The sequence below is a fragment of the Chionomys nivalis genome, chromosome 17, assembly GCF_950005125.1.
Source record: "Chionomys nivalis chromosome 17, mChiNiv1.1, whole genome shotgun sequence".
NCBI classification, from domain to species: domain Eukaryota; kingdom Metazoa; phylum Chordata; class Mammalia; order Rodentia; family Cricetidae; genus Chionomys; species Chionomys nivalis.
Window position 1 is genome coordinate 52,363,550 of NC_080102.1, and position 288,358 is coordinate 52,651,907.

The 288,358-nt window shown below is 43.8% G+C and overlaps 2 protein-coding genes across 4 annotated transcripts; both read left to right on the forward strand.

The window, feature by feature from the left end:
- The first annotated feature begins 15,081 nt into the window (after nt 1-15,081).
- Nucleotides 15,082-191,459, forward strand: Ano6 (anoctamin 6). 3 transcript variants are annotated; one of them, XM_057791986.1, is made up of 21 exons: nt 15,082-15,270; nt 52,691-52,753; nt 85,358-85,440; nt 115,092-115,220; nt 134,185-134,250; nt 135,238-135,522; nt 135,753-135,866; nt 137,158-137,273; nt 140,886-141,020; nt 149,854-149,959; nt 153,573-153,633; nt 163,101-163,243; nt 165,556-165,633; nt 169,685-169,910; nt 170,926-171,095; nt 171,294-171,391; nt 176,244-176,374; nt 178,089-178,294; nt 182,055-182,257; nt 183,895-184,000; nt 188,458-191,459. In XM_057791986.1, the coding sequence occupies exons 1-21, from the start codon at nt 15,198-15,200 to the stop codon at nt 188,662-188,664; spliced, it is 2,799 nt and encodes a 932-aa protein (XP_057647969.1). In that variant the 5' UTR covers nt 15,082-15,197; the 3' UTR covers nt 188,665-191,459. The 3 variants fall into 3 exon arrangements, with proteins under 3 accessions (XP_057647969.1, XP_057647970.1, XP_057647971.1); XM_057791987.1 differs by having other exon boundaries at nt 163,101-163,222; XM_057791988.1 differs by lacking the exon at nt 52,691-52,753.
- A 58,643-nt stretch (nt 191,460-250,102) lies between these two features.
- LOC130888942 (40S ribosomal protein S12) lies at nt 250,103-250,594 on the forward strand. The gene has a single exon (XM_057792338.1). The coding sequence runs from the start codon at nt 250,181-250,183 to the stop codon at nt 250,577-250,579; it is 399 nt and encodes a 132-aa protein (XP_057648321.1). The 5' UTR covers nt 250,103-250,180; the 3' UTR covers nt 250,580-250,594.
- Nucleotides 250,595-288,358: the final 37,764 nt, after the last annotated feature.

Below are 288,358 nucleotides of genomic sequence, written 5' to 3' on the forward strand. Positions count from 1 at the left end.
GCTTATCCTTCTGGCCAGGTGGCTCTTATCTCTGTGACTCCTTTCCTCCATGGGTCTCCCTTCCTAGAAGCAATGTGGGGTTTGCAGACCCAAGGTCTTTGAGTCTTCCCTCCCACGCCCCCATGTGTTTTGTGTATGGTGGGAGGTTAACACAGAACAAGAGTTATCAGCAATCTGCAGTACCCACAGGTTCCTCCCTACAGAATGTGCACAGACACGTTCTTGTAAAGCTCCTGGAGTTGTGTTCCTATCTTGTGAGTGTGTGGTAGAGAAAGATCTTCACATGTAGAATCAAGAAGAACAGGGCAAGAGAGCCTACTCAGCTGGCCTTCTGCTCCTCCTTCATTGAGTCCAAGGCCCATGGGGCAGTGCCACCCATGACTGAGGGATATCTTTCTCCCTCAGTTCATCTTCTATAGAAACCTTCAGACACATGCAAACTTGTGTGTCAGAGCCTTCAAATCTCAGTCGAGCTAACAATGACAATTAAGCCCCACAGCTTCTATTTGGGCTGAGATTTTTTTTTTTTTTTTTTTTTTTTTTTTTTTTTTGGTTTTTCGAGACAGGGTTTCTCTGTAGCTTTGGAGCCTGTCCTGGAACTATGCTCTTGTAGACCAGGCTGGTCTCGAACTCACAGAGATTCACCTGCCTCTGCCTCCCAAGTGCTGGGATTAAAGGCGTGCGCCACCACCGCCCGGCTTGGGCTGAAATTTTTATGGGGGATATTGAATTAATTTCTCTGTGTACATTCTCTCTTCTTAAACCTGATTTCTTCTCTTACTGTCTCCTGTCTTTTTTCCGAAACCCGAAACACAGGGGTGAACACTACGCTGGGTGGGCAGTTGGGAGCCACATCAGTCCTGTTCCTTATCTTTCCTCCCCTGGATGTAGAGACTCTCCTGTGCCTGCATCTACATCTGTGGATGCTCCTTTGGGAGACGCCATGACCAAGGAAACTTAATGAAGGGTTTATGTTGGACTTACAGTTCCAGAGTGTATTAGTCAGAATTTTCTAGGGGAACAGGATGTGTGTGTGTGTGTGTATACATACATACATATATATATATATATATATATATATATATATATATATATATATATATATGAGATCTTTAAGAGTGGCCTACAGGCTGTGTTCCAGCTAGTCCAACAACGGCTGTTTTCTGACAGAAAGGACAAGAATATAGTTGGTCTTCTGTATTCACTGGGATTCCCAAGAAGTAGGTTTCAATACCCACGAAGTGCTGCCACAGCAGCAGGACAGATGAACTTGCCAACAAGAGTGAGGATAAGCGGGCAAAAAGCCAATGTTTTCTCTTTCCATATCCTTTTGTGTGGAGGCTCTGACTTAGGGTGGGTCGTCCTACCTCAAATGATCCAGTCAAGAAAATCCCTCACGGAGGTGCCCAGTTGCTTGAAGTTTCAGTTGATTCCAACAGTCAAGTTGACAACCAAGGTTAGTCCTCCTGTGGATGGATAGGAGTCCATCACCAGACCCAGCGTGGCTGGGCTTGGTGTGCAAGGACTGGAGATGCGACAGTGAAATGGACCCTTTGAGGGACTCGGTTAACACGCATAGGAAATGGTGAAATATGTGACAGCAGTAAATTCAAGCCAGGCTTGGTGTCATGCGCTTGTAACTCTAGCTGAGGCAGGAGGATCACTTAGAGCCCCAGGAGTTAAGGACCAGCCTGGCTAAATAGCAAAATCTGGTCCCCCAGAAAAAGGGAGGTGGAGAGGGAGACTACCAGCAATAATAGCAATTAATGATGGTCCAGAGGTTAAGAATGCATGCTGCTTTTGAAAAAGGACTGGAGTTCAGATCCCAACACCATCGTGCAGCAGTTTACAGTCACCTGTAACTCCATTTCCAGGAGATCAGATGCCTCTGGCCTCCATGGGCTCCACACCACTTGCGCATATATATATATATATACTTATACATAACTTAAAATAATAAAATTAAATCTTTTACACCATTACGGTGGTGTGGTAGCAAGCAGGCATGGCAGCAGGAGCAGCTGAGAGCTCACATCTCAAACCACAAGCAGGAAGCAGAGAGAAGTTGGCGCTTTCAAACCTCAAACCTCACCCCCCAGTAATACACTTCCTTCAGCAAAGCCACACCCCCTAAGCCTCCATAAACAGCCTCACCGACTGGTGACCATGTGCACAAATGCCCAAGAAGATGGGGGGGTGGATGTCATTCAAACCCCATATAGTAATGGGGAATAGAAATGTATTTAGGCATAGGGAGAATGTGGGGTTAGATTGAGGTTTACATGGCAGACTTAGTAGATTGAAGCAAATATCATGAGCTAAAGTATATTTTTCTGGAATCTTTCAATCTTTGTCGGAAAATCTCAAGCCTCCTTTTTGTTTTCTTGTCCCTGAGGGAAGGACAGGAGAGGCTGATACAGCAGGCAGGCCTCATCAGAAAGGAAAGTGAGCAGGCAGGCCTCATCAGAAAGGAAAGTGAAATAGATGTAAGGCAGAATTCTTTACGAAGCAGCAACTACGTACCTCTTTCCTTTCCTACCTCCTGTGCATCTTTTAGTTGAAGGGTAGAGGGTTTAAGATACTTAAGAACGCTGCTAAAACTAGACCAGGTCAAAGGCAGCTTCGGCCATCACAGCCCACGCACGGAAAGGAAATGACTGCTCTCAGAAGTACGAAGGATGCGCTTTATGACTGTTTGCGAATCCCTTGTCTTGTAGACATGCTTATCATTCATTTTAAATGACAGTGACTCTCACTCGAGTTCTTGTATCTGCAGGTACACAAGCTGCCTCTTATCTACACTGTTCTTCCCAGAGTACAGTCAGCGGGGCTTTGACCCACAGCTGCGCTGGGAGTGAAGGCCAGGTACAGTCAGCCCGGCTAGAGTCCGTGGCTACACAGGGGTGAAGGCATGGTGCAGGCAGGGGGCCTCTGACTCACAGCTGCATGGAGGGGAGGGTGTGAAGGCATGGTGACTCCATGTTTCAGGGAACACTATGTGGCATCTCTGGCTCCATTTGCCAGACTGCAGGAGACAGCTAATATGTTGGCTTGTGGGAAAGACTGGTCGTGCATAGAAGAATGACCTCTAAGTGTTTGGCCCAATAAAGTGTTGTGCTGCCAAGTTTCATGTCAACATGGCACAAGCCAGAGTTACCTGAAAGGAGGGAGCCTCAGTTGAGAAAAACATCTCTATAAGATCTGGCTGTAGGGCAAATGAGTGAATCGAGAAAAAAAGAGTGAGGTAACCCAGACCCAGAGAGACAAATATAATACGTATTCTCTCATGAGTGGCTTTTAGACATAAACAGAGAAAAACCAGCCTGCAGGCCACAACCCAAGAGAAACTAGGGAACAAAGAGGACCCTAAGAGAGATATACATGGCTCTACATCGGAAGGTGAAAAGGCAAGACTTCCTGAGTAAATTGGGCGCGTGAGGATCACAGGAGAGGGTAGAAGGGGAGAGGGAGGAAGGGAGGGGAGTGGAGAAAAAAATGTATAGCTCAATAAAAACAATTTAAAAACGAAAAAAATCTGACTGTAGGGCATTTTCTTAATTATGGATCGAGGGTCCAGCCCATGGTGGGTGATTCCATCCCTGGGTTGGTGGTCCTGGGTTCTATAAGGAAGTAGGCTGAGCAAGCCATGAAGAGCAAGCCAGCAAGCAGCACCCCTCCATGGCCTCTGCTTCAGGTCCTGCCTCCAGACTCCTACCCTATTTGAGTTCCTGTCCTAACTTCATTTGATGGTGAACAGATATGGAAGTGTAAGTCAAATAAACTTTTTCCTCCCTGAGGTACTTTGGTCATGGTGTTTCCTCACAACAATAGTAACCCTGGCCATGTCAAAGGTCTAGCTACTATCCCATATGAATTACCAGGAGCTATGTATGATGCTCCATCATCACTGTCACCTAGGAGATTACGCCTCTGTGCATGCTGTGAGGGCTTTACAGGGATGAGAAAAGTCCCACCCTGAATGTGAGTGACACCGTTCATGGCTGGGATTCCACACTAAACAAAGAAAGATGACAGCAGAAAGCGGCCGATTGGCTGTGTTCTTCCTGCTTCCCGGCTGCCACAGCCTGTGAGGAGCTGCCTACATTCCTGATGTCACAGCAAGCGTGGCTGTAGACACCACACCGTCTGTTACCACACCGTCTGTGTCTTCAAGCTGGGCACCAAAATAAATCCTTCTTTCCTGGAGCTTCTTTTGTCAGTTGTTTGGTCACAAGAACAAGAAACGTGGCTAAGCTACGTAACACATTATCACAAAACAAAGCCACCTGTTACTGTGGAACCAGTGAGCCAGGAGCTCGGGCAGGTGAAAGCAAGGAAGGTTTGTTTCTGTCTATCTTCGGATTTTTATTGCTGTGAAGAGACACCATGACCAAGGCAACTCTTAAAAAAGAAAGCAATTAATTGGGGCTAGCTTACAGTTCAAAGGTTTAGTCCATTGTGTGGCATGGGGGAAGCATGGTGGCATGCAGGCAGACATACTGGAGAGGTAGCTGAGAATTCTACCTCTGGATCTGCAGGCAGCAGGAAGAGGCTGTGACACGCTTCCTCTAACAAGGCCATACCTACCCTAACAAGGCTACACCTCCTAATAGTGACACTCCCTAAGAGCCTATGGGGGGCCATTTTGTTTTTTCAAATCACCACATTGTTCTACATCTTGATCCTCAGCTGAAAGACTTTATAGCTCGGGGCTGGAGTTATCAAAATCTGCCTATTCAACTGTATGTCTCACCTATGCGTCTCACCTGTGCCTACTAACTGAAACACATACACACAAACTCTCCAACCACAGAGTCTGAGGTTTGTCACAGCATTGGTGTCTGGTTTCTAAAAGAGAAAATCCCCCAAAGAAGGAGAACCAGAAGAACCATGTAGAAAAGTTCAATTTTTTTTCCAACTGTGCAGTCTTTGAAGCCACCTGTTATCTCTTCCTCTGTATTATAATGCTCAAGGCTGTCCAGATTGTGCCCACACCCAGGGTGAGTGAACATGGATTCCATTTTTTTTATTGGGAACAGCACTGGTTATGGTATAATCTGGTTAGAGTTACTATTGGTCATGAAACACCATACCAAAGCAACTTGGGGAATAAAGGGTTTAATTCAGCTTACAAACCCAGGTGACATTCCATCAGTGAAGGAAGTCAGGGCAGGAACTCAAAGAGGCGGGAACCCGGAGGCAGGAGCTGAGGCAGAGGCCATGTAGGGGTGTAACTTATTGGCTTGCTCCTCACGGTTTGCTCAGCCTGCTTTCTTATAGAACCCAGGACCACCAGCCCAGGAATGGTACCACCCACCATGGCCTGGTCCCTGCCCCACCAATCACTAATTAAGAAAATGTCCAACAGCCATATCTTATGGAAATATTTTCTTGATTGGGGTTCCCTCCTGTCGGGTAACTTTAGCTTGCTTGCGTCAAGTTGACATGAACGTAGGCATCATGACATAAGGAACAAGTGGACAACTGGTAAGTAGATTGGATTGACTATCCGTAATGAAGATCATCTGGCAAGACACAACATGGGGGTGACTTGGGTAGTTTTTAGAGGTAAGAAGTCTGTTTTCACAAAGTCAGAATGTGCAGTGGAGGGTTGGGGCGAGAAAATGGAGCACTTAAATGCCCAAGTTTGAGATACGGATGTATGACATCAAGATATGGAGGATACTATTTTAAAACCGTGAGGCTGAATGCATATTACAATATATTTAAGATAATACATGATAGGAGGTAGAGCTAACCATCTAAAGACTTAGCAAACAGACCTGGTGCCTGTCATGTCAGCAAAAGCCAAGAATTGAGTCCTCAAGCTATGCCTTATTCCAGAACAAAGCAGTCCACTCTTGGTTGCTTCCTACTTCACACAGGGTCTCTTTCCTGAACAGAACATACCATGAGGTGAACTTTACGAAGAGCATAAATTAAATGTTAGAATGGGGTAAAAGTAGCCGCTCTTCAAGTGTGCATCGGAGGCATTCGCTATGGACCAGGGAAGATCGAGGAAGGAATCAAAGTTTAAGCTGCAACCCAACTGAGAAGGGAAAGCCAAGTAGAGAGATGGAGAGAAGTGACCTAAGTAGAAATAGTAGCATGGCGGTGTAACAGGGGATGAAGCCCTTGAATAGGTGAAGATGCTGAAGATGTGCTGAGAATAAGGCTGGGAGTGTTTACAAAGCCTCATGTTGTGACAAGTTTAGCCACTACCCACAGCACACCAAGAGTCCTTGAGAGTTTGAAAGATGTGATGGCACTGATTTTTACACCATGGGGATCATTCTGACCATCGAAGGGAGAAAGAATTGGAAAGGAAAGAAGCCAACGAGATGAAATAATGCCTGCGGTTCCACAGCCTACCTTCCCATTTTACAGTGTATTGACCTTTTCATGCTCGACCTCTCTGCTTTGCCTCATAGCATCCAAGATGCACCAACGAAAATGTCCCCTTGCTTGTACCCTACATTCCTTTCCCGTTTCCTCCTGCTGAACTCATCTAGTCAAACTCAACCCTACTTATAGCCAACTGCCCAGCTCCCTGTCACAAATACATCAGAAAGGGCTGGAGAGATGGCTCAGAGGTTAAGAGCACTGGCTGTTCTTCCAGAGATCCTGAGTTCAATTCCCAACGCCCACATGGTGGCTCACAGCCATCTGTAATGAGATCTGGTGCCCTCTTCTGGCATGCAGGCCAACATGTAGACAGAATACTGTATATTTAATAAATAAATCTTTAAAAAAAAATACCTCAGAAATGAACTGTTCTAGAAATTAACAGCCCCATAAAACAAGCAAGGGAAAACATGCCCACACCAAATCCACCCCCACATGACCATTCTGACAGGTTTCCCTTTAATCCTATGACCTCTGCACGGTTTTTGGTGTCTTCTTCGCTAGTTCTCTACCAGTGTTCTTTCTAGGAGTCTTAAGTAAATATTCCGTTCCTTCTTTCTGCATTAACTTTCAAATTCTCATGCCTGCTAGTGACCTTGGTTTCTGATCTCCAGAGAAAAAGAGACGTTTTATCTGAAATAGCATCTGAACCTTGAAGACAGTATGCTAGGTAAAATAAACCAATATGGATGAACACCACCTGTATCATCCCACTTAAATAGAGTTGCTTTGTTTATACTCAATAGAAGGTTGTGTGCAGGGCAGGAGAGATTATACTAACAGCACAGAGTTTCAGTTCTTCAGGGAAGAAAAGCTGTAGGGATCCATTACACAGCTGTGTGATTATGCAATGCTTCTGAACTGCACACAAATGTTGAGGTGATCACTTTTATGTTGTTTTGTTGTTTTTAACCAAAACAAACAGCAAAACCCCTTCCTGTTCTCCTCCAGTCTCTTTTCAGTGAGTTGGTTGTATTCTCTCTTCACAGGTCTCCAGCCTCCTGCTACTCATTTACCCAGAGGCAGTGGGGACCCCAGGCTGGCCAGGGTATTGGCTTTAACAAGGTGATGCTCAGAGGCTGCTGGGCAAGGAGCACTGTCCCAGACTGAGAACATAGTGAGCTGGTGCGTGTACATCGGGGTACAGAGAACACACAGAGCTTCCACAGTCCCTGTGATTTCCTCTTCCAGGAGCCTGGAGCCCCACAGCCTGGTTGTCAACATGAGCATCATGGGCCTTTTAGTTCCTTACCCTTCATACTTAAGCAGAGGTGCCAATAAAGACAACCTGGAGATGGACGTGTATAGTTAATAAATATCAGAAATGTAGATGCTTCTGCCATGAAGAGGCTTGGAGCGCTTAAGAACCACAGTCAAGAATTGCCACAGAAGGTGCCGAGTGAGGGCACTGTGGAGGAGAATAAATTCACATCAGACACAAAGAGTGGAATGTACGAGGGAGAGATCTGGCCTCTACAGCAGACAGAGGGAAGATTGTTGGAAGTGGCACCTAGGATCACCACCAAGGAAGGTGAGTAACCAGAAGAAGCTTCTCAGTCCTTCTGAACCCATGCCATCAGGGTGGGGCTCAAGGCCACCTAACACTTAGTCCTCCAACCCATGACCAAGAGGGGTCTTGTGGTTAGTTCCTTGGAATAAAAATGTGGCTTTATTGAACAACATTTTGTTTTCTTTCCAGATTCAGTCAAGAAAATATTTAGGAAGGCGTGGTAGAATATTCCTATAATCCTTGAGAAATTCCTTGGGACATCAAGGCAGAAGAATAGAGGTTAAAGCCAAGGCCAGCTTAGGCCAAATGACAAGGGCCGATATCAAGAAACTCAAAACCATTATAAATAAAAGGACACTTGATACCTGACTATTCATCTGGAGCCTTTTGGGCAGCTTTCTTTCTTATCCTGTGAAGTCTTTGGTGATTTCTTCCATGATGATCTCTAGGGATAGATGTGTAATTATTGAAAATAATGAATAAAAATCAATACTTCAATAAGTGGTTCTTTATAATTATGAAGAAGACTATGTGTAGATTATTCACAATGAGAAACAGTACCATTTCAAAAGTAGAGTTCTATGAAGTAAGTTAGGGAAGGGAGAGCATAATCCAGGGGTCAGGAAACGTTCTCTAAAAGGGCCAAGGGATAAAGATTTCTGATGTGTAGGCCATAAAGGCTCAGCAAATGAGGTAAAGGTGCAAAGAAGGTCATTCTGGGAATTGAATATATTCACAAAGATGTGTTCCTTCTGAGTTGTAGAACACGTGTGAGCACAGGCGCAAGGTTCAATCCCCAACCATCAGAAAGAAAAGAAACACACATTCTCCAACAGTAGCCATGTGTGGGGACTCACAACCACAGGTTCGCACTCAGGCAGCAGAGGTAGGAGATTTGATGCAAATTTGAGACCATCCTGGTTGTATTACTATTTTTCTGTTGGTGTGATAAAATATCATGACTGTATTAGTCAGGATTCGCTAAAGTAACAGAACTTATAGAACTAAACTCCTTTATCTATCTATCTATCTATCTATCTATCTATCTATCTATCTATCCATCCATCTATCTTCTATCTATCTATCTATCTATCTATCTATCTATCTATCTATCTATCTATCTATCTATCTATAAAGGTGATTTATTGGAATTACTTACAGGCTGTGGTCCTGCTAACCCAAAGATGGCTGGCCATGAAAGTCTAAGAATCCAGTAGTCAGTCTCCAAGGCTGGCTGTCTCAGGTGGTCTTCTGTATACACCGGAATCCTGAAGTAGGCTCTAATGTTAGTAAAGGGAGTGGACCTGGAAGCAGGGTGAGAGCAAGCAGACAGGAACACAAGGTTCCTTCTTCCATGTCCTTATCTAGGCTTCCGTAGAAAGAGTGGCCCAGGTTAGATCTAATATTAAAGGTGTGCCTTGTTACCTCAAAGATCCAGAAATAGACTTTCTCACTTCAAATTAAGCAGAAATCTCTCACAGGTGTACCCTCCATTTGGGATTTTAGTTAATTCCAGATGTTGTCAAGTCAACCATGAATAGCCAACACAATGACCAAAGGCAGTTTACAGAAAAAAGAGTTTGACTTTTGATTCCAGAGGGAGAGTCCATAATGATGAGGGAGGTATGGCTGCAGGAGCCAGAGCAGGAGCCTGGGAGATCAGACCTTCGACTCGCATGGGAAGCAAGGAGAGTGAACTGGAAGTGGGGAGGGTTATACACTCTCAATGCCCGCCCCCAGTGAAGTTCTTCCTTCAGCAACCTCTGCCCTCTACTGGTCCCAAACCCTTCCCAAAGGCATAACCATCTGGGGACGAGGTGTTCAAGCACCTGAGCTTACGGGGCGGGCATTTCTCATTCAGACCACCACATTGGGCTCTATAGTGAGGTCCAGGGCAGTGGAGACTAAATCCTGAGACTCTGTCATAAAAACAAAGCAAAACAAAGCAAAGCTCCCATTGGCCAGTGGAGCAGAGTTGCACTCTCTGAGATAAATCCACATTCTTACAGACGATTGATTTTGGACAAATGTGTAGAGAACACATTGTGGGAAATGACAGTCTCCTAAAGCTGCTGAAACAACCGGATATTCATCTGCAGAAGCATCAAATGGGATTCAGATCCACATCTCATCTCGCATACAAAGGTCAACTCAAACTGCTAAAAAGACTCAAGAGTAAGACTTAAAAGCTGGAAAGTGGTCTCAAGACCTCAACAGGCAACTACCAAAAGTAAGCCCACAAATGGATAATAGGTATGTAAAAACATTCTAAACAATTCAAACTAAACACTAAAAAAAAGGCAATTAAAATGAGCCCACATCTTTGAGAACGACTATTATTCAAAAAGACAAAAGGAAAGAAGTGCCAAGGACAGAGAAGAGAACTGTTTGAAGTGACTGCCTGCAGTGTAAATTGGTAATGCCACTGGGGAAAACAGCTTGGAGGTTCTGCAAAAACTGAAGATTAAAAGTAGTGCATGATCCAGCAACCCCCAAACTAGGTCCATATCCAAGAGAGATGGGATTGGTGCCAGAGAGTACCTATCACAACAATCAAGATAGCAAGTCAAAAGCCAGGTGCAGTATCACATGCCCTAATCCCAGAGGTCCTGAGGTAGACGTAGGAGAATTCAGAATTCTACATATAGCATTTCAGAATTCTGTAGTACATAGCAAGTTCAAGTCCAATCTGGGTTACCCAGTGAGACTCCCATCTTAAAACAAAACAACAACAACAACAACAAAAACACTGTTATGGTGGCACAAGGTTTTGATCTCAGCAATCCCAAGGCAGAGGCAGATGGATCTGTGAGTTCAAGGCCACCCTGATCTACAGAGCAAGTTTCAGGACAGCCAAGGTTACACAGAGAAATTTTGTCTTGAAAAACAAACAAAAGAGCAAAACAAAATCCCTAAACAAACAAAAGCCTAAGACGTGGCATATACATAATAGAATAATCAACCTTTTAAAAAGTGGAAATGCTATTTAACGTGATACGAAGAAACCCTGAGGACATTAAACTCTGAAATAAAGAGTCACAGAAAGACACAGATGACATAATTTTGATTCTATGAACTGGTTGAAACCAGATCTCTCTATGTTTCCTAAGCTGATGAAACTCCTGAGCTCAAATGATCCTCCTGCCTCAGCATACTAAGTGTTATGGCCACTGCAGAATTTAGAAAGGTCAATCTCACATGAGCAGAGAATAAAGTGGAAGTGTTTCAGTTAGAAAAATAAGACCCAGAGAGTTACAGTATCCACGATGACCACAGTTAGTGCCTTGACTAACACACACACACACACACACACACACACACACACACACACACACACACTTTTTAGAGGCAGGATTTCCCTGAGTTGCCCTGGATGGAAGAAGCCTGGAGCATTGGGAACATCACTATGTGCAGTTCTAATGGACCTCTTAATGCCTTGAGTTCGACTTAAAATCTTGTAGAAATCTCCTTCCATTACAGTACTTCCTAGGGAGTCCTTCCTGATAAATGGTCCCCTTCCATGTTATTGGTAACACTTCGTTCCAGTACCTTTCGAGGAACATACGCTAGTCAGAAGCTGCACTGGCGTGTAGTTACTGCTGCTCTAAGTGGCACCTAAGTGGCATCTTCTCACCGTCCCAATAGGCCACATCCTCTTTGCTGCATCTCCTGGGAACATTTGCATTGACTTTTCCTTCTGCCCAGAACTGGCCCTTCAGACGGTAGCTGCACGCATTAATCTTACAGTTTTTCTGGGTCTTCCTATTCCTTGAAAGTCAGGGAGTCAGCCTCCTCAGTGTGAGTCTCAAGCCCTACCCCCAAGGTTATGTAAACAGTAACAGTTGGGGAAGAGAGATTTCCTGGGTCTGAGTTGCTTGAAGGAGGTTCTGACCTGGTAACCACACACAGGTCGTTCAGAGAGCACCAGGAAGCAGAGCTCTAGTGAGGAAGCTTGCTTTCCTCATCACCTGTGCTGGGGGATGGGCTCTTCAGTGATGCATCTACCCTTAGGCCATTCATGCCCCAGTAATGAATTCCATAAGTAATTCCAATACGCAGAGTCCTGTGGAGGCGTTACTCGGGTCTGCTGTTGGCTCTGTATCTGATTGAAGGAGACACTTGTTCATGCCTTTCCAGAAGAAGTCACACAAGAGTTACAGGGTAAAAATGTCAGGGTGGTTAAGAGCAGGGTAGCACCCATGCCGAGCAGCTCCCAGCTCCAGATCCGAGGGACCCCATGCCCTCTTCTGGAGTCCTCAGGCACTACACTCAAATGCACTAATCCTCACACACAGAAACTGCATACACAAATAAATAATGGACAATGAGGACTACTGAGAACTCAAGAACAATGGCAATGGGTTTTTGATCCTACTGCACGTACTGGCTTTGTGGGAGCCTAGGCAGTTTGGATGCTCACCTTACTAGACCTGGATGGAGGTGGGTGGTCCTTGGACTTCCCACAGGGCAGGGAACCCGGATTACTCTTAGGGATGATGAGGGAGGGGGACTTGATGGGGGAGGGGGAGGGAAATGGGAGGTGGTGGCAGGGAGAAGGCAGAAATCTTTAATAAATAAATAAACAATTAAAAAAATAGAAGTCCCCTCTCCCATGCTTCAAAAAAAAAAAAACAAAAAAGACCAAATAATTAAAAATAAAGCTTAAATATGAGAATTTTAAAATTGTAAAATTATATAAAAAAAAAGAGTCCTTTAGTCAAAGAGCATATAAGGTTCAGTAGCTACAGGGCCTCTGCTCTATCTGGTGCTGGTTTGACAAACCACGCTTTGGCAAGGGGCAGAAGACAAGCCAGGCCTTGCGGTTCACATGACTGAGATGACAGTTCTGTGGCTGGGCAGGAGTGAGACGTTCTTTACTCTTTATAGTCTGGGTGATTTGATTGTGGTCACAGAGAAACCCTGTCTCCAAATAAATAAATAAATAAATAAATAAATAAATAAATAAAATAAAAATAAGAAGGAATTCAAGATGGCAACTGTAGGGCTACAAAACCTCAGGTTTTGGAAACTTCTTTGGAATATAGAGGCACACTGAATGTCCATAGACCTCTCCTGTCTTGTCATAGTTAAATCTGTGGAGTGTCATCCGTTCTCTAGGGAAGGAGAAGTACCGACATTCACAGGCTCGGCCAACGAGGCATCCTTATGGCCGAAGACAAATGAGGGAGAAAGTACTTGGTCTGTGGTTCCTCACTTGGCAAAGCTTTGCAAACACAAATATGCTGACCATGAGCATTTTCTCTCACAAACTGTAATATAGACTGTCCTTTAGGGTGGAGGAAGGGTGTGGCTCCTCAACAGGACTATTGGATTATTTTTGCAACATATATTGATCAATTGAAAAAACAATGCATGAGAAGAACTGTAGAAAATGCATTAGTGGATCAAATGGGGTAGGCTAATAATAGACCCACAGCTGGCCTAAGTAAATAATTCAGTTTCCTGTGGCAAAAGCCATATCTACATAAAAGACTAGCAATGTCTCGGCAACATTTATCAAGAAAGATGGCAAATGGAATCTCTAAAATCTGTGAAGGATCCCAAACGACTCACTGAAACTTATCTCAGACTGAACCCCTAAGAATTTTCTAACCAGGAATTAGCTTTGAGCAAAGTCTTGGGTTGGAAAACACCCAACATTCGCTGAGAACCGTGGCAGGTCACTGATGGACTTGGAGTGTTGGAGGAAGTGGTGTGGGTGCCCCTCAGGGCACACTCATAGTACAGACCCTGTTCCTAACACCGTCTCTAACTGTGTGGTTTCAGACAAAATGCTCACCCACTGGGCTGGGGCTCAAGTGAAAGAGCGGTGATCACTGATAGCTTGAGACGAAAAGACGACGACTGTGAACCATTTAGAACCCTATGCAGCGCCCACAAAGCACCGAGTAAGTATTTGCTGAATGAGGAACCTGGAAACTGCTCGGGTAACTCAAATGCCCCTAGAGCGAAGAGTTCAGTAAAGGCACCCCTCCCCCTCTCCCTTCCAGCTCTGTCCTGAAGACCAGTCTTGCTTCAGAATGCCCTGCTTCAGCCTCTGGAGTGCTGGGGTAGAGGTCATAGTAGGAATTACAGGCCATAGCGGGCTCTCCCTACCATCCCCCCCACCCATCTCAACATCTCCATAATTCTGCTAGCTTTTATATTAGAAGTGGTCTTCTTTACTAAAACTGTACCCTAAGAAGCAGGGATAGCGTTTCCTGGTCCTTTTCTGGAAAGTCATTTGCACTCTTTTATTGACTTAGTGCATATTTGTGGTTATATTCCTACGTTAATATTGATCTTGATTTTTTTTTCTTCAAGTGAGACCATTAAAAATAACTATATGAGTATTGGCTGTTGTACAGTGCATCCCTAGCATGCCAGGGGTGCTGGGCTGGATTCCCAGCTTCTGAGAGGGGAAAGAGGAAAAAGAGTAAGTGTGTGAAAGAATAAAATACGCAGCAGAGTTAGTGTCATTGAACAGCGCTGGACCATACACTAGGAATGGGCTCAGGAAGCAAATGTTCCACCAATCAGTGAGCTTCATCCAGCACAGCAGAAAAACGACTTTTCTGCAGACAAGCTACCCAAACGCCCTGCAATTCTGCTTCCCTGCGTTTCTGGGGCAGACTCCCTTCGTTCCTGCGCTCTAGACTCCTTGAGTTTTCAGGGAGGCATTCCTTCACTCTCTGCCTTCCTTTTTCCCTTTCATTTCTTTGTTCTTCCTGGTACTGTGGTTTCCCACATTGCCCTATAGAAGAGTTTACACGTAGCTGTGACGTGTTCGGCCTGGTCCCTGGCTTTGAGGTCTGTTTTGCATCGCCAGCACCCGCTGCACCCCGCGACCACTCCGTGCGATTGCTTCCACGGGCAGACAGCGGGCACTCCGTGCGCACGTGTAGTCTGCTCCACAGTAATCTGGCACATTCTGTCTCCTTGCCGTTTTGCAGAATAGTTTAAAAGCCTTTGCGAGCCCCTCGGAGCCCGCCTGTGTCTGCAGCCGCAGCGCGTGCCGCAGGCGTAGCCGGGTGAACCCAGCCTCTCCTCCGCCCCCCCCCCGCCCCCACTTCCTCCTGGGCGCCCCGAAGCCGGGGCGGTTTAATCTGGGGCGGGAGTGGCGGAGTCTCTGAGCATGCTCAGTCGCTAGCTGCGCGACTAGAGAAGCAGAGCGCGGGCGGAGTGCAGTAAATTGTGCCTAGAGGGCTGAGCGGAGCTTGCGGCCCGAGCCGAGTGGAGCCGAGCAGCGCCGAGCGGAGCCGAGCGCCGGTATTGGGGAGACATGCAGATGATGAGTAGGAACGTTCTGCTGAACATGGAGCTGGAAGAGGACGACGATGAGGATGGAGACATCGGTGAGTGCCTGGGGCCGGGGCGCGGGGATCCGGGGCGGACGCCTCTGCGCGGAAGCCAAAGCAACTCGGTGCCTTTTCCTGCGTCCGCTCCGGACGGTGTTGCGGGGTCCCTGCCCCCGGGTCCACGACACACCTGACTCGGTGCCGCGGAGGCCGCAGGCTGCACCTCACGCCGGTCCCGCCCGCAGCCCCGCACCGGCCCGCAGAGACAAAAACAAAAGGGCTGGAGCGGCGGGCGCGGGGCAGGGACGCGGGGCGACGCCGGGCGGAGGACGGTGGCCCGTTTCCACCAGGCCTCCTGCACGTCAAACCGTTCCTTCTCACGGCCTCCAAACACTTTACAAAGTAAATTTAGGAGTTGGGTGTGGCTTTTCCTTCCTTTCAGATTTTACTCACAAATCATTTAAATCAAAGGAATTTGATAACACCCTGCTCTAAGACAAACTTGGGGATTACACTCCAAGACTTAGCCTTGGCCTTTCGTTCTGACAGAGCGATCTCATCTTTGTGGAGAGAGCAAACAGTATTCCTTTTTAAAAAGGAGAGATAAATGTGCACAGGTTGACCTCTTTGGCGCCTCACCCTGTTGAGCCCAAGTTTCTGATTTACCCGACTTGTGCAAAGTTAAGGCTCTGCTCCTGGCCACTGCCAGGCAGACGATCTAGGATGCGACTGTTCAGTGGGATTGGATAATAAGTGACCATTACATAAAAATACCACCCCATGGGAGCAGCGTTAGAAAGTTACTCTCAAATGAACACCATCAAGTTTCTTAGGAAAATATTCTTGTCTATCATCGTGAGATACTCAAGTGAGAACCAAGCCGGAATGGAAGTTGACATAAACAAGTGACTCAGTGTAACTACTTGGCCCAGTCAGATTTCAATTTAGAAAGAAAATCTAATTTGGTCTTAGCCCCTGTTACATGATTAGGTTACATGATTAGGCGTCGTAGGTTTCTCTTCAGGGCCGGGCAGGAGGCTGGATTTGCTTTTAGTGACCGATGTAATTCAGGCTTATTCCGTGAAGTAAAACAGCAGATGCAGTTAAATTTCCTCTGTCTCTTCTCACTGATCCCTTCCCCCAGTATTTAGACTGACATTTTGCCAGGCAACAATTATTCAAGCAGGTTCTGGCGACTTTTGGTTGTTCTGTATCGAATTACACTTTTAATATGGAGTGCAGTGACCTTAGTATCAGAAACCGTTTGTCCATGTGTCTATGTCATATAAATGGTAATGTTTGAATGTGCTTCCTTGGCGGTTACTGGAGTAGGCAGTGGTTTACAGGCGACTACACAGTAATTCTGATTTCCAACTGTGGGAGAGGAGGAGACCCTGGTGGGAAGAAGGTTGTAGCAGTAACCATGCCTCAAATCGTGCTAAAGCTCTCTTTTAACGACTTCCTCGGTAGTTGTCACCACTCTGATAGTTGTGTGATCGTTGAAAGTATGATCAATATCGGCATTTTCTGGTGAATTTCTCTTTATAATTCAGAGCGGGAAAACTACTCTGGCACGAGGCCCTCACGCCATCAAAGGCTGACCGCAAGCAATGAAAGTAAAACCTTTTTAACTAGATGATAGCATCGTAGAGAAGTTTCACCTACACGTGTGAAGTCAAGCCTTCTGGGAGACTGGGTTATAGAGCTATATAAACAATTCAGGTTGTTCTTGAAGCTGTTTGGTACTTGGGTGCCAGGTTGGCCTCCTTATGCGTAATAAACCAATATAGAGAATTAAAAGTGGTAAACTTCCCACGGTGTCTTTCCTCGTTGGCTTATGGCATGGGCACCGGAAATTATGCCTAAAAGGCATGCCGATGAATGAACCATGGGCAGAACTTGTTCTTTCCATTTCAGCAACCAGCCACAGAAATCCTGTGTAGGCAGCAGTTGTGGGAGGGCCCTAGTGGAGCCGACTGTAATTGCAAGTGCTTGGTGCTTCGGAGAGCTGCCCTTGGCTGTCTTCACAAGTCCCCACCTCCAATTAACCAGTGAGCTGATTCAGCACCATGTCTTCTTCATTTAGGAAGTGATAGAAATAAGACAGGTGGGATGGATCCACGGATAATGGCATCTGCCACCAAACCCTAGGACCTGAGTTCAATCCCCGGACCCACATGGCAGAAGGAGGGCGCCAACTCCCACATGCTCTCTGACCTTCCTTTGTGCATTGGCACTTGTCCCATCCCCAACCCCCTTAAAAAGTGATAGCCACAGCTTTTACAGCAGAATGTAGAAGCACTTGATTAATACGTTTCTTTAACGCTTCTCATTCCCTCAAATGGTTTGTATTGTTGTTGGTTTTATTTATTTATTTATTTATTTATTTATTTATTTATTTAAGTTTTTATCTTCTTGCATTGTCTATGGTTCAAACTCTGCCAAGGGAAAGTGGTTCTAGACATGGAAACGATGAGAAAGAACTGAGGGTTCAGATGGATTGGCTTGATATGGAGAGTTGATTGGTGGGTTTGGCTCCCTAGTTAGGTTAGATGGTAGGTGGCTGACAGCTTTAGGTTTATCGTCTGTTTCTGGTAGTTGACTTGGTGATGATGGTTCTCATGCCCTTTGGGAAGTGGATAGAGGCCATGTGAGATAATCCTCCGCCCGTTCCTCTTCAGACTGTGTTCCTTTCACTAGCGCCGTCTTAGAAAGACTAATCTACCCATCTACTACTCCCTTGGTCCATTTCATGTTGAATCATCCGCAAATCTAGTCTCTTAGACCTTGTCAGCATTAGCTGCGCAGACTTTCTGTGCTAAGTGCAGGAGGGTGTATATTAGACCAGGCCAAGATGCACCCCTTTCCCAGGATGGGGTTCCTTGAAACAGAACCCTTGTAGGGTGGCTTTATTGAGGTATATGCAAAACGGTGGGAGGGCATTTGTAGACGAGGTGGCCACGCTGTGGACATCTGGCCTGTCCAGGTGCACAAAAGTCAGGAGAGGGTTTTTAGGGCACAGACCTAAGGGTGAGGGGGGACATGGAAGGACTGTCCTGTGAAAAATTCTCCATGCATTTTAAACTCTTGATTCACCTGCAACTAGCTTGGGAGCCCAAGAAAGGTGTCATGGAAATATCTGGCACTTGGCAGCATGAAGGGAGGCAGAGGAGGGGGGAGATGGTCCTGAGTTTAGGGGTGTCTGCAGTGACCCAAGGATTAAGGAATATGACCTAGAGTTTGTGGAAGGAGGGCCATTTCTCACTATCTGACCCTGGCTGTTGCGCCTGGTGTGTGTCACTGTCCTGAGTGAAGGGAAGGATGGGCGGTGTCCTGAGTGTGGGCTAGCTGCTGGTGTCTGTTCAGTGGTAATATTCTTGGCCATTCTGGCTCAGACCATTGCTTTCTCTCCCACTTCCTCCCTTTCTCCTGACTCTTCCTCCTTCCAAGCCTGCGACAGACTCCCACAGATAATGCTGTTAACCCCAGCCCTCCGCCGCTCCCAGGGCAGTTTCACATCCCCTGTTTCTTGGTTCTGTGTACTTGGCCTTCATCCTGGTTGTGCCCTTATTATCTCTACAACGGAAGTGTGAATTTCTTAGTGCTGGGGAGATTATGTAAAATATCTCAAATGTTGTATCTATTCATAAATTTAAAATGTTATGTCTCTTTATCATCTTCCTCTAAAATGTAGGATGACTTTGAATTTTAAGGTTGTCCCTATGGGCTTATGTAGAAGCCAACCAGTTTTAATTACTAAAAGAATGAGTAATTCATATGTATGTGTGTGTGTGTGTGTGTATATATATATAATTTCTAAGTATCTTATTTACTTATTTTTATTTTGTTATTTTGGAGACACAGTCTCTTACAGCCAGGATGCCTTTGGACTCAGTATGTAGCTGAGACTGGCTTTGAACTCCCGATCCTCCTGCCTGTGCCTCCTGAATGTTGGAATTGCAGACATGAGCCTCTGTAGAGTGACTCACTCTTGAAATGATTTAACATAATGCCTAGCGGTTTTATGGCTTTGTAGAATTCTCTTTTGTGTTATCTGAAGAACACATACACTCGGTTGTTCCGCTTCATTGCACCCTGTATTGCAGTCATACATTACTAGCTCTGTAATCAAAGGGTGTGTCCGGAGAAGTCCTGGCACGGAAATGGTACCAAGGAGACAGCATGTAACTTTGCTGATCTAGCTGTAGAGAGGTGTGGGCAGCTGAGCTAGCTGGTGAGGGATGCGAAGATAGGTGATGGGGGATATGATTGCTAAAGGCACAGTGGCTTAAACCCAAATAAACCCAGGACTAGCTTCAACTTATGTGACATTCGCGTGTGTGTAAATATATATGTGCGTATATATGTGTGTGTGTATGTATATACATATGCATTTTTTAACAGAAAGATGAGAGTTTAAAACAGTGATTAGAGCCATTTTCCCATTCAGTCTAGTGTTCCACATCTTGTCTTGACTTGCACCCACATTCTAACTTTTAAGTCAGATAACAGCATTGCAAAGGGTCCCTTTGTCTCTCTCCTCTTTGACCACCTACTGCTCCGCATGTGACAAGAGCACCCTAAGAGAAGTTCTAGTTCTCTGAAAGTCCGTGTGAGGGCGGGGTTGCCACAGTGGCATGTGTTGCTGCTTCCTCGTTATTTTTCCCCTTTAGAAGCCAAGACATTTAGCTCAAACACTGCTACAGACATTGCCATCAGAGATATGGTCTTAATGCTGACCTTGGTGGGAGATAAAAGTATTAATTATTGCATAAGGTAGGGGATGATTGAACTCTGAAGGTGGTCTTTGTAGCAGGCTAGATTGACATGAGCGTAGTTTAGGTAAAGTTGTCCTGCAGTTACCACTTTGTGTCCTGTTAACAGGACATCTTTCCCAAGAGCTGTAGTCTCCCTGGGAGAAGCTTTATGTTACTCATCACGATGCTTTTCACATAGTAGGTGTTTAGCAAAGCATTTGTTATAGGACTGGTTTAGGTTTTCATGCCATATGATTTAAGCTGCCTGATCCACTTCAGATGCAGTGCGTTCAGGCCTGGGACTGTGTGAAGACAGCCTAGTTTTAAAACAAAGAGACACATCTAATTACCTTCACCCGAGAAAATGTGCTCCTGGACTGATTCATAAATTTTAGGATCGAGTGTGTGGGAATTTAAAGTAGCCAAATGATTGTGTCATTCCAATGTTGCCATTATTATGGAAGTCCAGGCCTCTGGCACATCAGGCAAGGGCTCCACCACTGAGCCACCCCTGGCCTGCGTCATTATGTCGATTCCTTTCTGCTTTTGCTTAGCTTTGTCTTTTTAGCTTTGCAGCTAAAATCAGTTGGCATCCATCCTGAGAATCAGCCAGTTAGAGGAACCTAAGATGACTACGTCAACAGCAGAGGATTTTGCATGTGGGCCAATGAGAATGCAGATACCATTCAGCCAGAGGATCCAGGGGCTGTGCATAGAGACACATTGAAGGGTTAATGACAGCTTTCCCTGCCTCTGTATTTATGGGTGCCCTGGCTACATTTCTAAATACCAATCGGCAGATCTTGCCACAGGAAGTCATTTAGCAGCCAAAAACACAAATAAAAGAAAGTACATTCTTTGGTGGAGTCCAGATGTTGCTTTTGTAGTTAATACTTTTATTTTAGGATATCGGAACTCTATAATTTGCCATGTTGCTTTAAAATACACTTAAGGTTGGGGGAGAAAAAGTATTGATCTTTTAAAGTTGTTTTTTTCTTTAATATTTCTTTTAACTTTGACAGAACTTTACCCTTTCGTCAAAGTCATATAAATAGATGTTAACTTTGACAAAGTACAATCATGCAAATTAAAGGCTTATTTATAAAGTTTGTTTTGTAGAAACCAAGATTCTGTTTACTTAATTGAAAATTTATCATCTCTCCAGATATCGCAGCTAGATGTTTGAAAAAATAATATGTGCCCTGGCTTTATACACTCAAAATCATGGCTAATTTTTTTTCTTGTGGCATCGTCACATAGACACAATCTTAAACATTTTGTCTTTTTATTTGTGCTGTTTTTTGAGAAAAAATATTCAAAAGAAAAAAGCAGTACTTTATTTTAAACATAATTAGAGCCTTATTGCTTTTAAGGTTTACCCTTATTTGCATGATGATTTGAAATCGTTGTATTCATTTGAATCCTTTTATCTCTTTTTGTTACTTATGAAACAGGTCTTGTATATTTCATTTGTGTAAGACACAATTTTACTATTTCTGAAAAGAAAAACCAGGATTTCACAATAATATGTGAAGAAATGAAGATAAGTTTAGTGGCTTTAGATGCTGCTTATGGAAAGAGAAAAGGAGATTTTTAGGAGCGTCTTACTTTCTTTGAGAAAAGGCAATTCTTATAAAGGATAGAAAGAAATTTTATAGACGAAAAGGGAGCCCATAAAGATTGTTGCTGCCCTCATTGCCAAGTGAGAAGGAGGGAAACAGTCTCGAGTGGTGTCTGAGTTTGCATCAGCTAGCACCTGGTGGTGTTCATCTTGACCCTGTCACCTGAGGCCAGCTTCTCACCTGTCAAAGCCTGTCTCTTCAGCCCTATGAGGATGATGGGAGGATGTAGGATATTGTTAGACCTGGGAGGAGGCCGCTCACACTTACAAACCTGCTCTTCAGGAATCGGTATTGGGAAGAGGACACACACCACACACTTACATGCACACACTCACACACTTGCTCTTCAGGAATCGGTATTGGGAAGAGGACACACAGCACATACACACATGCACACACTCACACGCCTGCTCTTCAGTAATCGGTACCCTTCTCTCTCTCGTTTACTCATGCACTTATCAGAAACTGTGCTTAGCAAGGCTACAGTCTCTAGTCACAATGTCACAGTGTCACCATTGTAGTAAATTCCTTTTTGTTGTTTTTAAAGGCGGCCATAGGAACTGCTCCTCATAACCTCTGGCACCACTGGACTGTTTTCCTCTGAACCACAGCTGCCTGTTTCTCCTGTATCTTTTTATATACCCAGGAGCTTCGTGATTGGCTAAGGGTGGTCATGACAGTGGCTATCCTGTAGCCCTGTGTGTTTAAAGGTAGGAGTTAAGGGATAAGAGCTAACAGTGTCCGCAGAGATAATTATTGTGTTTTTTCCTGTAGTCTCACAGACCGATAATGTTTTCCAAACACTAGGGAGCATGTTTCCACAGTAATTCTTCTTAGGGAACCTTAGCTAAAGGCAGTAGGGGTTAATGTGCAGTGGCTCTTTACACATGACTTCTGAGAAGAGGGGGTTAGAGCTCCGTCAGTGGTCTCTGGCCCACATCATCCCCCAGTGGCTGGAAGAGAGTTGTCCATGAAGTGTGTGTGTCCCTGCATAGTGTGACTGTGGTGGTCTGAATGAAAATGGGAGTGAAATTAGAAGGTGTGGTCTTGTTGAAGGAAGTGTGTCACTGAAGTGGGCTTTGTAGTTTCTGAAGCTTGAGCCAGGCCCAGTGGGTAACACTCAGTGTCTTCCTGTTCTCTGCGGATCAGTGTGTAAAACTCTTTCCCCAGCACCAAGTCATGCTTCCCGCCATGATGATAATGGACTGAACCTCTGAACTGTAAGCCAGTCCCAATTAAATGTTTCCTTTTACAAAAAACTGCCATGGTCTTGGTGTCTCTTCTTGGCAGTACAGTCCTAAGACAGGGACTTGCTTTCATTATAAATTAGCTCTCGGAACATGACAAGAGAAGAAGCAGAGAATGCTAACCAGCAAGGTTATTGGTGATCAGAGCCCTCTGTGACCACACTGTTAATGCTGGAAATACAGAATCCCATTCACTATTCTCCAGAGGGAGGGCAGCCGGTCAGGAACCTCCTGAGGGGAGGGATGTGTAGCTTGGGGATTAAACTTATCACTCACCCAGCCTTGCGGTTTTCTACCACTGTGTCGGCAGAGAGCACCCAGTTCAGTCTCCTCGTCTCTGAATGTCTTGTAGAATTTAGAGTTGTCTGGGTCTTGACCATCTCAACTACATTTTTCTCTCTGCCCAGACTTCCAGGGCTTTAGGATTGTCTTGGGAATCGATCTGGATCTGGAGGGGAGGAGGGGCCAGGCGGTGTACTGGAAGAGTCCTCCTCCTTCCAAATCCTGGGATGGGACATGTGGACCAGGTCAGCCAGGCCACGTGCCTGGAGCTGAGGATGCAGCCCGGTCTTAGCCTGTGGAGCTTACTCTGTTTGCTCGCTCTTCTCACGTCAGCTGCTTGGCCTTGTCAGTTGTCCATCATTTTTCTTAGAGTCTTTTATCTATCTCCATACTTCTTCCGGTGCCGTGGCCTGGCTGACACAGATGGAGATCACGCAGGTTCACAGTGTGGTCTGTACATTCGCCAGCCATGTGACCTCAAGTGAGCCATGTGGCCTTCCTCTGTAAAATGGGGCTAACATGCAGGATGTGGGAGTATCGAATGACATCACTTAAAACTTTTATGTAGTTTGCAGGATCGTGGTGCCTGCTGACCTGAGCCCTCTGCAATTGTAAACTGATGTTGCCAACCGTTTGTGTAGCTGTTTTTTAGCTAAGTCTGAACCCAGCATTACCTCTTGGTTGTTCTGCAGAAGCTTCTTCACCTTTTCCCTAGGCCAGTGAATGCTACTTCCGCATCCCTTTGCCCCTTTGTACTTTTTCATTTCTTACTTGATTATCTTGAGGACGATCTGTGGCCCTAGTGGCCATCATGGTGCCTGATGCATAGCTTCTGTTGAATAAATAAGACAAAGATACTACTAAAGAGTTGATGTATGACTGGAAAGCTAGGCCTTTTGGTTAGTGCCTGGCCCTTGGGCATGGCAGTTACAGGATTAATACACACAACACAGTGGATGGTTTTTGGTCCATAGGCCAGCCAATCGTAGTCATTATAACAACTAAAATATGAAGAAGTGTAAGCGGCTGGGGTGTGTTAAGATTTTACAGTATTAGCCGGGCGGTGGTGGCGCACGCCTTTAATCCCAGCACTTGGGAGGCAGAGGCAGGCGGATCTCTGTGAGTTCGAGACCAGCCTGGTGTACAAGAGCTAGTTCCAGGACAGGCTCCAAAACCACAGAGAAACCCTGTCTCGAAAAACCAAAAAAAAAAAAAAAAAAAAAGATTTTACAGTATTAAACGAATTTTATAACAGGGTTGTATTACCTTGATACGATTTTAGTAAGAAAGATCAGAGGATATAGTTTAAAGGGCCATTATGATAGATGGCACTTTGATAGCCTTTATTCTAAAAATGTCTAACAAATAAGACCACACATAAGTATAAAATGTATTTTGATCATATTTACCTCACACTAACCTTTCCAAGTTTCTCTAGAACCACCCAATATGTCTCCTCTCAACTCATGTTCCCTTTCCGTATGATGCTCCCTGGCCCCCCAACCCGTCCCCCTGTTAGTTAACCTATTGAGTCCGATCCGTGCTGCCTGAATAGGGATGGCTATTAGACCATCTACTGGAGCATGGTCAACCTATCAGCACCACACCCCCAAAGAAAAATGACTTTTCCTTCCCCTAGCTTGGGCCTTGGGAGCCCTTCACCATCCATGCTAGAATTTTGGTTGACTTCATCCTTAGATCTTATACAAGTTACCGTAACTCTAAGTTCATGCCCGTAATGGCTACGTCATTTACAATATCCCTCCCCACTTCCCTACCTCCAGGCTACAGTCTTTCCAGCCCTTCTTCCTTGATGTTCGCTGAGCCTAGGGTGGGGGCGGGCGGTGATGTAGAGATTCCAGCAGTCACTTCTTCTCAGCCCTTGGACCAGGTATGAGTTTGCATTGACTCTTGCCCACCACACAGAAAAGGTCAAGGATAAGAGCATCATGGACATGCAGAGGAGCTGCCAGCACAGCTGCATCAAGTTGGGAGGTGAAATTCCTATCATTTTTCACTTATTCTAACAGTAGGTGAATTGAAAAGGAAAAAATTCCAAAATGTTTAATTGCCCATGAGACTTAAATTTTTCTGTTCATTGGGTAGTGTTAAAAAGCTTGAAGGTTAGCTGGGCGGTGATGGCACACACCTTTAATTCTAGAGGCAGAGGCAGGCAGATGTCTGTGAGTTCCCGGCCAACCTGGTCTACAGAGTGAGTGCCAGAACAGCCAGAGATACACAGAGAAGCCCTGTCTGGGGCAGTGGCGGGGGGTGGGGTGGGGGGTGGGGTGGGAGGTGGGGGTGGTGGTGGGGGGGGAGGCTTGAAACTTAAAAGCAGTTAAAAACCACAAATAAGTATAAGACAAATAGATAAGGTGGAAGGCATGAGCATGCTGTGTACTATTGCCCTTGTAGCTTTAATTCTTTTGAATTTCAAGATAACAAAAGTGACAGCTGTACTTCATTTGCGGGCGCGGGCTAGACTCAGGAGGCAATGCTTTCTCGATCTGTGTACCGAGAAGCTGGGGGCTCTTTGGTCTGCAGCCTGTTGTTGGGGCTGTCCTGCAGGCTACCTCTCCAGAAGCTGCAGGCTGAGGAATGCTAATGCCTTGCATCCCCTTGGGGTGAGGGAGAGAAAAGTGGAAGGAAGAAGGGAATTGAGACTATTTGCTTTACATTTACACCTTTGATTGAAGGGACTCCCACTAGTAAGCCTGATTCCCTCACAGGGCTTGGAGTCCAGCCTCTGCCACGAGGGCCTCTCATGTTTCCTGCCTCTCTTTAAATGTAAATAGTGGTTAGAAACCACTGGGTACAAGCATCTATAACAGGCTCACTGCAGCCTCCAAATCATAGAGGAGATGCGAACACTTGCAGACAAGCCTTTCATCGTGCCCAGGGTAAGCAAACACCAAAGGCTTTCCAGCAATAGGGTAATCATGGTTTTCCTGGGCGTTACGGTGGCCTAAGCTGTGGCTTCTGGCTCATTTCATATTTCATGTACTTACTTTGAAGAGTTCAATCATAGATAGTGTTGACTCACTTAGTTGACCAGAAAAGCTTCTTTGAACCCTGACTGGATTGCTAGCCAGCAGTGAGCCCTGTTTGCAGATCAGACCAGATTTTTTTGTTTCGAAATCCATATGCATAGAGATTTCGTTTATGGCATCACACAGGAATGGTCTTACCTTTCCCTCTGTATTAATTTGTTAAATGTCTACCGAAGACCTCCTATAGGCCAAGCGCTCCGTAAGGTCTGAGGACACAGAAACAGGTAGAGATGGCGCCACCTTCAGTGGAGTTTGTAGTCTAGATGTGATGCGTAAAACCCTAGTGCCTGCAGGATTCTGCCCATTTACCTCCAGTCCACTCAGTGCCTTCGGTGTGCTGGGTGTGGTGTGTGGCACAGGAAATGAACAGTAGATAAGATAAATGGCCCCTACCCTAGCACGGGGATCTCCTGGCAGTCTGAAGCGGACCTATCAATTGAGGGCAGCAAGCTATATTTAAAGGTTGTAAAAGGAGAGCCACCCAGGAGAGCACAGTGAGAAGAGATCTTGGGTGTGCCCACCGCTGTCCAGGGGAGGAGCTTTTGCTGGGGGGTGACTGGGAGTGCAGCTGTCATTTTCATGATTCTAAAAATAACACGGTTTTAGAGAAGCATCTCCGAAAAACAGGGCTGGGAGAAGGCTCAAGTGTACATTTGGCGAATGTGTGAAACCCTGTGTGTGCTTTTAGACTCCCAATTCCAGTTGTGCTGGGGATCTGGTCAGGCACAGGCTTTCTTTACATTGATTTCTGTGGTGTTTAATGCACCTTGCAGAATACGGTTGCTCACAGTCCTACGCCCCACTATTCCTTGGTGTGCTGACTGCAATAGCATCACTGGGTTGGCGGCAACAAAACTTGGTGACATCCTCGTGTCTCTTCATGATGACTTTGCAGTTCAGCTTAGTATATCCCTCTCCCTTGTAGGTTTTCAAGGATGGGCTACTGAGACCTTTGATGTCATCACTTCTGTTAGTTTTCCAGAGCTATCAAAGGAAGAGGCGAAACAGTGGGTAGAGCCATTCCCTGCATCCAATCTGTTCTTCTCTTGGCCTCAAAAGCATGGGGACCTAGAGGAGAATAAATCTTCTGGGTTCTCAGCCGGGGACTGGTTCTCTTTTCCTGTTGGATTTGCTCAGCAGAGTGAGTCACTTCAATTGGGAGGAGGAGGGACTGACTTTGCTGGGAGTCATAACCAAGGCCCCCAGGGGCATGAATCAGAGGTCCTGTGAGGTGGGAAAGCCTCACAGGTGACTCTCCTGCTCTTCTCCAGCTTCTGCGTCTTGAGTCTCTCTGCAGAATCCCTTCCCTGTGATTAGTCAGAGCACTCAGAGTCATGGGGAAGGGCAAAATTAAGGCTTGTTCTGTTCTCAGTTCATGAGGCAGGAGGACATGAATCCCAACTCTTTTCATTTGCTACTTAAAAAATCCTGTTGCTTGTTTTCCTCTATGTGGGTTGTTCATATTAGAATGACACCTCGATTTACTTTTCTGTCCATTACATGTGGTTCCTTCCCAATGGTGAAGTTGGGAAAGCGTGAGATTTACTGCTGGAGAATTCTGCCATGCTTTTGTCTGACCGTGAGCCAGGCTCCGGTGATGCTTTTGATTATATAGTGATGTGTGCTGTTAACTGTTCAGCTTGGCAGATTCAATCCTGGGTGTGACTACACCCACAATCAGGTGTAGGCCATTTCCAACACCCCCCACCCCATTCCCGTTTATTCTGCTTTGTTCCTCACTCCAGGGGGGACATTTTAATGACCTCGCCTGCAAAGTGAGTTTGCCAGATGTGATTTCATGTAAATGGGAACAAGCGGAGTATAGTAATTTCTCATGCCTGGCCCTTTTCATACTGAATGGTATTTTGGGAGAATAATCTGCATATGGTTATCTATCCCTATGTGTCCAGTGTATCTGAACTACAAGAACCTGGAAAAGACATTACATCTTAAAGTGCTACCTAAAACTACTCTTTTTCATTCTCTTTAAAGTCAGCTATTTTTTTGGTCTTAGTTATTTTTGTAATCTCGTTGGCAGCTCACACAATGCCTTCACCTATAATAGAAAGTTAACTAACTTTAAGTTGTGTGCGGGGGGGGGGGGGATGGGGATGTGGGAAAAGTGAACTCATGGTTCACTGTATAGAAATTCAGATTTTAATTGCTTTGCTCTCTGACTCCAAACTCAAAGTCATTTGGCATGCGAGCCCTGAGCAGGCACTCTGCTGGTGCTTGTGCATCGGCGGGTAGGTTTGTTCCTTCTGCACAAGAATGTCAAGCATAGTCATTAATTTTTCTGAAAGGTCAGCACTTATTTTTTGACTGAGGCATGTTTTAGATGGGTATCTTTAGCCTCATTTGGTAACTAAGAACCCAAAACTAAAACTGACCTACGCCAAGGGAAGGAGCCTTCTTCAGTGCTGGCTCCAGATACTAGATTCCACAATATTTGTTCAAGCCCATGTGTTTCCAGTTCTCAGAGAAGTTATTTGGCACCGATGCTGGCTTCCCTGAAGTGTGACTCATGATTTCTTGTGTCTGATTTACACTATTAGTCATTCACTGCCTGTTACAGAGAGGCCTAGGAATAGCCTGCCTCAAATTGCTACCCCCATCCACACTCCACCGAACGAGCTCTTGGTTCCCACTTCCTAGTGGGGCCACACCCCAGTCTGAGGAACCTATCCTGGCTTTTTGTGAGAAGCACTGAAGGACTCAGTACTTACAATTAGCCCAGCAATAACCTCGAGTGTCAGGTCTGATAATATTGCCTGCCTCCCTGCACATGCCCCCGTGTGTCCATATTCCTTTCTTGGAAGTGTTTTTCCTCAGCTGAGGTCCACAGGTTCTCTCTGACTCTTGCCAGTGACCTCTAACTGCTTTCTTGCCTGGAATCCTTGTCCAGGTTGGTGCTTCTTGCCTGCTGCCCGAAGCAGACCTGATAGGTACCTGTCTATCTTAGTGCCCCTTATTGGATCTAATAGTTTATGCTGTCTCCCAGGTCCCCTCTTTAGCTGCTACACTGGTGGTACCATCGCTTGGTATCTGTTGAGGCTTGGCTCTTAAGACCTTCTGGTCTTAAATGTCCTCAGATGTCCAGGTCCCTTATATAAATGGTGTGACACTTTTATATAACCTACCAGATACTGTAAGTCAGCTCTGTATTGTAGGACCAAATATGCAGCAAAGGCTGTTGCTTGTCATGTTGTTGCGATGTGGACACTGTATTCCTTAGGAAAAATGTTAAGGAAAAAAAAAGTACATGCCCAGTGTGTGTCTTAGGGTTTCTTTTGCTGTGAAGAGACACTGTGACCATGGCATCTCTATGACAAAAAACATTTAATTGAGTGGCTTACAATTTCAGAGGTTCAGTCCATTATCATCACGGCAGGACATGGCAGTGTGCAGGCAGACATGGTGCTGGAGAAGGAGCTGAGAGTTCAAGATCTTGCAGGCAACAGGAAGTGAACTGAGACACTGGGTTTAGTTTAAGCATCTGTGAGACCTCAAAGCCCACCTCCACAGTGACACACTTCCTCCAACAAAGCCACACCCACCACAAAAGCCACACCCACTACAACAAAGCCACACCCACCACAACAAAGCCACACCTCCTAATAGTGACACTCCCTTTGGGTACCATTTTCTTGTTTGTTGTTGCTGTTTTTTCAGAAGTATTTTCAATCTGAGGTTGGTTGAAACTCTAGATGCAGATCCAGAGGCAGAGAAAGGCTAACTGTTAGTTAGGTTTCTGCATATAATTGTAAAACACTATCACCTACCTTTCTGCTGTATGAAATATTCAGCTGTCATTCTATCCCCAGTAATGAGAGATTATTTGGATAAAATAATGATTATTTTAGATTGCTTTTTAGTTTTGGCAGTCTAACTGGATTTGTTTATAGGAGTCATGTGGACTTTGCATTCTTAACCTTTAAAGGGATTGCATTTGTAGCATTGTCCTGATAGGCTGCAGCCAAGAGTTAGTTTTTCTACTTCTATCAGTTTCCTACAGGTTTCAGTCTTATCTGAGGCGCCTCCTCCTTCCCTGCCTTCTTGGAGACAGAATATTACTTTACAACCCAGGCTGGCCTTAACTGGAGCTCGTACTACCTCGGCTTCCTCAGTGCTGGTCACACATAAAGGTGCCAAGGCCTTTGACGGGAATTAGGACAGTGAGTGGCCCTTTGTAAACGCTGACCTAGATGTTACTGTTTGCCCCAGTTTTCTTCATTGCTGGAACACAGGTACTACATAGAAGTTTCTCACCCGGGTCTGCACCTTGAATTCCCAAAACTGCATGGGAAGTATGTTAATAGGTCTTTGTAGGTCTCTGGTGAACATAGCCATGATTTTCCTTAGATGCTGAAGGGGACCTCATTGCCTGTTCTCCAGGATAACCATGAGTTAATTATGAGGAGCTGAGGTTTGACTGCTCAGTGCTGTGGAATTCTTAAGCCTTGCTGCTGCCTTTTGAAACCGAATTCCAGTGCTGTTGTCTTAGCCTTTGCGAGCCCTCGTGAGTTCCCTTGAATAGCTGTGTTGTGGAATGATATTTCATTTGTATTTTAATAAATAAAGTTTGCCCGAAGTTCAGAGAGTAAAACAGCCGCACTGATCAGCCTTACAGACCAGGCAGTGGTGACACACACCTTTAATCCCAGTAGCCACACTAGTTTGCCGTAGGAAGTAGATGGTAGTGGTGTACACCATTGATCCCAGCACCAGAGAGGACTATGAGACGGGAGGAGACAGCTCTCACAGACAGTCTCATTCTGAGATTCCTGGAGGCAGGATCGCCATTTTGGACTGAAGTAAGACCCAAGGTCTGGCTGTTTTGCTTTTCTGACCTTCAGATTGAACTCTCCCTTTTTCCCCCTTCCCTCCCTTCCTCCCTTTCTTTCTTCCCTTCCTCTCTCCCTTGCTTTTGGCTTCCTGTTTGAATTACTTGGTCAAAGGGCACAGGAAGTTCAAAACACAGGGCCTGGACACGCACACAGTGGTTTGTCCAGAGTGTGGAGGCTGTAGCCTTAGGGGCCGGGCTGGCTCTCGGCTCCTGAGAGGAATTCTGATGCTTCTACCTTTCAGACAACCTATAAATCTCTGCAGCAAGAATGACTTATCCATACCTGGTACTGTTATTGGGTCTACAGACCCATGGCTCGATAGGTGACAGGCCCCAGGTTAGAACCCATGATTGTGACTTTGCAGAATGGTCATAGCATTTAAACTAACGGCTTCTCGTTATTCCCCACAGAATAGTGTATCTCCCAACCCTCATCAGAGAAACCTCCATTCGCAGAAGATGGTGGCTCACAGCTGAACAAAGTGCAGAGAGTAAGAGACTGTGGCATGATCAGCCTTGACTAGGAGGACATCTTTATCACACCCCTTCTTCCTAAGGCTCAGGGATCATTCTGGAAGAAGGGGCAGAAAGATTGTAAGAGCCGGAGGTGGTGGATGATTGCAATATAGCAGTGTTTTCTGGACACAGTAGGGCAGTTACAGATATCAAATCTACAGCCTTTGAGACAGCCTACCTAAGACCTGCTCAGGCTCAGACCAGATAATATTCCAGCATACAGGGCAGGGGTGCCTGTGGACATCAGATATTGGCGGTTGATAGTTGCTAGGAGAGGAGGAGTTAGTTTTTTTTAAGGGTGTGGCCCTTGGGTTGACCACTCCCTTGTGAAGGTCACTCATCTCAGGGTGTATGGGCAGCACAAACTGTACTTGACAGATTAACAAAAAAAAAAAAAAAAAAAAGGATGTAAAGTTGGTTAAGAAGTGGGGGAAGGGATCTGGAAAGAGCAAGAGCGTGGGAGTGGTTATGATCAGAGACAAGGCGTGAAATTCTTGGAGGACTAATGAAAACAAGGAAAGCAAAAGAAAATGAAAGAGTTCTGGTAGCTTCTGTCCTCAGGAGCCCAGCCAGTGGCTCTTGTGGGGTCTCAGAAGGTACTTGAGACCGCCTTTGTGGGCAGGTGTCAGTCATTAGTCCTACATTCCAGCAGTAGAGTTACTTCAGCTGCATCAGGGCATTGGGAACGAGAATATTTCTTTTTGAATCTTGGTAGTGTCTTGTGGTGAAGCCATCAGCTATTTCAATGTTCTGACATGCAATTTTTAATATACTGTTTGATTTTTAATATGAAAATCAGACGCATAGCATTTTTATTGACTTGTCATGTTAAAAACAAAGTTTAAATTGATTCCCCCCCCCACCCCCCTTCCTCCTGGAGTTATTGTCAGTGGTGGCTCTTTTATAGAAAATATTTCCGAGCGTTGATCGGCTTCTTCATTGTCTTCCTGGCAAATGTTTTTCAGATTCCTGTCTCATATGCATTAGGAGACTTTTCTGATGTTGAGATCCCTGAATTGCAAAATGGCTCTGTTACATAGTGACAGTACCGCCCTCGTGAGCTGTTGAGTTTTCAGAGCTTGCTTTCTCTCAGTATGAAGGTCCATGGCTTAGACCCTGGGTGGGGCTAGGAGCTGCTTATGTTGGCCTGGTAATGTAAATCTCATGATTTCAAATAAAACTATTATAATACATAAAATAGCTTAATTATAGGTATTCATTTGAATGGGCTCACAGCTAATCACTCTGCCTATAGAAGGAATCTGTTAATTATAATTTTGCATAGATTCTCTTGAGTGGGATTCCAGAAGTTAGATTGACATTTTAGTTAGGAAAAAAAAAAACCCTCAAGATTATTAAGTTGACAGTGATAGCATATGGTGCATTAATATTACTAATAAGCATTACCTGTGTTACTGAATTAGGGTCCGGAAATACCAAGAGGGAAATTAGCTTAAACTATTGAATTCCTGAGTCTGTCTGTGTGTAAGCACATAGTACATCTTTAATTGATTTTTTATTCCTCTGGTGATTTCATTCAGCTAATACGGGGACTCATTGCTCTTAATGTTAGTAGCGATGAATTAAAATGAACATATTCATTTACCTTCTGCAGTAAATGATTCTGATCAGGACCATTCTCCAGCGCCCTTCTTTGAAAGCAGCGAGGGACTGAAACCCAGAGCAAGTTTGTTTTGTGGTTTTTGGTTTGCTTGCACTTTCCCAGCCTAAGCCTTTTTTGAGTTCTTTAGGATTTTTTTAACCTGGGTCAATAGAGTGCTTGAAATATTTCTGTATTTGAGAATCCAAGTCGAAATAAACATTGCCAGAGGGAGGAGAGAGCAGTGGGCTGAAGTCCTTGGGCCTGAGAAGAGGAAGCTAAGCAGTGGCCCACAATAATGCGGAGGTGGATACACAGACACACAGATGGCCTTGTCGGGTTTGGGGAGTTGCTTCTTGTGAGTTAATTAAGCACTTAACGATCCCCAGATATAGGCTTGTTTGCTCAAGACTGTTTAAATAAAAGTAAAGAAGGCAGTGGTTGGTCTGATGGTAGACTAGATTACGCCAGCTGGTTCAGATCCCATCTCTGTAAGGAGGTCCTGTAGCCCAAGGCTGAGGTTGTGGTCCATGCCTGTGTTATAAAGGCCAAAGATGTGAGCAGAGGATGCAGTGTGCTGTTTCCTGCCATGACCTCTCTTCCTGGCTTGCAGTGCCCATGCCTGTCTCTTCTTAGAAGAATGTTAATCCCATAGTGAGCCTCACCTTCATGACCTCATCTGACCCCGGTTACCTCCCAGAGGCTCCAGGGAATCCTACCGGATTGACAGCCAGGATTTTATGTTATGAAGTTGGGTGGGATGCAATTAGTTTATAGCATCTAATTACAGATAAAAGCTCACAAGAAGCAACTCTTCAAATCCAACAAAACTGTCTCTATATCCAGCTCAGTTTAACAACCTGATTAGCTAATATCCTGGCATTTCAGTAATTTTTATTTCATTTTCTTTGTTTGAGACAGGGTCTCATGTAGATCAAAGGCTGGCCTTAAATTTCTGCTCCTCCTGTTGTACCTTTCGAGTGCTAGGATTAGGTGTATCCAGTACACCACGCCCAGCTTAAATTTTATTTTCAAATGTGTATTATCTCGTTTCTATTAATTTTATTTGGTTACCTTGAAAATTCTGCTAAGCTCTCCCTGGGTGGAAAACAGCATGAATTTTCAATGAATTAGCAAAAGGAAAAATGCAGCAAAGGGTAAATACTGTTAAGAGGCCATTCCCTTTTCTGACATTTCAGATATGACGGAGCTAGATTCATTTTCTGTCACTGTGGCTTAGTTAGGGCACATCGTCTTAGGGCAGGCATGTGAAGTTGGGAGGACATCAGTTGGGTGGGCGAGGGGACGGAGTGCGGAGTCACCCTGTACTTCTGTCACGGTCTTGTTACTTCATCAAGAACTGTGTGTAGGCAGTTAGATTGCTTTTCTTTTGTCGCTATCGGGATTGTATGAGCTAGGGAAAAGCACCTGTGAAAACAGGACTTTTTAGAGAAACAGAGTTAAAGCAGGCGTTTGCAGTGAACAGACCTGGAGGATTTTGGAGGACGATCCTGACATAGGGTTGAGGTACACTGTTATGGCAGATTGGCACTAGTCAGTCTTAGAGTTCACCGCGGGTCATACGGTGTCCCCCAGAGCCTCCTGAGGACAAATGTGTTGCTGGAGTGGAAGCTGTTCCCCAGTCAGATTGTAGCTGTCCCCTGAGTCAGATGGCAGCCCTGGTGTAGCATGTCATGCCCCCCAGGTCTACCTCCTCTAGAAATCTTCATCCTCTCTCCCAGTGGCATCACGTAGTACTTTGGAGGAAGGTAAAATGACAGAGCAGGCATTAGCTTGCTTCCGCGACTTAATTGCAGGCTGATGTAGAGATTCATCCCCATTGCTGTGTGTCTTAAACCTGGAAGGCCTAATAAATAAAATAATGTGGTTTGAACCAAACTCTGTTTCCATATCAAAGAAGCAGAACTCCAATATGCATAATTTAAAAAAAAAACATGTTGTTTTATTAAGATATTGCTCTCCCCTAGGGCTTTTCTCCATCGTGTCACGCTCATGAAATATTCAGAGACAGTTTTAGGTTGTACTCTGTGTTGTTTTGCGTAATTCTTCTGAGATATTTATTTCTTTGGATTGCAATCTGTCTTTTTGAGTTTGGTCTATTAAATATTCTGCAACTAATAAAGGTTTGCAAATTCAGAAAATCCCTTTGAGATCGTTGGGATTCTTCTCATTCCTGAATGTGCTGCCTGCACAAGAGTTGAAAATCAATGTTTACAAGAACTGATCTGTTGGCAGGGCAAGTGGTTCCCATTTTAAAGCATTTCAGCCTCCTCCTTTTCAAAGATTTATATGTTTATCCACTGTGCCACCTGTCCGCGAGTATCCTTAGAGACCAGAGAACGTGTCGGATCCACTGGAGCCGTACTCACAGGCCTGTGTATGTGCTGGGAGCTGAATGCAGGTTCTCTGGAAGAGCAGTAAGCATCCTTAAGTGCTCAGCTATCTTTTCAGCCCTGTCTCTTTTAAAGGCAGGGTCTCCTGTAGTTCAGATTGGTTTTGAACTTACCACAAGTTGAGGGTAGCCTTGAACTCCTGACCTTTCTGTCTCTACCTTCCAAGTTGTAGTAATATATGGGGTGGACAGATAGGCATTTAGAGTTTGATACTGTGCCCATTTAGCAAAGTAATGTGGTAGTAGCCACACTCCTGGGGCCTATGTGCTCCTCAGCCATGGGTTTTTGGGCGGATTTACAGTACCAGGCATGGGTTTCCTTCTGTCTACAAGGCCCTAAACCCAGTAAGAAGGTGGTTGGTTACACCCATAACTTTGGTGCCAGTGTCACTCCAATGGATGTGTCTTGTCAGATTGGCTGTTACCATCCTTGTGCTGTAAGAGAGACTGCTAATGATCAAAATTAATATTCTATTCTCCATTACTTCTTCCTTGGCCATTCTCCTGTCATTTTTGATTGTTCATTTAGTGTTTTTCGTTTGTATTTTATACCATATGTCTCTCAGTGAGGTCTTTAATCACCACCGACGCTTTAAAACTTTGTTGCTTTATGAGCTGCAGACATGGTGCTGCATGCCTGTAGCTTTTACCTTTAGGAGGTGGAGGCAAGAGGGTTAGGAGTTCAAGTTCATCCCTAACCACTCAATGAGTCTGAGACTAGCCCAAGTTACTGGAGATACTATCTCAAACAAATTAAAACAAAACACCTTGTGACAGAGTTTGGGAAAACTTTCTTCTAAGGGCCTGCCTTGGGGCTGGGTGTGTGGCACACACCTTTAATTCCAGGACTTGAGAGGCAGGGGAATCTTTGAGTTTCGGGCCAACTTGGTCTACACAGCAAGTTCCAGAACAGCCAGTAAATAGGACCCTATCACAAACAGACAAACAAATAGACAAAACCAAGGGCCTCCCTCGGGGTGAAGGACACAGGACATTTACCAACTTTGTCATTTTCAGCACGTAGACAAACACAGAAAAACCATTTAGGTCAGTTCACCAGCTAGGAAGCAGACAAAAGTTTGTATCTTCGACTTCTGTTTCCATAATTTTGAAGCTAAATGAAATGCTTTGAGTTAATTTTTCCTGGAGACCTATATTTACTCTGAATATAACAGGAGATGGTGTAAAGGGTTTAAGGAATTGTTTTTGCAGATAATTCAGTGGTGACCAGAAAACTCTCAGTACAAAAATGTACATTTTTGAAGATTAATCATATTTTTCAAAGTTTAAGTAAGCTTTTTAAACCAGTATTTTTTGATGAAGTGCCCTTGCTTCTTAGGCAATGTCCATGCTGAAGTTTGGGTGGGCATCAGTGTTCCTCTTTGATGCTCATTTCGCACTGTGGAAAAGTTTCATTGTCCACAGCCCATGGCAATTGGAATTTGGGGGGTAATTTATTCTTCCTTTGAAACAAAACTGTTCTCACATTTTTTCAGGTTCAGAGCTAACATTATGAATGAGGGAAGCATTATATGAGGTGTTTTGGGGTTACTGACAGAGAGGCCAAGGGCTGGAAGGCTTCTCTTGGCTCACAGTTTCAGAGAGATTTCAGTTCTTCTGGAAGTGAGGGCGTGGTAGCAGACAGAGGTGGCTCTGTCTTCGACCATGGGAACAGATGCTGGCAAATGATCACATGACACAGACGAGGAAATAGAGACCACGGCTGGAACAGAGATAGAACTGTCAAGGATTAATTACTTGACCTTAGTAACCTGTTTCCACCACTTACCCTGATATACCCCAACAGAATAGCACCAAAGGCTTCAAAACACGAGCCTGTGGGGGACGTTTTTAGGTTTTGTATTTTATTTTCTTATGTTGTGTTTTGCATATGGTGATTTAGTTACCAGCATACTTTAAAACAGTTATATGAATAAATACTGACTCTGAGGAACAAACTGGTCAGGTTATGGTTTTGTCTCTTTACTGAATTGTCTTTTGGGATCTGTGGAAACCATCACACAGCAGGAGCATGTCATACATGGCTCCCCACTCATTTTGGGTGTTGATATCTCTGCTTCTCAACTTTTCTGAGGAACGAATTCCCATTGAAGTTTGCTTGCTTATTCTGGATGTAGAATGTGATGTAACATTAATAAGGGCTTATCATAGCTGTATATTTTCAGACTGCACGCCCGTCCTTGTTCTGTGGGAAATACCTGCTTTGTTGATTATGAGATGTCTATTGAGACCCTCGCATGTGGGGTTGAGGGGCAGGGAGCAGTTTGTCAGTCTGGCTGTTCGGTGTCACCTTTGCTAAGCTGCCCACGTATCACATTGTTGCTGGATGGAATAAGACTATTCAGAAACAGGAGCATTCGATAGTGCCTAGTGTCGGTCAGCATTTGGTTTTACAGTGAAATAAAGTCTGTATAGCAAGGGCACCAGTAATCAGGATGTTTACAGCTGTGGGGTCTGACCCCTGTGGGTATCCTCCCCTGCCTATCATGAGAGCGAGAGCCTGAGTGGCTTCGTGACCTTGACCCCTCCCACCGCTCTCTGGGCTGATTTCATTGATGGAATCTAAGTATGAGACATAGACGTTGAGGCCACAGAATTAAAAGATGATTTTTCTTGCTTGTTTTAAAATTTTCTTTTTGTTTGTTTGTTCTTTTGAGTCAATTTCCCTGTATAACCAAAGTTGGTCCCCGACTCCCAATTCTCTTCCTCCAGCCTACTGCATGCTGGAATTGCAGGCATACATAATCAGTCCTGGTGTAAATTTACATTTAACTTAGCTTGTTACCCATAAAATGTCGGTCGAAATATTCCTCTCTAGCAGAGGGAAGGTACGTCTTTTGAGAAGAACATACCATCTCGGGAAAATAATAAATGTAGTTTTAATGATTTTCTTCATCATATAGCTTCCCACTAGGTTTTCTCATTTGAAGTCAACAGGAGTCCAAACTTTGATTTTCCAAATCCCTCCAAGCCCTGGCTATTAATCCCATCATAGGCAGAGGAAATAAAATCCAGAAATCCTAAACATACAAAATTATACCTTGTTTGAAATAATTTGAGAATCACATGCTGGTGCTGTTAATAACAGTGATGTAAAACTGGCGTTCAAGGTAGAGGCACAAAAGATTAAAAATTCTAAGTATTAGCCTTATATCTACAGAAGTTAGAAGGTACAAGATATCATTAAGAACCTGAATTTAAGTGAATAACCTCATTCAAGAAGGACTTAAGGTCTCAGAGGAGGAGGAGGATATATAATTACGGTGCTTCGCCTGAGCTATATAAACATGTTAGGTTACTGTGAGTCAGTTATTGCTCTTATTATGGGTAATCACCAATATCCTAGCTCCCTTGTCAGTAAACAGCAAGATTTGGATTAGATTAGATATCCAAGAGTCCTCCCAGCTTGCTGATTTCATAACTGTATGTTGATAACGCCTGTAAAGAGTCTGGGGAGATTTGATTTATGCTTTGGGTTTGCAAAAGCTCTTCCAAAAGGTTCTGCAATCTAAGAAGGAGAGGCTTGATGGATGGATGCTGGATAGAAAGGAAGAAGGCAATAACGAAAAACTGTTGAGCTATATAACTTGAAGGGCCGGGGAGGGGAAGGTTTTTGGGAGATTCTGCATCTGTAATATGGTCCTGCATACCTCCTGCAGGTGGGCAAGAAGGGGGGTGAGAGGAGGATGGAGATGTTGGCCGTTATTGCCAGGGGAGGCAGTATAGTTTGCCTCTCTGTCTACAGGGTCCCCATTCCTGCGTTTAGCCAACTGCAGATCCAAGTACTGTGAAGAGCCGTGACATATACAGGAGTGTCTCCATCATTATTCACTAACAACACAGCCCCGCAGCTGCTTACACAGCGTGTGCTTTGCATTTTCTGTCAGTGGTCTGCAGGTGGTTTATAGTGTAGAGGAGGCTTGAAAGGTCATGTGCAAACACCACGTGATTTCCTATCAGGGGCTTGAGCATCCATGGTTGGGTATCTCTTGGGGTTGCTAGGTGATATCTGACTGCTCAGATCCATGACTTTGCCCCAGTGAAGACCGTCTTTCCTGTCCTCTCAAAAATCAGAGACTAGGCTAGCACGAGAAATTAGATGTTTTTAATATGGCCCCCACAAAATGATCTCCGGGGAAACTTGGTGGAGGGGTTTCCTTGTGGCCTTGTTTGTAGGTGTTGTTGCAGTGTGTTAAGAACTTAGTGGAGGCCACTAAGAAAAGAAGGGTCATCAACCTGTGTTGGGAGACCCATGCCCAGTTGTCTCTCCCCTTCACTAGCCTTGAATAATAGCCTTCTGTACTTCACTAAGAGCACACTTGGGCCTTAGATTTTAATTATAGTATACACTAAAATACGGAATTCTATGAACAGCCGATTATTAGACTTGAGTCCTCAGACCTGCCTGAGTTGGCTTTTGTTTAATGACTAGCAGTCATAGTGATGATTATAAGACTGTATCAGAAAGCTAGTCCTGAACAGCGTGGGCAAGTGCTGGGTTTTCTCCCAGGTATACTTCTCAGTGGTTCCTCACAAGGATCCTGGTGGGTGTGCACCACTGTGATCTCCTTTCTATGAGCGAAAAAAGCCAAGGCACACATCCGGTAACTTGCCAAGATCACATAGGTTACAGGGGACTGATCTGACAGTTAAATGTGGGACCTCTGGGTTCTGAATCCATGATGCTCACCACTGTGCTGTACCTCTCTTAGCAGAATGGGCTGCACAGGACTGGGCGGTTTGCTGAAGGTTTGTAGGCACTAGCAACGCTTGTTAGAACTATTGGGGGAAAATATATATCCCACTTTAGAGATTACATTTATTTTACTTTCTCTTTTTTTTTTCCTTTTTCTATCCCCCACCCTTCGTTTTTTCATGGATGCATGCTAGCCACAATGCACACATGTGGAGGTCAGAGGAAAACCTTTGCCTTGTGGGTCCTAGGGAGAAAATTCAGGCAATCAGACATGGTGGCAAGAGTTTCTACTCACTGAGCTCCTATAGCTCCAGCCCTGGAATCCATTTTTATTCCCGTATTTTAAGTTTGATTTTAGAAAATAGCATAAGTGTATGGTTATTCTGGTATTTTTGTTCATCACTTGTCTTTTTGTTTACTTATTTATTTTCTGAGACAGAGTCCCAAGAGCCAGGACTTCAGACTAGCCTTGAATTTGCTGTAGCTCTGGGCACGAACTCCTGGTCTCTCCTGCTGCCATCTCCCAAGTGCTAGGATTAGAGGTGTTTGCTTCCACATCCAGATAATTTTGCTTTTTTTATCAGATACCTATCACACTTTGGTAGAGATTGTAGTATTTAACCTTTTCACTGGAAGACCTATGATTAAACGAATTGTGGAAAATCCCCCAAGTTACAAAGGGAAACCTGAGACTAGATTAGCTAACGATGAGGTAGAAACCTGTACGATACACAGTGCACGCGGATGCCAAAGGTTCCTGGTTCAGATGTTTTATTATGTGCTTCCCTTTGAATGGCAAGTCACGAAACAATCATGTTTTTAAGATAACTCTGTTCAAGATTTGACAATGTTTTACTTCTCTTTTATAGTCGAGAATAAGCTGGTTTTTACTTAAAATGTCTCCATATAATAAATACCTCTTTCTTATAGTAGTGAATGCTATCCCATCCAGCCACCATTTAATATGCTCAGATTGTCAGAATGCCTGCTTATTAGAGAATTCCCAGTTTTAAGAGTACCTGTTCCTGTAGTTTATGCATGCAATCTCATTTCCTCCTTTCCTTTTTTATTCTAATCCTGAATGTTTAATCTGCCGGTCACCTTTAACCCTGGTTACCCTTTCCACTTAGAAAAACCTCTTCCGCACTGTGGCTTTGTCCTCTGCCTGGGGCGTCTGTCTTCCAGGAAAAGCAGGACTGTGATGAAGGAGGCTGCCGTAGACCCTGCTCCTTGGCTATTATCTGTAAAGGCATTACCGTGGAATCATAGGCTTCTTAGTTTGGGAAGAACCATCCCAAACAGAGCAGCAAAACCAGTCAGATGGTGGTGTGTGCCTGTAAACCCAGCCGTGGAAGACTGACAGGAAAGCCATGAGTTTGAGGCTAGTCTGGGTTATATAGTGAAACCGCATCTCAGAAACACAAAGCCATAGAGAAATATATCGCAAACTGAGAATCCTCATCAGTAGAGACCATAATGGAGTAAGTGGCCCGGACCCAGAACAGGTGCAGTGTTTGTTGAGGGCATATTGGGATTGGGGTAGTATGTTATTGCGTTGTGTGATCCAGATGAGTTCATCTGCCCCTAGTGTGTCCCCTTGATGTTATCACAGGTCTGTTTATGATCATGGTGCCATAAAATTGATCATGTACCTGACACGTGTATGAGTGTGCACGCACACACACACACACACACACACACGCACGCACGCACGCACGCACGCACACTCACTCCACCACAGTGGTCATTTGAGATTCTAAACCACATTTGCCTAAGGCATTTGGGTAATTTGTTTTCATATCTGTCTGTCTCTTGTACTGGTACCTTAGATAGGCTGCACTTTCCACTTATGTGATTGTGACCACGGTTAATCATTATCGAATCTTATTATTACTGCCTGTATATAAATCAAGAAAAACAAATTTGATTTCCAGCATTCTAATGTGGTAAAACAAATTTATGAATCTAGGAAGTTTCTTCTGTCAATTTAAGTAACGGAGAGAAAATAAATGTAGGCACAAATGCTAGCTATTATAATCATCTTTTGACCCCAGCCACCCTTTAAATAGCCCAAGTAATGACTGTTCGATATTTATTATAGAGCATACTAAATTCTTTGTTTAACTGAATCATTCATTCCTCTTTTTTGTTTCATGTAGCAGTGAAAATAGATTGTTCTATTATCATTCTTGCTAGGACATTTATAAAATTATTCATAAGCGTTATTTTAAACTGGAGATATATTCAGATATTATTGGGGGTACTGAGCAGAAAACATTTCACATTTGAATGGCAGGCGCCTGATTATAAATTCTCTTCCTACTGAATATTAATCGCTGGCTCCATATGGCTGCTGAATGAAGCTCTGCAAGGCAGCCTGGAGATGCAAATTCCTGCCCCATCGTGAACTTTATGTGATTTAGTTCACTGTTTAAAATTAGCTGACTGACCTCCAAATTATTTTAAAAAGTGAATCTTTCTGGGAAGCTGAAGGGCTGAAGAACCTCAAGATGGGTTGTGGTTCCTTTCCCCTCTCTTTTGGCCCCATTCCTCCGATTTAATTGAAAGTGAATTTGAGCCCCCTTTGCACGCTCTCTCTCTCTCTCTCTCTCTCTGCAGTGCCTGTTCTCCAGTGGCAATGCTAGTTCTGTCTGTCTGTCTGTCTGTCTGTCTGTCTCTCTCTCTCTGTGCAGTGCCTGTTCTCCAGGGGCAATGCTAGTTACACCCATAGCATTTTCGAGTCCCTGCTCCCAGGTACACCACAGCCCCCTCCCTGTTCTCCTCTGTGGCCCCATTGCTTCTTTCAGGATCCTGGACTTCTGGAATGCATTTGACTGCTCACAGTGGGGCTCATTCCCACCTCTCCCTCAGCCACTCGGGGAATCACACCCCATCTGGTTTTCCCCTCCCTTTGAATGGCATCCTCTGTCCACCCACAGTGTTCCATTTCCTCTTCCTCCTTCCACCCGTTTCCTCTCTGTGTTCTCAACGGAACATCATATCCTTTAAATGCCCCGTCTCTGTGTTCTGAGCCAGGCTCCTGCTCTTTCCCAGAGACCGCTTGTTTCTAGGCCTGCCGTGTGACTACATCTTGGTTTGAGTTTCATTTTGCCGACTTACTCCAAATGCGCCCTCCTCCTCTCTGTTTCTAGATTTATCTGTCTAAAGCAGGGGTCTGACTGTGTCGTCCCTCAGCCAGGGCCTGTGGTGGGGTTGTGGAAGGACCTGTGTGGGAAGATGGCAAGAGCAAGAGTTCATTCCTCAGGTTTATAAGCATGCTAATCGGGGTCCCGGAGGAACTTCTCCGAGAAAACGGGAAAAATGAATTTATCTTGTCCCTGTAAATGAACCCAGTGAGAATAAGAAAAGAGAAAAGAAATGAAGTTTTGAAATGAAAATACTTATCATTGAATTCGCCCTAGCTGCCTGTGAGCTGTGTGGTCTTGGACAGTGCCCTCATCCATGATTATGATTGATAGTAGTGATGAAATGATTTCATAGTCACACAGGGTCTGGTACACAGTAAACATGGACATTTTAGTACAGTTGAAACACAACTAGTCACAGGCACAGGCACACCCGTTTATAAAGATGGGAGACAGTGATACTGCTTATCTGTGTACAGTGAAGTCATGATTGTTCGTTTATCCTGTCCACTTTCTCTAACAGTTAGTTGTTACTTTACCAAGTAAAAATAAGCAACAGAGGAGCAACAGAGGATAAAGTCACATTCCTGTATGTTTCCACCCATTCTCCTCTTGCCTTCTCCCGCCTCAGCTCCCGAACTTTCTGCCCGACTTTGTGGTCATCCTTAACTCTTGAGTATTGTGTTCCTCATTCGCGCAGGTTCCTGCCCGCCCCTGTTGTCCCGGTTATTGCCATCGTCCCTTTACGGTGTGTCTTGACCTCACTCATCCCGTTGGGTTGAGTGTTAGGACTACTGTTTAAAAGTGCCTGGTTTACGTCTGTGTACCCCGTGGCATGCTCTCCTCCAGTGTGGGCATTTCACTAGAAGCTGGAAATCAAACCTGGTTTAGTTGCCGGCATGCCCTCTCTGCTGCTGACAGTCCTAACGGAAGGAGCGAGCATGGGGCTGCATAAGGCTGATCTGTGCTAAGGGATCTCCGGGGCAGGGCCTCCAGAGGGAGAGACGGAAAGAGTGGCTCTTGGGAAAAACATTGGGGTGGTGTGTTTCATATTCCTATTCAAGAGATGATATTTAAAGTTCTGACTAGTTGTTTCCTGAATCGATACCCCAGAGCCGGGGAGGTGTTCCCAGTGGGAGTTTTGCATGGAGCATGGGAGCATGGGAGAATGGGCCGGAATTCAGAATGATGAAGGACTGGGCTTGAGATGGGTTCTTCTCAGCGCTTGGCATGTGGCAGACACTCAGAAATGTTTAGATTGCATAGTATCCCTTCTCCTGGTGTCTATGGTGGGCTTAGGAGTTTGGGAATTCCCACAGAGTCTATGCAATACTCTTCATGTATGTCTACTTTTGAGAATTTTTCCAGGGAAAGGGTTTTTGGATTTTACCAGATTCTGTTAAAGTATCATGTGTGAAAAGCACCACACACACACACACACACACACACAACACTCCCCCTCCAGAAATGGGTGATAGAGGGTCAGAGCATAGAAATGGTAGGAGGGTGTTATTGACCCCAGTGGAGCTTGGCAGGGGTGCCCTTGACGCCCACTGGGCAGACCCTTACCCGCTAGAACCCACAGCGACTGACCACAGTCATGCTCTGGATGCTGACTTCAGATACTTCTTCCAGATCTTTAAAGCAGGCTGGTTTCTGCCTCGTTTGCTTCAACTAAGCCATCTTTCCCTGTAGCTAGTTCTTTAGGGGCAGGAAACATGGGTTTGAAAGACTGGAGAGAGAAAGGGAGTGCCCCATGTTTTATTCTAAGGTGCCTCTGTGAAGAGAGCAGGCAAGCAGGCACAACAAGCCTGGTTCAGTGATATCTGTTTTCTAGCATGGAAGACTAAAGCAGCACGAACCAGCCAGAGACAATGTAGGTCTGCTTCTTCATCCCATGCAGCCCATAGAGGGAGATTGAAGTCCCCAGCCTTTAGGATCCTGCCCAGGCAGATTCCAGACTCGGCCTAGACATAATGGCCCTCTGCACACTTTTATTCTAGAACGCCATGGACCTCGGCAATGTTGTTTGTGTTTCTCTTTCGTCAGGCCAGAGTCGCTTATTGCTGGTGTGTTTTTGAAAGAGTGAATTTGGCTTTCCAGCCTGAAGGTAATGAGTTCAGTTTGTGTTGTTTGTTGAGCACAAAGGAAGCTCCCGACAGCTGGAGAGTCTCTGGTATTCTTGGCTTAATAAGGCAAAGAGGGCTTTTGTGGGAGGGAGGCTGATCTTAGCAAAGATAAGAGCTGCCTTTCCACAGGGAGGGGTTTGGTTCAGTGTTGATCTGTAGCAACTTCTGATGCTATCTGTTTGCTAAACGATGTGGGTAATTTCAAGTCCTTTGTTCTATAAAGGTCATGGTATGACATAGAGGGCCTTGTTGGTCACACCGGCCCTCTGGACTGTCTGGGAGCACCGTCGTGTCGTCATCACTTAGAGTCGGGTAGCTGTCAGAAGTGTAATGTTGTGGTTTGTTTTTTTCAAAGTTTAGGAGCTAGCTGGGCACTGTGTTCAGCCCTGCTAGGATAACAACAGATGGTGGAGGGACCTTTCAGAGGGCTCTGAGGATCCACAACAATTAAAGAAAGGAATGCAGGATTCCTAAACAGGATTGTCAAAAAAGGAAATGCAAGCTCCTTCATGGTTTTTCTGGCGTATGAGGTCACTGACCCGTAGTGATGAATGTTTTTCTATTATTGAGGAACAAAGAATAGGAGAATTTTCGTGAACTTTATTACACGGTCTTCACTGGGATCGGTTAGGAAGTCTGTCGAAGGTTTTCCTGTGCTTCTCTCCTAGTGACTGTCAATGCTAGTACCTTCAGCATTTCACTGCTGCTTCTTGGGGTTTGACACTTTATTTGATTCTTTTTTTTTTTTTTTTTTTTTTTTTTGGTTTTTCGAGACAGGGTTTCTCTGTGGTTTTGGAGCCTGTCCTGGAACTAGCTCTTGTAGACCAGGTTGGTCTCGAACTCACAGAGATCCGCCTGCCTCTGCCTCCCGAGTGCTGGGATTAAAGGCGTGCGCCACCACCGCCCAGCTTTGACACTTCATTTGTATAGGAAATAGAAGGAAGCTTATGGTATGGCTTGATCACCTCTTAAGAACAGGCTTGGAACTTCCCAGCAAGGAAGCGTTTGTGTCCAGTTTGGGGGTTAGTAAGACAAACAGCATTCGTTGATGAATGACAGTTCTTTCTGTCTAACATCTGCCTGAGTCTGTGTGATTATAAACGTCTTGCTTCTAGCTCATCCGCAACTATGACGACTCCAGTGTTCCCTCAGGTCATCTCTGTATCTTGTCCCAGGTTCCTGAAGACATATATTGTTTCCTGAGAACAACTACTCATGCATGTCCAGGACAAACCTATCCGTTGAGACTGTTTGCCCGACTGAGACACACTCAGTGGTATAACAGGTCTGAAGTGCTGGCTTAGAGAAAAAAGAAAAAGAAGGGAAGGAAAGTATTTTCTTATAATAAAGATAAAATTCTTGATTAACATGGCTTGAGTTGAACTTTCATAGGGGAGACAAGCATCATGGGAAAAAAAGTGATAGGCGGTGTAGAGTCCATCAGGGTGGCAGCAAGCTGAATCGACTTTGATCCAGATTTAACTGGCTGATGATAAACCTTCATATCTCCCACCTCAGCTGTACCACACCCCTTTTTATCTGCAAGTGCTGAATATGTGAGCAGTTAGAGAAAAAATTGGAAATTATGGAAAGGTGCAAAAATCAGACATTAACAAACATTTCCCACCCCCTAGTGTTACCCCCTAAAGAGCAGCACCGGACATGGTTTAGCAGGCTGCTTCCCGCCCTCAGAGGGTGTTTGCAGCTTTCTGCGGTTCTCACCTGCCCTTTCCGCCCCCTGCTCTATAAGTATTCCTTCCGCTCACTTTATTTCTTTCATTGTGATAATATGTAAATAACATTTATCAATTTATTTTATTTTTATTTATTTATTTTATTTTATTTTATTTTATTTTGGTTTTTCGAGACAGGGTTTCTCTGTGGTTTTGGAGCCTGTCCTGGAACTAGCTCTTGTAGACCAGGCTGATCTCGAACTCACAGAGATCCGCCTGCCTCTGCCTCCTGAGTGCTGGGATTAAAGGCGTGCGCCACCACCGCCCGTCTAACATTTATCATTTTAGCCATTTTCTAATTTCCGTGGCACTAAATCATATTCAGTTTGTGAGCCATCACTGTTATTCATTTCTGGAACTTTTCATTATCTGTATTCTACATCTGTAAAAGAATATCTCACAAACCACACTAAATAGCTGAGTAATATTCTGTCACATATGATTGACTATATCCTATTTACCTGTAAACACATAGCAGATACTTATTTTGTGCTCGCTGTCATAGTTTATGACTAAGTTAATAAACAAAATATGGTATCTGGGGGGATGGGGCGTGACTTGTCAGTTAAGGGCACTGGGTGTTCTTGTAGAGGAGTTGGGGTCTGTTCCAAGCACCCACATGGAAGCTCACAACTGTCTATTATTCCAGTTCCAAGGGATCTGATGGCCTCTTCTGGCTTCTTTGGACCCCTGGCATGCACAGATAGACATGTAGGTAAAGCATCTGTAATGTAAAAGTAAAAATTAATAATATTAGAAATGTGGTGTTTGTTCTCTAGGACCTTAGAATCCAGGAGGAAATGGCCAGTTTGATTCCTGCAGCAGTTTCAGCGCAGGGTTCGTGGGGTCATATAAATGAGGGGAATTTGACTTGAGGCTTCATTTGTGAGATCATCCTTGATTGTTGCAAATCTCATGCATCAGTTCTTTGCTTTCATAAATAATAATAATTGCAAAATGTTTATTCATGCAAATCTTTGGTCATATTTCATATTTAGCCTTTGTTTTCTCCCTAAAGGAATTCTTGTCATTTTTTTCCTTTTTTGTTTTTTGCATCAGTGTTCCACTGTGTCAGCTGCCGCCCTCCTGCCTCTGTGTCCCAATTGCTGGGACTCCAGGTGTCCTCTCCTGTTTCTTTTTATGGTGGCTTTCGCCTTCCTTGTTTTTTTTCTTTGGTTTTTCGAGACAGGGTTTCTCTGTAGCTTTGGAGCCTGTCCTGGAACTAGCTCTTTTAGACCAGGCTGGCCTCGAACTCAGAGATCCGCCTGCCTCTGCCTCCCAAGTGCTGGGATTAAAGGCGTGCGCCACCACCGCCGGACTTCGCCTTCCTTGTTAAAGATGTATCTGTACTGACTAGTGTCTGGAGCAGGCATGAGTCACGCTGGTGAGCATATTTCTCATGCTCTGGTGCCCCCCACCCACAAGTTCTTGCAGAGTGTTCTCTGCATCTCTTCTTCTATTGGAAAGTTTCTGTGAAGTTTGGGAAAGTCATCCAGTACATCTTCCCGAGGCTCATTTAGTCACGTTGGGTTTTGAGAAGTAAATCACACTTCGGTGATACAGTAAATGCAGGGGCCTCTCCAGGATTGAACAGAACAATATTTTAGATAAAGTCTTACTTTAGGGAGCAGGGATATTCTATAGGCATTTGATATATTCATTTGGTAATGGCTGAGAGTTGATGTTTAGTTGCTAAGACACACCTCCAAACACTTGCATATTTATGTTAGTGTACATGTTTTTAAAATATGCAATTAATCTTCCTCTTAAGGTCAGATTTACTGGGGGAAAGTGTGGAATGTAGGTCATGGCTTGCCTGATGCATGGCAAGACGGTTAGCTGTATCTCCAGCGTCATATGCATGGGATGTTAGCCTTGTTGAGTTAGATATGGTGCTGTCATCTTCGGCAGAAGGACACTAACCACACGACCAGGGGCTGTGAGAATAGGAATTAGAGAAGAGAAAGGGCCTGGGATTTGGTCTGAGGCTCTGAGCCCTGAATCAATTGTTGTACAGCTGGGAAAATGCCAGGGTTAAATCTACACAATTTCCGGTGATTAAGATTGTAAAACATTTCGCTGCGTTATCAAGGCCTTTCATTTAAGAGTGGAAGGAGTGATTCCTCTTTTTTCTTGTCAGTTTTTTTTTTATGCTAGCAATTCCATCCGTAATTAAAAAGCATTGGCGTTTTCATTATGAAAATGGCTTTCCTGAGTATAACGTGGGAACCACTAAATCCAGTTGTTTAAAACTCACTGGCATCGGCCTATGCAGTTACTTTTGTGTAAAAACAACTTAACGTTGATTTTGGGCATTCTGAGTTTGACAGCGTCAGCTTGCTCACGTGTTCCAAGAGGCCCCGAGAATCCAAGCAGCCGCTGAAGAGTCTCAGGGATTTACGGCTCCGCATGCTCTTTAGTTGAGCCTGCTTTTCCTTCAGCAGTCTTTGTTTGCTAGGGCAGCCGTAAGAGCATCACAGAACAGGTCATTAAACCACGGAAGCTTATTTCCTCACAGTTCTGGAAGGCCTAGGTCAAGATGTCAGCCCTCCTGGTCTCCTGAGGTCAGCCTCCCTGCTTGCACACAGCCGCCCCGCCCCCGTGTCCCCCATACGGTTTTTCTCTGTGGGGCCACACACACCTGGTATCTTTTCCAGAAAGAATTCTTCTTTCAGCACACCAGTCTGATTAGGCTCCGCCCTAGTAGCCTCATGTTAGTTAACAATCATTTCCTTAAAGGCTGCAGCTCCAAGTGGTGCCCTCTGAAGAAGCCAAGCGTTAGGACTCGGACAGGGCGGGAAAGGGGGAGGTTGATTCTGAGGAGTCACAGTTCCCTTAACATTGATTTACAACAGCATTGTTTTCTTTTTATATGGGGAAAAGAGTATAAAGAAGAAACCAAGATTAACACTGTACCACGTTACTGTCTGTTATTAAACGGGGAGGAGGACAAGGAGACAAAACTCTGCGTAAAACGGCTTTGGAGGATAGTAAGGGAAAACTATGTTCTCCTAGCCTTTGCCTGACAAGTAACTTCTGACATCCTTTCTTTCTTTCTTTCTTTCTTTCTTTCTTTCTTTCTTTCTTTCTTTCTTTCTTTCTTTCTTTCTTTTTCTTTCTTTCTTTCTTTCTTTCTCTTTCTTTCTTTCTTTCTTTCTTTCTTTCTTTCTTTCTTTCTTTCTTTCTTTCTTTCTTTTTTCTTTTTTTTTTGTTGAGGCTGAGTGCAGTTTTTCCCATGTGTTAATGTGTCATAGGGAGGCATCCATGCACTGACTAGCCTGAAATGGTATGTAGCAATTCATCCTGTGTGTGTGTGTGTGTGTGTGGTTTCACTTTGTGTGTGTGTGTGTGTGTGGTTTCACTTTGTCTCTGTGTGTGTGTGTTTGTGTGGTTTCACTTTGTCTGTGTGTGTGTCGTTTCACTTTGTGTGTGTGTGTGTGGTTTCACTTTGTCTGTGTGTGTGTGTGTGGTTTTACTTTGTGTGTGTGGTTTCACTTTGTCGGTGTGTGTGTGTGTGTGTGGTTTTACTTTGTCTGTGTGTGGTTTCACTTTGGTCAGCTATCAGTGGCCATGCAGGCTGTTTCCAGGGCCACGCCCACTCCTAACTGCCAAGGTGGAGAACTGTATTCCCTTTAAAGCCTAAGATGGAAAGAACCACTTAATAAAGTGAGTCAGCCTCTACTTTGGGTGAAAAAATGGTCTCTGTTTCTCAGCTTCCTGTTTATTGTTGGTTAGGGCTGTGTGAACTTTTCAGCCTCTTAGGAGAGGCCCATGCTGTGCAGGGAGGGATTTTCCTTGGCCACTGAGGTCATCTCAGCTCTCAGCCCTGCCCAGGGAGAGGGGTCTGTCTGAGTCACTAGTGGGAGTGCCCACTTGCAGTTAAGTCGAACAGCCTTTCCTATGAAAATGACTGTTGTCTCTGACTCCTTTCTGCCTGTCCCCAGCCTCTGGCAAGGTGGCAAGAAGCCAGCTTTCTGATGGAATGTACGCAGTCTTAGCCCTCACCAAGATCTCAGCCCAGGCCGGGATGGCTAACAGCTCCTGAGGTTAGCAGACCAATGCGACCTGGATGCTGAGGGTGGAGCAGTGGTCTATTGGTGCAGGGTTTCCCACACTCCTCTCCTCGACTTAGGTGCCACCTGCCGTTATTTTATAAGCTGCGCCGAGGTGCAGAAGCTCTTACTGTTTCTGGAAATGAAGCCGTCTCTTAAAGGTGTTGCTCATTTCCCAGCTCCTGGAGAGTTCATTTTCACCCGGGACTTCTAAAACACATGTGACCGGTGTCATATTTACCCGGCTGGGAGAAGCACTAGAAGAGAATAGCTCTCTTCCAAAGCAGCCTCTGGCTCCTTTCACAGTCCCAAGGAAACCCCGAGGTGACCTGTGTCTCCCTGATGGTGTTAGTATTTCTGATGGTATTAGTGATTCTGTCGTGCTGTGGACATGTATGTCTGGGCCTGGGCATGGGAAATGTGTAATTCAGCAACAGATTTAAAGGGTTGTTGGCGTGGTTTATAATTACTGTTTGTTTGGTTCACCAGTGCCTAATAAGTAGATGTAAGTAACCTCAGGAGCATGGAATGCAACGCTCGTGTTACAGGCAATCATGCAAATCAAATTCTACCTCAGGACTGCAGAGCGCACACCTTGGAGCCATTGTTAGAGAAGCATGCCATTGGATTTTCTGTTGTTTGGAACTTTCCCACCTGTCCTGCACCGGCATGAAGGACACATACACCTGAAATCAACTACCCTGTGCAAACCCATTTCAAACTCACTGGTGGTCTCTGGCGTTCAGTTTTCTTTTTTAATTTAACAGGATAATGAGGGAGGGAGAGACTTCCCGGCTTCTCTTCCTTCCTTCTCCCATCCATCGTTGCCCGTATAGGAACCTAAAACACAGGTCTGGAACAGTGGGTGTCAACCTTGGGTACAGCTTGGCACCGGATTGGGAATTTTCAGATGTCTGGGACCTGATCCCCAAAACCAAGGTGCTGGTTTAAATGTCTAGGATGTGGTCTCCACTGGGGTTTTAAGAAGCATGCCTTCAGGTTAAGAGGGCAGGGATTTGAGCGGTCACTTTGTGAGATAAATCTCAGCCCTGACCACACACTGGTGGCTCCTGGAGGTTTTGAGGAAACCCTGATGCCCACCTAATAAGACCACATTTCTGGAGGAAACAGGGTTTCTGAAAAGCTCTGGGCAATTCTGATGTGCAGCAAGAGTCTGGCCAACCGACTAACTAACCTAACCATGTCCTAACATAAGGAAAAGCGAGATCCGGGGCAAGTGGAGTGACTTGGTCAAGGTCAGCCCTTTGCTACAGAGCAGGCCTGGGACTCAGGTCTGATGCCTCTTCTGGCCAACACCTGCCCGTATGTTTGTTTATTGTATTTATTGATACCTCCTCATCCTTCAGGTGATGTTCCTGACTCCAGGAGGCCTTTTCTGGCTCCTCATTCTCTCCTACCATCCGGTCTGGGTAAGATCCCCTCGGTTGTGTTTGAACGGCACTTTTCCTTAGGATTCCCCTCACTCGCGCGGTCGGTTCTGGAGAGCAGCCCCTAACATTCTTGTTCACTGTGTAACCTGATGCATTAGGTTTTTAGGTACCGTTTGTTGAACTGCAGTTCCCTAACTTTCGGTTAATCCGTCGGCCCGCATGCATTGCTAAAAATAATCAGATTCTGTGTACTAACTCTGACAACTAAGTTTGCTTCCTGTGGCCTGCTGCATTATGGGTCATGATCCTGTGGTGGGAGGGGATATTTGGAAAGACAGTGTTAATGGCAGAATAATGAGAACAAGATGTTGGCGTCTTGGCATGTGGACCAGGGTACTTTGACTAGCATGCTGCCGTCAGGGTGCTGACGTGGTGAAATGGAGCCTGTGACCCCCTCGGCAGATCGAAAGTGATCTGATGAAAATAGAATTTCATGGAAATGTGCTTTAAATCATCTTTGTGTTCATGCTGAACACGTAACTCTGAGAGGCCACAAGCCAGATAGCTGAGTTAAATTCCTTGGCTTTGAATATGCCAGTTTTCTTAAGTGACTCAAGCAATGCATTTTACTCTGTCGTTCTGGATATTTAGAATCGTGGTTTTTCCTGGGAAATCTCTGCCAGCTTGGTGTGCCGGTGCTTCCTGGTTGTGGCTCTGTAGCCTTTAGGTGGTTGTGGTGCTCATTGTAAATGCGACCCATGGAAAGATTGTCATGGCTGAAACCTTCTGGGAACCGGGACTGCAAACTGGGCAGTGTTGCGGGTAGATCCTAGGATGCTGCAGTGTTGAGGCACAGTGGCCAAAGTGCATAGACCTCCTTTGAAATCTGCAGAAGACAACTCACAGGCTCATTGTTAGCAGGGACTGTCGCAACACAACCGGGTTGTGTGGAAGTGAACTCGCCACGCATCAGGGAAATGCTTCCAAAACAAACACTCCTGAAAGTGGTAGCGGAAAGAAAACAGATTTACTTGGAGATAATGCAAACCGTTTCTGTTCACCTGTTTTCTGAGACAGGTTCTCCTATTGTAGGCCCTGAACTTGCCATATCTCGAAGATGTCCCTAAACTCCTGATTTTCCTCTCTCCCCTTCCTTAGGACTGGATCACAAGTGTGGGCCACTACACCTAGTTCCAAACTGTAAAACATTTTTAGATTGAGTGATTTTACTATATTGTAAAAAATGCGTTTTTCGTCATTTTTAAAACAAAAATCTCTCCAGGACAGCCAGAGATACACAGAGAAACCCTGTCTCGAAAAACCAGAAAACAAAACAAAACCAAAAACAAAAAAACCCCAAAATATCGAGAACCATTTCTGCCTAATTGCATTTTTATTGTTGTTTGTTTTATTTTGTTTTACATTTTGGATGAAGAATTCAACAGACCAGTAAAAAGCCTAATGATGAGTAGCTTTTGCTATCCAAACTTCAGAGTCCTGGCTGTATTTTCTAGAAATAAGAAGGAAGAGAGAAACTAACGTATTAAACCTATAGGACACAATCTTCCCATCTAAGTCACACTATTGACCTTCTGTAACTGAGCTGCAATTTGGGCCTCAGGTTTTACAAGTAAACACGCTCCCTGCCTCCCCCCAAAAAGAGCTGAATTTAAACTCAAGTCTTTCTGATTTCAAAGTCCTGTGTCTTTGGTCCAGTGTTGAGGTCTCCAAATAAGACTGCGTATTAACAGAAAGCATTTACTATCCCTGTGGAAGAGCACATGCTTTAGCTCAGTGTTTCTCAACCTGTGGGTCGCGACCCCTCTGAGGGGTCAAATGGCCCTTTCACAGGGGCTGCCTAAAGACCATCGGAAAACACAGACATTTCCACTATAATTCATAACAGCGGAAAAATTACAGTTATCAAATAACAATGAAATAATTTTTATGGTTGAGGGGTCACCACAACATGAGGAACTGCATTAGGAAGGTTGAGAACCACTGAGTTAGCTTCTTAGCTTTTCTATTAAGCACCAATAAGTTGATGAGATGCCAATTGTTTGTGAAGTGTGGAGAAAAGGGAAGCAGGGTCCATCTCAACGGGCGTGTGAATTGTTGAGCTACCATGAAAAACAGCATGGTGGTCGACGAAACAGTTAAAAGCAGACCTTACGTGCTGCCAGACAGTCCTGGTTCTACCTGTGCCCAGAGGATACCAAACCAATGTCTGTGTCTCTGTGGCCTTTGAAACATTATTTGTAATAGCCCTAGTATGGAAATACATGTCTATTGATGATAAATCAATAAATTATGGGATGTGTGTGTGTACATATGTACACACCTATGAGTATTATTTAGTCATAAAAAGAAGGAATTGTGCCATTTGTAATACCATACAAGCATCTAGAGGATATTGTGTTAGTTAAAATATGGCAAAAAAATTATTGTTCATTTGTGGAATCTGAAAAAGTCAAACTCATAGAAGCTGAGAGTGGTTGCCGATTGTCTAAGCCTGGAAGAGGAGCATGAACAGGTGCTGGTCTAGCAGCACCTTAAGTTCAAGGTAAGTGCGTTCTAAGGACCAGGTGTGCAGCAGCGTGGTGCGGTAAGTGGTAGTGAGCCCAACCGAGGTGATGTACACAGAATGTTAGTGCACAGAAAAGCACTTTATGTGAGTGTGTTCACTCTGCAAATTACGTCATCCTAAGAGGGTAGAGCTAACGGCCGCCTGTGGTCTAAAGTCATAGCCGTAGAAATCTGCGATCAGATTCTCAGATACGTTTGGTTTGGAAGAAGCAGATGAGCCAAATGAGTTGTGGTTTGGGCTTCATCACTGAGATCCTGGATTTGAGAATCTGGTCTCTATGGTGTGTTACCTACGTGATTATGGAAAAAATCCCTCTGCCTTAGTTTCTGCATCAGTCAAATGAGACATTATAGCTTCATTGCACTATTTTCTTTCCGTGGGCTCTGAGTTAAAAAAAATATAATAGCCCTATAAAATGGTTCTGTCCTATGTATACAAATCTTGTTCTCTCTGCCAGGACATTGTCCACTTCCTGTTTGGGAAGCTTGTCCATCAACTCTTTATGGTTCACAGGTGGGTTACAGGGTTTCCTGGTTGCTTCCTGGAGATCTCTGACTAAGCTTGGTGGATAAGACGTGTTTATTCTAACCAAGCTGAGGATCACTATTCTGGCCCCTTCGGTCATCTGAACACACGGCTAGGTGAGGAATGCCAGGATGGAACCCGTTCCTGCATAGTCAGCCACAACATGTATTTGTGTGGAGTTCAGGCTTATCTGGTGTGTCACCTTCCGAAAATGCTCTGTTTCCCTTGCTCTGGGGTGCTACTTCATCGGAGTTCTGCACACAGCTCACTTCCTTCTTGGAACTGCTTCCCGGTTTGTCTTCCCAGCTCCTATATTCTTTGGGCCTTTGTTAGCGTTTCCTTGACTGTAGGATGTCAGAAAGTTGACTTTTTTTTTTTCTGGTATAGGTTTCTCCACATACACTTCTGTACCCCAAGGATTTCAGTTACAAACCCTTTTAACTATTTTGAGTTTCAAGCTCTCTGTCTGATGAAATCTAGATTTGTTTCATGCCTCACATACCCCCTCCTGCCTCTTCTTCTGCTGCCTTCTTCATCTGTGGGTGGTGTTACCCTCTCCCTATATTCAGAGTTGAAATGTTGTCCACACGTCCTGGGGAAAGTCTTGGTTTCTCTTTGTTTGTCTTCATTTCCCTCCAGGACTTGAGTTTTCATTCCAAAATGATCTTGAGTTTGTCTCCTGTCTTCACTTTGGTCATCTTTGTCACCTGCCTCAACATTGTTCTGATGTGTGACTCCCACCTTTGCATCAGAGAGCACTGTGATGCTGTGGGGCCCTGGTATTGCTTGCCCGGAAGTGTGTGTTTTACTGGGCTCCATCTGGATTCTTCCTCTACCTCTGTTTGATGCTGAGCCTCTCATCTCTGCCTTCCTCTGGGGTCACGTTGGCTGGATATAATGACATGTCTGACGTGAGGATGCACTCTCTGTCTTTTAATTTCTTTCAGTCTTGCGGGTTGACACCAAGGCGTTGTCTTAAGCACACGGAAACACTTTCTGCTGTCCCGCCATCAACTCTTCCCCTTTCCCCCAAAGCTTTCCTTTTGCAGCCAACTCTGTCACATCCTTTCAGGTCTCAGATAGCATTCCGCAGGGACTCTCCTCTCACCGTCATCCTGGAATAGTTGCCTGTGGCATTATCTGCCACAGCAGCCTGTGTATTTCCTTCCTATCACTAAGCAGTGTAAATTATTCTAGAAGTACTGACACCAGGCTTCAGCTGCAGAATTCAAGCTCCCCGCAAAGAACATTTTATGATTTGTGCATTGGTGTATCTTTACATGCACAGTTGTAGGTCCTGGAGCTCCTGAGATGGACTCTTTTTTTCTTTTAGTCTCCGTGATTGACAAAGAGCTCCACTACCGAACTGCATACCTGCCTCTTCCTTTCTGTAAAAACCCATTTGTGTATTATTTCGTGTGTGTGTGTGCGTGTGTGTATCCCTGCGTGAGTTTATGTACCGTGTGTGCAGGAACCCATGGCCAGAAGGCATCGGATTTCCCTGGAACTGTGAGCCTCTAATTAATCAGAGGGATTGTGAGCCACCATGTAGGTGCTGGGAACCATAGCTGGGTCCTCTGCAAGAAAAGCAAATGCTCTTAACGCTGACCCTTCTCTTTGGTCTCTCTTTCCCTTTTAAGGAGAGAAAGAAACGGGAAAAAATCGAAAAAGTTTTACAGAGTTTGCCGTATGCTTTCATAATTAGTAAATTAAATAATTCCTAATCTGTTGTGAAAGTGGCACTATCTCTTATTTGCTGTTCCCTAGAGACCAGAGTTTTCATCTTGGGCTGATTCTTACAGTCATTTCCCTGCAAAATATTTCTAATCAACATGCTGAAATTGTATTTTATCTGTTTTTCAGTTTTAGGCATTATCCTTTGGTGTCAGTATTTGCTTTCTTATCTTCTTGCCCCTCGTTTCTCTGTTCTCCTTTTGTCAATCGTAATCATATTGTAATTGTACTGTAATTTGGGTGAGATCGATATTCAGTGTTTACTTTATTGCAACTGTGGAATCTTCTCCACAGATGAGCCGTTTAATATAGTTTGGTTTATGTTTTCTCTTAAGATTAGTTTGTGTGACCAATATCGGCTTTTTATCATTAATTTTTGATATAGTTATGAATAATTCAACTTCAAATTTTTTACCACTTGTAAATCTTCTTTCATTATAAGCAGCCAACGAGGAATCTGTCAGGACTCGAAACCCGTTCCCCTCGGCGGAGAGTGACTTCCACTTAGCACCGTCCTGCTCTCTCCTTTAGGCTCTATCTTGTATGAGGGCCCTGCTGTGTGTTGTCTTCATGGTTGGTTTGTGAACCCATTTCCAGTGCCTCACAGAGGAAGTGGGATTCCAGAGATGAGAGACCCGTGTCTGAAAATGCCTTATCCCTCTGGATCTTAAGTGATGGCTTAGCTAAGTGTGGATGTTCAGGGTGGAAGCTGTCAACTTTCAAATTTTGGCACCTTCTTCTTTCCTGTGTGTTTCTCGAGCGATTTTTTTGAAAATTACATACATCAGATTCCAAAATTGGATCGTTTGTATGAAAACCTTCCCTGTGGAATTTTGTGGGCATTTCTTTTTGAATCCTGATTTAGAAACCTTGGCTAACGTGTGGGTCATTTGCAGAAGATGCTTTTGCTTGGAAGCCCTCCCTTTCTTCATTTCCTTTTTTTAATGTTCTCGGCTGATCTGGAACTCATCGTGCAGCGGTGATTCTCAGCCTTCCTAATACTGTGACTCTTGTCACGTGACTCATGTTGTGGTGACCCCTAACCATAACATTATTTTTGTTTCTACTTCATCTGTAATTTTGCTTCTATTATGAATCATAATGTAAATATCTGATATGCAGGATATCTGATATTTGACCCCCAAAGGGGTCACAACCCTTAGGTGAGAACCACTGACATAGACCCTGCTGGCCTCCAACTCTCAGTGGTCTCCCTGCCTCCCAAGTGCTGGGATTAAAGGTGTGCAAGTATTCCCTTTCTTTTAAAGGAGAGAATTTAGTTCTGGGAGCAAAATTGCCTTTAATTCTAAAAAAATAATGTACTATGTGCTTGGATGTTTTTTTTTTCCTTTCTAGTTTTTCTGGTCATGAATACTTCTGATATTGACACCCACACTTGGCGCAATTCCCCTTTGATCTTTTGGTCAGCTTCGTGAACATTCCCTGATTGTATCTCTCAAGCCTGCTGGTGAATTTTTAATTTTGCCACAATTTGAGGTTCCATAGTTTTTTTTCCTCCAGATGCTTCTCTTTTGGTAATGTCTTCTGTTCTCTCACAGGTATGTTCCTCTCCGATGATGAATCTGACGATGCCCTGGTGTTGTGCCCCCCTCCCACTCCCACCCGCCCCCTTCTTTTATCTAGGGGATTTTGCCAATTCCTCCTGCAATTCCAGGCTTCCTCCACAGTGACTTGGCTGGACTGTTTGATTTTAGGAAGCCTTGATATTGGTATTTTTAGGTCTTTATTATCCTTGACTCCAGCTATTTATGAAATACTTCAACCAGAATGTAAACTTTACATTTTTTCCTTTTTATATAAAGAAAAAAAGGGAGGATGTGGAGGTGGGTTGTGAGCGTGGCTCAGGGCACTTGTGTAGGGCTCTGTGTTCAGTGCCTAGCACTGACAGCTCCCACCCCCAACAAGGATGGTAGTTTTCTGTGAGAATATAGAAAGAGTGAGAGAGATCTGGGTGGAAGTTTTGGGGTCTCCACATTGACATTCAACTTCTGTCAACTCTCTTCTGTGTGTGGATCTCCATTCTGAGCTGAACTTAGAACCAGTCCATGTATCCTTGCTGAGGAAACGATCCTAGTGTTTGGTGGAACTGGGGTGGAGGCTTCCTGTCCCACCTCTACACATTCACTACCACCATGGAATATAGGAGAGAGAGAGAGAGAGAGAGAGAGAGAGAGAGAGAGAGAGAGAGAGAGAGAGAGAGAGAGAGAGAGAGAGAGAGAAGGGGGGCTAATTTTTAATGGAATTTGACTCAGCCATCCTGCCTCACCTTTGTCCCCTCTTCTAGAAGAGCCTGTGTGGTTGAAATGAAGTTGCCGCTGGCCCTTCCTCCTTTAGGATGGAGCTTCTCCAGTGCCTACGCCAGTTGCTACTTGCCTGGGACTTTCTCTGTCTTTCAAGCAGGCATTTGCTGTCCTGTGCCCTTGTTGGTTTCTGTCCTGGTAGGTCAGGATTCTCACTGATACATGCTCTGATTGCTGTTTACCTGGCATAGAATCGCATGTTTCTGTGCAGGCTCTGACTCTCCAGTTTGTGCATAGTTGCTTCTGCTGAGGTGGGAGGACAGGGAAGGGAGGAGACTTGTGGTCTATTCCTAGATTAGCCTCACCTCTGTAACCATGAAGGCTCTCTCCTGGCCTCCCGTCCTGTCCTTAAGACCAAGGACCCGAAGCAGATGGTTTCAAATCTCCTTTTACTCATAGGCTTCTTTCATCTAAAGAATTAAATCGATGTGTAGCTGAGCACTAGTGTAGGGAGTGGAGATGCTACAGTCGAGAGAAGAAATGTGGAACTTGGGTTTTCCTTGTGTTAGTCAACTCAGCAATTCCGAAAACCCTTGAAGTTTTAACTAAAATGGCAACCTATGTTTCACGAACAAGAAGCTTGTAAGAGGTTAAATATTCTAAAGTTTTTTCCCCTGTGGGCATTTTTGGTCGGTGGCCAGTCAGTACCAGAGTACACTGGATTCATGTTCTCCCTCGTGAGAAGATAGGAAAGCTAGGAGCAAAGAGGCATTTCCCCCTCTGTGTCCCCTGGAATGGAAGGCCTCCTGGGAACACCTGCCAAGAACTGTGTCCTTCTCGCTAAAGCTGTGCACGTGGAGATAATAGTTCCATCTGTATATTCTTTTCTCCAAGTTGCTTTTCTCAGCTGGGACGGAAGATAGTGGGCATTGCCTGTCACTGTGGTTTTGACTGGAGAGCTTGATCATTAACCCAGCGTACTCCACTGTGGTCAGTACAGTGACGGAGGAGAAAATGGGATTGTGACATCTTGACCCCATGGATTAAGGACTGGGGATGGCTTCCCTTGGGCAGATCCCACAGGCTGATCACCCCTCCCCAGTTGCAAGCCCAGAATCTCTTCGGCAAGGTGTGCAGATTATTCTATAAGTCCAGCAGGTAGTTGTTATTTACACAGTCCTTGCACTGACATTTGGGAACCATTATTTTAGGGACAGGAGGCAAAAAAAAAAAAAAAAAAAAAACCAAAAACTCAGACTCAAGTATTTGCAGAACTCAGGAAAAAATAAAAAGACAGAAAGAAGCTAGGATACCCAGTCAGCTGACCCTCTCCTATCAATCACGGAAACTGACTGAGACTCAGCCTTCCTCAGTTGACACCCGTGTTTCTCTTTCACAGTAGATCTTCTTGCTCAGAGGAGATTTAAACTTTTGAGGGGCACTGCTTCGGCCCGTGTCTCCTGCCTGCCAAAGGACATGTGCAAATAATGCATTATATATATATATATATATATATATATATATATATATATATATATCTTGAATAGTCGCAATCACATTTTATATTTCTATAAGTGCGTGGTTCTACTGTCATCTCTCATTTTTCCTTGCATGAGCCTGTGGGGTTGGGCACATGTGTGATGTGTGTGTATTTGTTCATGTGGCTATGTGCACAGATACATGTGGGTGTGACTGCTTGTGGAGGTCAGAGGTTGGAGACCTGCCTTTATCTCTCCATCCTGTGTACGTATATATTTTTAGACAAGGTCTCTCACTGAACCTGGAGCTCACTGCTAAGCTAGGCCAACCGGCTGCTTGGTTCAGGGATTTGCCTCACTGTCGTTCCAGACTCCCAGCACTAGGGTTACAGGTGTCCCACATATGCCTGGCCTCTTACGGGCGCTGGGGATCCGAACTCAGGTCTTTGCTCGCGGGACTGGAAGTTTTCTGAATAAGTCTTTTCTCAGCCCTCACGCCTATTTTTGATGCTAACATCTTCACCTGGTTATGCCTGTTTTCCCCAATGACCCCTTCCTGTTTTTCTTTCATTCTTTTCTCTCAATAAATTTATAAATGTGAGAATATAGCATATAAATTTCATCTGCAAAATAAGCCACGGGAAAGACATAAAATATGCCTTCTTTAACTTTATGGTCACCTAAGTTCTGCTTTATGCCATTGATTCTGTATTAAAGATTTATTAGAATCAAAATACAAAGACCTTGGCTAGGCCCTGAACATCTATAGCAGAAGAGGTAGATTTTTCTCAAGATTCTTGCTTGTACCCTCTCATTAAAATTTTTTAACTTTTAATTAACATAGTAATAGTATGTGGTTATGGTAAGCAGTGTGACACACACATATCAAATTAGAATAACATGCATATTTGTTTATGTTGGGGACACTCTAAATTCTTCCTCCTAGCTACTTGAAGTGTATAACTGATTATTGGTATCTGTTGTTTTTGCAGTGTGCTATACAGCATCAGAAGGCTTTATCTGACCTTACCCTGTGCCTACTGACTGCCCTCACTGTTATGTATTTTTAAAACTCTAGAAACCACAGTTCTGCTCTATTTCCATGAGACCAGCGTTTGTGCTTCTGCATGGAAGTCAGAAACATCCAGAATATCTTTCTGTGCCTGGCCGGTCTCACTTCATATGGTGTCCTCTCATTCCATCCGTGTTACTGCAGATGGCAGAAATTTCCTTATGGTAAACGTTACTGTGTTATTCCACACATGTTCTTTATCCGATGGTGGATCTCTAACTGATACCACATCTGGGGCTGCTGTGACTGGCCTTGGTGTGTACACAAGGGAGCAGATGTTGTAGGGATTCAGATTCATTCTAATTCCCTCTTCTCTGGCCCCACCCTCTCCTCTCATTATTTTTGAGAATTGAGACAGGATATCATATACGTATGATACTTATGCCCCTCTCCAGGTGAGGTCTAACTATGTAGCATAGATTAAGTTCATTTTCCACCTGTCTCAGCCTCCCTAGTGTCGGCACTACAGGTCCGTGCCACCACACCCGCGTTTAACAGTCTCTTAATTTGCCTCATTTATTTGAAAGCCATTTATAACAAATTGCCCATGTTTTATTTACTGTTTCCCTTAATAAAAAAATACACTTTCCCATTTTCTGGTTTCTCTAGATTTTTTATTGTAATCAATTGATGAATTTTTTTAATTGAAAATATTTTTTTCATATAATGTATGTGATCATGGTTTCCCCTCCCTCATCTTCTCCCAGATCCTCTCCCTCCCCCACCTCTCCAACTCTAGCCTTCTTTTACTCTTTCTTCAGAAAACAAAAAGGCAAACAAGCCAAGCAGAATAAAACAAAACAAACAAAAAATAAAGAAAAAGCTTGGTAGAGACACCCACGGACACATACAAAACCCATAAAATCACAAAGTCAGAAACCATAATATAGAAACAAAAGACCAGTAAAATTAATAGAAAATGCCAAACAGAGCATCATAAGACAAAAAAAAAAAAAAATCCAAAGCTACCACCGAGTTGATTGTGTGTTGGCCGTCTACTGCTGGGCATGGGGCCTGCCCTTGAGTGTGTTAACTGGACTGCTATAAAATGACGGTCTTATTTCTTTCACTTACAGAAATAGCGCGTGCTGGTTGCACACCGCAAAGTGGTTTCCTTCATAGAAAGTCTCTAAAGGCTTTACAGCACAGAGCTACTTCATCGGAGTTTTGTTTTCAAAGGTCACTCTGACAACTAAGCGGAGATGGAGTCAGGAAGAGGGCAGAAGGTGCTAACAGGATGGGCACCAGGGAGGTACCTTTGTACAGAGGACAGACGGGCAAGATGGAGAGTGGAAGACAGAGTTCAGAATCCTCAGCCCTGTCGGATGCTGAGTGTGCTGGTATAGGGCAGGGGAGCGAGGACGGTTGGAAATGAAGGAGAAAGGACTTTAGGGTGAGACCGTGCATCTGAGACGCTAGGACATTTCTCTGTACCAGTGTCACATACACAGTGGGGACATTGGAATCTGGAGATAAGAAATGAAACCAAGCCAGGCATTGAAACAAAGATGTGTCAGCAGATGCCATGGCGAAGACTGTTGGGGAGCCCTAAGTGTTCCCCGAAGGGGAGGTCCAGTCAATGAGGAGATACCAGTAGAAGAATCCAGAAAGATGAAAGGACCTCATACACAGGGGACACCCACCCCTGTAATCTCAGCACTGGGGAGGCCGAGGAGGAGGGAGGTCTTGACTTCAAGGCCAACCTCAGCTATGAAGGAGCTCAAGGCCAGCCCAGGGTGCAGAAAAAACTGTCGCCTCTCTTCCCAGCACACACCAATACAATGCCAGCGAGAGTCTTTAAAAGTCTTGGTCAGCTGTGACAGACATCACTGAAATGTTTGTGAGGCAAAAATGTAAGATGGATGTAGGCTTAGCAGTTTAACAGCCAAGGTCGACCTTTGCTGGAGCAGGTGCGGGCGGAAGCACATTGGATGGGTGCCAGCTGCACCTAGATGCTCATCAGTAGTTGTAAGGATTTGAACTCTTTTTTATTTTTCTTTCCCTTTTTTCCCCCTTTTGGTTTTTCGAAACAAGGTTTTTCTGTCACTTTGGAGCCTGTCCTGGAACTCGATCTGTAGACCAGGCTGGCTTTGAACTCAAAGAGATCTGCCTGTCTCGGCCTCCTGAGTGCTGGGATTAAAGGCATGCACTACCAACGCCCAGCTTTTCTTTTTTTCCTTTTCTGTTTCTTTTCTTGTATTACTGGGATCAATCTAAGACCTTGTGTGTGCATGCTAAGCAAGTGTGTCTCCATGGAGCTGCACTCCCAGCCCTAAGGATTTTGGACTGTGTTCTAGTGCGATAAGTGCGCTGGGGAAGGCTGACTAAGGTTGTTGTTTTAGCCACTTACGATAACCTTATCTTTATTGTTTTATTTTGATAATAAAGCACTAGATATTTAGTGTAAACGTCTTAAGCTTTAAACATATAACCTGGAATCATGTCTGCAACTATGTTTCTTTCTATATAACCACTGTCATGTGAGGTATGCCCATCAAGATTCCTGTGTGGTAACACACACATGTGTGCACGCACAGACACGTCACAGCAGTTTGCAGACGTTCAGTTTATAAAGATACGGGCTCCTGGGATTGCTTCCTTCCTCAAGCTGAGTCTGCTGCTGTGGGATCATCTGCAGACTACTTTGTTCACGTCAGAAATGCCGCTGTCTGCAGTTAGCTGTGCTGTTCTGTTGTCTGCAGCTTTTTCTGGGCGTTTGAGCTTTCGTTAGACATTGTTGTGCCCTCGCATAGCTTTTCTCAGACATGTAGCATCCTTGGGCATATTTGTATCTCTTCCGATCCACATTGCAAAGTTCCCAGAGTGAAATTGTGGGGCCAAAGGGCAAGCCCATCTGACATTTTGATAATTCTTCATTATCAGAAGAGCTTTTTTTTTTTTCTGGTCATTATCATTGTTAAATATAGACTGAAGATATGTGACCATGAGAAAGGTTGATATTGGGAAGACTAAAGAGTAATTGAGGTCATGGGGGAAAATGCTGAGTAGTCAGTAGTCAGAAGGTCAGTGGGGATGGGGACCGTGGTCCAGGAGGTGACTTTCTGCTGAGGTCAGAGGGGAGAAGCCACCCATCCTCAAGGAGGAGGGTTGGCGGAGGGCGACAGGATCCTCACCATTGCTGTGTCCACAGAACTTGCCCAGTGCAGACATTCCAAACATCACACTGCTTAGATGTATAGTCAAATAATTAGCCACTCCTTCCAGGAGCTCAGCGGGGCTCCCATGTAATAGCGTCTGCTGTTATGTTTTTAAAAGTTAAACGTTACGATTTCCTACTGGAGGCAGTTGAGGAGTTGGGGATCTGGAAGGTTCTTTTTGCATAGAGAACTCTAGCCCAAATTAGAGAAGATACCCAATTTAGTCATTAAAAAAATTTTAATGTTTCATTAGCATATCTTAACTATACATAATGGGCTTCAATATGCCATTTTTTATGTGTGTACATAATGTCTTTAGGCCATCTGCACCCTGCTTACCCTCTCTTGTCCTTTCTGTTTATTAGCCCCACTTCCACTTTCACTTTGGGCTCATGTGTGTGCACGCTGGCATCTGACCCAATGAATTTCATTATGGTTTGTTTACAGGAGCGTGGCTGGGAGCTTGTTTACGAACCATGCACCTTATACCCGTGGTCATACCACTGAGGAAGGTCTCCCCGTCCCTCATCAGTCACTATCCACATCTAAATCCTCAGAGATGGGGAGGGCCTCATGAACCCCAACTTCCATCATGACAGGTGCTCTGACAAGCCCAGTCCTTTGTGGATCATGTAGCACTAACCAGGGATGTTTTCAGTTCCGTGGTGCAGCAGCCACGTTATGCCTGGAAGTCAGCCACTCTCGTGTGTCCTCGCTTCTCCAGCTCTTTCCGCCCCTTATCTCCTGGAAGGGCTGCTGTCATTGTCCCATTTATGGCCAGACATTCAAGGATCATCACTGACCACTGCAAAAAGGAGTTTCTCTAACTAAAGCTCCCAGGAGTTCTAATGTAGGGAGTAAACTTTGCTGTTTGGAATGCAATTTGACAGGCACTTCAGGGTCACTTCGCAGAACAGCAATAGCTTCCTCACTGGGGCCTTTGCTCTTCCCAGCCCTAGGCTTTTGACTGAGTTTACAGGCCCAGATAGCAGTTCTCTCAGGGGGAGCAGGCCTCAGATCCAATTTTAAAAAGCGACTGATTACTCCTATAACAAACTTGTTACCATTACTCATTGTCTGTCTGGTTGGCTTTGTTGTGAGTTCACAGCTGTGTTGAAGGAGCTGCGGGCAGCATTCCCGCCTGGCTCCTGGCTGCCTGGCTAGCTTATGCCCTGAAATAATTACATGGAAACTGTATTCTTTTAAACACTGCTTGGCCCATTTCTATTAAGGTGTATAGCACCATGAGGTGCGCTTACCAGGAAGATTCTAGCCTACGTCCATCCTGGGTTGGAGCTTCATCGCATCTGCTTCAGAGAGCAGAGCTATGGCGTCTGTCTGAGGTGTCTTACCTCACTTCCTCTTCCTCCCAGCATTCTGTTCTGTTTACTCCACCCACCTTTGTTCTAACCTATCAGGGCCAAGCAGTTTCTTTATTAATTAACCAATGACCTTCCTCCATCACAGCTGAACAGGAGTGTTGATGGCAATTTTCCCTTAGCAGCCTACACAGCAGGCTTCGAGGATAGTTAGGCCACCAAGAGGAGGCTTCCAGTCCAAATCCCCTGATTTCCATGGATTTCTCGGTGTCCTATGAACAGTAGTAGGATCTTCTTACCAGCTGGTGTCAGTGGGCAACCACGAGCAGTGGCAATTACCTGTATTGTTTTGGGGTATCAGGGGCTCCCCAGAAACAACTCATATGGGGGAAGCCTAGCCCTGGATCTGGGATTTTTGTTTAATAACCTTATTGGTCTCTGATAGCAGTTTTATCTCCCTACACGGGACACCTCCATTCAAACTTAAATTTGGTTTTGGTTAGCTTATCAGCAGTCAGATTTTCTTTGGTCTTTTTTGAGTACTAGTTTTGGTTGACTCCCTTTCCCTCCCCCTCCCCCCATTTCTCTGCCTCCTGTCTGCTTAAACCTTAAACCTTTCCACCTCCAGTTTCCCCCTTCAACTTTTATACCACACATTGGTATTTCCTCCGGCTTCACTTTTTCCTTTTTTAATCAGAGGCTTCAAAAGCTTTGAGAGAGAGAGATACAAATGGAGATGCACAGGGAGAGGGGAGGGAGGAGGGAGGGAGGGAGGGAGGGAGGGAGGGAGGGAGGGAGGGAGGGAGGGCGGGAGAACAAGAGAGTGAGAGCACACACGAATTGGATGAAAGTGGGCTCTTCCAGGGATAACCCTTTGGGGCCATCCCGTAAAGAGGCTGGAGCTGGCTGCAGTGGCAGCTCTTAGCCTGAACATCTTTAACCTCCCTCACCAATCAGTCCTCCCGACTTCTGTTCATTGCTACCACCACTTTGACCATGTAAGTTCCAGTCCCAGGTTTCTTACAGGCTTGACCTCTTAAATGGTCCCTGCTTTCTCCTGAAGCTCCATCAGACCTTGGCTGGGGGCCTAAGCCCTGTGCAGCCGTCAGCTGGCCATAGCTGCCCATGTATGTAAAGCCATCACGCATCAATGTCCTGGTAGCTATTTTATCTTTTCTCCTTCCGAGCTCCTCTACAGTGCAGCGTGTGTACTAAGACAATGATAGTTATTTTATGTGTGCAAGTGTGATGAATATGTAGACTTGGCCCATAGAAAGAGCTGCTGGGGGGTCTGAGGCAGGAGGATCACAAGTTCTAAGCCAGAATGGGTAATTTAGTGAGACCCTGTCTCAGTATAAGAAGGCAAAAAGAGAGCTGGGGTGTAGGGATTGGTGAGTGTTTGTCTAGCATTTACGAGGCCCTGGGTGAAACTTCCAGCTGAAAATGTGTGCGGCCACAGTTTATTTATTTATTTTCGAGACAGGGTTTCCCTGTGTAACAGTCCTGGCTGTCCTGGAACTAGCTCTGTAGACCAGGCTGGCCTCGAACTCACAGAGATCCGTCTGCCTCTGCCTCCCGAGTGCTGGGACTAAAGGCCTGCACCACCACCGCCCGGCTGAGGTCACAGTTTAAATCATCAAAACTAGAAAAGAGAGAAAGGGAGAGAGGGAGGTAGAGAAAAAAAATTTTCAAAGACAAAAGTAGAGAGTAGATAAACTCAGAAAGGAGCAGCAACTGAAAACGTTTGACCTTACAAGAGGCGGAATTATTGCTCTGGAGGGAAGAGCAGCCTCAGTCATGTATGCTATTTCCATCGTAACAAATTAAGTGCATCTTTAAGAAATCCAAAATAGCTCAGATCTCTAAGGTGATGTAGCTATGTTCACCTGCACAGTATTAAAAATGCCAAGCAGTACTACATTGCGGTGCGTTCTGGGTAAATGTCTGAACATCTTTAGCCGCATCTGGCCTGCTGAGAACAACTGTAAGATCAAAATCTCAGCTGGGGTTTGCAGAAAATTTGATGACTCTTTCGGGGTCATCAAGTAAAGAGCCTGGAGCCGGATGCGGTGGCAGCACTTGGGTATGCAGGCTTCCTTTTGTTCCCTTCGTCACCCCAGCAGCAAGGAGAGTAAGAGTGACCTGTAGTAGGGGCTGTGGGCCTCTTCCCACAGCCCGGCTCATGGCTGCCTGGCTAGCTTATGCCCCAAAATAACGACACACAAACGGTATTCTTTTAAACACTGCTTGGCCCTTTAGCTCTAGCCCTTACTGGCTAATTCTCATATCCCGATCAACCCATCTCGAATAATCTGTGTAGCACCAGTCTTACCGGGAAAGATTCAGCATGTCTGACCTGGCGGCTGGCTGCATCGTGTCTGCTCTGGAGAGAAGAGCATGGCGTCTGTCTCTCAGAGGAGCTGCCCTGCATCTGAGCTCACTTCCTCTTCCTCCCAGCATTCTATTCTGTTTACTCCACCCACCTATGTTTTAACCTATGAAGGCCAAGCAGTTTCTTTATTACTTAACCAATGAAATCAACAGATTGATATATGACACTCCCACATCAGTGACCAGCTACCAACTACTGCCTCAACGAGAAAGAATGTAAACTTACAAAACGTGATTAAATAAAAAATAGCAGGAAATGAGAGGTTCAAGTTTTCTCAAGTTGATACATTTAGGGCTGAGAAATGCTGTCTTCCAAATGCTGTCGTCAGAACGCTGCTGGGGTGACCACACGGAGTCACTGCATAGCAGGGACAGTCTGCTGAGGGGTTGTGGGTGTCACAGGCTCTTAAGCATCCCCCCGGCACAGAGCCAGATACTGCTTGTACGCGTCCTCTCTCACCTTCCAGATCTGTTTCCCTCAGAAGGAACAATTTGCCCAGACTGCTTAGTTAGCTCCCAGGCTGTTCCCACGTCCCCTTCTTCCTTTAGTGAAAGTTTGGCCGGAGAGTGCCACGCTCATGTCTGAGAAGGCACCTTGAGGCTCCAGGTGTGGGGTCTGGGATGGGCATTCACTCCAGGGCTGCACTTCCCTGGCACCCTAAGCTCTGACCAATGGCAACATGTACGTGGTGGCTGACTGAACGCAGATGGGCTAAGCTGTTCGGTTGTATCTTCTCTGAAATGTTAACTTGAATTGAAAAAAAAAATGGAGCCCTTAGGAAGGAACTTTTGTTTTCTCCTTTAGTCTGTTATTTTTTTTTAACTAAGTGACTTACAGTGTTTAAAATGTTACCTTATATCCAAAACTTAGAAAAGCATCCAATAGTGAAAGTATGAAAAAGGGATTTGGATAGAGCTCGCTTGTTTGTGTTCTCTTCATTTTGGGGCCATTTACACATTTTTATATGCCCTCTATTTTCTATAGTATGGGGCTTGGAATAGAAGCCCTGTTGTGGCTTCTGCTACGAAAATCCATTCTCAGCCCCACACCTCTTTAGTTTTTGCTGTAACGGGACATGTAATAACTGCTGGTAGCATCTTTCTCAACTCATTCCATTTGCATTTTTCTTCTTATTTGCAGTATGAGAACTTGCTGGGTATTTCCCATGAATAAGCACCATGCTAAACATTGCACACACTATATTCAAGCCTGAGAGGGAAGAATTGTTCCATTCTAGATGCTAACAGTGAAGTTTATGCTGCCCAGGTCAGTTAGGAAGTGGTAGGTCTGGGATCTGAGTTTAGATCTGCCTGCCTCTAACAACTACCCTTCTAGAGTGTGCATCCATCTGCAGAGCCACCAACAGGACATTACAGAGTGCCCAACAGCCTGGGCACTGCTGTACTCCTGTTCAGCTCTGAACAAGGGTGTACTCTGCCCTCAGAGAACTCAGACTCAGTGTGGACTTGGATGACATACACAGAGAAAGGTGGTAGAAAGGTGGAAGACCCAGAGGCGTTGGTGTGTAGACATCTGAACCCCGAGCTCGTGGGTTCACATCCCACAGAGCTTAGCTCTGACTTTAGACAATGCTTGACATCTCTGGGCCTCTTTAGTAGTGCAGAGGTAGTGATAGTGCTGATCCTGCCAGCTAGGGCTGTCGCAGGATGACGTGATTATGGCTGGGAAGAGCTTGGATGTGAAACAGGCCCTTGGGTGCCTGAAGAGCTCTGAGGCCCGTGAGAGCGGAGAAGTAGCTGGTTTCAGGGTGCATCCCCTTCACCCGATGGGCTTCACAGAGGCCCTATAATACATAGAAGCTTTGTTTCACCCTTGAAAATCATACACTGTGCACTTTATTGGCACGTGACCCCTGCCAGAGGAGAGAGGTGGGATCTCCACTCATTCCCACCCACTGTGGTGCTGGTCTCTAGTCTGGAGAGGGTTCACCTTGGGTGGGGGCAGGGCAGGGCATGGGCTGAGCTGCGCTGTTTGTAGACAGTTCCTGCTGCCTGGTGCAGTCCAACCCACATCAGGTAATAGATGTCCTTAAGCAATTTTTTTTCACTGTGGTAAAATATATATCACCTAAACTGTGCCATCTTCTGTTTGTAATTATATAGCCCAGTGGCATAGAATGCACCGTGGTGTGTCCAGCCCCTACATCCAATGCCGTACTCTCTGCGTCTTTCAGATGGAAAGCTACACCCATTGAACCTTGCTACCCACGTTCCCCTCCCCCGACAACCACCATTCCATTTTCTGTCTCTGTGAAGATGACCTCTGTGGCACTCCGTATAAGTGGAATCCTACATTTATCTCTTTCTGACTGCTTATTTTACTCAGCCATAATGTCCTCAGAGTCTCCTTGTGTAGCATATTTGGATTGCCTTCCCATTATGTTGAGGGGTATTACTTCCATTGGATGTGCAGGACACATTTTGTCCGTCTCTTCATCTGTGGGTGAACAAGAATAGCCTCAACCGTTCACTGTTGAAAATAATGCCTTGTTACATGTGGTATGTAAATATCTATTGAATTTATGTTTCCAGGTTTTTTGGGGAGTTGGGGCGAGACAAATCAGTTTCATAATAGAGCTTCCTACCCCTCCCCTGCCACTGAAATACATTAAAATCTGTGTCTTTGCTACGTTGTGTGAAACAGCCCATTCTTACTATCATGCAGCTGTGTTCTGGAAGATTCAAGCACCTAAATATTGCTTCCTTCATAATTATAAAAGCAAGATGTATAGCTAATATTGAAGATTTGGGGATACATCAGATTTCTCACAGAACTGAACCCTGACAGATCACGTGTGTCCTCCGCTGATACGGATTTGGGTAACTTTTTTTCTTGCTAACTTAACTATGAAAAATACTGTATGTATCATTTCCAATTTCCCCCCTTTTATCCAAATTTAGGATTCATTCCCTGGGCTAGAGTTGTTTGTAGGTGATTGCTAGGTGGTGTGGTAGGGGCTCAGCCTCTGAGGCAGTCAGAGAGTCTGCAGTGCCCCTCCCCTCTTCCAGCTGGTCTCCGTTATGAGGAATTGGCTCGATTACTGCTCTTCCTGTCTATGACAGCCTCCTGCGATGAGGTTTACATTCTACTGTCCTGGTGCAGGAGAATTGTCTGTATTCTGTCAATCATGTTTTAAATAAACGCTGATTGGCCAGTCAGGAAGTATAGGTGGGTCAACCAGACAGGAAGTAGAGGCGGGGCAATGAGAACAGGAGAATTCTGGGAAGGAAGAAGCCCATTCCTCCCAGTCCTGCCCAGACCACCGAAGAAACAGCATGTAATCTGCCTAGCTGAAAAGGTACTGAGCCACATGGCTAACATAGATCAGAATAATGGATTAATATAAGTGATAAGAGCTAATAAGAAGCCAGAGATAATGGCCAATCAGTTTATAATCTTATGGAGTCCTCTGTGTGATTTTCTTTGGGGCTTGCCGGCTGTGGGGAACTGGGCAGGACATAAACCCCAACAAGCAGGCCCTCATGTTACACTGTCCTGTGGGGAAAATGTTCTTTGTTCTTACAGATTCATAATTCCTTACAGTAAAAATTCAGAAAGTACTGAAAGGAATTTTCTGGTCAGCTTTCTAATTGCTATACCTAACAGATGTAAGTCCATTTGATGGAGTGCTTAAGGGTGTTGCTCCAGGGCCTGCTAGGGCATCATCTTAATGTACAATGAGCACATGCAAGAGTTCTTTGGTTTATAAATTCTGAATTCTCAAGATGAAAAGTTTTGTTCTAGAAGATTTAGGCATGGGAGTTATGGCTCATATGGTTTGAATTTATGAGCAATAGCCGTTTGAGTGGTGTCCACTTTCCTTCCCAGGACATGTCCAGTCACTGCAGTCGAGGAACAGACAGACCAGGGACTGGACCGAGTTTCACCTGAGCTGTAGCCAACAGCAAAGCCAGGGTGGTGTGCATTGGGAACCCTAGGAGTCCCAGGGGACTGAACCCCTCAGATGTGAAATGGTAGTGAGCCTTCTGAGATGGGATTAGAATGTGTTTCTGTAATGAATACCATTTGTCTTTTATAGAGTTTCAACTCTTGTAGCCATGACTTAGAAAACAGTGCCAAATCAGCACAAGTAAATAACACTGCTCTTCAGCCGTGTAATAGACTGCTTTAATTTAAAGGTGTGTATTTAATGGGAAACATTTATAGAAATAAAGGTTGATCATGTGGACTTGGAAGGGCCCCAAAGGAACCAAGACAGTTTGGAAAAAGGAGAAAGTTGGGGGATTCACATGACCTGGTTTGAAAACTTAATGCAAAGCCACAGTCAAAGCAGTGTGGCACCACAGCAGTGTTGGGGTCCAGAAGCTAAGTCGTATCTTTGTGACTTTCCACAAGGGCAGAGAGGAATCAGGCTCTCTAACAAGTGGTGTTATGTTGGCCGGATTTCCACACAAAAAGAGTGAGGCTGAGGTACTACCTCATACTTTATATAAAAATTAACTCAAAGTCCATCAATAACCTAAATGTAAGAGTTAGAACCATAAATCTCTTGGAACAAAGACAGATCACATGACCTTGGATTCACCTTCTTGGAAAAACCACAAAAAGCTTGAGCAACAAAAGAGTTACAAACAGACCATTGAATTTCATCAAAATTAGAAATGTGTGCATAAAAGGATATTATTGAGAAGTGAGACTTTTTTTAAAGAAATAATAATCAGAAATTGTGTATCTTGACAGTCTTTAATATCCAGAGTACATAAATCATTCCTGTGCTCCACAAAAAGACAACCCATTTGAAAACAGGGGCGAGGTCTCTAAAGGATATGTGCAGCTGGCTGGTAGCAAGTGAGCGCTAATGACCATCAGAGCAACACTGGTCATTAGAGAAGTGCAAATTAAAACCTCAGGACCACTTCACACCTGCCCGCACGTCTGCCTCTGAAGAGCCATCAGCAGCCAAAAGAACAAGGGCATGGGGTCACTAGAGCACTCAGACATTGTGGGTGGGACTGCCACATACCAGCAACCTTGGCAAGCAAAACTGGTAGCTTCTGTAAAAGCGGGGACACACTATCTGACTTGCCAGTCCTGCCCTGAGTTTATACTAAGGAGAAATGGAAAATAGGAACTCAGATGTCTGCTCATGTTCAGTGAAGCTCTGCTTGTACTAGCCCAAAGATAGATGCAACTCGAGCATTCAGTAGCAGAGAAGTGTTTCAGCAAAACATGGTATGTGTAGACAATGGAATCAATCATAGAAACGATCATGGATGAGACTTCAAAATACTAAAGTGAAATACTAAGATAGACATTGGACTGGAGAGATGGTGCAGTGGTTAGAGCATTGGCTGCTCTTTCTTTCCGAGGACCCAGATTTGATTCCCAGCACCCACATTGTGACTTACAACCATGTCTTAATTCTAGTTCCAAGGGATATGATGCCCTCTTCTGGCCTCTGGGGCACTTGTGTGCACATGGTGCACAAACATACATGCAGACAAAATACCTGTACACATAAAATAATAAAAGACAGATACTGTATGATTCCCCATGCATGACATACATAGAAGGCAAATGAATAAGAGCGTGTCAGGCAGAGGAAAGGGGAATTGGGAATTACTGCCTAATGGTTACAGAATCTCCGGGGTGATTGGTTTGGTAAGAGAAAATGGTTGTGCAATGTTGGAAGTGCAGTAAATACTGCTGAACGAACCACTGAAAACTATCTGGCAGCAGTAATATGTATATATGTGACTGCTAGAAAACGGAAGTTGGCAAAAGAACAAATGACTCTAGTGTGTCTATTGTGAGCTCACGGCATGCCCACATAGGCTTCTGTAAAGCAACAACTGGTCATGTGGTCAGTGAGGATGAGCAGTGTGGTGGTGCTTTCAGCTCTCTGAAGCAGACATGTTGGGCTTCTGAGATAGTTTCAGAGCTGAGTTATTGGGGAGGCTGTGGTGGCAAAGTGTGTTTATAAGAGGAGCCCACATTGGCACCAAACGGCGCGTGCAAAGACAGTGCTCGCCGGAGCTCATCTTGGGGATGCTGCTGTTGTGCATGGAAGTCATCTTTAGAAATACTTTCTCCTGGACTGGAGCCAGGAGGGACAAAGGCTTCCTCCTGTTTTGTTCTGCTCTGGAATGCCTGTGCTCTTGGTAGGTGAGTTTGGTGACGCGCTAGGGAACGGGGAGGGTGAGGAGTCTGAATCTTTTCCTTCTTGCTAATAGCGTTTAGAAGAGAAAGACACCATGCCAACATCTTTGTGTGTGCAAGTCTCATTGTGGCCCAGGGCAGCGTGTCTGGAGATAGAACTTTCTTCTTATGTAAGTAATGACATTCATTAGGAAGGCACTGGGAGCTATCATGCTTTTCCTGGCAGCTGTGATAACACCGTGAACAAAAGCAGGAGAGGTTCAGGTTTATTTCAGCTTATAATTTACACAGTCCATTGTGGAGGGAAGCCAGCACAGGAACCCAAGGCAGGAACTGAAACGGAAGTCACAGAGGAGTGCTGCTTACTGGCTTGCTCTTCGTGTTTTTCTCAGGTTACTTTCTTATACACCCCAGGCACCCCAGGACCACCTGCCCAGAGATGGCTCCACCCACCATGGACTTGGCTTTCCCCACATCATTCATGAGTCAAGAAAATGCCCCCAAGGTCAGGCCAATGGGGCCTTTTCTACATTGAAGTTTTCTTACCAGAGGACTCTAGCTTGTGCCAAGTTAGAAAAACAAAACAAAACAAAACCAGAAACCAACCAACATAACTGATAGCTTATCAACTTGACACACAAACACGTGACTACCAAAGTGTAAACTTCCCTTTCTCTTTGTCCAAAGACGTCACGATAATATTACGGCATAAAACATAGCGTGAGTTTGAGCGTCACGCCGTTTCTTTCTTTCTTTTTTTTTTTCCTTTTTTTTTTTTTGCTTTCGAACTCACAGAGATCCACCTGCCTCTGCCTCCCAACTGCTGGGATTAAAGGCGTGCGCCACCACCAGCACGTCACGCCGTTTCTAAAGAAAAATTCAACACTTTAAAAGTCCAGTCTTGCCGGGTGGTGGTGGCGCACGCCTTTAATCCCAGCACTGGGGAGGCAGAGGCAGGCGGATCTCTGTGAGTTCGAGATCAGCCTGGTCTACAAGAGCTAGTTCCAGGACAGGCTCCAAAACCACAGAGAAACCCTGTCTCGAAAAACCAAAAAAAAAAAAAAAGTTCAGTCTCTTTAAAACATTCAAAGTCCCTCTGAAAGTCTAAAATCTCTCTAAAAATATAGTCTCTTAACTCGGGGCTCCTGCAAAAAGTAGGTTACATACATCTGATTTCAAGAGGTAAGAATCAGTGTATGTATAGCCACAATCTGAACAAAGCAACTATGAACTAGATTCTGCAACTCAATGTCTTGCATCTGGGACTCACTCATGATCTTCTGGAATCAAAGTGCTTGGGCAGCTCCACCTCCTGGACCCTGCCCCCCACAGCTCACTCAGTACCCTTCACAGACTCAGGCAGGCTCCACTCCATAGCTACTCCTTCGCTAGTGACCTTCTGGCCTCCTTTCAGGGATTCTGACTCTGCTACGGGGTGCCAGGCCTCAGCTTTTCTCTACAAACCCTTCCATCCTGAGATCTCCACTGCTGCTCAAGGCCGCACCTTCAACAATGGCCTCTCAGTGTCAAGGCTCAGCTGCTCCCCATGACCCCTTTGTGTCCTCAAAACCAGTATCCTGTGGGGGAACTGGGAGTCCATTACACATTACTTAATTCAGCTGCCTGCTTGAGATGCTGCCTCGGCTTCCTCTGGACACAGCTGACCCTGAGAAACACTCCCAGAAGATTTCACCTCAGCCATGCGGGTCTCTGTTTAATCACGTCTGATTTCTTGGCTCCAGCCAACCAGGTGCACATCCTCCTAATTCAGACTAGCCCAGGAACAACCCTGACAGAGTCTTTGAAGAACTCAAGTTCCCTGCGGATCCTCACAAGCCAGGCCTCCATTGTCTGCTCTGCTCTCAACATTATCTTCCAGGTTCCCAGAACAGCTCAGGAAGCTCTGAACACCCAATGGCCTTTTGAGCCCAAGGTTCAAAACTCCTTCCGTGGTCAATCTGTTACAGAAATACCCTGTGGACACGGTACCACTTCTTGCTTCAGTGTGCCTTCTTATTGCTGTGGGCAAACACTGGCTGAAAGCAGCTTGGCTTACAGTATACAGTCCCTCATTGTGGGAAGCCAAGGCAGGGACTCAAGGTAGGAACCTGTGTAAGGGTGGCACCACCCACAGTGGGTTGGGCCCTTCCACATCAATCATCATTCAAGGAAATGACACTGTAGGCTAAGCAACATGACAGTCTTGTGGGGCATTCTCTCAATCGAGTTCCCTCTTCTCAGATGACTGTATCTTCTGTTAGACTGACAAACAAACAAACAAACAAACAAAAAACTGTTGCTGAGCTCTGCTAGAGCAACAGGGAGCTCATAGTAAGCTCTGTCATTTGTCAATTCCCTGAGCATCTTTAATTCACATGTGTTTCTGTGAGGGCTGAGGATTGTGCATTCCAGACTGAAGATACTATGAATCCAAAAGCAGAAAAGGTGAGACTTGATGGAGGATCGAGGGAAATGGAGAAGTTGAGGATGAGCTCAGCTTCTGGGCAGCAGAATCCATGATTATGTATCATTCAGGAAGGCAAAATGGCAGGGGGGCTGCTGGGAGGGAAATAGTTAATTCTGTAAATCCCAGAATGTTACAGCTAGCTGTATCTTCCTAGTCCCCACTGGGAATGAAAAGCTTCCTTAGCATGACAGTTTAGATTTTTATGAATGGTATCCTCCTGGCCTCCCTCCCTCTCTCTCACTTCTTATTTTCGGAAGCAGATGAGGTAGATAATTCCAGAATCATTTGTGTTAGGAAAAGCTAGATGGGAAAGGGCAAAAAGGAAAGACAAAGGGCTGTGCTGTGCGGAAGCCTTGGGTTTGAATTTGGTCTTTGCATTCCAGCACTGATAGCGTGTAGACACATTATCGTATTTTGAACTTGCAGTCATTGGGTGTCCATGCCAGAACCAAGGTAAGGTTATAGATAGATCCATCCAGAGTCAGCAGAGATATTTTCTGATTGATTTTTTTTTCATTTAAGTAGCCAGGAGTGCTTAGGACTTTGTTGCCATCCAAAACATTAGCTTAACTAACGCCTCCTCTTCCTGTGCCTGCATGTAGTTTAGGATGTGAGAAAGAGATGACTGGTAGTGATGGTCAGGGCATTTGTTGAAATCCAGTAAAACGCAGTGTGGACTACTGGCCAGTATGTCGTAAGACTTGTTTTGTTTGCCTCAGCGGGTTTCTTCCCATGGTGATCTTTTGATGAACGTAGTATAACTTGTATTTTACTCATGAGAACACGGAGACTTGGGTTAAGAGTCCCGCCTGAGCTGTGGGCTAGACTTCATGGTGGCCTTCCGATTCAAGTCTAGGGCCCCACGTAGTAAGCACACCATGGTACCCCTTGAAAGGACATCCCCATTTTCGTAGTTCATGTTCCCGCTCTCGTTTGCTTCCGTTGCTGTAATAAAATGCTGACTGAAAGCACCTGGGTGGGGAAGGAATCATTTCATCTCGTGCTTTTGGGAAAGAACAGTTTATCACTGGGGGAACTCAGGGCAGGATTGTGGATGCAGGAACTGGAGGAGGCCATGGAGGAATGCCGCTTACCAGCTCACTGCCCCTGGCTTTCTTATTACACCAGGTCTGTCTGGCTCGGAATGGGACCACCACAGACCAGTCTGATGGAGGCAGTTCCTAAATTGAAGTTCTTCTTCCTCGGTGACACTAGGTCATGTTAAGTTGACAAAAACTAACGACTAAAGTTCCCCTATTAACGTTCTTCTCAGTTATGACTCTGAGTGGCCCTGTTCTAAAACCCTGATGTGACCATCTGTAACCTTGCAACCTCCTCATAGTGTGAGAAATGATATCACTCGCTTGTCACCAAAGTACAGTGGATACTGGTAAACTGAGACCAAATGTGACTGTCCGGGATGATGGGGGATGGATAGGCTGGGTGGTTAGGTGACATAGTAGTGAGGTTGGGGCAGGCCAGCACTTCTGGAAGGCAGAGCATGCTGGGAAGAATGTCTCAGGTTTATTAGCATAGTGACTGGTGAGGGCTGGCTTTAGGATCAAGTATCATATACCCTAAGATCCAAATACCTGAGACTTCTATCAAGTATGAGAAGAGAATTCCAGGTGTAGAACATCCTGATAGGCCACTAGACATCCTGCTCTGTCTGGGCGTACAAACGTGTCCATTTTCCCAAGGTGAAGCAGGTCATTCCTTTGGCTTACTATTTTTTTGAGTTGTACGTTGATTAGATCATAGAATTTTTGAAGGCAATTTCTTTTCTGTTCTTGAGGTTGAGGTCTGTGTTCAGTCCCTGGCACCACAAACATTTCATTCCTTATGACATATTACTTATAATGACATAATTACTTATAATTGTGTATTAAATATGCACATGCTTCTCACCTAGCTCATGAGTCTGTAGGCTTGCCATCTCTATTTTGTAGAGCTTCTGCAAGAATGAGTGAATGTGTTTCAAATTGTAACTGCTGTCAGTCAATTTTATTGATTGATTTTGTTTTCCCCTTTAGTTTTCAAGATGTGTTAGCTTATGTATTTATTTTTAGAGGAAGGATTTCATGTGTAGCCTGTAGCAGGGAGCCTGCTTGTTGGTTCCCGGCCTCCCCCCCCCCCAGCTAGCTTAGACCCAAAATAATCACACAGAAACTGTATTAATTAAATCACTGCCTGGCCCATTAGTTTTAGCTTCTTATTGACTAACTCTTACATATTAATTTAACCCATTTCTATTCAACTGTGTATTGCCACGTGGCAATGGCTTATTGGCAAAGTTTTGACATGTCTGACTTATGTGGCGGATCCATGGCTTCTCTCTGACTCCGCCCTTCTTTTTCCCAGGATTCACCTTACTTTTCCCTGCCTACCTAAGCTCTGCCTTGCTGTAGGTTCAAAGCAGTTTCTTTATTTATTAATGGTAATCACGACACACAGAGGGGACTCCCACATCAGTAGCCCAGCCTGGTTGTAAATCTGCTATGGTAGCCAAGGCTGTGTTGACACACCTGATCCTGCCTCCACCTCTTGAGTACTGTGCCACCTCACTTGGCATGTTAGGCTGTTTCTATCTGGCTATATGTTGGTACTTTTATTTTCGCTAATATTCTTTTGATTTATATTTTCAATACTACTTTAATCTCTTATCAATTCATATTTAAGAGGGTATCCCTGAATTATTCTTAGCAACCCAGAAGACAAAATCAATATATCTGAAAGATTTATAGTTTTGGAATCAGACTGATTGACAGTCCAATTGTTTAGCTTTTAGTTGTTGAGTTGAAGTGATGACAACCCTAAATAATTATTGATCATCTGAGGGAATAACGACAGAAATAGGAATAAATAGACCAGACTTTTGGAAATGCCAGACACAGATTAGTATGCCCAGGAATTTTGCAGTTTCATTTTTTTTCATATTGAGTTTTTATATGCAAGGTTAATTTATATTTACATAGTATTCAATTAAAAATTACTATTTTTAAAGTATGGGTATTTGGTGTGCATGCGTGTCCATGTACCATGTTTGTGCTTGATTCCCCTGGGAGGCCAAAAGGGGGTGCTGGGTCCCCTTAAACTGGAGTCACAGATGTTGTGAGTGCAGGGAATTGCACCCAGGTCCCCTAGAAGGTCAACAGGTGCTTTTAATTGTCATCTTCCCAAATCCTCATTGTTTTTCCAGCATGCTTTTGAGCTGTCACTTCTATCTTTGCATGGCCCTGTGACATCACCAGGGAAATGGCTATGGCCAGCTTGGGATAAATATACTGATAATAATTGGCACTTGGCAGTTGGCATTAGGACTTGAGCTCTGCCAGGGTCCGTAGTCCAGGCCCTTTGCACTTGGCCTTGCCATTCTTATTTCTTAATTTATTTTTCCCCAGCACCTAGCCCTACCATTCTTACTCTTTGTTGTTGTTGTTCCAGCCCTGGGTGTTGAACTTGGGGCCTTGCAGATGCTAGGCAAGTGCTTTGCACTAGAGCCTCAGCCCCTGCTCAGACCTGGCATTCCCTGCTCTCTCGTTTATCCGCTATGGTTTTGATCATCTCAGCGGTAAGCAGTCACCTTCATAAACAAGTCAGGGAGAACCAGCTCCTGCCCCTGCCTGTGCTGTGTGTTAGACATAGCATCTTCTCATTCTCATCATGTTTGTTCAAGAACCCCGCTTATCAGCCACTTTCGCGTTTTTCTGTGGATTTCCTGAGTGTGTTTTCTGTTAGGTAATAGGTTGTCCAAGCTATAAGATTATAGATAATGACTTTTTATTGGCTGCTTTGTATCACAATCCTAATCGCTATTTTAGTACAGGCCGTATCTACTTCATAGTTGGGGTAGTAAATTCAGGTCATTCCTTTTCTGATTGGTACACAAGTAACCACATGACTGCCACTTTGGCAGAGGCTGCTGGTGTCCTGTTATTAAACCATTGATATGGCTAAGAATGTACGTAGTTTTATTGGGCCCTTGGTTTTACAGTGCTGAATAAGTTAGAATTAGGTCTACCTTCAAACTTTATTGCCCAAACTGCATTGATAAAGTTTTTAAAATATGCTCACTTTCATTTATAATAATTGTTAGGTGATTGGTTTACTATTAGATTTATCAAAAGTGGATATGTTATAGACTTCTTTTGGCCTAAATATTCAGTGATTTGAATTTTACTCATAGTAATACAGTTGATACTATTTTTCATTTTTAGATTATTTTATGTATGTGAGTGTTTTGCCTGTATGTATATGAATCACATGCCTGCCTGGCACTTTTGGAGTTCGGAAGTGGGCATCAGAGCCTCTGAGACTAGACTTAGAGAGTTGTGAATCACCACACGGGAGCTGAGAATTCAGTCTGAGTCCTCAGCAAGAGCAGCCAGTGTTCCTAACATCCCAAAAGCTACTAAGTAAAATTACTTTCTAAAAAGTACGTTGTTTTTTTTTTCTGAGTATCAACCCCCATTATTTTTAATAAATCCTCAGTTTTTCATCTTAGTTTTTTTAAACTATTTTTGCCAAGAAATGATTTTTTTTCCCATTTGCCTTAGATGATCAGAAATGAGAGTCCCAAAGACTTCCTGGACCCCTATCTAGAGGAAGATTAATTATGTAGTAGCCTCCTGTATCATCTCCCTCTCCGCTGTGTTAAGTCCTGGCAGAAACGTGGTTTTTGTCTTGCTCACATGGTATTTCGGCAAAGCCATTTTTGTTTTTACTTATTCAAATTCCCTTTCTCTTCTGTGTTGACGTTAACTGTGGCTACGTTTGTTCTCATTGTGGGGGTAACTAGAACCACGCAGTGCTATACTTTCACAAATCCGTCCCTCTGCATCCTTGCCTGTGACCTAGTGGGACACTGGGGCCCTAGATCTTGTTTCTTCTCTCACTCGGCAAAATGAATACCTTCTTAAGTCTCCCTTTGCAAAGGAGGAAAAGAGGAACCGAGGAGAATGTCACTGACCTTTTTACCTCTGATACGTAATAGATGAATTGCACATCTTATCCTGCAGGAATTTAGATAAGATGTCACATGAAGTCACGCCACCAGATTTATAGTGGCTGTGTAAAAATAAGCACAAGTATGTTTCATTAACTTTATGAAGCAGGATATTATAAACACCCCACTTGTATCATCTTCACTATCTCTACAGCTAATGTTGTAGAAAGGTTAGGTCTTCCCAGCTGTACTCCATCCATGGAGAGCTTGTCATAGCCTGGAGTATAGACAATCACGCTTTAGGACAGTGGTTCTCAACCTTCCTAATGCTGTGACCCTGTAATACAGTTCCTTGGGTTTGGTGACCCCACCCATCACAGTATTTTCATTACTACTTCACAACTGATTTGGCTGCTGTTATGAACTGTAATGTAAATATCTGATATGCAAGATATCTGATGCGTGACCCCTGTGAAAAGGCTGTCTGACCCCCAAAGGGGGTCGCGATCCACGGATTGAGAACACTGCTTGAGGCACTTATGAAGGTGGTCTGCAGGAATCTAATTATTTTGGTCAACTATTGTTTGGCTGGTGGAATAATCAGCTCCAGACATAGCTGGCTGTGTGGAAATTGCAGGCCTCCTGGGTTAGTCAGAGGCACCCACTTTGGTTGTTACCCCTGCAAGCCTCCCTTCACCTCTGTTTCCCATTTTTCTCTGGCTCTTAAACAAGGGGTCCTCTGACGGGCTCTTCAGAAGAGGTGGCCCCTGCTTGTGCTGTCTCATCTGCTGCCCTTTCTTCTCAGGCCATAGGGGCTACTACTATGTGGGTTAAGTGTACAAACAAAGGTCGTTGGTGTGAATCTAAAATGCAGTTCTGATATTGGGAAATTTTTTTAAACAGATGAATTGTCTTAACTTTTGCTGATAACTTGGCTTTGTGAACAATCTTTGGACTCTCGTGAATCTCCCTATGCAAGTTGAGCTGTTATTTTCTTAGGCCACTGAAAAGAGGATTTAAAAAAAAAAAAGATTTATTTATTATGTATACAACATTCCTTCCATGTATGCTTGCATGCCAGAAGAGGGCACCAGATCTCATTACAGATGGCTGTGAGCCACCATGTGGTTGCTGGGAATTGAACTCAGGACCTCTAGAAGAGCAGTCAATGCTCTTAAGCTCTGAGCCATCTCACCAACCCCTGAAAAGAGGATTTTTTTTTCATCATTAGGAACCACCTATTTCACCAAGCCTGTTTGTGTATTCAAGACATCGGGTGTGTAGTGACTTATAAAACTCTACCTCAAATAAAATTAAAGCCCAGTCTAGCTGTTTTCTGCAGACCATTGAAGGACGTGTGCTGCTGATAGTTCTGTGCCCCCCCCCCCCGTCCTTACGTCTTTAACCTCGTCTTCTTTCACGGCAGTGGCTTGCTGAAGAGATGTGGGCCTGTTGATCAATGAGAGAAGCTATGTAAACCTCCTTAAACAGTTGATGGTCTTCCAATGTTCTTAACTATTATTTCATACCTCTTTAAATTAAGGATCTTTTATTTTTACAAAGTCAAAGATATATGGCATTTTAGTAATTCCTAGTATAATCCTAAACTTTGTTATTATTTGAAATTTCCTAATTTTTTTAATGTGCCCTCCTGCTGACCAACCTCCGGCACCCAACACTTCCTTCATTGAGTCTTTTACTTCTGGCTTCTTTAGAGCTCTTTGATCTAGAACCACACGGTGCAGTGTGTATGATTGGTTTGATCTAGAAGCACACGGTGCGGTGTATATGATTGGTTTGATCTAGAACCACACAGTGCGGTGTGTATGATTGGTTTACTTCCTCGAGGTCCTTGACGCTGGGCCAGCACCTTTATTTGTGACAGGGTCTTGATGACAACCCAGGGATAGACATGACGGAATGACCTGCTTCCTGGACTTGGCTCCTTACCTCGCCTAACACTGTGGTCACCTAATACAGTGACCACTAGTCACTTGTGGCTGCTGACCTTTTGAGTTGTGGCTCATATGTATCTGTAATTCATCCCAGATCCCCAAGGCGTAGTCGCAGAAAAATATAAACTGGTTCACTGATAATTTTTTTAATATGGATTATATATTCAAATGTTAATGGATTTTATGGGTTAAATGATATTATTGTAATTAATTTTACTTGTTACTAGTTAAAAGTACCTACTGGAAAATTTTATTTGGCTCCCATTAAATATCTGTCAGATGCTGCTTCTCAATGTATTTTCAAATAGAAAATGACCGTCCTCGTCTGACTCATCAGTTCCCCGAGAGGTTAGCGGGATAAAGAGTTTCTTAGCTGCACTCAACATTTAATTGCTGTGTAGAGGCTGGTAATTTTCCGTGGTAGACGCAGCCTAGAGCATTTGGAGACCTAGCCACATGGATGACAGAGTGGCTGCAGCTCTCAGTCGTGGGCAGTGAGACTGTCTCACCTGGAAGTGGGCCTCGGATGCTGAGTGCCCTCCCTCCTACTTCTGTCTGGATCCAGGCAAGTCTACGCTTTGCTTACTTTATTTACTCCTTTGTTTTCAGTGCTGGAAAACTTCGACCACACGATCGTCTGTTCCACCTTCGGTCCTCTGGAGAATCAGCAGGATTTCCGAACTCCAGAGTTTGTAAGTACTTTGCCTTAAATGTCGTCTGTCCTGAGATTCTCTTTGAATAATAAATCCTGTTCTTGACGGGTCCAGTCCGGCACAGGGCCCTGCTGGCACTGTTCAGTCTTCGGTGGCTCTGAGGAGCAGGTTAATGGAACCTGAGCATCTGGCATCGTGAGCTTTGGGTTTGATTTCACACTGCCTATGCTCCTGCTGACAGGAACTCAGTCCGTAGTGAAAGAGGGAGATGTTCCCAAAATTTCCTGCTTCGGTGGCTGGTTCTGTTGCTGTCAGGTTCTGCTCTCTGTAAACTTGGAAATCAGTCTTGACTGAACACAGACAATGCTCTGGCCAGTGCTGTTATTCACCATGGAGGGGCCTGTTCCTCATTTCCTTCGGGAACCTTCAGTAATACAACCTGGTAGGACTAGGAATATTATATTGGTTGTTTCTACCAAGAGGGAAACTAATGTCCCCACTCAGTTAGACATTGAAGATTAGCCATGGCTCCTACCCTCAAGGAATTAAAAATCATATTAGATGCCACTGTGATTGTATTAGTGCCTTGTTTAAAGAAAATTAAGCATGTCGGAAGCCTTGCAGAATGTCTTTCAAAGCAGATCTTATATCAGGCTCCTACAGTGCTTGACTCTCTTACTCACGCCAGAGAAGTGGGGAAGGAAAGGAAAGCATAGCGGCTTTCACCCAGATTCGCTCAGATTTTTTTGTTGCTGTAAATAACTTGTCTACCATTTCCTTCTGCAATGCAAGTGTGTGTATGTGTGTGTGTGCCTGAATGTGTCTGTGAATTTGTGTGTCTGTGTGTGTGAGAGAGACTCTGTGTGTGCGTATGTGTCTCTCTCAGGATGTGTGTCTGTGTGTGTGTGAGAGAGAAATACTCTGTGTGTGTGTATATATGTCAGTATGTGTGTCTGTGTGTGTGCCTGAGTGTGTGTCTGTGTGAATCTGTGTGTCTGTTTGTGTGTGTGTATGAGAGAGAGAGAGAGAGACTGTGTGTGCATTTGTGTATGTCAGTATGTGTGTCTCTGTGTGTGTGCCTGAGTGTTTGTGTGAATCTGTGTGTCTGTGTGAGAGAGACTACCTGTGTGCAATTGTGTGTATGTGTCTGTGTGTGTGCGCCTGAGTGTGTGTCTGTGTGACTCTGTGTGAGTCTGTGTGTGTATAAGAGAGAGACTGACTCTGTGTGTGTGTATCCATGTGTGTGTGTGAGAGAGAGAGTGAGTGACTGACTGTGGTGTGTGTGTGTGTGTGTGTGTGTGCATCTGTTGGAGGGTTTATTTGCAAAGTGTGATATACCTCCACCACTCCAGTAGTTGGCAGAGCGTGACTGTGTCACGGATTCTGTGCATTTCCCGCCTCTCACTCTTTGTGGATTGCCCTCTAGATTGAGCTGTAGTATAGGAACCAGGCAGTGCTGAGGACAGACAAGGGTTGTGCATAGAAGCTGGACCCACAGAGCCATTTCATTTCAGAGCGGCGCTTCTGTGGTGTCCTTGCAGATGGCCTGCTGTGGGAAGCCCCTGGCTGTAACACAGAGACCCGGCATCCAGTGACTCCCTGATACATCCAGTGTGAGTGTCGGTGAAGGGGAGCTCTGAGTGCACACCACCTGTGCTCCACTAGTTCCGAGTCTTCAAGGCCAGAGTGGTGTGGTGCAAATGCAGACGCCATTGATACAGACTCAGAGAGCTGCTCATCTTGTACCCCGCTGAACTGCTTTTAATGGAGGCCTTATCAAACATCATAACTAACGTAGCAAGAGCTGCACACAACAAGGTGTTGGTGTACCTGGCAAACATACAGACTTCACACCTGTTCTCTGCATGGAAATGAAAGTTTCTCAGCTGTAGGCAGAGACCTCTAGTTTCCGGGCAGCCTGAACGTGAATAGTAACACAGGAACTATATTAATTGCAGCCCTGTTTGGCCAATAGCTCAGGCATATTTCTAACTAACTCTTACATTTTAAATTAACCTATTTCTATTAATCTGTGAATCACCATGAGTTTGTGGACTACCAGTAAGGTTCTGGCTGGTAGCCGACGCCTTTCTCCTTTGGCAGCTACATGGCGTCTCTTTGACGTACTTTCTCTCTGTTTCGGTTTCCTACCTGGCTTTACTTTACTAAGTCATTGGCTGAAACAGCTTCTTTCATAACCAGTGGTAATAAAGCGTATTCATAGCATCAGAGGGGAATACCACATCACTCAGCAGGATGTCAAGGTGCTGGTGCTTGACCCGCCTCAGCAACATCTGTATGGATAGTGCATAGGGCAGGTAAACTGTCTGTCACTTTCCAACACCAGCACTTGACATCTGTGTTTCATTTTCAAAGTTAGAAAACTTGCTAGTCGAAGATCAAATGACCGCAAGCAGAATCTGGAATCAGCAACTGCAGTTGCCCCGAGCAGCTTGTTTCAACTGTGGTTCTGAGGATGTAGAAGCCAGAGGGAGAACCTTCACTTTAGTATTTACTGTTAGACGATATGTATGATTGTCCTGTATGTGCACTCGACAGCACATCTCTGTGTTCCTGTGTGCTTTGGCCAACTTGACCAAACCAAGACGTACCTGCAGAGAGGGAATCTCCACCAAGGCATCACTTCCATCAGGTTAGGCATTTTCATAATTGCCAAGTGATGAAGGAAGGCCACAGTTTCCTGTGGACAGGGACCTCCCTGGGCAGGTGGACATGAGTTGTAGAAGAATGATAGCTGAGCAAGCCAGTCGGTTGGTCTCTGCTTTAGTTCCTGCCTGAAGTGGCCTGTCCTGACCTCCGTCAGTGATGACCTATTACCTGAAAGTGTGATAGGGAATAAACACTTTGCTTCCCAGGTTGCTTTTGATCAGTGTTTATCACGGCAACAGAGAGCCTGGTTACTGTCTTTCTCTAATATACGTTCTTACCATCCAGGAAGGAATTACTTTTTAAAACATATTTCTTAAATGTATTCTTTGAGCACTGCATATATGTGTGTGTATCAAATACTCTCTCTCTCTCTCTCTCTCTCTCTCTGTGTGTGTGCACTGCATATATGTGTGTGTATCAAATACTCTCTCTCTCTCTCTCTCTCTGTGTATACATATATACACACATATCTCTCTATATACATATATACACACATCTCTCCATATATATACCTATATATATACACATACATATCTCTCTATGTATATATACACATATATACATGTCTATATATGTATATGTGCGTATATATATATAATGTATTTGATCATATCCACCCTCTACTTCACCCTCCAACTTCTCCCTGACTTACCACCAACCACTTCTAACTTCATTTTCTCTTGTGCTTAACCTCCTGAGTAGCTCCTCTGCTGGCGTGGGGCTTCGGGAAGCAGTTTTTCATGTTCCCATGCCTTCCCAGTTTGTGATGCTCATGACACACAAGTTGTTATGACACTCATAAATAGTTGCTTGTGTTTTCTTCCCCGCACCATTGTGCCTGATAGTAAATATACATTACCATATGCCGTCTCCATGGTAAACAAGCAGGCTGTAGAGGGAGGTCCCGTGAGAATAGACACTCCAGGGAACCATGTGTTATACTTAAGAGAGGCCCCGGATGTAGGCAGGAGAGCGTAGCATTGAGGAAGACAGAGTTCTGCTTTTATAGGCAGATGAGCCAGACTGTTGCCAGAAAATCAGGTAAGTTAGTGCAAACCAGATCTTTAAATTGGGGCCAATGTTGACTTGGAATATCAGAGGATCTAACTGCAAAGCAAAGTTGCAAACCCTGCGGAAAAACTAAAGAAGTTGGAAAAGTGAGTTTTCTATTTTCCCCCCCGATCTGGCATTTTGGCGGTTCAGTTGCAGCTTGCTGAACTGAGGAAACCACGGGGTATGTTTACTCAGCCCTATTCTCAAATAGTTGAGATTTCAGGCGGATCAAGGGCTGGTGGTTTTTATGTAACAGTGTTTTTGTCTAGTTTGTTCAACAGGGAGAAGGATAAAAATGCTTTTCAGTGTGCTTCCTTCAGGAGATCTATTTTAGAGCAGAGTTAGTTGACTAGGCTGGCTCACTGGTATTAGAAGGAATGACACAGCCCATGTGTCTATGGGGTTCTCAGGCTGTAGCGCAGACTTTGTAAATCCTGAGGAGATTGGCATTAGCTGCCTATGGCCTGGAGCCAGCAGCCGCTTGCCAGCTTTCCGCTCTTCCTCCCTGCAGCCTCTGCTTCGCAGCTGCACTCACTCCCACACACAGGTTCTCATTCTTGCTGCCTCTTGCTCCCTTTGTAGACTGAAGCCATCGAGTTAGCCAGAATGCTAAAGTGTTAACAGGGTGGAAAGAGATACAGACACAGAGGCATGTATTCTTGTTATCTCTGACTTGTGGGAACTAGGGACATGTTGAAACTAGAGACGTTGCCATGTACCCCCTGTGGGGTAAGGCAGATGTGTGTGGGAGGGAGTCATGAAAAGGATATGGTTAAATACTGGTTTACAGAGAAACTTGGTGATCTTGTATGGTGGGAAGCCACTTTAATCCTAGTGAGGGTGGCTTAAATATCGTGAAAATAGTTAAATTTTATTATGATTGTTTTCTCCACACTGCTAGCTTTAAAAAAAGAAAAACAAAACAAAACACACACACAAAAAAACCAAACTTGTTGTTATTGTTACTGGGAGGGACACATATGCCGTGGCATTTGTGTGGAGAGCGAAGGTCATCTTTGTGGAGTCAATCCTTTCCCTTCACCTCTACATCTGGGTCTACATCTAGGGATTGAACTCAGGTGGCCAGGCTTTCTTTCATATCAGGCAGCAAGTAACTCTACCCACTGAGCCACGTGCACCATGTGGAGACCCTCCACGCTGTTTTATTTTTCTCACTATTTCCTGAATGAGGTCCGATTCAGCACTTTACAGTTTCTAAGGAGGTTCGTTCCCCATCTAGAGATGTGGTGGCTGTCAGTTGAGGGTAAAGGTGAAAGTAGACTCGGGGGTTATGATTCCGGGGAAGGGAATGGTGAAGATGCCAGAGCCTCAGCTCATCCTGAAGACTTAGAACTAGAGGGTGGGGTCAGTGAGATGGGTCAGGGATGAGGGGCACTGGCCTCCAAGCCAGCTAGCCTGCTGTGAGCCCCCACAATCCACGTGGAGGAAGGAGAGGACTGACTCTCACAGGTTGTCCTCTGACTTAAACACACACTATGTACATGCATGCATGCGTGAATGCACAAGCATCCCCCCCTACACAAAATAAATAAATCTAAAAACGAACAAACCCAGAGGCTATAAACATAGACCCCCAGAGTTAGAACTTTGGATCAATTCCATCCTGGTGGCAATGGAACAGAGACATGTTCTCCTGCTAGGTAGGATGTCCCAGACTGCCAGGACTCTATTTCCAGTCCCACATCTGGTTAAGAGCTCTAAGTGGTAAATTCAAAAGCTAGTGAGTATAACCAGCCCCAAAGACTTCATTTCATTCCAAGTCCCAAGGAGTTGGGCATTAGGGTCAGTAGTGGGAAGAGGCGATCGTAATATTTGTTTCTAGAAACACTAACTATTGACAATGACCCAGGAACTTACAGTGGTCTGACAGCCTGAACACACACTGTTGAGAGATGGGGTGGGAAGGACTTAGATGTAGCACCCCTGAATCTGCTCATAGCCATGATCAACATGGAATTATGGAGACAGAAAGCTAAGGGACTGTTTGTCACCCCAACCCCACTGTTGCTCCCCATCTGCCTTTGCTGAACTTGAACATTTGTCCACAACTCTCCTGGCTTCTTACCACTTCCAATCTCATGTTAACTGATATTTTTTCATTGTTTAGCATCTACCAAATTTGGAGTAAATAATAAAATTTAGACTGGTCAAAGAATTTTAGGATTGCAGTAAGCTAAACCAGGAAGAATAGAAAACATGGGATTTAGTAACTGACGGAGAAAATAGATCCTGAAAGATGAGTGGTTAAGTGGGGGAGATTAGGAGGCGTGACCTTGCTGGAGGAGGTGTGTCACTAGGCGTGGTTTCAAAAGCCCAGGCTAACTCTCCAGGTTAATGATCTCTCTGCCTAATCTCCATGTCTCAGTATGCCAGTTGTCATGCCCGCCTGCCTGCTACCATGCTCCCCTCCCCACCATGATGGTTAGGGAATCTACTGCCTTCTGGAATAATAACCCCAAATTAAATGCTTTCTTTTGTAAGTTTCCTTGGTTTTATGATCTCTTAGCATAGCAATAGAAAAGTACCTAAGATACTGTTTTCTAAAAATTATGGTTAACCACCTGAAATTCTAATTTCGTCATCTTCAACCTGTTGAAAATACATGAAAACCCCAAGGAAAGGTTCTAAGTATTATCTTCAACAAATATTTATTTGGCATTTATTTTAGGTACTATACTGAACATACATAAAAGAATATCCCTTTTTTTAGAGTTAACACTTTGCTAAAGAGACAAAGTAAATAATATACATAATAACATATAAATTATATATATAATATAAATAATATCCATATCAAATGAGTCAGTAGAGAAAATTAATAGGGACTGTGTGTGTGTGTGTGTGTGTGTGTGTGTGTGTGTGTAAGAGAGAGAGTTTTGGCAATGGGTGTGTGTGACAGTTGTAAATACAATCTTAGAATGTATCTCCCTGATTAGTGAAAAGGTGTACTGTGTTGCTGGAGTGATCTGCTTAGTAGGATAGATGAAGAGAAGCCGAGACAGAGGACTTGAAATGGGCACATCTGTGCTATGTTTGTGGTTGTGGAAGGAAATCCAGGAGTCTGTGGCAACTGTGGTAGATCGGAAGATGAGGAGAGTAGTCCACTCGGGGCTTTGTAGGTCACTGTGAAAGCGCTGGTTGCACCTTTAAGTTTAGAATTCATTCAGAGTGAGCCTTTTCAGCATGGGTGGGAAGGTTCCCAACAGAGGAGTCCCTGACCTCGGATCACTTTCCATGTGTCCAGAATGAACTGTGAAGAAACAGAGCAAAGGCAGGGAGATGGCCAGGCATGCCTACTGTTTGATATTGCAACATGATGCTGTTACCTATGGAATCCGTGCTCAAGAACTGAGCACTCCAGGTACCAAAAGAAGAAGAGGAGGAGGAGGAAGAAGAGGAGAAGGAGGAGAAGAAAAAAGAAGAAAGAAGAAAAGAAAAGAAAAATGTAGGGCCCCATTCATAGCTTATCCTTGGCCATATGCAGCCCAAAGCCCACAGACTGGGGATGTCTTCAGTGCCTGAGCCTTTGGGGGGTATTCTCATTCAGACCCCTACAACAGGCAAAGAGGGACTGTGATTTGATCCAGAGGTAAAGGAGTTGGACATAGCTATAGGGATGCCCATGCTTAGATTTGAAAGCAGGAACTTGTTGGGCTATTGTTCTGACTCTTCGTTTACTAGTAACATGGGTAGCCAGCATTAGTAAAGACTGAGGAAGGAGAGACAAAGGGATCTGAAGAGGGGGAGGGGATGAGGCAGTCACATGGAAGAGTGAAGCAGGAACGCCCCAAGAAATCTAACGTGAGTTTTGACCGTAACACGAGCCCGTGTGAGGTGAGCAATTGTACCTACCAGCTGACGAAATCTGGACTCACACAGGAGGTGTGTCTGTGATGGGAGGTTCTAGAATGAGCTCGCTGAAGTAGGAGGACTCACCGCAAGCTTAGGCGACTCTCTCCCCTGGGCTGAATAAAAAGAAGACAGAGCTGAGCAGTGACATTCATTCCTTTTTGTTTGGTGACTGCCGACGAGGAGCCACCTCACCTACCCTGTCATGATGGATAAACCATGTCTCTTAACTGTGAACTAAAAATAGCCCTTGCTCCCTCAAGTTGCTTCTCGTCAGGTGTTTGGCCAAGTAGAAAAGTAATCTGAACACCAGGATGGCACCAGGATGGCATGTGCTTGCCCCTTCAGGGCCAGTGTGGTGGGACATACTGGCTGGGAGAGGGATAGAATAGGTAAGCTTATGGTTTAATCAGGTTGAATTGTCTCAAGTCAGTTCAGCAAAAATATGTTGAGGGTGAAAAAGCTAGGGGTTATTTGCAAAAAAAGCTGAGGACCATAGACATGAGACCTCCGGGTATAGATGCAGCATGCTTGACATTTTTTGAGGTTGGAATATTCAAGAGAGAACCGGGGAAAAGTGCTTAGTGAAGTATTGGGTGCTTGTAACTGAGGGGTCATGTGTTGGTTTTCAAGATACCCCAGCTAAGTAACTTGCAAAGAGAAAGAGGAAAGGCTTTCTCTGGCTAACAGTTTGAAGTTCCAGCTCATAGCTGACTAGCAGAATTGCTTTGGGTCTGTGGTGAGGAAGGAAGAGTTGCATGATGGAGCAGAACCTTTTATTTCATGGCCTGTAAGCAAAGAAAGTGAAGATGGGGCCCGAATCTACAACTGCCTTAAGGATACATGCTTAAGGACCTAACATGCCCCACCTCCTAAAGGATCTGCCACCCCAAGTGTGCTCCTTGTGAACTAAACTTTCAACACCTGAACCTTTGGGGGACCCAAGATACAAAATACAGCAGAGGAGTAAAGATGGAGTCTGGTTAGAAAACCAGAAGACAGGCTCAAATGGGGTAAAGTTGTCCATTATAGGACATCAAAAGGAGCCGTGTGTGTGTGTGTGTGTGTCTGTGTGTGTGATGTCCGTCCATGTGCGTGTGTGCATATGTGTACGTCCCTAAGAATTAAGTCAGGTGTAATGTTTTAGAGACATAACAGCGAGCTAAGTTTTGAGTCACTAGTGAACGTCAGGCTCTGACTCAGGGATCAGTAGATGGTTGCCTCTTTTGGAGCGCTACAAACTGCAACCCAGAAGCAGCACAAGTCGTGAGCTGACTCGTTGTCACAAGGGTTCTACTTGCTTACAGTTCCTTCTTCCAGCCGCAGCACCACTGGCACTGTGGGCTGTTTCTTGGTTTGGTGGTCAGGGTGTGTGTCCTCGGTATTGTAGGATGTTGGCTATCAGCCCTGTTTTCTACTCACTGGATGACAGTAAAACCCTCTACCCTGGCGAAGGGGTAACTCTCAGACACTGAAGATACTGCCACATGTACCAGGGGAGCAAAGTTGCTCTTCCTGAGGACCATCGAGTTCCAGGAGTGCTAAAGGAACATCCTCAGATTTGTTTCTGGGAATACTGGGAATGTGGCTGTAATATAGAATTGAATGGATTATGGGCTGAACTAGCAGGTGGAAAATAGAAAATGCTGGCCTCTCTTTCAAGGAAGTGTGGCAGTGAGGTGCTGGACAGTGAGACAGACACACAGAGAGGACATGAATAAATGGATGGGTAAACCTACAGTGGATCCTTTTCAGAGGAGCAGGGATGCTCAGAAGAAGGGCATGCAAGGCTGGCAGGGTACAGGGGGAGGAGTCAGCCTGGCATGGGAGGAGCCACATCTACTCAGGACCTGGAGCAGAAAACTCATGCAGGGTTTTAGGAGTCAAAAAGGGAGGCTGGGAGTTACCCTAGCTAACAACTGCTCTCAGCTACTGAGAGTGAAGAAGACACAGGGCCGGAGCAGCAGTAGAAAGGGAGAGAGCTGGAAAAACCAGGGAAAGGTTTTGGGATCTCTTGGCAGCAGAGAGATCAGAGTGGGGCTAGCAATCCTGTCTGTCCCACCATAGTGTCCCTCAGACATGGAGAGAATTGAGAGAAGGCTTCGGCCAGAGGGTGTGAAGATGTTTAGGTGTCACTGGCAGGAGGAACTGTCATGTGACTTTAGAGAAGGAATGAGAAGGAAGAAGGGAGCCTAGTGGTTAGGAACAGACCAGGGGCCTCTGGCCTCTTTATGACAACAGAAGAATGTGGCTCTGGCCAAAAGGGAAGGGACCTTTCTGAGGGATGCCAGTGTCCTCATTGACTGTGGCAGTTAGAGCACGGGAGGGACAAGAGCAGTCATGCTACTGAGAAGCCACTGGGTGCTGGCACTGTCGGGGCTGAACTGGGAGGTGAGTATCCTTGTGTATCCCTGTGTGATGGAGGGCCAGTGTGAATATGGAAGGATTTTCAGGAGCAGCAGTGGGGAAGTAGATGGCCCATTCTGGGGGCTCTCGAGTAGATGGCCCATTCTGGGGGCCCTCGAGGTACCTTCTGCTTCCATGGTCCTATCAGGAATTTCCTCCTGAGGTAATGACTGGTCGTTACTCACGTGAAAAAGTCAGTTTTGTCCTCTCCTTGGTATAAGAGAATAATCTACCAGAATTTTTTTGTTTGCAGATTTTGTTTCCAGCAGGTGGATCGGGATTTTGTTTTGACGTTGGGTGTGAATGAAGTCTACTTGTTATGCCAGTACATGGGAAGTTAAAGCGGGAGGATTGTTACATAGTGAATCTTCCAGGCTAGGCTGTCTCCCCCAAAAGCCAAACAAAAAATTCAAATCAAAATGTATTCTATTCTTTCTCCTCCCCACCCACCAGCCCCGCACCTTTGATTATTTCTGAGGGAGCTGGATATCAGAGCTATTGAAAAATATTTTACTGTGGGTCCAAGATCTTTCTGGCTAATCTTCCAAATCAACTAAAGTTCCACACTCTGCCTCCAATTCTAAGATGCTCAGGATAAGTTCCTGTGGGAGTGATGCGGTCCCATCCCCTCAAGCATTCCCTCACTCAGATGCACACTGCTTTCCCGTGTAAACAGACACACAGGATGGCTTTGTCCTGTGTCTTCCGCACTGACCTTTCCAAATGGGAAGAGAGAAAGACCTCAGTGCCCCCAATCCCAAGCACACAAACAAAGAAATTTAATATTTGACTTGGCAGAAGGACTCTCACAAGAAGACTGAAATCAGACAAATGAGCCAGTAAGAATCGCTCATTTGGGCCATTTTGCTGTGTTTGGCATTCATGAGGTGTTTCAACATTGCAAGCTTGCTTTACTTCAGCGGGGGTAGGGAGAGTGGGGGTGATGAACTAGATACTGTATCTGAATATGAAAGAATACTTATTCACTCCATATGGCTGATCCAGAAGATGAATTTATGAATTATTAGGACTGAGAAGGATAAGCATAAGTAGGCAAATATGCGAAGATGCCATTCAGAAATTTCTGAGTCACTTCTGTGGAATACAGAAGGTCTTTTCCCTGAGAAATGGTGGTTATCAGACCATAGGATCAGCCGGGCCAGACTCACTGGAGCTAATTTAACTCAAAATGCTAACAAATCCCATTCTGTACACCCTGGAGCGTTCTAATCATTAAATCATTAATTTAAAACTGTTAAAATAGCCAGTCCTGATGGCACAAGGCCGCAGACCCAGCCTCTTGGGAGCCAGGGCAGGTGGTTTGCAAGTTCAAGGCTACCCTGGGTAACTTGAGAGTCTGTCTCAAAAGAAAAGGTGTGAGAATCTGGTCCAGGGGTAGTGACTGCCTAGCTTGCCCAGCCTGGTTCCAACCCCAGCACCGCATTCTCCACAGCTCCGCAGTAGATAAAAATAAAGTGCAAGGTCAAATCAACAAATGCGTAGTATGTGGACAATATTGATGATCTGGCTGATTGCTTTTGGAGTTGTGATAGACAATGAAGCAGCAGCAATGGGCCCTCAGGGGAGGAAGCCAGTTCCAGGTAGGAGGTGACAGAGAAAACATATTGTCAAGCTTCTACCAATGAAAATGGACTTAGTTGAAGTAGCTTAGCCCTGCTGAGCATCCACAGGTGTCCAGGCTGCTCCAGAATGGTTTTGGAGAAGTACACCCATAATCTCTGTTTTGGGATTAGGAGATGGGAAGATGGGGAGTTCTAAGCCATGGTGAGATTGCCCCAGACCACAGTCTCAGAGAGGAGTCAGATTGCTCCAGATAGGTTCAAACTTTCCGGCTGGTGCTGCATGTCTGCCAGGGTATCCAAAAGCTGGGACACTGGCTTGTGGAGCCACATGGAATAGTCTTGAGGTGATGTGAGGTAATATCGGTGGTAGAGGTACCAAAAGACTAAAGTGACAAATGGGACATTTAAAAAAAAGTGTTTGTGGGTGGGGGGCGGGGGCATTGATTTATGGAAGATATTGAATACAGACCAAACTGATGAATGAGTCGAAGCAGGATTGTTTGTCTCCGCGGATGCTGCAGAAGGTCTTTAAGGACATTGTTTATGGATGCTGGGAAGAGGTCACCGGGAACTAGCATGAAGTAGATCATTTCATCTTGGTTTTTGAATGATGTCATTAGACAGGTGGAGTATGTCAAAGCAACCCTGTGTTTATGTGCTTTGGTTTTAGTCGGGAAATGTAGGGAGGGAAAGGCCTTTAAATAGCAAATGAAGAAATACGATCCTCAAGATTGCACTTACCAGGCCATTGATCTTTGGAAGAAGGTGGGATAATGGATGCAAATCAATTTACAGAGGAGACAAATCAATGTGGAGCAAGCTCCTGCCCCAGATTCATAAATCCCAGCTGCGTAAGTAAAGAGCATAAGCGTAGAAGCGGAAGGCAGGTGACGTGGAACCGCGGGGCCGTGGGCTAATTAATCGCAGGGTGCACTGAGCATGTCAGGAAGTCCATGGGAATTCAGGCTGCGTCCACACCCGCCCTGCAGAGAAGACAGGCTTGGTTCTGCTCGGGACTGGGGAAGCCGCCTCCCTTTCTGAGTGCTCCCCTTGGGAAGGGAACATGTGAGAGGTAGTTCCTGGTAACTGCGCAGGAAGCTGATGTTGTCAGGCAGGAGCAATTGGTCGATGAAGATACAAAGTAGAGGGCATTTTTTTCTTTCCTTCCTTCCTTTTCATTTTTTTAAATAAAAGATAAAGACAATCCATTTTAAAAGATATCTTTAAAAAATTTAAATTATGTATGTGTGCATATATATATACACACACACACACATATATATATGTATATATTCATGTGCATGTAGGTACCCAAGGAGGCCAGCTATGTGGCATCCCCTTGAGCTGAAGTCACAAGCAGTTGTGATTTGCCCATTGTGGGTGCTGGGAACTGAACTGAGGTCCTTTTGGGGGGCAGTAAGTACTCCTGAACTCTAAAAAGACCGTTCTCTAGCCCTGTAAAGTCTGGTTTTAAAGACCATGAATGGAAGGCAAGGATAGCTGATAGACTGTATCCCAGTAGGAAGGCTTCTCTCTGTGAAAACCCCCAACACCCTAGCAGTCTGATGCAGGCAGAGGAAGATGACCAGACGAGGGTAATGAGCACGTGACTTAGGATGTGTCCGTGGGTGGAAAGACAGGCCACGGGGTGGTCCATGTAGAGGGCATGTGCAGAATACAAAGAGTAGCTGTGGCTGCAAACAGCCGTCCGCTCTGGTTCAGTGTATCTCATCGATGCCTCTGATTTATTTCATTTTTTATTTTCTCTACACTCAACCTATACCAACAACCTCAGAATTGTGATTGATTAAAATTCTTTGCTCCTCATAACTGTTCATTCCACCTGGTCTTATTCCTTCATTTTCAGAAATCTGGACTGTAAATGCCCTATGAAACTCACCTCACAAACTATCACATTGGGCATTCAGCGAGCTTTCTGTTCCATGGGGGGATGTCAAAATTAATTTAAAAAAACATGGTGAGGAAGGAGGAAGTGCTGGGCATACTGAATGGTTACGATGCCCTTATTTACTGTGGATCTCATCTGGCTAGAAGGCATCTAGAAGCACAGCACAGGAATGGCCAGGAAAGCTAAGAGTCCGCTGGCCAGCAGCCTGACCATGCCCTGACCTGCGGCATGGGTGTGGAGGCACGATAAAATGTAACGAGAAAACATGGGATGCAGGGGGAACGTGGACACAATAAGAATCTACAAGATTCGTAGGAAATTAAAGAGGGGGGACCAGGACTAATGGGATTGGAACCTTGTCTGCCCCTTCCGTATATATTACACTTTGCAAGAACTTTTAATTTCTGAAACTTCTACTTAACTCTAGTTTTGTGCTATTTCATCAAATAGAGATAAAAGGTGTATCTTTATTATAAGTCTTAAATTCTTTTTTAACATTTATTGTGTGTGTGTGTGCACGCATGTGTGTATGTGGTCCACATGCATCTTGGTGTGCATGTATACTCTGCCGTATATTCTGAGCTATCTTGCTGGCCCTGTTAAAAATCTTATGCATTCCTTAAGTCAGTCTCTGGTAAGAAACTATAGATGCATTTTTACCTAGAAATACCAAATTTCTTCTTCAAAGGAAAAATGCATTTATAGCGCCTCCCAAGTCACCTTTTGAGATGTAGATTAATGTGACCTGACAGAATGTAATTACTACCAGACTGCATCTTCATTAGTAATAACGAGCAAACCAGTTCTGGAGAGCTCGGTTCTATTAACACAAATCAGAATATATCAGGTCTGTCCCTGAGTTGTTGCCGGGGTAAAATTTTTTTTTTTTTTTTTGGTTTTTCGAGACAGGGTTTCTCTGTGGTTTTTGGAGCCTGGGGTAAAATTTGACCTCAGTTAAATGCCCTAAAACAAAAACAAACCATCCCATTTAACAGGCAGTTCCACAGGGCTTTGTGTCACGGTGTATCACTGTGTCACTGTGTGTCACTGTGTGTTACTATGCTTCCTGCAACTTCAAGTGCTTTTTGTTGTTGGTTTATAGACAGGATCCTGCTATTAGCCCAGGCTGGCCTTGAACCATTTAATTAATCCTCCTGCCTCAGCCTTCTGCAGTGCTGGAACCACGGGCATACCCCGCTGTACCCTGAAACCTTTTATACACATTTAATGTAAATACATGATGTATGAAGTAAGAATGAAGAAGATGAGTGCAATGAGGGACTTTCGAGTTTTAAAAACATTTTTGCGTCCTGATAGGAAGTTCTTTTTGCTGAAGACAGACACACTGTTCCCAAAGCCCCACAAGGAAGTGGAGCCTGAGACGTAACTGGGCCACTGGAAGCCTGTGCCCTCCGTAGCTCTGCCCTCTGGCTCTTGTAGACAACTTCCTTTTTACTCTGGGACTTCCACATCCTTATACATAAAAAAACAAAAAAATCAGGACCATCAATGGTAGATTTCTTCACCAGCTGTGGTGCAGCGGCTGCACAGGGATTGAGAGGCGTTTGAGCAATGTGGGGAACATTCATAAAGTAGCCTTGGCTAGTGGTCCTGGATCCTTGGCACACTGCAGGCCCAAGCACTGAGGTGGCCATAGTGGACATTCCGCAGCCAGCTGTGCCACTTCCCTATAAAGTGTTGTGACATTGTGGTTATCAGAAGTTGGCTCTGTTCTCAGAAGACAAGGCTTTTAAAGCATGGATAACGTATATCCCTGAGAAAGTACAGTTATCAGTTCTTACATACTGACCAAATTATCAGTGGGTTGGGAATTAATTATACCCAGCACTATTAGAAAATGCCAGCAGCACAGTCAGTCAATAAATATATTGAGCCCTTTTTAAAACTCACTAATAGAATTTTTAATAAATTAGAAATAAGACCTATTTAAATTATTCAGTTTTGAATAAACCGCCATCGACGTCACTAAATTTTCTAGTAAAAATTTATTCATCTATTTAATATTTATTCAATATTTATTAACCCGTGTGCTCGGCCAGGGAATAAAAAGAGTGCATCTCAAATGTTTGCCCTCGGGGCCTAGAGTGGGCGCATGTCCACCTCTGTGTCCAATTTCTAGCTGTGTGTGCAGGCGAAACTGGCTGGTTGGTGCGTGAAAGTCTGTGAGGCCCTTTTGGAGTGTTAGATAAGTCCCAGTAAGAACAGAGTGCTGGCTGGGGATCAGCTCCACCTAGACAGTGCTCTGAACATCGGCAGGACCGTGCCGCACTCTCCTTGCTCAGAACATGCGTGTGTTCATGTAAACCTTGCGAAGAGGATATACTACACACCTAGGTGTCTCTGCAGGAAGTAGTAATATTTCCCGATGCCTTTGTTCCCTCCGCTCTTTGTCCTTGGGGCCACGGTCTCCTGTCACCACTGCACTAGGTACCCAGGCCTGTAAATGCCTCCTCTACAAATGCAGACCAGTCCATCCCTTTCCTTCTGTGGTGCACAGTGGACTTTTCCCCCATCGCTCCCTCTGCCTTATAAAATGTCACAGGAGAAGTGGGGAATTAATTTCAGTTGATTTATTTAATAATATTTATCCATTTAATGTTTTTCTTAGTCCCTTGAGATATGGCATGAAAAGATGGCACAGTCTGTGTCCCCTTGGGGCATACGTTTTAGTGAGAGACAGACTTTAATTAAGCCATTACACAAATAGCTCAACAATTAGGATGGTGAGACATGACATTTAAGGAGAAGGTAAGGTGCTCTGAGCTATGAGGGAGGAAACCTCAGCAGGCAGGCAAGAGAAGTCCCCCCCACCAGACTTTACCAGGGAAGATAAAGATTCTAGGAAAAGGACTTGTGGGTATAAAGACAAGGTGAATAGCCATTGAAGCCCCTGCAAGCTGGTGCAGCAGCGGTGGCCTGAAATCCCAGCTGTCCAGGAGGGGTGAAACAGGAGGCTGTGGAGCTCCAGGCCATCCCAAGAGTCGCAGAAAGACCCCCAGCCTCATCTCGAGCAAGCAAAGCAGACATAAAAACCTTAGCAAAAGGAGTAGACAGACGGTGTCTGTATGGATAGGGTTGCTGATTTTCTACATCATACGGTAGCCCTTGCAAACCGGCAAGATTAGACTATTAGTGTTTATCCTTTGTCAACTGATTTTAAGGCTTTAGCAGAGTAGTTACGGTAAGTGATTTCACTGGGCTATAAAGTCAAGCCAGTGGGACAAGTATCCACTGAACTGCTTTTCCTAAAGTTATGGGTTCAAAGCCAGACAAGTTTTCCCTTTGGTGTCCTAGTCCAGCTAAAGTGATAGTATGCACACAAACACATGACATTATGCTATATGCGTGGCATCAGATTATAGTAATTTATTTAATGCAGAATTAGGAGAATGGTATGGAGGCATAGCTCTTATGGTCTTACATTTTATACTTAATAATATAATATATTAAGAATAGAACACTATGGGCTTACATAGTTTTAATATACTTGAACTTAAAATGGAGAAATTTAACACATTTATTAATCAATTTAAACATAACTAATAATAAACCAAAGAATAATAATATAAACTAATATTGAAGCATGTTCATGTACATTAAATGTATATTTTAGTGTAAAACCTCTTTTTTCCCCTAAAGTAATTTAACGTGGGAGAAGTGATGTTATTTTGTGCATTTTGCAAGTCCGCATAAGAGTAGGTAGCTGGATTTTTACATTTGCTTGTTTAGTTAAAAGTATGGACTAAAGAAGTGGCTCAGCAGTTAAGAGCACTGGCCGCTCTTCCGGAGGACCCAAGTTTGAGTCTCAGCACTCACAACTCTCTGTAACTCCGATTTCTGGGGATCCAATGCCCTCTTCTGGCTCCATGGGTAGCAGACAGGCAACATGGTACACAGATGCGTGGAGACAAAGCACCCATACACATACGATACTTTTAAGCGGCAATACATTGTCTTGATTGCTGTGCGTAGATTGTTCAGGCTTATACAGATTGTCAGTTGAATGAAGGAGGACTGTTTCAGAGCCTCTTCAAGTAGTTGTATGTTCTTGGATTCCACATCAAAACTCAGCAACTGGCAATTTCTGAAAAGTGGGTTGCACTGTACAATGTAAAACCATATTGGCAAGAGTTTCATACATTTTGAATGAACCCTTCATAAGTATGATTTCTGCACCATGCACAGGGCAGTTGGAAAACAGTTCCCATAGATATTACAGATTAGTAGCTCCTACAAATGTTTACTTGTTTCCTTATACAAAATGAGAAAAAAAATCACATTTCTTAACATTACCTTCAGTCTCAACCAAAAGCCACTATTAGGATGCTCTCAGATGGCCATGGTGAATACAATTATGCTAAGTACTGATACTTGCTTGAAGTTTTAGGACATTGTCATTAATAACAACTATGTTTCCTTGAAAGTATTGATCAACTCTACCTACGTCTTATAACCAAATGTTGATCACTTGTCTGTGTAATAGAAAGAATGCTTCTGATTTCAGTGCACACCCCAGAAGCGCTTGTCCTGCAATGTCGGGGGCTTTGATGTACTGTAGATAGCTGTGTTTTATGAGAACATCTTTTTTCATACAGCGTGTTTAAACAGCTGCGGGCTGAGGGTGCCAGTTAGTAAAGCTGCGGATTGTGGCTCTGCATCCGGGGCTTTCTCTGCACTGCAAGTGTGGCTAGGGAGTGACTGCAGACACGGTGGAGACACTCTGTGTGCAGTAAGGCAGTGATTCTTACCCTTCTCCTCTTTTTGAGAAGACATAGCTTATAGATCTAGGTTTGCCTGTGTGTTTGTATATCACATATGCGCTGTGTGATGCCAGTGGAGGCCAGGAGAGGGCATGGAATCTTCTGGAACTGGAGATACAGAGGCTGTCAGTCCCCATGTGGGTGCTGGGAATCAAACCCAGGTCTTCTACAGGAGTAGCCAGTGCTCCTAATCGCTGAGATATCTCTTTAGTCTGCTTCCCTCTCTTAAGCCCTGACTTGCAGATATCAACACAAGAACAACAAATTTTGTATTATAGAAATGTTTTGACCTTTCAGATCCCCTGCCCCAGAGGGTCAGGAGTTGCTAGAGGTGTGTGGTACATGTGTTCCTAGCTTAGAAAATAAAGGAGAAGTAGAATTTGGATAGGTGGTTTAGAGGAGGAAAAGAAGGTATTACATGAGGAAGGAGGAGAGGCGGATGACAGACAAAACTCTGGATAGAAAAGATGGTTGGACTGGATAGTTAGCATACAGACGGAGAGCTGCGTGTCTAATCTGTAGGCTGTAGTCAGATCAAGAGGCATCCTACGTACCCAGTCGGGAGGTCTAGACTTGCTGTGTTCTACAAACTCGGTCGGGAAGTCTAGACTTGCTGAGCGGTGCCAAGGAGCAGGGCCCGGGAACAGCGCCCGGGAGCAGCGCCCAGGAGCAGCTGAAGGGTTTTGTCCCCCTGTGGAAGGTGGGCATGCCTGTTTCAGAGTTTTCCTTTGGCGGCAGTGCATGAGGTGAATCAGAGAGCAGAGAGTATGCAGTGTGGACTCGGATCCAGCTGCTGAGGATCCAGCTGCTGAGTGCCGCACTGTGGGACCAGAGGGTTGTGGAGACTGCTTCGGAAGGAAAAGCGAGGTGAGAACCAGAGTTGAAAATGTCAGAGGTTATCTGCACAGTATTATAGCTCCACTCCCTGCTAAGGGCATTGCTAGAGAAACAGACAAAAGCTGGGTGTTTCTGTAAAAGGTCTTCTCCAAGACTTTGCCCCCCAAGAAGCCTGAGACTACACCCTTTTCTTCTGATAACAGGACTGTATCATTGAACACATTTCCCTTTCAAGCCTTCCAGAAGGCTTCCAACCAGCTTTCGTAGTTAGGTCACAACAGCTGAAGTTGTCCCGGTGGCTAGTACATTTCTTCCAACTTTCTTTTCTGATCCCAGCCTTCTATCTTTATTGACTGTTCATTATTCTTTCTATATTCATTCTCCATGACCACACTGTGACATCACTGAGGGGGCTGGAGTTGGCTCAGCAGTGAAGAGTTCACACTGCTTTTGCAGAGCACCAGAGTTAGGTTTCCAGCAGCCGTGTCAGTTAGCTCATGGGTCCTCTAACTACAGCTTCAGGGAGCTGACGTCCACCACTGGCCTCGTAGACACCGAACTCACATGCGTGAACCTATACTCAAACACACATACAACCACGTCATCAAAAGCAAATCTTCCTTAAAAATAAACATTTTTTATATGGAATGTGTGGAAGGGCAGGGTACAATTTAATGGTAACATTTATAACCTTTAGCCTCCCTTACTCATTTGTGGAATGGGACCTTGACTTCAGGCCCATTTTCCTTAAAACTGAAGAGAGCTCAGAAGCCTCTGATGCCTCGGATTAAAGCTCTCGGGCTCAGTTTCACAGAAATTCAACAAACTCAAATCAATAAAAGGAAAATAAAAAAAAGAAAAGAGAAACCCAACAAACTCAGCCTGGTTTCTACTGCAGAGTCAACTGGAAGCTGAGAACAGCGGGGTGTTGCTGTACCTACTAAAGGCAGCTCACGGCTAGGAGTGACCAGAGAGAGCAAGATGCGGTGGAAGCATCTAGTAGTGACAGGGTCCATAACTACTCCTGACGCAGGAATCCGAAAGGACATGTTTGAGTAGAGAACATCCATGAGTCACAGTCCCTGGCCTATGTACCCCAAGCTTTAGGCTGGGTGTCACTCCAGTGTTCCGATCAGCACAAAGCCCTGTCTTTCTTCCCATGATGCCCCCCTAATCATGAGTAAACCTGAAAGGGTAGTATACATCCACCAAGGCACACAACTCACAGTCTGCAGCAGACTTGGGATTTGACCGTAGATCTCATGGATGCCAAAGTCCTTTTTCTTTCTTTTTTTTTTTTTTCATTTCTGCCTTTTTTAATATTTACCTCCTAAATAACAGTAGCTGAAGCCATGTACAGTATATTGTTTTAAGATACCAAAAATACTGTATATATAAGGAAAATGTAAGCTCAAAAGTTTAAGTAGCCACTTTTGAGATTTTTTTTCCCAATACACATGTATATGCGTGTGTATCTATGTGGACATGTACATGTGAAATCAGGGGCTCACAGGGACCGGAAAGCATTGGATCCCCTGGAACTTCAGCTACATGTGGTTGGGAGCTGCCAGGCATGGATGCTGGGAACTGAACTGTCCTCTGCAAGAACTCTATTAAAAAACCCATTTTTTGATGGGCAGTGGTGTCACACACCTTTAATTCCATCAGTTGGGAGGCAAAAAACAGTCAGATCTCTGTAGGTTTGAGGCTAGCCTGGTGTACAGAGCAAGTTCCAGTACTACATGGAGAAACCCTGTCTAAAAAACTTGAAAAAAGAAAAAAAAAATCTCATTTCTTTAGAGCACTTAATTTCTGGAACATTCCCAATAATTGAATGAGATTTTAAAGTTTTTTAAATGTATTTATTTATTATTATACATACAGTAGTCTGCCTGCATGTATGCCAGAAAAGGACACCAGATCTCATTATAGATGATTATGAATCACCATGTGGTTGCTGGAAATTGAACTCAGGACCTCTGAAAAAGCAACCAGTGTGCTTAACCTCTGAGCCATCTCTCCAGCCCACAAAATTTTATCTATATTCCTCCTTGTGATTAATTTAAAATGTTTTCCCGCCATTTTCATCAAGGAGTTGTTGCAGCCCTTCTCATAGGACCACTTTGGCATTGAAGGGGAAAGTAGTCACTCTATAGAACATCACCCAACTGATGCCAACTGGCACAGCCCTTTGCTTTCCTGGGCTCTGGATTTTCCTTTCTGTTTGTTTGAATGAAATTAAAAATATCAATTCCGAATTAGAGGTAAGAGAACACTGTGGCTTGGGAGATACACAGGGCATAAAATATCGAGGGAGGAGAGTACTCATACTGTGGATTCTGGCAGCTGAAGGCTGAAGATAGCATGACATTGCTCTCCCAGATGAGATGCTCACCAAAGACATCTTGTCATGCCAGAAAAACCCTTAGGTGACTGTCAACCTCATTTCACTAGGGGGTGACAGATTGCAACCCTGATGGAGTCTGTGGAAGGAACCCAGGGAAGATCTGAAGACTTTCTGTGCCATTATGTCCTCATCAGGAAGTCACAGTCTGGGTGGCTGTGTGAGGAAATCACAGTCTAGATGGCTGTGTAAGGAAATCACAGTCTGGATGGCTGTGTCAGAAAGTCACAGTCTGGATGGCTGTATCAGGAAGTCACAGTCTGGATTGCTGTATCAGGAAGTCACAGCCTGGATGGCTGTATCAGGAAGTCACAGCCTGGATGGCTGAATCAGGAAGTAACAGTCTGGATGGCTGTGTCAGGAAGTCACAGTCTAGATGGCTATGTAAGGAAGTCACAGTGTGGATGGCTGTGTCAGAAATTCACAGTCTGGATGGCCGTATCAGGAAGTCACAGCCTGGATGGCTGTATCAGGAAGTCATAGCCTGGATGGCTGAATCAGGAAGTCACAGTCTGGATGGCTGTATCAGGAAGTCACAGTCTAGATGGCTGTGTAAGGAAATCACAGTCTGGATGGCTGTGTAAGGAAGTCATAGTCTGGATGGCTGTGTCAGATATTCACAGTGTGGATGGCTGTGTCAGAAATTCACAGTCTGGATGGCTGTATCAGGAAGTCACAGTGTGGATGGCTGAGTCAGGAAGTCACAGTCTGGATGGCTGAGTCAGGAAGTCACAGTGTGGATGGCTGTGTCAGGAAGTCACAGTGTGGATGGCTGTGTCAGGAAGTCATAGTGTTGATGGCTGTATCAGGAAGTCACAGTCTGAATGACTGTGTCAGGAAGTCACAGTCTAGTGTTGATGGCTGTGTCAGGAAGTCATAGTGTTGATGGCTGTGTCAGGAAGTCATAGTGTTGATGGCTGTGTAAGGAAGTCACAGTCTGGATGGCTGTGTAAGGAAGTCACAGTGTTGATGGCTGTATCAGGAAGTCATAGTGTTGATGGCTGAGTCAGGAAGTTACAGTGTTGATGGCTGAGTCAGGAAGTCACAGTGTTGATGGCTGTGTCAGGAAGTCACAGTGTTGATGGCTGTGTCAGGAAGTCACAGTCTGGATGGCTGTGTCAGGAAGTCACAGTCTGGATGGCTGTGTCAGGAAGTCATAGTGTTGATGGCTGTGTCAGGAAGTCATAGTGTTGATGGCTGAGTCAAGAAGTCACGCTGTGCATAACTGCATTGGGAAACTGCTGTGTTCATTTTCAGCTGAGGAGCCTGTTATGCAGTGACTTGGTGTGGGACAATTGTATTCTGTCAATTATATTTTAAATAAACACTGATTGGTCAGTAGCCAGGCAGGAAGTATAGGCGGGACAACCAGACAGGAAGTAGAGGCAGGTCAAATGAGAACAGGAGTATTCTGGGAAGAAGGAAGCTCTTTCTGCAGTTGTGAGCCTGCCACAGAAGAAGCAAGATGTGACTGCCTCGCTGACAAAGGTACCGGGCCATGTGGCTAGCATAGACAAGAATAATGGGCTAATATACGTTATAAGAGTTAATAAGAAGCCTGAGCAAATGCACCAATCAGTTTATAGTTAATGTAGACCTCTGTGTGATTTCTTTGGGACTTCACGACTGCAGGAAACGGCAGGACAGAAACCCTCACCAACAGTGACTCTTTATTTAAAAGCAGAAACTATTGCCCTGGGGAGCATGTGATATGAATGATGGAGCAAAAGGGGGAAGTTTGCAGCTGAGTTTAGTGAATGGGATCTACCAGTGTGTTTAAGACTTAACAAGTCAGATATGTTAAAAAAAAAGTAGTTGAAATGGGGCTAATGAAGACAAACACAGGTGGGCCGAGAAGAACATACAGCTATAACTTACAGTGAAGTTATCGATCCTGAAGACCAAGAGCGTCATAACTCAGCTTATAGGTAGGGCGCCATGATAACGCACCAAGACATCAGAAGCTAATGCAGCACTGTTTTGGTTCCAGCTCATTCCAGAATACAGGATGGGAGCTATTGCTTAGACGTTCAGAGATGTAACCTAGGAGAGCCTTGTTTCAGGTGGAAAACCCTGTACAACATTCCTCAGAAGACAGCATAAGCTAAAATCTCACGTGGATTCAAGGTTCTATGCAAGTAGGTGGAAGGTGGATTTGCCAAAGACACGCTGATCTGGGGATCAGCGACCTCTGGAAGCTAGCCTCCAGGGGGACAGCCCTTCTCAAGCACACTTTCTTGTACCAAGCATCTTTAGCCTGTCCCTGCACCTTAGATAGTGGGTAGTATGTTGACAGTTCCTTGTAGTTTATCTCTCTCACAGTTCTCTTGCCAACACTATGGCTGACAGCTGAAAATGGTGTAAACAGATGGCGATTTCTTCTAGAAGAAGGAAGTTATAAAAAGCTACGATAGGCGCTTTCGCTTTTCCTTCTCATTGTTTGAGGTTTCTTTGCCTTTCTTATCTTTAAGGCTAACCTGACTTTGTTTGCTCTTTGTTTTTTGTTTTTGTTTGTTTTTTAAAGGCAGAAGACTCATAGGAAAACAAAAAATTAAAAAGAATGAAGTCATGTGGATAAAGTCAGTCACAGCGCAGTCCCCATGGTTTAAGAGAGGCAGTGAGGGTAGCTCCCTGCACAGCATGAAAAGGGCACCTGCCTGGAGCCTCCCATAAGCATCTAGTTAATTTTCTATGTGTGACACTTTGAATGAAACCCAGGACCACGCTAATGCCACTGAGCCAATCCCCAGCCTCAGGGGACTCCTTTTAAAGGAACTTTTTATTTTAAAGGTCGCTTCAAAGTTCTGTCTTCATATGTCCTCGACTCTAGTTCAGAAAATTTAAGACAATTAAACAGTGACAAGGATACTGGAGAAGGCATGCCCTCATCCTTGCTGGCATCTGGAACGTGGAGTCCCTAATAACAGACCTCTAGCAAAGGGAAGCAACGACAAAATGCACACGCCGAGTCAGGAGGCCGTGGCATGTAAGAAGACATTGTAATGACATAGCCCAATATTTACAAGCAACCACATCTGTGCCCGTGTAAGAAATAACTGAAAATAACAAGTTCTGCCGCTTGGAAAATTGTGAAAATAATTTACGGATGGAAGATAGCACTTTTGTTTTTAAGATCGTGACATCAAATTTAACTTGAAACCAAAACCAAATAAGTGGTAGGTTCTAAAAATAGAGAAATATATGAGAGTCGGTATGCATAAGCAATGTTTGGTGGTTGTGAGGATGGCCTGTAATCTAGGATGAAAAGTCAGCCGCTGCTCTGGTGACCTTCTAAAATGGGCACACTTCATTTTAATGTGCTCATGCAAAATGAAAATAATTGGTTGGCGATGCCGGACCCAGAGCGGGTGGGCTGACACAGCCTGGTATGTCTCCCTTTTACTGCCAGAATGCACTTGGTAAAATTGAGAGCATTCTAAGATATCTGTCTACAGAGATGTCTGTCTCCCCCATAACCACAGACCGCTGCCTTCCCAACAGTGTCTCTGTCAGCATCACTGAGTCAGGTGGGCACCAGTGTCCACAGTGGTTACCCATCATTATTTCTGCAGTTAGCTTGTCGCGTGGCCCCCTCAAAGGCACGCTGGCCCCTCTGCCAGACCTTTCCTCAGAGCTCCACCAGGGGTTACGTTTGATGAGGTTCAGGAGCTGTCCCTGACTTGTCTTATAGCTGTGGGGTTTTCAGGCGGAGCCACATAGAGTCTGGTCTTTGCTGTTCTTTGTCCTCTTACCCATTTCCCTGTGCGGCCTCAGCTTTCACCACTAAAGCTCTGGAGAATCCACTGAAAAGTCCAGTTAGGTCAAGGGTAGCAAGAGGTGTTACTTAAAAAAGTGGTAGTTCCTTTGGACAGGGCCTGTAATAATGTTAGTGTCCTCTAGTTAGAAGGTGCAAAAGAAGAAAAACCAAAATCACGTTTTGGCTGCGGCAGTGGGAAAGTGGAAGGCTATAATCTCGGGAGGGTGGTGCCTGTCACACTCACATTCTCACGCTGTGCTGGTGGGCGTGTGATTTAGGATGCTGGGATAGTCGCTCGTGTATCTGGAGCATTCGAACAGGCCGTAGCACTTAGGACTGGCTTCCCGAATTTAGGCTAATGAAATAGTAATTGAACATGTGCACAGATACATATGTACAAGGAAGCGCATTGCAGCAGTGTTTATAGAAGCAGAAAATTGGAAGCAACTTCTGTGTTCATCAGTGGAGGAACTGTTTAGCTAAATTATATTGCAGCTATTAAACATGATGATTCAGAGAGTTACATAAAGCTGGAAAATGCCTCTGATCGATGTTTGTAAAACAGTGCGTGCGTATGGTAGCATTTTAGTTAATATGTGCATGAGCATGCCGGGAAGGAAGCTCTCCAAAAAATATTTAAAAACTCAGCTCATGTGTGGGAGACAGGGTTACATATGACGTTTATTTCTTCCTTTATACTTTACTGGATTGTTCAGAGTTATTTTGTACTGAACATAATTTTTTTTTTCCATTAGGAGAAGAGTCTGTGTAGTTTGGGGGTGTGTAAAAACCCTGAGGTCTTAATATGTGGAGAGGCCTCACAGAGAGCCCAGGGTGAGCAAGGACTGGACACTCCTTCCAGAACTGAGCTGAGCCAAGGGGGAGAGTGAGTTATACAGAAATCACTGGGTCCCGAGTACACACTGATTGTCACAGAGTCAACACCGAATGTTCTCGTAACATCCTGAGACACGCTCTAAAAACAGCCCTCACGTCAGGGCCCATCCTCCCCGGTGGTCTCCTTTGGTCCGTTCTCTGCAGTCTGGAAGGCCAGGCTAGTCAGAGAAGCTCCTGTGTGTTGTTGACTCTGTGTCCACACTCTTTTCCTCTCCCTGTGACTAATGTGTTACGTCCTCTCTAGCCGCCCAGCTCTCCTCAGATGTTGTCTTTCCCCTCAATGCTCAGCCTCCCCCAGCTGCTGCCATCCTAGAACGTTTTTAGCCAGTATTTGGCTTTTGATATCGATTTGCAGTTTGCATTTTGATCAAATAAAAGGAGTTAAATTTGACTGGCTTTGTAGCATGTTTGCACTATTGTACAGAGGAAAACACTTTACTTATTTGTATCTTGTGTCTTTCTGTCTGGTAGTTAGGAAAAATGGAAATATGCCATTTGTAGCACACGAGTAAAACTAGTTCTGCGTTTTGAGATTTGAATAAAAGCTTCTACTTCTGACCTAGACTTGGTGTGTGTGTACGTGTGGTGTGTGTATGTGTGTGTGGTGTGCGTGTGTGTGTGCACCTGTGGTATGTACATGCGTGTGGTGTGTGCAATATGTGGTGTGTGTGGTGTGTTTGGTATATGTGTTTGTGGTGTGGTGTGTGTGCCTGTGGTATGTGCGTGTATGTGTGCATGTGATGTGCATGTGTGCAAGCGTGGTGTGTGTTTGGTGTGTTTGGTGTGTGTGTGAGAGAGAGAGAGAGAGAGAGGGAGAGGAGAGAGAGAGAATGAGAGAATTCAGGGTTTACTGCAGAATGAAGGTACTGTATTTTTAGTTTAGCTGTGTTACGGGTAGTCTCCTCCCTCCCTCATGGTTCTAGAATTAACTTTAATTTTTCTAGTCATAAGAATTGGAGGGAGCAGCTCATTGCTACACTCATACTTCAGCTGCTCTTTTAGTTATATGAAAGTTTAAATATTTTTCATATTTCTCAACTATTGTTGGAAAACAAGCCTTCCTTGCGGCCTCTCTGTGAGGTAAAAGCTGTTAGCCCAAATGAGCCTGGAGCATTTCAGCATTTCAGGTTCTGTGGAAACTCTTGCGGTGCAATCAGTTTCAACATCCAAGGCAGTGTCAGGCCCTCTCATGCATAAACATGAGTCTGAGCAAAGGCTCCAATGCAGCCACACTTCACCCTGATTGTGAATAAATAATTTAAATTCAGCATTTTAAACGACGGTAACAGATTCTGCTGGAGTGAGGTGGGACTGGGTTCCTCGCAGGGACTGTTGGCGACCGTCTTAATGACATTTGAAACATGTGAGACTAGACCCGTGTTGAGAAGTTATTTTATGGTCACAGAAATCCTGATGTCAAGGAGCCTGAGAGTGTTTATTAGTGAGGTGAGGAGTGTTCCAACCATGCCCACCCTGAGTGACCGCAGCGCCCCTCCACGTGCACAGCCCTTCCCTCAGGCCCCTCTCACTACCACACTTCACATCTGTCCAGAAAGACAGATTCCCCAAGGCCGAATCATTTCCCTCTGCTGTGATTATAGCATCCTCTTCAAGGGGAAGTTCAGTGCCCACATTTCAACCAGATTGCTACGTGGACTTTCCCTGCCGAGTTATTACAGGAAGACACTCACTTTGAGACATTTTCCTTCAGCCATTGTCCTGCAGTAACCAGAAGCCTCACTTGATGCTGTGACTGGGATGAGGACCCACGTGTGCTTCCTCAACAACAGCAAGAAGAGTGTACATTTTTTTTACCTTCTCAAATTCACATTAGTTTGAAGGCACGGAGCAAAAACCATTTTAATTTTTTTTTCTTTTCCTTTTTGAAAATTCCATATATGTATTCAAGATCCATAAATGTATCTTGATAGTCTCTGCCCTCCTCCTATCCCTCAGGTCCTCTCTCCCCAGCATCATGCTAGAATATTCATGAGGGTCACCTAAGACAATAGGAAAACACAGATGTTTACATCACGATTCATAACAATAGCAAAAGTTACAATTGTCATGTGGCCATGAAAATGATTGTATGGTTGGGGGTTACCACAACATGGGGGGCCGTATTAAAGGGTTGCAGCATTAGGAGGGGTGAGGTCCACTGACTTGGTGGGATGTGGGAATAAAGGGAGCTTCTGCAGGTGGGGTAGAGACCCCGAGAAGCCTTCACACGCCCCTGTAGGGAGAGAGGAAAGGAAGAAGGCATAGCAGCTTTAAGGGGTGCGAAGATTACATCTTCTCAGAAGTGTGAAGAAAAGGGGGTGCTGTGGGGATGGCAGAATCGAATGATTTCTGTGCTAAGTGATGCTCGAATGCATAAGAGAATTAATCCCGTTTCATGAACATATCATGCATGCCGTTCCATCAGACGATTGCAAAACACAATTCTCCATTTGTTTTTAATGGCGGGGGAGTTAAAACGATCACTTACCAGTTAAAAAGCATTCTTAAACAGTGAAGCTAGCATAAGCATTTTTTAATAGGCTGTGAGAACAGACTCCTCCCTGTAGATTAAACCACCCATGTCCATGTGTGTATGGGAACAGAAGGATAGCGATTGTATTAGCCCCATCTTTGCTCTAATATCTTATTTTAGGACAGACTCCTCACTGTAGACTAAACCAGCCATGCCCATTTGTGTGCAGGAACAGAGGGACAGTGATTGTATTAGGCCCATCTTTTGCTCTGATGTCTTACTTTGTTATCATATTCATTTTGCCCCACCCACCCTTCTTTCTGAGACAGAGTGTCCCATCGTAGCCCAGGCTGGCCTGCTTCAACCTCCCTGGTGCTGGAATTATAGTGACTTGCACCACTATATATGGTTTAGGTTATAATCTTTTAAGTTCTTAATTGAAGACTCATTTAATTTGTTACTATCGATATTTACAAGTTTTAAAATTTGCTTCCGGTGGCTCAGGGGACACTGCTTGTGGATCTGCAGACAAACACCAATGACTAACGTGGCTTTGTGTGCACGGCAGCTCTTCTTCGCATGCGTTTTAAAATGATTCCTCGGGGGAAGCGATGACTTCTGGAGAGGTGTCATGAAAGCCAGTTAAAAGTGAGGAAGTCAGAGACTGATGAGGCTTCCATCAGTAGTGTTATGTCTCATATTTTCCTTCTTGCTAAAAAATTCAGTCCCACAGCCGGGAAGTCCTTATTCCTGAGTTCCTGTCCAAACTTGACTCCCCTCTGCTGTCCAGGCAGGTAGAATCTGGGGTGATTTTGCCCTGTATGTAATGCTGACTGTTTCCAAGTGTTTTGAGGCAAACCCCTCATTTCTCATGTCACAGGCTGCCCCTCCCCAAGAACAGATCATGCTGTAGAGGTCGGAGACATAGGCATGAATGTATTTTTCTCTTTCTCAGCAAGCCCATCAATGAACTGATGAAAACGAGAATACGTACTTATCGATCATCACCTTTCCAAAGCTCACATTTCTGCTTTTTCCTGTTCCTCGCAGGAGGAGTTTAACGGGAAGCCTGACTCCCTCTACTTCACGGATGGTCAGAGACGGATCGACTTCGTTCTCGTGTACGAAGATGAGACCAAAAAGGAGACCAATAAAAAGGGAACAAACGAAAAGCAAAGGGTAGGATCTGTTTTCCGTTGTAATTTCATTTATTCCCTTTTATAGTATGAGACGAGAAAAGGTGTGTTGTTCTCATGTAAACCATTGAGGAAATTGACCTGGTGGACCATGAACCAAACATCCCTTCCTTGTTTCCTCAGGCCATGCTCCCTCAAGGCGTGTGAGCAGGAAATTTTGTTGAATTTCAACCAAGCTTGCTGAGGCTCTTCCTCTGTAGTTTCAGGCTGAAGGGAGAGTCACTCCTCAGGAGCTGGCTTTTCTGTTGTGTAGAGGAGATTGTCACTAAGACACACCATGCTGCTCACACCTGGCTGGGAAAGAGGCTGATAATTAAAGACAAGTGCAGTAACAGCTAGCATTCTGTGTGTGTGTGTGTGTGTGTGTGTGAGTGCGCGCGGGCGCCCTCGCTCTCTCGCTCTGCTGCCAGAGGTGCATTTTGCTTGCATTTTTTTTTTCCTCATTTAACTCTTACCACACCTGAGCTGGGCTCTGTCCTCACACAAGTTCAGCTTCTCCTCCTGAAACCAGACCCTGTGTCCGTGACCCTCATGTCTTCTGTCAGCCATCCTTTCCTCTCTTGCGCCCTTTGGCAGCCGTGCCTCCTCCCTTTCCTTTGCGTAGGCCTCCTGGGAAACAAAGCCATTCTTCCTTTGAAAAAAATTCAAGCAACAGGCCAGGGCTAGCACAGCCGCCTGGAACTTCTCTGTTGGAATGCAAACTGCACATAACTCAAGCAGGACAGAAGACGTGTAACACATGGATGTTTAGATCCATGCTGGAAATCATTCCATCATTATATCCGCCCCTTGCAAATGAACTGTTAAACATACACACAGCTTTATTGTCCTCATCCATACTTTACGCATAAACTATACCAGTCTTTAATCTTTTCATTTCTGGTTATTCATTGAAAGCAAGTGATGAAACCTTTTTGTAAAATGAAACGAATAACTACTTTATTCGTTTATCATAATAATCATTATTACTTATGTGTTTAAATTTGAAGAGGGTTAAGTTTGGAGTCCTAAGTTTATCTGATACAGCAGAATAAGTCCAGGATTTAGAAAATGACATTCAGATTCTAATTCAGCCACTGTCTTAGCCAGAGCAATTTAATTTACATGAAACATTCACAGGTGATAATGGCGTCATCAAAAAAAAGTGCATTTATTGTTTGTGCCAAAGTAAAAAGTGACGTTCTCGCTCAGCACATGGTTTAGGATTGGGGCTGTGCTGCGTGAAGTCATTCAGGAACCTAAGTTGAAACTGAGGCTCTGCCATATTTGTTAGGCAGTTCCAAAATCAACCTGGGCATCTGCACAAAGGGCAAAGAAGATGCCAGAGTCAGTGAAGGAGGAGCTCATGCTTCCTTGCGGCTGGGATCTGGCAGGGACCACGGCCATTGTGCACAAGTGTGTCAGGCCGAGCTCAGCAAGTGAAGCTTCTGTCTTCTGTCAATTTCATAACTTCCCCCCACATTTAGACTTCTTTGGGTTTAGTTTGCGTCTTATAGAAAGTTTATCATAATTCTAGTTGGTTGAAATTTTTTTTCTTATTGGTATCTAAATATTGACTATCATATGGTATCCTAGATTCAGGAAAATAGGACCCCAACATCTATCATGTGGTATTATGATTAAGATGAAATAGAATAGCATATATAGATATTACATAAATTTCCAATACATGCAAGTTATAAACGTTAATGCTGCACCTTCTATTCTTACTTGGATTTGGTGGTTTTCTAAGGTAATGCTCTGCTATGAAAGACATGACTCTCCTTGTACCCGGCTTTATTACTAGAATAAAGAAACTAGTGGACTTGACCATTTTTCCCCAGATTAGGTATAATAGCCTATGCATTCATATTTACTATTGTCAAATATTCATGAACCACCCATGTGCCAATAGGACTGGGCTGGATTTATGTAAAGCAAGTTAAATAAGTTTATCAAATCCATTAAAGTATAAAGGAAATGGCCTGACTTTGGACAAGAGCTTTACTGCTTACTGAAGGGGCCCTGGAGCTACTCACATTATTAATAAGTTCTTCATTTGCTTTAGACAGGACATAGTTGTCAGGGTGACTTTCATAAGTCAGGAGGCAAAAAAAAAAAGTCATTAATTTTGGCAGTCCTCCAACACAGTGAATGATGTACCTTGATGTTGATATTCATAAGCTTTGCTTTGAAGTGTTTTCAGTTTGCATTTGTACATATTTCTTAATTTTTATACTCCGTCGAAATTGAAAGCAGGGCTTTGGAACCACGTTTTTATTAATTGGACAGACGTTTCTGAGCTTTGTTGTAGTCCTCATCAGGGCTTAATGGGGATTTAGGGCAATGCCGAGGAAAAGCAATTTCAAAGTCCTGTTTCTCCTAAAAGGAAAGTTTTCTGTGTATGTCACATTGATTTCCTAAAACAACACCACGGTTGGCTTTGCCAGGATTGATCAAAAGAGTTCTGTAAGCAAGTTTTAGGGCTGTGGAAAAATGGGACTAAAAGGGCCACAGGCACCCTAAATATACATACATGAAAGGCCTGTCTTCTCAGGAGTAAGAGAAAGTTCCGTCCTGGTCAAGCTTTCAGATAGTATGTATTTTCACCCCTTTGTATTGGTGAAATCACATCCTGATTTGACACTCCCCTTTGAAAGCATAAGTTGTCTGCTTTTGCATTTGATACGGCGGTCATTGTGAAATGTTTCAGCAAGCCGTGTTTGTCTTACGCCATGCTTTCTGCTGGATCATTTTGGATGATTTTTACTGCAAGTCACAAGAAAACAAGATTTCAAATGGGTAATTGCTAGAAAGAAATAATTATGTAACTAATCAGGAGGTAGAACCAGCTCTGAGGCAGGTGATTTTCCAGCTTAATGAGGCCATTCCTTCCTCCTTCCCTGATCCTCAAGCAGGCATCCCCCGGGTATGAGGTGACAGCTGGGACTCCAGTCAGACAGCAGCAGAAGCATTGTCTCTCCTTTCAGAAACAAGGAAGCGCCTCTGGAAGGACCCTGTGCAGCCTTCCCACTGTAATTTCCTATCTAGCATAGATCATAGTCTCTTTCTCTCCTCCCTCCTTCCATATCTCTCTCCCTCTCGTTCTTCCTTTGCCAAGGTCCCATGTAGTCTAGGTTCATCTTAAACTCACATGAAGTGATGACCTTGAACTACTGGTCTACCTACCAGCCTGTCATTCCTGAATATTGGGATTATAGATAAATGTCATCATGCCAGAAGTGGTGGCGAATCTTGGTTGGCAACTTGACACACCTCGAAAGAGATAACCTCAGCACAAGAAATAGCCTCAACTAAAGAGTCGCCTTCATCACTTTGGCCTCTAAGCATGTCTGCAGGTGTGAGGGTGGGGTATTCTTTTGATTGCTATTTAATAGAACGGGATGTAGCCTAATGTGGACCATGGTGTCCTTGGGCAAGTAGACCTGAGGTGTATAAAAAAAGCTGTCTATGCAGAAGCAGGGAGCAAGGCAGTAAACAGCATCCATCAATGGTCTCTGCTTCAGTTTCTACGTTAGGTTCCAGCCTTGGCGTCTCTTGATGATGGACTCTAACCTGTAAGATAACCTTTCCTCGCCAAGTTGCTTTTGGTCATACAGTTTATCACAGCAACAGAAACCAAACTAGGACAGCAGATTTGTTGATTTGGGGATGGAACCCAAGGCATCCTGCATGCTAAGCAAGCATTCTACTAAATGAGTACATTCGTTGCCATCCCATAGTCTGTTATAATTCAGCACTAGCCAGCCTCTCTGGTCCTTTGGCTCTGTATCCATGTATCTAGCCAACCACAGGTTTTGAAAAAAATATGTTCCAAAGAGGACTGGACAGTTGTCTCAGTGACGTGGAGGGCCTGGGTTTGGTTCCCAGCACCCACATGATTAATGACTTACAACCATCTGTAACTCCAATTCAGACCATCAGGTGGTCTCTTCTGATCACTGTGAGCACCAGTCATGCATGGGTGCCCAGACACTCATGCAGGCAAAACACTCACACACATAAATAAATCTAAAATTGTTTAAATGTTCAGAAAAAATGCTCCCTGTTGAACCCATACAAATGTATTCCTATTTATTATTTCCTAAGATAGACAATATAAGCAACCAATATAAACATTACATTCTGTTAGGTTTGGTAAGGTGTACAGTGTAGACAACCATTCACATTGTTCTAGGTTTAGTAGCAATCCGAAAATGGTTTGAAACATATGGGAGAAATGTATATATGTGATGCCCAAACACTGCTCCGTTCTATGTCAGGGCCCTTTCAGTGCCCATGGAGATTGTTTCCTGTGGCCATTCTCGAGTTCATCCTTGTGTCTGCAGAGGAGGCTGGACTAGGAAGATGGAGTCTTTCACTGGCCCATGCTAATCAGGATTGGTTCAGTTTATTTCCTGAGTCACCAGATCACCCCGTATCAGAAAACTGTTCAGGCTTTGCTTTACAACAGTGGAAGAGAAGAGTGTCTAACAGCTGTCCTCAGTGTCTGGCACCCAAACAACTGCAAGTAAATATGTGGGGTCAATATTATAATGAGCAAAGATGTTTTAAATAAAACAAATTCCCACCCCACCCACTCTGCCTGCCCCGCGTGGCTCCAGTCCCTCCATCACAGTCTTGGTAGTTACTGCTTCTTTCTTTCCATTTTTGCTACAACAGTCACAGGACTGATCTGCTTTGATTTTGGTTTGTCCCGTGGCCTTACCTGCTTCAGGACAGACGTGTTCCTGGCTGCAGGATGATATGATCAAATGATGGCGGAAGTGGGAGGAGGTGGGGTCTAGACAGCACAAAAGCAGCGCATGCAGTCCTGAATAAATTTATTTATTTATTTATTTTTATCCATTCCTAGTACTGATGGAAACTTTGTTTCTCTGAATTTAAGGAAAGGTGTATGCATGGAAGTAAATGTTTGTAGTTCGCATTGTGTTAGTCCTGAAATTAGCCGGAGAAAAACCAGTCCCACCATTCTGACCAAATTAAAGCAATTTTTTTTATTATTAAAATTCTAAATTCTGACCTTGATGGGATTTGGTCAGGACCACCATCTTAAAGCTTTCAGCTGCCGGACCCTAGGCGTGTATTGTTGGGGCTTATGCAGACAAAACCCACAGGCCACCGTACTTTCCCATGAGGCCTTTTTGTTATTTTTCCAAGAACTACAACTCCCAGAATGCCAAGAAGTTACCTGGTCCTTGGGCAGGTGGGGCTTTCGGGTTAGCTAGTGTATAACAGAACTACACCTCCCAGCATTCCAGGAAGTTAGGGACTTATGAGTTAGCTTAGGGTCTAATAATTTGCCTTAGGAATCTTCTAGAATGTGTTGAAAGGCTCTGACTCAGAATCTGAGAAGTAAAAATTTTAAAGTAACAATCAAGCTTATTTATATAATAATGCAGATATTACTTAGTTTTCAATCTCATGAGCGTTGCTCAGATGAATCCCACCAATCAGAACTGCTTACTTAGAAGCTAGATGAGTTTGCTTGAGAAATGCTTACAAGTTCCTAAGGTGTCTAGTATGATAAACACAGTGGACCACTGCGTTTAATGAGATTATATATCCTGTAATGAAGTTTTACAGTGTCCGTGCGGGCTTTGTATATTTTTATTAGCGTTCCTTAATTATTTAAAATTTTTATTGCTGTTGTCAAAATATTTTAAGTTGTAATTTGTTAACCTGTTTTTTATAAAACTTTTGATTTTTGTGGGTCTGTATAGGTATTTTGATAAACTCTTTGGTTCTAATGTGCCCACAGGTTCTTTTACGTTTGTTTCAGATGAAGAACACAATGTCTACAAATTATGACATTGTTGTTTGGCCTTTGCCTTCCTAGGGTTCTTTGATTTTTCTCCTTTATGTACGATTGCTAGGACTTCTGAACCCATCGTAGAAATTCAGCCCATTGTAGGAGCTGCTGCTGTTTTGCTTATGGTTTTAACAGAAATAGTTGCAAAACTTCTTCAGTAAATGTTATGCCCAGGGTAAATTTTGGGTAGATTTTCTTTTAAGAAGTTAAGCTGTTGTCTTTTAGTTTTAGTGTTTTTTTTAATAATATATTTTAAAAGATCTATTAAAAGACCTGGTGTCTTAGCACACCCCTTTAATCCCAGCACTTGGGAGGCAGAGGCAAGCAGATCTCTGTTCAAGACCAGTCTGGTCTAGATACTGAATTCTAGGCCTGCTATCATGGTGAGGCTCTGTCTCAGATTTTTTAAATAAAATCTGTTGAAGTGATAGTTAGGCTATTCATTAAGCACATTCTAAGGTATGTTGATTTCAGGTGCATAGGTAGATTTTGAATATACCCAGTGTATTCCGGGGTGGCATTGGATACCAAGATCTGAGAGTGCTCAAGTCTCTTATAGAAATGGTACAGGATATTTGTATATAATCCCGCATCTTCCTAGGTGCTTTTCGTCATCTCTGTTTTATTTAATATAAACACGTTGCAAAATAAATGGCCGTTAAAGTTTGTTGCTTGTGAGTGACAAGGGGAAGTCTGTGTATGTGGTTCCAGATGCATTTTTTTTTTCACCAAACATTTCCCATCTTAGTTTAGATGAATCTGTGGATGAAGAACCTACAGAGATGGGTGGGATATTGTATGTGATTGCTTGTGGCCAATAAGACAACAGATAATGTAGATAATGCAAAAATTATTTTTATTGGCTTTAACATACTACATAGAACCCGACAGTTGTAGCACACGCTTTTAATCCCAACACTTGGGAGGCAAGAGGTAGAGGCAGGCAGATCTCTGTGCGTTTGAGGCTGAGGCCAGCCTGGTCTACAATAGCTAGCTCCAGAACACGCTCTAAAGCCACAGAGAAACCCTGTCTTGAAAAACCAAAAAAGCCGGGCAGTGGTGGCACACGCCTTTAATCCCAGCACTCGGGAACCAGAGGCAGGCAAATCTCTGTGAGTAGAAGACCAACCTGGTCTACAAGAGCTAATAGGATGGACTCCAAAGCTACAAAGAAACCCTGTCTCGAAAAACCAAAAAGAAAAAAAAAATGCTGCATAGTTTCATATTTATTTTATCCCTATTCATTTATAATCTACATTAAATGATTTATGTTATTGGAAAGTATTTGACAGTTCTGTGAACTATTTAAAAGTTAAGATCATATGCATCCCAGAGCTTCGTGTGAGTAGAGGGTTTGGGAGGAGATTGTCTAAGACTATAACATCTTTTGTTGGGAAGAATAATTTCAAGAGATCTTTTGTATATCACAGAGACCATAGTTAATGTTCTGAATTGTTGCAAATGGCGAAGAGAATGGTTTTCGCCTCCTCGGATAAGTGTGAGGTAATTGAATGCTAACTGGTTGGAAGCTAGCCTTCCACATGTATCAGTATGTGAAATGAGTATGCTACACACTATGAATACATGCACTTTTGTCATCTAAAGTAAACAAGTAGAAAAGTTAGGGAGAAAAGGGAAAATCCATTTCAGGTTATTATAAGAAATAAATTAAGATTAAAGTAAATTACATTGATAATTCAGTATGAAAGGAATATAAAGGCCAGAAAATTAAAATGAATTTTGTTGTAAGCCATAAGGTTTTGTTTAGAAGTTAGACATTAACTGCACAGTTCCCTCTGAGCTTCCTCATTGGTGCAGAACAGGGGCTATTGCCAGTAATGTGGAACCCTTGTTCTGGTGGGAGGATCTCCTTGGAGGCATGACTGAAGGATGGTGAATGACAAAGAATCCTAACAGCTGAGAAAGTTCCCTGAGATGAGCATTTCCCCACATACCTGGGAATCCAAGCTAGAGATTCGCACAATGGTGGTTACTGGACGCTGCTCGCAGCCATTGCTTCATGACATCATCTTCGCAGGTGGTGGGCCCTCAGGCGCATGTTTTAGAGAGAAATCAGATCTACTTTCAATTTTTTTTAATGTTTTAGATTAATGCCAGGAGCTTCCTTTAAAGATTTTTATTTTGGGGGCTGGAGAGATGGCTCAGAGGTTAAGAGCACTGACTGCTCTTCCAGAGGTCCTGAGTTCAATTCCCAGCAACCACATGGTGGCTCACAACCATCTGTACTGAGATCTGGCACCCTTCTCTGGAGTGCAGGCATATATCAAGGCAGAATGTTGTATACATAATAAATAAATAAATCTTTAAAAAAAAGATTTTTATTTTTCTCTTTGCTTTCTGCCCTGCTAAATGTACTAAAATTGGAGCTTAAAATAAATCAGTTGAGTTAGAATTAGGAGTTTTAAGTTGTAGCTACAAAGCCTGTTGTATGTTTCCTTTCCCTCTGGAGTACGCAGCACGGGAGCAGAAAGTCTGGATCTTGCTGCTACTTTCAAAATGGTTAATGTCATTGACCTTGAACCTCATTACCAGACAGAGAACAGTGAGTGACAGAAAGGGAAGTCAGGCTGTGTCATGCCAGCTCATCAAAGACCTTGGTACTTCCGAAGATGGGTGTTTCTCTTACTGTCTGGCCTTAGGGCTGAAGAAAGACCAACATTTGCCCGGCACTCACTGTTCCTTGTAGCCCACCTTTCTACACACCATCTATTAGAGGAACAAGACCTCATTCATGAAAATCCTTGGGGGGAAAAGCAATCATGAACAAATCTGCTTATGTGCACCTGCACATGCGTGTGAAAAGGTGCATTCTGGGAAGAAGTATGTCTTCCTTTTTTCATTAAAAAAATGTATTTCTTTATTCATTGACAGTTTTATACAATGTGGTGTATGATGTTCGTTTTCACCCCCAGTTTCTCTTTCTCTTTTCCCATTCCAGGGGAACCCTTTGTTCTAAACAATACCCCACTCCTTGCCACTCCTTTCACATCCTCTTGTTTTGTTTGTTTTCTGTGTGAGCATTTGGGAAATGGAATTTACTGGAGCATGGACAGTTTACCAGGGTCTTTACCCCTGAAGAAAAGGACTCCTCTTGCCCTTAGCTTTTCAGGGAAAAACAGGGCTCTTGAGTCCCTCCCCTACCTGTGATAGACAGACCCATCTTGTGCAGGTCTTACGCCATAAGCTCATGAGTGCAATGGACATGTCGTGTCCAGAACACTGAATTTCGCAACCCTACCTCTATCCTGGGCAGTAATGTTCGACTGTGTCTAGATTTACTGTGTGCAGGTAGCTTTGCCTTCTTCTCATCTCTAAGTCAGTAGCTCTAGACCACTGGTTCTCAACCTCCCTAATGCTGCGGCCTTTAACACAGTGCCTCGTGTTGTGGTGACTCCCAACTGTAACATCACTTTGTTGCTATTTCATAACTATAATTTTGATGCTGTTATGAATCATAATGTAAATATTTGATATGCAGGATATCTGATATGCGACCCCTGTGAAAGGGTCCCCTGTTTTATCCCCTCGAGGGGTCGCGATCCACAGATTGAAACCACTGCTCTAGACCAAAGACTAGGGCTTGTATTTGAAGATGAACTCTTCACGCTGTTTGTAAATGACCTCAACAATCCTTTGTTCCCTTTTTTCAGTGCTAAGTTACAGATAGTTTCCCTTCCAGGTAACTTGCTTTTTAAATGACCCACAATGAGTGCATATTTCTTTTTATATTAAACTAAAAATGTTAATTTAAAAGTAAAGTTTGAAACTGAACTTCAGCTAAATATTCACTTTATTTCATGCTTGTCATTTAAAGTACTTGTCTGTTTTGTTGGCCTTCGTGAACACATTACCTGCTTGAGTAAATTCTTCATCACACTGCTTCACCAACATTAAATGTGTCACCAACTAGTGAATTTAAATTAAGCTGCAGTTAATTAGTTTATGTATTCTACTTCCCAAACCTTTTGGAGCACATGCTATGTAACTAATAAATTAGCACATAAAGTAATTAATACTTTTTACATAAATTAAGTACCTTTGACTTATTTTTCACGCGCCTTTGTGTACTTTGCAAAGATTAGCCAAGTGAAAATAAAATGACGGAGCCATTGGTACTTTGCTTAACAGAGTTTTAAGAATGTTTGAAGTTAATCTACGTTTATCTCATTAGTTCTAAGTAATTGACATCTCATCCCATTGTACTCCATTATTTAATGCTTTTTCCACTGACAAAGCAGGGTCCCATGAAGGAGTGGTGGGGACCCCTGTTTATAATCAGGATTTGGACATGGCCCATGAAGGAGTGGTGGGGACCCCTGTTTATAATCAGGATTTACACAGGTCCCATAAAGGAGTGGTGGGGACCCCTGTTTATAATCAGGATTTGTACAGGGTCCATGAAGGAGTGATGGGGACCCCTGTTTATAATCAGGCTTTGCACAGGTCCCATAAAGGAGTGGTGGGGACCCCTGTTTATAATCAGGATTTGCACAGGGTCCATGAAGGAGTGATGGGGACCCCTGTTTATAATCAGGATTTGCACAGGGTCCATGAAGGAGTGGTGGGGACCCCTGTTTATAATCAGGATTTGCACAGAGTCCATGAAGGAGTGGTGGGGACCCCTGTTTATAATCAGGATTTGCAGAGTAATTCACAGGTGAGTCCTGTGTAGCAGTCGCCTTGTTAAGCCCATGAGACAGAGAGTGGGTCGTCCACAGTGCTTAGGAACAGAAGGCTTCTTTAATTATGTCACTCCGTCCTTTGTAGTTGTAATCACAGTGTTCTTTATTTCTCTGAGAGCTTTATTAATCTCTCAAAAAGGGATCTATAAATAAATTCTGTTTCTGGAGGGCGGATGGTAGTTGCTCTCTTCCATCTTCACGCTGAGCTGTGAGCCCGCTCTCCCCACAGTCATGGTCCTTGTGCTTCTTTCTGTGAGGGGCACATTGTCACAATGATTAGTGATTTTGCATTTACCGGAATTCCGTGCCTAAAGAAGTTAGATCTCATTGCGGTGGGGACGGATTGTTTCCGCGAAGATGTAGGAATTCACAGCACAATTTACTTTATGACTTGATTTTTAAAAAGAGACTCTAAGTCTTATTTTTTTCCCCAAATACAATTCAGAGAGCATAGTGAAGGTTTAGGTCGCGTATGTAAGATTTCCCAGCAAGCCCCTGAGATGAACTTTAGTTAAGTGTGTTTTCAGGTAATCAACAGATATTTATGGAGCGATGGCTGTGTCCATCAGTGTGCGATATTAATTGTCTTTGGTTTTCACACAGAGACATCCTGCACTAATTTTTCAGATGTCAAGAATTTTACTGATGAGAGTGAAAATTCTCCCAAGAAATAAAGATGATGATTTTAGACTCAGACTCCAGAGGTCCTTGAAGTGAGCAGTCGCCTCCCGCTCGGTGCCTGTTTGACAAATAGAATACATATGCTCTTTTACTTTAGTTGCTTGGCACAGCTAAAGCTGCCTAGATCAATTTTTAAAATATGCCACTGCTTTATTTATTTATTTATTTATTTATTTATTTATTTATTTATTTTTGTGAAGTGACATGCCAAAGGAAAATAATAGGATCTATTTTGTTACAGTAGCACCAGGGTTGGATTATTAACATGTTCAAGCAAATGTAAATGCCCTGTCCTTGAGTCAACTGATTAAGTATTTATAGTTTTGGATGTGCGCGGGGGGGGGGGCGCGGGGGGGCGCCTTATAAACCAACTCCAAGCTCTACCAATTATGTGAAGAGAAGTCTGGTAAATACCTTGGGAGTATGAAAATAAGATAAATTAGTACAACCTTTCTGGAGGGCAGTATGGCTGAGCACGTTAAAGGACTTTCAAAACACACTTGATTTAATAGTTCTAATTCTAGTATTGTGCCCTGGGGAAGTAATAAAAGGTGCGCAAAGATTGTTCCACAAGGATTCTTACGATAGTGAAAAATTAAAAACAACCTAAATATCTAATAATTGGAGATTGGCTAAATAAAATTAGCCTGTCTCCCTGAAAGAATGTTATTAAGGCACGAAAATGACTTTGAAGGAAGTTTTTTATGCTTTTTGCATCTATGATGGGCACATGTGCTTCAGTGTCTATCGGTGGCCTTGGGACACACAGAAGGTGGCAGGAGGGTGGATTTGGCAGATACATCATTTCCTCCAGAGGGTGGGAAGAATGTATACTCGTTAGATACCAAAGACATAGCTTGAGGATCAGTGTCACGATGGGCGCAAATCATGGACAAGTCCTAAAGGCAGAGGAGAGGGCCAGGCGACTAAAGTTTTTTTTTTTAATATTTATTTATTTATTTATTATGTATACAATATTCTGTCTGTGTATATGTCTGCAGGCCAGAAGAGGGCACCAGACCTCATTACAGATGGTTGTGAGCCACCATGTGGTTGCTGGGAATTGAACTCAGAACCTTTGGAAGAGCAGGCAATGCTCTTAACCGCTCAGCCATCTCTCCAGCCCCCGTGACAAAAGCTTAAGGTCCACTGGATGCGGTCCTGTACACTGATACAATGTATCACTCTGGAAGGCCATTGCGTGTACAGTGTAGAGGAAGAGTGGATGGTTATTGCCAGTCTTTTCAGATTTTTTATATTAGAAAGGAGAGATGATTTTCAGGGTCCTGAAGAATACAGGGGATTGTGTACCAGGCACCATATGTTACATTGCATACCATTTAATCTTTAACCCTGAAGTGAAGCAATTTCTTCAGTGATGCTACAGGTGAAAACAATGATACTTTATCTCAAAGTATTGCCCAACATCACAGAGGTAATAATGGAAGAGCTAGAATTTGAATTTTGACCCTAATCCAGGACTAAAGGGGGAATCCAAACTGTGGAAGTTGAAGGGGCTGTTTGGGATGGAGCAGAATCTAAGGTCAGTACCCTGTGAAAGCAGTGAGACGTTAGAGCCTCCATTCAGGAAAAAAATAATAATAATATGGAAGAAGGGACCACTTCCGGCTTGCATCACTCAATGTGTGGTGCCTGGAGTTGGTGCAGTTGACAAGACCAATTCAGGAGTGGTCTGTGCGGTGTGTTTGTTGAGAGAACAGCCTCGATCTCAGAACCTTGCCTCTTCTGTCTTCTCATTATTAAGCTCTCTGAAGTGTCTGGGAACCTTAAGTGCTCTGAAAGCCCTGTACTCAATGCTATTCGGGTGCCCCAAGATGAAGCTGTACCTCTCCTCATAGCCTGCAGTACCCACCAACCAGTAAAGGGTTAAGGATGAAGGAGCCCAGTTACACTGTGGTATTCTGAGCTTGCCAGTCCATTTCTGAATAACAGGGGCCATTAGTCTACAAGGCTCTCAGTTTATTCGTTCAGACTTTTATGGTATGCATTCTATTTTATAGGACTATATTGAGTACTAATGATACTGATATTAAAACACCAACATCTCAAGGGGTATGAATGGTAATTAAAAGACAAGAGAGGATCCTAGGAGACTTGATAGTCTTAGAATAGAAAGCATTTGGAGTGATGTTTTGGCTGACAGGTGAGATCAGTGAGGAAATAGAAGACATTGCCCAGTAAGCCCAAGGAGAGAAATAAAAGGGTGGATTTCAGATGCCATGAAGAGAGGTGGTATCAGCAGTTAATGGGCAGAAAGGAAGCAATCCATAGGTGTGCAGTGAGTGGCCACCATTGTCTCTATGAGGAAGGACCTAGCCCACAGAGAATGGGATTCCCCTAGCCAGGGGTCAAGCATGAGGAGCACCTTGGAATATGAGACAGTTTCCTGGTGGGTGGGTGGTCAGCTGAGCATTACCGTGGGCCTAACTGTAGTGAAGCTGAGCATCTCTAACAGGGCCACTCACTGTAACAGGGCCACTCACTGTTATTAGAATACTCGACCTACGGGAGGTGACCTGCCTCAGACTGACTCCTCAATTGTCTCCAAGACCTAAATGCTTGAATCTGAGTCTTTGTATCCCTTAGATTTGGGTCTGAAATGTAGCCCCTGGTTAATGTTCTGAAGCACAATAAAAAAAAAAAAGTAAATAAATAAATAAATAAAAATTTAAAAAAAAAAAACCTCATAGAGAGAAATTGGGGTTCAACTTAAAGATTAGAAAAGCAATGCAGTCAACCACTGGCTCTTACCTTGACCTCAGTCCAAAGTGGCAATCCTACCTCCAGGAATCTCAGAATTAGACTGTGCCCGAGAGCTTTTTCCACCCGTTTTAGAATCCTCTCTCAGGCTGGGATTAAAGGTGTTTCTATGACAAATAGTGTGGCTACTGGGATTAAAGGTGTGTGTCATTGCTGCCTGTTCTGTAAGGCTGGCCAGTGTGATTTTTTTTTTTTTTTTTTTTTACTTTTCTGATCTTTAGGCAAATTTTATTAAGATACAAATGAAATGCCACTACAGTGTTCCCCAGCTTATAGTGCTATGTTAGAAGGCTGTGGAACTCTCAGGAAGTTAGATAGGGCTCAGCTGGCAGAGGTGGATCATGAGGGGGCAGGGTCTTAATGATTGTGCTCACCTTTAGTTCTGGCCCATGCTTCCTGTCCACTGCCATGTGAACAGGCCACTGCTACAGGCTCCTGCCACCAGAAACACTGCCACACCTCCTGCCTTCCTGCTATCCCCTTATAACTACTCTTTCTCCTTTAAGTTATTTCTGTTGGGAATTTTGTCACACTGATGGAAACATGACTAATATACATTAACCAAGTCACCAACAGCTTTGCATTATCTATCTCTGGAGTTGCCATCCCCCCTCATCACCCCAGAATGAGTTCTGCTTGCATGATAGCACTTGGTTTCCAATTCAGGGTGTCTTGGTTAGGGATTCTCTTGCTGTGAGAAACGCCGTGACCAACAGCAGCTTGGGAAAAAGAGGGTTTATTTCATTTTATACTCTCGGGTCACTACCCCACCACTGGGGAGATGAGGGCGGGAACCTGGAGGCAGGAGCTGATGCAGAGTCCATGGAGGGGTGCTGCTTACTGGCTTGCTCCTCATGGCTTGCTCAGCCTGCTTTCTTACAGAACCCAAGACCATCTGCCCAGAAGTAGCACCAACCCCACTGGGCTGAGCATCCCTTGTGATTCATTAATGAAAAGAATGCTGTAGACTTGCCTACAAGTAATCTGGTGGAGAAGTTCCTCAACTGAGGTTCCGCCTCTTATATGACTCTAAACGTACCAACTTCCTCTGCACTCCCAGCCCCCCCAAAAACCACCATCACCACAACAAAAGACCCACTGAAGACACGGTTGACCAGACACTAGGACAGTGGTTCTCAGCCTTCCTAATGCTGCGACTCTTTAATACAGCTCCTCATGTTGTGGTGACCCCAACCATAAAATTATCTTGTTATTATTTTATAACTGTAATTTTGCTACTGTTATAAATCATACTGTAACCATCTGTACGCAGGATATCTGATATGTAACCCCCAAAGGGTTTGTGACCTGTGGCACTAGGAGAACAAATGTCTCTACAGTGACCTGTAATGTCCTTAGAAAACAACAGGCATTAGTTGCTTTGCCTTGAAACATGTGATTAAGTGTTTCTGCCCTAAACTGGGAGAAAGTCTGAGGTCAGGGTCAGCTTCTCTGTAGATACTCTATAGTAGACATAGAAAAATACCCTTGTGTCTTGAGAAGTTTTCAAATTCCTTGAAAAATAGCAGGACCTTAGTAAATGCAGACTGAGTGCAGTGCTTTGTCCCATCTGTGAGATACATCCCAACAGCCCAGTGAGTGTTCTAGCCGTAGAGAGTACCAAATACCAAACTCTACGCTCACACACACACTCACGTGTAAAGCTTTTTCACCGAATGTGCCGTGTGCTGTAGCTCTGAATGAATTTGGACAGCACACCAGCACAAATTCCCCGCCCCTTCCCAATTTCACGCAAGATTCATTCTCACCACGAATCGTAACAACTTCAACCTGTTATTTTTTTAGTATAGCGAGGAATTTTCATCTTTTTGGTGGAAAGCAGCACATATACAGTCCACAACCAGACAGACAGACACACACACACACAGACATGCACTCGCACACATTCAGACACACACATCCACAGATAGACCCCACACACAGACGTTCACACACTACACACCCATGCCTCCCCTCAGTCACACACATATGATGTCCCTCCATACCCAGACAAACACACACATAGATACGCCCACGCCCACACACAGAGAGACACTCACACACCACACACTCATGCCCCCCTCAGACACACACATGATGCCCCTCCACACCCAGACACACGCACCCATGGCCCTGCGTGCGCACACACACACACACACACACACACACACGAGGGAGGGAGAGACTGACTGCCGGACTGAATGAGACTGGGACTGGTGTGGGCACTTGAAACCTCAAAGCCCACCCCCAGTGATACCCCTCTTCCAACACGTCCTCACCTCCCAATCCTTCCCAAACAGTTCTATCTACTGGGAACCAAACATTCACATATATGTACTGATGGGAGCCATTCTCATTCAAACTCCACAAAATTCAAGTGTTTTTCTTCACTGGTAAAGATGTGGTCAGGAACAAGGCTGCATCGCCATGAGAAAACAAACATGAAGGTTGGACTCCAGATGATGAGATACACTGAGGGAAGAGTAAACTGAGTTACTACCCAAGGAGAGCAGGATATAAGACAGTCCAGGGGTAGAAAAGATCAAAATGTCCAAAGACTATTGGGAGAGATGGTAAAGAGGGCCTTAGCGGGTCCTAGCACTTGTAGGGCAGCAGGTGGGGAAGCAGCACCTTGAGCCTTGAGTTCAGCTGGGTTCTCTCTTTGAGGGAGTTCCAGCGCTTGCTTTGGTGTCTCTCCGCTGAGTTATCTCGCTCGTGCATGAAGTGGTATTTGCTTATTAATAGATCATTAGATTATGACGTCATTGAGTACAGATAAACTGTCTTAGGTTCCAGTGTTTCTGTGGAATGCTATCAGGGATTGCACATGGACTCAGGGTCAGCCATACACTGAATGTCTACATTGTATTGAATAAGAGCGTTCTGTGTTTGGGACACAGCAGCTCAGGACCTTCTCTGCTCCTCGGTATCAAGTCAGAAGTGGTAGTCCCTGAGAAGAGTGGCTGACTGCTTCCCCTGGATTATTTTGACCTCCGTCTGGCAGCATATGACTGATGGAGTTGTTTTAAAATGACTCAGCCACCATTCCCAGTTGTCTTCAGTGAGAGTGTTGCCTCAACTCATCTCTGCCATTATCAGAAATGGAAATTCTGGGGGCTGGAGAGATGACTCAGTGGTTTACAGCACTGGCTGCTCTTCCAGAGGTCCTGAGTTCGATTCCCAGCAACCCCATGGTGGCTCACAACTATCTTCAGTGGGATCTGATACCCTCTTCTGAAATAAAGGAGTGCATGCAGATAGAGCACTCATATACATAAAATAAATAAATATAATCTTGAAGGAAGAAAAGATGTGGAAATTTGGATATAGATGCATCAGGCCACTGACCTCACACTCTCATGAAAATCTCAACAGGGCACTCCTGGAGTGTGAACAGATGAGAAGTCCTAGGCCCAGGGGACTTGTTTCCTTTCCTGGGTTGTAGAGGTGATAACCAAAGGAAACAGACCTCCAGTCTGTTGTGAGGTGCAGCAGTGCGTCCCGCCACCCAGCTAGCTTTACACCCGAAATAATTACACGGAAACTGTATTCTTTTAAACACTGCCTGGCCCATTAGTTCCAGCCTCTTATTGGTTAACTCTCACATCTCGATTAACCCATTTTTAATAATCTGTGTAGCCCCACGAGGTGTGACTTACCAGGAAAGATCTTTGATTCTTTTTAATATTTATTTATTTATTATGTATACAATATTCTGTCTATGTGTATGCCTGAAGGCCAGAAGAGGGTGCCAGACCTCTTTACAGATGGTTGTGAGCCACCATGTGGTTGCTGGGAATTGAACTCAGGACCTTTGGAAGAACAGGCAGTGCTCTTAACCACTGAGCCATCTCTCCAGCCCCACCAGGAAAGATCTTAACCTGTGTCTGTGTCGGGTGGGAGAATCATGGCGACTGACCTCACTGCCTTCTTCCCAGCATCCTGTTCTGTTTACTCCGCCTACCTAATTTTCTGTCCTATTAAAGGGCCAAGACAGTTTCTTTATTAACCAATAGACAGATGACCCTTCTCCATCACCAGTCTATGTGATGGTGATGTTCTTACCCCCTCCCCCCATCCACCGTTTGCTTTGTTGCTTTCACAGCACAACTGCTTCTTCATGGTTTTGTGTCCTTTTCATACCTGCGATCAGCACCAAGTCAAGTGCAAAAGCAACTTGGACAAGAAAGGGTTTGTTTCAGCTTAAACCTTATGTCATGAGGGGATCTCAAGGCAGAAATTCGGGAGCAGGCCACATGTCTGCATGCTTTCCTTATGTCCTGGGCCTCTCTTTGCAGATGACTGACCATCTAGAACTTGGTGCTACATCCAGAGTATCCAGCATCTACTGAATTGGCCTTGTAACCAAGGGGGGGCAAGCACATTCGCAGATGATCCCCTATTTTGTATACCTTGCCGTGTATAGGACTTTCTGAACATTTCATTGCATGTACTTTGAATCTTGTTAGAGTTGTTTGTACTGTTGTGTTGTTGTCTTATTAGGTAAGGCATGTACGGAAAGTGTGTGTGTGTGTGTGTTTGTGTGTACATGTGTGTGTTTAAATCTATATGCATCTAATATCATCATTTGAATGTATAGTATAGAAACAAAAGTTTAAACATCTGGAATCTTTAACTCTGAAAAATAACATCAGTGAATGGAACTCGAAAAGTTCCTTTTGTGTGCTCTTGGGAGCCAGAGATTGTACCACAGTAATTTTTATGTACCTCCAAAGGACCAAAGCCCCACCAGGCCAGTCCTTGACTCTCTAGACGGCATAGGGAATCCAGTACACTCTCTTGATTCCCTTTGAGGCCAGTACCTACATATCACCAGCCAACTCATTGTTTCTATTTCAAGTAAATATGTCTCTTTAAGGTCAAAACCCTTGACTAGTTTATTTTCTTTAAAAATTTAGTCTTTTCTGCTAAAACTGGCAGTCTAACATATGTTCTTGTTTATTTTTCAGAGGAAAAGACAAGCGTATGAGTCCAACCTCATCTGTCACGGCCTGCAGCTGGAAGCAACACGATCAGTAAGTGTTAGTTTATGTGGAACCCTTTGTGAACCGCAGTGCTTGGAGCTTGTGCTTCACGTGGAATTGAGATGTGACGTGGGAAACGTGCAGCCACAGCCACACTGCAGGGAGAGTGGGAAGGGAGACAGACAGAGCCCATACCACGGGCCAGGGAGATGGTTTAGCAGGCAAAGGCATACGCCGCAGAAACCTGATGGCCCAAGTTCAGTCCCAGAATTGCAGGACTGGAGGTGAGCGCAGGTTACTGAGAGTGAGCCTCCGACTTCCACACATGTGGCCAAAAGATGCACCGTGTGTTTCCTTTGATAGACCAAAAGATGCACCTTACTGTTTCCTTTGATAGACCGCATATCTATAGCAGAATGTGATGTTTTTACATCAGTGGCCATATAGTGTAATGGATAGATATAAAATAGATAAAGCAGCCGATTTCCAGGTTTAGAGGTTTTGTTTTTTTTCATTAGTACAGCATTGCTATGAGTGCTCCAATGTTGTTATTCTAGGTCACTAACAGATTGTGTGACAACAAATTAGCAGTGACTTCTCTCACTCAGAATATTATTAGTTTGGGTGTTCTGGAATGACTCGGCAGTTAGGAGCATTTGCTGCTCCTGTAGAGGACCAAAGTTCTATTCTCAGGACATCTTCCTGTAACTCCAGTTCCTAGGGGTCTGAGACTCTCTTCTGGCTGCTGTGTGAACCACCTGCACAAGTGCACGCATACACACACACACGCACACACACATAAAACTTTACAAGTAATTATTTAAAAAATTGCTACTTCTGGGTTTCTTAATTCAAACTAAAGAATTATCTTTCAGTAGAGAAGGTGTAGTCATTTACTGATCTGATTTTATCTTCACATTTGCTGGAGTCCTGTTTACATGGATTTTTCTTTGAAAACCTACTGAAGCATGGGGACTGGGAACATCTGTGCTTTAAAACCAGGAAAACAGTTGTTTGGTTTCTGTTGTTCCCGCCTAGGTTTCTGATGACAAGCTTGTGTTCGTCAAAGTCCACGCGCCCTGGGAAGTGCTGTGCACCTATGCTGAGATCATGCACATCAAACTCCCCCTGAAGCCTAATGACCTGAAAACCCGCTCACCCTTCCACACTCTCAACTGGTTCACCAAGGTGCTCAGCGTGAACGAGAGTGTCATCAAGCCGGAGCAGGAGTTCTTCACTGCCCCGTTTGAGAAGAGCCGGATGAATGATTTTTATATCCAAGATAGAGATTCCTTCTTCAACCCTGCCACCAGAAGCCGCATTGTAAGTCTAAGCAGAACACGGTTTCTGTTTCGGTGTGATTTGAAACCTGCTATTGAAGAATTAGACGCTTGGTTGGGTTCTTGTGGTTCTGTTCTCAAAATCTAAAAAAATGCTATTATTAGCTTTCTTGGTATCATTTCGGTGTGGACAGATATCTGCTACGCTAAACAATGATTGCATGAGCTTGTTCTACCATCAAGATGACATGGTCTGTTTCAAAATCTTTTTAGGTTTATTTCATCCTCTCTCGAGTCAAATACCAAGTGATGAACAACGTTAACAAATTTGGGATCAATAGACTGGTCAGTTCTGGAATCTACAAGGCAGCGTTCCCTCTACATGATGTAAGTCAAGTGACAAAACTGGAGACGTCCAGTGAGCACTCTGCTGCTGACCGGGAAGGACTCGACTCCTTGCCCTTGTCCTTCTGTCCTTTCCTCTGCAAGACAAAGATAGTGGCGGGAAGGACCAGAGGCTGATCCAAGGCAAGAAAGACCCAGAGCACATTCACTGATGAACCCAGGTATAGAGACAGGGCTGGGTTTAAAGGACTAGGGAGAATGAGCGGTTCCCTCCCCCGGGCAATGCGGCACCAGGCAGATCACACAGGTCAGCGCTTAGGCTGTGTGAGTTTCTGGAAGTAAAGTCCCACTCTTCTGCTCACCGGCGAGATGGACTTGTGAGCCATATATTCACTGTCTCCTTATCAGTAAGGAAGGTGTGGTAATGGTTCCTACCTCACAGAGTTGTTTTCAGAGTTCATGAAATTTATATAAAATAGCAGTCCCTGTCATTTGAGTGATAACTACTTTCATAATTACTAACAGATGTCATTACCAGAAAAAAGCAGGGGCCTTTGTTTTGTAAGGAAAAAATTGTTAGAAATTCTCATTTGACATTTTCTGTAAATAGACTTTTCCCCCTTAAAACACTATTTCCAGGCTATATCAGGATGTCAAAAAGAGGGTTTATCAGCGTTCATGTCACAGTGACATAGCCCAAGATTATTGACGTCATAATAGGTCTGTTCAAAGGCTACTGTGACCCACTGGATCCAGGAGTGTTTAGTAAGCTCCTAGCATCTCCTATGGACTGAAGATTCTAAATGTGATCACTCCAGTCCTTCATGACCATGTATGTGGGAGGATACTATATATCTAAAAGTGTTTACAGTATCCTGTCATTGAAATATGTTAAACTCCACATCAATCACATTGTTACTTTGTTGCATTTACTACCAATTTATCTAAATCTCTACAACCAAAGAAAGCAAAGACTGAGTTTGATCATTGCTACTGTGTGTTATGTGCATTGGGGGGGTGAGGACAGTCTTAAAGTGTACCATATGTCAGAACAAAACTAGAGCATCAAACAAGGGCTTGATTCGCATGGATAAGCAGAGAGTGGGAGGCAGGGACAAGATGGCAAAGACTGAGCCTCCAGGGAGAGCCAGTGCGGCCACCGAGCCTGAAAGTTGTTCTATTTCTATGGCCCAGCAAAATTAGCAGTGGAAGCTTCTGAACTTCAGGGCCAGCTGAACATCATTCTCTGGTATGGCCATAAAATTACCATATTTAATAGTAAGATTTATAAGTTGAGAACTGTGACGCTCATTTCTTCCTTTTGGCTCCTCAGTGCAAATTCAACTATGAGTCGGAGGACCCCAGCTGTCCTAGTGAACGTTACCTCCTGTACAGGGAGTGGGCCCACCCACGGAGCATATACAAGAAGCAGCCCTTGGACCTTATCAGGTGAGCAGGAGAGAGCACTTCAATGAGAAGTACTCAGGGGTACCCTGTGGTGTCTGTGCATGACAACCTGAGGGGCTCCACCAGCTCTGTGATACCCAGGGCTTTCTCAAGGCTTCCCTAGGTACCCATAGTGGATGGATCATAACTTATGTGCCCCGGTGTCTACTCTTAGATCAGTGGTGGAGCACTTATCTTAGTAAGCCCTGACAAAAACTCCATCTACATGGACCCGCAGAAGTAGGAAGGGACTAGATTTTTTTTTTCAGTACCAGCAATCAAATCTAAGACATAATATTAATGACAAATGCTTGGTCTATAGCTCAGGCTTATTACTAGCTAACTCTCACATTTTAAATTAGCCCATTTCTATTCATCTATGTTGCTACATAGCTCATAACTTATTACCTCATTTTGTGCATGTTCTGCTCCCTCTGTGTCTAGCTGGCATCTCCTCTAACTACGCTCTTCTTCTTCCCAGCATTCTCTCTGCCCCAAAAATCCTGCCTCACCATTGGCCAATCAGTTTTTTATTAGCAATGAGAGCAACATATTTTCACAGTGTACAAATTCCACTACAGGTCCAGCCAACTCACTTGGCTCACAGCCGCTACTTGGCAATCATGTGATTGGTCTTTCTGATGTGATGGGCTCAGTCGTGAGTCATCTCTTGAGAGCACACTCTCTAGGCCCCAGCGTGACTTGCCTGGGCAGACACTCTCATTGGTCTGCTACCGTGAATGGAACTTCTCTCTCGGGGGTTAGAGGTTACCCCTCAGAGATGTAGGATTCTTTGTTGCATAGGAGTAAGTACTAGAGTCATTGGCTCATTGCGAGGTCAGGTTGAGCATTTTCAGTGTTGTTCTGCTGTCTGATGTCATTTCGTGATCTCAGAGGAAACTCTTACTGCTTCGGGGCTTGTCTCTCAGAACATCAGGGTTACAGTTCAGAAGCTGGTGGTTTGGGCGCTGTGATGTTTGTTGTTCAAACTCGCCTCTGTCCTGCGTGTTTGCTGCAGTAACATCATCGTTGTCTAGGGGCATGGCCTGCTTTGTGCAGGGATGTACTTCTGTTAGCATGGTGCCCTGTCACCTCTGTTTTTGTGACGGTAGCAGCCATTAAAAATTGTTTGTTAGGTTAATTACTTTATAAAGAATCATTTAATTATCTCATTTGGTCCTCCTTAGTCCTCCCTCGCTTAATATTGTCTAGATTATTGTCACACAGGGGTACTTCTGTCAACTTTGATTACCCAGGAGCTAAAACAGTATGTGAATGTATACATGTAAACCCATTTGGGCATTATGAGGAACTGGTTTCCGGAGCCTCTGAGACGAAGGAGACCTGTCCACGTTCCTTACATCAGAGGCCATCACCTTTACATGCCCCGTGCCCCTCCTCCCATCTACCTCAAATCATCTTTCGATCACTCATAGTCCCTATGCTGGTATAAATGCCATACATTGGGTGCTTTGCAGTACTGTCTGGGGAATGACATCAGGAGAAAAATCTGAAAATATTCACGTAGATGAAGTCTGCCCCCAAAGTCTTCAGGCGAGATTGGGTGCATTCCGCGTGGTACAGCCATAGACTCCCCCAATGTTTTCAGTTAGCAGTTGGCTGAATCCCTGGGTGTAGGACCCAAGGCAGCAGTTGGTGGGGTGCAGCAGGGTCGGATGGCTGGGGACTGACTGCCCCTTTTAATTGCCAGCTGCCAGACTTGGTCATGCTCTCCTGCAGTCTCAACACTTGGAAGACTGAGGCAGGAGGATGAGAACTCCAGGCTAGCCTGGGCTACTCAGTGAGACCCTGACACAGAAGCAAAATAGTTAAGACTAACTTTTTAGACTGATATATTAACAGAAACCTTTTGGAGGACCAGAGACCATCACGTCCAAAATTAGCCTCTTTATTCCCAGTTTCACATTCCTAGTAGAAGACAGGTCTCTATTACAGATCTCAGGTCTGGAAAGCCTCTCTGACTTTGACTCCATTGTACCAGGAATGCCCTAGGAAGAGTTCAGTTCTCTGTCACTGAATATCCATGCGAAGACTAAGGCTTGACCATTTACCTAAATTTGGCAGAACATTTCTCCCATTCGAAAGTTTGACCATTCAGCTTCTAAGGATCCCAGTTTTGAATATGTCATATCCAAAATACATGGTTTTTAAGAATTGTGTTGCCCTAATTTGCATTATTGTGACAACACACCTGGGTCAGTCTACTTTATAAAGAATAGAGATTTACTTCACGCACAGTCTGGGGACACCAAGTCCAAACAGCTTCGTACCCTTTCTGATGAAGGGCGTGCTGGATGTGTCTTCTTAGGGTAGGTGACCTCATGGCAGAGACACTGGGGACAAAAGGAGTTGAACATATGGTGAGACAGAACGTAGTCCTCTTGGAGAGCTAATGGTATCATGAGAACCTGCATAATGCCTTCTGAGGGTGGTTCCTGCATGACCTCTCCCTACCGTCTGCCTGTTAAAGGTCCACCACCTTGTAATTCCTCCACTGGGGAGCAGGCTTCCAGCCCACGAGCCTTTTGCCATCACATAAACCTCTTTGAAAGCAGAGCAATAATTTAGTAAAGAGAAAATGGGTTAAAATGTCCCAACCCTTGCCAACGTCTTATCTCCAGGCACTACCCCAAGCCTGCTATTTTCCGGCTGTCCATGAACCAGACACAGACCCCTAGTCACGTGAAAATGTCACCTTCTGCTCCTCTCATGTCCTAACCCACTCCATTGGCTCCTAGCCTTCCTTTGTAGCCTGTGGCGCTGGACGGACCTCCGTCCTCCCGGGAATCTAGGCTGTGCTCACAACTGAGTTCCCGCTAGGTGAAGCTCAAGGAAACTGGCTCAGCTCCATGGAGAACCTACAGTCCCTCATAAGTCTCACTTGTTTCCACAGACCAAGGTGGAGACAGAGGAGAAGCTCACACCACAGCAACTGCCCGGGCTTCACTCGCTGCACTGGCAGGAATAGTTTTTGCCTGCTTCTTGTTCATTCTCTTACCCGTGGTCAGAAAGAAAGTGGTATTTTGTGAAAAAGAGCGACTTCTATTTTCCTACTAGTTTTCCTTTGGTGCACCATAGGTATATAGGTATGTGTGTGTATATAGAGAAGTCACGGTTGGTATGTGGGGTAGCACCATCTGGGGTCAGAGGTACCAACTATTTTCTCAGAAATGGACCCCATACATGGAAAGACCACTGTATCAGCGTAAGGTTTAGGTTTTATACTTCTCTTCTTGCTTTTTCTCTGAGTACGTAATGGTAGCTGAATAGGCTGAAGACTCCCACATATTAGAGGGTCTTTCAGAGACTAACACAGTGCTCATCTTCATCAAGAACAAGGGACACCCCCTCTGGCCCCTCTGCGAAGCTTTTCCCTTCATTGGTCACTTTGAAACTCACTCTGCTTCTGCACATGTAACATTCTTTCTGTCCCATAGTTAAACTGAGGCGCCGCTGTGAAGGTGAGCATGCGGGAGGGGTGAACTGAATGGGAGTGTTTATGTAAAAAGCCTTCTTTACTTAAAACCCAAACAGTCATGCTAGGATGAAGCTACACAGCGATGATCCTCTAAAAACACCTCTCTCTCTCTCCAGGAAGTATTACGGAGAGAAGATTGGAATCTACTTTGCTTGGCTGGGCTACTACACGCAGATGCTCCTGCTTGCAGCTGTGGTGGGCGTGGCCTGCTTCCTCTATGGATACTTCAGCCAGGATAACTGCAGTTGGAGGTACTGTCTCTTTCACACTGAGTGGTCATGACAGTGTTTCCAGGGCTGTAGACTGTCTGGTAAAGGAGACGCCATTGCGTGATCTCTCCCCTTTGTTCCGAGAATTGGAGCGAATGAAAGGAAACATTTCTCTCAGATAAGCCAACACAGCCTCCCTCTGACAGGAGCACTATGTCTCAGATTTCAGAACAAAACAAGACACACTGACATCTTCAGATAGTTCTTTCTACGAAAAAGAAAGAGATAAGGTTGCCCTTGAACTTCTGAGGGATGCTTCACAGCCTTGCGGATCTGGGCCAAGAAAAGCTCTGAATTTTTAGGGTCCCAGTGAGAATGCTGGTAGTTTTCTGTGTTGAGAAATGACTTTTTCTTAACTTATATGAAGAGTTGCATGATCAGGAACTGGGGTACCTCGGTTGCGGTTTTGTTTTTTGATTTTACAAAATTATTTCTTACATTGTTGGGAGGTGGGGATAACTCAGTACCCAGGAATCTGTTTGTGGTTGATACTGGCATTTAAACGCCAGCTTCATCTAAAAGGGGGTCCCTGGGTGCTGTGGCACGTGGGACTGTGCTGCTATCATGTGTCTGCTTTTGATGTTCACTGTGCCAGACACTGTCTCCTGGTGAACTGGCCTCACTCCAGGTGGAACAGGCAGGTTGCGGTTTCTGGGCTTCAGTGCTGAGGTGGTAAATTCTTTCAAGCCCTGAGCATGTCATCTTGGTTCTGAGGTGGGGTGCTTGCTTGTCATCCTTATGGATTAGCCTGACGGGCTGCCGGGCCTGTTAGTCCGGGATGTCTGTTTGAAGTCCTCTCTCTCTCTCTTCATGAAAAGGAATTTGCAGTCAAGGACTGAATGTTGGTGTCTTCTCCCTGTTTGCCTTTGTCTTCTTGGCTGGGCTAATAATTGTTCCATTCCTGCATGGCATCTCAGAATAGAACTTTAGACTGAGGGGGTTTCCCTTTTGCAAGGTCCATTTGTGTGTGTGTGTGTGTGTGTGTGTGTGTGTGTGTATGTGTGTTGGGTGGTGGTGTGTGTGTGGTGGGTGGTGTGTGTGTGTGGTGGGTGGTTGTGTGTGTGCGGTGGGTGGTGGTGGGTGTGTGTGTTGGGTGGTGGTGTGTGTGTTGGGTGGTGGTGTGTGTGTGTGTGTTAGGTGGTGTGTGTGTGTGTGTGGTGGGTGGTTCTATGTGTGGTGGGTGGTTGTGTGTGTGTGTGTGTGGTAGGGGTGGTGGGTGTGTGTGTTGGGTGGTGGTGTGTGTGTTGGGTGGTGGTGGTGTGTGTGTGTGTTGGGTGGTGGTGTGTATGTTGGGTGGTGGTGTGTGTGTGTGTTGGGTGGTGGTGTGTGTGTTGGGTGGTGGTGGTGGGTGTGTGTGTTGGGTGGTGGTGGGTGTGTGTGTTGGGTGGTGGTGTATGTGTTGGGTGGTGGTGGTGGGTGTGTGTGTTGGGTGGTGGTGGTGGGTGTGTGTGTTGGGTGGTGGTGTGTGTGTTGGGTGGTGGTGTTGTGTGTGTGTGGTGGGTGGTTGTGTGTGTGTGGTGGGTGGTGGTGTGTGTGGTTGGGTGGTGGTGTGTGTGTGTGGTGGGTAGTGGTGGTGTGTGTGTGTGGTGGGTGGTTGTGTGTGTGTGGTGGGTGGTTGTGTGTGTGTGTGTGGTGGGGGTGGTGGGTGTGTATGGGTGTGTGTGTGGTGGGGGTGGTGGGTGTGTATGGGTGTGTGTGTGTGGTGGGTGGTGTGTGTGTATTGAATGTTGGCTGTGGTCCATGCCCAGGAGTGTGTGAGCACATAGAAGCCAGAGCAGAACTTGTGCTTGCTCTCTTGCTGACAGTCTTATCACCTGAGGCAGAGCTCACCTTTCCTCTTAGGTTGGCTCACCATTGAGCTCCTGGGATCACGCTGTCTCTACTCCCCAGTGCAGGTGTGTGCAGCCCTGTGTGGATTATTACATGGGTGCCCATGATGAGATGCCCACAGAGCAAATACTATTACCCATGAGGCCATCACCCCTGTCTCGGGTCCTTATAAACCTTTTGTGAAGTATCCATGATAGTCACATACTACCTGACACTTCACACAGATTATGGAAAATAAAAAAGGCAGTCTTAGAGACATACCACCTGTATCCAAAACTACATGACTTTACTTCATTTAAATGCTGTCAGCAGAGCCTAAAGGACCATACTTAGGACCCTGGAAGACTGTAGTGCTGAGAAGAATGTGGACTTGGAGACCCAGCTTAAGAGGCTTCAGAAGGGAACGATATTAGTCATGGGGCTAGACACCATTCCTGTGATGTTTTGGCAAAGAATCTTGCTTCTTTCTGCCCATTAATTAAAAATTAATGGAGTAATTTGGAGTGGGGGCAGAGGCAATAAGGTATCCTGATACGGAATCTGCCCCATGGTTGTTATTAGTGACTCATACATATTTATCATAAAAAAGAACACATGAGGCAGAAATACCAAACGTAGTTTTGAAAGAAAGGGGGCCCTAGGAAGCCTAATGTTATCGCCAAAGAATGTGCTAGAAGGGAGGCTATAGTTGTAAGGGAGATTAGCATTAAGGAGAGGTCTGCAAAGGAAAGGCTTCACCCAGAGCAAGGCCCTCCCACCTGAGCTCCACTTTGGGGCGGGGGGGGGGGGGGACAAAGTCTAAAGTCTTCTCTGCCCCTAGAGATCAGCTGTAAACACAAGCTGCTACTGAATACGGCTCAGGAACCATGGTCCATCCCCCGCTGGCGGCCAGAATTGGCAGTGTTGATCACAGGGTGCTGACTTTAGAGGCTAAAAGGTGAAAGAGAGATGGGGTATGGATTAGGAGTCCTTGAATGAAGGCCCTGAAAGGCCATTTTGTGAAACTTTGAAAGTGAGGTCTGGGTTACAGTGGAGACCCCAAGTTATTGACTATGCCCGAACCATGAGATATTTGCCAAGAAGAGCTACATACAGGGAGTGGAACCAGTCCAAGAGGGTTGTCTCTTGCAGTCAGCAAAGTTGGATAGGCAGAGCCATCTAAGCCCTTTGAAACTAAAGTCCCAGACACTAGATTTGGAGCGATGAGATTTGCTGTTTGCTCTGCTGGGTTCTGGTCTTGTTTTGGTCCAGTATTTCCTCACTATGCCCCCCTATGCCTCTCTCTCAAATAGTAATGCATAATCTGAACCATTATATGCTACAAGTGTGTAATTTGCATTTTGATTCTATGGGGACAGATGGAATTAAGAGTCTTAATTGAGTCTTAAAAGAGACTTTGGATTTGGCTTTTAAGCAGTCTTTAAAACACTTTTTACAGACTACAGAGCCTTTAGAAGTTAGACTAAATACATCTTTAAGCCTGTGGAGGCCAGGGAGTGAATGCGTGAGTCTGAGTGAGAACTGTTTCCCGTTGGCTCAGGCATCTAAACACTTGGTCTCTAGTAGGTAGCACTGTTGGAGGATGTTTAAAAAGTGTGACCTTGCTAGAGGAATTACATCACTTTGAGATTTCGGCACCCTTTAGGCAGATTTTTCTGTCCTACCTACCAGCTCCCAAATAACCACATGGAGACTTTTTATTAATTATAAAAACTCAGCCAATAGCTTAGGCTTGTTACTAACTAGTTCCTACTTAAATTAACCCATTTTTATCTATCTATGTGCCTCCCCGAGGCTCGCTTACCTCATACACAAACTGCCCATCCTGTCTGCTCTGTGTCTCATGCATGGCATCTCCCTTTCTTCTTCCCAGCATCCTCTCTTCCCTGAAAATCCTGTCTAGCATTTGGCCATTTAGCTTTTTACTAAACCAATCTGAGTGACGCTCCTGCACAGCATGCAAACATATCATTCCACAACATCACCCCACTTCCAGTTTGCTCTCTCTACTCCATGCCTGTGGTTGAGATGTGCTCTTGGCTTCTGGCCCCTGCCACCATTACCGCCATTTGCAGGCTTGTTTCTCTGCCATGATAGACGCTTATCTCTCTGGAATTTAATTGAAGCCAAATTAAATTCTTTTATAGGCATAGTCATAGCATTTATCACAGCAACTGAAAAATAACCAGCAACCCAGAAGAAACTAGAGTCCCCCTATTTGCAGTGATCCCCTAACTTCCCATTTCCTTACGCTCTAGAAACCACTGGTCTACTTTTGTGTCTATAGTTCTGTCTGTTATGGACACTATGTAAGTGAAACTGTGTGTTACACGGCTCTTCATGACTGCTTTCTATCACTCTTGTTATTTTCAAGGTTCTTTGTTATATTTATTGATACCTCAGTCCCTTTGGGGCAGATAATAAACCATTGCCCGGGTATGCCACATTCCTTATCTAAACATTAAGTGATGAATGTTGGGGCTGTTAGAAATATGTATATAAAATGAACATTTACCTGACATATTGTCATGGGGACATGTGGTTCCATATGTCTTGGGGATGTTACAAAGAGTGGAGTTGCTGGGATATATATATATATATATATATATATATATATATATATTCTGTTTAACATTGTGAGAAACGACCAAAGTACTGTCTACAGTGACTATGCTGTGTCATGTTTCTGTCAGCCATGTGTGAAGACTGTAGTTTCTCTAGATGCCAGTGGACACTTTTCTTAGTTGCATTTTTTTTATGTTTTGTAATTAGCCATCCTATTTGACACAGGTGGTATGTCGTGGTTGTTGTGGGTTTTGTTTCCCTGATGTAGATGCTGTTGAGCATCTTCTGGATTTATCACTGGTGTGACTTTGGAGAAACGTCTCCTGGAGCCTTCTGCCTCTAACGGTGTTGACGTACAATTCATTGTTCTTTTTGTGCTCAGCACAGAAGTCCCTTATCAGACCTTCTTCTGTTTTGTATAACAAATACAACAGATAGGCTAGTCTTTGACTGACATGGCTTATTTCTCACCATATGAGACGTTAGAAGTTCAAGATCTGGATGGCAATTTGGTGTCTTGTGAGGGTTGGGCAGACCCTGGAAGGAACAAGTGCTGTTTGTTTTTCTTGACTTACATTAATTCTTCCTTTATTTTTGATAACTAGCTTTTCTGGTGTAGAATCTGGGTACACAGCTTGCTTTGGTCACTTAGCAAACATTATCCCACTGCCTCCAGACTCGAGGTTTCTAATAGGGAGCCAGCTTTTTTTTCTTTCTGAGGAGCGTTGTATGTGGCCAGTCACGAGTCTCTCCCTGCTGTTGGGATTCTTCCCTTGGGATTCTGTCTTAGCTTCTGAGTATGGTCTTCATAGGTGTAAATCTCTTTGAGTGTATCCTTCTTAGAGCCTACTGAAAATTTGGAAGGTTTTGGCCATCCTTCAATTATTCCTTTTATCGTTTTTTTTCCCCTTCTGCAGCTTGCAGGATGCATGTGCTGGTGTGTTTGATGGAGTCCCACTGGTATCTGAAGCTGGATTCATGGGTGTTTCCTATTCCTTTTCCTTTCCATTTCTCAGACTGTATAATCTTAACAGATACAACATTAAATGTCTTATATGCAGAGGAGTGCCTTTTGTGAATTTTTTCATTGATGTTATTGTGCTTTGCTTAAGGCTTAAGAGCCTTTAGCTTACTGCTTTCCCATTTGGTGAGACACGCTCACATTGTTTCTTTAACTCCTTACGGGTGATTTCCTTGAGTTCTCCATGCATACTTGCTTATCTAAAGACTAAATACAATGTGCCGGCGTCCCCGGGTTGGCCCTTGCTCTGTTACTTCTGAACTTCTGAAGTACTTCTCTGAACTTCTCAGGTTTCTGATGTGCCTGCGACTTGCAACGTTGAGAATTTGACATTTTAAATATTTCACCCTAAGAACCCTGGGAATCAGATTTCTCCTCAGGGTTTGTTGCTGCTTCTGCTGGTTCCACCACTTTTGCTGCTCTTGCTCCTTTTCCTGGACTGAGCCCAGGGTCTGTATTACCTGCCTTATATGGGCACTAAAGTCTGTGTTTAGGAGATCTTTAGACAGCAGTTGGATTGCAGTGATTTCCTTAGTGCTGGGCTCTGCCCTTTTCCCGTGTTCCAGTGGACAGTATCCAGCTCTCTTGAGGCTTCCTTCTGGGTTATGCAGAACCCCAGGGTTAGCCTCCAGGTTCTCAGATCTTTTCTGCCTGTGTACTGTAGCCCACATGCATGTGGCCCTTCTACATCTCACGGATATGTTGAAGGTTTGGTGTTGGATAGAGCATGCCTAGTTCTTCCTTTAAAGTTTTTGAGTTTACATCTACGGTTACTACCGTAACTCAAGCAGGTGCTACCGACTCAAGCAGGTGCTATGTTAAGTAATTCGTGGAGATTATTATTATTATTATTTGGTTTTTCGAGACAGGGTTTCTCTGTAGCTTTGGTGCTGGTCCCAGAACTAGCTCTTGTAGACCAGGCTAGCCTCGAACTCACAGAGATCCGTCTGCCTCTGCCTCCTGAGTGCTGGGATTAAAGGCGTGCGCCACCACCGCCCGGCTCATGGAGATTCTTAAAGCACACATGGAGGATTGGGCTTTCTCCCAGTCTGAGCTCTGGGTATGAGGTGAAAAAATGAGAAAGCTCACCGTGAAGCTGTTCCAGGGAGATGCTGGGCAAACACTGACATGCCTGGGGAGGGGTCCCTGGAGCAGCTACAGACACTGTTTGCCCCACTCGGCTGCTGGGAGGCTGTTCTCGTTCAGAGTGGATGGACAGCTGCTGGGTTTTAAGGCTGCCATGAACCTGGGGAGACACGCGTGGCAACCAGCCTAGTGAAAATGCTACAAAGGTGTGTTCTTCACGCATTGACCAGCCCCTTCTCACACAACACACACACACACACACACACGATGGGAGGGTCATTAGGTGATTGTAAGCATTCAGTTAACTTTCAGAGTTCAGGAAAGGGTGAGTTTGAACATTCTTGTCATTGTTCTCATTGACTCTGTGAATAAGTAGGTTTGCTGAGAGCTTACTCAGCTCTCTCAGACTTGCTTCCCAAACCCACTCATTTCTCTGGGTTATTTGCATGGTCACCTGACCAACGATAATGCTGGCCCCATTCTGTGTAAAATGACACCACCAGGAGGAGCAATCTACAACCTCTTGCTTCTTCTCATTAAATCTTAAATGTATTAGTAACTTCCTCTGTGTTTTTTCCATATTGACAGCATTTCTCCTTAACCTAAGATGCTTTAAATATTCTTTTATTGTTATTTTCTCCTTTAAAAAGTTATCTTTCATTTTCAGTTCTGTATATGTGCCTATGTGTGTGTGCATGCATGCACATGAGTGCACAGGTGCCCCCAAAAGCCAGAGAGGGCATCAGGTCCCCCAGAACTAGAGTTACAGGCAGTTGTAGGTGCTGGGGACCCAGTTCAGGTCCTCTGCAACAGGAGAACATACTCTTTCACCGTGGAGCCCATCTCCAGTCCCATCTATCTCTTTTTCCAATTCTGTAGTTGTCATTCTCATTTCTTAAGTGGAATTTATTTTGGTGGTACGATTGCGATTTACTTAAGTTCTTGTTTTTTGTAATGTCACGAATTAAACTGCCCATTCTGGTCTCCCTAATTTTGGGACCAGATCTTTGGATATAGGTAGAAATCTTTCGTGTTTCCTTTTGTGCTGGTAGTTGATTGTTTCAGCTTGTGCCAGCAGGCACCCAATCAGTAACTCGTCTATTCTGAACTTTGGGTCTTCTGTGAGATGAATAGATTAAATGGAAGCTATCTAACACAAATTCTGATCTCTACAAACAATTCTGAAAATTATAGTGCAGGTCTTCGCTATATTTGACAAAATTTTTATTTCCCTATAAATCTTAATACATCTTTGATTAGATTCATTCTTAGGCACTATACTTTTTAAGCTACTGAAAAACAGGTTTTAAAAATTATTTCCCAATTGTTACAGGTAGATAAGGAGAAAATCTCCTTTGTTTCCCTGTGTTTACTTTATATGTTGATTCTGTATCCACAAACTTTACTAAATATGCTCTTATTATCTCTGGATTCAAGGCCACACATAATGCTTTGACAAATACTAGGATCTGTGGGGAGCAGGGGAAGGAGTTAAGATGCTTCTGTCTGAGGCTCACGAAAGGAGAAGGAGAAGTGTAATTTCTATATCGAATAAAGCCAGCTCCTGGGCGGGGGATTGTGGAGAATGGCAGGTTCCTGGGTGGATGTGGGGACAGCAGGTTTCCCTCCTCCCTATACTCACAGCCTGGCTTCTCTGGCTCTCTGTGACCTCCAACCAAAGCAGCTATAGAGGAGGACCCTTTGTATACCCCCGAGTTAAGGGTAGATTTAGGCATTGTATGATATTCTCAAAAGATTAATAAAAAATATTATATTAAAATATTAAGAGCTGGAGAGATGCCTAAGTGGTTAAGAGCACTGACTGCTCTTCCAGAGGACCTGGGTTCAATTCCCAGCACCCACTTGCTGCCTCACAACCATCTGTAACTCCAGTCCCAGAGAATCCAATATCCACTTTGGCTTCTTTGCACATGGTGCATAGACATACATGCTGGCAAAACACCCACCCAGATAAATAAAAATAAAGGTTAAAATTTTTTGAAATATGTAAAAAAATATTTTTAAAGAAGTAGACCATTTACTATCCCATATGCTTTTTATAGCTTCTACATGACAAGCCTTCATCAGAGTTATGGCTGTCACCTGTGATCCTGTTTCGTAGGCTTCAGTTTTGTTGCTTGTCGTGGGTAGACTTGGATTTCTTTTATTTTTCTTTTTTTTTTTGGTTTTTCGAGACAGGGTTTCTCTGTGGTTTTGGAGCCTGTCCTGGAACTAGCTCTTGTAGACCAGGCTGGTCTCGAACGAAAGCCTTCTGCTAAGGTTTCTGAGTTGCTTTATTTTGTCTTTTGTTAGCAAAGAGGTCTGTGATCCTGATATCGGTGGCCAGATCCTGATGTGTCCCCAGTGCGACAAGCTGTGTCCGTTCTGGAGGCTGAATGTCACCTGTGAATCTTCCAAGGTAATTTCTGCTCTTCCAGATGTTTACACAAAATAATCACTTAATCATAACATATAAATTCTTCCCCCTCTGGAGAAATAAAAACGAGTTTCCCCCACACTGGAAGGGAGTGTACAGTATACTTGCTTATACTACATTTCCAGGTCATAAACTGAGTGGCAGCTTAGTCCCAGGAAAGGAAGGACGTGCTGGGTTTGATCCTACTGAAGAATCTCAGTTACCCATCTAACAAAAGTCTCAAGCTCAGCTTATTTTGAGTAGTAAAGTTTTCGTTTTCTCAGGGTTGGGGGCTGCCCTACCTCTGAGCTGTAACCTCAGCCGTGGGTTTACTGTTGCAAGTGTTTGCCTTAACTCAAGTGAGCAGAAACCTAAAATTTGTGCTTATGAATGTGTGCTTCTGAAGCCTGACATTTGTTATCATGCAGTTTGTGTTTCCTCCCCTTTCAAAGCATGCGGGAACTCTACTTGGGTTTTTAAAGGCCCTGCTGGTCAGTTAAGACTATTGCTGTTCATGCAGAAGGAAGGGTTTGTAACTCAGTGATTGGTAAGATACTTGCCGGACACACATGACTCCCCGAATACTAGCAAGTGAGGGCAGGCTTCCTGTGTATTAAGAGCACTGAGATAGGAGGGGTGTGCTGAGCAGCAGTGGGCTTAACAGACAGCTTGATCACTTAGGTCCTCGGCTTCCAGCCTGGAAAATGAGAGACTGATTCTGCCGACATCACAGGAGCTTTTCCTCGGCAAGGAGGAAACCAGCCTGGCCTCTCGTGATTGTAATGGTCTCTGATGGGACTCTTCTCTGTCCTCTTGGCCTGCCATGGGAGGCTCAGGATCATCGCGTGGTCCTGGGACATTCTGACCTAGTTCATGGAAGTCTCCCTTTTTAGGCGTACTGATTTTTGTACTTTAATATTGTTAGCGATTGTGTGTGTGCACACGCATGTGCGTGTGTGCACGTGTGTGTTTGTGAGTGCGTGAATGCACACACAAGCAAGCGTTAAAGTGAGAGGACAATTTTGTGGAATTGGTTTTCCCTTTCAGTTTTGGGGGTTCCAAGTTACCAAGTTTCTGCAGCAAACCTGCTGAGCCATCTTTCTAGACCTGATTTATGCAGTGCTGATAACATTGGCAGCCAGAACCTGTGATACTGGGAGAGTCATTCTCTCATCTTCAGGCTGAAACACTGAAGCCCTGAGAGACGAAGCGGTGTGTTTCGCTCACACACCTGGAGACTTGACAGGGTCAGGGGCTGCAGCAGGTCTATCCTGCTCGCCGTGGCCATGCCACATTCCTCACTGGCTGGTAACACCAGGCACACAGCCCTGAAACCCAGATTTTTGTCTGAAAAACTTGCCCCACTACTAGTTACGATGCTTGTGGTGCATTGTCAGCCTTATTGATTTCTACACTTAATTTATAGATTTAAAGATTTAACTGCCTGCCCCTTGACCCAAGGCAGCCCCTAGACTATGAACTAGTAGCCTGTGTGTTGTGGCTTACACAAAGACTCAGGTGAGCTGCTGGTCACTGGTTTTGGGCTGATAAATTAAGATACTTGTTAGTGCATCTCCTGAGGCTCTGGCCCTGAGGCAGGTGCAGTGGGGATACACCCAGGAAGCCACAGTGGAAGGTTCCTTCTTACGATGTCCGTCCCTCCTCCCTCTCCTCACTCAAGCTCTCATTCCTTAGACTCCTCCTACCCCACCTTAGCTTAGAACTTGGAAGTGTCTTTCATTGTTCAGGGTACTGGGGATCTTCAGTTCTGTTGTTTTTCCTAGAAGACTTCTTGAATCTTGTGGGAGTCATGGACAAAGAGAAGAAGACAAAGACCAGCTTCTGAGGGAAAGGGTGGGAGGGTTGGGGCAGAGGAGAGGAGTTTCTTCCTTCTTCTGTCTTTACTACATTGATTCATTTACTAATTTATACCTCTCTTCTGAGGAGATGTTTACTAACTGACAGCTGACGTGGGGCTGCTCTTAATTCGACATCTGGTCCCCTGTGCCAGCTGCCAGTTGAGCTAAGTCAGGTTGCTATGCATGTCCCTTACTGTCTCCCTAGTCCTACTCCCATAGCTCTCGTGGGACAAAGTAGCAAGGTCAAATATCTATTTCCTGTTCTGTGCCCATGGTTCTCACGTATGTGACTAGCATGGCAGCTTCATCTATGTCTACCCCTGTGCTGAGATACCAGGCATATCCCTCTTTTGGCACTAGGCAGTTGGCACGGCATGTACCAATTTCAAAATTGGAGTGACATTGGATGGGATCTTGGGAAGGAGATTCCATATTTGGAATCTTTTTGGGGTCTGCTCTTTGTGTACAGGTATTTCATACCCGATAAGGGGTAGAGCATCATGTTGAAAGACATCTCAGAGCAGGTGGGTTTTCCAAAAGCAAAGACAAAAGATACGGAGAGCTTCGTTTGTGGGACACCAGCCTCAGCTCCAGGCTGCGGGACATCTGGCTGTGACAAAATCCATCTTCCTTGAGCTGAAGGGGTTTTTTTTTTAAAAGAGGAATTGTTCCAGGAGGCCATTTAGAGTCATGCTGTTTGATCAAAGTCGACATGGATGGTTGAGGGAACTTATATCTGCTTCAGAAACCAGGTGAATGAGAATGTAACTAACTAGATATATATCTTATGAAAATAACCAATGATTTTGCATACATGAAAATTACATCACCTTGTTTGAGTATAAAAGGCACCCCCCCCCAAAAAAAAAAAAACTATCCACAGCAAAGTACACTTCCTACTCAGAAACGGCTTTGAATATGCTGTCACTGTGAAGTTAGTTTCCTGTTCCCTCAGAGCCTTCGTCCGCCCCCACCCCGCTCTACCCCTTTACCCTACGTGGCAGTCTCCCACTTTTCTGTTAGCCTCATAGGGTCTATCATAAGGGAGTTTTTAGATGCTCACTAATGAAAGTTGGTACCCAGTGAAAGTTTCCAGGAACCATAAAGGCTGTATCTATCAGCAAAGAGATCAAGTTTGGCAGCAGAGAGAGAGTAATCCTTTATGATAACTGCACAGGTGACCTGATGGAGGCACCTGTCCAGCCCTTGTCCCGCCGGAAGGAAGCTCATCAGTGCCAGAGCAGAGCCATCCTTGGGCTGAGGAGGCAGAGTGCGCCTAAAGAAAAGCCATTACCACATAAACAGTTTTGTGTGTGTGTGTGTGTGTGTTTTAATAAGCAAAGAAGTATTTCTAGAACTTATCCTCTGAGGGGAATGAGGCAATGATAAGAGGCAAATCAGAAAGTTGCTTAGAGGGCACTGGATTCTTAGAGCCGCTGGCTGTGTCCTTCCTTTCTCTTGACAGCTCATAAAAGCAGTTCTAACGGCCTGCAATCTTAGCAGATGCGCCTATTGCTTTATCGTGGTGTGGGGAGATTTCCCCTAGAAAATGCGTTCGGGCTCAGACGGTGAAAGCTGTTTGCTTTTATAAAGTGGGAGAAATTCCATCTGTGGGTACGTCGTACGTGTAGGGATTGCTAAGCCAGCACCGGCCCTCGCGAGCGCTCAAGCTGCAGAATACGCAGAGCGTTATGTATTTGCTGACTTCTGATAAGCGAACGATTCACTTATTTGTGTGTCATTGCTGTATTTTCCAGAAATTGTGCATCTTTGACAGTTTTGGAACCCTGGTCTTTGCCGTGTTTATGGGAGTGTGGGGTAAGTTACTTTCGCTTTTCTCTCGGTTTGATGGTGTTGGTGCGATCTTGCATGAGCTATTGAAGTCTCCCACCTTCAGGACCATGTCTTGGCTGAGCTTCATTTGTTGATGTCATTAGAGTTTGCTGTATGAAAATCTACCTCAAAGGCTGTGGCTTCCCCAGCACCCCTGGTTTCTCATTTCATTATTTCTCTCAATTCCCTGAGTCACACATGTTGTAATATGAGCGGCGGGGCTGCGTCCCCGGCACCCGGCCGCCCGCATGGCTTATGCCCCAAAATAATTACACAGAAACTGTATTCTTTTGATCACTGCCTGGCCCATTAGTTCCAGCCTCTTATTGGCTAGCTCTTACATATTGATCTAACCCATTTCTAATATTCTGTGTAGTACCACGAGCTGGCTTACCAGGAAAGATCTTAACCTGCGTCTGTCTGGAGTGGGAGAATCATGGCGACTCCTTACTCGGCTTCTTTCTCCCAGCATTCTGTCTGTCTACTCCGCCTACCTAATTTTCTGTCCTATTAAAGGGGCCAAGGCAGTTTCTTTATTATTTAACCAATGAAACAACAGATAGAAAAATGACCCACCTCCATCATTTCCCCTTTTTCTGTTTAAACAAAAAAGAAAGGCTTTCACTTTAACATAGTAAGATTACATATAGCAAAACAGTTATCAAGCAAGAATTACAGTTACAATATTTATATCTATTTTATCTTTTATCATAACTAAGGAAAACTATAACTATAACTAACCATTCTTCAACTCCATCAAAGACTCCAGAAGGATACAATATTACCTAAGTAAACAAGAAATAAGAAACTTCAAACTCTAGAAATGACAGAGACATCTTGCTGCCTGGACAGTCACCCAAAGTTCTTTTGTACTGTTGGGGCATCCATCTTCGGCCTACAGGCCCATAGTATCCAGCAGACACATTTTCATGAAGCAGGAAATTCCAAAGACAGTTCAGTCACTATCTGCTGTGTCCTGCAGAATGTCTCGCAGACTCTTTCATGAGTCAGGAACCCCAAAAGACCATCTCACCTTCAGGCAAGTTCAGCAGTCCTCTCTCTGAGGGTTCTCTGCATCCAGTTTATGCATCAGTCCAGGCAAGAGCAGTTTCTTGCCCAAATGGCTATCAAACTCCATAAGGAGCCTCTTCGATGCCCATCTTCCTCTTGAAGTAGATTGGTGCTGTCAGGAGCAGATGTGTCTCATTATCATGAAAAGCCCTAAGTTATTAAAACATTAAATGCCATATTCTGCAGTCTTTGAAAGATATGAAGAATGCCTATCTAGCTGAAATATATCTATGCACATCTAGAAAATCTAACATGACTAAAAGCTTGACAATTATCAATGATTATCCATTAACAACCTATATACATTACATTTTTAAATGAACTATACAATCACAATACCTTAATCAAGATTAGAAATATGCATATACATATAACAAAATTGCCCTTATAATCCACACCAATACAAATTATTCATATCTATATCATATCCCCCTTTAAATGTAAAAAAATATTCATAAACAATATTTGGGAACATGGGCGCAGTTTTTCTCTCCAAACTGCTTCCTGCTGAATGGGGGCGCTGTTATTCAGGTCTTTTATGGTGTAACCTGTGTGTCAGGGTCATCTCAGTCGGCAGTTGAGTGAAGTAATTTTCTGAAGGTGTTCACAGTAACCTTTCAGGAGGGCGTGGTCTATCATACCAGATTGGTATAGACGCAATCCACAGAGTCTCATCCTCTGTGAAAACAAAAGAAGACCCTCTCCAAAGCATCATATCCTTAGACCCATATTCTGAAATCATAATACCCTTATATCCATTCTGGTTTAGCTTGGCAGCCCATATAATGAAATGTCTCTCTGTACTTAGCTCCTTCACAGTCAAAAATTTTAAAGAAAACACAATAATACAAAGAATCCAGACTCTCTGTGAATTTTCCATTTTTACGTGGCTTATTTTTCTTTATTTCTTTTAATCTACAACTATCTGTACTCTGTCTCTTTAAAGACTTTACCCTTTTTTTTAAGACATTAACTTTATTCTTTATATATATATTTTTCTCTCTCTCAAGCCTACGTACATTCATCCAACAGTGTCTGAATCAGTTCTATTGTGAATCTGTAATTTTTTTAGTATCCAGGAGTACTTTGTTTTGTGCTTTTAAATCGCTAAGCGCTTAAGAATCTAAGCTGTGACATTCCTAGGTCAAAAACAGGTACTGCTTGCTTGCCCCGCCCAGTCCAACATGGCGGAGCCGCTCGTGCCTCTGATTCTTGCACATTGCACCAGTAGCATGGTGGAGCTGCTTGTGCCTCTGAGCCGCAGCACAAAATGACTTCCTTTTAGGCACACAGTGAGTCTAGTTGCCATCAAACAAATCGTAGCACTTTACTCCAAATGCTCCACATGGCCTGGCTCAGCTGGTCTCTGTGGTAATCCACCGGCTCCATTGGAAAGAGGTGATCTGACAGCAAGAAGCCTGGCTTGGTCTGGAGGGTTTCATGTGGTTTCTCACTCTCAAATGTCTCGCCTGGGATTCTTTATGGGGCTTCAGAGCTACAAAAGGAAGCAAAGAAACACAGTGTTTCGGCAGCTTTAAAAATTATTGATATTTATTCTTTGAGAATTTCATTCATCTATACACACTGAAATATGATAATGTATACCCCCCCACCTCCCCTCTCCAGTTCCCCCAGATCCTCTCTCAACTTCATGGACTCCTTTTTTTTCCTAGAATAGTCTGCTATGTCCAGTGAGTGCTATGTGGGTGTGCCACCATCCACTGGAGCAGGGACGCCTACCTCTCACTGCCCCTCCAAAGAATGATTCTCCCTCCCCAAGCAGCGACTGAATGCCAGCAGATCCTTAGTTAGGAGCGGGATCTTGTGAGCTCACCCCCAGTCTTGTAATTTGGGCTGGCTTCTTTTGTGCGGGTATCCTAAAGGTAACCAGGGGTGCCTGAGTTTGTGGAGTGCAGCAGATCTCCCATTTAGGGCTAAGCACACGTGGTTACTTGTTCTCAGCTCTTTGACCAATTATAAGTGTTTGTTAACTGATGCCTAACACGAGGAAAAGCTTCTCTTCTGAGGCTGAGAGCAGCTCAGATCTATGGGTTTAAATAAAATGTCCAGGACAGCTTGACAGCATAAGCATTTATCAAAGTAGCAATAGTACATCCCACCCTAGGGCCTATGACCTCTTCAGCCATGGGCTTTTGGACAGGTTTGTAGTACCAGGCCTGAAATCTCTCCTGTGAGATAGACCCCAAACCCAATCAGAAAACAATTGATTGCCCTTTAAAAGTCATGCCACTATCGCCCCCTGGGGACCAACTTGCTAGGCAAGATGTAACCACATATGCAGCAGTGGCATTGGGCCTGTTGTTGCGTTGTTTGCTAATGTCCCATCAGCTGCAGCAGGTCAGGCAGCCAAGCCTAAGCAATGAGGGATGAGATGAAGGAGACCACCTAAGCAATGAGGGATGAGATGAAGGAGACCACCTAAGCAATGATGGATGAGATGAAGGAGACCACCTAAGCAATGAGGGATGAGATGAAGGAGACCACCTAAGCAATGAGGGATGAGATGAAGGAAACCACCTAAGGGCACGGGGCGCGGAGTCGTTGGGAGCCATTACAGTTTCAGGACCCATTATCCCAAGTGCTCAGGACCAGAAGTGTTTCAGAACTCAGAGTCGTTTCCTCCTCTTCTCCTCTCCCTCCTCTTCCTCCTCCCCTTGATAAGACTATCATAGGAACATCCATAAACAGAAAATACCCAATCCAAAATATTCCGAAATCACAGCATTATTGTAAGTCAGCACTCAGCATGGTTTGTTATCCCCATGCTACAACTCCCACAGCTGGGATCCAGCCTGGGGGTGGAGGGGAAGGCGCGGAGCAGCATGGGATTGCCAGTTGAGCTTGCTTCGTAGAAAAGAGGCAACCTTAACGTGTAAGTTCTACACAGGCACTGGCGGCTGCTCATCCTTTTTAATCTGTGTAGCATCAGTAGCATAATGAGGACGGCATTTTATTAAAATGCAGACTTTTGAGTGTTTCATTAGTGTAAATATTCTCATGTAGAGGGAAAATACCCATTCTCAGAGGTGCATGCATTTCATTTCCAGGTGTAGGCTGGGATCAGCAGCGTCATGTTATAGGAAAGAGCAAGGAAGAAACTTAACCATGCCTCTCAACCCGAAAGGCGAGCCATCAGCACAGACGTGCACGCACACACATGCGGAAGTGGGCATTGAGGGTCCTTGCAGGGTGGGTGGTGGCCGTACCTGTGTAAGGCCACCAAATGGTATTTTGTACCCTTAAGAAATATCCACAGAGCCGGGCGGTGGTGGCGCACGCCTTTAATCCCAGCACTTGGGAGGCAGAGGCAGGCGGATCTCTGTGAGTTCGAGACCAGCCTGGTCTACAAGAGCTAGTTCCAGGACAGGCTCCAAAACCACAGAGAAACCCTGTCTCGAAAAACCAAAAAAAAAAAAGTATCCACAGACACTATTAGGGGACAGTGAAATCTGAGGTAGCCACACTTACCCAATAAGAGGCTCTGTCATCGAGATGCTTGTATGTTTTACTGGAAACCTCACTGTGGGAAATACTTGACACAGAAGTGGAGGAAGAGCCAGTCCCTGGCACTAGTGAGACTTTGGGTTGGATTCAAGTAGTAAAAGCCTCTGTGTTGTCCTCCACTCTGTTGCCTTAGCCACAGCTTCTGATCTCTACAATTCTAAACAGAAGACATTTTAAATAAGGCTATATGTATATATATGTTATATATATATGATGTTCCCTTCTGCGACCATCAGCTGCGCCTAGTTATGGAACTGTCATCCGTCAGGCTGCCGATCCACCTTGTCTGACTTCAGAATGCAGGAGGTGTCTCTGCATGGCTTGTAGCATCGTATGTGCACATCTTTAAGCATATGTGTTTGATGAGCTCGCTAAGTGCTTTATGCTGGTTTCCTTGTTACTTCTGCCTCGTGAGGACTACCGCTATGAACCTCATTACAGAAAGTGAAATGGCAGAGTCAAGGTGGTGGGGGGCTCTGAAGTCACTCCTTACCACGGCCATTCCATGAGACATTATCTCCTTTCCCACAAGGTGTCTGGTACTGCCTCTCTCTCTCTCTCTCTCTCTCTCTCTCTCTCTCTCTCTCTGTTCTCTAGAAATGGAAAACGTTGAATGCAGAAAACATTCATAATGGGTATGGTACTAATCATACACTTACCTACCAATATCTCCACTTAGGCTGCACCAGCCTGGGAGACTGTGCTGCTTTGTGGAGTCCTAAGCACAGCTGTGCTTACAGTAAAGATCCCCACCATTCCTCCTTACCTGACTCTCTTGGCTTACACATGTGGTTAAATGATGCGATTTTTCAGTGATCACTTGTAAGGGCAAGTTTTAAACAAGGCCCATTGATCTCTAGGAAACTGCCAGTTCCCTGACTCCTAAAGATCTGGGGGATCAGAAGGTCCAATGACCTGCACGTGGGGATCAAGGAACTGGATGCTCATGGTGGTCCCAGGTAGTCCCAAGCTGTCCCTGCTGCTCTCTCTTCTGTCTCCATTTCAGTGACACACAGACAAGGCTACTGAGCACTTAGAAAGTCATTTCTAGAACCCTAGCTGCAAGAGAGTCTGGGTTAGAAAGATGGGATGGGGTGAGCAAGTTAGTTTACCTTATTGAATATTGTAAATAATGACGTCCGAAGAGTTAGAGGCCTGTTAAGACATCTTAGACTCATACAGCATCTGAACACCTCCACCTCTCAGGGTTTATATCTTGCTCTTTTACAGAATGTAATACTGTACTGCTCTCAGTCATTTTTGTTGTTGTTGTTGTTGTTGTTGTTGTTGCTATTGTAGTTGTTGTTTGGTTGTCTTCATCTTAATGCTGTGACCCTTTAATACAGTTCTTTGTGACCCCCAACCATAAATTTATTTTGTTGCCACTTCATAACTGTAATTTTGCTACTGTTATGAAGAGTTGCATAAATATATGATATGCAGGATATCTGATATGTGACCACTAAAAGAGGGTCGCTCAGCCCCCCTCCCTTGCAAAGGGGTCATGATGTTCAGGTTGAGAACCACGGGGCTAGAGCCTCCTGGTGTGTGGTTTGCCTGGGTATGAACTACAGGGCTAGCCAATGGAGTTCAGCTTACTATATTACAAGGACACAGAACAGAAGATACAGAATGGCAATTCCTCCCATTCTAGGACACACAGCTTAAGAGCCCACACTCATAGTTCCAAGGTGTACCCTAAAACACTGGGTAATTGTGCCCCCATAGCGTTCTTGGATGTTAATAATATGAAGAATCCTGGTCCGTTATTGCAACCCCTGGGGTTTGCCTTCAAGGTAGAAAATATGCTAGCAAGTCTGTATTTTCCACCTGGTCACTTAACTCCCTTCAAATTCAGTTGCTGCCAAGGCAGAACTGCCCAGGAAGTAAACAACTGTCAACCCTTAAGGTCGGGAGTAGTGGGAAGGGAACCACTAGTCTCCTTAGGTGTCCATTAGAATGGGTCCTGTTGCTCTTTGAGAGGAAAGTTATCTTCATGAATCCTCCTCTATTGATGGAGTTGCTTCATAGATTCTGTGTGTGTGTCATGGTCTTAAAAGTGGAGAAAGTCATTCTCGGGTAGATTAAGCTGCCCATGGCCTCATCAAATAAGAGCTCTACAGAGTTTTGACTTTTCTCAACCTCCAATCAGTGATACATACATTGTGAGCCAGATATGGTGACACACAGCTTTCATCCCAGCACATGGGAGGCAGAGGTAGGCAGATCCCTGTGGTGCCCAGGCCAACCTGGTCTACATAGTGAGTTTTAGGACAGCCAGGGCCACATAGAGAGTCTCTGTCTCAAAATAAATAAATAATAAAATAAAAAACAACAAAAAAATGTACATTAAAATTTGCAACAAGGTTTTAAGAAAGAAGTGGAAATGTTTGGTATATTGATTTAATTATATTTTAATATTATGCTTTGCTTAGGGTTCAGAAAATTAGGAATGGGCTAAAGAAGTATCTCAGTTGCATAATCAAATAGACCTCCATAGAGAGCTACATCCAAGTAACTTTTCGGCAGCCATGGTGCTTTCTCCAAAAATAGATCATATGCTAGCACACAGAGCAAGGGTCTACAAACATGAGAAGACTGAAATCACTATAGACAACTGTGGGCTAGAGAGATGGTTTAACAAATGGTGCTGCTCTTACAGAGGACCTGTAGCTCCCGGTGCCAGATTTGGGCAACTCCCATTACCTGTAGCTCCAGCTCCTGAGGATCCAATGCCTCTGGCCAGGCACCTGCAAGCACAGTTTTTAAAATAATAATAATAATAATAATAATAATAATAATAATAATAATAATAATAATAATTAAAAAATACATTTAAAACAGAACAGGCAAATTCTTGAAGATCAAACAATACACAGTTGAATAATGAATGAATGGGTCATTAAAGAAATCAAGAAACAACTCAAAAAAAGTTCTGAGATGCAAATGAAAATTAAAACACAAACCCACTAAAAACCTGGTCAGTGCGATTAAGAGTTGTAAGGACATTTATAATTACAAGTACTTACATTAAAATATAAGAGAGGTGGCAAGTAAGGAATTTAAAGTACCTTCAGGCCTTCAAAAAACAAGAAAAAGAAAAGCCCAAAATCAGTAAGCAGAAAAAAAAAATAATTTAAAAGAGTGTAGAAACTAATGAACTGGAAAATAAGCAAACAAGACTCAGTGGAATGAAGCGTTTGACCCAGGTCGACTGGCGTAGCAGAGAGTGGTGAAGTTAAAAGTCAGAGATGAGCAGGCAGTGATCGCTGGGAACCCTAAGAATGGTTCCTCCCGCTGAGGTTGTGGGGTACTCAGTTTCTGGGACATTCCCTTTCATTTATTCTGTCAGTGCATTTGTTAAGTGCCTAGTGTATGCTAGTGCTTCATCAGCGAACAGAACATCCCTGCCTCCATGACAGTAACCTAAACCTAGAAGTGGCTGCAGGTCAGGCTTGCCTGCATGCTACCTGTGTTGAAGAGAAAAGGGGCTGACAGAGGAAACGGGGTGCTCTTTGTGTGAGAGGGTATGCTTTATTAGAATGACTCTCATCGTTACCAGAGAATGGAGTCAGCTTCTGGAGCAAACCATATACTTGGCAGAATTCTTGGGTAAATGAAAGTAGGCCTTCTGTTTGATAGGCTGTGCAGGTATTTTCTGAGGGCCGTTAGATCCATAGTCAGCCTCAGAGGGCTGCCACAGGGTGGCTCCTGCTCCCCAGCAGGGGTCTCAGGAAATGTCTGCCAGTTGAGGCTAGCAGAGCTCCTATGGGTGACAAGACCAGCAGTCATAGCTTGTTCAACAATACTGCCTCGTGTGCTGAAGGTGTTCATCCAGTGATGGGCAGGTACTTCGTTTCCCCTTAGGCAAGTTCAAGGACACTGAAAGGCCTGGGGGCTTTTCAGTGGAACCAGTATTCTGCCCTCCATGTGCAGGAACCAATTCCACGGCAGGCCACTTCTGCTCCAGCTGACCATTAGTGAAGTCGTCACACAAGCAAGGCTGGGAAGTGGGTGCTTGAGCACTTCATTGGCCTTCACCCTGGGAAGGTGTTGAGTTCAGGCTCCTTTTCCAGCATCCCAGACTCTCCTCCTAGCTTCTGGCTTTCCACTCTGCTTTGCAGGCCCGGCTCTCAACCTTGACTGCAAGAAAAAAATAGCAACAAACCCCTGTGTGCAGGCAGCGTTCCTCATTCCCAGCCCGGTAAACCCGAATCCTCGGGGCTGTTGCCTGTGCTTGGGATTTTTTAAAAGCTCCCCAGTACCTCTTATTTGCAGCTCAGTGAGACCTACCTCTGTAGACCCCTCCTTTGGTGATCTCCTCCACCCTCAGCCCCGACACTTAGACTCCCGACATGGCTGGCCCTTCCAGTCCCCTAGACTAGACACCCGCCCACAGGCACACATCATCCCTGGCTGTCCAAGTTACTGTTCTGTTGCTGTGATACAATACAGCATATAAAAGAATGTTTAAGTGGGTTTCCTGTTCCCGAGGGTTAAGAGTCTGTCATGGTGAGGGGGTAAGAGGAGGATGAGGGTGTAGGGAAAGGCCGAACCATGGACTGCTCTTGAACAGTGAACTATTGGTGTGTTCCGTTGGCGAAACGAGGGTTGCGGGCTTCGTGTCCGACATGCGTGCTTGCCTTCTGACCATTCCCCTTGCCCCGCCCAGACCCTCATGTTTCACAGTATTTGTAAATTACCAACATTTTCATTAAAAAAAAAAATTCTGGCTTTCAAATGTTATTTAAATCTATAAATCGATTGCGCTCACCCCAAGAGTGGAAGTGGTAATTCCCAGCGTGGCATTCCACACCTGCCTCAATGAGCCATGCTGTCCTCTTCTCTCTTGTCAGTTACGCTGTTTTTGGAGTTTTGGAAGCGGCGCCAGGCCGAGCTGGAGTATGAGTGGGACACGGTTGAGCTCCAGCAGGAGGAACAGGCCCGACCAGAGTATGAAGCCCAGTGCAACCACGTGGTAATAAACGAGATCACTCAGGTACATGTCTGTCCTGCTTCAGTGCACGCTTCCCCTGCAGTTCTCAGCTAGGTGATGCAGTGCACGCTCTCACTGTAGTTCTTAGCAGCATGATGCAGTGCATGCTCCTCCTGCAGTTCTCAGTAAGGTGATGCAGTGCACGCTACCCCTGCAGTTCTCAGCTAGGTGATGCAGTGCACGCTCTCACTGTAGTTCTTAGCAGCATGATGCAGTGCACACTCTCCCTGCAGTTCTCAGTAAGGTGATGCAGTGCACGCTCCCCCTGCAGTTCTCAGTAAGGGGATGCAGTGCACGCTCTCACTGCAGTTCTCAGTAAGGTGATGCAGTGCACGCTCCCCCTGCAGTTCTCAGTAAGGTGATGCAGTGCACGCTCTCACTGTAGTTCTTAGCAGCATGATGCAGTGCACACTCTCCCTACAGTTCTCAGTAAGGTGATGCAGTGCACGCTCCCCCTGCAGTTCTCAGTAAGGGGATGCAGTGCACGCTCTCACTGTAGTTCTCAGCTAGATGATGCAGTGCATGCTCTCCCTGCAGTTCTTAACAACATGATGCAGTGCACGCTCTCCCTGCAGTTCTTAGCAGCATGATGCAGTGCACACTCTCCCTGCAGTTCTCAGTAAGGTGATGCAGTGCACGCTCTCACTGTAGTTCTTAGCAGCATGATGCAGTGCAGACTCTCCCTGCAGTTCTCAGTAAGTTGATGCAGTGCACGTTCTCCCTGAAGTTCTCAGTAAGGTGATGCAGTGCACGCTCTCCCTGCTGTTCTCAGCAAGGCGATGCATTGCATTGCTTTCTCTGAAGTGGTTCACCACACAATCCACCAAGCCACCATGGGACTTGAACAGTGCAGATACTTGAGCCCGTTATGGCATCTCTGAGGTGCCACATGTGTTCTGAGCACTGCTTAGGACAGTGTGTGGAGACACTCTCTACAATAATGATAGAGCACATATATTCTAGAGAGAGAGTGGCATGGTTGTGTAAGGAAAGAAATGTTGGCATTACAGATGTCTCAGGCATCTTCCTGGCAGTCAGTTTGCATCCTGAACTAGCTGTCCCTCTCTGGTGCTCAGTCACTGGCCCTCCTTCTGCTTGGGATGTGCACAAAAAATACTGTGGCTCTTAGTCTAAAGTCAGAAGGGGTTGAAGGAGGAGAACACAGACTGAGATCCTACTGCGGGCCAGCACTGTGTAAGGCATTTGTCACTGGGAGAGTGTATTTGCTACAACTACTGCTGCAAACAAAGAAAAAATAATGCTCCGTGTTTCCCTGTTCATCCCCAAACCCCCAAGAGCTGATTTCTGAGTTTTCCATACTTTCTGTCAACACAGGGAATTCAGAGCAGTCCTTAGTCACCATTGTGGGAACAGTTTTGAACAGGGAGGAATGTCTCCTCTTGTAGGTTTCTAAATTAGCCCCAGATTTTCAGGATATGGGTTGTAGAAGGCAGGGGCAGGAGGGACAGTTGAGCATCCTCATTTTATAAATAGCATAGCAGGTGGCATTTGTCTCTTGGGATGCAGGGAGCCCCCCATTCTGAATAATGACTGCCGTTTGCTGGAGAGGACAGGGCAGTGCCTGTGGTCGGATATTTCAGTATGAAAGCCGAAACTCGAGTAATGACAAAACCTGCAGAGAACCAAAGCAGAGATGGTCTGGCCGTTTAAAACTGTCAACTGATGAATTAAATCACCAGCTTGCTAAAACTTGTGAATGAAATCTCACCTTCCTTATCCCGCATGTCACCTTTGCTGCCTCGTGTGTCCTCCCTGGGTTAGAGGGGAGCTTAGGGGCTGGGGGATTCTGGATCTGTGCCTCAGTTTCCTCATCTATAAAATGGAAGTGATAGAATGTTTCCATGTCACCATAGTGAGCGTTGACGGAGTTCATGAGTAAAACCCAGGAGAGTACCTGGCCCAGAGCGAATACCAGCCAAGGTTTGCACCTGGTGTTGCACTCTGGCTGTTCGAGGTAAAGTAGGAGGTGCCGTGTGTTCTTCTCTTAGTAAGCTACAAGGTGGAAATGCTCCAAAAATTCAGGTTGCACCACGTTAACATGTAAAGCATTAGCAAAACCCACAGATCTGATAGCCGAGAGCACACGCCAAGCGCGTTCAGTGCCCAGCACCAAGCAAACAAATGCTGCACTTGGCCTGGTGTCTCTGAGATTCCTAACTGCATAGCTACGAGCGAGTATGCTTGCAAACTGGGCTTTGTTTGTTGTTTGCTAAGTCTGAGGTCTGTTGACACACCCAGAGATATCAGCAGCTTTATTGGAGTTGCCCCCTTGACCAGTTGTTCTTCTTCATCAGGAGGAGGAGCGCATTCCATTTACTGCCTGTGGGAAGTGTATCCGGGTCACCCTGTGTGCAAGCGCTGTCTTCTTCTGGGTAAGAAACTGTCACAAGCTTATGTTTAATTAATTTTTTATTACATGTCAATATTTTTTAGTATCTCATTTAATACATCAAGGAAAGTGCAAGTCAGGTGTGATCTCTTATGGAGAGGTGTGGGGTCGTGCAGAGAGATGGCTCCTGAGTGCTCCCTGGCTGCCACATGGAGTATTGCCGGGTTGGGACACCTTCCTGTGCACCGAGGCTTTTTGTTCCTTCTACCCCATTCCTGCCATCAGGTCAGCAGGTCAGGATTTCCAGCTGCTACTGAAGAAACCAAGTGGGAGGCAGTAAAACTCTCAAACTCAACAGCAGCAACTAAAATTAAAAACTGTAGGGATTTTCATAACAAAAAGATATGCCAACGAAGAAGGCACAAAATCTAAAAAGAGGTTAAAGAAGCTTTAAAAACTGATTTTAGTGGGAGCGGGGACAACATTGCTAAAAACACCTGACTTTACAAAATAGTTCTGGTTTATTAATAATTAAAAGATATTATTAATACAATTTAATGAGAGCTTTGTTTGGCTTAGGAATAAATAGATTAAAGAGTGAGATGTGACAGCCAGATCCAAGCTCCTCCGTCTTGTGATTTAATGTATAAGAAAGGAAGGGCTATGGATCCTTACTGAGTTAATGAACAGTGGGAATGCTTGCTCGCTGGTGGGGAAGGAAAGGTCAGGGTCGTACTTTGAACCACAGGCTGTGATAAATTCCAAAATGCTTTTTAAACTGTAAGCCATAAATGAGGAATATATGTGAGTGACTGCAGTCTGTAGGTTTAGAATGACTTTCTGACCTTCGCTGGCAGCTGAAGACATTCCAGAGCAGAGTAAAGATTTAGACATACTGAATTTAAACAAAATGCCAGTAGAAATACAAACACAGAGAAGGAATGATGCAAGGACCTGTGTTGGCCGTGACACAGGTGCAGCGGCTCAGCAGCAGGTGACAGTGTGCAGATGTGTGCACTAACCAAGAAAAGCAGTGGCCCATATGGGGAACCATCATGACCCCGGGAGGATTAGCGCACGTCATAATGACATTCTCCTTTCCGCCTCTTTGGAGACACCCATGTTGAGGTGACAGGCTGCAGTGTCAGCCCCTGCCACTGGGGCGGGTGATTTTGTTTTTCCTTCTTTCCTAGAAAGCAGTTTGACAGTGTGTATTAAGATGTCCTTGGGTTGGATGTGGTGGTGCACACCTTTAATCCCAGCACTTGGGAAGCAGAGGCTCTGTGAGTTCGAGGCCAGCCTGGTCTACAGAGTGAGTTCCAGGACAGCCAAAGATACACAAAGAAATCCTGTCTTAGAAAAACCAACAACAACAAAAAAGATACACTTAGAAAGAAAAATTTATATGCAGTAGCTTAGTTTAGCTTCTAGAAACTATGAATCAAGAACTGTATCAAAATCCAGAGTGGTTGTACTGATCTGTGACCCTCGTATTCACAGAGCCTAGGCAGGATGGTTTCAAGTCAGCCTGGGTCACATAGCTAAGCTGGATCTTGTCATAAAAGGGAAAGGGTTACAGAGAGGTCAGATTTCTTCAGAGACATTATCTGATTTTATAACACATGTGCACACACATAGTCCTATACACACATGAACACCACAACCACCATTGTCCATCCTACTCCACACTTAGCCAGACAATGGAACATTGTACATCCTTACAAAAGAATGTACATGAAATAGCCATGATGTGTGAAATTCTTGAAGTTTATGATGAGTTAAAGGGAAGGAAAAAATACGAAAGCTGGCTTCTAATATGCCAATAAGGTATAGTTCTGAAAGAATTTTGCTTTTAGTTTATTAGTGAGTGATCTTACCTATTTTTCTTCATATTGCTTTTTTATAATTAAAAGATTTTTTTTTAAACTGTGGGTGATAAAGGCATTTTCCATTCGGAGCCTATGATAACAAAATAGGGGAAGATGGGTTTCAATTCCTGAGACTGGACTCCAGGTCTGAGGTTCAGTGTTGCCGAGGGCTAGTGGCTGTAACCTAGGTAGCATCCAGTGGACACCCAGGAGGCTGAGAGTTTGGGAGAGGATGACCTTACAGAGCATAGCTGGGCTTTTCTCCTAGACAGGTTCAGTGTCTCTCCACCATAGAGCACTTGCAGGTTCTCTAAAGTGAGCACACCCTACAGTTGAGTCTAAAAAATGTCATAGAGTCAGAAAAAGATAAATCTGAGGGGAGAAAGTGCCCTGCTCAGAGCAGATGCCTGGAAAGTTGTGGAGGCCTACGGGATTGTCACCAGAGATATCAGTCTTACTCAAGCCAAGGGGGAGGCCGAGCTGCCAGGGTCTGTCTTTGAGCGGGAGTGACTCCAATGGTTTCCCTTCCTGTCAGCTCAAACAGAACAGATTCTCACTCTTTCAGCCTGTGTTTCCTCCTTCTGACATTGCCTACTGTGCAGACTGCTTAGGAGAATTTAGTAGTGGAAGGGTGGTGAGGTTGACCGTATGCGCCCCAAGGCTGCTCTGGTGATGAGTAACCAGAAAAGGGATTGCAGGGTGATTATTAGAAAGACTTCAATGGCCTGGGTGCATTATGCTGGGGGAGGAAGACACCACATTTCCGTTTTTCTCAGCCTTAGCTAATTTACACGTACACACACACGCAATCCTTTTCATTTCACAAGACTTAACTGTGAAAAAGAAGGGATAATGAGCGAGATTACAGGAAAACACAATGCCTTCTCTAAACGCAGATTGCACAAGTAAGAAAATGTCTCTTTAACTCTTTGGTCGCCATAATCACAGCTAATACTACCCAGTGCTTTTCTGAGGCCTTGGCATAGTATTTTCCCTGTAGTATTTTGCCCATTGCCTGAAGAAAGTCTATCCTGAGGTTATATGAGGTTCCACAACCAGTGGCAGAGGTGGGGTTCATATGCAGGAGTCTATAGCTCACCCCTGTATGTTGCTATGATTTCCTGACCCATGCTGTGCCTTGCTTGGTGCTGAGTTCCTCTTCTCTGTAGCTTTTCCCCAGCTCTCCTCACGAACATTCAGACAGAGTCCATGGTTCTGAAGTATATCCAAGAAAGAAGATATAGGCATAGGGCATCTTGGTATAGGGCATCTCCAAGAGTGTCCAAATCAGCGGTTCTCAGCCTTCCTAGTGCTGTGATCCTAATACAGTTCCTCATGTTGCGGTGACCCCCAATCACTAAAATTATTTCATTGCTACTTCATAACTGTAATTTTGCTACTGTTATGAATCGTGATGTAAATATCGGATATCCCTGATGGTCTTAAGCAACCAATGTGGAAGGGTCTTTGGACTGTGAAAGACGTCTAACCAACTGGTTGAGAACCACTGGTCTAACTACTATTGTATCAAGCAAGGAAAGGGTGTGTAACATGCAATTAACGCTGACCAGAGAGAGCTAACCTGTTTACTGAGAAAATAAAATTCCACCACGCGTAGGCTGTGTAGGAGGTGACCCAGAGGTCCTGTGGAGTAGGACTCAGAAATGCCGCAGGTCCGATTGGGGGGTGCGGGTTGAATGATTGAGCTCAGGAGAACCCGAATATGTAAAGCCTAAACTCTGAAAGCTGCCAGAACCAGCGGCCCAGTATCTTGGTCAGTGCTCCAGTTAGTCTTCGTGACTGACTCTCTGCTGGAAGGAATGACTCTCGGTGGAGCAGAACGGCTGAAGCCACACAAGGGACATGCTCATTGCTTCTGTGACCGTGAACTCTCCTTCCGCCCAGAATGTTACTCCACTCTTGTGCCGTCTGGAGATAACTCTCCTTCTAACGTAGACTTTCCTTCTTGGCACTCTCTTAGTTTTAGGATAGTTGTATAGAATATGTAGTGAAGGAGACCATGTCTCCTCTTGCCTGGTCCAGTCTGACTGTCACCAGTATCCCACTCTGGTTGATGTTCCCTCTTTGGGTCCCATGTTTCTTCCCACCCAACCCCATGAGGTGTCCTTCATTCGGCACCTGCCCCCGTTTTCCTCAGCACCGGACCAGTCTCGGTGCCGATCTGACTCCCGCTAAGGCTCACGCTGCCATTCCTGGTGCTTTCAGATCCTGCTCATCATAGCTTCCGTGATCGGCATCATCGTCTACAGGCTGTCCGTGTTCATTGTGTTCTCTGCCACCCTCCCCACCAACCCCAATGGGACCGACCCCATCCAGAAATACCTGACTCCGCAGATGGCCACGTCCATCACAGCTTCTATCATCAGCTTCATCATCATCATGATCCTGAACACTATCTACGAGAGGGTGGCCATCATGATCACCAACTTCGGTGAGGTCCTGCCCGGCTGGAGTGATGGCCGAGATAGCTGTTTTCATCCCTGTGGGTTAAAATTCTTAGGAAGTTTTGAGTGTAAACGTATTTCCTCTAGCCCATATGGGAAGTATGTTGTGAACATCTCTGTATTAGAAGAAGGGACAATCAGACACAATGGTGGGACTGTCCAGGGTCTGTAAACTCATCAGGGTGAAGAATATGTCTGGTTACATTAGATCATGTGTTCTCTTGCCGAAAGTAAATGGTCTCTTTGTTGCAAACTAGTGGAACTCCAGTGGCAAGTACGCTGTCCAGCCAAGGAGAGACAAGCTGTCACACTGGTGCATGGCATCCCCCATGCTGTCTGTGTTAATACAGTTCTCATCAGCTCTGCCTGATGTAATGGGTGCTGCTTCTGGTTGGCTTGCATCCCAGGCAGCTGCTTCATGTTAGGGGCTTCCCACACCCTGCCTGCATCCGGGTCATTCTCAGAATGACAGTCAGACTGGCTGAGATTCATAGCTAGGGGGACAACCTTTTGTGCTTCCCAGATGCCTCCAGCCAATTGCCCCGTTCTACTGTTTCCAACAGATCTTACAACTCCAGAGGACAAAAGAGTTGCCTTTACCTGGCAGTACACAGCTAATTCTCTGTGGGGTTCGGCATGTCGCTTAGTGGCGGAGGTTCTGGATTTGATCCCTAACACCACAACAAAATGAACTCTGGTGTCTTAGACCAAAACCCTCCTCGCCCATTTGATTATAAAGTATTGATAATTTTTAAGGAGCGGTTAGTAAATGTATGTGTGTTGCTTGCCTTGGAGGATATTGTGTCTATATGGAACAAGAACTCATATGAATGTGTAAACTCAGAATTAGCACAGTGGCTATATTAAGAAATGAAAAGCAGATTGAACTGAAACAGTGTGAATTGTATTCCTTTCGGCGTGCTATCTCGGGTATCCGAGCCTTTGATTAGGGTCTCAGAGCCGTTCCGGAGTTCAGTGTCTTTGCTGTTGTTTTAACCGCAGAACTCCCAAGGACCCAGACTGACTATGAGAACAGCCTGACCATGAAGATGTTCTTGTTCCAGTTCGTCAACTACTACTCCTCGTGTTTCTACATCGCGTTCTTCAAGGGCAAATTCGTCGGCTATCCAGGGGACCCAGTGTATTGGCTGGGCAAGTACAGAAATGAAGAGGTGCGAGAACAGAGCCGTGTTACTCTCTTGACAGTTGAAGCTGCCGCTTGCTTTCCCTCGGCTGCCTGATGAACAGTGACTTCCTTGTGTATTTCTGAGCTATTTTTAGCCTAAGAGCATAGACTGAGATGTTAATGTAAGGCCCCTTTGCAAGTTATACCCCTAAAATCTGAATGTTGTCCTCTTTGTAACATGCAGTGTGACCCAGGCGGCTGTCTCCTGGAACTGACCACACAGCTGACAATCATCATGGGGGGCAAGGCCATCTGGAATAACATACAAGAAGTGCTGCTCCCGTGAGTACTAGCTATGTGGTCCTGGGTGTCAGGACGGGGGACAGGTCAGCCCACCCACTGAAGTAATGTGCTCACATTGCCATACATCGATCCCTCAAGCAGACTAGCATCCATTGAAATTAATGGCCTTTAGAAAAGATGGTCTCACCAGTGGCTTATACGTGTTTCATGCTTATATGCGGGGGCCCAGCAGATGGCCCAGTTGCAATGTGCTTCCTGTGTGAGCATGAAGGCTGGAGTTGGGAGTCCCCAGGACCCATGTGAAAAGCCAGGCATTGTTGTACACACCTGTAACCTCTGCGCTGGGGAGATAGAGACGAGAGGATCCCCGGAGTTCACCGGGCAGCCAGTAAGCATAGCGGAATCTGGAAGCTCTGGGATCCATGATAGACCATGCCTGGGAAAAGCTAGGTGACAACTGATCGGTGAAGACACCTAATACCAGCCTCTGGACTTCACACGCTCCTGCACAAGCATGCATACACATGTGTGCTTGCACACAAGCACACAGTAGTTCTATAAGACCGTCATACTTAACAAAAATCCCACCTGCTGTGGCGCATGCCTCTTAGGCTGTAACTGGTGGCTGACTGAGCAGAGGCCCTTGAGAAACGGCCTTTAGAGCCGTGAACTAACATTGCCACACATCCACATAGAATCCCCACCCTCGTGCATGTAGAAGTCGTTAATAGTAATGTGTTGCACACCTAATATGTTCCAGTCTCTGCAGCAAGTTCTGTGTGTTTCCTTGTATATGTTTATGTGCGCGTGTATACATTTGTATAGTTTACTTTTCTAGATCTTACTTTAATCGCTTTTTTGCTAATGAAGGTCTGTGGCTTAAAGAGGTTAAATGGTCTACCCAAGATCACACTGGCAGTGAGAGGTTCAGCTCCAGGATCCCATGACTCCAGACTCGGGGTTGTCAAAAGCAGACATCTCCTGTGATCTACAAGGCTTCAGAAACAGTTCCCATAGGGGTGAATGAGAACAGCAGCAAGGCACAGTTGCCCTCCAGATAGTTAGCAAGGCCCCTATTGTGGGATCTGTAGACAGCCCAGCACCGTCTGCATTCCCTGCAAACAGAACCCCTGATATAATAGTTTTCCATTGCAATTTAACAAATCATTACGAAGTTAATGGGTTAAAATAAGATTTGAAGTCCTTCAGTCCTGGAGGTCAGATGCCTAACGTGGGTCTCACTGAGCTAATACCAGGGTGCTGGGTAGCCAGGGCCTTTCCAGAAGGTCTCAGGTGAAGCAGCATATGACTTTCCTGGCCTTGCAGCCACCAGACAGACCCTTCCCTTGGAATGCTGTCTACCATGCCTCTGCCCCCCCCCCCATCATCTAGGATGGTCTCCTGCCCTAAAGTCAATACTTCCATAGAACCCAGTGCTCTTCAGATGTTCTGGAGATGGGCAGGGAACCTCTTTGGGAGGCCAATGCTCTGCCCACAAGATTCCTTTTTCAAGCTAGTTTCTGGTTTCCATTTTTGCTTTCACGAAACACCTGATCCCCCTTGTACTACTTTCCCTCCTCCGTGAACCCTTTTCTCTTCCCTGTCAACAGCAGTGTAGAGTGTCACCTCGCCTTAAGGCCTCTCGAGCCGCTCACTCAAGCAGGAAGGTAAACTCAGAATTTACATCTCGAAATTCAAATCCAAAGTCTTCCACCCCACTATGCGGTGGGATAGACTTGCTCACAACTCAGCACCTGGTTTAGTCCTTCGCTGTGTTCCCCACCACATGCAGTTTTGTCTCTTTAACTGCCATGAATCTTGGATCTTTGCACCGCCAGGTTTCTGTTCATTCTCTCTGGGATAGTTAGCTGGCTGGGTTTCCGTGCGTCCACATCTCTGGGGCTTTTTCCTCTTCGGTGTGAGCTGTCAAGGCCCTTCTCAAAGCTAAGACAACACTCCCATCCCAGGAAAGGATTCCAGCTTTAGCTGTGAGATAACTTTAATCCTGCTGCACAGAAAACAACCCTCCCTTTCATCAAGTTCATAGCCGTGTTTTTCCAGATAAGTAAAAGTAGGTCATGCGCAAATCATGCTGTTTCAATATGAAAATGTATTTTAAAAAAAAAACTTAACCCATTCTTGTACTACTAAAGCAGCATTTTCTGAGCCAAGTAGATTATTTAACACTGAATTTTTTGTACGAGTAACTGCTTGACAGTGAGCTATTTTCTAAGGTTTTAAAAGTTAGTGGAGGAAGGTGTCTTTCCTAAATTAATCCTGACCTCAAGTAAGCTTGCTCTCACAATTACAGAGATCTCCATTCTGGCCAAAGATAATGACATCATGGTTTTAATTTCCTTCCCCTGGCTTTAGACCTGAGAATGCCAAGTCTTGATTAGAGTAGTGTCCCTGGGGCTGTGCTTCTGTGTGCACTAGTCTCTTGGTTCCACACAGAATCCGGTGCAGTGTGTGCTTGTTACCCCTGCCTTCCAGAACCTCACTCCTCTGAAGAGTGTTCGAACCAGAGAAGGGCCATCATGGCTTCTATTGAGGTCGCTATGTCAAGAGAGCACAGTGAAGGGTATTTGATGAAAATTTCTTAGACGTGGTCATTTCAGATCCACACCGTTCATTCCACTCAGATCCTAGACTGAACGGAGCCTACACCTAGTTTGGTCCCAGGTCCAAAGCAGGCGCTGGGCATGAGCCCTTGAGTAAATAAATGATACGGTGTTTCGCTGGACCCAGAGAATGTCGGCCCTCAGGTCCTCCCAGCACTGATATTCAGGGCATGCTAGGTATTTCCTTTTCTTCACAAAAGACGGTGTTAACACTAAGGAATGTTATGAAGAGCCTAAAACACCTAGAACATTAATGTCCATAGATATTTAGCCAGGGGATGGCTGTGACATTTTTTTTTCTTTATGTAGCTTTTATCTTTTCAAAATGACCGTGCACTTATATAACCAGGAAAGGGACTGTTGCAGTAGAAAATGCCTGTCTTCAAAAGAGGCTGTGCATGAGGCACCAGAATCACAGTCCAGGTGTGGTTTTGTTGTTTGGTCTGTTTGGGTTTTGTTTAAAATCAAAACAACAACAGGGAAAAAACTCAAAAGACTCAGGGCAAAGATGGATGGGTTTCTATTAGAGATGAGTGATTCAACTCAGGAAAATGGAGCAAGAGGGCTAAAGCCAGGCCAAGAGTCACGTGGGAAAACAGCTTGGTAGAAGGGGTCTCTGCTGAGTTAGGTATGGTGCTTGGGTACCCACCTGTGTTTAGGGCTCCTGGAGTGGCTACAGCATCGCAGATTCTGGTGCTTCCTCAGATCTTTGGATGGACATAGAGGAGGCTTTGCTTTGCTGTCCACAAATATTCCACACCTTGAAACCAAGGCCCAGTATCATATGCTCCGTCTTCAGTAGCCTCTTCCGGTTAGCTTGTTTTAGCCATCAGGAAGCCCTGTGACGTGCTGGCCTCTCACCTGTCATGAATTCCATCCATCAGCCCTGGCCAGTGTACATCCACAAGTTGTTTTTTTTTTTTTTTTTGGTTTTTTGAGACAGGGTTTCTCTGTAGCTACGGAGCCTGTCCTGGAACTAGCTCTTGTAGACCAGGCTGGCCTTAAACTCACAAAGATCCGCCTGTCTCTGCCTCCCGAGTGCTGGGATTTAAAGCGTGCGCCACCACCGCCCAGCTCATCCACAAGTTTTTTAACTTTACCAAAGTAGAGCAGCTAGGAAGCCGGAGAATGTGGGTTCTGATTCAAGGGCATCTGAGTCTGAGTTCCTTCATTTGCCCAGCCTCCTACAAAGGAAGTGAGGAGAGATGGGGAAGCTGGGGCTATGTTCTGTGGAAGAGCATAAGCCTGGGTAAGCCTTACCAGCGGTTCAGGACGGCTGGAGAGAGAGAGACCAGCAGCAGAGAGAAGCCCCACATAGTGAGCCACCTCTCACCAGCCTCGAATCTTAAGCACTGTACCATTTTCTTGTAGCGTTTGTCTTTACAGTCCCGCCGTGAGTCCTGAGTATCAGAATTCCAAACCCACACAAACCTGTCGTCTAACAACCGAAGTATAGGAGATGCATGGGTGGACTTGAAGCCAGCTGTTACTTGATGGGGTGGAGGTGCATGGCCAGTTCTGTTGCCATCTTGGGTCTGCTTTCAAGGCAGCTTGCCCTGGGAAGGGTGGGGAGCATTTATCAGGGACACAAGAAACATGGTGTTCAGAAAGCGGAAGCAGATGGCTGGATGGGGGCAGTATGCAGGGCTGTGCAGGGCTGGCTTCCCACCCTGATCTAGAGGGCATACATGTCTTCCCTTCTCCTGGCGTTGTTTGCTTCAAGGCAGAGTCTGAGACCTAGTTTATAATTGTTGTGCTTAGTGTTCTGCCGTAGCCCTCACGTCCCTAAGAACACCCCTGTCCTCTCTCTTAGACCCCACCCTACTGCTCCAGCCTTGCTTCCTCCTTCCTGAGACCACAAGAGCTTCTGTTTTGAGCTGTCTGCCAAAGGCGGGTCCGCTCCTGCCTCAGGCTGTCAGTAGCCACTCGTCCCTAGCCAGGAGGTCCTTTGTCCCTTTCACAGCCTCACACTTACTGTCACCATGTGAGCATCCCCAGTTCCCCCTGCACCCAATTACAAACAGAACTTGTCTGCAGCAGGTACCATCAGCTGCATTTGGCTTTTTTTTTTTCACTGACAATTTTCATGCTAGAAAAAAAAAATGTTCTTAATGAAAAAAATGGAAAACTGAAGATATTTAGCATGCAGAGGAAAAACTAATTTCTTGGGAGGATTACATATTCAGCTTTGAGACAGCAAGAAATACATCATGATGTGGCTCTGACAATATTCGTTCTGATTTATAATTTGATTTTTTTTTCCCTGGCAGATGGGTCATGAATCTAATTGGACGATATCAGAGAGTTTCAGGGTCAGAAAACATAACTCCACGTTGGGAACAGGATTACCATCTGCAGCCCATGGGCAAGCTGGGCTTGTTCTATGAGTATCTTGAAATGAGTAAGTATTCGGTAAAATCCGCTGGGGTATGTGTTGGAGCTGAAGGAATCTGTTGCTGAACCACAGAATTATTTAGCATATTGCTATGGGTAGTATGTTTCCCTCCAGCAGACAGAATTATATAGCAGAGAAAAATCAAAAACTTTCAGATATGATGTCTATGTGTGGTTTTGTTAGTATTCATGTTGTTCAAAGCTAAGGATTTATTACCAGGCAATGAAATGGAATTTTCCCTGAGGTAATCCTTCGTTGTTAGTTCTCAAGGCATTCTGATCATGCTGTCTGTGAATGAACCCCAATCACTACCGTTAGTTATGATTCACTGAGCTTAGGCCAGAGTCCATGCGGGTACTGCTATTAGCCAGAACAGAGTCACTGGACAAGCCTGTGAGAACATGGTCCCTCACAGCAGGAAGGGTCCCTGTCCCCTTTCCAATCTCATTCCTGTTCTAGATGGCTTCTCGTTTCTTCTGGGCAGGGTTTGTATATGGTGCCTTGATTGACCGTATGAGAGAGGAGCCAATCGGCTGTCCTGGAGTTAGGTAGCACAGACCCTGCCTCACTTTCTTGAATGTCTTGTCCATTTGTGAACTACCCGCATAGGCTCTCTTTCTTCATTAATTGAACATGGTTTTGAGCTCTGGTGCCTTGAATAGATGCATCTCAGAACAGATTTTTTTTCTTTTCTATTTATTTATTTATTTATTAAAGATTTCTGCCTCCTCCCCGCCACCGCCTCCCATTTCCCTCCCCCTCCCCCGATCAAGTCCCCCTCCCTCGTCAGCCCAAAGAGCAATCAGGGTTCCCTGCCCTGTGAGAAGTCCAAAGACCACCCACCTCCATCCAGGTCTAGACAGATTTTTATCCAAAACACTAACCTTCCTATTGTAAATGACATGCTTGTATCTAAAAGATGACTAACCGTTTACGTATTTTGCGTCTCTACCCTTTGACCTAACCTTTGCAACAAATCACAATTTTTTAAGCTTGGGAAAACAGAAAAACGGGCATAAGAACCTGACAGGCCTTGTATGTATGCATAGCGTTCGTGTCTGCTAGGATAGCGCTTCCTGCAGACAGGAGGTAGATTATTTAATTGTAGTCTATGTATAAATATCTTCTAGAAAACATGCATAACACTCAGAAAAAAATTGTCTGGGTGAGTAAACAGTCCACTCTGTGTGCGCATCAGCCTGGGGTCAGATTTGAAATTTGTGTTTGCTTTTTTTTATCAAGATTGAGTTTTATTAAGGGCACAGCATCAGCACGGAATGGATCGCAAACCAACTACTAACTTTCTCTTCCCAAGCTATTACCAGCATTAATAAGTAGTAGTTCCCAGGCACAGAATATTATATATTTGAGCCTCTCCCCAGCACAAAGACTTCAGAGGAGGTTATTTTCCCCCCAATTGATTAGTTACATGAATGGCTTTAAGGAGAAAGGTTGATTCAAAGAGCTTCAACATGGTGCTTCTTTTGAGTGGACATGTATAGAGGAAATAAGCTGTACTTAGCTTCCTTTCCTAGATTTCCTGTCTGCATTTTGTTTAATCCGTCTTGTTGTGAGTGCCGCCTTGTGATTGGCTGTGAATGTGTCCCCTCACTCGGGTGGGTTCTTTGTTTGCCTTTATCTTTCTTTACGAGAGTGAAGGGAAATACGTTGTCCTGCCGTCTGTCCTTCCCTCCATGATGTGTGTCCGTTCCATTGACAGTTATTCAGTTTGGGTTCGTCACCTTATTTGTGGCCTCTTTCCCACTGGCTCCCCTGCTGGCCCTGGTGAACAATATATTGGAAATAAGAGTGGATGCGTGGAAGCTAACAACTCAGTATAGGCGCATGGTGCCAGAGAAAGCCCGGGACATCGGCGCGTGGCAACCCATCATGCAAGGAATAGCCATCCTGGCTGTGGTGACCAACGTGAGTAGTTCCGGGATTGTCAGGGTATTCCTTCCACTGTTATGTTTATGGTCTGGGTGTTCTGCCTGCTTGTATGGGGACCACACGTGTGCCTGGTGCTCAGTGAGACCAGAAGAGGATGTGGAAGCCCCTGGAACTGAAATTTCAGCTGGTTGTGAACCACCATGTGGGTGCTGGGAACGGAACCCAGGTCTTCTGCATGAACAGCAAGCGTTCTCAGCAAGACCTGAGCTATCTGAGCTATTTCTCTAGCCCCCAGGATGACTTTTAGCTGCTGTGCAACTATCCTTTTACAATTACATTTTAATTGCTTATGATTCTTATTGACTCACCGCATCAGGACATCCTCCACAGGGAGTACTGTTTCTCCCCTGCTGAAGTCTTTATCCAAAGAAACAGAGTGATAAGTACTTGCACTTTTGACTCGTATATGACGTAAGAGGCATCACCAAAGGGTGTTTTTAAACACAGACAGATAGGAGTTCATTTGGCATCCAAGAAATCTAAAAGCATCTTACCACATATCACTATATATTCTAAAATGACATTTTAAAATATTAACTGCACCTACAGGGAAACCCTGTCTTGAAAAACCAAAAATAAATAAATAAATAGAATAGAATAAAATATTAACTGTGATGAAGGAGAAATTGGCCATCCTAACTGGGTGTTAGTTACCCTCCTGTCTCCAGGGAAACAGCTCATACAGGAGGTGGGGCAGTCCCTGCGCCATGGCTGCAGCAACCTCGGGAAAGAACACAACTGGCTCCTACAGTCTGTACAGGCTGTGTGTCTGGGCGTAGGCCAAGAGGCAGCCTTTAGGCAGAGCAGCGTAATGCCAGCCTATTAAAGGATCTCTTGCCTACAAATATCCTCCAAACCAGGGTTATTTCTACCCATATTTCACCACCAATCTCACCAGGCCAGCTTGCCAAGCAAATGATTTTTTAATTTTAGCTTCTTAAACCACAGTTGCTGAGTCCCCATGAACTAACCCCTGCGAAAGCAGAAGAGGGCGAGGCAGTGTCTGTCTCAGGCTCCGGAGGAAGGAAGTGGCTGTGGAGTCGGGCCATCTGAGTTCCACTTCCCACACCACAGCTTGAGCTGTGTGATCTGTACACTTCAGAGCCCCGTTTCATATTTGTTAGATGAACGATTCAATACTCAGCATGGTTTGGGAAGTCAGTGAGCTACAGCAGACACACGGAGCCTGGTCCTCGTTCACGTAGTCGCTGCTGTTTAACTTCATTACCCGACATCATTAACGCAGCTCCCTGAGGACTCTGACAGGCACCAACAGGAACCTCAAAACCATCACCCCCTTGACTGGATACAATGAACAAGTTATGTGGAACACAGCTGTCACCCCACCCCCACGAGTTTTCTGAATTGCAGCCTATCTCTAGCTTTGGGGAACTGATAGATTAAATCAGATTCTTTCCACTCAAATAGCCCCTAGCTTCAGTGCCCACTGTGTTTCACAATGAAGAGTGATGTTTAGCACCATGACAGCAAGGCCTTTCAAATGCTACAGTCAAGAAAGCACGAGTCTGCCACAGCCAGTGCGCTACAGTGCGTTAGGCAGGGCAGGAACGTGGATCTGTGTGCTTTAGGGAGGCTTTTGGCAGGAAGGTTTGAAACTAAAAGGGTTTTTGTTTGACCTTCAGAAACAAACAAAAATATTGATCTGGTTCAAACTCCTGATTCCTCAAGCATTCTGGGGTGATTGTGTTAGATACCTTTTTCCCTCTGTCCATGCCATGGCACAGATCGGGGATTGACTGGGTTTCCAAAGCACTGTGTGAGTGTGAGTGTGTGTGTGTGTGTGTGTGTTTGTGTATTCACACAGGCTCACACACTCACACACATACCACACACACACACACCAACTAATTGGGACTGCCAGTTATTTTTTTCTATAATATACTCTAAACAAAGCCCTTTACTAGATTTGTGTTGTTTATTAAACTATGGAAAACCCTTCTCTCCACACTGTTAGCATTTGTTACACTTATAAACGCATTGTAAATATGCATACAGGTAACTGTGAAACATGAGCTGTTACCCCACCTATATAACCCTCCCCCTAAAACACCCACGTGGTAGTCAAAACCTAGCGTGTACATAAAAGAAGAAAGAGAGGCCACCAAGGTAGGAGACGCCAAGCAGACGTGTGCTGTGAAGTCATTTGAGTTAAGGCCGATGGCTCCAGAAATAAGCGCAGCTGACATTGGTGTGCCTTGCCAGAGCATCTGCTATTGAAGAGCAATTTTAATTTATTTTGATATAAATGGAACTTGTGTGTAGAACAGCATGGGAAATGAGGCGAGCTACGTTATGTGTATTCTTGCAGTGTGTGTCAGCTCAGTTCAGGGAGAAAAGGTGCCTTGTCAGAAAACGAGAGAATTTTCTTTTTTCTTGGAATTTTTATACTTTCCTGAAGCACGTCTTCTGGTGATTCTGTAAAAAGATGGCATTGAGCTAAATGATAGCAGAAAAACTTCATCTACTGAAGTCTGGCAAACGCCATATCTTCTTGTCTTACCTTACTCCTGACAGGCGACACGCATGCATGCATAGATACATACACACACACACACACACACACACACACACACCTCACTGCTGACAAGCAGACACACATGCATGCATACACACGGGGTGGGGGGGATGATTGAATCCTCACATTGTAGAAACCAAGGAGATTAGCTTGCTTTGCCTAGATCTTGTTTGTCACTTTGTGGTCTTCCTGCAACTAAACCACATGTCCAGATGAATACTATTAAAAATCGCTTTGCACCAAAAACATGTCTATTCTTGTGCTCAGTTGGTGCTTGGCCTAAAGTGCATACCTTTTGTCCTTCCTGCAAAACAATTTCATATACCAGAGTTGAAAGCCCAAATTAAAGATCTTTGGGGAAGGTCCATGTAGTTCTAAATAGGCTTTCAGCCTAATATGATTCTGCCTGGGGATAGACACGGACTCATAACTGACCTGTTTACTCCTCCTATGCAGGAACATGCTAAACCGTGTTATATGATAATTTATGATTTCAGAACTTTATCCAGTTAATCTTTCCGAAGTTTGGCTGCTCAGATTAGATGTTTTAAAGCTGGCATTGTTTCCTGACTGGGGGAATAGAATAAACCCAATCTAGTTTATCAGGCCATGGATTATCTAAGTAAGTCTAAGACACCTTGGGGGGTAAAGAGTGTGAGGTTAGTGGCCATTTTATACTATGCATCAAGAGGGATGTATTTTGTTCAATTCTCATTCTTCTTTGAGAGAGACAAGTGATTTTTGTGAAAAAAAATCAGTTTTGTATAAATTCTTTATTCTACAAATAAGTTAATAAAGCAAGATTATCTTCCTAATACGATATATCAGCATTCTGATTCTAAATCATGACAGACTTCCGGCTGTCTCAGGTAGAGCTCTAAGGTTAACTAGATATTGCAACTTTGAGCAGCACGGATTTACACACAAGTTATGCAAGCCAGTCCTGCTCTTCGTGGTGCCACAGTGCAGTTATTCTCAACCAGTTGTGTTTAAAGTATCTCACAAGCTCAGCAGGCAACTATTGGGCCTTTCCTCATGCCTCCCCTTAGAATTGGAGAGCCCCCCCAAAAGCATCTTCTGCTTTAAATATGTATACCTCACACTTAGAGTCACAACTTGGTAAGACCGCAATTCTGCCCTACAGTGAGCCATGGCTACCACTCTAAGTTGACATTTCCTTCCTTGTTTTCCACAACACAGGCCATGATCATTGCTTTCACATCAGACATGATCCCCCGCCTGGTGTATTATTGGTCCTTCTCCATCCCTCCCTATGGGGACCACAGTACCTACACCATGGATGGCTACATCAACAACACTCTCTCTGTCTTCAACATCACCGACTTCAAAAATGCAGACAAAGAAAACCCATATGTTGGACTTGGCAACTATACCTTGTGCAGGCAAGTTTTGATTTATCTGTCTAAAAATGGACTTCGTCTTATGAAAGCCTCTTTGGTATGTGTGATAAGACTCTATCTGATTGCCGGGCGGTGGTGGCGCACGCCTTTAATCCCAGCACTTGAGAGGCAGAGGCAGGCGGATCTCTGTGAGTTTGAGACCAGCCTGATCTACAAGAGCTAGTTCCGGGACAGGCTCCAAAAACCACAGAGAAACCCTGTCTCAAAAAAAAAAAAAAAAAAAAAAAAAAAAAAAAGATTTTATCTGGTGTCATTTCAGTCTGTGTTACGAGATGGTTTTCACGGGGCTTTCTTTTCAGCAATACTCAAAAACAAGTAAGCAAAACAGAGCTAACAAAGGCCAAGTGCAGAACTTTTAAACCAAATTTGAAAGGCGTTCAAATGGACATGTAACTGATGGAGGCGAGGAGCCTGTGAGCCTAGAAATGGAGACAGCTGAGAGTTTTACATGGTGAAATCACTTGGTTCTAAGGCTGCCTTGTGAGGCTGGGGAATGTAGCTCAGCTCGTAGTTCTTGCCGTGCTTGCATAAAGCAGGAGTAGCCGTGCCTGCCCGCAACCCCAGCACCAGGGCAGTAGATGCAGGTCAATTACTTCTAGCAAAGTCAAGTTTGGGATACATAGTGAGTTCAAGGCCACCCAGAGATACAGAACAAAACTATTTCAGCAAAATAAAATAGAAGAAGAAAGAAAGAAGCACGCAGGCTATGGTTCAGCGGTAGGAGCACTTGCCTACCGTGGGCATGGCCCTGGGTTCTATTCCCAGCAGTGAAACGAAAGAGAAATAAGCTTAAGGACAGCACAAAGCTAATGATGACCCTCTGGCACCTCACTGAACAACAACATAAAGATGGATGAATAGGATATCGCCAGTGCTCTGCGCTGGTGGCTGGGAGGTCAACATGGATAGTGCACCCCAACTCACTTACCAGTTGGTAGTAGCTTGTTGAACATGTAGGTCATGCAAATTTATTTTCCCTATTACAGATTCTTAAAAGCAAATTTATTTAAATCAACTGTTCAAAGCCATTCGGGTTCAGATTTTCAATAACACAAACTAAGGCATCAGACAGAGCAGAACAACTGTTCCAAGTGGCCGGCCTGCCTGTTCGGACTGCACATATTCTGATCTCAGCAATTGCGGTCTTGTGGGTCTAATAGTTTACAGCTGAGAAATTAGAAGTGGGCAGCTCGATGAAAACAACAGAGTTAGGTGAAAAATTAACCTGCAGGCAGTGATGGATGCTCTAACCCAGTCGGCCTGGTGATCCCTTATGGAAATGTCAGGTCTGATGCCCAAGATAGCTAAATCGTTTAATGTCTTTTCAGAAAGCAGGGATAAAGTTGGGAAAAAACATGGAAATACTTTGTTACCTTATAAAGATGCACCTTATTTTACACAGCTAGAATCCATCATTTTCTGATTATGCACTCAGGAAGTTACTACATACAGGTTAATTTTCTTCCAGTATTTGATGCCAAACTGAACTTTAAGTGAGATGTGTGTGATGTCCCCTTAAAAATCATTGTGTCAAGGACGACTCTGGTTTTAAATTGGGTTCTTGTTTGCGATAGTAATCAAAAAGATTTGTCTGATAACATGCCTGGTTGTGTTTTCAGGTACCGTGACTTCCGAAACCCACCCGGGCACCCACAAGAATATAAACACAACATCTACTATTGGCACGTGATTGCCGCCAAGCTGGCTTTTATCATCGTCATGGAGGTGAGAGGAGTGTGCTCTGAGAGGGACAGCCTTGCGTGGACCTAGGCCATCTCTGTCCTTTAAGTGCTGGCAGCTCTGTGGAGTGAATCGCCCTTCCTTCTTACCGCTTGCTAATGGCTGTCTTAGGACACAGACCAGTCAGTGTTGGCCTGAGAACAGACCTTCCATAACACTCTGAATGAAATGGCCGTCTGCTTTAAATGTTAAAAAACGGGCCACGTCGAGGGAGATTCCATTCCACTCAACACAGTCCTAACTGGGTGTCTCTCGTCCTTTGGGGAGCTGGACAGCATGTTGGATTGTGAAAGGCCTCTGCCCGTGAGGCTATGATGTGTCTGTTTCCAGCTGCTGCAAATAGCACACCAATTCCTTCTAGTGTTTCTCTCTCTCTCTCTCTCTCTGTAAAATTAGCGCAGAAAACGACACAGCTGTAGGTTGTCAATTGAGCTAGCCAATGTCTTTCTCAGACATTTGTAACGAATTACAAAGCCTCAAAATTTGTTGTGCAAAGAAAGAAATCAACCCTTGCTTGTTTAAGCCACTATAGGTAAGTTTTCTGTCGTGTATAAACACCAGTCCAACAAATTCTGAGATTTTGCAATCTGATTTTTTTTAAAAAAAAAAACACCAAAGACTAAGAAAATGGGTGACGGAGGAGAGGAACCTTTCCATGACAGACAAAATGTGTTGGACATGGAGCAGGAAGTACAACATACGTCATAAAGGAAGACGTGACTCACCAAAGATAGGAGGCAGAGAAAAGAGTCAGGTGACTGACCAAGAAAGCAGATTAGAATGGGGGAGGATTCTCCGCAGCAACCACAGAGCTGGCAGGGACAGCTCTAGTAGTTCAGAGTGCTCACCTAACCTGTAAATGCGGCGAGAGGGAGTAACTGAAATGTTTCCACAACAGAAGCCACTGGTGAGCCACAGGTCTTTACAGGAAGTGATGGCAGACTTTCAGAGAACACAGATGGGGAAGCGTTCCTTGACTTCTGGGAGGCTAGAATAGCCTAGAACACAAGTTCTCAAGCTGTGTGTCATGACCATTGGGAATCCATGTTTTATGATGGTCTTAGCAACTGTCACGCAACTCGGGAGCAAAATTACAGTTATGAAGTAGCAATGAAAATAAATTTATAGTCGGGGGTTCCTGAGACCATCGGAAATGTGTGTTTTCTGATGGTCACAGCCTACAGGTTGAGAACCGCTGGCCTAGATCCTAGACACAGACGAGCGTAGGCACAGAGGCGAAACTGCTGGACACAGCGGCATGTTTTTATACCAGCGCTGGAGAGGCAGAGGTGCCTCACCCCTGTGAGTCCCAGGCCAGCCAGAGCTACACTGTGAGACACTGTCTCAAACAAAACAAAGCAAAACAAAAAAAAATCCAAATCTCTAAAAAGAAAAGAAAGGAACACTAAAGCCCTTCTCATCAGCTCATAAATACAGAGGTCCTTGTAGAATGTGTATACTGAACCTACAGGGTATTTTTAAAAGACAGCATCACGCCATATTGACATTAACCAGAAATGAAACCCACTGCCTGTGAATGTTAGCAACCTCTACAGAGATGAGTTTGGAGAAGAGGAGTCTTGCCCTTCCTCTGTTGGGCCCCTTCCATCACACCTGGTTGCCGCTCCCTATTGTGCTCCCCAACTCCTCTCTACTGCTCTTCCCTGAGTGAGGTCAGGGTCCCCAAAACCATGGCAGTGTTTGCTTTCCACACTCCGCTTTCTCTCCTCCCTTCTCCCTCTCAGCTCTAGCCGTTCCTTCGCTGCCTAAGTCACTGACCTCTGCTCTGGCTGTAGTGACCATTGCCCGGTCTGTCTGGTGGTGAATTCCTTTAGCAGCGTCTCTGCCCATGTTACCCAGCTGTGAGCACAGCACAGCTAGCCTCTCACTCTTCCATGAAGCATCTCCATTCAGCTCCAGGAAAACACAAAAAAAAAAAAAAAAAAAAAAAAAGCAGGAAAAGTGAAAATGATAACAGGGTCAGTTCAGCCAAAGGAAGTAACAACGCTAGACAGTGCATCCACAGTAGTGTATCTTCTGGTATAAAAAAGATCTGTGTGCTCAAAGGGAAAAGTGGCTGTCAGTCAAAGACAGATGCGCATCAGCCCACACCTTCGGCCATCTCTGTGAAAAATAACAAGCTGCAGAGTTAGGTCACACTCTGGACCAAGTGGGCCTGGCCGACACCCACAGAACACCGCACTGCGCCCGGGGTAATGCATGCATTCTGCTCCTCTCCAGAGCAGCATCCCCAAGGGCATGTCACCCGGGAAGCCACACAACAAGTCTCAGCACATTTTTAAAAATTAAAAATCATATCAAGTGGCTTTCCCGAGGACAGTGCAATTAAATGAGAAATTAGTCAGAAAAATCTGGGAAAGTACACATGTGCACAGAAATTAGAGGACATATTCGCAAACGACCAACAAACCAGCAAATACATTAAGAAGGGATTTTTCTTTTAACTTTTAAGCAAATGATAGTGGAAACAAGCGTGCCAAAGCTGTGGGATACACTAAAAGCGGTACTGGGGTAAGTCTGTATTAGTGGCTACATCACATTAGCAGAAGAATCCCAAATAGCCTGTCATCGTGCCTCAAGGATGAGAAACAACCTTTCTCCTCGGCTCCCAGCGCCACCAAACCTGTCTGCCTTTCTCCAATGAGTTCTCATACCCACCCTAGTCTAGCCCAGACTCTCCCTCAGCTCCAAACACAGCTACTCCTCTGCGCTGTAACATCTTCATCTGGTCAGATGCTCAGACAGTGTTCTGAGAGTCCTTTGTGCCCCTTTTCCTTTTCTCTCACCCCACATACAAGCCTGTTGGCTTTCTCCTCCACAGTAGGCCATTGGCCTCTGCTTGGAGCCTTGCCTGCTTTCCCCATGTGTTGGCCAGCTTTGTGATGCTGTAGCGATACTAGCAGGTTTGCTCTGGCTGTTAGTTTCTTCCTTTGGGCCTCTGCTGAGATGGCACCCCAAACCAGGAGAATGCTATGGAGAGGAAGCCACTTCCCTCATGGCAGCCAATCAGAAGGAATAGAGTCCCAGTATCCCCAGGACAATAACCTAACCTCCTCCTGCCAAATTCCATCCCCTCAATCAAATTGCAGGCTGACAGCCAACCTTCAACACAGGCCTTTGGAGAAACTGTATGGAAACCAAGATCCTCCAGGCCAGAGGTACCATCATTTCTTCCCTGGCTGGGAACCGGTTTCTACCTGGAAACCACTGTGTTCAGACCTCAGAGCAAAAGCCAGAGTCCCTGTGGTGCCATCCAAGGTCTCACACCATCCAGTCATGTCTGTGGTTCTCGCCATCGCTCCTCCTTCCAGCTCTGCCATTCCAGATCATGTTCTGGAAGCTTCCCCTGCCCTGACCTCTGCCCTCCTGATACCTGCATATTCCCTTGCCCCTTAAACCCTTTGCCGAGTGATTTATGTGCAAACTGCTCAGCATAACGTCTCCGTGATGTGTTCAGCATCCTGTGACACTCAGGGGGCCTGCACTGTTCCAGGTTCTTCCAAAGCTCTAAGCACTTCTTGACACTAGGCACAATCCATTTTTTAATGTATTTTTATGGAAACTCATCTTAATCCATTTTTAAGTGTTTTTATGGCAACTCATCTTTATCCCTTTTGTGCACCCAAAATACACAACCAAAAGGACTTTTTAGAATGGAGACTAACACATGAAATTTAACTGCATTAGCAATCACAGAAATACAAAGCAAGACTAGTCATGGTCCACTTGCAAATCAGAAAATTAGCAATTTTTTTTTTAAAAAAAATGAGATGCCACCAATGCGGAGAAGATGAAGCCTTGCTGAAACTGCCTGCTGCTGGTACGAGCCAAGCCAGTGCAACTCCTCAGGAAAGTTCTGAGTGCCAGCCAAGCTAGTGCAACTGCTGGGGAAAGCACTCTGTTACTTCATAAACCCGGCCTTTCGTGTGTCCAAGTGTCTCAGCAGCGCCCCCTCTAGCCTCGGGCTCTTAAACTTACAGAGAAGGTTCGAGAAGCTACATATTCACAAGGGCACTGTTAATATGAAAATATAGGATAATTTGGGAAAGGAACAGGGAAAAGTACACAAAATACAACAGCCTGTCAGTGGCTGGACTTCGTAACTTACAGTGGATTTGGAGGAAGTCATTTTATTATTATTTTTTGTTACATAGGTTAGACTGGCCTCAGACTCAGTCTCCCATGCTCTGGATGACCAGGAATTCATTTGCCTTCACCTTTATAAGTAGTATATGTAAGTGGATGAGAATGCACACGCTAGGATACCGTCCTCTCCACGTGCCAAAAAAACACAGGCTGTATGAACGCTAACAGGTCATTCGTTCCATGCTGTTGCTTTGAGACCGAACGACTACGGTATCTGTGACAGTCTTGAGGTGCTCGGTGGCCCCCTCTAACACTGTCTTCCCTCTCTCCCACAGCATATCATCTACTCCGTGAAGTTTTTCATTTCATATGCAATTCCAGATGTGTCGAAAATCACGAAGAGCAAGATCAAGAGGGAGAAATACCTCACGCAAAAGCTGCTTCATGAGAGCCACCTCAAAGACCTGACCAAAAACATGGGACTTATAGCCGAGAGGATGGGAGAAGTGGTTGACAACAGCGTGCGGCCCAAACTCGAATGACAGAGAGTTTGATGTCCTGAGAAGCACTTTAAAAGTAGTCAGCTGCCGACATGTCGTGAACCACTAAAGAGGATGTTGTCCAATCACTTAGGCAAACGGGAGTCTCGACGGTGCCCATTTCTGCCACATTGTTTTTCAGTTTCCGCTAGCAGTGTCGGAACTGAAAGATGGAAACCTTTGCTCAAAAAAGGCATAAAACTACCTACCTGGAAAACCTGAATATGTTCCCCCCCCCCCCTTTTTTTTGATAAATTAGAATTTTAGTAACAACAACAAAAAAAGCCTCAAAGCATGCTTGAGTCCTTCCTGGGGACTTTGCTTTTCTGGTCTCAAGCACTTTCTTGTGCGTAATTTTTGCATTTTGCCAACGCTACCCCCGACCTATTCCGTCCTGACAGTCCCATCACCAAAGACCAGGCATACCTCAGCCTTAATCGCTTTTGTGTTATTAACAATAGCCAGCTCAGAATCGAGTCTGGATGCCATAGCAGGTGCCAGGTAGACTGAAGAGTTCACAGTATTTCAGTGTCTTACTGCAGCCCTAAGGAAGGAGACCTCGGGTCGGAAGAAGCAGGTTCCGTCCTCACTTCAGCCTGCATTTCTGCCTCCAAGAAGTACTCGTCTTAGATTGACATGAAGATAGAGGGTCTTGAATGAAGCCTGTCCCTGTCACTCCGCCGTGACAACTGCCTTCTAACGGCACTCCCAGCATGCTCTGGGTCTGATTGACGTTGACTGCTTTAAGGGAATAAGATGAGAAAGTAGGAAAAAGTAACTCGTACGGATCTGGACGTTTAATTTACCTCTTCTTGATTATGTAAGTTTCTTGGGGAAAATGATAATCAGATGATTGTGACTGTATTGTTATCAACAAAATGGGCTGAAAAATGTAAGCCCATCAACTTTGTGCAAACTGACTTACCCAATACAGAAGGAAGGCACTACCAATCACCGCAGCCTTCTGCTCGGCTCACTGAACAGGCCCATCCCCCGAAGACAATGGGCGTGGTCAGTGCAACAGCCAACAACCTGATGACTAGCCCTGTCCTGTGATCCCAGCGTCACACACTGGGAGCCCTACTGACCTTTCTGCTTGCCACAGTGAACAGCTTCCTTTCATTTCCTAGGCCCGCTCACTCACAGGGTAGTCCCAGCTGTGCTGGAGACATCTCCCCAGATGAGTGCCCTTTGACGGAAGAGGCCCTGGATTTAATTTGAGCCCCCAGCCTCCTCTCAGGCCATCAGGCAGTTAAGGGAAGGACTGTTTTGTCTGCTGGTGGCTTGCTGCTCAACTCTAGCTTCCTGGTGCCTTGCCCTCTCTGCTGCTCACCTGAGCGGTTTCATGAGCTCTGCGGCCTATACCTCTCAGCTTTCCTCCAGTAGACCTAGAGGAGACGTGGCTACACCTTGCACTCTTGGCAACGGATGACCGAGGTCGGTGCTGGGTGAAGAAGAGAGGATCTGCCTCACACCCTTTGAGATGGGCCTCTGCCTCCAGGAGTGGTATGAAATGCCTGGGAGCCCTAGAGCCAATGGAAGGAAAGCGAATGGGTCTAGAGGCTGCCTTCTCTGGGTCGCAGTTTTAAATGCCCTCCCAGAACGGCTTAGACTATCAACATAGTTAAACAAAGCAGTGTTCTGGGCCTCTGAGTAGCCCAGTGTGTCAGCGGGAACATTCCCCACCGTCCTTGTACTGTACAGAGTCCAGGAGCTGCCATACAGTGTCTGACTGTGCTGAGACAGAAATGGCGGCTCCTCCCATACCAGGGATGTCCTCACTCCACAGGTGACACTAGGTGCCACTCCCTGTCCCCACCCAGATGCCCTAGAGTTCCTCACTCCCTCTGTTATGTCTTTTCCAGAGCCTGCACTCATTTTAGCAGGATGGAAAGTTCTCGCACTTTACACCATAGGAAAGGAAATCTTTGCATCTCTCTTTCCTCCTCTCTGCCTACATAAAGGAAACTTCAATGAAATGTGCATTTATTCATCTATATCCCTCAGCCAAGAGTGTAGAAAGTGCCACTGTGGGCAGAAGAAGAAAACACAAACAGCCAAAACAAAACAAAACAAAAAAAAACCCTGCTTTTCCAAAGGGAGCAAGCGTATAATCTGACACAGTGTGTTGCTGAAAGGCTGAGTTATGGTGAGCTGCAGGGTCCCATGGCACCAGTGTCATTTCTGTGCCAAGATGGTGATGGAGAGGAGTGGGGGACACCTGCCGTGGCAATCTGCATTTGCCAGTAGCAGTGAGGTAGCCCCTGAACCCAGGAAAACCATGACAGTAGCCAGTGGGGCAAGGACCTGGTCCTCCACCTGTCTGGCGTTAACCACTAGAAAAGTTCTATCCTTCTATATTGCCTTCCAATTTTATAATCAATTGAAGCAGTAGACCTGATACTCAGGGGATTTTTCTTTAAACGTTCCTCAGATCTTTTAGATATTCCATTAAATAGAAGGCTGTGATTTGTCTTGAAACCAAACAAGACTATCTGGTAAGAAGTCTGTCCGGTTCTCCCTTTGTAGTGCCCATGAGTCATGAGTGTCATAGGACATTTGCTCGCCTCGGGGGCAGAAGGTGACGTGTTGATTACACACTTCTTGTGAGCTCCTTGCGTTCCCATTGTGTTTGGAAAGTGGAAGCGGTGCCCAGCTTAGCTAAAAAGGAACCGAAATTCATGATGCTTCTCATACAATGTAGCATCGGTGTGATGTTTGTAACAGATGTTTGTTAGTTTCTATGCATTTAATATTTTTTAATTATGAGCATTTTAATAAATTCAGTTTTACAAACAGTTCTGTGTCCTAACTAGGTTTAATTGTCTTACTAATCTTTCTGAGATTTGCCAGTAACTGGTTAAGTATCACCTAGATAATGGAAGTGTACTTCTGTGTCTCTAAAGTCACTTTCTGTGGCCAGTGGTTACATGGACTTTCTTAAAAGATTAGGGACGGGGTTTCAGTAACGGAAGCTGCTAGAGAAGAACTGAGCCTATAAATCCGGGTGTGCTGAAGACTTACCTGCTCCCCAGCCAGGTTTGCCAGAGTTGCCGGAGGGATGATAGCCTTTGCCACTCTCCTGCTTACGGTTTCGTTGGCTGTGAAGAGCCACAATGACCACAGTAACTCTTACAAAGGAAAACATTTAATTGAGGCCAGCTTACAGTTTCAGAGCCTTAGTCCATTATCTTCATAGCAGCATGCAGTGCTGGAGAAGAAATTGAGAACTCTACATCTTGATCCACACGCAGCAGAAGCAGTGTGAGTCTCACTGGGCATAACCTGGGCATAGGAGACCTCAGTCCCTCCCCCCACAGTGACACGTTTTCTTTAACACAGGCTGTACCTCCTCCAACAAAGCCGGTCCCAACAGGAGCCATTTTCTTTCAAACCACCACATTCCACTCCCTGGGCCCCAAAAGCTTGTAGCTGTATCATAATGCAAAAATGTATTCAGTCCAACTTCAAAGGTCCCTGTAATACCCAGCATCCATCTTTGGAAGCCCCCTCCCCCTGGGAGTTGCTTTGGTCCGGACTCCACCTCTGGGAAAAGCCCACCAAGCGATGGACCACTCCCACAGGCAATTTAGGCTGCTGCCCAGGAAGGAAACACATGTGGTCTTTGGGTTTTGCATGGTACCCCCTCTGTCTCTCTCCCCTCCCCCGCATGCTCCCAGCCACCTGGAAAAGCTGCAGTAAATGTGGCAATCTTTTATTAGGTCTAATTTGGTCTGATTGGAATTATTGGCATCAGTGGAGAGGCTCGTCTTAAGAATATTCCTAACAGTCCCCATAGTCTAACAATCTCAAACTTACTTAAAAGTCTAAAGTTCAAAGTCTCTTCTGAGATTCATGTAATCTCTTAACCGTAGTCCCCTGAAAACTCAAAAAGCAGATCACATACTTCCAACATATAATGGCCTAGGATACACATTACTATTCCAAAACATAGGGAAGGGAGCATAGTAAGAAAGTACTGGACCAAAACAAGACTGAAAACCAGCTGAGCAAACTTCAAACTCTGCCTCTCCACATTGGATGTTGAAACACTCTTCAGATCTCCAACTCCTTTCAGCTTTGTTGACTACAACACACTTCTTTCTCTTGGGCTGGTTCCACTTCCTGTAAGCAACTCTCTTTGGCAGGTGTCCCACGGCTCTGGCCTCTCCAACATCTTGGGGTCTCCAAGGCAATCCAGGATTTACCTTCACAGCTTCACACAATGGCCTCTCTAAGCCTCCATTCAGGGACACCCCTGCCTCATGCCTGGCCTCATCGGCTTTCTTTAGTCTCAGAGGAAGATTCCATAATGCCTTTCTTCCATCCTTGACACTAGGCCAGCATCATGTGACTGAAGCTGCCAAATTCTACTGCTTACTGGAGCTGAAACATGATCCCTTTGTTCAGGTTCATCATCACTAGCTTTCTGTTTTATGTGGTTACTTTCACTACCTAAGCTTGGCTGTCCTAAAACTTGTTCTGTAGAACAGGCTGAGATCCACCAGCTTCTTCCTCCCAAGTGTTGTGATTAAAGGTGTGGGATTAAAAGCTCTGAGATTTTCTTTAATTCCTTTTCACAAATTGAAAGTTTAGCTGGGTGGAGTCTTGCCCATAGGCTACCAATCCATTTAGCTCATTCTTAATCTGCTTATCTCCTGGAGCACAGGGCTTAGCTCCATTCTACTTCCTGGTGCCCCTTTTCTCCTCAAATTGTGCATTTTGTAATTTTCCTTGCTCAGCTTCTTCCTTTTCATTATAAATCTTCATTAGAGTTAATATTAATAACCACATGAGAAAGTCAATACTAGGTTGCCTTGAGATTTCTTCTGCCAATGAAATAAATCTAAAACTCTTCACACTTTAGCCTCAGTCAAACTTTTCAGACAAGGGCAAAAAGCAGCCACATTCTTCACCAGAATATCACAAGAATACTCTCTTAGGTCACACACTAACATTCTTCTCTGAAGTCTCTTGAGCCAGGGCCCCCACCCCACAGTTCAGATCACCTTCAGTACCGCTGTCTTCCATATTCATACTAGGATGGCCCATTAAGCAACACTGAAAGCATTCAATTGCTTTTCTAATCCATAGTCCCAAAGTCCATATTCCTCCAAATAAAAACATAGCCCAGCATATCACAGTAATATCCAAGTCCCTAGTACCAACTTTTGCCTTAGGGTTACTATTGCTGTGAAGAGACACCATGACCTCAGGAACTCTTACAAAGGAAAACAGTTAATTGGGGATATGTTATAGTTGCAGATGTTTAATCCATTATCTTCAAGGCAGTGTACAGGCAGATGTGGTGTTGGAGAAGGAGCTCAAAGTTCTACATCTTGATCTCCAGGCAGCAGAAGCAACTATGAGTCACACTGGCTGTAGCTCAATCACAGGAGACCCCCAAAACCCACCCCCTACACACACAATGAGACACTTCCTCCAATGAGGCCATACCATCTCCAACAAAGCCACTTCCTACGGGAGCCATTTTCTTTCAAGTCACTGCAATCACCAACCCTCTTTAGGTTGTTTTGTCTTGGTGGAAATGAGTCTCATAGTAGCTCAAGCCTGTTGCACCATCTCAAGTTCTGGAACTATAAGTGAGCCACCACACTTGGATTTTAACTGTGCTTCAGACCAGTACCAATAAGACAATTCCTCTTTTAAGCATTGTGAGCCCAGCAAAGGGTTACTACAAGTTTACCTCTAAAACAAAGCACTTTCTTCTCAATGGGGGAATTTCTCAGTTACTGACCATAAGATGCAAATTTTCTAGTCATTTTTTAGAGCTGTTTGCATGTTTGTTTCTGTTTGAAAATTTAAATGTTTTAAAAATAATCTTCAGAAGGCAAGACTTTTCTCTCCACAGAAAAATCAAAGTGACAGGTATTAGAAGCACAAGAGGTGACTGAACACCGGACAGGAACAGGAGACTACTACAATCTTAAAAGACTGGGAGAGGTAGGACATGGTATCACCCTGGCTTCAGAACCAGGCCTGAGGAGGCCTGAGTCAGGTTAACACAGAGAAAGAGAGAATCACAAAACCTCATCAACAAACTGGATCAACAGGAAGGGAGAATATCTGACCGCCAAACCAAGCTGTTGAAACAGCCTGTTCAAACAAAGGGTAAAAATGAGAGGAGAGGAAAGGAGTGGAGGGGGAAAGGAGAGAGAATGAAGGCATTCAAAGCATCTGGAAACACGCATTTTCAGAATACCAAAGCCAAGACCTGTCTGGAAACGAGACAGTATCCAAATGTGGACAGATTTAGGCGTCGAACCCCTGTATATCCCATATCCAGGATTCTACAGCCATTCTACCACACTGACTGGCAGAGCTGATGGTTTTCCAATGAGACAGACTTGACTTGGTGGAGTGACTGTCACAGACCAACTGTTACGGTGTGAATATCAAATGTCCCCCTACAGGGTTATTTAGTGCATGTTTGGTCACCAGCTAGTGGCACTATTTGGGGAGACTGTGGAAAATTTAGGAGATAGGACATAACTGGAAAAATACTAGGAACATACTTTTATGCCCGCCCCCCCCCAGACCCTTCCTCACTTTTCCTCATTTCCTCACTTGGCCTCCTCTACCACAGGCCCCCGCCATCATGACGTCTGCCTTACCACAGTCCCAGAAATGGCCATGAACTGTGCCTTCTGAAATCTAAATAAGTCCTATCTTGTTAATGTTAGGTGTTCTTGTTCTGTCCTGGCCACAAGGAAGCTCGCACACCCAAGGAGTGCTATCTAGTGGGGAATGGGTGTGACAATACAGAAAGGAGCTGAACTGGGGGTCCAGGAGTCTGAGGAGACCAGTGTGTGGCCAATCACAAGCAGCTTCATTTAGGTGCCACTTTTCCATACATCACTGAAACCATACACCACACACACAATCTCTGAGCCAGGGTTCTGGCTGTATCCTCACCTCCACAGACTGACAAGGTCCAGGTAGAAACTACTCCTGATGTTGTTATCATTCTACTTACTCTTCAGCTCCTGTGAGTGCCTCCACTGAAAGCAATTTTGCCTGGCTCCAGCTGTGGCCCACTTCTGCTTGATGTGCACCAGGCAGAAGACCTTGTCCATCACCCAGCCACCCACAGGCATGCTCAGCTGGGTGGGAAGCCCCTGTGTCTAAGCACGAAAGCCCACAGCCGCAGTAGAATGCACACATTGTCCTGCGTCAGCACTTATGTGTGTCACCTCCATTGATCACTGGCACCTTGCCTGATTGTGTGATGCTGATGAAACCCTATGAATGTTACAGAGCAGGTGCTGTGCCTCTTGACACTGCTTTTCATTAAGTGTCTGGTTCCACATCAGTATCAGAGGACAAACGTGAGGTCCTTGGATCTATTAGGGCAACAATACCATGACACATTCAAGTTGAAGAGCCACATGGAAAAGCCACCAGGGAGCACATAGTGGTAACACCACCAGACTTCTAGAGTATCTATACTCATAAAGATCAACTCTTGATTTCTGTGATTTCCCTGTGATGTAGTAGGAGGAGTGGGCCACATCCTGCCCGGCTAGCTTACACCCAAAATAACCACAAGGAAACTGTATTCATTTAAACACTGCCTGGCCCATTAGCTCTAACTTCTTCTTGGCCAATTCTTACATCCTGATCTAACCCATTTCTACCAATCTGTGTTCGCCACGAGGTTGTGGCTTACTGGGAAAGATCCTAACCAGCGTCAGTCTCAGACAGGAGTTTCATGGCATCTCTCTAACTCTGTTCTTCTCAGCATCCAGTTCTGTCTTCCCTGCCTACCAAAGTGCTGCCCTATCAAAAGGCCAAGGCAGTTTCTTTATTTTACCAATGAACGCAACACAGATACAGAAGAACCTCCTACACCACTGTGATAGTTAGTCTTATGTGTTAATTTAATTAGATGGAGATATGCTGAGGGGGTTAGTATGGCATACCTTGAGGTATGTCTGTGAGAGCATTTCCCAAGACTGTTAGAGCATGAGGGCTCTGGCCTGACTGGTGGTTTGAAAGAAAATGGCCTCTATAGGGAGTGGCACTATTAAGAGGTGTGACTTTGTTGAGTGTGGCCTTCCTGGAGGAAGTGTGTCACTGTGGGGGTGGGCTTTGAGGTCTCCTATGCTCAAGCTATGCCCAGTGTGGCACACAGTTCACTTCCTGTTGCCTGCAGATCAAGATGTAGAGCTCTCAGCTCATTCTCCAGCATCATACCTGCCTGAACACCAGCATGTTTGCCACCATGTCAATGATGGACTAAACCTCTGAAACTAAGCTAGTGCCAATTAAATGTTATAAAAGTTGCCATGGTCATGGCGTCTCTTCACAGCAACAGAAACCCTAACTAAGACACTCATCAAACGTTTAATCCATTCTTGGATTCAGTATTTGAATAGAGTATAGGAAGAGATAGGACTGTGGGAGGTAAGGTATACTTGGAGAAGTGAATCATGGATGTTCTAGTTAGGTTTCTGTTGCAGTAATAAACCCATGACCAAAAGCTACTAGGACAAGTAAAGAGTTTGTTTGGTTTACACTTTCACATGCATCATCATCGCGGGAGGCCAAGGGCAGACTTCAAGCAAAGACCATGGAAGAATGCTGCCTACTGGCTCATTCACCAAACTTTCATATACAACCCAGGACTACCTACCCAGAGGTGGCACTGCTCACAAGGACTGGGACCTCACACATCAACATTAATTGAGAAAATGCCCCACAGATTTGTCTACAGGCCAATATGATGTGAAGGACTCCTCAATTGAGGTTCCCTCATCGCAGGTTACTGTAGCACAGGGATTATGTCTTTGCAGAACCTATCTCCGCCCTGGCCCCTTCCTGTTACTCCCATTTCGTGGTTGTCATAGGTGAGCATCTCTGTCCCACCATAATGTTTTTCTCACACAGGCTTGGGAGCCACAGACTCTGCTGACTATGAACGAAAAGCCCTGAAGCTGTATCAATGCAAGTCCTTTCTCCTCTCAGTGGTTTCACTCAGGTATTTTGTCAGAGGGACAAAAAGATCTACACACTATCAGACTCCAGTGTGATATAACGACCTGTACCCCAACTCACTGATCACAACTCAGTTACCACAACTATGGTAAGAGGCTGTTAATAAACTCAACACTGTATGACAGATTGACACCCTAAGACATATCTCTTGGGGAAATTCACTTACTAAGATAGCCTTACCAATAAGGGTAGAAGAGAGACTCATTTTACCATATGTATAAACCTCAAAACAAAACAAAAATTAAAAACATATAAAAAGAAACCCTAATATAACACTTAGTAAATCATGAGTCTCCAAAGACACTGAAGTGTCTGCTAAAGAATTCAAAAGAATGGTTGTTTTAAAAGGCTGATGAGAGCAAACAAAATACAAATGATTAAACTAAAAGGCAAAGCTGTATATGAATACAAATATTGTAAGAAATGGAGATTTTGATAAAGACGCAATAAAAAAATTGCAAAACCAGATGATTCTGTGTATCATAAAAATTAGAAGTATGAACAACAGCCTAGATTAAATAAGAAAAAATCTCAAGGTTTAAAAAGAAACTTTTCAAAAACAGTGCAGAAGTAAGGGGTGGTAGGAACGACAATGAAGGGAACACGCGTGAGCTGCTGAACACCATTAAAAGGTTGGTCTTGCTTATCATCAGCATAAACAAATGGAAAGAAATAAGGACTAGGGGCACAGAAAACCTACTCAATGAACTGTAACTGGAGACTCATCCAGTCTTAGAATGGCACAGACTTCTAGGTACAGGAGGCCCATAGAACTCCAAATAGACACAGCCAGAAAAGATCCTCACCCTGAGAGATAGCTGAACTGTCAAAGGCACAGCAGAGAGAATTTTAAAAGCCAGGAAGGGATAGTGCTAAGTCACTTAAAAGCAACCTCATTAAGGTAACAGCAGATTTCTTAAGTACTACAGGTATAAGAGGGAATGGAATGATATATTTCAAGTCCTGAAAGAAAATAAATGCCAACTATCATTTAGAATCAGAAGAGAAATAAAGACCAAATTAACAACAACAACAAAAAGCCAGACAGTGTTGGTCCTTAATCCCAGCACTTGGGAGGCAGAGGCAGGTGGATCTCTGTGAGTTTGAGGTCAGCCTGGTCTACAGAGCAAGTTCCCCCTTGTCTCGAAAAACAAAACTAAACAAACAAAAAAAGACCAAATTGGGTAAGCTAGGTATGGTGTCACACAGTTGTGGCCCCAGCACATGAAAAGCAGAGCCTGAGCATCTATGAGTTTGACACCAGTCTGAGATACATAGTGAGAGCCTATCAAAAAAACCAGATGAACAAAAATCCACACTATAGATCAAGTAGGTTTAACAGACATTTACAGAACAACCCAACTGCTATAAAATATATGTTCTTTCCATGCACACATAAACATGTTGCAGTAGAAAACATTAAGCCTCAAACAACTCTTTATAACAATAAAAAATAAAATCATATCATCAGATCATGTCTCTTTTTTGATCACTGTGAAATTAAAAATCATAGAGAAAATTTGGAAATTATTTAAACAGAAACAGCAAGACACTTCACAAGTGAACTGAATGTATATTGAAAACTTGCATGGGAAAATGGGATGGAAACCATAATCTGTACCATAATCTGTGGGATGCAAACAGGAGGGATTACATTAAGACAGAGGAGTAGGGTAACAGATTAGATGAAGAGGAAAATACTGTGGACCGAAGGGTTTGGACAGGGAGGAAGGCAAGGGATGGGGAGATAAGTGCAGGGATCGGAGAGGACTCAATGGGATAAAGGGGGTATGAAGAATCCGTGTGGAGAGCAGGATGTACCCCCCTGTGCAACAGCAGATGGACTGTCGGGGAGATAACCAACTGCTCTCTGGATGGACTAAGGACACACTCCAACAGGATTCAATAATGTAAGCCTGGCTGACAACCATGCCTGAGAAAGTAGTAGGTCCACTCAGGAATGTATTTCTGACAGCTGACAACCATGCCTGAGGAAGTAGTAGGTCCCCTCAGGAATGTATTCCTGGAAGTTAACTAAACTGACATAGCAGTAAGCTGCCTTCTAACTACCTATGCTTCCATCCACAGACAACAGCAGCTTCCAGTCTTAGAGAAGCCTCTTCTTGCAATAACAATAGTAAATACAGAGATTCGTGATTACCCAATATGTAGAAGATAAGCGAAGGAAGTGTGACCTAAAACGGGTCACCTATATTACCCCTTTAAAGCTCAAGAAACACCATGGAAGGAGTAGGAGTAGGTAGGAGCCAGAAGATAGGATAAAGGGCCACAGAATGATGCAGCTATTAGAATCATTAGCCCGCATCAACTCTAGCTACCTGAATAGGCCCTCACAAAAGCAACCCTATCAATCAGTAGAGGAAAGGGGATCAGCTCATGGGGCCCTACCCTTTACCACTGAACTATTGGTGATCGATAGATTCTGGGAGAGCAGGAACCACTGTCTTTAGATATGTGCCCTTGGCTGAGTCCCTCAGACTCCGACAGTCACACAGATGGCCCTGAGCAACTCTGCTGAGTCGTAAAACAAAACAAGTGGACATGAGTGCATGAGAGAAATCCGTGGGGTGTAGGAGGGTGGTCAGAGGGGCTCAGGAGATAGGAGGTTAAGTGTGGTCAGTATGCAAAGTGTACCACAGAGAAACCCTGTCTCGAAAAACCAAAAAAAAAAAAAAAAAAAAAAAAATACTAGCAGAGTACCCAATCAAGAAAATAGGATTTCAAAAAAGCACATTAATGACCCATAGTTTTTAGAGAATTAAGAATAAACCATACCCCAAAGCAGAATGAAAGAAATTAAGAGATCAGAGCAGAAACAAATAAATAGTCAAAAAGAACAATACAGAGAACCAGTGAGAGTTCAGTAGCTGGAAAGAACAAAACTGGCAGTTAATGGAGATGGGGTGTGGAGGAGAGGCTCCAAATTCATTAGAATTACAGAAGACAGTACACAAAAATTCAAAGGATTTTTAAGGATTCAGGTTTTTTGTTTTGGTTTTGGTTTGGTTTTTTTTGTGTGTGTGTGTGGTTGTTTGAAACTATATACTAACAAAGCAGAAAAACTAGAACTAGGCAAATTTTGAGATACAACACTAAGCAAAATTTAACAAAGATGATATTAAAAGCCCAAATAAACCAATGACAGTTGATCTAGTAAGGAAAATGACCAATATTGAAATTTAATCTGCAATACAAACTCCCCCAACACAGAAAAGCCTAGGACTGACGCTCTTCACTGCTGAATTTTTGCCAAACTTTCAAATCTGTGCTTCTCTAAGTTTTACGTAGGATTCAAAAAGCAGAAATAGGGGGCTGGAGAGATGGCTCAGCGGTTAAGAGCATTGCCTGCTCTTCCAGAGGTCCTGAGTTCAATTCCCAGCAGAACCGTCTGTGATAAGGTCTGGTGCCCTCTTCAGGTCTGCATGCAGACAGAATATTGTATACATAATAAATAGATATTTTTAAAAAGCAGAAATACATCCACAACGATTAAATGAGGCCAGCATCACCCTCCTGCTGAGATTAAATAAGACTGCAGAAAAAGTAGGGGGAAAGGAGGGAAGGAAGAACGGGAAGGAAAGAAAACTATAAGTTAATATCCCTGCTGAACATAGAAATGCAAGTCCATAGCAAAATACTCTCAAATCAACAGCCGATTGAAAGAATCATACACCTTGATCAAACTGGTTTCATGCCAGGAATACAAGGATGGCTTAACACATGCAAATCGGTAAATACACATACATCAACAAAATAAGTGATTCTTAAAAAGCACATAATTACATCAGTAGAAGCTGGAAATGGATTTGACAAAATTCAAAATCCTTTCACAATAAAAGCTTTGAACAAATTAGGGCTAGGAGAATCATCACCATCAAATAATGGCCATGTATAACAAATCCATAGCCAACATCATACTGAATGTGGAAAACAAAAATATTTTCTCTAAAATCAAGGACAAAATACAGGTTACCGATCTCACTACTTTTATTTTTTATTTTTTTTTTTTCGGTTTTTTGAGACAGGGTTTCTCTGTGGCTTTAGAGCCTATCCTAGAACTAGCTCTGTAGACCAGGCTGGTCTCGAACTCACAAAGATCCGCCTGCCTCTGCCTCCCAAGTGCTGCTCACTACTTTTATTAAACACATTTTGGAACCCTAGAAATTATGCAAGGGACAGAAAGAAAGGCATACCAATATGTTTGTGGATGACGTAATTCTCCATGGAGAAAAAAAAAGCCATTAGAACTAATAAACCAATTCTGGAAACTAGCAGTGTATGAAACCAACATACAAAACACCAGTAGTCTTTGTTCGCCAAAATGAATTTGACAAGAAACAGTTGAGAAAAATAGAAACTGCAAGTATTCTGTTCCTCCCACACGCTGGTGCTCTGGGAGCAGAAGCGGCCGTGTGGACCGCAGACATCAGAGGGAACCTACAGTCTCCCTTCCCCACACCAGAACCCCACGAGCACTAGCTGCAGAGAGGGACGTCCGCTCTCCCCTCCACATAGTACCACATAGAACCTTCTAGAACTAGAACAGCGGTCTCAACCTGTGGGTCCCGACAATTGAAAAGCACATACTTCCAAGGATCTTAAAAACGGAGGCACTGCTCAGCAGCAAAATTATAGTTAAGTAACAAGGGGGTCACCACAACATGAGAGACCATATTAAAGGGTCACGGTAAGAGTGAGGAGAGTGAGTGAGACGAAATCCCAGAAAACTCAAAATAATGATTTTAAGTATGGACAAAGACACAAACATCTCAACAGAATAAGAAAGGTGATACATACAGAGTATGAAAAAGGAAGTCAGCCATAAGATAGAAACAGCAAAGAGAAAACAATCTGCAATGCTGTGAACAGAAAATACAGTAAGTAAAGAAGAGATTCTATGTAAAGTCTCCATGATTGACAGACTCGAGAAGACAGGACATCTGAACTTGAAGACAACGTGGAGGAAACAACACTCCAACGAAGAAAAACACAAAATTAAAAGAAGGTACTACTGAGAATTTAATGATATATGTGATGCTGTTTTTTAAAAAAAAAATCTATGGATACCGGGTATAAAGGAAGAAGAATCTCATTTTAAAGATGTGAAAACATTTTCAAAATAATCATAACTGAAAATTCCACAGTTAGGAAAAGAGGTGCCAATCAGATACAGGAGGCATTTGGGACATCAAATAGACAAGACAAGGAAAGAATCCCTCCTCATCATCATAGAATTAAAATATTAAATATACAGAAAAGGGAAGGCTAGTGAAGGAAAAGGGAGAGAGAGCCACCAAGTCGCCTGTAAAGGCAGGCTCATCTGAAAAGAGCAGATTTGTCCACTGAAACTATAAAAACCAGGATGGCCTGGAAAGATGTATTTCTGCTTCTCAAAAATAACAACTGTAACTGAGACTACTATTTCCAGCAAAACTATCTGTAATGACTCAGGAAACAAAATCTTACTATAAAAAAATTAGCAGGGCAGTGGTGGTACACGCCTTTAATTCCAGCACTTGAGATGCAGAGGCAGGTGGATCTCTGTGAGTTCAAGGTCTACAGAGCTAGTTCCAGGACAGTCAAGGCTACACAGAAACTCTGTCTCAAAAAATAATAATAATAATAATAAATTTAAAACTTTAAAACAATAAGTAAAATTAATTAAAGGACTTCGCAGAGCCCTGCAGGCATAGTTGAAGGGATCATCTAGATTAAGAAAAACAGATTCATCCATGAGGCCACAGGAAACAATAAACTCTAACAGGGGTAAAAACAAACACTACAAAATCAACAAAATGGCAGGAATCAATGCACACCTTTCATAATAACTGTGAGTTAATGGTCTTAGTTCACAGATCAACAGGCACACACAACAAGATTGCTCAGTAGGTAAATATTAACAAATTGAGTTCAACCCATGTAACCTACATGATGAAAGAAGAGAATTGACACCTTCACGTTACTTTCTGATGGGCACACATGTACCATGACGCATGAGCCTTTCCATGCTTCTAAGAAATAAACACATATATAAGTGACAAATTTGTAGCTAATTAAAAATAATTATTTTCAAGAGGAGTTTGATGTGTGGACAAAAAATAATAGTAATTTTCTTAAAGACACCCACTAGTAGATTGGAACAAAATGCAGGAATTATTTGGTGCTTCCAACAAATGTACCTCACCACAAATATAGACAATACCTTAGGATGGAAGGATAGACAAAGGTATTCTAAGCAAATGAATTCATGAGCACAGGAAGGTGTTACTGCTGTAATTAATATCAGGCATAATAAACATTAAACCACAGCTAGTGAGAAGAAATAAAGAAAGCTGCTTAATACTGATTAAGGGAATAGTCCATCAATGTAGGTCCATATTTCTTTATGGTGTGGCAGCCAGGCTCTTAAGCCATAGGCCCACCTGAGGTGGTCATGTAGATCTGCAGACAGCCTGTCACTGCCCTCAACAATAGCCAGGATGTGCTGCTCCTTCTCTTTTATTATAAATGTAGATCGCCTGGGGAGAGGTGTTGGCTGAAGCTGATGACTTAGTTGCAGGTGCTTTCCATAGCAGGTGTTCCCTGGAAAGAGAATATTAATGGGGTATCCACCTCGGTTGAGAGGGGGGATTAAGAGATGTTTGATAATAAATGCGGGTAAATCTTGAGGAGGGAGAGAAGCCTGAGATACCTGTCCATGATGATGGTGTAAGCTGTTAACACAAGTCTACAGAATATTCCATTCAAACACTACGAAATACACGTTCTTCTAAGCAGCCCATAGAATTTTCTCTGAAATAGGTTGTGCCTTAGGACACAAAGCCAGTCTTAACAAATAAATGAAAGTCAAAATAATTCCTTGTATTCTGTTGCTCACAATAGAGCAAGACTACAAATCAATAGCAAGAGAAGCCCTAGAGCACACAGGACTCATGAAGGTCAAACAACACACTACTCAGTTATGTCCTTTAAGAAAGCAAGGAGAAAATCAAAACAGTTCTACAATCAAAGGTGAGTGGCAATACGACATGCCTAAGCCTGTGAGATGCAATGGAAGCAATATTAAGAGGGCAGGCAGGTCATGGCTTTAATGCCTACATTCAGCAATCAGAGCTAGCTCAGACAAATAACATGATATATATGAGTTTCTGGTCAGGTAGTTACCAAAGCCCCCGACCCCAAACAACACAAGCAATTGCTATTGCTTTCAGTTGCCCGTAATAACTAGATTGTAAGAGCCTATTGATGAAGACACTGTACATTTTGGTTGTAGAACATACAGAAATCAAGCTGAAACTGACCAGGAAATGTCCTGCCTGTTGGTTAGTTTTCATAGTGCTGGAAGGGCCAATGCAGGCTGCTGGGGTCGGGTGGGGTGACATCTGTGCTCTTATCCAGTACTGGCCTTTGCATGTTATAATACTGACCTGCCAGGCAAGATGTACACACTAGTGCAACGTAGTGGTTTGAGGAGGGTGGGTAACAAACTGCTTTCTGGTTGGACTCGAAGTCTGATCCACAGAAAGAAATGCATGGCCTCTTCTGTGTATGTAGTCAAAAGCCCATATCTGGAGAGCTCATAAGCCATAAGGGTGACAGTAACCTACTACTCTTGTTTTGCTGTTTTAGACAGTGTTCTATTGCCGTGAAGAGACACCATGACCATGGCAACTTTTATAAAGAGAAACATTTAATCTGGGCTTGCTTATAGTTACCAGAGGTTTAGTCTATTATCCTCATGGTGGGGAGCATGGCGGCATGCAGGGAGACATGAGAGCTGAGAGTTCTACATCCAGGTACAAAGGCAGGAGGAAGTGAGAGACACAATAGGCCTGGCTGGGCATTTGAAACCCTGAAGTCCAACCCCAACGACATACTGCCTCCTGCAAAGCCATGCATCCTAATCCTTTTGTGAATAGTGCCACTCCCTATGAGCCCATGGGGACCATTTTTATTCAAACCATCACATTTGTCAAATGATCATGTTGTCAAACTGGCTCCTAAATATTTATGTTTATACGTAGATTCTATTAGCAGTGGACAACGATTAATGCAGAGTATAAAGGTTCAAAATGCTGAGAATCAGTAGAGTGTTCAACCCTTAATAGGACATCTATATCAAAGCTGCCCTGCCACGAGGCTCAGGATGGAGGAGGAGGCAGGAAGAATTTAAGAGTTTGAAGGCGGGGAGCAGTTCTGTAAGAAGCTGTCTTTTCAACATGACATGGCCATTGTACTCACAAACTCCCAACAAATGTGCTTGCTTATACAAGATCTACAGTCAAAGATTTCAACAAGGGTGGGAGGGGAGCTCATGAGTCTCCATTTTAGAGAAGAGCTATTGGCAGTGGGTGGACGCTAGGATAGAGAGAGAGCCATTTCTCTTTGGGACTTAGATGCTGGCACGTTGCCCTTGCTCCAGTAGATGGCCCCGCACCCATATGCATGCAGGCAGTACCAATTAGACTAAGTGGGCTATTTTAAAGAAAAAAAGAGGTCCTGAAGTTGGGAAGGGACATGGGGGGCAGGATCCAGGAAGAACTGGGGAAGTAGTAGGGGTTGTGTACACTGCACACATGTGTGAGATTCTCAATGAATAAAAAATATTACTAAGAAAATTCATGGCCACTAAAGCAAGCCTTACTAGAGATATTTCAGACTAAAGGGAGAGATAAGCTCATCCACAAGGATACAGGAAAGAATCAACCATGGCACAGCACTAACAAACCAAATGAGAAATAGGGAAAACGCCCACACTATGAACATCAGCACGATGGTATGAATTAATATACACCTCTCCAACAATAACATGGGAATTAATGGTCTCAATTCTTTAGTTAAAAGACACAAACTTTCAGACTGGGTAAAACAAAACAAAACAAAACAAAACTTCTGTTTCTTTGAAGAAAGGCACCTCATTATCAAAGGCAGATGTTTTCCTGGGTGAAGGATGGAAAAAAGTAGTTCAGGAAATAGAACTAGGAAAGAACTAGTTATTGGTAGTCTCATACCTTGGTGCAGGACAATTCTGTATTCTGTCAATCATGTTTTTAAAAAATGCTGATTGACTCGGGAGGCAGAGGCAGGCGAATCTCTGTGAGTTTGAGACCAGCCTGGTCTACAAGAGCTAGTTCCAGGACAGGCTCCAAAACCACAGAGAAACCCTGTCTTGAAAAACCAAAAAAAAAAACCAAAAAAAAAAAAAAAATGCTGATTGGCCTGTCGCCAGGCAGGAAGTACAGGTGTCACAACCAGACAGGAAAAGAAGTGGAGCAATGAGAACAGGAGAATTCTGGGAAGGAGGAAGCCCATTCCTCCCCAGTCCTACCCAGACACCAAAGAAGCAGGATGTGACCTGCCCTGCTGAATAAGGTACTGAGCCACATGACTAACACAGATAATAATAATGGGCTAATAATGGGCTATATAAGTTATAAGAGTTAGCCAACAAGAAGCCTGAGCTAATGGGTAAAGCAGTGTTTTAATGAATACAGGTTCTGTACGATTATTTTGGGACTAAGCTAGCTGGGCGGCCGGGGCGACAAGCAGGCCCTCATGTTACAATACCTGACACAATCCACTTCAAACTAAAATCAGTCAGAAAGGATAAACAAAGAAAAAAAGCTTACTTCATACTGATTAAGGGAGCAATTCACAAAGAATATTACAATTTTAAACATATACACACACCAAACACAGGTGTATTAAGGTCCATAAAAAAATAATAGTACTTAAAGATACAGATTACCTCCAATACAGTAATAATGGGTGAATTTAATTCCTCACCCCAACAAATAGGTCATCTCAATAAACTAACAAAGAAACATCAGAATTAAATGAGAACAAATGAACCTAACAACACCTACAGAACATTGCAAACAAACACTGCAGAATAAATATTCTTCTCGGTAGCCAATGGAATGTCTCTAAAACAGATCTATTATAGGACATAAAGCGAGTCCTAACAAGTGTATGAAAATGTCATTATTTCTTGTACTTTATCTGGCCATATGGAATAAAACTAGAAACCAATAACAAAAAGGTTAAAGCATATAGGCAAAACCATAGAAATTAAAGAACACAATATTGGGTGATTGAGTCTTGAAGGAAGTGAGAAAAAAAATGACCAGAATCAAATGAAAATGCAAAGAGAATACACTAAAAGTTATGTATAGGATACAATAAAAACTGTCCTAAGAGGAAGCTACAAGTGTCTACCTTGAAAAAGTCCAGAGTTCTAAAATAAATAACTTAATGTTGTACCTTGGGGCCTCAGAAAAGCAAGAATGAGTCATCCCCAAACAGTATTTCAAGAGAAATTAGTTCATGAAGAGCAGAAATTAATGAAATAGAAATAAAAAAAAATAGAATCTATAAAACAATGCATAATTTTAAATGGTAAACAATATCAACAAATTCTTATCTAAATTAAACAAAAAGGAAATGAAACCCAATCTAATAAAAAGTAAAGATAAAATGGGAGACTTACATTTACAATGTATACATAATGTCCTTATGTATATAATACCAGTGTACAATGAATATACATAATGAAAAGTAAACACACACACACATACATACATATTGTCTACTTAACCACACTGAAGAGATCCATGCCCACTCCAGTACTCTACATTAGCCAAGACACGGAATCCGTCTAGGTGTCCATAACAGAAGAGAGGATAAGCAAACCGTGTCAGAGATGCACAATGAAGTGCGATTTGGGCATGAAGAAAAATGAAATTCTGTAAAATGGATGAAATGGGAAAACATTAAGCAGAAGAAGATAGACCCAGAGAAGTGCAGAGGAGGTGGCTCAGAGGTTAAGAGCACTTGGGTTGCAGAGGACCTGGGTTCAAATCCTAGCGCTTACATGGTGGTCCACAACCACCTGTCACTCCGGCTCGGCACACACACAAATATAATTCTTTTTAAAAAATACACAAAAGGTTTGTTCTCACGATGAAAGCTGAGGAGAGGAAGTCTGCCTGAAAGTAGGCTGGCTATTACTAGGGGCTAGGAGGGAAGTACACTGGACGTGTGTATGAAATACCACACTAAACTCCAATATGTGTAAATAATCCATGCTATCTCTTTTTCCACTTGAGAAGCTGTAACCACAGACTCACAAATGCCTTCCTGTCTAGAACAATTTTCCCTACAATATAGGGACTCTCCCCTTTTCCCCAAATTATCCGAACTAGAGGCTGGACAGACAGGGGCAGTGGCCAGATCGGGAAGCAGAAAAGAGATCTGACTTGCAACCTGAGCAGAGGACTCACCCTTTACCTACCGGAGGTAGCCATGAGGCCAGGCTGCTGTGAGCCAGACTTACACCATCTCCAGTGACAGTCCACGTGGACAAACAGGAACTTCCGTATCGACTGACCTGATAATGCCAGGACTTGATTTGTTAACTGACAGCCACCCCAACTTTCGTCCCCAGTAGCAACCGAGCACCAAATCAGAGAATGCTACTTATGCTTCCCCACCCAACCCCACAGTACAGCAGCTTCTAGCAGCTGCCAATCACCTCCCTGCCAACACCCTCCAGTCATGGCACACCCGTTGCCCTCATTTTCCACACAACTTTCCCACTCGTCTCTGCTCAAATAGAGGTGATGGCTGTTGCTACAGCAAGCTATGGATCAATAACCTTACATTGTTATTATTTGGTTGGGTTTCATATTGTTATCAATGCAAAGGAGGTGGGCGTTGCTGTGTGTGTAGGGAAAATATTTCAAACTTAAGTTTGACTAACTTCTGCCCTGAGTCAGATGGGAGGGGTGCTGGTAGTTGCCAAGAGAATCTTCTGAAAGTGTGTACTAGATCACTATGCATGTGAACTTAACAGATGTTCCCAAATATGGTTTATAAATGTTCTTTTACATTTAAAGGGGGATATGATATAGATATAAATAATTTACATTGGTATGGATTATAAGGTCAATTTTGTTATGTGTATATGTATCTCTGATCTTGATTAAGGTATTGTGATTGTGTAGTTCATTTAAAAATGTAACGTATAATTAAGAAATATAGGTTGTTAGTGGATAATCATCGATAATAGTAAAGCTTGTAGTCGTGCTAGTTAGATTTTCTAGATGAGCATAGATATATTTCAGTTAGATAGGCATTCTTCATATCTTTCAAAGGCTACAAAATATGGCATTTAAATGTTTTAATAACTTAGGACTGTTATAGTGAGATACGTCTGCTCCTGGCAGCACCAATCTACTTCAAGAAGAAGATGGGCATCGAAGAGGCTTCTTATGGAGTTGGTTAGCCATTTGGGCAAGAAACTACTCTTGCCTGGACTGATGCATAAACTGGACACAGAAAACCCACAGAGAGAGGACTGCTAAACTTGCCTAAAGATGAGATGATCTTTCGGGGTTCCTGATTTATAAAAGAGTCTACGAGACATTCTTCAGGACACAGCAGATAGTGACTAAACTGTCTTTAAAATTTCCTGCTTCATGAAAATGTCTGCTAAATACTATGGCCTGTAGGCTAAAGATGGATGCCCCAATGGTACAAAAAAACTTTGGGTAACTGTCAGACAATGAGATGTCTCTGTCATTTCTAAAACTTTGGATTTCTTGTTTGCTTAGGTAATATTATATCCTTCTGGAGTCTTTGATGGAGTTAAAGAATGGTTAGTTATAATTATAGTTTTCCTTAATTATGATAAAAGATAAAATAGATATAAATATTGTAACTATAATTCTTACTTGATAACTATTTTGTTATATGTAATCTTACTATGTTAAAATGAAAGTCATTTTTTGTTTAAACAGAAAAAGGGGAAATGATGGAGGTGGGTCATCTTTCTATCTGTTGTTTCATTGGTTAAGTAATAAAGAAACTGCCTTGGCCCCTTTAATAGGACAGAAAATTAGGTAGACGGAGTAGACAGAACAGAATGCTAGGAGAAAAAAGCCGAGTCAGTGAGTCGCCATGATTCGCCCACCAGACACAGACGCAGGTTAAGATCTCCCTAGTAAGCCACCAGATCATGATGCTACACAGAATATTAGAAATGGGTTAGATCAATATGTAAAAGCTAGCCAATAAGAGGCTAGAACTAATGAGCCAGACAGTGATTAAAAGAATACAGTTTCCATGTAATTATTTCGGGACATAAGCTAGCCATGCGGGCGGCCAGGTGCCGGAGACGCAGCCCCGCCGCTCATATTACAACAGGGTGTCCAGGGAAGATTTCAAAGGGGAACCAAGGGAGCCAGAATCAGATCTTTGCCTTGGTGAAGACTCCCCTGTTCTGTCTGTAGTGTTCTTTGAGTCTGGCCCATCTGATTCAATAAGGAGTTTGGTGATAGTTCTCACTATGAGGGTCTATGGCATGGCATTCCTGAATAGAGAAGAGGTGTGTGGGCTTCACTGGAGCCTTGGAGTGTGTGGAACATCATAGACAGGGAAACAATCCTGAGGTGACTGGTAGTGGCTGTTTCATCTGGGGAGATGTTTTCTTTTCCTCATAGAGAAAGGTTCTGCAAATCTCCTTAACTTTTCCATTCCCATAGGTAGGTGGCCCTCAGATCCCTGTTTTCTTCCTGGAAATGATGCTTACATTTGGAACATTTTGCAGTGTTTGTGTGATTTGATTTTTCTCATGTAGCCATTTGGAACGGCGCCAGGTTCTTGCTACACGCATGTCATTTTCATTCAGTTATCTGGGCACTTACTTCGCCGGGATCTTAGATAGTTCTCGTAATTAGAACCACTTCCTGGCTAACCCAGCCAGTAGACTGTGATCCCTAATGTTGTTCAGAGTGGACTCGCACATGTGTGGGCCACCACATTGTCTGTGGCATGTGAGGTGAGATGGTCTTCCCACAGCCGAGTCACTGTTGTGTGAGACAGCACAGCACACAAGCCCCGGCGGATCCACAGTTCAAAGACTCACCTCAACACTGGGCCTTTTTACCTCTACTTTAAAAAAGAGTCAACACGTAACGTTTTCTCTTGGATGCTTTGGTTCCTCTGGCCCAACAGCACCTGCTTCCCAGTGCTTTCCTTTTAGAACCTCTCTTTTTAGGACCCAAGCTGTAAAGCAACAGTTTCCAGAACAGGATAGAAGAGAGGTGTTGTTCAAATGGTTCAAGGAAATAAGAAACAAAGGGGGAAATATCTCAGGAGATTCCAGCAACACACAGAAGTTTCTCTTCTCCTCTTCATTTCTGCTAAGTTTGAATAGAACCAAGAAAAGCATGTAGTCCATTCCGGCCATTTCCCAAGTCCTTGAAAGTGCACACATATTAGGAAACTCTCCCAAGAACATGAATGGTGGGCTAAAATCAGCCCCAGAAACTCTCACTAAATGGAGCTCAGCAGAAACCAGCCCATCCATGTTTGCCTTCACATAAAACAATGTGTGCAAGTGAATAATTGGGCCCGTTCCACTTTTCTTCACAGGGAGAGATCATTTCATTATCATCTTCCTTTGAGATGGCACTAAGAGCCCAAGACAAAACTGTTTCTAAATACTTTTCCTTCATGTCACCTTCTGAAAGGCTGCTACCCACTTAGTGTGACAAGTGTAACCCATGGGCACATGAGTGTGACATCCACATGGTGGGGGCCCTGGGGTTCTCATCTAGGCTCCACCCTGCTATCCTACATCATTTACAGATCCAACCTTAGACTCAGCGATCACAAACTCTTGAAGTTCCTGCAGGAGATCTGAATTGTGTTTCCTGCACCCACCATAGGTGGCTCACAACTACCTATAATTCCAGCTCCAGATTATACAGTGCCCTCTTCTGGCCTTCATGGATACTTTCACTCATGGGCATATACTCGCACATAGGCACACATTGGACATACGTAATTTAATAAGTAAAATAAACATAGAGCTCTCACCTTTTAGTTGGAACTTTCTTTCTTTTTTTTCTTTTTTGGATTTTTTGAGACAGGGTTTCTCCGTAGCTTTTTGGTTCCTGTCCTGGAACTAGCTCTTATAGACCAGGCTGGCCTCGAACTCACAGAGATCCGCCTGCCTCTGCCTCCCGAGTGCTGGGATTAAAGGCGTGCGCCACCACCGCCCAGCTAGTTGGAACTTTCTATGAATAATCCTTTTCCAAGGCTATATAGCCTGTGTCAAATGTATGAGAGAAAGAGAGAGAGAGAGAGAGAGAGAGAGAGAGAGAGAGAGAATATGAATTATTAAAATGGCAAGGGAAAAGTGTTGACTCATATATAAAGGAATGTTTTTAGACCTAGCATGCCTTCCGGCAGAGAAATGCCAGGAGATAAGAGAACGGCATGCTATAGTCAAACTCCTGGAGGAGAGGAACAAAACTCTGTCAGCCAAGCTTATACCCAGAGAAACTATCCTTAGAAAAGGAGAAATAAAATGTTCCCAAATAGAGAAAAATTACCAATGTCATATTATTTCTATAATAAATGCTGAAATGAATCCTACACTAGACACAAACGGATGAGAACAACCATCATGAATGCACATAAATGTATAAAACTTCCCAGGACAGCAGCATGAAAGAATTCTACCTGACTAAAAACTACCAAATTACAAAGGTAGGGAGAGGTGGGAAAAATATACAAAATAACTAGAAACAATGAGTGAAAGAAGAGGAAAGTCAGACTTACCTGCAATGCCTTGGCTGCAAGTGCAGTTTATCCACCAACCAAAGACAGGGTGCCTGGATGGATTAAAAACTGAACAGTTAGAAAACAAAGCACAAACAATCAAAACCCAAAGATATGCTACCTCTAAGAAACTCACTTCACTTGTAACCCAGACTGAAATTAAGAGATTGGAAAAAACCATATCATTTCAATGGAAATTCCAAACAATGGTGAGCAACTGCATTAACATCCCTCAAAGCCAGCTTTAAGTGGAAACCACACAAAGGGACAGACATGGTGCACACCTGTCATCCGAGCACTTACAGGCTGAGGAAGGAGAAGTGTAAGTCTGAGACCAGCCCGGGCCACTTACTGAAGTCAAGGCTAGCCTAATCTATAGATGGAGACTTTGGGGAAAGAGAGCAGGTTGGGGAGGGGATGATGGAGGTGGGGGGAGAGAAAGAAAGAATGAAAATATGAGCATGTTGATAAAGAGATCAGTTTGCAAAAAGACACAAAAACTGTATATGTGTGTGTGTGATTCTCTCAAATTGAGCCACTAAATATATAAAGCAAATATTATTAGACATAAAGACAAAGATAGACTTAATATATAGTAGTCGGATTTCAGATTTCTACTTTCCTCATGAGCTGATAACTGACACAGAATGTCAGGAAACATCTGGATTCTGTTCCTCCAGTGGACTCACAGATGTTTGTACTCAGCAGCAGCAGAACACACTCCATTCCCATCATCACAGAGACGTTCTCTAGAGCAGATCATCATGGAAAGCCTCAAATTGAGTTTCAACAAGTTGTAGAAAAAAATCAAAATTCTGGCTGGTGGTGGTGTCACACAGCTTCAATCCCAGCCCTTTGGAAGCAGACAGATCTGAGTTTGCAGCCAGCCTATTCTACAGAGTGAGTTCCAGGATACCCAGGGTCTTACAGAGAAACCCTGACTCAAAAAACAAACAATAATTTTTTTTTAAAAAAAAAAAGAGAATAAAAATTCTATCATGTATTTATTCAAACTACAGTGAAATAAAACTATAAAGCAAAATTAAAAATTATTACATGGAAATTGAACAACATAGTCCCAAATGGACAATGAGTCATTGAAAAAATTAAAAGAGAAATTTCAAAAAGTCTTGAAATAAAAGAAATCATGACATCAAAACAAATAGGCCACAAAGCTCGGTGTGGAAGTGCATGCCTTTAATCCCAGAATTTCAGGGCAGAGGCAGGTGAGTTTCTGTGAGCATTTGGCCAGTCTGGGCTACAAACCATGTTCCAGGCTAGCCAGAGCTACAGAATGAGATGCTGTTTCAGGAGGGAAAAGGATAGGACACAGCAAAAGCAGTTCTAAGAAGGAAGTTTATACTATAAATGCATATATTGAAAAGAATTAAGTGGGAGGTGGAGATTATTATTATATAATATATAATATTTATATATAATATATTATACATAAATATATATTAGAATATATAATATCCTAATGTCAAGCATGGCATAATATGCCAGTCTAAAGAAATATTAAATGTCAAAGATAGACTAGGAAAGAAAGAATAAACCAAAATCAAAATTAGTAGGGAAAAAGAATAAAATTTGGGACAAGGGTACATTAAAAAATTACATTAAAAAATACAGAAGACTAATATAACAGTTGATTTAAAATATAAGCAAAATTGTCCTTAGTTACAATACCAAAGTGAAAAAGAACCAATTAAATGAGAGACGAAAAATGAGAACAAGTGATGATATAACAGAAATATTATTATGAACAATAACAGTTAGCAAACTGGAGGCCTGGAAGGAAGAGGTAAAAACCTAAATACATAACTACCAAAGTTGAATCATGAATAAATAGAAAATATAAACAGGCCATAATGAGTGATAAGGTTAAAGCAGTGATTAGAAGTCTCTCACTGTAAAAAAGGGTCTGAAGGCTCTCCTCCTGAAGTCCATAGAATATTTTAAAAGAATTAATTCTAATTTTTCTTAAGCAATCAACAATTTCAAATGGCAAAAATTCTGTCAAAGCTTTTTATGAGGCCAATATTGTCCTGAGTCCAAAACAGCTCCAGAACAACTGCCAGCATACCCGTGGTGAACAGAAGTATAAAAATTCTCTGCAAAATCCTAGCCAACAAAATTTAACACACATCGAAAGGCCACACACCATGACCAAGTGGATTTCATTAGGAAATACAAAGGTGACTCAACATTACACAAATGTGCCACAACTTAGCAACATCTACAGAAGCGAGGGTGAAAATCATGTGATCATCTCAAAACACACAGAAAAAAGGATCGTAAAATTCAAAATTACCCTTTAACCTCTTCTCTCTCCCTCTCTCCCCCCACCTCTCTTTCTCTCTCTCTCTCTCACACACCACACTAGGTATAGTAAAATATACTTTAAATGTTAAAGATTAAAAGCTAAAACCCCAGAGCCAATATCATTACTGAATAGAGAGAAAAATAATTTCCTGGAACAAGACAAGGCTAACCAGTCTCACTGCTCTTAATATTGAGCTGGATACCAGCAAGAGTGAGTAGGCAAGAGGGGAAAGAATGAAGGGCCAAATCACAGAGGATGAAATTAACTATCCATATTTGTAAATGACATTATTTAATACATATAAAAACTTAAACCTTCTATCCAGAGAGCTGCTAGAACTTACAAAACTAGTTTTACAATATCAACATATAAAAGTAGAACTATGTACCCTATTAATGATTTTATTGAAATAAGAAGATAAAAAAAACATTTACAATAGCAAACATATTCATTTATATGACACTCATGCAAACAGGTGTGTGTGTGTGTGTGTGTATGTGTGTGTGTGTGTGTATTTAGAAAGAAATTCATACAAGGAAATTAAAGGTCTCTGCAATGGAAATTATAAGCTCTGGGCCAGTGAGATGGCTCGGTGGGTAAAGGGTCTTGCCACCAAGCTTGACCATTTGAGTTTGGTCTCAGATCCTGCATGGTCCTCTAATTGCCATACATTTTCCATGGCATCCGTACACGCACGTGCGCGCGCGCGCACACACACACACACAAATATTTAAGGAAAAAAAGGAAACATCAAAGAAACTATACAAGACACAATAAATGAACTAAAGAACTGATAGTGTTGAAATGGTCATCCTGGCACTGGGAAAAAGTACGTTGAGTGAGCTAACCAAACCAGAAAAACAAATGTCAAGGTTCTCTCACATATAAGCTTCACACAGCAAACCTGGAGACCTATGTGTTTGATTTGGAGTGCCTGGACAAGTCAAATAACTTGAAAGGAGACCTGGGGAGTGGGTGGGGAGAAAGTCTGCGGGAAGAGAGGGAGCAGAACACCACCATACAAAAGCGAGAAGGGGAATGGGAGGGTAGGGCAGAGGAGGAAAAGGGAGGGTAAACTAACACTGAAAATATTTGTCAAAGCCATATGAGGATCCACTATTTTACAAGCTTCCTAAATATGTGTGTTTATGCATATACACACAGGAAAATAGTTTAGATAAAGTTATCTTACAAAAGGGTATAAAAGGTCCCCCAAACAGTCACAGACTGCCTCAGAAAAGAACCCAGTACCAGTTGTGAGATATCGCCCCTTGAGTTATTGGTCAGAGTGGTCCTAGAGATCCCAAAATAACACAAGCCATTGTCATTGCTTTTGGGTGCCCACCACCACTCGTTGGTAAGATCCTAGTACTGAAGATGCCATATACTTTGGTGATAGGACTTGGGGAAATCAAGCCAATATTGACGCAGAAGGTTCCTTCTTGCTGGTTATCTTTCATGCTACCAGAATGTGCTATGCAGGCAGCTGAGAGAAAAGTCATCAAAAATCTTACCTACCTGTGAATCTTGAGAGTTACAAGACCAGCATGGCAAGATGTGCCCATTAGTACAATAGTGGCATTAGTGTTATGGGACTAACCAATCACTTTCTAATTAAGGCTCACTGTAGGAGGAATCACAAATCTGGGACTGTAAATTTGGCAAGAACCTGTGGCTAGCAGCTCATAGACCCTAGGAGTGCACCGGTTACTATTTTGCTAAAAGAACACAATATCAAATGGCTCTGTGTGTGTGTGTGTGTGTGTGTGTAAGATTAGCACAGCTCTCACACTGCATCAGAGAAGTCTTTGTGCGGTGGACAATGTAGAGATTCACAGCTTGTCAACATGCAGAGAATACATGTCTGTGAGGTGCTGAGCCACAATAAGGACATCTATGTCAGGAGCCATGTCCCCCCCAAAATTATTATAGGGATCACCGCCGTGAGGAGTTTTGCAGAGGGCTCTACTTCCCAATTGTATTGAGAATTGTTTTATTGACAAAGCCTATCCCACACCCAAATTGTCTGTTAATAGAGAGCTATCTGTTAGCCGAACCCGCCTCATACTCTAACTATCTAGAGAACTAGGTGTGTCAACTCATGACTTCCTGACCAAGGAATCGTGACCTGACCAATCGTAACCTCCTGGCCAACGACCTCGTGACCGGCTTGGACCACGCGGCAAGATCCCGTGCCCCAGCCCCACAAGCTCCTCATCCAGGGGCTATATAAGCTGCATCCATGACTCTAATAAACGGAGGCTTTGACAAGAACTATGCTTGGCCTTCTTCCTCTCTCTTGCCCATGTCTTCTCAGGTAGCGCCTCTCCGTGACCCTGGAATAACTGACCAGCCAGGCAGGTGGGTTACAGACCCTAGACAGAGTGACCCGCCGAGGCGGTCTACACATCTATATCACACCCCTCCCTCCAAGGCTCAAGAAACATTATAGAAGAGAACTGGAAAGATTTTAAGAGCTAGAAGTTGGGAAGGACTGTGCTAAAACAGAATTTCCTGGATATAAATTCACAGAAGCTGTAGTTGCCAACGTAAGATTAAGCCAAGTAACACTCCAGCATGGAGCATGGAAGGATCCATGAACTTCCATCTCTAACTGAGGGCTACCGATAGCTGATCACTGGTAGGGAGGGAACATCAAGTCTCCTTAGGAGTGTGGCCCCTGGTAGATTGGCTATCCTCCAGTGGATGAACTCACATGCCTGGGTATATGGACAACAGCAACTGAACTTAATGAACTAATTAAAAAATATAGGGACATTGTTGTAATTTTAAAAAGAGCACGTAAGAGAAAGATGCCATGCGACAGAGCTCAGGTGGAGAGTTTTTTAATTGGAAGAAAGTGAATGGGAAAGGGGGTGAGGGAGACTGGTCTTTGGGGACAGAAGTGGTAGAAGAAGACTCGGGGAGCAGAGAGAGAGAGTGACAGAGACAGAGAGACAGGAAGCAGCAAAGAGACGGGCAGAGAAGCATAAAGAGAGAAAGGAAGAGACAGGAGGTGGGCAAGGCCCACCTTCTAAAAGAAAACATAGTAAATGGGCACAGAAGGTGCGGTTAGTGGCTGCAGCTGAGGCTCTACCCTGTCAGGACTCAAGAACAGGCCAGTACAGATGTCTGAATACTAACAGACATGACGTTGAGAAGGAAGAGGATGTGGAGGGTTAATCCAGAAGGAATTGAAAGAGGGAGTGATGCATTCTATGGAATGTATGCATAATGGAATATATTCTATACATATATGGAATTCTCAGAGAATAAAATAATAATATAATATACAAAACTACTAAATTATATACTTTAAATGAGTGGAGAATGTTTAGTATATGAATGTCATCTCAATGAAGCTGTTTAAAAAAATAATCACAGTTCTCAAGCTTCTCTCTCTAAAAAACAATTAAATAAATAATCATCCTACCCAGTGGTCTATAGATTCATTGTAATTCTCCATCAAAATACTAAAGATGACAGGCTTCAAAGAAATGGGGGACACAGGCCGTGGTGGGGGGGCATGCTGAGGAGATGGTACAGTCAGTAGAGTGTCTGCTGGGGTTGCCACAGTGTGTGTTATCTCACAGCTGGGGAAACAGAAAAAAAGTATCTCCTGCGGAAGGATCAGTGTAGCCACTGGGTAGGCTCCAGGCTCAGTGAGAGACAATGTATCAAAAAAATAAGATAGAGAGTCAGGCAGTGGTGGTACACGCCTTTAATTCCACACTCTGGAGGCAGAGGCAGGCGGATCTCTGTGTTCGAGGTCAGCCTGGTCTGTGGATCTCTGAGTTCGAGGTCAGCCTGGTCTACAGGGAAAGTTCCAGGAAAGTCAGGGTTACACAGATAAACCCTGTCTCAAATATATATATACATGCATATATATATATATATATATATATATATATACATATATATATGAAATTAAAACTAAGGTAGAGAAGCAACTGGGGAAAGACAGCTAATATTGACCTCTGTCCTACTCATACATGTGTACATACTTGTGTGTGCAAACACACACATGCACACACACACACACACACAACCTACACAATTGAAGAAAATACCCATAAACTATTCAAGAAGAAATTGCTGTTGAGAATATATGAGGAATTTAAAAATCAGAACATTGAGCTCTGCCTCGTCAGGGTCAGGTGAGGAAAATGAGGAGTGGGAGATTGCCCTTGGAGATTATGGTAAGGAGGAGAGAATCTACACTGTGAACCAAACCCAGAGCTGATGTCTCCAAAGGCATAATGGAGAGAAAGTCTAAGGAGGCCATCATATAGCTCATAAAAGATACCCGTGACAAGAAATAAAGAATTCTCATGCAGAAATATCAAAATATCAAGAGACACATCAGTTAAATGAATTAAGGAAGGCAACATAGAATCTGAAAGGGAACTGGACGGAGATCCCAGAGGAACTGGGAAGCTTATAGGGTCAAACAGAAAAGCTAGCCAGCAGCTCTATAAAATAAAGTGTGTGTGAGTCTCAGAGAAGTAGGCTCTAATGCCAGCGAAAGGATGGGCTTGGTTGATAGCAAGGTGAGTGCAAGCAGATAAAGAGCAAAGAGTGTTCTTGTGTGTTCCCTTTGTAGGCTGCCAGCAGAAGGTATGGCCCAGAGTACAGGCGGATCTTCTCACCTCCGAAGATCTGAATTAAAGGTGGTTCTTCTAGTTCTAATGGTTTAATTAAGAAAACCCCCTCACAAGTGTACCCAGCTGCTCGGGTTTTAGTTCATTACAGATGTAGTCAAGTTGACAACCAAGAGTAGCTATCATGGCAGCCTCAGTAGCTAAATAATCAAGCAGAAGAAAAGAGAACAGAGCCCAAAGACAAATAATTTGAATTGTTAATGTCAGGCAGAACAAAACAGAAGGAAAAAAAATACATGAAAAGAAAACGCAAAAGCTTTGTGATACCTTTTAAAACTCAAATATTAGGAACATTGTCATACCCTAGGGAAAGGGATATAGGCTGAGGCATAGAAAACCTTTTCAGGAAAAATAATCGGAGAAAATGTCCCAATGGGAAAGACGTGACATCCAGGTGAAAGAAGCATTTGGAACCGCAAACACACGTGACCCTAAAAGTACATCACTACAAGATATTATAGTTAAGTGGTTAAAAGTGCTGAGCAAAGAAAGAATGTCATAATCTGCGAAAGAGAAATGTCAAGCAACATTTAAAGGCAAATACATTAGAGCAGATTTCTCAGAAGAAACTCTAAATGTCAGGAGGGTATGAAGTGAAGTATTTCAGGTCCTGAAAGAAAATAACTTCCAATCAAGAATTTTTGTACCCAGTCAGGCTGTGCTTCACAGTGGGAAGAAAAGTAAAGGCCTTCCATGATAAAGATAAATCAGAGGACTTCATGAGCACTTGACCAGAATTTTAACACAAGAGAAAGGATATATCAAATACCAACATTAAAAATATAAAGAAATCCCACTAGAAAAAGAGATAAGTCCACAAAGAATAAGAAGGAAATACAACCAATATAGTAAACCATAAAATTTGTAAGATAAATAGAAATGAAACATATTCAAAGCTACTTAAAGAAAATCAGAATGAGATTTATTTATATAAATTTATATGCTGAGTGTTTGAAACAACACTTAATCTTATAAAAACAAAATACTATTGACATCAAAAGAAGGTGTTGGCCCCAATACCACAGTGAGTGACTTTAAATAGCAGGTGTAACTTTGCATAACTGGAGAAAACATCTCAGAATTCATATAGAGCACAAAAGAATTCAAGTAGCCAAGAAAACCTAAGAAAAAACATATTGGAGCCAAAATAAGACATAAGGAAAACACCAGGATATTGGCATAGGTGGATGCCCTAGGTAAGACTTCAAAAGTAGAGAAAAAAAGAATTGACATCTAGAATTATATTCAAAGTTTCTGCTCAGCAAAGCAGATGATCTTCAGTCTGTCCCCTTCCAGAACCAAAGGTCTGTGGTGGTTTAAATAAGAATGGCCCTAATATGCTTACGTATCTGTAGACTTGGTCCTCAGTTGGAAGAAATGTTTGAGAAGCATTGGCGTGTCCATGTTGGAGGAGGTGTGCTGCTGGGGGCAAGCTAGAGGTTTCCCAGTGTGCTCTTCGCTTCCTATAGGTGGCTCAAGATATGAACTCCCAACTGTTCTGCTGTCATGCGTTTGTTCTGCCTTCATGAACTCTAAACCTCTGGAACCATAAGTCCAATTACATGCTTTCTTCTTTTAAAAACAAAAATCGAAACAAGAAACTAATATGATCAATCCAGAGGCTGGGGAGTTCCCAAGACATATACAATGCAGCTCACAGCCACCAGTAACTCCAGCTTCTTTGGGGCACCCCCACACCTGGCATACATTCACAAGAATATACACATTAATAAAAATAAATTTAAAATAAATAAAAAATAAAACTTCAAGAAAAAATAAATCAAATTCAAACTTCAGCTGGATACCTGATTAGACAGTTCTCACATATAAGATGTTATAGATATAGATGATGGAGATATAGATGATGGAGATATAGATGATGGAGATATAGATGTTATAGATATAGATGATGGAGATATAGATGTTATAGATATAGATGATGGAGATATAGATGATGTAGATATAGATGATATAGATATAGATGATGCAGGCATAGATGACATAGGTATAGATGGTATTGGTAGAGATGATGGAGGTATAATGATGGAAGTATATATTATATAGGTATAGATGATGAAGATATAGATTATATAGATATAATGATGGAGGTATTGATTATATAGGTATAGATGATGTAGGCATAGATAACATAGGTATAGATGATGAAGGTATCAATGATGGAGGTGTAGATGATGGATTTATAGTGAAGGAGGTATAAATGATGGAAGTATTGATGATATAGGTATAGATGATGTAGGTATTGATGATATTGGTATAGATGATGGAGGTATTGATGATATAGGTATAGGTGATGTAGGTATTGATGATATAGGTATAGGTGATGGAGGTATTGATGATATAGGTATAGGTGATGGAGGTATAGATGATATTGGTATAGATGATGTGGGTATTGATGATATTGGTATAGATGATGGAGGTATAGATGATATTGGTATAGGTGATGAGGTATTGATGATATTGGTATAGATGATGTAGGTATTGATGATATTGGTATAGATGATATTGGTATTGATGATATTGGTATAGATGATGTAGGTATTGATGATATTGGTATAGGTGACGGAGGTATAGATGATATTGGTATTGATAATATTGGTATAGGTGATGGAGGTATAGATTATATTGGTATAGGTGGTGTAGGCATAGATGATATAGATGGTCAGCATGTTTATAAAAAGTGTTCTACCTTACCACTCATCAGGGAAATGCCAACCAAAACCCAGTGAGCAGGGTAGAATAGTGGATGCTTGGAATCTCAGCACCTGGGAGCCTGCAGCAGGAAGATTGGTGCTTGAGGCCATCCTTGGCTACAGGATACGAGGCCAGCCTTGGCTATAGGTCAGACCATGTCACTTGTACGGCAGCATAGGTAACAACTGTTTAAAATAATCTATGTTTCAAAATGAGCAGAAAAGCATAAGAAATTCCCAACACACAAAAATGCTGGCTTTAGGAACAAAAGCAGGAGGTTTGTGAGTTTGAGTTCCCTGCCGATCTGAGCTTTTGAGAAAAAACAGATCTCAAATAAACAAACATAGAATAAATAAGCATTAACATTGGAATGAGAGCATGGGTGCCTCTCACTTGCCAATTGCATGTTGCACACTGTAGCACAACACCTGCTCTATGCATTACGCCCTACGGTACAGTTCGCAAGTCTGGCAAGGGCCTGGAGATTAAAACCCACACAGAAAGACACAGGTAATACCAAGAATGTCCATTTATTGTGTTCCAGGGCAGCTTATATAGAGTCTCCTTGACTAATGGCCATGCCCTAACTCTCAGCTGTAAGCCCACCAGAAACCACTCCCTGCACATCTGGAATTCCTGAGGATCACCTGCTTAGAGCAGCTGCAAACAAGTTTGCTCAGAGCAGCTGCAAGCATAGGAAAACAAGTTGTTTACTCTGGCAGGCAGGGGGCCACAGGAAATTCAAGGGTCTGGGGGTCCACAGTCCCTAACAACATACCTGTGAAGAATCACCATCATGCCCGCCCCACCCCCAACCCCAGTGTACAGATACCCTGGGTCAATAGGAAAAGGATAGACAGCAGGGGCACAGAAGTCCCCCATTGACTGGGGAGCTTCATCTTCACCTCCTGGTTATACATTTCTTCATCCTCAAGGGCACATGGATGGAGAGCACTGAGAAGTGCGGTCAGCTTTTCCAAGGTCAGAGGCTAGACCTGAGGCGATAGCTCTCTCTCAGAGGCCCCTCAACCGGAACAGGAAGTCCCCAGAGGCAATACACATCCTCACTGCCTGTTTCTCCAGCTCCTCTCTCTGCACATGGTTGAATTCCCAGAGGCTCCGGAGTATGGGTCCGATTTCCAACTGAATACAAGAATGATTTGAGCATCTAACTTTTTAATATGGAGCAAGACATCTACAATATAAAGCAACGCCAATCTGGTTTGCTCACTATATTATTTTGAAAAGTAGCTGTTTCATCAAAACATTGTTTCACGTGCAATACACTTAGCCTTGCTATTTTTAAGTTGACAATTTTTTAATTTTTTCTAGTTTTGTTGCTAATACAATAAATGTTGATAAATACAAGTCACATAAATAAAAATTCAGAACTTTTCAAAATTAGCATAAAAAGTGCTGAGGCCGAAGACTTGGTTTTATAAAGAAGACTTTTTTGTGAGCCAGTCAACTGTGGCATTTGTGTTTAGGATTGAGGCAGGATAGGAAGGAAGGACAAACTAAAGGGACGTGTGGAGAGGGGGTCTCTGGCCCAGGAATGTGGGTGAAGAAGGCAGCATTGCAGTGTAATTCATAGCTGCAGGAGGCTTTCTCTTTCCCAGCTGCTAACCCACAGTTTTCTCAATGGTGCATCAGAGTCCTGTTTACAGAAGACACAGGCCAAACCCCTCCTGCAACATCAGAGAGTTCTGCTTTTACCTGTACCTTATCCGATCATAATTTCATCTCCAGAGCTACCCACAATCTCACTTATCACAAGAGTAAAAGAGGAGAGTGGGTTTCTTAGGAACTTTCTGACATATAACCTAAGAGCCACGGGTAGCGGATGATGAGAATTCCCAGCAACCCTCACTGAGAAGGCTATAAGCTATGTCTTCCTTGTGTTTTCTCCTGGGAAGCACCCCGTGCGCGCGCACGCACACACACACACACACACAGACACACACACACACACAGACACACACACACACACACACGTCTTTCTTACCTCTACCCCCACTACCCTGCTCTCTCTTGGGAATCACACTCCCCCTCCCCACTTGGGTGTGTCTGTCTTTCTGAGCATCCTTCCTTTTAAACCTTGTTTCTAAGCCTGTATTAAAACATCTCTAATAAAATCTCCAACGCTGCTTCACTACACTAGCTAGTCCCGAAATCCTTTTCAGCCACAAATCTCAATTTGGCCCGAGTTTAAAGTACCTGAGAGAGACCAGGTTCCCTTAGTCTCTGAACTCCTCAAGGCTGTGGAGGATGACATTGTGGCGCTGTATCTCAGTTGCCTTACCGTTGACAGTCGGAATAGTAAAACTCCAAAGGCTGGGAGTGTTGTGGGACTTTGCACTCTCCACACATTGACATGTGACACCACCATCTGCTCAGCCACACCTGCACATACAGAAGCTGCCTTCCGTGCCTGTGGACACTAGCACTCTGACTGACTCTTGCCTGCAGCCTGCTGCACTTCTGTTCTCTCCTCTCCCGGTTTTGTCCCGGGCCTAGGTCTGATGAGTCCTGCTGTGGTATCCTTTGGGTAGCCTGCCACATTCCACACATATTTGTGGAATTCCACGATGATTTATTATGTGCAGAAACCCTAGGCTTCCAGGAAAATATGCCCACAGTTTTAGTGACCAGTGTGCAAAACTGTGGTCAGAGCTGTGATCCCTTCCTTTAGAAGCCCAGTGTAAAAGCATGACTACAGGCTAATCATGTACTCTGTATGCAGTGAGATATCCTGTTAGAGATAGTTGCTTCAAACAAGGAAACTGGTGTATATAATCATCATTTAATACAGCAGTCCAGGCAGATGGTAGGTGTTCAATAAATATTTGTTGAATTGATGAATGAATACCTCATCTGCTTCAGAGATTTTTTTTTCCAGTCAAATGATTTACCAGCATACCCAGGAAAGTTGAACAAGATATAAATGGAAGCAACAGCTGATTGCTCAAGATACAGAGTAAGGATGGGAAAAGCTGAAGTGCTGGTTTAATACTGTTATGCCTGTAATGATTTGTCCTGCCCCTTTAAGAGACAAGCCATGCTGACTCCCCATCCCCAACCCCCATCCCCATCCACCAAGGCAAGCAGATTTTCAGCTTCCAGTCTGAGTCCCTCTCTTTTCTGTCTCTCCCAGAGAGGTAGCTGCTGCTGTGGCTCCCCCCCCCATATTGTTTCCCTCTCTCTTTCTCTGTCTGTCTGTCTGTCTGTCTGTCTTTCTCTCTGCTCTTCTCCCCTTTTCCCCTTTCCCCTCTATAATCCACTAAATAAATATCCAACCTCACTCTACATGGCGTGCCTATCCGTCTATCTCTTGTCCACCAGCCACCTTCAGAGACCTGCAGCATGTTCTCGTGGCATGCCCATCCATCTGTCTCTCCTTCTGGGGCTGGCTGCCCCATCGAGGTCTCTTACCCAACACACTGTTCTGTGCCTGGGACTCACTGGCCCACTGCAGCCACTTGGGGAACTGCACCATCCCTGCCAGGGACTGGCTGCTCTTGGCACCCGCAACACACTGCCTGCCACCACTTCAGGGACCTGCAATGTGGTCTCATGGCCCTCTGCCTGCTGCAGCCACTTGGGGACCTGCAACATTTTTACTTAAACCATAACAACATTATAGCTGGCCTAGCCATCAGTACTATCAAAGATCCCAGAAGGGTAAATAAATTATACCTGAGTACAGACCATGCAGCTTTGAAATCTATTAAAAATGAAAGGGACCAGAGTCCATATACAGAGTCCATATACAGTCATACCTGGGCCTCCATGGCATTAGAGACAGAAGTGTCTAGAACAGCAGTCTTACAGTCTTAGCTAGACCCATAAGGTAAAATTTTTTCCTGTGGAAGAGGGACATGGAAAAAACTAACCTTATTTTGTCAGGCAAAAGTGGTGCAATTGATTCTCCAATGTCCTGCTGTTTGTTTACAGTCTGGACCAGGTCCTGGCAGCAGATGTTGCACTGGGGCATCTCACCCAATGGTCAGCATCATCATAATCCAGGTGGAGACATCATGATGTTCCATAATCTTCTTTGGAGACCTTAGGTTACTGCTAGAATCTCGGAGTCTCTGTCTAATATAATAAGTTTTTTAATCATTATTTTAAATGCCATATGCTGTAGATCTCTGAAGTATGAGGGCTACCTAGGTATATCTGATTAGACAAACTTTGTTTCTAGTTACTTGTTTTAAATTTGACTTTGAAAACATATACAGGGAACTAATAAGGCTTATTCCTGTAATTAATTACATCAGTACTTTAAGCATGACTGACTAACTTGTATTTCCTAATGGTCTATAATAAGTTAGCAGCTTTCATAAGACTAGAACTTTACATTCTGTAATGATTTTGAATTGAAGCTAATAAAAAAAACTGAATTAGTCATTCTAAGGGTGAAAACAGAACACGTTTGTATCCAGCTGTTAATGCTGCCTCCTATGAAAGCTAAGAAAAAGTCCCAGGGCAAACTGGGAACAGGAGGGAGCCTAGGGGCTAGCCTTGCCCTTGACAAGTTCTAAGGCACTACAGTCACAGGTTTGTGAAGGACCACAAGTTCCTTTTGCCAGAGATAAGGAGGGCAACATTTTTTTTTTTTGGAAAAAAAAACTTTCTCCAAGTATCCTGAGGGAATGGGAGCTTTATCCAAATGCCTGACCTTGGCAAAGGACTTCATAGTTCTATCTTTGTTAAGTATGAGCCTTAGGGAAAAAAAAATTTTCAATTAAAGTTTCTCTTAGTATCAAGACAAAAACTATATATATGACTCAGTTTATCCAAATAGCTTAAGCTTAGCAGAATTAACAAAGGCAAGGAGGCTAGATATATATCCTTATATCTGAATAGACCTTGAGTAAAGAGAGACTTTTTTTAAGCCACTAATTCTCAACTTTTTAATGCTTTGACCTTTTAATACAGTTTCCCATGTTGTGGTAACCACCTATTACAAAATTCTTCCCATTGTTATTTTACAACTGCAGTTTTGACATTGTTATGAATCTTAATGCAAACATATGACATGCAGGTGGTCCTAGACTACCCCTGTAGAAAGAGTTTTTTGTTTAGTTTAGTTTTGTTTTTTGTTTTGTTTTGTTTTGTTTTTGACTACCAAAGAGTGGAGACTCAATGGGCTGAGAAACTGTTTCAAGTCCTTTTCCAGACTGCTTAGGTCATTGTCTTGCTGCATTACAAGAAATGAACATCCCAGTTTCTGGTAGGAATTTTGTGCTTATAGCTGTGACCCTAATTTTTATTAAGTCCAAACATTAACAATATAAAATATATTATAAACACAATTGTCCATAGTCTTAACTGCTATTTAAAAATTAAAATCTCTTAAATGTCTTCCTGCAATATCAAAAATAAAATACTTCTTTCACTCCATCTTCGATGGCATGTACACAGCCTGTCCTTAGGATCTCAGCCTGCTCTGTTTCATTGTAGCTGGTGCTTCTGGTGGCTATCCAGTCCAGCAGCCATTCAGCCCCAAAGAAATACACAGAGGTCTACATTAATTATAAACTGGCTGGCCTATTAGCTCAGGCTTCTTATAACTCTTTTTTTTATGATTTATTTATTTATTATGTTTACAACATTTTTTTTGCCTCCATGTATCCCTGCAGGCCAGAAGAGGGCACCAGATCTCAGTACAGATGGTTGTGAGCCACCATGTGGTTGCTGGGAATTGAACTCAGGACCTCTAGAAGAGCAGCCAGTGCTCTTAACCACTGAGCCATCTCTCCAGCCCCTCTTATAACTCTTATAACTTATATTAGCCCATAATTCTTGTCTGTGTTAGCCATGTGGTTTGGTACCTTTCATTAGTGAAGCTTTCTCATCTTGCTTGCTCTGTGTCTGTCTTTCTCTGTGTTGACTAAAGACTACATCTTTCCTCTTTCCAGAATTCTCCTGTTCTCATTGCCCCACCTCTCCTTCCTCCCTGGTCACCCTACCTATACTTCCTGCCTGGCTACTGGTCAATCAACATTTTATTAAACAAGTACAAGAAACAAATCTTTACAGGGTAAAACCATTGTCCAACACTTCTCCTTCTTTAGCATTCAAACCTTTCAAAGAGAATGCAGCATTAGTGTGGGAGGTCCTTCTGCCTATGTGTTGCTTTTATTGGTTAATGAATAAAGAAACTGGCTTGACCTATAGCAAGGTAGAAGGAAGGGAGAGTCAGAGAGAAGCCATGGAGCAGCTGGAGATAGACACCTGAAACTTTAGCAGGTAAGCCACAGCTGGTGATACACAGATTAATAGATATGGGTTAAATTAATATGTAAGAGTTAGCCAATTAGAAACTAGAGCTAAGGGCCAACCAGTGATTTAACTAATACAGTTTCTGTGTGATTATTTCAGTTCTGGGTGGCCAGGACGAACAAGTGACTTTCTTGTTACACATTTGTGCCAACATGGTGGACTAAATCCACATAAAACCTGGGAGGGCTTAAAAAGAAATTCTAGACACTAAAAAACAAAGTTTTGCCACATTTAATTTCCTGAATGGGCTTTGCTTGCTGGTGGCACACTATGGCACCTTTAAGAGAGGTTTTCCTGATTCAGCAGTAGCAAGAAAAAGGTCAAGCCATTTTGAAATGTCAGCTTTCTGGGCCATGCTGCCAGCATGACCTCTGGCTCTTTAAGGAGACCGAGCATTTGGATGGGGTTTGTGAGAAGCATGCTGTGGCTTGCTTGATGGCAATGTGAACTGGCTGTGTGCCTGGAAGTGGAGCGGTGTGTGTGGCTCTTGGAAGTGAAGAGCAGTTCATCCATGTTGGAATGGGAAAGGCAAGCAGAAAGTACCATGTATACCCTAGCAATGTTATAACTTAGATTCTTAAGCACTTAGAATTTTAAGAAGTGCTTCTGGTCAGAAAATAATTATAGATATGCAATAAAGACAAATCCTTATTTTTTTAAAAAAAGACCTATAAATGGGTCACAGTGTTGGATAAATGTATGTAGGCTTGGGAGAGAAAGGAAAAGGGATATAGATAGTTATAAAAAGAAGTAAATGGTTTAACAAAAAAGGCAAAGTCTTTAAAGAGACAGAGTACAGAAAGAAAAATAAACCACATAAAGATGGAAAATTCACAGAGAGTCTGGATTATGTATATTATTGTATTTTCTTTGAATTTTTTGACTGTGAAGGAGCTAAGTACAGAGAGACATTTCATTATATGGGCTGCTAAGATAAACCAACATATAATCATCTATAATAGTCAAGCTTGTAGTCATGTTATCTATGTTTTCTAGATGTGCAGAGATATATTTTAGTTAGATAGGTATTCTTCAAACCTTTCAAAGACTATAGAATATGGCATTTAAAATGTTTAAGACCTTAGGACTTTTCATGACAGTGAGACACATCTGTTCCTGGCAGCACCAAGCTACTTCAAGAGGAAGATGGGCATCAAAGAGACTTCTTATGGAGTTTGCTAGCCATTTGGGCAAGAAACCGCCCTTGCCTGGACTGCTTAACTGGACATGCAGGACCTGCAGAAAAATGATTGCTTAACATACCTAAAGGTAAGATGATCCTTTGGGGTTCCTGCTTCATGAAAGAATCTGCTAGATATTCTGCAGAACACAGAAAAAAGTGACTGACAAACTGCCAATATAGGCAGACCTGTCTTTAAAATTTCCTGCTTCATGGAAAAGTCTGCTGGATACTATGGACCTATAGACTGAAGATGAATGTCCCAGCAGTACATAAGAACTTTGGGTGACTGTCCAGGCAGTGAGATGTCTTTGTGATTTATAGAGTTTTGGAAGTTGCTTACAATGTACTTCCTGTTTACTTAGGTAATATCATATCCTTCTGGACTCTTTGATGGAGTTGAAGAATACATAGTTATTGTCATAGTTTTCCTTAGTTATGACAAAAGATAAAATAGATATAAATATTGTAACTGTAATTCTTACTTGATACCTGTTTTGTTATATATAATTTTACAATGTTAAAGTTAATTCCTTCTTTTTTTGTTTAAACAGAAAAGGGGAAATGGTGTGGGAGGTCCTTCTGTCTATGTGTTCCTTTTATTGGGTAATGAATAAAGAAACTGGCTTGGCCTATAGCAAGGTAGAAGGAAGGCAGAGTCAGAGAGAAGCCATGGAGCAGCGGAGATAGATGCCTGAAACTTTAGCCAGTAAGCCACAGCTGGCAATACACAGATTAATAGAAATGGGTTAAATTAATATATAAGAGTTAGCCAATAGGAAGCTAGAGCTAATGAGCCAAGCAGTGATTATATTAATACAGTTTCTATGTGATTATTTCTGTTCTGGTCAGCTGGGACAAACAAGCAGACCCCCTACAACACAGCAGGAAGAAATTCTAGAAGATGACGTTCCCTCTCCCAACAAAGTTTGTCCTCATGGTTAGGGACACCATTTAGGGGTTGATTATTACTCATATAGGGTTGTAGATTGGGTAGAAGTAATGTAAGCCCAGAGATAAAAAAAGAGCGAAATTTGAATGGGATAATAAGTAGATTAGTGTGAACTTACTCACACTAATAATAGTAATAATAATAGTAATAGAATGAATACTTTTATGGGCAATTTACATTGGTATAAATTTTTGTATATTGATATTAGTTCAAATTATATTTGTTATATTGAATATGTGCCTATTTCTGTTTACAATATTTGTACACCTATACAAAGTTATTTTGTCATATTATATGCATGCATGTTTCTACCTCTATTTAAGGCATTTTATATATTGATATAGTTTTTAGAATATATTTATCATATTGAATTAGATATTTATACCTCTGATCAAGATATTTATATATTGTTTACATTTTGAGATCATTGCCCTCCTTTACTGCATGGTTGTTTAAAGATTGTTTAATATTCTGATACGAAGTCTTAATTGTTAATTTATATAGGTATTAAGTATTATAGGTCAATAGTCATTCATGTTTGTTATACCTTTAGTCAGACTGATTATGTTCTTTAGATACGTAGAGATTGTATTCTGCATAGATAGGTAACCTTCAACCACTTCAAAGATCTGTAGAGCATGGCATTTAAATAACTTAGGATTCTGTTGATGTGAGACACAATTGCTCCTGGCAGCACCAATCTATTCCCGAGAGAGTGTTGAACACCAAAGATACTCTACTTGGAGTTTGTTTTCTTCTTGGCACAACTGGCCTTTGGGCAAGAAACTGCCCATGCCTCGACCACTGACAAAGTATATGATGCCCGGACTGGACAAGCAGGATACAAGAAAAAAGATTGTCAGATCTTGCCAAGACAGGGTAAGACAGTTTTGAAAAATTTCCTGCCTCTGAAAATGATCTGTCAGTTACTCTAAGCCTTATCCAAAGTTGGTTGCTTCAACATTGCAAATGAGACTTTGGGAGATTGCTCAGGTAACCAGTTCTCTCTGTCATCTACTATACATTTTGGAAGCTGCTTGATTGCACTTCCTGCCTACTCAAGTAGTATTATCTCCCTTCTCAGGCCTTCAATGGGGTTGAGGGTTAGATAGTCATAGTTACCGTTCTCTTATGATCTAGCTCAGCCTTTTCTAATACAAGACTTAGACTCCTTAGGATATATATATTAGGATAGAATATGTATTAAAACATAAGGATATGTTCCTTGCTTAATATTGTTTATGCTGGTTGTAATTCTAACTTTATACTTGATATCTGTTCCTAGTATACATAGTTTTGTATTGGGTTTGGAACTCTCTTATTTAAACAAAAGGAGGAGGTGCTGTGGGAGCTCCTTTGGCCAATAGCCTTTAAGATACCAACCCACTTGGGCATGGTCTCTTATACTATAAATGCATCTGTAAAGCATGAGCTCGCTCTCTTGCTTCCGGCTCTCGCTTCTGGCTGCTAGACTCTGTTCCTGTTCCCCGTTTGTGCAGAAGACTGTGATCTAAGACAGTGATCTGTGAGTCTCCCCTAAATAAATAACCCATTATTATATGTAATTCTAAACTAGTGTGGGATTATTTTGTATCTTCCACCATCAGTGGAAACCTTGCTTTTAGAATGCAACATGAGTCATCATGTAAAATCTATCCTAATACAAACTATTTGGAGATCTGTTCTTGCCTCCTAATTAGGCCCCTCCACATGGTCACCTTTAATCAAGATGGCAGTGAAATCATGTGGCATCCATTTTTTTTTCTAGCAAAATGTTAATCCCAAATCCAAAATGGAATTATGTCTTACGGTTTCTTTAAAATTACCCATGCTTAAATTTTAAGTTATCAATTCCCAATGTTACTAATTAACTTTTAAGTAGCTTTATTTTAATTTTAAACGATTTTTGACTATATCTAACAAAATAAACTTATAAATCTGAAGCTACAGAATGTGACTGTTCTGCTTTGTTTTCTTCTTGTTATTGTGTCAGGGGCTCAGACTGACAGAGTGACCGAGGAAACTTTTTAAAAAAGCATGGCTCTAACAAAGGAAGAGCTATAATCCAACTCTAGAGCCAGTTTTTCAATTAAAAAACAACAACAACAGTATAAAATGGTTTTAACATTATCTATACCAAAAAGTCATCTGAATTTCTGCTAACCCAAATCCAGTAACCAGAGCTTAGAGATAACTTCTGAGGTCAGGCCTGTAAATGTGGCCACAGCAGTGATGGGTGGGCAGAGACAGCAAAAACGTCCAGACCATTTCTGTCGCAGCCCCATACTTGCAAGAAAACTTACATAGATAAACTTTTTAACAAAACAAGCACATTCAGTGTTTGCAGGTATTCTCATACCAAATCCCCCTTTGGCCTTCTATAACTTCTTATATACCTTTAATCCATTTTTCCTCTCTTCATTCTTTCAGTATCCTGCTTTCTCCCTTGCTTTCCAGACAACATACCAAAGTCTTTCCTGCTTTTTACTAAAGTCTTTCTCGCTTTTTACCAAAATCTTTCCTGCTTTTTACTAAAGTCTTTCTTGCTTTTCAGACAACACGGAAACTCTTACCAAAGTCTTTCTTGTGGATTCCCTCAGTAGTATAATATATTGTATGGTTACAGTATTTTAAACAAGAACAGAAAGATGCATATACTATAACAAAAATAACTTTAGATTCACATCACATAAAATTCTCTACCAGCGTGAAACATCTGAGAGCAACAGTAGTTGTTTTTCATACATTAACCAATAATAATTCGTAACCAGCCCCTATAAATGATGACACATATTTATAACACATTGAATCTGAATGACCAAAGCAGCTCTGGTGGAAGGAAGTTTGGCTATACTGCCACAACACGACCACAGCAGTTTAACACCTGCAGCCAGTGCCCTTGGCCCTCAGAGCCAAACCTTTGTCGGGTTTAGCCAGAAATTGAGGCACATAGCCCCCAGGGCAGGTGGAAGTAACTCATCTACCAGTATGGGAGGGGGCAGGGTGGTATGCAGCATGGGCGGGGGGAAGATTGTTAACCTCTCCAGCCATAGCAATTAACCCCAGATTCTCTGTTCAGTGTTTGAAATCCTGTTGGGGGACATCTGACCCTTACAACTGTGGCTGGCAGCCTTGCTACATTGTAACAAGGCTGCATAGCCCAGTCACCCAGCCACACACCCTGCCCCGAAGCCTCGTACTTGTGTGGCAAACCTGCCCGTGTTTTCCCTGGCACTACAGGCCAAGGCTGACTCTTTGAATGAAATGTTTAAGGCAGGTAGAGGTTATTTGTATTATCCCTTTTAGGAAAATACACCCCTATGCTTATGGTCCTGTCTCTAAAGTCCTGAAAGTGATCCAGTAACAAAGTCAAAGAAGTCATGATTTGAGTCTGTCCCATCACATCAGTCTCATAAATCAGAAAGAGGACACACAAAAGACAAAAACAAAACAGCACATAGAACAGTACAGAGTCCTCATGGCTCCTGGAGGCAAAACTGAACCGAAGATGAAAGCGTCAAGCTGTTTTGTGGGTGTGACCCTCCCATCTATCTATAGAACTGAGATGCCGGAAGTATCCCACATGTCTATCTACAGAAACCAGAGAGGTCCACTCTCATACAGAAGTGTGACCCAAATACAGAAGAGCTCTGGGGACGTCTCCCCAGGTACCCCACCTGTGACCTTTTCATGCATCCATCCATGTAGACCACCTAAAGGCTCTCACAGATTCTGGACCCGTTTATAGAAGGATATCCAAAACACCAAAACAAAAAGACACAAAATGAAGCTTACACACAGAAAACTTATTGGCTGACTAACAGCTCTACAGGTGATAGTCCTGGTGGGCTTGTGGGATCCCAGAGAGCCCCCAGATGTTATGCCTGGATCACAGAATCCCCTCAAAACCAACTAGGAGACCAAGTTCTGTGTGTAAAAGCAAAGAGCCTTTATTCTTACACAAGTTTACAAATTTGGACTCTCCATGTGCCCATCTACTGAAGTGGTCAGAGAGCCCCGAGCTCAGTTAGGGTTGGGTTTTTGTAGTAGCAAAGGTGGGGGTGAGGGATTTCTAAGGTTCAGGGCCCCTGATTGGCTGACATTTGTCTAGGGTGTCCTGGTGAGTATGTGCTGGCAGGTGATCCTTTCCACAACAGTTGGAACATTAGGAATTTCCTTTGGATGGTCTGTTTCTGGGTGGTGCCTGGGTGGTCTCAGTTTGTGGTCTTTCTTGGAGCCAGGTATTCCTCATGGGTAACTGAGAGTCCAGCCTCTACTGAGCTCGTCCTGGCTGGCTCCTGCAGATACGATGGCTAAAACATTCCCATGGAGAGATGAGAGGAAGCATCCTCCAAGGGTCTTGGCTACTTGAATACTAGGATACTGCCAAAGCAAGCCGGAGAGCAAGATGTGGTTACAGCAGTCTTCTGAGAGAGTTGGAGCAAGTCATTAGTCACAGGTCACACAGAGGCCAGCGGAAAAAGCCAATGAAGTGGACCAGAGATTCCAAACTTCTCATTGAAAGTATGCTGCAATGATCTAGCATGCAGCACAGGTCTCAGGAATAAGGCCCACTTGCCCTGAGCATAGTGGTGGCTCAGATATTGGCATCCTGGTGCTCTTCATGCAGGGAAATGGTCACATTCAAAAGACTCTCTCTGAGATGGTGGCATTGGAATGTGTACCTTTAAGCAACTACTCAAGGATAAACATTACTTCTTGTTTATATATAGCTTACCTGAAGATGATAATTACCAGGCATCCTGGCTGGTTTTCCATCAACTTGATGTGAGTTAGAGTCATCTCAGAGAAGGGAAACTTGATTGAGAAATTGCCACCATAAGATCTGGCTGTAGGCAATTCTGTAGGGCACTTTCTTCATAGTGCATTGTCTTAATTAGTGATTGAAGTAGTATGACAAAGCCCACTGCGGGTGGTACCACTTCTGTGCTGGTGGTCCTGGATGCTATAACAAAGCAGTCTTAGCAAGCCATGTACAGTAAGTAAGTAAGCCACATTCTTCCATGGCCTCTGAATCAGCTCCTGCATCCAGGTTCCTGCTCTGTCTGAGTTCCTGTCTGACAGCTCCTCCATGATGGAGTGTGGCCTGAGAGTTGTGAGATAAAAAAGCTCTTTCCTCTCCAAGTTCCTTTCGGTCATGGTGTTTTATCACAGCAAAAGAAACCCTAAGATACCAGGGTATCCAACCTATGGCTTTACTGAAATATTAGCAGAGATTTCTCCATGAAATTGGACTTCTAGAAGAGCCAACTTTTGATTCTGTGAACTCACTCTATTATGTTTTTATTTTCTATTTCAATAATATCCATTTTATTATATCCTTGGTGCTGGCTAGTTTATGTCAGCTTGACACAAGCTAAAGTCACCTGAGAGTCTCCACTGAGAAAATACCCTCATAAGATCCAGCTGCAGGCAAATCTGTAGGGCATTTTCTTAATTAGTGATCCATGGGGGAGGGTCCAGTCCATAGTGGGTGGTGCCATCCTTAGGCAGGTGGTCCTGAGTTCTATAAGAAAGCAGAGGAAACCATGGGGAGCAAGCCAGTAAGCAGCACCCCTCCACTGGCTCAGCATCAGCTCCCACCTGTAGGATCCTGCCCTGTCTAAGTTCCTTCCCTGACTTCCTTCAGAAATGATCAGCCATATGGAAGCATAAGCCCAATAAACCTACTCTTCCTCAAGTTGCTTTTGGTCATGGTGTTTCATTGCAGCCACAGGAACTCTGACCAAGACACCCTTCTTTCTGCCTTCTTCATATCAACTTTGAGTTCTCTTTTAATTTATTTAACCAATAATTCACTCAACTAACGTCTGAATATGTATTAGGATGCAGGTATTGTCTTATGTGTTGGAGGCAATGTGAGTTAGATTATTCTTTTTTTTTTTTTTTTAATTTGGGGATTTAAGACCAGGAATACCTTAGTCTCACTTTAAAATTTAAATAGCAGCTTGACTATAATTTATTTTACTTGAGTAGTTTTATTCTGTGATTTAAACTTTTTTCTTTTCCTTTTCTTTTCTTTCTTTCTCTTTTCTTTATTTCTTTGTTTGTTTGTTTCTCTGTTTAACAGCACTGGCTGTCTGTGGACCAGGCTATCCTTGAACTCACAGAGATCCACCTGCTTTTGCCTACTGAGTGCTGGGATTAAAGGTGTGCACCAGCACTGCCTGGCATAATTCAAACTTTTAAAGATTTCATTTATGTGAGCGGAGACTACTTGTTTGTTTCCCCGCCTCCCAGACCTGAAATAATCACACAGAGATTATGTTAATTAAAACACTGCTTCGACTGTTCTGACTCTCCGCCCCCCCCCCCAAATCACACACTAACTGTATTAATTACAACACTGCTTGGCCAATAGCTTAGGATTCTTATTAACTAGCTTACATCTTAAATTAACCCATTCCTATGATTTTATATTTTACCATGAGACTCGTGGTTCACTGGTAAGGTTCTGGGCATCTTTTTCTTTCAGAAACTATATGGTATCTCTTTGATTCCTCTCTCTCTCTCTCTCTCTCTCTCTCTCTCTCTCTCTCTTCCAGCCTGACTCTATTCTGCCCTGCTATAGGCTGAAGCAGCTTCTTTAATTAGCCAACAATAGTAAAACATATTCACAGCATACAAAGGGGAAGCCCACATCACATTTCTATTAAGTCTATCCTTGAATTTACAATAGCAGAAAAAATTGTTCAATGCAGACATATTTGGTGAGATTAGATTTTTTTGAACTAATATATATGCTATTTTATAAATATTTTATGTATGTCTGAGAGCATAGTTCCTCAGTGATGTTAGTAAAAAAGAGAGAGGAAGAGAGAGAGAGACTCAAAGTGCCAGGTCTTTACTTTCCCCACAGAAATATCAAATAAGTACTAATGATGAAATTAAGTTGCCTTGTGGGTCTCGGGGGAAACAGCCAAAGATTTTCTGTAATCAGTTAAATGACCAATCCAAAAAAAAAAAAAATCCCACATTTAACATTGCCCCATAAGCTCTCTGAGATGCATGGCTTCATGGAAATGAACCATTTCCATGTCCCTCTTTCAAGATGGAAGGAAAAGTATGAAAAACTTACTTGCAATACATATGGGCCACCCAAGGGCTTGGCTCCGTACCACCTGCTCCAGGGGCAGAAGGAATGAAATGGTTGCATGACTTGGGTCTCAGGTTCAAAGTCATGAACAGCAGTGGCTATACCAGGTTTCTTCTTTTGGGCCACCAACCAGCTCCCAAATTATGACACAGAGACACATTAGTTTTGAATGATTGGCCTAGCTTAGTTTCCTTTCTGGCTAGCTCTTTCAGTTTAACCTGTTTCTCTTTATCTGCCTTTTACCTCGGAGCTTTTTACCTTTCTTACTTCTGTATATCTTATTATGTCTAGCTGGCCTGCCTGGCTTTTAGCCCCAGGCATCTTCCTCATTCTCTCCTCTCTTGTCTCATTCCTCTCCAGCCTCAATTTCTCCTCCTATTTATTCTCCCCACCAGCCAGCCACACCTATTTTTTTCTCTGCTAGTTATTGGTCATTCAGCTCTCTATTAGATCAATCAGGTGCCTTAGACAGGCAAAGTTAAACCAATGCGACATATCTTTACTTAATTAAACATATACAGCACTCTCTGTCTGCCCTTCTTGGAGAGGCAGCTTCTGCCTCTGTCTCTTCTCCCCTCTTCCCTCACTTCTCCCCTTCTCCCCTTCCCTTCCTTCTCCATAACCCACTAAATAAACTCTATACCCCAGCAAAATAAATAAATAAATAAATAAATAATAAACCTATGCAGCATAAACAAATGTAACACACCTTTGCACAATTAAAGCAATATTCTGCAGCACAAACAAATGTAACATATCTCCTCCTAGTTAAAATAATATTCCATAATTAGTGGTGGGTAACTAACTGAGCACAAGAAAAAGCATATAATCATCTAGAGGCAAACTCTTGCAGGGAGAATAATCTGATAATGTTCTGGAAGCAACAATAAGACTTTCAAAGAAATTAAGACATTTAAAAGCAAATTATGTGTCTATACACACACACACACACATCCATAGAAACTGGGGGAAAGACTAAAATCTAAGCTTAGAGAATATGCTGTCAGAAGTCCCAGATACCACCTTGTGATAGCCACTTTGGATACCCTTGGGATCAGCAAGAGGAGAGAGGGGGCTGTTTTAGCAAATGTTCAGTTTTCTCACAAGCATTTACCAGCCTCCAAAACCACAAAGCCTGTTTTTTTAAGTGGATAAAGTCAATTAAAAGCTATAAAATCCAAGAAAATAAAACTAAAGAAATACCAGAATTTGGATATAACAGAAAAAGACTTTAAAACAACTGTTAGAAATTTAAAGAACCAAAGGAAGACGTGGATTTAAAAAGAGGAAATAAGAAGCAGAATGAGAATGTTCAAAATACAAGTTATTATAAAAAAAACCAAATTTCTCCTCTAGTTTTCTCTCATCATGTCAACAGACAGAAAAAAAAAAGGCCTTTGACAAAATTCAATATGTCTTCCTGTTAAAAAGCCTTGAGGAAACTCGAAATAGAGGAATGTAACCTAACATAATAAAAGCTGCAGGCAGCTCTGTATAGCTGGCATACTGCATGAGGGAAAGTTGAAAGTGTGTCCTCTAAAGTCAGGCACAAAGGTTGTCTGCTCTCTCCACTCTCATTCAGTGTAGTGCTTGAAGCTTTAGCTATAGCAACATGGGGCAAAAGGGAAAATTTTAAATGATACAAAATCAAACTAGTCCTATTTGTAAGTGGTGTGAGCTCATCCTTTAAGAGCCAGAGAAGTCCCCACCAGAAAATAATTAAAATGAGAAGCAAAACAAATGTACAAAAATTAAGGGAATTTTCTATATATTAATACTGAACTAGTAAAAAGGAAATTAGGAAACAAGACTTCATTTATAACTTAAAAAAACTTAGTAATAAACTTAGCCATGTATATAAAAGAAACTTACATTGAAACTTTAAAACACTAAAGAAACATTAAGACACGAGGCTTAGCAGAATTAACATTGGTAAGATGAATATTGATAAAGTAATCCAGAGTTGATGAAGTTTCCATCAAAACCCCTTTGATATTGAGTACAGAAATTTAATATTTTAAAAAAAACAACTAAAAGTTATATGGAAAACAGAAGACCAAAGTGTAATGGTCTGTCCTGTCCCTTTAAGAGACAAGCCCCACCCACTCCCTTCCTGTCCACCACCAAGGCAGGCAGATCTTCCTTCTGCTTCCAGTGGAAGCTCCTTCCTTTTCTGTCTCTCTCCCCAAAGAGGCAGCTTCTGCCTCACTACCTTCTCCCCACTTCTCCCTTCCCCCTTTCTCCCCCCCTTGTGTGTGTTTCTCTCTCTCTCTCTCTCTCTCTCTCTCTCTCTCTCTCTCTCTCTCTCTCTCTCTCTCTCTCTCTCTCTGCTCTTTTCTTCCCTTTCCCCTTTCCCTTTCCCATCCATAACCCACTAAATAAATATCCAACCTCACTCTTCATAGCCATGCCTATTCAACTCAGTCCCTTACCCACCACACAGCTTCCTGCCTGGAACTCGCTGACCCTCATGGTCCGTGGGCCACTTGGGGGCTCCCTGCCTGGGACTGACTACCTTCATGGCCTGCTGTGGCCTCAGGACCCGCTGTCTGCTGCAGCCACTGGGGGAACAGCACTGTTTTACCTAAACCATAACATTGTTGCTTGTGACTCAGCCAGGCTCTCCATGTTCCCTCCCGCCGGCTAAGAACACGTGGAACCCTGGGCTTGGGAACCAGGTTTCTTTACAACAGCTATTCTATCTGCCTAAATGCCAACCTCTACGCACACCAACAGCTTCAGTGATGAGTTTTTCCCCTTCCAGTCAGTCAGCTGCAGCCTTCACAGTCACATTCATCTCTGGTTGCTTTTCATAGCTAAAAATGTGACCAGACGACCCAGGGTCCTCTGGCACTAGCACTACACACGCTATACAGTGCATTCGATTTGGGGGCTCAGGGTCCCTCAGATTTTTCTTTCTTCTTTCTTTTTCTTTTCTTTTGGACCACTTGTAAGTGGTCCCCACCATGAGAGACTGCTTGGAGCGGCCTCTACGCTCTCCGGCTTCTGAGTTGCCTGGACGGGAGCCAGTCAGGCTTTAACACCCCACCTATAAAGAGAGGACGCTCTTCTACAGGCCCTACGGTGTTCGCTGCCATTTCACACCCCACCTATAGAGAGAGACGCTCTTCTACAGACTCTGTGGTGTCTTTCCCGGGCTTTCACATTTTCAGCTATGGCATAAACCCTCAAACTGTGCCACCAGTATCCCGCCAGCTCCGTTTTTCCTCAGACTGTCCCTGTCACCTCTACCAACAAGATTGGTGGGATCCATGAGGCAGCTGTTTTCAATTCCAGCCTTTGCTCCCCGCTAGAACTTGTGGCACGGCTGCTCGGCAACAGGGCGGATCTCGCCTCTAGGTAAAATTCCCGTGGCTCAAAATAACATGCATCCCTCAGGGATCCTCAGCATTTTATTTTTACCATAACACAAATTAGCACTGAGGGGAAAAAAAAATGTGTTCACAATATCTGACTTTAAACAGTACTCCCGAGCCAAGGGAACAAATGCAGCATGGCAGGAAAACAGACATGGCACTCCCAAAATGGACTAGGTTAATGACTAAACCCCAGTCTCTCAAAAGAAAACCCAAAGTGTATCAGAGATCTTAATGTCAGACACAAAACTGTGGAACGGCTAGAGGAAGACAGAGAAATCACTTCAAGATACAAACAGGGGCAATGTCTTAGGGTTTCTATTCCTGGATGAAACACCATGACCAAAAAGCAAGTTAGGGAGCAAAGGGTTTATTTGACTTTCACTTACACATGCCAGTCATCACCAAGGAAGTCAGGACAGGAGCTCAAACAGGGCAGGAACCCATGTGATGATATTTTGTTTGTATTGTAACAAATAAGGCTTGTCTGAAGATCAGAGTGCAGAGTAGCCACACTAGTTAGCCATAGAGACTTGCAGTGGTGGCACACACCTTTAATCCCAGCACTCAGGAAACAAGGGGCAGATGGATCTCTGTGAGTTCAAGGCCACCCTGGGTTACGTGAGATTGAATCAGACTAAAAGAAAACCAGAGTTCACACCTTCGATACCCAAACTTGGGATCCCACACCTTTGATTCCAGCACTTGGGATCACACACCTTTAATCCCATCACTAGGGAGGTAGAGACAGGAGTGATATGGCTGGGTGGAGAAAGGAATATAAGGTGGGAGGAAACAGGAGTTCAGAGCATTCAATCTGAGGATTTATAGGGACAGGATCACCCCCTTGGCCTGAGGATTCAGTAGCGGTAAGAACTAGTGGCTGGTTGCTCTGCTTCTCTGATTTTTCAGGATTAACCCCTACATCTGACTCCAGGTTTTTTATTATTAAAACCAATTAGAATTTGCACTACACACCTGGAGTCAGCAGCTGATGCAGAGGCTGTGGAGGGGTGTTGCTTACTGGCTTGTTCAGCCTGCTTTCTTATAGAACCCAGGACCGCCTGCCCAGGATTGGCACTACCCACAAAGGGCGAGGCCCTGCCCCATCATCATTAGTTAAGAAAATGCCCTACAGATGGTTCTTACGGAGACATTTTCTCCACTGAGGTTCTCTCCTTTAGATAGCTCTAGCTTGTGTCAAGTTAATGTAAGACTAGCCAGAACAAGCAACATCATCTTGAATGGGATTCTGTTACATCAGGAAATCCCAGTGGGGCTTGATAAATGAGATCCCATAAGACTGAAAAGTTTCTGCACAGCCAAGATTCCAATCGCAGTGTAAGGAAAAGAACCAAATAGTAAACATCAAAAGAGGCATGAATTGTATCGATTAGTAAATAGCCCATGGTTCTATCAGTCCTGGCAATTGATACCGATTTCTACGTGGAAAGACAAAGCCAGAGAACGGATATGATGGAGCGAGCAACAGGCCATGCTAGTCTGGATCACTCCTCTCTCGTAGCTGAGAGCTGGGCTTTGACATGAGTGGTTACGAGGAAGGAACAATGGAGGAACGCACGCTAGCCAGAAGAAATGACGACTGTCAAAGCTGTGGAGTGCGAACGTGTTTGCCGTACAACTAATACCTTCTACTTTTCTCTTGCCTTGAACACAGATGACGACATACATGTGATGTCTGCAGCTGTGAGGGCCGTCCTGGAACCATGAGGTGACAAGCAGATCGAGCATAATGTGAAATGGCATTAGCATGCGGAGAGAAGAAAAAAGGATCTGAGCATTTCTTGGATTCATTAAGAGTCCACACCAGCACAATTAACCGCCTGTTTGCCATTCCTTGCTCCGTCAGCAAACACACCCTCTGATTCATTAGTCGGTTTTTCCGTTACTTGGGGCCAAACACATTCTTAGCAGACAAAATGCTTTTCAGTGTGGTAAGGATTATTAGACTTTGAAGATTTTTAATCTGAGGAATGACATGTCTGATTTCAGTGCTTGAAAGAACATTCTGTGAGATTAAGCATTCTAGCGAATGCGAGCATGGAACCACTATATGCGCTAATGTTTTTCAAATGTAACGGAGAGCGTACATTTCCAAATGTACATCGGGTAGGGGTGGGAAGTCACATTGGCATGTCCTTTTAGAGGGTCTCTTTGGCTGCCTCGTTAGGTCAGTGCAGAGACAGTGGTAGTGACTAGCAGCCATACCAAGGTGGATGGGCAAGGGTAATGTCACAAAAGAGAAAATGGTGAAGGACATTGTGGTCCCTGGAAACAGAGACCTACTAGTAATGGTAGAAACCATGTGACAACTGAGGGTTTAAAAAGCCAGGTGTCTCTGGTGAATGTGCTAACGGACTGCCCGTGAGAAGGGGGAAGACAAAAGAAGAGGGGACTTAGCTCTTGCCTGAGCAATCAGATAAAAGGTGACCTTGAGGATGACACGTTCCAGTTTTCAGATGCAGGCATCAAAACTACTGGACAGGCAGCTGCGGACTTCAAGAGTCCTGCAGGCTGGGCTGGGGTTGTCAATGTGGATTCATTTGCATACGTGTGTAAGTCTGGATGTGATGGAAGCCTGGGGAGGGACAGGTGGCACCTGCCAATCATGTAGGGAGGGGGCACGGGAGGAAGAGGAGCCGCAGGAGGACTGGAGAGCTTGGCATGCTGGGAACTGAGATGCTTCAGAAACGGGTGGGAGGTTATTATTTTTTTCAAGCTGACAAACCCAAGAACAGACATGACAAACTCAGAAAACACACACAGTGTCTGTAGATTAGAGCCACTCAGATAGGCTGGAGAAGCCTTATTTTTTTTAATATTTTTTTAAGGGCCAGCAAGATGGCTCAGCTGGTAACAGCCATTGCCACATATGATGATTGAGTTCAATCCCCAGAACCCACATGCTAGAAGGAAAGAACCGACTCCCACGAGTTACCCTCTGATCTCCACATGTGGGCCACGGCGTGAGCACACCCTCCCATCAGTGAAGAAGTTAAAAAACAAATGAAAAGACCAGACATCAATTAGAGACGGTTATAACCCATCAGGGAGAAACATACATCCCCTCCAAGGATTTCATTTTTTTCTGTTCCCCCATCTCCCCACTAGCGACCCCTATCCACTTCCTCCTTCATGCTACACAGTTCTTGGGCTACTGCCCAAAGCCATGAATGAAGCCAGTGATCTGATGGTCAGAGGCAAGCAACACACACGCCCTTTTCTTTTGTGGCTTTTCTAACTATATTTCTCCAGGGCTAAAAGGAACTGGCTCATGGTCAAAGGCAGCTGGGACTTCTCTGCTTCCTGTCTGTCAAATCTTAATCCCAGCATCACCTTGATGTCATTCTTTTATTTAATTCACTTAGTTTCTCAACGGCACCGGGAACAGGCTGGGTTCTTACAGGTTTATTTGTGTGTATAATGAGCAGTTCATGTGACTGCACGCCACACAGATGCTGTGAACATGTAATCATTTAAATGAATGCAGGTGCTGCGTGCTTGCTTGCTGTAAGGCCACCCTTGGCGCTGCATGTGGAAGGGAGATGGTGAGCTTGGCTGTACACGCTGCATATCCTAATTTCTTTTTAATTTCATTCTCCTGCATGCGGTTTTTTTCCCCCTAATAAATCACGATGAACCTTGTGCTTTGTGCAATAGATATTTGCCCAGCAGCAGACCGTAACCACCCTTGAAGCAAACAGGGAGCAGCAAACGTGCGAATGATGAACTGTATTTTTAACTTCGGGATTTACAAAAAAAAAAAAAAAATCCATGCTCTTTAAAATTAGAAATCAGCACTTTCTGCAAGGTATGACGCCCTGGAAACAAGGATGAAAGAAATTAAATTGCCTCCTGTGCTGATGCTTCTGCCTGAAGAAGCAGCGATGGAGTCACCTTTCATGTCCCTCCTGACAGCACCAAATCAAGCCCCTGGGCTCAATAATGTAATCAACCCTGGCAAATTTCGCTCGTGCTGGCTGGGACCACATTATTAACATGAGCGTGTTATTTTGTAATTAACTTCCTTTTCTTTTTCAGACAGGAACTAAAGTAAGATGGAAACACTCCGAGGTTCTTTGAATCAACTCCTGAAGTGTGTGTGTGTGTGTGTGTGTGTGTGTGTGTGTGTGTGTGTGTGTGTGTGTAGTCTTGGTCCCATCCAGGCAGGACAGTCATTCTCACGACTGGGCCTCTTCCAGACACTACGGGGCAGTCACGAGACCTTCACTGCCGTAAATACTGTCACGAACAAAAGCTTCAACACTGATCATTGGTTACCCCAGAACACAAGTCCAACATCCAGGTGCTCCCTGAAAAGCGGTAGGTGGCCACTTCATCAGATGCACCGGAAGGGTTTCTCGTGAGTGCAGGCTTGTGTTCTCTGTCCTCTCAATCAGGGTCTCTGAAGAGAACTTGGGCTTTGTAAGAGTATTGATGTCTGATTCCGATAGCCATTGAATTCACCTGGTTTAGATCTTTCGCCAATGATAGTGTTCTTTCAGCCATGTCTAAACACACACTTGTATCACCTATACATATGTAGGTTTAGCCTTGGGACCTGCCAACCCCTGCTCTTTGTCAATGCTATCCTTGAAGACTCTGAAAAGTACCTATCTAGTGTCCATGGTGCCAGCACACCCATTACAATGGATTCAACACAAGCCGGGCACTCAACCCATGCTGAGTCAACAGAACTAGGACTGGCAAGCTGGATGGACTTTGGACACTGGGATGGTCTGGGGGCTGAGCGGATGCATAGGAAGCATCCAGGCTGGGGTGTGAAGCAGAGGGTGAGCAGATGGCAGCAAAGAGCAGAGAGTAAACACTCCGCAGAACGAACAAACTGTGGCGACGTGGGAGAGGAAGAGGCGGGACGACGTAATCGTAATCTGTGTCTTAAGGTTCCTCAGCTTACAGTCCAAACTCCCTGGGCTCCAGCTCTCGGGTTCCACCTTCCTAACCAGTGTGCCCTAGTTGCTGTAGGCTCCACCCCCACAAGCCATGTGGCCCAGTTACTGCCGCTGACAAGCACCTGGACTCAACAGAGAGTCTTTACTTCTCACTGGTCAGGATAAGCAGGTAGAGTTCCTCATCTGTGCCAAGACTAGTGGGGGGAAAAAGAACGGGGGCAAGATCCATAAAATCTCACCAAGCAAGCATGCAAAGGCTGAGTTATAAAGGTTCAAGTCATTAATGTCACCTCTCTTCTTTTTAGGAAAAGCTGAGGAACAAATTAGCAGGAAACAAGTCCTGTTGCCTTGGAGGCATAGTAGTTATTTCTATGTTGTTGTGATACATCATGACGGAAGGCAACTTACAGAAGGAAGACTGTTTGGGTCTACTATTCCAGAGGGATAAAGCCCATAGTGCCAGGGAGGCATGCTGGCAGGAGTATGGTGGAGGGGGCGTGGTGGCAGGGGTGTAGTGGCAGGGGTGTGGTGGCAGCAGCATGGTGGCAGGGACATGGTGGCAGGGATGTGGTGGCGGGGGCGTTGATGCAGCAGCATGGTGGCAGGAAGCAGGAAGCAGGAAGCTGAGCACTCCCATCTGAACCATGGGCATGAAATCAAACCAGCAGCTTGGAAGCAGGATGAGGCTTTAAGCTCTCAAATCCCACCCCCAATGACATACTTCCTCCAGCAAGGCCACACCCCCAACCCTTCCCAAACAGTGCCAGCAAGGGTTCCAAGGTTTACACACGAGAGCTTATAGAAGACATCCCTCATTTAAATCACCACAGAAGGGCATCTGTTTACTTTCACCTAGCCAACACATGGTGATCCCCAACCCTATTTCAGCTGAGATCAACTACAAACAAGCAATCTCCTAAAACTCTGGTTTTCAAGATAATACATATAGGGAAAATTCCTCCATTGTTGACAGTGGCCAAGCCCTAGCAGGCTTGCTTACAGCAGGCAGGGAACCGGCTCTGCCCACTAGCTCCGTAGACAAAGGGGTGCTCATCTCCCTGCAGACAAAGCCAGCAAGGGAGGGAAGGTTCCAGAAAGGAACAGCCTTCCATACCCCCCCCCACAACCACCATTCCCTTTCCTTCCTCTTCTAACACTTCTGGCTCCTCTCCCCTAACTGCACTGTTCCAGAAAAAAGAGCCAGGAGCTGCAGGGGCCCCTGGGGCTGGTCTGCAAGCACCGCTGTGCCAGGTTCCAGCTGCAATTAATTTTCCAGAAAAAAATTTTAAACCTCTGAAATGCATTTCAATTTGAAATGCTGATATAGCCGTCAAGCACCACGGTACACAAGCATAAATCTGGAGCAGAGATAGTTTTTGTTGGCAATAATGAAGAACAACATACATTTAATTAGCGTGGGATTTAGGAAATGTGCAGTGTAATAAAACAATATTCTAATTAGGTTGGGGAAACTTGTTTGAATATGATTTGTGCAGTGCCATTCTGAGGAGTTCATACTAACTGCACGGAAATGTGCTTTTACTAAGCAAACAAACAACAATTCCAAATAGAGGAGACAATATCTTTATGTCCCTGTACATTAGTCTCAAGAGAGCATAGGATTAAAAGCAAATGCCCTCTGGTCTTCTGGAGTGGTCATCTGAGCTGTCAGGGGGAAATGGATCCCGGGGCTCAAACCCAGGCCAGAAGTCGGTGACATTCAGTGTCCTCACACTTGGGTAAATGCTTTTAGTTCCCGGAATTTCTGCACAAGGTCTGTCATCTGCTTCCTAGGAATGCCACCTATACCCATGTCCATGGAATCGGGGATTGTTAAAGACATATTTCCCAAGAGTCCTCCAGTCCTTCAAATCGGCGTGCAAGCTCAGCTGAACTGGAAGAGCATCAGACTGCACAGTACGACTTTGTCACCAGGAAGCCAGTAGCAGGATCCCAGCCTTAACTGAAATTTTCTGTGTGGTTTAGAGAACATTAATGACCACTTCCATGCTCCCCAATCCGCAAACCCAAGATGGCAAGGTTTCTTCTAGGAAATGTTTTAGAGATCTCGGTTGATTCCTGCTCTATAGTGAACATGAGCAAAAGACGCTGGGGGAAAGCAAGGGCCAGCACGCACGTTCCGCTGGCTCCCACCGCCTGAGGGAACAAGACAGTGCTTAGCAATCGGTTCCTGGGTTTTCTTGAGGGCATTAGGGAATCAGGGCACTTAGTATTCACAGAGAGTTTGTTTGGATTATTATCAAAGTATTTCTTCTGTGTCTAATAATCTTGCTTTTTGAAAACTAGTAATTTTCATATTTACCTAAAGGAAAACTTAGACAATAGCTTTTAACACTGTTAGCAAATAAAACAGATAATCCAGATGCCTTGCAGGACCTGGAAGTTAAGTGTGTAGAACATCCTTACAGCTGCTGGCGGCTGTCAGGGAGAAGTCACTGTGAGTTACTGGCGCTGTGAGCTGTCATCAAGTCTTATTATTTCATTTAAAGACTTTACTTAAGCTCTCAAACCCTGCCCTTTGTCTCTCCATGTTTAAGGCTCTAGATGAAAAGGACCAAGTGCAAGGTTTTGTGTGGTTTGGGCAGTCAGTTAACCACTCTGTGTCTTTTACCTTGTTCGCCAAGAAACTGGTTGGCAATAACAGCCCACATCACCTCGCTTGTCTCCTCACCTCGAAATGATCCAGATGGAAGCAAGCGTGTTATTTCAGTTCCAGTAAGTGCTTAAAATCACACTATCTAAACTGAAGCTCAGGAATAAATGAGGAGTCCAAGGTCACCCAGAGAGCCAGAGCCACAGTCAGGACCACCCCAGCCAGCCTCTTCCCCCTCTCTGTAATTTCTACCACACCGCACTTAGCACCTTCCAAACAATACAGTGGGATCCTTCACCCGCAGACCGCACAGTTCATCTCAATTTTGCAGGACTGACTCCATATTGGAAAAGTGTTACCAGTGTTTTTTAACATTGGAACTGCAGCAGGTAAGACACCGTTAGTCTGAGATTGGTTAGCAATCAGAGAGCAGAAACAACTGCCTGTCATTTCAGGATGGCTCCCGACACTGTTGGCAAGACTGGCTTTCATGTAGTTACGTGACTAGGTGTACCTAGCTAGCTAAACTCGACTTTATCTGTCTTTGACTTCTGCAGAGAAGTCTCCCAGGTTTAAGATGCAGTTCACAGTAAAGACAAATTACAGCTTTTTCCCCTGCCGCCGCCGAGTTGCGCGGAGGCGGAGCCACGGGTGCGTTCAAGATTCGGCCTCACCCGTAATCCACCGCCATGGCCGAGGAAGGCATTGCTGCTGGAGGTGTAATGGACGTCAACACTGCTCTTCAAGAGGTGCTGAAGACCGCCCTCATCCACGATGGCCTCGCACGTGGCATCCGCGAAGCTGCCAAAGCCTTAGACAAGCGCCAAGCCCATCTCTGTGTGCTTGCATCCAACTGTGATGAGCCTATGTATGTCAAGTTGGTGGAGGCCCTTTGTGCTGAGCACCAAATCAACCTAATTAAGGTTGATGACAACAAGAAACTCGGGGAATGGGTAGGCCTCTGTAAGATTGATCGCGAGGGAAAGCCACGGAAAGTAGTTGGCTGCAGTTGTGTGGTGGTTAAGGACTATGGCAAAGAATCTCAGGCCAAGGATGTCATCGAAGAGTACTTCAAGTGCAAGAAATGAATAAATAAAAATTTTGGCTCAAAAAAAAAAAAAAAGACAAATTACAAAATATGGTCCTGAGGGTGGCATCCGAGTATAGATTCCTTTGTCTTCCTTTGCATATGCTACCAGCCACACAGAGAGACATGACTGCAAGCTGGCTCTATTCCCTCTCTCTGGCTGGTCCACATGGAAGGAAGTCGTCAGATTTGTAAAAGTGAGTCTGAGGTTTTTATACTGTAAAAATTCTGCATTTATTTTTATACCTTACTCACATTAGGGAATTTCGGGTTTTGTAAGGGTGAACCCATCATCCTATGAAAGTGACAAGGACTTAGGAAGCAGAAACACATTTTAAGTAAAATCTTTAAATAAAACACTGTGGCTTAGCAAAGGCTCACACAGTGTCCGTAACTCACGGCAACTGCTCCATGACAGCCGCCTATAGCTGATAAACTGTATTCTCTGCATTTAACTTGCATTCAACTCCTGTCAGTCATCTGGACCCGCTGTTTAACTTTCTAATCCTCCAAGCCGTAAACTCAGCAAACTTTCTGGGTCCAGAGTTCAACAAACCTGAACTTTTCCCCAGGTGTTCTTCATCAGAATCGCTGACATTGGTGTGACCTCCTGGTACACTAGCCAGTAGTACAAGAAGCCCAGCAAAACCACTCTGGACCCCGGGACATCTCCGCTATATTAGTGATGCATTTTCTCACTCTCACCAATGAGACGAGTAAATAAATGTCCTCTCTCTGCTCCTGTGAGAGGTACTGCAAAGTTACAGAGGAAGAACATGGTGTCCTGTAACTCTAGTAAACCAAAAGAAACAAAGAACTGCAAAAATAATCCAATTGACCATTTCCTTCCTGAGAGTGTGCCATTTTGAAGATGCCAAAGGATTCCAATCGATTATCTAGTCTAGTAGGATCAGGGTTTCTCCTCTTTTCCCAGACAACCACCTCCAGAGGTACCTGGGCGTTTCCAGAGAACCGTGCACAGATGATCAGCCTGGGGCTTTGCTTTCTACACTGAAAAGTAGGTAGTCAGTTGTTGTGGAATATTTAACTAGACCAAGATGGGTTACATTTGTTTATGCTGCACTGTATTACTTTAACTGTGTAAAGGTGTGTTACTCTTGTTGATGCTACGTTTGTTTAATTATGTAAAGATGTGTTGCTTTTGTTTCACCTTGCCTAAGGCATCTGAATGGTCTAATAAAAAGCTGAACCGCCAATAACTAGAACTAGAAAGGATAGTCAGGCTGGTGGGGAGAGAGAATAGATAGGAGGAGAAATTTAGGCCCACAAGGAACCAGAGGAGCAGGAGAGAACAAGAAAGACGCCCAGAGCCAGAAGCCAGGCAGCCTCCAGCCAGCTAGACCCGAGAAGCAGTGAAAGTAAGATATTCAGAAGAAAGGTAATAAGCCCCGAGGACAAAGATAGATAAAGAGAAACAACAGGTTAATTTAAGTTAAAAGAGCTAGCCAGAAAAGAGCTGAGCTAGGCCAAGCATTAAAACTAATAATAAGTCTCTGTGTCATGATTTGGGAGCTGGTTGGTGGCCCAAAAGAAAAAGCCTGGTATAATTAAATCTTAAATAAAAAGACTTATTTTTAAGTTATTTGAATGCTAAGTCCTGCTTATGTATTGTATCTATAAGTGAGCCGATAAACTTCTCCAGGCCAGACTGTCTCAGATTTGCTGGTTCAAAGCTAATAGCAGTTTAAGCACCTTCTTCATGTCATTGGCTAGGTTGTCAATGACATTTCTCAGATAGCAGGGCCCAGGCCTTGAGTTTTTTTTAATATGCCTCTAAATAAAATGACATGTAGTCAGGACCCAGGCTGGCTGGGGTCTCTGGGCCATGTATGAATGCAGATAGGATGAAGTCGCACCTCATGCTAGATCCTTCTGTACTGGAAGTTACAAGGTCTGGACACAGGAAAATGCATAGCTTATAAAATCTCCTCTGGGGTTAGCTCAGAAGCCTTTGGGAACTGATGAGAAAAAGACTCTGAGCTCTGGCCCCAGGCTATATTAAAGCAGATCACAGAGTGACTCACGTTTGTACTCAAGTCCAGGAAACACGCTGTAAATCCTGATTCCTAACTGGGAAGTAGTTCCATTCCTCAGTTATCCCTTTAGGTCAGACTCCTGGGATTGGAGTCTGTGGTGCAACATCAAGCAAGAGTGGGTGAATTAATTACTGTGGTAAGAATGGCATCTATCCTAGCTCTTCCTTCCCAAAGAAATATATATATTTCAGAGGCAAAGTCCAGAGAATAGAAAGAGTAAAGTTATTGCCATATTGTGGTGACCTAGCCTAAAACAGGTCCCCAGTGTGACAAAGCTTGGCTGGGAGGAATCTGCCCAATTCCTGTTGTTCCTTTTGGACTACACGAAAGGAACAAAACTTGCTTGCTGTGTCCACTTGCCTGGGGGAGGCATAAAGGACTAGCTTGTGTTACTCTGAAGGTCACTGGATCAGTACCACAGTTCAGATTCAAGTCGAAGCCCTTGGAAGCAGTGATGGACACGAGGTGCATGCGTGATGCAGGAAGACCACACACCTGATGGCGCTGGGCAAGAAGCTACAGCAGAGAAATGCAATAGAACATCTAAAGCCCTGACAAGGAGCAGGCAGGAGACTCATGGGAACGCCACACTTCAACATGGTCTTACAGAAGGAGAAATGAGAGGACAGGGCACACAGTGAGACCAGGAAGTTCTAGGATAGATAAGATGCGCACTGAGGCCAGGAGTAGGAGTCTTCCCTGCATGGAGTCAGCAAATGACTTCAAACGTTCAAACCTCAACACAAGCTCACAAGGCATAAAGAACTGTGTGGCCTCAGACCAGTCTGACCACAGCTTTAAACCAACTTAGATACAGCCAGTGAGGTAAAGCAGAACATAAACAGTGAAGTGGTATGTGAGCAAAATGAGAACGCCAACAGAGATAGAAGCTATTTTTTTAAATATCAAACAGAAATTCTGACACTGAAAATCAAGATATGTGAATTGAAATTTCCAGCAAAGGGGTTCAGAAGAATCAGTGGGCAGAAGAAACTATCAGTAAACTCGGAGATGAGCCATTTGTGATGATCAAGGACAGAGACGAGCAGTCAGCAGAGCTGAGAGGGAAATGCTATGCCATGGCTGATGAAAGACTGTACCGAGGGACTCCCAGATGAAGGATGAGAAAGGCAGGCTGGCTGAAGGATTACGGCCCCAACTCACAATGTGAGGGGAAGGTCGTTGTGGTTTTGGTTTGCATTTCCCTAAAGATAAATGATGGGAAATATTTGTAATTAATTTTTATATTATTTGGTGTTTTGAGGTTCAGTTGTAGTTCTTTATGTATACTGGGTACCTTCTCTAGTCAGAGACACAATTTGAAAATACGTTCTCTCATCCCATTGGTTGCCTTTGGCATTCTGTTGATTTTATCTTCTGATGTATAGAAATATTAAATTTTCATTAACTGAATTTAAAATTTGTTTCTTCCACTGACTGTACTTTGGGTGGCATATGTAACTCATTATTATTATCAAATTCAGTACCAAAATATTTCAATTTTTTCTTTCTTATGTGATTTTGAAAAATTTTATACTTTTAACTTTGATATTCAGTTCTTGGTTCCTCATTGAGTTAACCTTTTGACTGCATTAATCTTTGTTAATAAAGGTACAATTTTATTCTTTCTCTGAAAACCCCATTAATACCATAATACAATCGAGATTTAAATATTGACCTTCCATCTTGTAACTTTGCTAAGGTCACTTATTAGTTATATAATTTTTGTAGATTTTATTGAGAGTGTGTTGAGAAAAACAAATGTGCAAAATGTGTGAGTTAAAAATTGTTCAAAAAAAGATGCCTCACAGTAAGACAATGTAAGGGTAAGGTGCATGCAGGAAATCAATCTAAGGAGATTTAAATGGAAAACATACAGTGCATGTGTATTTACAAAGAGACAAAAAAATAGAGGGAAACACACTTGCAGGTATTGCAGATATACGCACAGGAAAGGATTGTTTTAACAGGACTCCGGAGCAGAGGAAATATCCCCAGAATTAATAAATGAGAATGCATAAAATTAAGCTTCAGTGAAGGACGCAGTCACCAGGGTGAAGTGCAGAAAATGGGTGCAACTGGAGAGGCTCCTGTGAAGGACATCCTCTCTGTAAGTCAGGGCTTGAGACGCTGACGAACAGAAGGTAAACGGCGGCTTTAATATCTCACAGACCTAAAATTCAGTAGAAAATTATGCATAAATAATATACAGTGTTAAGATATACTATACATTCTAAATGCAAAAAAAAGTGTTAATAATGGTACAGGTGATAAATGGAGTTTTGTGTAACCATAAAGAAAAATTAGGTCATTCACAGGGAATAGATGCTCCTGGAAACCATCGTGTTAAGGAAATAAGACTCAGAAATATCAACACATCTTCTCTAATATGAGAACCTCAATGCAAATGTGTGTGGTGTATATTCATGTGTGTGTGTGTGTGTGTGTGTGTAGGTCAACAAGCTGGGAGAAGGTTGTTGCCATTGGGGAAGAGCCCCTAAAAAGGGTGGGAAGTGGAAGGGTTGTGGAATACATGTCATGGGGAAGCAGAAGTGGGGAACCAGCTGGAAACGGGGGTCAGAGAGCCGTGGAGGAACACATCAAGGAAAAACAAAGTGTGACACTGTCTGACGATACCATGATGGAACTCATTACTCTGTATGCCACTAAAAAAATTAGCTAAAAATTTTAAAACATGGTAAAAATATTACTTCTCTACAAACTGTCATCAAGCTGTATTCCTGTAGTATGTACATATATATAAATGTTACTGCTCATAGTAAATAAATAAAAGGTAATTGATCACAATAAATTTTTCAAAACTCAGATATGAAATCCATAATGTATTTATGTCACCTGATGTGAAATCCATATTATATGCCATATAAATATTTATAAAGAGATTGTCTATATAATATATATATATATATATATATATATATATATATATATATAGGGACGCATGTGACTCTGGTGGATAACAAGCCCTGTGATCTGCTATCAGCAAGCAGGAACCCCAAGAAAGCCAGTAACTGGATACAATTCTATTCTAAACCTGAAGGCCTGAGAAATCAAAGTCCAATGCTATAAACTCCAATCTAAGGAAGAAGGATTTTGCAACTTGAGTAGTCAAATGGAGAATTCTTCTTTTCTGCATCTTTTTGTTTTATTAGGGTAGCATCCGAATGATGCCTACCTGTACTGCATTTATCTGCTTTACTCGATAAACTGATTGAGACCCCAACTTCTTTAAAAACAAAACAAAACAGAAAAAACCTCCCAGACACACCCAGAAGTCATGGCTATCAGATTTCTGGGCATCCCATGGCCCAGACAAGTTGTATGTAAAATTAACCATCACACAGATTTAACAGAATTCTTATTAAAATTGGAATGTTTTTGTAGGTAGGGACAAATTATTTTACTGTATGTGAGAAAGAAAAAGAATTAGAACAGATATATCCATTTTGATAAAAAGAGAACATGATGGCAGAAATAAGTATGTCCAATCATCATGCCTCTGTGATGCTGGGCTGGGAAAACAGTCTGTTGTAGATTGATTGGCCTGCACATTCTCCACTGGAGCGAGAAGGAAGGCCGAGTGGGAAATGGGAGAAACACAACTGCATTTTGATTATATTTGTAGCTCAGCAGCAGTTAAAACTAGCTTATATTATTATTTTAGTTTCCAGTTTTCCATAACAAAGACTAAAGTAAGCAAAAATAAATATTTCTGTGTGCACAGGAAACGAAACCAGAAAGTACCTACATTAAATTACTAATACTATTTATCATTCAAATGTAGAACTGAGATGGAAGGGAAGGGGAACCTCTTGCTAGGTAAAATGAATTTTTTATGAATATATATTTACATATAGAGAGAAGGCTAGGAACAATAATAAAAGCATTAGGAGCATATGCTCTCTTCTTAAAATGAATCCTTTTCTAAATTAGTTGATAATACAGTAAAGAAATTTTGTTAATGCGTACAACTTTAAAGATTCTCAAATATTGCTGGAAATTTACAGGAGAGTTAGTTACATAATAACTATTGTGAAATGAAAACTGAGAATCTTATATAAAACTCGATGCGGAGTTTATCGTTTTCATTAGAGAACATCGGTTTCTGTGATCAAATCACTTAGATAATACCGCAGCACAGCATGTTACCACTGCATGAAAACAAGTTTGATATTTCTAGACCAATGTGGCTCTTCATTCCTGGATCTTACTATTTTTTTTTAGAACAAATACAATAATTTAAATGCCTGGCTTGCTTGTCTGTCAGATTTACATTTTTTAGGTCATCAGAATACAAATGGACAAATTATGAACTGGAAATCTCAAACATTCCATCCAGAAGAGCGAATTCTTTGCAGGTTCAATTCTTAGTGTTGATCTTGGGAAAGTCACTCCACTTCATAGCCACTAGGGCTCAGTCTCTTCTCTAGGATGGAAATGAATGCCTTGCAGAAAACTGAATCATCACGGGGCATCTCAGCTGATTCTGAGTGAAAACAGGCAGGTCTACGATGATCTGTATTCTCTTAAAGACAAAATTCACCCCCCCAAAAAAAATTTATAGAAGATGGGAAAGGAACCAGTCAAGGACATTTTTGTTTTGTTTTTTGTTTTGTTTTTTTTATTGTTGGTTTGATTTGGTTTTCTCATTTCCCTTTCTCCTTGGCAAGATTGAGGGGAGTTGTGTTAATGATGTCTGAAAGAAAACTATCATTAGTTTGGGAAGATGGTGGACACCACACAAGCACCGTGTGCCAACATCTCCAGGGAACGAACTGGAGGAAGTTGGTTAGTGACTATCACGAAGGGTGTGTGATGGCTAAAAATATCTAGTTGAACAGCCAAGTCAAATAAGAAACTTCACAAAACAGAACGGAGGGAGGACAAATCCCAGTCTCTTCCAAGAAAGACTTGCAGGTGTGCGACTCCCGACCCCATCACCCAGTGAAGGGTACTAAGCAGAGCCATGCTTAACTTGAACAGTCTTGGGAAACTGCACTCCACTCCCAGCAATATTTATTTAAAGGGGAGGAGGGAGGAATGGAGACACAATGTGTGTGCAGCTACGGAAACAACTTCTATGTGTACTAACCTGGACAGTCACTAAGATGCCACTTAAAAAGACCCTGCTGATCCAGTTACTTGGTTACACCGGACACACTGAGAACAACACCCTGTGCTCTGGGGTAACTCTGAACACAGAGTCAAGAGGAAAGAGATTATGAATCAGAATTGCACAGATTCTAAGGGACTTAAAGGTAACAAAAGTCTTGGAGTGTGCTTTATTAAATGTCCAGGCTGTCCCACTGTCCAGCAGAAAGTGTTTGGTCTCATGGTGACTCTATCATTGCAAAGGTCAGTCCGATCTGTCAACAGCACTGATGACATTGTCCTGTAAATGCATGCTTTGTCCCAGAGCAGCATCTTGGTGGGAAGTAGCTGTTCCCCCTTCTCAGATCCCTGCTTAACCCAAGGAGAAGAGAATGCTTAGATTTTCTGTGGGCAGGGAAGTGCTTTGGGGGTGTATCTCATACCTCTGGCTCCCAAATTTTCTTCCCTGTGAACGGTCTGGCTACGCAGACCTGACAAGGCCACACTTAACGGATCTGGCTGGCTATGAGCCACTGGGGCCCAGTGTATGATCTTTTGCTCTCTTGGCACAGGTGTCTCCTCTCCTCTCACAGAGAACATGGCCTGCCCTGGCTGGGTGACCAGTTCTGGTTTCCCTCTCAACCTGTGAGTATACACAGATGTGAGCTGCAGACCGCTATTTCCCATAGAGGCAGGAAAGAGACCCCAGCCAACAAAATCCCTAGAAATATTTGAAGCATCAAGTTCATCTTCTCTTTTTATCCTACTGGCTAGGGTCCTATGTAACGGTCACATGCCCAAGAATCTCAACCAAGAATGAAAACATTCTCAAAATATTTACATTGTTGTCATAGATGTAAATAGTTCCACGATAGAGTTTACCTATCTCTAGGTGAACTCTGAGTCTTAATCCTACAAAATGTGATGCCAATGTCTTAACCCAGAGTGGTGAAATTACCAAAAATCAACCCATAAAGTCACCAATTCCCAAAGAACAAAACCCAGAAAACATTCTCGAAAATATTTTTTAATTATTTGAAATATACTTATGTACAGTTTTAAGTCCAAACATACTAATGAAACACCTGTAGTTTCAATACTTGGGAGATAGAGGCAGGGGAATTACAAATTTGAAGTCAGGCTGGGCTACATATCAACCCTGTTTCAGAAAAACAAAAACAAACAAAAAGCAAGAAAAAATGGGCAAGAAATTTATTTACTTTTTAAAAGGATAATTATTTAGAAGCAAAAATGGCAGATCTCACATAGACCACTTGGACAATAAAACAGACAATAATGTCATTCCTTCATCTCTACACATAAATGCTATAAAGCAACAGCAGCCATTACAACAGCAAAGAGACCAGTGACCTTCAGAAAGAAAGGTGTGGAAAGGCAGAAGGGACAAGCATACCTCACGTGGCACTGGCGAACTTCCTGATGGGATGGGCGACGGTGGAAGATGAGCCACGGAGACAGCCATCACCTTGACAGATCATTAGTGTTCTGGAAATTGCACTGAGGACCTCGTGTCTGCTAGGTGAGCACTCCACTGGGAGCTCTTCTACAGATGCTATGGATTAAAAACTAACTTTCTGAGGTGCTCTCTCCCCTTCTCCCTCCTCCTCTGCCCCCTTTTCCTCTCTCCCCCTCTCTGCCTCTCCCATTTCTCCATCTCCCTCCCCTCCTTCTCTCTATGAATAGGGTGCATGATGCATGTGTGTTTGAGACATGGCCTCTTTCTGCAACCCAGGCTGTCTGCTCACAGGCCTTCTGTCTTTGCCTCAGGAGTGCGGGATTCCAGGCATGCCCCACTACACCCTGCTCTCTGCGCTGTCCGCAGACCCAGATGATACCTACCTGCGCACTCAACCTTGTGATTGTGGACTCTCAAGTCATCAAACTTGCCCAAACTACGAAACAGATTAGCACTGCCTAGCAGCCTCTTCATAATTTATACCTCCAGCACTGGGAACGATGTGAAGATGAAATCTCTAGCACGGTGAACTGGAAAAAAAAATAGTACTGACTGTTTAAACTTGTGAGGAAAAATTAAAACAAAAATTGAACATCTGGAAAGGTGTGTAAATAGTATAGACTATGGGCAGTTACACAGAGGTCGTCTGGAATGGCTGGCCGGTTTTCACGATCATTAACTAGTTTGGTCTTGCATTGTGGTGTGCAACTGTTCCCCCCACCCTTGTAGGGCACAGTCTTTCTGGAACAACTGCTGTTATTTTGTTTCTGTTCTGCGCTGTCCATCTTGAGGTTTGTCTATGGTTTTCTGTGCACCAACAGATGCATTCATTATTCTCCCATCAACCATGACATCTTCTACATTGTTTTGAGTATAGAGAAATCCACCGACCTTTGATCATTCAGGGTTTCGACCTGATCACACCATCGTGAGTGAGATCCACTCATGAAGCCTGAGATTTCTCCCAGCAGAGCTCTCCTTTCCCTAGCCTGTCTCTGATGTTGCTTCAGAGGAAGCAGGGTGAACTCAGTGGTACATCACTTGAGGTTTTGGAGAATAACTATATTTTTAAAAAGATGTTTGAAGAAAAAGTTTGTAATACCTTAATTTCTTAGTTTGAGCTTACTCCCTAGGAACATAGCAATTTCTGTTTATTTCACAGTTACCAGGTCTGGAGGTGGAGATGGGAAGGGGGCAGATGGACAAAAAGTCCAGCTAAATTTGAATTTTTATAAAGTGTAATTTTTGTAAGAATATCCTTTGAAATATTTGGGGAATGTACTTATTTTATGAGACTCACTTAAACTAAGCAGTACGTATGTTCATGCGGGATTTGGCTTTTAGAGTAATTTACCATTTTAAGCAATACTTGAAGGGAAAACTATCTAGTGTCAGTAACATTTCCGGTACAGAGCTTGGCATCTGAGGAGTCCTCAAGAACAAGAAAGAAATGGGTAGGAGTTGCCTTAGAAATCAACCACAGACAAAAAAGAAATTCCCAACCAGAGCGTATTAGCTCCTGTGGGTGCTGAGGCAAATTACCACAAACTTGGTAGTTTAAGATAAGGCAAAGTCATGCTCACATGGTTTTAGAAGCCAGAAGTCTAAAATCAAGGTGTCCAGACTGTGTTACCCCTCAAGAAACTTGAAGGGAGGATATATTTCTCTCTTCCAGCTTCTGTTCACGCCAGCATTGCTAAGTTTGTGATTACTGTTAGCTAATGGTTTTGTGTGATACTATGTCACTAAGGGCACGTTCTCCCAAGCACACATTCTACATGGAGTGTATTCCCCTCCGTGCCTCTGTGCCCTTCCCTTGCTAAATCCTTCCTCTCCTATTGCACTCCTATTGGTCCCTAACTTCTTGTAAATAATCCTCTCTCTCTCCCTCTCCCTCCTTCCCTCCCTCCCTCCCCCCCCACACACATGCAATCTATATAATTTTCATGTAGCTATATTAAAAACTAAGAACCACAAATGCCAAATGAGGGAATATGTGATATTTGTTTCTCTGAGACAGTCTTATATCGCTTAATGTGATCATTTCCATTTGTGTCCATTTTCTGCAAGTGACATAATTCCCTTCTTACGGATGAGAGCATCCCACTGTGCGCACAGACCACACCGTTTTCATGCGTTTCTCGGTTGCAGGACGCTTGCGATGGTTCCGTACTCAGCTGTCGTGAGCAATGCTGCAGTAAACCGTGGTGTGAAGCGTCTTTGTGGACGCTTACTTGGAGGGCTTCGGGGAGGTTCCCAGGAAGGATACTCAGGTGGAGTTGCTGTTAGGCGTTCAGAACTCACCACACCGTCTCCACAACAGCCGGACAGGTCTGTGTTCCCACCAGCAGCAAGCGAGGGCTCTTTTTGTCCAGATCCTTACAGAGTTTTCAATGATTTGCCTTCATGATGGTTGCTATGGAACTGGGGTGTGGGATCCCACAGAAAGGGATCCACTCCATCTTGGCCAAATATGTGGGGGCCCACAGAAGTGGGTCTGCTCCACCTTCACTGACCATGTGGGGGCCCACAGAAGTGGGTAAGCTCCACCTTGATCAAACATGTGGGGGCCCACAGAAGTGGGTCCACTCCATCTTGACTGAGAGTCAGAGAGTTTAAGCCTATCTTTCCCTTTTAAAGTTATTGACAAGAGATCTGACCAAAGGTGTGGCTACAAACAAGATTTGTTGACCTAGGGTGTGGTTACTTGGTGTTTTGGGTATTGAGATGGCTCCCAGGGGTGGATCCGGTCCATGCTGACCAAAGGTCAGAGAATTTAAGCCTATTTCTGTCCTTGGAGGTTTGACCCAGGGAGTGGCTGCCTACAGAATGCTTGTTTAAGGTGTAGTTGCTGCACATCCTGCCTAAACAAAATGCTTAACTTAGGATATAGAGGCTTAATGGTTCAGGTACTGAAGCAGGTGATTGCTTTGTATATTCTTTGTGTGATGTTAAAGCAGTCTTTTGCCTTCTTCCCTGCTGCCTTTTTGGTTCGGGGTGTTTAAGCGTATGGAAAATAAATGTGTATATTCAGTATTCACTGGATTGCCCTCCCGATTCTAGTCTACGGCTCTGTATTTCTTTTGTATCTCTTTTTTCTTACCTAATTTTTCTAATCCACACACCCCTACCCTGGAACGTGCAAACCCCATTGAGGCTGGACCCCAACACTGGGATGAGATGGAATCTCAGTGTTTGAATTGCAGTTCTCCAATGGCTAGTAAGGCTAAACATTTTTCTCACGTCTTTCCTGGCCATTTGTACTTCATCTCTCATAAACAGTCTGTCCATTTCATTAGCACACATATTGTCTGGGTTGCTTGAGTTCTTGTTTAGATTTTTAAACTCTTTGTATATTACAGATATCAATCCTCCATCATAGTGAAGAGTTTCTTCCATTCTGTAGGCTTCCTTTTAACCTGATTAATGGTCTCTTTTGCTATAGTTTCATTCTTTAACACATGGATATCTGGTTTTGGCAGCATCATTTGTTGAAAAGGTTATCTTTTCCCAATATGTATTTTTTTGGCATTTTCCCCTCAAAATTAAATGGCTGTGATTATAAAACCATATTTTATTCTGTTAATCTAGACAAAAGATCCTAAAGACTTCACCAGAAGCTTCTCAGATCTCACTCAGATTTGACCTGGTCAAAGTGTCAGGAGGCAAAATCAACATGGAGAAATTAGGCTTCCCATGTACTAATCACAAGCAGTTTGGGAAAGAAGACTAGGGATACTTCCACTCATGATAGCTTGAAAAAAAATCCCTTGGAATAAACCCAGCCAAGGAAGTCAAAGACCTTTGCAATAAAAACTGTAAAGCACAGACGAAATCACTGAAGAGGATATTAGAAGATGGGAGGATCTCTGTGTTCGTAGGTGTTGTGAAGATGCCTACATCCTGAAAGCAAACCACAGATACAGTGCAACCTCAGTCAAAATTCCAGTGCCATTCATTAGAGAAATAGAAAGAAAAACAAAAGTAAAAACTTACAGATCTTACAAAAGATCTCAGATATTCAAAGCAACCCTGACGAAAGAGACCAATCTTGGAGCTCTCACCATTTCTGGTTTCACTAAGGAGCCTGCCGTAGAAGCAGCAAGAGAGAAGGAGACACACAGATTGGTGAGAAACAGACTTGAAGGTACAGCCACAAGGGCTCGCTGCTGAATTCTAATCCAAGGGAGTGGAGAGAGGAGACCACCGTCCTCGTGAAACCTTGCATTCTTCTAGTGTGTCAGACCTACTGACAAGTAGCTAGCCTTGGAAATAACAGCCCTAATCTTGGGCCCTGATGTTCTTTCATAAATAATTACTATTTATTAGCCAAATAAGTAAGGATATAAATAAGGGCTAACTGCTAGTCGGCAGCCAATGGTTGGCCTGTGATGGGATTAGCTAAAACTCTCCAATCACAGACAATGAAGGAACAGGTTTGACTTGTCCCGAGCAGCAGTTGATGGAGTAGGTACACTTTTCAAGACAGACATACTCTTTTCCTTTCACCCAAAATGGAGTTTTAACAAAAGCACCATACTTCAGAGCAGGGTTGTAAAGCATAGAGGAGACATTGTTGAGGTGAAGGATGATGACCCAGTTCGCACCTGTTGACAAGGCCAAACTCTCACTCCTGGGTCAGGGTTATGCGGCAGGTGGTATCTTTCAAGCCAGTGGTAAGAGCAACCTGGAAATGATTTGTACACTGATGTTCTCCACCACCCAGTGTTCATCAATAAAGACCAGATGGCAACAGATCAATGACTCTGCGGCAGGCTGGACAGAGATAAGTGTGATGAAGAGAACTCTGACAGGAGGTGGTGGGAGATAGGCTCCACTCTGGGTTCTGTAACTTTTAGCTGAGGTCAAGTGTTGTGAAGGGCAAATGAGACAATGTATGAGCCTCTCTGCAAGCAGGGAAGATCCAGGTCTTTATGCTTAATATAGGCTCAGGAATTTTTAACCATATTTAATTAAATATTCATAACTAATATAGCTATAAAACAGCAGATTTATTTAGCAAGTCATGATGGATTGATCACTGGGGATTCATACCTGGATTCCCCAATCTATATTCAGATGGTGTTAATCAGGAACAGAACGGACAGCTCCATCTGTCCTCAGCACAACACACAGGACTCTCTGGCCTCCAGCATGTTATATCAGGGTCATGCAGCCCCAAATATTTTGCAGAAAATTTCATTAAAATGTCAAATTTATCATGAAAGACGTTCATTGCCTGGAATTAGGACTTGAAAGAAATAGCCATTACTTCAAAAGCAAGTAACTATGGGGTCTGATTGAAATAATAATAAAGTACAATGGTTCTTAGAGTCTTTATATAAAATAACATTTTACTTGGAGCTTTTTTGGTCAAGTGAATTTCACATCCTGGATCCAGCCATCGCCACATGGATCTTCTGAGCTCCAACAGTTTAACAATAGAAAGAAAATGATACAATCTATTGACCTGTCACATACAGCATCGTATAAGCACAGAACGCAGTACGATTATAAATACAAACTTCTTCTTCCCCACTGGTGTGTTCAATTAAAATTACTCCCTAAGAAGGTAAGCTAATATGCCACCCTCCTAAAAGATACACTACCAGCAATCATGGCAGGACTCCTCCTCTTATATCATAACGATTGATCTGAGAGTTATGGTCACATCTTCATTTACTTTCAAAATTCCAAACTCTGCCTTCCTTTTTGTTTTCATATAGTACTATGTTTTTATAGAAAAGATTAAATTTTGTATGTGATTTAAAATCAGTATCTTCTGAGACTGTGTTGTTGGTAGATTTGGATCATGCGTGTCGCACAATATTTCATCATAGAACATCTCTCCTACTATGCATCTTTGAAATAATTTATCATAGCCACGACTATTGTAGCAGCTTTTTAGCATTTGTGAATATTAACATCAAAATCTATTGATTTGTTGTGGTGATATTTTGTTTGTGATATAACAAATAAAGCTTGCCTGAAGATCAGAGTGTGGAGCTAGCCACACTAGCTAGCCATAGAGGTCAGGCAGTGGTGGCACACTCCTTTAATCCCAGCACTCAGGAGGCAGAGGGATCTATGAGTTCAAGGTCACCATGGGCAACACATTAATCCAGGCTAAAAGAGAAGCATAGCTAGGCGGTGATGGCTCACACCTTTAATCCCAGTATTTGGGAGCCGCAACCTTTAATCCCAGTTCTAGGAGGGTGGAAACAGGAAGAGTTATGGCTGGGCAGAGAGAGGAATATAAGGTGGGAGGAGACAGAAGCAGATGGCATTCAGTCTGAGCATTCACAGAGACAGGATTGTACCCCCTTCAGTCTGAGCATTCAGTAGAGGCAAAACATCTCTCTCGTGGCTGGCTGCTCTGCTTTTCTGATCTTTTAGCTCCTATCCTCTAATATCTGACTCTGGGTTTTTAGTTATTTAAACCAATAACCATGTCAGAAAAGAATGTTGCTGGAAAATGGATGAAAATATTTGAGGTGATTGAAATTGATAGAAATAACCATTCCTGGGGCTGGAAATGTGGCTCAGCTGTTAAGAGCACTCATTGATCTTCCAGAGGACCATGGTTTGATTCTCAGCACTCACATGGCAGCTCACAACCTGCTGTAACTTGGGTTCCATGGGTAGCTGGTGCTCACTTCTGGCCTCCACAGGCATTGCATGCAAGTGGCACACAGACATATATGTAGGTATATACATATTATATGTCATACACATAAATATTTTTAAAATCAGAAAAAATATTGAAAGACTCTAAATGTATTTGTAAGGCCCCTCTACCCTAAGACATTTTTCTAAAACCTTACACTCACTCTATCTTGGAAAAGGGACAGTCGCCCCCACACACACATGCTGGACTGCTCATCCTCCTGTGTCCTTGAGAATAATCTTCAAACATAACTCCATTCTGGGAATTGAGGCAAAGAGAGCCCACAGATGTTGACTCAGATGATGTATTGATTTAGTCACTAGAACAAGGTCAGAATGGCCCATAGATGCTCCCCCTTATCTCACCCGATCACGCAGCTATTCTCCTGCCCTGGAATAGACCAATCACTGCCAGTAATCCTTTGAATAAGCCAATCCAATAAGTTGGAAAACAACCTTCAGGATCCCCCCTTGTGTCTGTGGCTTTTTGCTTTAAAAGATGGGCTGTAACAGCTATCAGATGTCCTTCATATCCTGAACCTGAAGGGCCATGTCATAACAGAATAAAAATCCTCTTGCTTTTGCATCAATTGTGGTTGTGTGAGTGGTGTCTGGAGCAACTCATTCCTGATGTTTGGACTTCAAACTTTCCTTTTGTCCCAGAGATCTTCTGTCTCTTCAGAGTCCAGGACTTAGCCTCTCACACCATTTCCAGGATTGCCCCATGCCAGGATCAGCCCCCAAACCACATCATCTCTAAAGTCTTCGAGGAGGAAGGGGAGACCCTGTGCTATATAAACCCTAACTTTTCAAACAGTAATGTGTAGTAGGGGCTGTGGGCCTCTTCCCACAGCCCGGCTCATGGCTGCCTAGCTAGCTTATGCCCCGAAATAAAAACACACAAATTGTATTCTTCTAAGCACTGCTTGGCCCATTTCTGTTCATGTATGTAGCACCCCAAGGTGTGCTTACCAGGAAGATTCTAGCCTATGTCCATCCTGGGTCAGAGCTTCATCGCATCTACCAGGGAGAGGGGAGCATGGTGTCTGCTCCAGAGAGCAGAGCTGTCGAGTCTGAGCTCACTTCCTCTTCCTCCCAGCATTCTATTCTGTTTACTCCACCTATCTAAATTCTGCCCTATCAGATGGGCCAAGGCAGTTTCTTTATTAGCCAATGACCTTCCTCCATCAGTAATGTACATCTACAACATCAGAAAGTGGTTATCACTGGCCTTGGGCCCTGGAACTTGCTTTCCTATCAAACTCAGAAGGCTGTGTTAAGTTACAGTAAGAACATTACCGGACTTTGCATTTCCGGTCCTGTCCCATTTTCCCACTCCAGTATGACTTCATCTTTCTAGGCAAAGGGGCCTTTCCTGGCCCAGTGATAGTGATTTTCACACCGCCTGGGTGCTAATGGGCTGGCTGGCTGGCAAGTATGCTGTCATTATTTGTTCATTACCCCTACTTGAATGTCATAGCCTGCCTGCTACCTGAGAATGAGGCCTGTTCCAAAGTTTGAAAGTTGGATCCTTGAGTTGTTGTCAAGCCTCATTCAAGGTTGTACAAATGGTATTCTCCACCACTCATGTCCCTTCTGGGTGGATCTGTTGCCTTTAGCCTTGCTGAACTCAGAGTGGACACTTTAACAAAATATCGACACCATAATGCCTTGTTTTTAACATAACTTAGGGAGAATGGACTAATATGGGACAATGGTCTTATACCCTGTAAAAAAGATATTTGATTATAAATGATGCTGGATTAATCAAACATATATATTTTAAAAATGCCTTGACTTCAAAACTTAAGTGAAAAGATATGTTACATTGGAGAAGAGGTTTTGCTTTTGCTTCCACAGGAAATGAGGGGTTATGGATTCATTCTAAGGTTAAGAATTTTCTTTGGGTCCACATAAGATTATCAGTGCCCCCAATCAGCAGGTAATAGCCCAGAAAACTATACCCACATTCCCAAAAAATGGACTATGGATGTTTGTTTTTGTTTAGCATGTTGGTTACAAATTGTTATGGATAATGGCCTAGAAAAAAAGCTAAACAAAAAAGATAAGATTAAGAGTTCTTGTTTTGAAAAGAAAAATGGAGGGGGGAAGTACTGTGGGACAATGGTCTTGTTCCATGTAAAGATTTGTCACTTGTATTGATTTAATAATACACTGATTGGCCATTCAATCCAATCTGATTTAATCAGAAACTTGTGTTCTATTTCTATTTTTTAAATTTACGTGTGTGTGTGTGTGAGTGTGTGCATGCATATACCATGTCATGCCTGTAGAGATCAGAGAACTATTTCTAGGAGTCAGTTCTCTTCCTCCACCACGTGGATCCTGGGTTCAAGCTCAGGGCATCAGGCTTGGCATCAGGTGCCTTTACCAACTGAGCCCCTCTATTCTGCTCTAAAAGAAACATAAAAGCAAATCCTAAGCTACAGAAACAAGCAGAAGTAGCTGTTGTGGTCAGGGTGCAAGACTCAATAATATCAAAATTAAGGAAGAGTTTGTTAGAATGGAAATATTCCCAGAAGCCAACGAGAGGGCAGAATTCAAGTTCTACTCAAAAATATTGAAATGTAAACTACTACTTGATGTAGAATAACTCTCTGAGGTGGACAGCAAACAACTGTGCAGTGCAGAGAGATGCTCTACTTTTCAGTAGAGTGCTGTGTTCATGGGTAAAGGCACAGGTGTGCATTTTAGAAGCATATATATTGCAGGATACAAACAAAACCAATCTGTTCTGTCATTAAGTAGCATTGTTTTTATTTTTAATGTGTACTAGAATGTACAGTCATCCCTTGGTCTCTGTAGAGAATTGTTTCCAGAACTTCTGACAGATGATGAAATCTATAGGCATTCAAGTCTCATGTAAGATGGAAAAGTATCTCACATAGCCTTTCCATATTCTTCCAGATACTTCCATCATGTCTAGTTTAGTTATAACACCTGCTAGAGTGTGAATGCTGCATAACTGGTTATTATGGTGTATCACCAAGTCTAGGTTAGGTGTAACACCTGTCATGGTGTAATTTGTAATTGGTGTATAATCAAGTCTAGGTTAGTTATAACACCTGGCAGGCTGTAATATGTAACTCGTTATTATGGTCTATCATCAGGTCTAGGTTAGGTATAACACCTGCTAGGCTGTAACATGTAACTAGTTATTATGGTGTATCATCAAATCTAGGCTTGTTATACCACCTGCTAGGGTGTAATACGTAACTGGTTATTATGGTATATCATCAAGTCTAGGTTATTTACGACACTTGTCAGGCTATAACATGTAACTAATTATTATGGTGTATCATCAGGTCCAGGTTAGTTATATCACCTGTTGGGTATAATATGTAACTAGTTATTATGGTGTATAATCAGGTCTAGGTTAGTTATACCACCTGCTAGGGTGTAATATGTAACTGGTTATTATGGTATATCATCAGGTCTAGGTTAGTTATAACACCTGCTAGGGTGTAATACATAACTGGTTATTATGGTGTATCATCAGGTCTAGGTTAGTTATAATACCTGCTAGGGTATAATATGTAACTGGTTATTATGGTATATCATCCAGGATATGTTGATAAGAAACAATGTGTGTTCATCTGCAACTCAGATGAAATCCTTTTGATTGACAGATGCTGGAATCTCTGCATGTGAAGCCTGCAGACACTGAAGGTCAAGTTTACAGCTTTCATTGGTTTTCATACAAGCGACCATGCTCACTCATGGATATATGGATATATTTGGTTACCTAAAAGTCATTTTTAACTTATTTTTCTATTTTACTGAACATCTACAAAGTACTAGTTTCTATATTGTGCATTAAAGAGCCAATGAAAGATAACATAATTTCCAACTTTGTGAGTTAAATTATTCATCAATATGTAAGTTAGTAAGAATAATAAACCCACTAATAACAGTTTTCTCTGTATAAGCTGTAGATACAGTTTCTTGACTCTCTTATTTCCTTACATACTTTTTTTCTTACTTACATATTTTCTCTCCTTCTGCATATCTTGGTTCCACTCTTATTGTTGGATGTCTAGTCACTCTAATTATATTTAAGAAGAGAAAGTAGACCTGAAAGGAGAAGCCAATTGTCTTGGTAAGCACATAGCACTGCAGCTGTAATCACAGCGCAGGATGTCCACACCCTGAGATTTGCTGGCATTTAAAAAACAAGGCAACAGCACTGAGACATTCCTAAAAAGCCATTGCATGCTCTCCTTTAGAACTTAGGAGTCACATGGCTCAGACACTTCCCTGCATCATACAGATGAAGGCAAATACCTCATGACTGTTGGGAAAATGGAATCATGAAATTTGCAGGTAAATGGATGGAACTGGAAAATATTATATTGAGTGAGATCATCCAAATCCAGAAAGACAAATTCCATATGTGCTTTCTTACCTATAGCTCATGTCTAGTTCCAAATCGTCATATGTAATCAAATATCAGGAAAGTGGAACGGCTAGGGAACCCCTTGGGACAGGGCTCCACAACTCTGTAGTTTGATTGGTTGTAATTTTCTATTGTGGTCTCTGTCTGTTGCAAAGAGAAGTTTTCTTAATGAGGAGTAGAGACTATACTTATCTGTGGGTAAAGGGACAAATGTCTATAGATCATTGCAAGGGATTTTACTGACTTAGTGAATTAATGGTTGTAGGTTCTCCTCTCAAAACCGTGGCTTCTCTAGCACTGAGTAGGTGGCTGAGTTTCCAGGCATGCTTTCCTTCTTGCTGAGCAGGTCTTAAGTCCAATGAGAGAGCTGTTGGTTACTGCTACGGTATTTGGGCCACTATTGCATCCTTAGGGTTATTGTGCCATGCTGGTTGTTGTTATGGTTCATAGCTGTCCTAGCTGGGCAGGATTAGATGGTTTCCTCTCTCCTTTTAAGGTTTTGTGGTACCTCCTGATGCCATGAAAGCCAGTCCTCAGGAACAGGGATTTCAGGTCAGCTCTAGCTAAAGGGTCTCTGTGTCCTGTTACTGAAGTGTATGGTGTCTTTCACAATAGGGGCTTACCTTCCACCTCTGGGGGTAATCAAGGACAATAACAATAGGCTGTATGTTTTGACAGTCTCTTGGACAGGCCTAGCCAACAAACTCAAAAGAGGATTTCTCATCTCTGGTTATTGTGGGTTTGGGTAAGTGATCTCTATATCTTGGAGGAACACTGTCAGCTCATATGAGAAGAGTTCATGTATATATATTCATTCATTCATTCTCTGGTCTAAATCTCTGCCTTATCTGAGGATTTATTTGAGGTATACAGTATTCTGCCTGCATATATGCCTGCACAGCAGAAGAGAGCACCAGATCTCAGTACAGATGGTTGTGAGCCACCATGTGGTTGCTGGGAATTGAACTCAGGACCTCTGGAAAAGCAGCTAGTGCTCTTAACCTCTGAGCCATCTCTCCAGCCCCTGTCTGTGGATCTTATTATAGAGTTTCCTTAAATCTCAAAGGAAAATAAACCCAGGTTATATAGACAATGCAGAGTAATACTATGGGAAAAGATTAGGGGGATGAAGACACAGTTCAGCAGGTAAGAGCATGCACTGCTGTTGCAAAGGACCAGAGTTTGGTTCCCAGCACCCACGTCAGACAGCTCACACCTGTCAGGAGCCGTGTCCCCCCAAAATTTACAGGAAGCACCACCGTGAGGAGTTTTTGCAGAGGGCTTCACTTTCTAATTGTATTGAGAATAGTCTTATTGACCAAGCCTATCTCACACCCAAATTAACTGTTAATAGAGAGCTGTTAGCGGAACCTGCCTCACATTCCAGACTATCTAGAGAACTAGGTGGGTCACCTTGTGACTTCCTGACCAAGGAATCGTGACCTGGCCTAGGTGATGGGCGTGGACCACGTGGCAAGACCCCGTGCCCCAGCCCCCCAAGCTACTCATCCAGGGGCTATATAAGCTGTGGCCATGACTCTAATAAACGGAGGCTTTGACAAATACGCTTAGCCTCCTTCCTGCTTATCAGCCTATGTCTTTCAGGTGGTGCCTCTCCGTGACCCTGGAATAACTGGCCAGCCAGGCGGGTTACAAACCCTAGACAGAGGGGGCTGGAGAGATGGCTCAGTGGTTAAGAGCATTGCCTGCTCTTCCAAAGGTCCTGAGTTCAATTCCCAGCAACCACATGGTGGCTCACAACCATCTGTAAAGAGGTCTGGCGCCCTCTTCTGGCCTTCAGGCATACACACAGACAGAATACATAATAAATAAATAAATAAATATATATATATTTAAAAAAAAAAAAAAAAAAAAAACAAACCCTAGACAGAGTAACCCGTCGAGGCCGCTACACACACCCACCTGTAACTCCAGCACTAGGGGATCCAGCTCTTCTTCTGGCCTCCATGGGCACTCCCCACCTCCAGTCTACACACACATAGCTCACACATACACATAAAATCTTATCCTATTTTAAAGTATTTTAAAAGTCCCCTGTGAATGATACAAAGCAAAAAGTTTTGGCATCTTCTGTAAGAATCTGGAGTCCCTTGATGGCATTGTCCCCTCTGGTCTTTGGCACTGAAGTTAAGATACTCATCTGATACTCTCTCTTATAAAAACATGAAATCTAAAACTCTTCTTTTTCTTTGTTTTATGCTTTTTTTCTTAATAAACATTAAGAGGAGGCTGGTGTGCCATCTTTTCATAATGAAACTTTCATAAGTGATTAAGAGGAACACACAGATTTTCCTATCTGCTCCCATCTAAAATGATTGTCACACGGATTACCATCCCCTACAGAGACAGCCATGAGAAGCTGGAAAAGTGTCTCAGTATAAAAACTCCTGTTATGTAGCAAGAAGGCCTGAGTTCAAATCCCCATACCCATGCAAAAGCCAGGCATGCCTGCATGTGTTTGCATCCAGGCATGGCTGCTTGTGTTCATATCCAGGCATGGCTACATGTGCTTGCATCCAGGCATGGCTGCATGTGTTCGCAACCCCAGTGCTTAAAGGTGGAGATGGGTAGATTCTAAGAGCTCACTAGCCCGTCAACCTCACTGAAACAGCAAAGCTTCAGGTTGAGTAAGAGACTCTGTCTCAAAAACTCAGGCAGATGGGGCTGGAGCAATGGCTCAGTAGTTAAGAGCACTTGCTATTCTTGCAGAGGACCCAGGTTCAATTCCCAGTACCTACATGGTAACTCACAACCATCTTTCCCTCCAGTCCTAAGAGACCCAATACTCTATTCTAGTCTCTTCAGACACCAAGCATACATATGGTGCACAGACATACATGCAAACAAAACCCCCACACATGTTAAAAGTTTTTAATCTAAAAAGGTAAGGTAAAGAGTGTAATAGGAAGTAATGCCCTCCTCTACCCTCCATGTTCATGCATATGAGCATAAGCACATGCACATACAACACACACACATACTAAATACAGTCATGAAACATGCCATTGGACATTAAGAAAAAAATTTCATGGTTCTCATGAGAAAATTATTCTCGTGAGAAAAACAAAATTCCCCGTGCATTTATGGTCCTTCGAAATCTATTTCTCTGTGTTCCACACTGTGCCAGATGCCTGACTGCTCGTTGTGATACAAGAGAGACAGTTTGGTACAGTTCCCATCACTCCCAAGAACATGACACTCAATGCCGTTAGGCGTCAACTTTGAACATGTTTTTAAAAGCACACTTAGGCAAATCATTCCCAATTTTCCAAATGAGTCTTTAAGTTGAAATATTGTCTGTATCCTAAGTCAAGAATGGCATTGGTCACTCACTCCATGCACAGACACTGGAGGCTTCCACCTGTATTGAGGTGGCCTGCTAGGGGTTAAGGATGCACTATGAGTCAAACAGCAGAAGTTAATCCTAAAAATGAGTATCCAGTCTCGAACCTTGATAGGCACATGCAAGGAGAAGCGTAAAATGTTACAGGCCCTTGTGGCAGACATGCCCTGAGGCTGGGAAGGAGGGATTTCCTTGAGGAAGTGCTGCTTCGGCTGATTGCCAGAGAGGTTAGGTACAACCACAGAGGCAAGAAAGTAGGGAAGTTATTCCGCGCAGAGAGGAGTGAGTGAGAGTGTGTATGTGTGTGCATGTGAGAGAGCGTGTGTGTGTGTGTGCCTGTGTGCTGCATGTATAGAGGCCCATGGAGGGACCACGGCACATGTAAGGAACTGAGAGCAAGCTAACATGACTGGGGATTCATAAACCAAGAGGCTTGCTAAGGTGGGAGTGGTCAGGGACCAGATCACTCAGGGTCATCTTGGAAAAGGCTTTACTGATGGAATGAGGACTGGGGAGCCATGCCCATGCTCTTTCTCCTCAGGGCTTGCTGGCTGGGAAGCTCAGCTGTGAGGAGACTGGGAACAGGTGTATTAGCTGTGTTTCTGCTGATCCTGGGAGGACCGCCCCTTTCAGGATTAACCAATTACATAGCTTCTCATTTTTCATCCCTCTCCCCCACCCCAACACCTCTTTCCTCTAGTCTTTCTACCTGGGCTTCTACTCACTTTCCTCATCACTGAGAAACAGGTACTGGCAATTAGCGACTATTCCCATGCTCCAGTGCCTGCCAGAATTACCCTGACTTGCCAACCGTTAGTCTTCCTTGGCCAAACCGTCCTATGGAAACCACAACCAAGTCTACCCCCACTCCCAATCAAACCTGAGTGCCCTCATGTGCCCACGACATGGCATGCCTCCAGTTCTAGATACCTGTGTGTGTACAGTTTTCCCTTATGACATCTGACTAGAAACAGATTCATCTGGAAACACAAGAGCGCTGTGCTGAGCGGGCTGTTTCCAATGGTCTAAACCTATGTCGGTCAAGGGTAAAGAAGATTAACAGTTGATGAACTGGACTTAGGTGTGAGGAAAAGGCAAAGTCTAGGATGATTCCAGGGCTTATGATTCTTCTTTTTCTAATTAGACAACAGTATCATTTACAAAGACAAAGTAAGAAAGAAGACTAAGGGAGAGAGCGAGAGAGCGAGAGAAAGAGAGAGAGAGAGAGAGAGAGAGAGAGAGAGAGAATGATGAGCCCAATGAGCTCTGAAGACAACCAAATGTCAGAGCTGCAGACAGCTAGGCCAAAGCTTGTAGGCAGAGGCCTCCACTGCCCTCCCCTCCCTTGTTCCCTTAACCACTCCAAGATGGGGATTCCAAAGCAGAGCTATTTATAGACTGAGCACACCCCACCCCAACACACAATATATCACACTTTTATTCGATGTAAATGACACTTTCAAATGAGGAACATTGCTATATTTATCTCTTACTGGTCATGAAAAATTAACTTTCATATGCTGTAGATGCTATTTGATACACATCTGTCTGCCTGCTGTGCATGTCAAACTCCAATCCATTCTGATAGTGAAATGTTCTCCAAACTTGAGTAAAATTGTCTTAAAGTACCCTTCATTCCATGGACTCCAAGACAGTGCTTTCTTTAGCATGACAATAAATCGCATTGCCAGGTTCTCCTAACTTGGCCTAATAATTACATTTGGTTGCATCACATTGGAATATGGGTTCCTGTCAGATTGGCCTTTAAATCCGTAGGATGAAGAACATGATCATTGCGGGGGCAAATCCCAATTTGCTGTTATTTTTTTAATTAGTTGGGTTTCTTCAGTTTTAAGATCAAAGCAGAGAGAGCAGGAGGGTGAGAACAGTATTTCCCCTTCTCTTGGAAGCACAGTGCTTGAACTAACGACTCTGTTGCTCTTGGTATCGCCCAGCAGGCTTGGAAGGCTGTCCTGCTACTTACCTGCGCTTAGAAGCCCTGAGATGAGTGACTTCTGAAGTCATTGATGTCTGCTTTCCTTTTGCTGAAGGGGGCTGGGAAAAGGAGGAGGAGTCTGGGTGTCCTCAGAAGGGCTCCAGAGACTTATGGGAACTAGATATGCCTCGGGTTCTGGTTTCGGGTGTGAGAAGGCCACGCCTCCTGCAGTGGCATCTGTGAGGTAGGAAAGGTAGGTGTTCAACTGCTGCCAGTTAAGTATAAAGGCCATCTGGTCTTTGTAGTTTCCTAACAGGACTCAAACAGACACAACCGTATCAGGGACACATCGTGGATGTTGGTGAGACTTAACACACATTTGAGACCGGCTGTCCTTCCAACAAAGCCCTAGGCCACACCTGGGGGAGGCGATGGGAAAGCTCTAAGCCTATTTTCTCTTGTTTCTCACTTGCACGACAATGGGAGGGAGCACTAATAACACAGCTATGACGATAATAACTACTAATGGCAATAACCCTTAGGGCCCTCCCAATGCGATAGACACTGTCCCTTGGACCTTAGTAACATTATCTCAGCCTTCATTATAACACAATAAGGTGCTAGCTTATACTAGGGTCATAAAAGAACAAATAATTAACCACAGATGCTAAAATATAAGGTGCACTCTGTTTTAACCCCCAAACTTATCTATCGGGAAGATAATTGCTCTATGTTCTGTACATAATACAGTGCTGTGAGAGATACAGGGCACTAGAATAAAGTGTTTTTTTAGAGAACACATCTGCCTAAAACGGTCACAGTTTTTATTTGTTTTGTGGGGAGTGAGATACAGTCTCTCTCTATAACCCAACTCCCTGAGCCCAGCTAGCCTCGAACTCAGAATCCTCCAACTAAGCTTCCTGAGGTCTAGAATTACAATTTTTGAAAACCTGACTAAAATGGGTCTTTTAACAAGGCAAAGAAATTGAACACAGATGTGTTAATTATTCCTCCATGGCAGCAGCACAGCTCACGTCTTGAGTCATTTCAAGTCACTCTAAGAGACCATAACGAACAACGAAATTCAAGCCCTCTTTTAAGTTTAGGCTAAAGTGTGTTCATGGAGCAGAAGAAAGTTGCTAGCGACACCACCAAGCAGAGTTAGAAAGTTTGCGTTCTCCTGAAAACGCACTTGAGCGCTGTGCAGGGGCTGTTCCAAACTGTGAAATCACAGCCTTGCAGGGGAAGCATTTGATTAAAATATTTCATGACTTGTCAGACGGGGGGAAAAGCGATACTTCTAAATTAATGCTAGACCGCCTAAATCCGGATGCTAAAATGTACGCATCAAGTATGTAAACATCATTAATACCTTTTTGCTTTCCAGTAGATCTGTGTCCTGATGCAGAGGGTGAGCAGGGGATGGGGATGAGTTGGTCTGACACCCTGACATCCTGTCCCAGTCACTCACCAACCTTTGTGGCGCTCCTCAGATGTGCCAGCATGGGCTGTGCCCTGCAGGGGCCACACACCGACATTCAGGCATTCGTGTGCCTACTCCCCATGGCTGGGAAACCTCGGAGAGTCCATAAAAATAAAAATGGTAGCAATTATATTCTTAATGCCGGGCCCCATTCTGGGTGGTTGTTTTTAATCTTTAAATAACCCTTTGTTTTCAAAACAAACTTCTAGTGTATAAATAAGCATTATTTCTATTTACAAGTGAAGAATCAGAGGTTTAAGGACTTAGTAAAGGCAAAATAATAACAGCCAAGCTAAGGTTCAGAAGCCCTGGAACTTGTGCCCATCGCACATTCTTTACTAGTGGGCTACACCACTCTGTTCTGCTGGCCTTTCTGTCCTTGGTGCTAATCTGTCCCTATGGGAGGATTAGGAAGGCTCATTCTTCTAGCTGCGGTAGAGCATATGAATGGAGAGCTGGCATCTTAAGTGTAATCTCCCCCGGAATGCAGACTCCTACAGAGCCTCTCTGTGGAAGTCAGGAAGCCCATCTACATCCCAGGACACCCTTGAACTCACAGATGCAGATACTGTTAGTAGATAGTCGCCTACAGCCTATAGAGTCTCTCTATAGAAGCCAGGAAGCCCACCTGCATTCAGGATGACCTTGAACTCATGGATGCTGATTCAGATAGTGGATGAACTTAGCTAAGAACTGAAATTTTTGTTTTGTTTTGTTTTTGTTTTTCTCCGTAGCTTTGGAGCCTGTCCTGGAACTCATTCTGTAGACCAGGCTAGCCTCGAACTCACAGAGATCCGCCTGCTTCTGCCTTTGCCTCTGCTGGGATGAAAGATGTGTGTCACTACCACCCAGCCAACAACCAGATTTTAAACTCAGTGTGGCAGCTAATGCCTATAAAATCAGCACTTGGGAGATAGAGGCAGGAGAATCAGATCAGCAGTTCATGGCCAGCCTTGGCCATGTATCATATTTGAGTCTTGTCCGGACTACACAAGACTAATAAAACAAACCAAGAATCTAAGCCTGCACCCTTGTGGCCACAGGGACTGTTAATTCTCCCTGAAGGAAACATACCCAGCCTTATGCAGACCAACAAGAAACAAAGGCCTGAGTGTGGCAGAGCCTCACAGCACACATAGGAGAGGAGAAAAAGGCAGAGCCAGTGCAACAGAGGACAGATTGAACAGCCCAGATCCACACGCCAGAGGTGTTTCTGGCCTGCATGCATGCAGATCATAGATTGGCTGCCAGGAAGCAAGAAGGAACAAAAGCCACCAACTTTTCCCCTGACCCCAACTCCGGATGTGTCATGAAAGCAAGAGAGAACATCTGGAACCTAGAAGAGCGAGAGAGATTTGGAAGAAGACATGGGTGAGTCCCAGTTTGTAGAGGAAATGACAGGTCAGCAAAAAGGGGAGCCAGAGAACAGAGTTCTGCAGAGATGTCCTGCACACGACGATCTCCATTTGATGAGGGTTTTGTTTTAGGATTTTTGTTTATTTGTTTGGTGATTTTTTTTTTGTTGTTTTGTTTGGGGGTTTGGGGGAGGTGTGTTTTCTTTTCTTTTGGTGAGTGTATGTGTACCTGTGTCTGTCTCTGTGTGTTGGGTTTTGTTTTTTCTGTATTTTACAACTTACTAGGTCTGTCTTTGGGCTTGATGGAAGAGGCAGACAACAAAACCAGTCTCTGTAGCCAAAGTCAGGGTAGTGTTAGGTCCTGGCTGGGGTGGGTGAAGAATGATCAAGAAGAACGCAGGCGGGCCAGGTGACCCTCAGCACGGTAGGAGCCAGCCTTGACAAGCTTAAGGGAGGCCTGAGTCTCAGTAGTTTATTCTGAAGCAAAATCGGGTTGCAGGAAGGACCACAAACTGAGATTACCCAAGCACCACCCAAGAACAGACTATCCAAAGGAAATGCCTAAGGTTCTAACTATTGTAGATAGACTCACCTTCCAGCACACACTCACCAGGACACCCCTAGACAAATGTCAGTCAGTCAGGGGTCCTGAGCCTTAGAAACCCCCCACCTTTACTACTATAAAAATACAACTGTAACTGAGCTCGGGGCTCTCCATTTATGCCTATACATTGGACACACAGAGAGATGGAGTTTATAAACTTGTATAAGAATAAAGGCTCTTTGCTTTTATATATGGGACTCAGTCTTTTTATTGGTTTTGGGGGGGACTTCGCAGATCTAGGCATAACAAGCACATGGTCCGCTAGTGTGTAGCAGGTGAGATAATCACAGCACAGACAGACACTTGGGAGATGAGCAGATTCCCTGAGTATGAGATTCCCCTCTGTGTGTGTGCATACATCGTGTGTGTGTGTGTGTGTGTGTGTGTGTGTGTGTGTGTTCAGAGTCAGATAAACAGGAGCAATGCAGTGCCCGAGGTCTTAGACTCACACTCAGGTCCTCCTGACATTCATTCATAGCCTGGATGAGACCTAAGCTTTGTCTGTCCCTCCAGAAACACAAAACTGGCCAAGGCATTTGGCACACTACAGTGGATGAAAGACCCCCCCGTGCTGGGGAGACTCTCACTCAAGTCTCGGGATAACACGAATCCCCCCCCCCCCCAGTAACTCATGAGAGACCGTCCTTGCTGCAATCACACGAGGCTTTAATGATGAAGATGAGACGGGAACCAGTGCACTGGGGCCGAGACTCAGAACCCACGCAGGGGGAGAGTGACCAGGAGAACCAATTTTTAAGGGAAGAAACCACAGCCCAGTGATCCGGAATTGGCAGGGAGTGTGTCACAGAAAATTCTGAAAATACCAGTGAAGATCACAAGGGGGCAACCCCCTGCCTCTCAGGACCACTCCCAAGGTCATACTCAGCTAGTTCCTAAAACACAGTACAATGACAATCACAAGGGGGAAACTCCCTGCTTCTCAACATTATTCTCAAGATCACAATCTAACTTTATCTTCAGCTAGTTCCTGAAACACAGTCACGAACCGGCTAATCCTAAATTTTTGATTCTTCTCTTCCTGCTTGGATTTTTGGCTATTTTCTTCCTGCTGGGGAGGTCTGGATTATCCAGGTCTTTCATGGATAAGAATCTCTAGAAGGAGTAAATACACCTGAGAATCATAGACACTGGGAAAGAAAGCCATCTCAGTCGTAGGAGAGAAGGCAGAATCTGTAGATAGGATAGAAAAAGAAAATAATCTAAATACAAAGAAAACTTCTCAGAGAGATAAAAAGAAGAGAAACAAGCTAAAGTCCCTAGATATGGAAACAATCATTGATAAAATAAAGAACTCATTGAACAAATCAAACAGCAGAATTGACAGACTTAAAAGGCAGAGTGGAAAACCAGAAATCTGGTTTAATATTCTACGGGAAAATATTCAAAAGACTAGAGAACGAAAGCTTTAAAGATATGAAGAAAAGCAACTTTTATGATTTTTTTTTTTAAGTTTTATTTATTATGTACACAGTGTTCTCAGTGCTCTGCTTGAAGGCCAGAAGAGGGCACCAGATCTCATTACAGATGGTTGTGAGCCACCATGTGGTTGCTGGGAATTGCAGGACCTTTGGAAGAGCAAGCAGTGAGTGCTCTTAACCTCTGAGCCATCTCTCCAGCCCCAACTTTTATGATTTTTAAAAAATGCTGCAAAATCTCCGGGCGGTTCCCCCGAGGGTCCCGGTGCCGGACCCCGGAGCAGCTTGAGGTGGGGGCAGGCGGGCAGGAGACAGAGACATGGACAGACACAACATGTTGAATATTTACTCAGGGGACTATGGAGGGGGAAGGGAGAAGGAGGGCAGAGAGAGAGAGAAAGAGAGAAAGAGAGAAAGAGAGAGAGAGAGAGAGAGAGAGAGAGAGAGAGAGAGAGAGAGGAGGAGGAGAAAGAGACAGAAAAAGGGGGAAAACGGGGAGACACGTGCGCTCCAAGCGGAGACAGAAAGAGAGAGATCCAAGATGGGGGGGTGGAAGGGGGGGTGTCGCCGGGAGTGGGCGTGGCTTGCCTCTTAAAGGGCCAAAACCACAACAGCAACAAAAATGTTGAGCTCTATATGACAGAAGCCTGGGAGGAAAAGTAGAATAAGGAAGGCAGAACAGAGCAGAAAATATTGAAAATAAATGATCAAGGAAAAAAACATGCAACACTTCAAATTTAAGGAGTTTAGAGACCAGAACTCACATAAAATACAGAAAAAATTGTAGCTAAATTCTTTAAAATTGTTTGTGTGTATGTGGTGGTGGCGGGGTGACACATGTGTGGAGGTCAGAGGTCAACTTGCTGGAGTTGTTTCTCTCCCTCCAGCATGTAGGACCCAGGGATCAAACTCAGAACTTTAGACTTGATGACAGGCCCAGTAACTAGATTCTTTGTGGGCAAATTCAAGAACACAAAAGACAAAAAGAAAAACTCAAAGGCCACCAGTGGGAAAGCCGGTCAGAAGAATGAGAACCAGCTCAGTGTTAGAAAAACTCAGCAGCACCCAGTGTAAGATTTTAATGAAGGGATGTCTGCAAGGGTTGATGGAAGACATTACCGCAGCCAGGGTTTCATAACAGCTAAAACGTTGCACATATACGTAGTTGAAGTAAGAGTGTTTCCAAGCACAACCAATCAGGCTTGCACAAGCGTAAAAAGGCCAGCACATGGAGACCCAGTTTGAAATCACCCACAGTGAAAGAGTCCAGTGAAAAGACAAACCCAGAAGAAAGCATGGCCAAGTGGAATTATTATTGATAACTTAGTAATTATGACAATTTGTCAAATCTATGGGTCCTATGTTGTGATGAATGAAAAATCATGGCACTCTAAGAGGCTACAGTAGCTCCTGACCCCTTTTACATGTCAATGCGGCTGAGCCACAGTAGTCAGATGTTCAGCTAATGCAGCTGGATGATGCTGGGAAAATCATTTCTAAGTGATATTAAAATCACTAGGCTTCAAATAAAGGTTACCTTCTAAAGTGTCAGTGGGCCTCGTCTGTTCAGCTGAGGGTCTGAGGAAAAGACTAGCCTTTCCCTGACGGAGAGGAAATTCTTCCAGCAAATTGCCCTTGACTTGATTTCTCCGGTCTCCAGCCTGCCAGCTGATCTATAGATTTGTACTTAGAGGTCCACAATCATGATCCTTAAAAACCTTTCTTCTTTGTCTCTCTTTCTGCTATATAAATATATTCTATATTGTACTATGCTATATTAAATATTGTGTATGATATCCTAGCTGTCATAAATATGGATGTATTGCATTTATTCTCATCCCTGGAGAATCCTAATATAAGCCCTATGTTTAATGAAGCTATTATTTTTGTTTGTTTGTTTGTTTGTTTGTTTTTCAAGACAGGGTTTCTCTGTGGCTTTGGAGCATGTCCTGGAACTAGCTCTTGTAGACCAGGCTGGCCTCGAACTCACAGAGATCCGCCTGCCTCTGCCTCCCGAGTGCTGGGATTAAAGGCGTGAGCCACCACCGCCCGGCCTTAATGAAGCTATTATTATATCCACTTATTTTTATTTTAGTTCCCTTCTTTAAAAAATTTAGTGAGACATTTATGACATATGATCTATTAGTTTGCATATGCTGTGTAGCCTCAGATAAAGTGTATATATATTTACACATTCTGGTTCTACAGAACAGAAGTCTCTGATAAAAAGGCTTGAAGAGGAAAAGAAGAAGAAAAAGTGCTAGGAGATCAATATTCCAAACAATAACTACAGAACTCATGGGAGAGCCGAGAATGGGAGCCAGTTCCAAGGAAAGAGAGATCAACTGTCTCCTAATTTCAAGAACAGACTCCTGACTGCCAAGTCCAAACCGTCAATGGAGAAAATAAGAAACTACACACAATTCATTCCGAAGTAAGCATAAAGATTTTAATTACTTTTTTCATTTTGCTTTATGAAACCAAATTAAAAGCCCCTGTAGGTGCTAATAAATGTGGGAATGGCCACAAACGAGCCCCAGCCACAAACAGAAACTGTTGAGGTGTTGTGAAACAGAGCTCATAAAACACTGGAGTCAGGGAAGGGAATCTACGAACTCTGACTTAGTTTCATTTCATACCCATTAAGCTGAACCAGCGTGTCTATTTTATAATATAGAATAGTAAGTAGATGTTTAATTTATTGATTTGTGCATGTCGGGAGCAGATGTTGTGTGTTCTTCGCCTTGGAGAACAATGTCTGAGTGGAACCTCTCTCCCCAGCTGACTGCCAAAACCCCACTTCCTTTTCCTGGCAAACTCCCACTCACTCTTCATGACAATGTAGCTCAGCAGACACCCTTTGTGATAGACCCTTTGAAGGGACCCAGCCAGCAGATGTTCATAGACATCGGCTCCACAGTGTATCTGTGCAGTTACAACATACTTAGCAACTCCATTGCTGGTGACTAGCCTAGAGCCAACTGAACTTGAACCAGAGTTAGAGTAACTAGATTTGCTTTCTCAGAAATTGGAATTCAGACACATTAGCTAAACTCTATTTGTCAGTGCATGCAAAGACCTGCGATTCTGGAAACTATGCAGTGAACACGTCTTCCTGGAGGTAAAGGGAACTTCCACCTTCCCTAGTGCTGCTTATGGATATAGCCAGTTGCCGGGCTTTAGTTAGTCTGCAAAGAACTATAGTGTTCAGCATTTTTCCCGTCCTCAAATTCTAAAAATGTCCAAAGGTGAAAGACTACAAGAATGTCTACTTATTTCATTTTATGTATATGGATGCTTTGTCTGCATGTATGACTTTATGCCAGGAGAGGGTATCAGTTTCCACCGTAGATGGTTGCAAGCCATCATGTGGTTGCTGGGGATTGAACTCAGGACCTCTGGAAGAGCAGCCAGTGCTCTTAACGGCTGTGCCATCTCTCCAGCCTCACAAGAACATATTCCCTAGATTATTCATACTTTGCTTACTATCAATGTCTCTTCTCTTTTTTCTCGCCCCTCTCTCTCTTGCTCCACAACCACACCAATGCACACTGAACTGTACTTGATAAGGAAAACACAATCAGTGGGGTGCAGAAAGACTGTTAACACCCAGATCCCTAATACGATTTTATCTAATAACTAGGATTCATTATTGATACTTGGTTTAATCGATTAATATTAAATTAAGGTTTGGAAATGATAAGCTCTCTAATTTCACAATTTCTTTTTTAAAAATTAGATTTACTTTATTTTATGTGCATGGGTGTTTAGCATACATGCAGTGCACCATGTAAATGCCTGGTGCCCAAGGAGATCAGAAGAGGGGCTTGTGTCCCCTGGGACTAGAGTCATCAGATGGTTGTGAACCACCATGCTAATGCTAGGAACTGAACCCAGGTCCACTGCAAGAATAGTCAGTGCTTGTAACCGTGAAGCCATCTCTCTTGGCCCTCCTTGTTTCTTTATATAAGTGTCTGTCTTAGAAGAGCCTTCTCTTCCGGCTGCCACATCTCTTTGTGTTTGGGCTTTTGTGTTGTTATTTTAAGATAATGCATTACAACCCATTACCAGCATTATTCTGTATGATAGTCAAACAATCCCAAATGTGACTGTTGAATCTCCAATTCTCTTTATTGTTCTGCCAAGAGAAAAGCAAAATGGAGTGGGCAGAACACACACTCTGGGGTCAAATGGCTGTTCAGAAACTTCACATAGTAGCCAGATAACAAATAAGCTGTTTAAATTCATAAGGGCTCAATTTTTTTAATATTTATTGATTTATTATGTATACAATATTCTGTGTGTATGCCTGAAAGCCAGAAGAGGGCACCAGATCTCATTACAGATGGTTGTGAGCCACTATGTTGTTGCTGGGAATTGAGCTCAGGACCTTTGGAAGAGCAGGCAGTGCTCTTAACTGCTGAGCCATCTCTCCAGCCCCAGGGCTCAATTTCTTCATGGCCAAAGAACATTAATAACATCTCCATCCCAGGCAGGAAGCAGCCCTTGAGTTCACTGTTGGATCCTCAACATCTCATTCAAGCAGGAGAAATTCAGCAAATGCCTGTGAACTGGAAAGCACCGAGCATAACCTGATCCGTAACCATAGTGTAATAAGAGAGTCGTGCTCATTGCTGCTGGAGTAATGTTAATTAATCTTCTCTATCCATAGTATAAAGCATGGCCTTGCTCATGATCTTCTGGGTGAAACTTTTGTCCTGTCAGTCTAAAAATAACTGGAAAGTGGCGTTCCATCCAACTTGGCTGGGTAGCAGAAACTCTTATTATTGATGCTATACTGACCAAAGCAGCATACGGTTCTTACTATGTGACGCTCGCTGGTCTAAGCTCTGAATTAACTCACTTGTTTCTTTCAACAAGTCTATGAGGCACACGCTATAAGAGGATTGTCTTCATTAACTTTTTTATATTGTTTGAAGATTCCATATATGCATATAATATGTTTCGGTCGAGTCCACCCCCATTCCTTCCCCTTCATTCTTTCCCTACCCCACAATTACTTCCCCTCAACTTCATGTGCTCTGGTTTTAAATCTACTGAGTGTACTAAGAATTATCTTTATTTTAAGATGAAAAAAATGAAGCCTTAAAAGGGTGAGTAATTTGCCCCAGACCAATTAGGAAAGAGCTGGGACTCATATTAACAATCTGCATTCAAGGGTAGACTTCAGCAAGATGTATTCAGAGACAGAGACAGGAGGATAGCAAGTTTGAGGCATAGCATAACCCTGTCTCAAAACCCAGAACAAACAATAGAATATCACTTTAAGGAATGGAATGCCTTTAAATTACTGGCAGCTAAAGCAGGTGTTGTCCATGCAGAAGTGCACAGTGGTACCTGTGCGGAAGGAGGGCACGCATAGATTGGACTATGAAGATATGATATTCTTGTCCTAAGTGTCTCTAATCTCAAAATGCCTTTAAAAGGATTGCATTTTACAAAATGCTGAGGCCATTGCAAGAGAAGTTCTCATTTCCAGAACGTAAGGAAGGAAAGTAATTAAGCCTTGGAAAATGAGGGGGAGATGTCAGCTCTTATCTTCCTCTGGTGCTTTATGGCTGCCTTCGGTGACAAACTCAGCTACGTCTGAATAACGCACCAGATGGTCCAGCTGCGCAAATGTTATTGTTTTCCACCAATTCATCTCATTTCCACAGCTTCTCAAGGTCTAGTTCTTGAACTCCCAGAAGATGCCGCAGCTTCTCCCCTAAGCTACGAGAAAGTAATAGGTTCCCCAATTCTGTCACAAAAGATTAATCAGATCTGTAGGTGAATTCCCAGGCACACGCCAATGCTTTTCATGATCTCCTTCAAATGCTGCGGTTTAGTTTGGGAGCCCTTATAGGGCAGAAACCACGTTTCCTTCATATGAGCAGGCTGAGGGACATTGCTGCAACTGTCAATTAATTGATGGTGGCAACTTTGTGAAAATTGGCCCTTGTCCCTTAAAGACCACTCTGTCGTTTCTCTTTGCACAACTACCCTCATTGGTGTTTTGTAGAATTGCTTGCCTGTTGCCAAATGAGCATACGGGTCTCTCCCAGGCACTGTATATACCCTGAAAGTCGAGAAGTTAGAACTCACACAGTGTGACTTACAGCCTAATAACCAGCATCTTGTGTATCAAGAAACGCAAAGCTGAGGTCTACATAGCCATTCAAAGAGTTAAGCATGAACTAATGCACCGTAATTCAGGGCCGGGAGCTTCCTCCATGCAGCTGCCCTTTCACTGAGAGGAAGAAACTAGTCGTGACCTAAAGGAAGAGCATGCGCGTGCTTGGAGAAGGAAAGCAAGCTCTGCAGCCTTACCCTTTCCTACCATGGCACGCCTGCTAGGACCTCACCCTCTGGTTCCTCCCGCATTTCAGACTTGATCGCCCTGCACCCACTTCCTCTCTGACATGTTCCGGTCACACTTGTCCCATTGTGCTCCTCACACAAGCTTCTCACACACACATCACTCAATGCACCATCTCGTTATCCTGGAAGACTCTTCAGTCTGCGTGACTGCTTCAACTTGTTGAACAACAGTGGTTTCTGAGCAGATGTCTGTTCTTCACAAGGGAAGGAGGAGGGTGAGCATGGAACAGAGACTGCAGTAACGGGGCTGGACAGATGGCTCATCGTGCAAGTGTGAAGACCTCACTTTCATCCCAGGCATCCACGGTAAAAAGGAAGCTTGAAGGTACGTGCTTGCAAACCCAGTGCTAGAGAGCGGGAGACAGGCAGACCCAGGGCTTCATTGCCCAGTCAGCCCAGCCTACTTGGCAAGCTCCAGGTTCCAGAGAGAGACTCAGACAAGGAAGATGAGTCCTAAGGAGCAACACTTGATGTCTAGCCTCCACGTGCATATAGATGCATGTGTAAGTGCTCTTGCACGTACATGTGTACCAAGACATGCATACATACACTCATTCCCCAAAAATATTGAAGACAGAAAAAACCACTATAGAGGGTTTTTTTTTTGCTTTGCTATAACATATAGTAGAATGCCATTTTATTTGTTTCTTTTTATGATGCTATTGTTTTTTTCCAAGAAATTAATGCTACATAGCCTTAAGCTATATGCACAGGTCTTGTATAAACCACCATATCTGCGATGAGTTCATGAGTTCAATGCTTCTGTCGTGCCTAGCGAAGCCCGTTTTGTTGCAGTCCTCCCCACTGCCGGCTGTTACAATCTTTCTGCCTCCCTCCTCACCAAAACCCCTCACCCCTTCATTATCCCCTTTCCTCTTCACAGCTATGCTCTTCTTAGGCCCCTTTAGACCAAGCAGCCTTGCTATTTCTTGGTTGCCTCTCTACTACTTTTTTTTTTTTTTTTTTTTTTTGGTTTTTCGAGACAGGGTTTCTCTGTGGTTTTGGTTCCTGTCCTGGAACTAGCTCTGTAGACCAGGCTGGTCTCGAACTCACAGAGATCCGCCTGCCTCTGCCTCCCGAGTGTTGGGATTAAAGGCGTGCGCCACCACCGCCCGAGTTTCATACTACTTTTAGCTATTTTCAGAGATTTTCATTTGTTTGTATAGAGCAAACTTTTAAAAGATTTTATATTATTTAAGTGTTTGTCAGCCAGTGGTGGTAGCACATGCCTTTAATCCCAGCACTTGGGAGGCAGAGACAGGTGGTTCTGTGAGTTCGAGGCCAGCCTGGTCTATAAAGTGAGTGTCAGGACAGGCTCCAAAGCTACACAGAGAAACTCTGTCTCAAAAAACAAAAACACCCAGGTGGTGGTGGCACACGCCTTTAATCCCAGCTCTCAGGAGGCAGAGGCAGGTGGATCTCTGTGAGTTTGAGGCCAGCCTGGTCTAGTTCCAGCTAGTTCCAGGACAGGAACCAAAAGCTACGGAGAAAC

Coding starts and splice junctions, on each gene's coding strand:
- Ano6 (XM_057791986.1), top strand. CDS start 15,198: ATGCAGATGATGAGTAGGAACGTTCTGCTGAACATGGAGCTGGAAGAG. Junction 52,754..85,357: donor TCTCCTACCATCCGGTCTGG/GTAAGATCCCCT, acceptor CTTTGTTTTCAG/TGCTGGAAAACTTCGACCAC. Junction 178,295..182,054: donor TCCTGGCTGTGGTGACCAAC/GTGAGTAGTTCC, acceptor TCCACAACACAG/GCCATGATCATTGCTTTCAC.
- LOC130888942 (XM_057792338.1), top strand. CDS start 250,181: ATGGCCGAGGAAGGCATTGCTGCTGGAGGTGTAATGGACGTCAACACT.